Source organism: Balaenoptera ricei, chromosome X (assembly GCF_028023285.1).
Source record: "Balaenoptera ricei isolate mBalRic1 chromosome X, mBalRic1.hap2, whole genome shotgun sequence".
Taxonomy (NCBI): domain Eukaryota; kingdom Metazoa; phylum Chordata; class Mammalia; order Artiodactyla; family Balaenopteridae; genus Balaenoptera; species Balaenoptera ricei.
The window spans coordinates 17074681-17363038 of NC_082660.1; the positions used below are offsets into that span (position 1 = coordinate 17074681).

At 39.5% G+C, this 288358-nt stretch overlaps 2 protein-coding genes and 1 non-coding gene across 7 annotated transcripts; all 3 read right to left on the reverse strand.

Annotated features, from left to right (window-relative positions):
* Positions 1 to 8821: 8821 nt before the first annotated feature.
* Positions 8822 to 27440, reverse strand: EIF1AX (eukaryotic translation initiation factor 1A X-linked). Its single transcript, XM_059911074.1, has 7 exons — positions 27215 to 27440; positions 19684 to 19767; positions 17466 to 17569; positions 16322 to 16372; positions 14124 to 14205; positions 12875 to 12966; positions 8822 to 9924 (listed from the first exon to the last, which is right to left on the reverse strand). The coding sequence occupies exons 1-7, from the start codon at positions 27228 to 27230 to the stop codon at positions 9919 to 9921; spliced, it is 435 nt and encodes a 144-aa protein (XP_059767057.1). The 5' UTR covers positions 27231 to 27440; the 3' UTR covers positions 8822 to 9918.
* A 3488-nt stretch (positions 27441 to 30928) lies between these two features.
* RPS6KA3 (ribosomal protein S6 kinase A3) lies at positions 30929 to 139250 on the reverse strand. 5 transcript variants are annotated; one of them, XM_059909858.1, is made up of 24 exons: positions 138908 to 138991; positions 117246 to 117340; positions 116221 to 116257; positions 110356 to 110412; positions 84485 to 84601; positions 79092 to 79173; positions 71836 to 71916; positions 71001 to 71080; positions 70308 to 70414; positions 66037 to 66074; positions 65659 to 65801; positions 65400 to 65470; positions 56543 to 56631; positions 56282 to 56346; positions 56103 to 56205; positions 54019 to 54143; positions 52280 to 52405; positions 48929 to 49018; positions 46832 to 46990; positions 44611 to 44772; positions 40536 to 40612; positions 39872 to 39989; positions 37020 to 37160; positions 30929 to 36373 (listed from the first exon to the last, which is right to left on the reverse strand). In XM_059909858.1, exons 4-24 carry the CDS (start codon positions 110395 to 110397, stop codon positions 36251 to 36253), a joined length of 2139 nt encoding a protein of 712 aa, XP_059765841.1. In that variant the 5' UTR covers positions 110398 to 110412; positions 116221 to 116257; positions 117246 to 117340; positions 138908 to 138991; the 3' UTR covers positions 30929 to 36250. The 5 variants fall into 5 exon arrangements, with proteins under 5 accessions (XP_059765841.1, XP_059765840.1, XP_059765842.1 ...); XM_059909857.1 differs by having other exon boundaries at positions 116221 to 116321; XM_059909859.1 differs by lacking the exons at positions 117246 to 117340; positions 138908 to 138991 and adding an exon at positions 135087 to 135104.
* LOC132358081 (U6 spliceosomal RNA) lies at positions 57795 to 57897 on the reverse strand. The gene has a single exon (XR_009500434.1). It is a non-coding gene; the product is annotated as a U6 spliceosomal RNA (small nuclear RNA).
* Positions 139251 to 288358: the final 149108 nt, after the last annotated feature.

A 288358-nucleotide genomic window follows, 5' to 3' on the forward strand; every position in this document is an offset into this window, starting at 1 on the left:
GTGCACGTTCGATGTGCACACCAGTCCTCACAGCGCGCACGCACACACGGCATGCACACGGCTCCTCATACAGTGCTTACACGCAGCATGCACACACAGCGTGCACACACCGGTGTAAACACACGTCCCCACACAGTGCATACACTCAGCATTATATACATGGGATGTAGTTTCTCACACAGGGTGCACACATCCTCACGCAGTGTGAACACAGCGCGCACACACCATGTGTACACACCTGCCCACCCAGCACGCACATGTTCTCACACGGCTCGCAGAAGTTCACACACTAGGCATCCACATACCTACGTATGCTGCAGCTCTGGAAACAGGTCCTATTAGGGCCTCGGGCAGGCGCCGCTTGGGCCAGTGCCACGTGTGCAGATGCCTCCCTCCAAGCACAGAGGTGCATGGGTGACAGGCGCTAGGTCCTCACCGCAGCGAGGGGCTCCAGGAAGCCAGACTGGTGGACCTTCAAGGAAGAGGAGGGGCATGCAGTCGGCCTTCCAACCATGCCCCCACTCCCAGGCTGATTCCCCCCGAGCGCTACTCAATGGCTTCTTCCTTCCTGGTGTGCAAATAATGCACTAGAGAAATCTCTGCAAGGAGAACATCTCTGGGAAGACAAATGAGAATGCACTGAACGTGTAGCCTTGGGAGTAGGCGTCTGGACAGGGTGTGGGGGCCTGCGGAGGTGTGTTTCCCCTGGATGTCCTTTTACCCCTGCCAGAAGCATTTAACTTCTTTTCAAAAATATACATATTGAAAAAGACATCTTCGCAGAGCCAGTTCAAGCCTCCAGGTGTTTACCCAGATACAGCCTGCGGAGTGATAACCCACCCAAGGGGAGCCCCAGGCTGCATGTTTCTCTGCTGGGCAGTGACCAGCCCCCGGGTTTTAACTTCCACCCCGGGGGGGAGAAAGAAATGCAAGGTTAAAAAGCCGAATAGAGCTGAATCAGGGTACAAGGTTTCTTTTGGGAGGGTGATGAAAACATTCTAGAATTACATTATAGTGATGGTTGACTCTATAAGTATACTAAAAGCCACTGTACATTTTAAACGGGTGAACTTTATGGTGTGTAAATTATACAATAAAAAAAAAAAACCAACAAGTTGAAGCCCTCAGTAACCGACAACCAGATTCTTAGTGAAAAGCTTGGGAAGAGTCCCTTTGTTGGCACAAAAATGTGATGAACGTGTTCATGACACTCCCAAAGGTGTGCTAGGAGTAGGGCGCAGCTATGGTGAGAAAGCCAGAAGGCGAGTTTAGACACAAATGAGCAGAAAAGCGGGCAAGTTGGGGCTGGCCCCTTGGCTGTAATGAAAACTGCTTCCAACTCAATAAGATTGAGACAAGTTAATTAGGGCTTGGGAGCTGTTTTCACTTTTTTTCTTCTTTTGGTTTTACAGACCTTGGGTACGAGCTTATAACTCATCCACCTCCTGAGCTCAAAGCTTGCTGACTTGTCAGAGTAACACCCCTGCCTAGTTTGATTCTATTTTTTTCTCTTTTGATTCTATTTTTTGTTTATTTTCTATTCCTACTTGCAGTCCTCTCTTCAATCATATACACCTCCTGTTTAATATATTATTTTAGTTCTACTTTCAAACATAGAGTGAAGATATGCATGGTTTAAATTTATATAAATGATAAGGCACACCAGCTATCATTCTGTTTTTCCTTGCTTGGAATTGTTTTCAACATCTATCCATTGCAACTGTATACAAATCTATCAGAAACAGATTAACTGGGACTTCCCTGGCAGTCGTGCTCTCCGGACTTTGCCTTCCAATGCAGGGGCTGTGGGAGCTAAGATCCCACATGCCTGGAGGCCAAAAGACCAAAAACATAAAACAGAAGCAATATTGTAACAAATTCAGTAAAGACTTTAAAAATGGTCCACATCAAAAGAAAGAAAGAGATTAACCATTTATTCTGGTTTACTCTTCTGTAAATTACCTGTTCAATCCTTGTCTTCCTTTCTATGGGGCTACCTGTCTCTCTTGTTGATTTCCAGGTTTTTTGTATTCTAGATAATCCTTGTGGGCTTAAATATTTCACGCTAGTCAACTAACCTTTTCTAAGATTAGCAAAACGTTAATTTTATGCCAAAATCAATCCATTTAAAAAAGCTTCTTATACGGAAATAACCACAAACTTACAGAAAAGTTGCACAAATAAGAATTTACAAAGGACAGTCATACGCCCTTTACTCAAACTCACCTATCTGACATTTTACCCCATTTATCATTTGTAATCCTAGCTCTTTTTTTTTTAATCCTTGGTTGTTTTGCTTTCAAGTTGCATACATATACACGGCCCTTTCCCCTTAAATACTTCAGTGTGTATTTCCTAAGGATATTGTCTTTTTAAATTTATTTTTGGCTGCGTTGGGTCTTCGTTGCTTTGCGTGGGCTTTCTCCAGTTGCGGCAAGCGGGGGCTACTCTTCGTTGCGGTGCGCGGGCTTCTCATTGGGGTGGCTTCTCTTGTTGTGGAGCACGGGCTCTAGGCGCGGGGGCTTCAGTAGTTGTGGTGCACGGGCCCTAGAGCGCAGGCTCAGTAGTTGTGGCGCACAGGCTTAGTTGCTCTGCAGCATGTGGGATCTTCCCGGACCAGGGCTCGAACCCGTGTCCCCTGCATTGACAGGTGGATTCTTAACCACTGCGCCACCAGGGAAGTCCCCTAAGGATACTGTCTTACACACCCACATTAGTTATCAACTTCAGTAAATATAACATGGATACAATAATTTTACCTAATTGGCTGCCAGTTTCTCCAGTACAGAGGTACTATTTTTCTCTTGCAACTAATCGGCAATCTGTGGGGAGCCACTTTAAGGCCAAGCAAATATTCTACTCCTTGCCAAAACTTCTCCCTAAGGTTTAACATCCATTGATAGTTCTTGATTCAATCTTTCCCATGGTTACAAATAAAACCTATCAATTTTCACCTTACGCTTATGGTTTGTGCTTTAAGAGGTCTTGGTTTTGTTCTGGATACAGATGTAAAAGGTCAAATTGTAGGATGTTTATTGTAGTCCCTCAACTCCGGTGGAGATGAATCTCAAGGGGGAAAGAGATCAACTCAAATTGTAGTTAGAAGGAATTAACGAGGCTCATAGGTCTTAATTATATACTTCCCTACTCACAACATAGTCTACATTTTCCTCATTAGTTTATAGATTTACCTTTAAAGCAATTTATTTTCTGTATATGGTGTGACAGAGATCCATATTTACTTTTCTCTGTAAAAATGTAGGTTTGTCCAGCACCAACTTTTAAGTACTCCATCCTTTCCCCAATGATTTTGAAACCACTTTTATCATATATCAGATTCCCATATGTACATGGGCTTGATTCTGAGCTCTTTATTCTGATCTTTTTGTCTGTTACTGCATCTATTATTTATTACTATGGATTATGGTGTGACAATATCTGATGAAGAGTTCTTTGCTCTGCTTTTAAAATTGCCTTAGAAATTCATAATTTCCATATGAACTTGTTCTAGAATCAATTTTTCTATCCCCCTCAAATCCTGTTGGAATATTAATCAGACCTGGCATTTTTATGACATCATACCATCTACGAACAGTGTCTTTCTATTTAAGCCATCTGTTTAACAAAATGACATTAGTTTGCTGGGCTTTTGCCATTAGGCTAACTTCCTAAAAATCTACTTAGAGTTGAACAACATTTTTTTTTTTTTTTTTTTTTTAGCCTCACTGCGCAGCATGCAGGATCTTTGTTCCCTCGAACCCGTGCCCCCTGCAGTGGAAACACGGAGTACTAACCACTGGATCACCAGAGAATTCCCTGAATATCTTAAAATCTGTTATACCATCTAGTCGTTAAGTCTAGTGCAGCAATTCCCAATTTTTTTGCCTCAGAGCCCCTTTACGGCAGGGGTTGGTAACCTACGGCCTGTGGGCCAAATGTAGCCCACCACCTACTTCTGTTAATGAACTTTTCCTGCAATACAACCACACTCATTTGTTTACGCATTGTCTCAATTGTGCAACACTGGCAGAACTGAATAGCTGTAAAAGAGATCACATGGCCTACAAAGCTTAAAATATTTACTATCTGGTCCTTTAGTAAAAGTTCACCAACTCCTATTTTACACCTAAAATTGAGACTCCCAAAGAACTTCTGTAATCTGCTAATGGTGGTGAATGTTTAGTTTTCCAAAACTCAATTTTTACTTGAAAGAGCATGTGTAATATTGCAACAAACACTCAGTTTTCCTTGAAATGACAAGTTCACTTGTGGGAGTATTGATGTGCTAGAAATTTTTTAAAAGATTTGTTACTTTAACAGTAAGCCTAAATAACATACTTTTAATGAAAAGTAACAACCCCCTCCCAATTTGAGAAGTGGCATTGTTTCACATTTTTGCAAATCTCTTTACTGTCTGGCTTAATTGAAAATTGAGTCTCGGGACTTCCCTGGTGGTCCAGTGGTTAAGAATCCGCCTTCCAATGCATGGGAGTCGGGTTCGATCCCTGGTCAGGGAACTAAGATTCCACATGCTGCGGGGCAACTAAGCCTGCGCGCCGCAACTAGAGAAGCCCGCATCCTGCAACGAAGATCCCGAGTGCTGCAACTAAGACCCGAGGCAGCCAAATAAATAAATAAATATTTTTTAAAAAGTAAAATTGAGTCGCATATCTGCTTTTGTATTCAGTGTGTTCCAATATGTTTTCGTTAAAGCACACGAAGAAAATCTGGCCACTATGTAGTTGGAAAAGGGAGAACTATCTTAATGGCTTTTCAGGTAACCATGTATGCTCTTGACACTACACGCAATCCTGACAAATGGTAACTTCTTAAAGTTAGTTGCATTGTGGAATCTAATACTGAATCAGTGATCTTTTCATACTAGTACGTTAAAATCCACTGATCATTTAGAAAATACTGCTTGACTCTGCTACGATCTTCCAAATGTCAACACATTTCATTCTACAGTATTAAAAAGTCACATTCATTAGTACCACCTCTGATCTCTTCACTGCGAAGCCGTCAAGCTAATGGTGGCAACATCAGTTTTCCCAAACTCTTAATTTTTCACTTGAAAGCTGAAATCTTATCACCTGCAACAAATGCTGTCAGTTGTTTTCCTTGAAGTGACAGGGTTATTTTGAGAAAATAACCTGACCACAAACCCAAGTTTGAATAACCAGTTTGTCTGTTGTTCTTTCAAGTAAAAATGGTATTCCATGAAAAACGATGGCCAGTTCAGTGTGCAACTCAATAATCGCACGAATGTTTTTCCGTGAGGCAACTATGGTACTTCACAGCACGCAGATGTGTTTCATGGAGCACGTTTTAACCTTGTCACACGAACTATTAAAAAGATGTGTACTCAAGGGTTGGATTTAATAAGATTAATCATTTTACTGCTTGTCAGGGACATTCTTAAGTAAAATTCGCTTTTTAAAAGAAATTGTGAGTTTCTATGTTTGCTTTTGGTAGATAAACTATCAAGTTAGGAAAACCCCGATTATTCTTAGATTTCCAAGAGATATTTAAAAGCATAAATATGCATTGAACTTTATCAAATGTGCAAAAATCCAACTAATTCTATACCTGACAGTCCAGTGGATCAAATCAGCATTGAGACTTAAAACTCAGGTTTTGTCCCCACTTTTTGATCTGCCATTACAGGTTGTGAACCGAACAAAGCCTGGATTGGAACAGAAAAGACTGGCTTTTTAAAAGTGAGCAAGTTAAAAAAAAAAAAAAAAAAAAAGTGAGCAAGTTGACCAGAGGATAAATATCTACTTCACCTATGTCTTTGCACAGTATAAAATAAGGTCCAGTGAATGGGATTCTGGAAATTTGAGATCATTCTGGACAACTGATTTACCATTAGAAAATGTCTTCAGCACAGGTTTGTAACAAATTCACTTGCCCAGAAAATGCAACTCTGTATCTGGAGTCTGACCAAACGGATTCATTCAAACAACCAAAAACACAAAAATAAGGAACAGGTTAAGTATACATTTCCCTCATACATCAAAATTTTCAGAAAAGAATGATCATGAATAAAAGTTTAGTTAAAAATGTCATAAACAGTTTGAAAAGAATCAACTGCATACACTGTTGAAAGTTATTTCATATTTTATTTCTAATTGCAATAGTTTGCATCTGATTTCTTTACATAATTCCAAATGATGGGAAAGGAAACCTCCAAATCAGTACCAATCAGCTGTCATGAATCTATGGTAAAAGGACTCATTAAAGACTTAAGAATGAAAGATGACCAGAGCTATCAATATTACTAATTATAAGCTTTCTCTAAAGAAATATAGAGCAAGTTGGTACTTTGCAAAATACCTTTCTTTAAGCAATTTAGAGACTTCCATCTGTTAGTCTTATGCTGAATTAAATGAGGGTGGTAGCAATTATTTTAAATATGGTGTCGACATGAATATACAAATATATACTCTACACGCTTCTTTTATTATAGGAACCAAAGACTGCAAGTAAAAGAAATGGTAAATAGAGAATAAAAAAGACGTGCATATTCTATCTTACACAGTCCTGGATATCAAGTGAATAGCGGCGGACACTGCTCTAAGTGGATCACACATACGAACACACATTATTAATCCTCCCAACAATTCTGTGATTCTGCAGGTACTCTTCTCATCATCTCCATCTTACAGGTGAGGAGCCTGAAGCTCAGACAAGCTGGAGAAGGTGCCCGTGGTCACCTGCAGGTAAAGGGCAGAGTGGGGGTTGCGGCACAGGCTGCCTGACCCCAGAGCCCATGTTCTTCACTCTCTACCACATGCCTCCTAAGCACTAGGAGGCTGTGGAGGAAGAGAAGACACAGTCCAACACACCCTCCAAATTCCTCGGTTCACTCCATACCTGAGACTGAGAGGCTAGTGTCTTATCACACTTATAGTAAGACTTAATTCAGATTTTGTTCTTTTCTAAAATGGGAAGAAAAAAGCAAGGATGGTAGTTGAAGGTAAATAAAAAACACAAAGTGGTATGTAAAAGCTGTATAAAGGAAACTTCCTCTTACTAAGCAGGACAGAGATCTAAACATCTCACACCAATACAAATCTTTTTAATCTTTATGACAGGTAACATAAAGAACCTACTTTCATTTCAATGTCAAGCCACAGTTAATACTGGATGTTGTTAAATCTGTACACAATACAAATAAAGTATAAATCCAGCTAGGTATTTTATTTGAAACATGCTTTTTACCTATTAGATTACTCACTTGCTCTGAAGTCAATACTGACAGCAGTTTGTATCTATTCAAGATGTTATGCAATGTCCTATAATTTAATATTTACACAAGATAGATGAGATTAAGTTAAACTACAAGTCACCAGGAGTTCTGTAAGCAACTATACTTACAGCCATGATTCCACAGATGTGGTGAGTAAACCAATGGCCACTCCTTAATAAAATACAAGAATTTTCATCATGCATAGTTTACAGGCTCCTTAAGCGGTGGTCTCTTTGAGAGGCTGGATTTTCAAGAAAGATTCAACAGTCAAACAATTAAATCTTGGCAAGTCTTTTTTTACACAAACACTTGGTTTGGTTATTTAGCCACCTTAGTAATACAACTTATTTATATACTCGAATTGGAAGTGGAATAAACACTGCATGAAAAATGCATGCCTAGCAAACTCATTAGTAATAACTATTACACTCTCTTAGCAGTAAGAATCATTATTCTTGGATTTCAAAGACTTTATTTTCTTTCAGGGCATACTTTATAGCATTGTATTATAGGAATCAAACAGTATAACAACAAAAAAGGTTTTTTTTCTTAAGGACCACTTCCATTCCTCATTTGAAATATAATCAAATCAATGAAACTAATTTCCACATTAAAGACAAGTTAGTAAAATAATTCCTCCAAGTAGTGTTGCATATGAACTACAAGTTTACCCCAACTATTTTAATCATTACAATTTGAGATTTTCTAGGGTACAACAGCACTAGATTGGGCTGTTACTACCTAGGCAAGAAAAAAAAATGTCACCTGCAAACACGTGAATTGGGGTCAGTAAGAATCTTTAGACAAACCATATTGTTAGAGGAGGTTAAGTAGAAAAACTAATGTTTGAGTTGCACCACCCCTACCATGAACTGTAGCACAGATGCAGTCAAAACATTCTTGGTAAAACAATGTGGAGGAAAGATCTACATATACCACAAATTTACCAAAACACTTTTATGTTCAGAAGCCTAAATATCTTAGGAGATTTAGATTACCGAAGAAGATGATCACTAAGTCAATTCTTCAAGGCTGGTTCCTTACGAGTATTAAAAACCAGTCCATGGTCTCAGATGCATTCCACCTAGGTTAAGTGTTCAGGAACTCCACAGAGTAAGAAACATCAACTGCAATTGTCCACTCTTAGTTTCTGTTTTTTGATTTAATGTTTTGTAGTACCTCAGATTTTTATTCCAGAGTTTGCACACTTAGGAAAGGAAATTATACTAAGCATGGGATCAAAGATGTGCTTACTAAAATAAAAAAAAAAAAAAAAAGATGTGCTTATTTTCTGAAGCCATGTGAAGGTTTAATCCTCTGTGTATTACTTTTCAATACTGAAGAGTTCTCTGGAGACCAGTAGAATAAAAGTTTCACAAGCTACATGAAGGATTTCTTTTACAGTTGCATACCACTTCAATGTGGCTAGTTAGGTCTAACTAGCCCTGCCCTTAATTTCATCTTACTAGAGTTGATAATGAAAAACTAACAAAGGATAAATCTAAATTAATAAAATACAAGCAAAAAACACCTGTACACACAATAAAATACATCCTAAACACAAAGTAAGGGTATAATATACTCTGCAGCATGATACTGTCTTTATTATATTTCTCCACTGTATGTAGTTCTTCCATTCAGAAATTGGAGACCATCTTTTCATTAAGTTGTTATTCCCTCCTCTTTCCCCAGCTTAGGGATACTCTCCCAAAGGCTTAATTTGTACAAACTGTTATGAAATTAAATTTTCATTTACACATAATTTAAGTGTTTATAAAGCACTCAAAATTGTAGCTCACACGTATATGACTTCTGAAAATAAAATGACACTTTGAACATAATCTTTTTGTTCTGCAAAAATATTCTACATACATGCATATGATCAAAACAATCTTTTGTTGTTTGGGAAATTTCCTATGCACAGTAAGTTAAAAGAAAAAAAAGTTGACAACTATATCAGTATCTCCAATGTTAAGATAACTGGGTGCCACCTAGTGTTTGATTTCTGCAACTATCAACTTTACAAGTTCAAAATTGCTATTAAAACTCAGGTTCTAAAAACCGCCTTTTTTGTTGATGTTTATAGTGGCAAAATAAGATCATGAAAAGAATGTATACAATATCAAAACTAGTATAAAAATAGCCACATGCTACTTAAATATGAAAAACAGACCAGTCATTTTTGACTTCAAATGCAGATTTCTGCCTCCATTAAATTGTACCAAAAAAAATCTCAAGGGAACATCCATCTAAGTAACTGGAATATACAAAAATTCACTGTACAGTAAACAGGCTAGTCAAAACTAGGGCTTAATTATAATTCATAATGCGTGTACGGCAAATGGTTTATTCAAAACATCCATTTACTTACTGGAAGTGGTCAAAGTGGGAAAGGCAGTAACGCATTTTTTTTTCTCTTTTAGAAGAGCAGATGTGGTCTTTTACCCACAAGCTCCGTCACATCAAAAGAACAAAGTGGGTTTAACATTTAAGAGAATTCAGCATTACCAGTTTTTAAAGAAATACCTTAGAAATAAATCAGTCTGCTTTAACAAATTGCACTCATGCTAATGAAATTTTAATCTTCTTTAACGGGTCACAGCCAAAATCCAAATTGTTGAATAATCCTCAAAGAAAGTGGAATGTGAAAGGTTGAGTTCGACTTAGATCTGGAAGGAAAAAGAACATCAGATCAACCAAAAGAAGAATTTTTATATTCCAACAGTCTACCACATGTAAGGGACACATGCACCCCCTTAGGCTATCTGGGAAACAAATCCAGTTTGAAGGAGGAAATCCTGAACACTAGGGTTTTCTCAATTCTGGTCTGCTGTCATTGAATCTTTACAACATCCTTCAGAATGTTATACGTTATGCAGAATATTCTCAATAAAGTTTACTATCTCCTTCCTTTTGTGCTACTGATTAGAAATTTATTTTGGGGGTGGGAAAAGACACAGGGAGTGTTACTTCCTTGAGAAACGGACAAGTGAGATACCAAATTCTCCTCCCAGTCAACCTGGTTATAGGAGTGAAGGCTAGAACACATATAAACCATTTGGAGAAACACCTTAGGGAAGAAGTAGGGTTCTCAGGTGATAAACAAAGCGACCCTTACGAAATGTCCAAGATAACTCAAATTCCTTTAATAACTACTATCTTTACTATCCCTTACTGCCAGCCTCAGTTCTGAAGAAGCACTGGCACAAACTGAGAAATACTTTTCTTAGAAAAGCTTAACCCTATCTAGATCCTCACCCTATCACCTCTGTGTATGTGGCTTCATATTGAGGTATGTACTCTGACTAGGTTCTTAATTTCCTGAAAAAGGTCTTCTACCCCAGCTAAGCTGTCAAAATGTTGGGATCACCCCTTAACCTATAACACAGTAGCTCCATGTCAGGTTCTTGTCACAGAATATCATCGATAAATCTACTGTCCAAGTGTCATTAACAGCTTAGTCACAAGAATCCTCTGGGCTCAGGGGTTTCCAAAGGGAGATAACATAAAAAATAGAATGATATGGTTCTGAAGAACCTAGGGGCAGGACAGGAATAAAGACGCAGATGTAGAGAATGGACTTGAGGACAGGGGGAGGGGGAAGGGTAAGCTGGGATGAAGTGAGAGAGTGGCATGCACATATATACACTACCAAATGTAAAATAGCTAGTGGGAAGCAGCCGCATAGCACAGGGAGATCAGCTCGGTGCTTTGTGACCACCTAGAGGGGTGGGATAGGGAGGGTGGGAGGGAGACGCAAGAGGGAGGAGATATGGGGATATATGTATAGCTGATTCACTTTGTTATACAGCAGAAACTAACACACCATTGTAAAGCAATTATACTCCAATAAAGATGTTAAAAAAGAATAGAATGATGGATTTATTTCTTATCCCTTTTCATTTTTCTATTTTAGGGTATGCTCTGAAATACAGTACTGTATGTTTAAAAACTCATAAATGCAAATACACACTGGAGATATGTACTCAAATTTTCTTTAATTCACCATGTATTCTAAAATGGTTTGGAGATGCATCAAAATGTAAGATGGACTGAAGGATGAATAAAAGGTATAGACAGATATGTGATAAACCAAGTACAGAAACGTTAATTATAGAATCTCGGTGGTAGGTATCACTTAATTCACACTTCCCCAAGACTAGCCTTTGTTTTTTTAAGGTTGTGTTTTTTGTTTTTTTTGGGTTTTTTTTTGGCTGCACCGTGTGGCTTGTGGGATCTTAGTTCCCTGACCAGGGATCGAACCCAGGCCCTTGGCAGTAAAAGCACAGAGTCCTAACCACTGGACCGCCAGGGAATTCCCAGTCTTTGTATTTTTGAAAAGCTCTGGTAACTCTGTTGCACAAACAATCCCGGTCAGGAACAACTACTCTAGGTATACTAAAATTTCATCTTTGAATAAAATCAAACATTAGTACTATTATTTTTAGATTTATATACACAGGTGTTTCTGAACTACATTTTTATTTAAAAGGGTTTAAAAAGAAGAGCCCAACCCAGATTTAAGAGTAACTTATAATACCACCCCAGTTATTAAATAGATTTATATTGTCAGAAACTAAGTTTAAATTTCATTTAAATATTTTAACAGCAGAAGGGCAATGAGGCACTTATTCTTGTGAGCATTACTGCTTTATTGTGAGAAAAAACAACGCATTTTCCTCAAAATTAACACACCAACTCCAAACCAAGAGTTTGCCAATAGTGCACATCCAACAGATAAAATAATATAATTGGCAAAAGGCCTCAATTTTAAGAGGGCGCTTTTTTTTTTTTTTGGTGGCTGCGCAGGCATAGCTTGTGGGATCTTATTTCCCCGACCAGGAATTGAACGCGGGCCACCACAGTAAAAGCGCCAAGTTCTAACCACTGGACCGTCAGGGAATTCCCTTTAACAGGGCTTTTAATGTTATGTTGTAATTCCAACGCTTCATATGAAACTGGTTCAAACAAGATTATTCTTCTAACATACTAGTGTTTCAATTAAGAGAAGGCACGTTTGTATAACACAGGGAATATAGATAGCCAATTATAATAACTATAAATAGAGTATAACCTTTAAAAATTGTGAATCACTGTGAACTTCCCTGGTGGTCCAGTGGTAAAATTCCGTGCTCTGAATGCAGGGGGCCCGGGTTCGATCCCTGGTCGGGGAACTAGATCCCACATGCATGCCACAACTAAAAAAAAAAATCCCACATGCCTCAAGTAAAGATCCCGTGGGCCACAACTAAGACCTGGCACAGCCAAAATAAATAAATAAAATAAATAAATATTAAAAAAAAAATTGTGAATCACCTTACAGTACACTTGTAACTTACATAGTATTGTACATCAACTATATCTCAATAAAAAAGGCCAGTTTCTTTGATAAAATCTTGTATTTCTCGTAACTGTCTGCTAAATTTCTTAATAGCTATCTCTCTAGACACTCTTAACTTAAACAAGCTGAGATTCCAATGCCTAGCATTCATATTGCCAAAGCAAATATTGACCTTTTTAAGAAGAAATACTGAAAAAGATGATAAAATTCTCAAAGCATAAACAGTTTGACTAGCACAAACAAAAGTTGAAAAACTCAAGGTGAAAAACACTACTTACATCATCAATGTCTTCATCATCATCTCCAATGTCATCAAACTGGATTTCATCATCATCTCCAGGACCAAATGTATCAGTTTCATTGATTTTAGCTAAAGAAACAATAACAAATGTACTCATATAATATAACCAAGATGTTAGTGAAATGAATAAATTGCCCACTAAAAGAAGTGGTTGGATATCAAATGTTGAAGTATAAAAGGAGACTCTTACAAGTCAAACTTTTAATTTAAGTTTCATTACCAAAAAGATCCTCTTAACTTCTACCTAACAACCCTAGTATATAGAACAGTATTTTACACAACAAAATCTCTAAGTCAAAATGGAAACAATTTTCTTTTGCTCACAAAGGTATTTTTAGTGAGGCAGGCTCTAATTACACAAATTCTAAAGCTATTACAATTTCCAGCTACACTTCAAAAAACGTCTGAGCACATGCTAACAAGCCACAAATCATCAGATAAACTCATCAATCAGAAAAATTTGGTCAAATCATGCTTATCCCTAAATAACAAAAATGAACCAGGAAGCGCTAGTCCTATTCCCAGATATATTAGCATTTCCTAGATTGGAAATGCCAAGTAAATAATTTCAGCAGGATTTTCATGCTCAAGTAAAATTATACTTTTCTTGATAATATGCAACAGAACCAAAAAATAAAAATAACTTCCAAGCGAAAAATGTAGGCTTACAAAATAGTATGTAAAGTCACTTCCCCTTTGATGAGGTCATGAGAAACTTATTTTTATTTAAGTTTTATGCGTTAAGAACGCATAACTTTTGTACTGCAGGGGAGAAACAAAAAACGTTGATTTAACAAAATCCTATGGATACTATGACACTAGGGTAAGATGAACTGAAAACTGACTTTTTAATAAAAATCGACAACAGTACCTAATTGTTATCCTTGCTTCACATTTAAAGTAGATGAATAATGACAGTCTCTTTAGAAAGGAACTTTGAAATAAATACTATAACAAATTTATTCCGTTGACTGGCATTAGGCAGAAGTTTAGGGCTTATAAAGGATAATTCCTCACCAAAAGTATATTTATTAGGAACAGAATCCCAGCTACTTTTTTCTTAAGGTGTCTAGTATTATGAAGCACAGGCAGGCATACTTGGAATGAATCACGTAAACTCAAAACTAAACATGCAAAATCCACAAAATTCTACCAAAATTCCTTCATCTAAATACCACCAGGTAATAACACCATATAACAGGTTAATGTAATATCTCAGACATTACCATGTTCTGGAAGTTCGCCATATGCCTTCAGACTTCTAGCCTCATCTGCATTGTATTTTAAAATTACATCAGCTTTATTATCCTTAAAAAAGAGACAAATAAGATTTACAAATGATTATGCCAAAATATTATCCGTTATTTCATAAATTAGTTTCAAACTGGATAAAAAATTAAATTTCAGTGTTATAAACTCCTCTCCTTTTTCTAAAAATTTAAAGTTTTCTCCTACCCTCTGAAAAACATCCTTGGGTTTAACCCAGTATAAAGAAGCTTGCATGCATAAATGAATAATGATCAACAAGCTTAGGGAAGACAGTTATAGATTTCACTTCAATAAGAGCAGAACTGTACAGACCCAATCTTTTGGATTATTTATAGTTACCCTTTGATTAGAAGTCTTTTGAAATACAAAAATTCCCTGGGACCATAATTTACAGGTGATTAAATACTCTAATTCAAAAATTGAGACTGGTGTAATGACCCAAGGAAATTATTATACCTTTCCAGGTATCAGTGGTTCTTAGGGTACAAATCCATCAGAATCGCCTATGGAGCTTTTACACCTCCTGAAGGCAGATAAATTAGGATATGTGGAGTGAAGCCCATGAGTGTGTATTTGTAAAAGATATGGGTATTTCTGATGCAAGTGTCCCACTGAAAACTAATGCTTCAGAATGTTCACACTTCCCCATCCGAAAGGAATCTGACTCAGTTAAGGAAGAAAAAAAGGGTTGAAGCTGATTGTTTCAACTTCAAAAATTCTTAAAGGCAACGTTAAGTGATCACAGTGATCCAAGAACGGTGTGATTCAGACCAGCACTTCTTAAAACGGTAATGTGTACAGAAGCCCAAGGGGATTCTGGTTAAAATGCACATTCTGATTTAGGAGGCCTGGGGTGAGGTCCAAGAATCTGCGTTTCTAACAAGTTGCCAAAGCTAGTGATGCTACTGGTCCCTGTACCACCCTTTAAGTGGCAGGGGCATAAAAGAAGGATCATGGGAGATTAAGAATTGGAAAACTTAATGTGGCTGTCATTTTATAGTATGAATGTTACACCATTCAGAACCTTGATTTCCTTATCTGTCAAACAGGGAACTAACTAATTCTTCCTACTTCTGGGGTTATCTTTAGGATCAAAAGAAGAAAATGGACATTAAAATGGTATGAGTTTAAAGCAGGCTATCTCAACCTCAGCACAGTTGCTATTTTGGGCCACATAATTCTTTGTTGTAGGGACTGTCCTGTGCATTGTAGAATGTTTAGCATCACCCCGGTCTCTATCAACTAGATGACCAGCACTGACCCCTACCCCCAGGTGTGAAAACCTGAAATGTCTCCAGACACTGCCAAATGTCCCCTGGAGGAAAATAATCACCCACGGTTGAGAACCACTGATTTAAGGTAAAGATTTTAATTCTTTATTCTAGAACATATATTTTAAAAAATCAAAGTACGATCAAAGTTACAAAAATAGAAACACGATCACTCAAAATGTAAATACATGGTGATGAGTTCCAATAGGTGGAAACCAAATGGATTTCATAGCCCTACCATGAGTAGAGTCTCCAGGTTGAGACCATGAAGGGCAACTACCATTTTCTTCCTAAGTGCTCATCTAAATTTAGAGCACATACTTTTATCATGGTTTGTACTGCAATTACTTGTGTGCCTATCTTACCCTCTCCACTACCAGGCCATAAGCATTTTGTGAGATGACAGCTTGACTCATTCAGTTGTATCCCCTAGAGTAATGGTTTCCAGATTTTGATTTCAAGACGTATAAGTTAAAAAAAAAAAAAAGGGGGCAGGCAGTCCAACATAAAGTTATTTTTATCTTGCCAACTAAGAACACCAACAAAACCACCACAATACAGTATCCCTCATTCCAAAAAAGGGAACTTTTTAAATATCAAAAAGGGAAAAAGGACTATTTAGCTTCATGAAAAATTCACACTGTCTGTGATTCTTCTATAGTGAAAATGCAGACTCCACAGACTGGCATTTGGGAACCATGATCCCTGGGGTACCTAGCACAATGCCTAAGACAGAACTGGCCCTTAAGAAATGTTTGTTGACACAACGGTGAATAGCATACTGGCCTGGAACTGGTCAAATATGGTTATGACTTATGTTCTAAACATTAATTGCTCATAAAATTCAAGCAAGTAAACAATGAAAATTTTAATTTTGTTTTTACCTGGTAGTCCCGTAGACCAACCAATATAATGTCTGAGGTATTTATCCAGACCTATAAAAAGTCACAGAAGGTTACATTTAAAATAATAATAATCAACCAAGAGCAATGTTGAGTCAGTCTTCCCATAAAATACACATACTATTCACCCAACTGTGAGTAAAGTACCCATATTTAGAATTAGGGGAAAAAACTACAGTAAGCAAGCTGAGCCACTTACAAATTTTCTATAATTTGGGATATTAGAAAAATAACAATCTTATTTAACTACTTGACAGTTTAATAATTCCAGAGGACCAATGATTAGTTTAGAAATTAAGGGATTCTTAATACTGAACCCCTCTAAGTGGTTAGTTATCCATTACAACATATGAGAACAGTAAATTAGGAATGTGGTTTTATCTCCCTCCCTCCCTCCCTCCCTTCCACCCACCCAAATACACACAGGAAACGGAACTCCTTTAGTTTGGTAACATGAGCATTAACAAGCCAAATTTTTAAAAAATCATAAAGCCAGGGTTGGAGCGACTTTTAACCAACCTGATCAATAAATCTGCCTGAACACCTACCCTGATGAGAAATTAATCACTACTTTCCAAGGCAGCCCATTCCTGATCTCAATTCAGGAAATTTAACATTAATACAACACTTATTTACTGTAATTCATATTCAAATTTTCTTAACACTCCTTACAGCTACTTCCCCCACCCTCAAAACAGAACCCAAACAAGGGCCACCTACTGCATTTAACCATTGCGTCTCTTTAATCTCCTTTACATTGAAATAGCCCGCCCTGCTGTTATTTTTCCTTTCATGACATTAACATTATATATATTAGGAGTCAGGCCATTTGTTTTGCAGTGTGTCCCTCAATTTGGACTTGTTAATTGTTTCCTCATGATTAGATTCAGGTTAATCATTTTTGGGCAGGAATACAACATAGGTGATATAAATGAGTCTTTAGACAGATACCTGTATAAAATTACCATCAAAGATCTTGCTGTTTTGACTTAGAGGTAAATCACTGTTCTACTGAAATCTTTTGGGAACTTACAAAAATGAGGTCCTCGGCCCATAAAAACCTTAGAGCCACTTTTTCCCCTTAACCATAATTTTATATTAAAGTAAAACAAGTCTCCACACTTACCTTTTTTCTCAGTTTCCCTCTGATGTGACATAACCTCTTTACACCATCAAAACACATCGCTTCTAATCGTCCATTTCCCAACATTTTGATTACTTGAGCATACTCTGGAGGAGGGAAAAGTAAAGGGTATAGGATATTGCTGAATTTTTGATAAAAGCAACTTAAAAGTCCACGTACAATTGATTAGTACAGGTGTGTTGCTTAGGAATAAGTATATGCAGTAAAATAAGTACAAGGGAGTGATAAAACACCAAGCTAGTTAACGGGAGAGCCAGAACCAAGACTGTGTAATGCCATTTCTATGACAAGCTGTCCCTGCTATCAGAAATATTTTAGTTATCTACTCATTTTGAGTTAAGTGGACTGTCCACTGTCTTCATGACTGTATGCTCTACTTCTGGAGATCAAGGTGGCCTGTCCCAAAATGTACACTAAAATGTATCTCATCAATCTCTCACTTTGGATCCTCGCCCAATTTTGGTCTCCTTTCCCTCAGAGGAGGGTTAGCCTTTAGAGGCTAACTGCAACACAATTTTTGGTACACTGGCAAATAAAAAGCAGCTTATATGTTATTAACGTCTTTGTTAAATTAGAATATCTTAGTGATTATTCTGAAGTTTTTGTAAAGCTGGAAAGATGTTCCCAGACAAAATGGCAAACTTTTAATCAAAAATCTTTCCAAAAGGGTACCCAGGAAGTCACGCTACTTCACTGCCACCTGAAAAACTGAGATTATGAGCAGTGGCTTGCACACGGGCCGTCTCTTCTGTCATTAAATGACAGAAGACCGGAGGTGGGGGGGTGGGGTCACTTCAGAACCTTTAGTTTACTCAAGTTGTATGCAAGACTGATCCCCAAAGAGGACATTCACCAATTTGTAAATACACTGAAACAAAACTTTCAAAGGCTCAACTGTGGTGTTGACAAGTGGAAGTGAGTTACTCAGACTACAGTGAACCTAGCACCCACCTAGGGCCTCAACATGGTTGGTCGATTTAAAGGCAGCCTCTCTTCCAAAGTGGGGGGAAAACATGAAAAAGAAGAAGTAATGGCAGTCAAAATAAAGTCAACTGCTAAAGGAGGCAAGAATCAAGGGTAAGAAATAAAAGGGTCTTTTGGCCAAATAACATGTTTCATCTTTAGTGGCTTATATATTCACGGCATGAACAAATCTACCAAGTTCTATAAAAAGATAATTAGAAAAAGTTTTTTGTTAAAAACTGCTGGAAATTACTGGAATAACTAGAAAAATTTAAATATGGACTATATACTAGATAAATAATATATTCACATTAAAATACCTGAGTGTGATAATCCTACTGTAGTTATGTGAGAGAATATACTTGTTCTTAAGAGACACATAATGAAGTAGTAAGGGAAAAGTATCATGATGTCTTCAACTAACTTCCAAATGGTTCAGGAAAAACACACACACACGCACACAAAGATTAAGGGGTTAAAGGAATTCATGGTACTTATACTGCAACTTTTCTGAAAGTTTGAAATTACTCAAAATAAAAACATGGGAAATGGGGATATATGTAGATGTATAGCTGATTCACTTTGTTATACAGCAGAAACTAACACACCATTGTAAAGCAATTATACTCCAATAAAGATGTTAACCGCCCCCCCCAAAAAAACCCAAAAAAACTCTCAAAAAACAAAAACAAAACAAAACAAAACATGGGAAGCTAGTGTTTTGTATCTGGCACTTAACAAAAATCTTAATCGGTTTGAAAAGGTCAATTGTTCAGTTTCATTTTATTATATTTTATGAATTTACATGTAATTTACATGCCTCAGATGCATTCCTCAAATACCCATGGTCTACTGAACACACTATGTAGCACCATTCGCTATCAAAAAAAGTCTACTAAGTCATGGAATTGTCAACCATAGCTTTTGAGGCTTAATTCCCTCTGAACTGTTCAATTCATTCTTAGTTATAACATGAGTGTTCACATAAAACAGTGAAACATACACATTTACAGAAATGCCATCAATCCTCAGCACACGCTGAGTATACCAAGAAATAACTACCAGAAGAAAGGCTCTGGAGAAGTGTGGGGGATGAGAAATGGAGAAGAGCAAAAGGGGACATGCGATCTTTTGCTCTGGATTATGAACAGTATCTCTTTTATGTTGAGAAATTGAAAATCCTTACTTAAGAAAGAAAACTATTACTGAAAGAAACCTAACTTATGAAAATGCTTACCTTGCCCATCTTCTTTGAACACCAGCTCTCTCTTTTCAGATTCATTCTCATTCTTACCTCTGCGTCTATTTTTACCTCCTTTACCTAATGGTTTTAAAGAAAAAGACATTAATTATCTGCAAAACAGAAAAAGAAACTAAACTAGGGCTTACAGAATGTTCTTTAAAAGCCACTTAAATTATAAGAGGTACAATCTACTATGTGTAAAATAAATAAGCTACACGAATATATTGTACAGCACAGGGAATATCGTATTTTATAATAACTTTAAACGGAGTCTAATCTACAAAAATACTGAATCACTATGACGTACACCTGAAACTAATATAATGTTGTAAACCATACTTCAAACAAACAACAAAAACCTGAAAAAAAAAAGAAAAATTAAAAAATTCACCTAATTTGGTCATGTATCTCCAATCATATTAAACATATACATATTGTCACTTCCCTACCCTTCCTGGAAATCCCTTTTGGGATATCGCTGACATAAACTACAAACAAACCAAAAGGAGGTATCATAAATATAACGACTACTTGGCTGAGTACACTGCTCAGTAAACTCCTCCTACAGTGGCCCACAAGGACCAAGGAGGGATATATAATGGATCATGATAAATTTTATAAAATAGGGTCTCTCCTGTACCTGCTCCCCCAAATGAAAGGTCTGTGTGCAAACAGAAGATAACTGGGCCGGGGCGGGGAGGGGTAAAGTTTTAGCAACTGGAAAGGGACACTGATTTTGTGGCAGTAGAGGGAGAGCAACAAGTCTGGCAACCCCGAGAGTTTACATTTTGTCCTACAGCTGTAGGATACATCAAGCAAGTTAAAAAGCAAGGTACTAATTGCCTGAACTTGGAAGTAACCAAGATGTCCTTCAGTAGGTGAAAGCATAAACTGTGGTACTTCCATACAATGGAATACTATTCAGCAATAAAAAGAAATGAGCTATCAAGCCCCCAAAAGACATGGAGAAACCTTAAATGTATATTACTAAGGGAAGGAAGCCAATCTGTAAAGGCTGAATAGTATGATTCCAACCATATAACATTTTTGAAAAGGCAAAACTATAGAGAGAGTAAAAAGATCAGTAGTTGCCAGCTGGGGAGCGGGGAAGGAAGGACAGGTGAATAGGTGAACAACACGGGATTTTTAACGCACTATGGTACTGTAACGGTGGATACATGTCACTATATATTTGTCAAAAATCCATAAAATGTACAACACAAAGAATGAACCTTAATGTAAACTATGGACTATCTATAGCGGCTCATGTAAGATATTAATAATAGAGGAAACTGGGAGGGTGGGAGTTGGAACTCTGCAATTTCTGCTCATTTTTCTATCAACATAAAACTGCTCTAAAAGACAGTCTATTAAAAAACAGTAAAAATCAAGGTACACTAGGAATGCAATCAGCAAAATCTAGCCAGGGGGTGGGGGACGACGACGACAACATGGGGACGAATCCACAAGACAATCTGTTTTCTTCAACAGATACATTATGAAGAAAAAAACCCCCACAGATGGATGAAGAACCTACAGGTTACAAAAGACTTAAAAGATATCAACCAATGACAATGTATAGCCCATATGTGGACCCTGATTTGGTGTGGATGGTGCAAGTTTAGCTGTGAATTAATGATGTCTGAGGCCAGGAGTTGAGCACATGGAGGTTCATTATACTAGTCTGCTTTTGTATATGTTCAAAATTCTTCATAATGTAAGTTTAACAACAGATAGAGCAAGCTGAAGAAGAGTATAAAGCTACCATTGTGTAAAAAAGGGAAATTCATATTCATACTTGCTTATATATAAAATATATCTGGAAGGGCACATACAAAAAAGTTAATGACTGCCTGTGAGAAGAACTCATTGGCAAGAGGACACACTTAGGAAAGACATTTCATTCTACACTTTTTGAAACTTGAATCGTGAATTTTACTATTCAAAAATCTTAAACAGTTCAACAAAAAATAGAGGTGTGACATGATCCTTTGGGTGGGAAAACTGGTAAGAAGGTCACTGTCCTTATTACACATAGAATGAAGCACACCTAGCCTGACCATGAAGAGGAAGGGACAAATAAGAGGACTACTTCTGACATGGAAACAAGATGGGAATTGTGACCATATGTGGAGGGAGGAATAAAGGATACATGGAGCTTTCACAGAACTTCTCAGGATCTCAATTCCAGCCTCTATAAAATGAGGGAGTTAGAACAGAAGATTCAAGTGCCTCTATATTCTTTCTACCATGTAGGATTCTAGAATTCTTCTATCTACGGGTGGCCTTAAAAATCTGTACCCTCCCTCCCATTTTCCATACTTTAAATAATGACACTGCTGATCATTTCTCAACTCTTTTTCTGACTTTTAAAGGGCCACTTGCACTATTCTTGACCTTTCATCACCCCTACCCCTTCACTATGCCTATCCCTTTGGAGCTTCATTAAGTCCAAATTCTCAGCTTCTGCTTACCTACTTTCTAAGGAAAAATTTCTCTCACCTACCACTTCTATGCTAAGAATTTTACATCTCACCCTACTATTTCAACTAAGCTTTGGCCTCTTATTTCTAATGTGAGGCTCAGCACACTTCCAGTGAATGGGCTACTGTCATTCAAATTTTACTCAAAACTCAAATTACTTTCTTTTACAAAGTTGGTCCTTAATAAACATCCTTATTTCTGTTAGTGGTAACATAACTACCTTAAAGAATATAAATCTTTCAACCTATAAACATGACAGCAATCTACCTCTCAATACTCCTCTTCAATTTCCCGATACTTCAATCCAAGCAGACTTCTCGCTGTCCCAGTAACTCGCCCTTAAACAAGCTTATGCCTATGAGATAGGCACTATTTTGTCGTTATCTCACAAGAGAGAATGAAGTGAGAGCTGGTATTTGCATCAGATAATATCACCCCAGTGACTATGCTCTTAACCAGTATGCGGTAATGCCATCCATTTACTTGTCACAATCACCCTATGAGGTAATAAGTCATTTATGCCCAGTTTACCAGTGAGTTTACTGAAGCTCAGAGAAGCAACACACTTACTATTAGTGACTGGGGGTGACCAGATCCAACCTAATCCTTTTTTGTTCCTGGCCCCCACATTAGGGTATCTCTCCACAGCATTTTGTTCCCATTCTAGAACCTAAACCACATTGGCAGCCATTCCAAAAGACAGAAGAAAGGTGTTAAGTGGTAGCGATACTAAGGGACTCACGGGAAGAGCCTGGAAGCAGCAAAAACAGGTTCACAGCCCAAACAGAATAAAGAACGTGTACCTGGCCACTGCAAAGACAGACTCTTAACTTCTTGAGTCATGTGCACTTACTCTGTCCCAGGGGCAGTCTCACAATGCTCTGTGCTATGTTCGGCAGGCCTCTACAATGTCCTGACCCACCCAGAGTCCTCAGAGCTCATTTCCTAGAAAGAGAAAAGTATCCTCTGCTTCAAGCCACCAACCATGCCAAATCTTCAAAGCAGAGTGGGCATTAGGGCAAGTATCACACCTACTTTGTTTACTGAGTTACATACTTAGTTGGAAAATTCTTTGAATCCATCACTCAAGAGTAGTCCATACATTCCTAAAGGACTGGTGATTTTAAAACTAAAAGTAGTAACTTCTTTAAAGTGTGGGAGCACCTTACCCCAACTGCTCTTCATAAGCGGGCCCAAGGCTATCTCTTTTCCCTGAGGTAATAAACTGATAGAGTCTAGAGAATTCTATAGGAAATAAGCTGGTAAGAATCAGTCCAAAGCAAGTCATTCAACACACCGTTAGTGGCAACTTATACCCTTACATGTGTAAGCATCACTACGATTATATTCACAGGCTCTGGCTTTTCCAATGAATAAAAACAGAAAAATAATCATGAATTTATTTCACATTAGTAAACCCCATCTAATAAAACTCAGGAGTCTTGAAAAGTACTGTTCCTCTAAGTAAGATAACAACTAAAGATAACAGATGGGTTTTACAACTATAGGAATGCTAAACACCAAATTCAGAATGGTGGCTACCTCCTGGAAGCGATGAAGAGAGGGAAGGGAAGGGGACTGGGGAGGGGAACACAGAGGGCTTTAACTGAATCTGTGTTGTAATTCTCAAGTTCAGAGTAATGGGTTGATTCCCAGGCGTTCTCTGCGTTATTTATATTTTTTTGTATGCCTCAAGTGTTATTTATAAAAGGATGATTCATTGCTTGTCAATTTACCAGAATTAACCATACCCTGATCATCCCCTTCCCTATTTTATTGCCATGTAATGAAATGAACTTTAAAGGAGGTTAGTGAACTAGATGTGTTTTAATGTAGTTCAGTCCCTGTTGGAACCAAAGGAGAGCCTATTATTCACCCAAGGGTGGAGTCAACAGAAGGGAGGTGACTTAATCCAACAATTATTTACTGAGCATCTACTAAGTGTCAAGTGCTGGCAACCCAATGTGGCTTCTCATTGCAGTGGCTTCTCTTGTTGCGGAGCATGGGCTCTAGGCGCGCAGGTTTCAGTAGTTGTGGCTTGTGGACCCAGTAGTTGTGGCTCACGGGCTAAGCTGCTCCGCGGCATGTGGGATCTTCCCGGACCAGGGCTCGAACCCGTGTCCCCTGCATTGGCAGGTGGATTCTTAACCACTACGCCACCAAGGAAGTCCGAATCGCTTGCTCACTTTAAAGTGGCTAACTTTATGTGATGTGACTTTCACCTCAATAAATTAAAAAATATAGTATACGATATTAGGTATATTATATACGTACACTCTATACACCCTTGAGACAATAGGGTAAATTTGAAAATGGACTGGATGTTGGACGATGTTAAGAAATTATTGTTAGAAATTTAGCATTGATAATGCAACTGTAAATATGTCCCTCTGCCATTTGGGCCACTGACACCGCAAAAGCCCGCCCTGAGCTGTGGGCCTCCGGGAACCCCATCCAGCCCGAAGTTGAGCACCTGTGCTGGTCCTGCAGCTTTCCTCTCGGAGCTTCCCCACCCCACCCTTCCCCTTGGCCCGCTGCTGCCTGTTAGGCCCTGCCGCTGGGAGGCTGCAGAGGGCAGGCTGGAGCAGAAAGGGGATTTGCTTCTCGGTTTTACTGGCACAAACTCAGCAGCAGTCTTCTCCTGGCTCTAACTGCTTTCAGTGGTTGCAGATGATTTCCTTTTGCTTTGCCCCAGAACCAACCTCACAGGGTCCTCAAAGACCCTGCTATCGACAGCGCTCCCTCTTTAGAGGTCTGGGCCCCTCCTCCAAGTTTTGTCAGGTTTGTTTATTTGTTCGTTTTTCTTTAATTGGAGTATAGGTGATTTACAATATTGTGTTAGTTTCAGGTGTACACCAAAGTGATTCGGTTATACATATATATGTATATATCTAAATTCTTTTTTTCCGATTCTTTTCCATTATGGTTTATTACCATGAATTCAAAACATTGAATACAGTTCCCTGTGCTCTACAGTAAATCCCTGTTGTTTTTGTCAGTCTTAACAATAACAACCTCTCTCCTTTTTTCCCTCCAGTTCTAGGAGCCATAGCTGTTTCTAGCAATTGCTACCTTAGGGTGGTTCCCTTTTTGCCTTTTCGGCTCTCCAATACATGGGTTAACCAACCTTTATATTATAATGATTTTTTTTTGATGTGGACCATTTTTAAAGTCTTTATTGAATTTATTACAATATTCCTTGTTTTATGTTTTGGTGTTTTGGCCGTGAGGCATGTGAGATCTCAGCTCCCCAACCAGGGATCGAACCCGCACGCCCTGCACTGGAAGGCGAAGTCTTAACCACTGGTCCACCAGGGAAGCCCCCTATTCTTTATATTAAATTTTGTCTGTGAAAATAACTTTTACTGCTATCTTCTGACAGGACCTGACTGATGCATCAACTGCAGACAGTTATTCATTATATTTGCTTTATAGCAAATATATGTATGTCTGAAATCTTTCATTCTAATATTTTCATTTTACCATTTTAATTAGCAACCAAAAAATATAAGGTAGCTAGGAATAAACCTGACAAAAGATGCACATGAAATGTGAGGAGATATTAAATAACACCTAAATAAAGGAAAGATATACTACATTCATGCATGGGAAGACAAATATCCCTAAAGATGCCAATCTTCTCCAAACTAGATACTACTTCTCCAATAGTAGTATCTAGTTTGTGTCTTCTCCAATAGATACAATCTTCTCCAATAGATACTACTATTGCCCTTCAGAACTTACAGTCTAGTGAGGAAATCGGAAATCTCATAGCCAGAAATAGAGGTGAAAATAAGATACCTATTGAATGGATCCAGTTACCATCTCAGAGGGGATAAAAGATTATGTAGGTTACAAGAATACCATGACTTTGAAAACACTATTTTGTCACCCCGTCTTTACCAGAATAATTAGCAGTAAAATACTCGCTACAAAAAGGAACTGCAAGTAAGAGGGCAGTGAGGTGGAGTGCCCTGAGAGAGCTGCACCAAATCTCGCACAGAACTGCAACCAAATACACCAAGGAATAAAAAGAGCAGTGACAGCTACAAAGAGGAAATGAGGTAGAATCCCTGGAACCAGCTGTGAAGTAAAAAAGAGAACAGAGTAGGCCTGGGTCAGGGCAGGGGTCTCAAAGATGACTAATCAAAGGAAACTTGTGGGTTGTGAAATACATGCCTCTCCTGTAGGAAAATACCTTTTCCCTGTTTCGACTTCCACAATTTCCTTTGAGAAATTGTAAGAATACTGAAGACTGAAACACCGTTAAGTCTTAAAAAAGGGAGAATTTCTTTAGGACTGTTCTGCTTTTACCTAGATTAGGCCTTCCATTTTGCAAATTCCAAATAAAACTATCCTCAAATCTGATAGTTTGTGAATGTTTGTCCTAAGAATGGAAGGAACTTAAAGGTCTCTACTCCCATCACAATATATACCGATCTGGAGCAAAAGTTGAAAACTTGGCTAAATACGGAACAGGTGTTCTGGGAAAAAGAAAACCCCGTAAAACGATGGGTAAGAGTAAGTCTCTAGAGAGGAACCTTAATGCATCAAGGTTTCGTCCACTATTTACAAAAGAGAGAGGGAGTAGTCTCAACAATACCCAACAACTGCCCGTAAAGAATTCCATGCAGGAGTACCTGATGGCCACTTAAAACAGGCATCACCCTTTGAAAGTTAAGAACTGCCGGGAAGGCCAAAGACGCCCATTTGCGAAGCCCAGGCGGCCCCGGGGGAAGTCTCCCCACAGGTCCCTATAGTGCCGGGGTCAGTCTGGCGCGAATCTGGAGCAGAGGCACACGTTCTCCCGCAGGAGGCCCTACAAAAATGGCGTCGGCTCCACCCCAATGTGACCAAACTGGAAGACAGGAGTAACTTCCCAGCTCCTCTCCCGAGCCCAGAATCGCGTCCGGATCGCCCAGCTGCGTGCAGGCAGGGCGGAGAGGAAGGTTACTGCCGCCTAGGAGATCCGGAGGCCGCGTGCAGAGCCGGGGAGACCGGGCCGAGCGGAGTCGTGGTCCCGGGGTCTAGGCGGCATTACCTTTATTCTTAGGCATGGCGGTGACGACGGCCTCGCTGCGTCTCCGACTCCTATCTGGGTGGCGGCGGCGACTCCTCCGAGGGGCGACGCGTGGGACAGCGTGACACGAAGCAGGCGGGGGAGAGCGGGTCGCGTGCGCGAGAGAATCTTACGACCGAGTTCTTCCGAGATCAGCCTGCACCCACGCTGGGCCGCGACAAATGGCGTCGCGGCTGCTTGCGTCGCTTTTCCCCGCCCCCCAACGCCGGCAGGGCCCGCCCCCCCTCCCGGCCCTACGGCGCAGGCGTGGCCGACTGACGCCTATTGTCAGAGTGGAGGGAGACGCGGTCTCGGAGCGTTTACCGCGGTTTGCCAAACCCCGCGGGGGACTGGGCCGTGAGCAGGGAGAAGGCGGAATCCGGGAGGGAGTGGGCGGGGCCCAAGCATCACAGTAAAGGCGGGTTCTGGTGGCGCCCGCTGCTGGCTGCTTTGTGGCAAACGGGCGTCTCCAGGTTTGAGCTGCGGGCTCATTAACTCTAATCTCAACAGCTCAGTCCTAACTTGGCCCAAAGCGTAATATTTGCATGACACTTGTTATTACTTTATAAATATCTGTGTTTCCTACCTCACTGTAAACCTTATTTGGCAGAGATCACATCTCTTGCTTACTATTAACAGCATTTAGCAGAATGTCTGGCACTTAGTAAGTGCTCAACACACAGGAAGGGAGGGGAGAAGACAAACTCAGTGTTAGGGGCTGAATTGTATCCTCCCAAAATTCGTATGTTGAATTCATAACCCCCAATACCTCAGGATGTGACTTTGGAGATAGGGTCTTTAAAGAGGTAATTAAATTGAAATGAGATCATTAAGGTGGGCCCTGATCCAATATGACTGGTGTCTTTATAAGTAAGCAGAGATTAGCACACAGCACAGAGGGGAGCACCGCATGAGTAAGAAGGCGGCCATCCTAGAAGCCCAGGAGAGAGACCTCAAAAGAAACTGACACTGCGGACACCTTGATCTTAGATTGGTAGCCTTCAGAACTGTGAGAAAATAAATTTTTGTTGTTTAAGCCACCCAGTCTGTGGTACTTTGTTTATGGTAACTTCAGCAAACTAATACAGCTGACTATGCAGGATGAATAGCTTTATTTTTAAGTAAGCTTATTTTAAATAAATCACCTTTCTGAAAACATTAGCATTTCAACATTTTCTCTCTAAGGAGGTGGACATACCTAAGTGACAGAGAAGTAAAGTACAATTGTCAAACAAAGTGGTTCTCTACCAGGGACATTCGACAGTGTCTGGAGACACTTCTGGTTGTCACATCTGGGGAAGGAAGGCCGTGTTGCTGGCATCTCGTGGGCAGAGGCCAGGGATTCTGCTAAACATCCTACAGTGCACAGCACAGGCCCCTCACCCCTAAACAAAGCATTATCCAGCCCAAAACATTATTAAGAGTTGAGGATGACAAACCAATGACAGATGCACTTCTTAGAGGAAATGGAAAGATCTGGGTTTCTCTTTCCATTTGCAGTATTTTGCAGTTTACACAATTGAGGATGAAAAGATATCTATAAAATTTATTTAAATTTTACTTCCAGGCCAAATAATTGTGAACTTGGGCTTTGGAGTTAGAGAGACCCGGTTCAAATTCAGCTCTGCAGCAACTTATTACTATATGATCTTGGACAAGTTATTTAACCTATTTATAAGGCTCAGTTTTTTTCATCTTTAAATAGGGTGTGGGAATAGAACTTACCATTTGGGGTTGTCGTGGGAATTAAATTGATATAATGCATTCAAGTGTTCAGTAATTGTGCCTAGCACATGGCAAGTAATCAGATTCCAAATATTTGAAGTTTAAATATTTAAAAATCAAAAGTGTCTGTCAATTACTCAATATAAAACACCAAAGGAGAAAAAAAACCAGGCTTCATTTCTCTGTTACAGGATGGCTCCCAAACATGACTGATCATCAGAATCATTTGGAAGGAGGTGAGTCATGGGGACATCTGGGGGAAATGTGTTCTAGGCAGAGGGAACAGCAAGGACAAAGACCCTGAGTGGGAGCATGCTTGGCATATTCAAGAAACAGCAAGAAGGCCCATGTGGCTAGAAGGCAGTGAGCTAGGGGAGCTTGGGGAGATGAGATCAGAGAGGTAGGGAGACCAGATCACTTGTTATAATCCTTAGTAGGTTTTGAACCGATCATTTTTGCTTCTGTGTTAACAAGAGACTGTAGAGGGGCAAGGGGGGAAACAGACACCATGCAGGAGGCTACCCGAAATAGTCCAAGCAAAAGACAGTGGTGGCTCCGACTAGGGTACAAAGTTTCTTTATGGGATGATGAGAATGTTCTAAAATTAGATCATGATAATAGTCACACAACTCTGTAAATATACTAAAAAACTTTAAATGGGGAAACTTTATGGTATGTAAATTATATCTCAATAAAGCTGTTTAAAAAAAAGAAATGGGAAAATGGGTCTGTCCAAGGAAAAAACAAAGTAATTGACAAACAATACTGAGAGCTTAGCTGAGATTGGATAACATAAATCTGCAGTGGTATCCTTTTGCATAATTGTATGGTTTCTTCCAAAATAGTTACTGCTCAGTGGATGCAGTATAAAGGCAAGGATGTAAGGGAATTCAGGGTGTTTCTGAGATAGAAGTTCAGGTGATCAACCAAGAAGAGAGGCCTCAGAAGAACACAAGCCGGCCAGCACCTTGATCTTGGACTTTCAGACTCCAGAACAGTGAGAAAATAAGTTTCTGTTTTTTAAGCCACCCAGGCTGTGGTATTTTGCTGTGGCGGTCCTAACAGACTAATGCACCATCTTAATATAAAACTACTAAAAATGTCAACTGTGAAGAAAAGGGCTAACCGCAGGCCTACAACCCATTCCCTCTCTACCAGGAATCAAGACCTCAATCAAATTTTCATTTTATTTCATTTTATTTATTTTGGCTGTGCCACGCAGCTTGCGGGGATCTTAGTTCCCTGACCAGGGATCAAAAACGGGCCCCCTGCAGTGGAAGCTTGGAGTCCTAACCACTGGACCGCCAGGGAAGCCCCCTAATTTCCATTTTAAAAGTGCTAATAATATTTACTAGCGGAAAGAAAACGAAAAATTCTTCTCTCTCAAAAGCTTGTAGCAAGACGCACTTGGTCTATAGAGATGGCTTATTGTAAAGCCTGGAATTTATGGATTTATGAGGCATGGTTGGCTGGAGAATGGGGCTCATCATTTAAACTGTGTAATTAATGAGGTATAAAAAGAGGACGTTGCAAAACCAAATGACTCCCTTTGTTTATACAATGTCTCCGAAAACACTGCCCAGAAGGAAACTGTCCTTTAATTTTGAATTCAAAATGCACCGTAATGAGGGAGAAAAAGGGCATTGTGGAGCTAAGTCTGGTAATGTTGGACTTCTCCAAGAAAAGACTGTTTCACCTGTGCCTAGTGATCACCCTGTATCCTTTAAATCATTAATCAAATTTGGTATTGGCTAAGATCTATGACTGATATGAGTCTGATTTGACAAACTCTTTAGGTTAAGCAAGACTTTGCAATAGAAAAATTATTTTACACTTCTTATTAACTCAGAAACATTCCTGTTTTAAGTTCTATCAATCCAATTTGATAAATGTATACTTTAGATAGAATAATTTGATAATATGAAGGATTAACAGTCATATAATTGAAATAATCTCATAAAGGGACATACATGAATTTATTTGAAACTTTATTATATAAATTTTCATTTCTTTTAAAGATTACAAAACCTGTTCTGTGACAGGAATACAAGCAATATTGTTCCAGGATTATTCATGGATACATCTGAAAGAGCTTTGATTATACATTAATAGTATGATTTGAAAACTTCCCAGATTAGACTCTTAAGTAAAACAATTTAAAGTATTCAGTGATATTTAATCCTTTACAAGCATTTCATAATTATGGCAGCAGGGCCAAGCATCTGATGCGATTTAACCACCAATAAAAGGTACAATACATATGAACTCATGGTATGGTGCCTTGGGCTTCTGGCATGCCTTACTAGAGAGAAACTAGTATAAAGTAAAATCATATATAATAGTAGAAAAATATTTGTGATTTTTTTCTTTTTTAAAAACTGTTTAAGTAGATACCCATCCCTTTCCCACCCATGGCCAAAAATGCAAAATAATTACATCCCTTAGGTGTATACCTTCCCTTTTGCTTAGGGTAAGAGTTAAGATAAACATAATACAGGTATATAATTTTAAGAGTTAAAAACTCATCACCCATAATCATTAAGGATGCTAAGGAATGGCAATACCTTGAAGCTTTCTTTAAAAATTAAAAAACAAAGCCTTAGATGGTAAACTACACTTAGAGAAACGCAAACCAAAACCTTTATCCTTATGCCCTTGCTTTGTATTTAAAAGTTCTATTTTAAGTACTTGTTTGAAAAACTCAGTATACAGTTCACTCAGTACTATAGTGATAATAGGAGTAAAGATTTTCACTTCCATTAGATATTGAACTAATCTACTTAGAGAGGACTATTATAGCGACTCTCTTCTCACATACGTTTACATACATTGTACTCAAATGGTATGTGCTCTAAAGAGGTTTTCTTGAGGTTTGCACCTCTGAACTTAGTCTCTAAATTTTCCTTTCCACTAATCTCTATTCAATGTCATATACTTTGCTAGTTGCTCTGGGAGAAGTCATGGACATTTAAACAGCTTATCATGCACTTCAAGGTTATATGGCAAAATAATGAGGAAAGTGCCTTAAGAGGTAGGAAGTAGGCTCTCATCCCAACCCTTGGTATGCCCTGGTATGAACAGTTAAAAGACTGGAATCAAAGTGGTAAATGTGAGACTGATAGTAATACAAGGCTTAAGAAAATTAAGTCGACTTAGTTACTAGAATTCTTTGAAAACATTCAGTCACATTGGAACCAGTTACAAGTCACTCGATCACACAGAATACAGCAGTGTCAAAAATACATAAAGCGCACTGTAGATACAAATTCTTCTTGGCCATCCATATTTAGTTATTATCATTCTGTAGATTCTTCACTAGAAAAAGTGGTTAAGCGTGGCTCTGCAGAATACCACACTCCCAAGAAAGCGAGTTTCATTCCTTCATTAACTGGTCTCCACCAATGGTCACTTGGGGAGACCAGCAAAATGTAAGCAATCTGGAGGTGAAAAGAGGACTGTTTTCATTAATTGAAATAAAAATGCTGAGTTAAGTCAACTTATCTGTGAATTAAATAAGGCTCAAAGTATACATCCAGTTTGTTAGTCATGTGGAGTTGGATCTTTCGGAGGGACAGAACTCTAGGACTGGATTGAAACCTCCTGGTTTAAGCACCAAGGTCAGCCATGGAACCCATCATATTTGTTAGTCACAGAAAGCAGACCTTTTCTGACCATTTACATTCCTGAGATATCTGTCCTAATGCCTTCATAAATCTCAAATGCTGGATACCACCATAAGAGAGAATTCTCTCAATAGTAAAGCAGCCTGAAAAATTTTAGCTCATTTGTAAAGGCCAGGAAGTAGAGAAAATCAAAGCCATGTTGAAATGTGTATTGCTGACTTTCATGGTGATGCACATCTATACCAAGCCCCCAAATCTTGAACGCTTTTCTGCTCTCACCTGAGGCTGGACGTACCCCAGCCTCTTTCTTACCCAACCCATGCTGCCCATTCATGAAACCTTTCCTGGGCTGAGGGTACAGGGCACAGCTAACAGGCTAGCCCCACCTCCCATGATGTCCCCTGGTCCCAACAGCAACCACTTCTTAAAAATAGATGGGAAATGGTTGGCCTGAACCTGCTCTTTGCAGCCCAGTGTGTGTGAAATGTAGAATCTCTACTGCATACACACCACACCCTCTCCAGATACTCACTAAGTGACTTTTCCCACACGTCAGTCTCCAGCCTCACAGCATCTTGATTCTGTGCCCTGTCAAAATTATTATATTTTTGGACTTTTGGGGTTGCTTGTGAATAAATGAATCCATATCAAATCTGTTAAAGTGAAGGGTCTATTGTACTTAGAAAGAAGACATATCTGTAAATTAGGAGCTGAAATGACTTACTTATTACGACAGGTTAAAAGGACAAAAAACTTACCTTAATTTAGCATCATCACTTGAAAGGGAAGATAGAAAACACATGGTAGTGTAATCCATATTTTCCAGTATATGCTTGGTAATGTTAAGTCTACCATTCTGGATATTATTTTGGATTATAAGCTAAGAGGAGGTTTGTAAAAGTGGCCTGATAGTTTAGTTCCTTCTTTCATATTGAAATATCTTTCAGATTGAAATAAAACCTCCTGGGAGAAGCCCTGGTAACCAGCAGCACTAACTGGGAAATCGCCTCACTACCACAACTATAGGGGCCAGGAGGAACTGGACTTGGAGAAATTAATGAAAAGGTTATCCCAGCACAAGCGTTACATTTAGAGCACATTGTTGGCCCAGTTTGTCTGCTCTGTCAAAGGCAATAGGAACACCAGAATCACAGATGAAATAAATTATACTCATGAACTGCTTTTTAGGCAGAAAGCCTTCAGTTTTGTGAACATATAACTTGCTTTTCTCCAATAAAACTGGCAGCTGTACTAGGCAAAGAAGGCATTCATATACCAGTAGAGGACTGCCCCAAGAAATATATAGTTTTTGAACAGCTCAGTTTGTGGCCGAGTGATAATACGAGGGGAAGGCAGCACGGTGTTATGAGGGAAAAAAACTGAAAGGGAAGTTAAGGATTCTAGTCTTTGCTTTGGGTCTCAGGTTCTTTACCTGCAATATGAGAAAGTTGGACTAGATAATTTAAAAGCATTTACACATTTACTTCTGGTTCTAAAGGACGATGATGGGCAATACACCTAAGCACTTATGGAATAGTGTTAGTGTCAAAAATCTGAAAAATGTTATCTTTTTTCTGCCTAGAGTTACATTAACATTTTAAAAGTGACAAGAATTTGGGATGACCATGGATGGTTGGGAACACTTAATAGAGGAGAAAGAAAAACAAAGCTTTCTTTCCAGGCACTGGAAGCAGCTGTTAATAACTAGCATCCATATACTCAAGAATATTTAAAAACTTTCTCCATCTAGATCTTCTGAAATCCCTCCTCCTATACATTTTTTATTCAGAAGATAAACTTATATTTGCTTTCTATGCAATAATCATTTTGTGTCACTTGGGCAAAAGGCATGATAGATTTTCTCTTTTCCTTTAATTGCACAGAGGAGAAATTAAGGAATAACAAGTGGCTTCCAAGATATTTAGATAAACCATGCTTTCTTGGCTTTGTACTCTCAGGGGAAGATTTAAAGCTTCTGGCAGGAAAAAAGATTTCTGATGTAAATGGCTTAGTACATGACTAGGAAAGATCTGTTCAGGCACAATCTTGATGAGATAAGTTAAATCACCTTTTCCTTGCTCATATGTTTTTCATATTACATACTGATGTATGCTAGGTAGCTTGGCAAAGATACAGGTAGTAATGGATACAGAAGTTTCTTTAATGATATTGTGGAAACTAACAAATTAGATGTAGATAATGAATACTCTAATCTAAGCAGATCCAGTGACCATTATGAAAACTGATCATTTCTGAAGTTAAAGAAAGCATTATATGAAACTAAGACAACACTGTAAATCAACTATACTCCAATAAAAATTTAAAAAAAAAGAAAAGAAAGCATTATATGGCTATAAATCATCAGGAGGAATTCAGAAAACACTCAATGCCGAACATTCACTTAGCCTACCTCAGCTATGATTGTTTGATCAAGAATGTTTTATTCCCTAGAATAAGAAAGTTTAAATCCAATTTCATAGAGAGGCCTGTGGCCTTTATTACATTCAAATTAGTGTTTAATATAGAGCATCTTAATGGGATAGAATTCATTATGATTTATTTTCCCCCAAAAAGCATACTTTTCCTGCAGGTATACAAGAACAGGTATCCTGTTATTCATATGCTAAATTCTGCAATTTGATCTATTTAAACATGAAATATTCAATGGGACTTCAATGACCTGTTGCTAAATTTTCCTTCGCCAATCTCTTCACCATGCCTCTTAAAGGCCTTTGATGTATATTGGGAAAAATCCCAAATTTATGTCAACTACTAAGAATGGATACTATTTAAGATTAAAAGTGCAAGGACTACTTCCTTAATTAAGGAAAAAAGACCCTAAGGAGTTGCAAAGTATATGGACTAACTTCACAGGTGTACTCTTGATGTCATACCACACACATATGATAACTTTCTTTACCATAACAGCTCTCTAGGTTAGCCTGACAGAGCACCTGACTTTAAGAAACAAACGAACGAACCAGTGAAACAGACATGGGGAGAGATATGTACATTTTGGAAGTATTACATTCAACGGCTGTTCTACAATCTGGCCATTTTTAGGGCTGTCCAACAATACTGTTAATCCAGGTGAACTATTTAACCAGATTTAATAGTCAATTGATTAATAATAGATTCCAAGTTAAACAAGGCATGTATACATTAAAGAAAGCAGTACAGAAATGTACTGTATATGAACTGTTTACAAAAACATACAAAATGTTGGATGGCACAAGGGATACAGTGCTAATATAAACGGATTGTTTAAGCTAAGTGCTTAACATAAACTGTCCATCCCTATAACTAACAAAGAATATTTAAGGGACATGAAATATTTTCTATAAAAATAATGCTATGTGGTGTAGAGTACTTTATTCAGTGTATTTTTAGGTGGTATTCATATGTTCATTATTCTTCTTGTTGATTCAGTGAATATATCCTCATCATGTTTCCATTTGCAATTCATCCGAAGCTCCAGGAAAATCTAACTTGCTAACAATCATCTAAAGCGAGAAGAGACGGAAGCGGGAGCAGCAGCAGGAGCAGCAGCATTGTGGGTACCAGCTGGGACAGTGTGTGCTTGCAGGTGTCTCTCAGGTGTGTGCTACCTGTCGCCAGAACTTGTGCTATCAGCTTACACCATGGTACCAAATATCTCACTGAGGTCACTTCACAGGGCTGTAGAGGTGATTTTTTTAATACCTCTCCGCTGAGCAAGAGTAGAGCGGCCTACTGGTTCCAAAACTGGTGACTGATTACGGTTTAAAGCAGAGTATGTAGCTGCCATGGCACCCTGAAAACAGGAAAGAAAGGTCACAAATAATGACAATGGGTAGTCACCTGTACACAGAATATGAAATGATTTTTTCCCAGATATTTTCTTCATATGCAAATTTATATAGATTTTGTTAGGCTCATAATGAAAATAACCACACAGGTCAAATCCTCTGCTTTAACTAAAACTGAAGAGGCCAATGTGGGAGGTTGAAATTATCGATGAGAGAGGACAGGGGTGGGCTCATAACAAGCAGTCCTTACTTTTCTCAGGACTATTAAATTTGTTTTTCCTTTGCAATCCTTTACCATGAGAGTCAGCAAGGCATGCTGTTTTAGAATTTGTATTTTGCCACTGCTGACAACCTCAAGGAGTCTGCTTTGGGTTGTGCGTAAGAAAGACAAGTACAAAGAAAAGTTAGGAAATCCATAAAGTTTATCTGATTGATAAATTCAGAAGTCGTTCCTGAACTGGTTTTATTATGCTATTTTGGCATGCCTTGACCTTTTCTTTTCTAAATCACCCACTATAAAAGAATCCCACGCAAGAACTGGATGCAGGTTGAGAGGCAAAGTGAAAGGGCAAGGTGCTGTGGTACGGAAAGGGCGTCTCATAGTCTCTCCTGGAGGACACGTGGCACACAGTGCCCAAATGGTCCGCTCACCTTGACTAGATGCGGTGCGTCCTGTCTGTTTAGTTGGTATTGCGGCAGTTGGTCCCAGTGGACGATCCAAGGATGTCTGAGCACAAGGGCAGCAGTCAGTCTCTGATGAGGGTCCACATGAAGCATCTTTGACACCAGGTCCTATAATGGGAAAAAGAATAATAAAATAAACTTAAACCTTTGTTTTTCTATAGCACCTGATACTGTTGAGTATTCTGCCTTGGCTTCTATGACACTATTTTTTCCCACTAGCAGACCTTTGGGTGCAAAGCAATTTGGTCAATATGACAATTTGTTTAAAAAAAAAAAAGCAGGGGCTTCCCTGGTGGCGCAGTGGTTGAGAATCTGCCTGCCAATGCAGGGGACACGGGTTCGAGCCCTGGTCTGGGAAGATCCCACATGCCACGGAGCAACTGGGCCCGTGAGCCACAATTACTGAGCCTGCGCGTCTGGAGCCTGTGCTCCGCAACAAGAGAGGCCGCGATGGTGAGAGGCCCGCGCACTGCGATGAAGAGTGGTCCCCACTTGCCGCAACTAGAGAAAGCCCTCGCACAGAAATGAAGACCCAACACAGCCAAAAATAAATAAATAAATAAATAAATAAATAAATAAATAAATAAATAAAAGAACGTGAATTTCTTAAAAAAAAAAAAAAAAAAAAAAGCGAAAACTTAGGTCTTTGTTTTCTCCTCCCTGAGTAACAGTAATTTTGGTGTATTACAAAGGGTAAATTTATCACATTTTATGTATCTTTAAGGACTTTGGCTCTTTTTTCCCTCAGATATTCTGAGTTTTCTACATTTTTGTGGGTTTATTTCTAAGTAATTTGCAGCTACTTAAGACTTTTTTGTGCTATTGGTAATGCTGAAAAGCAGTACATAACTGTCCAATAACAGGAATTAACTGGAGGGCTCTAAATGCTCCCCTCAAAGATTACAGAGTTATTTTTATTTTTTTTCTACTTCCCAATTTTGTGGGTATTCACCGTATTACATTATACTTGTAATCACAGGTCTTAACTGGACAAATTAGCAAAAGTTATTAGTAATCACATGGCATTCATAAGATAGGCTACGAGTTGGATGCAATTTTTTGTGCTCTATTTGTATCTCATCCTCACCTGCCTTGCACTCAAAAAAGCATAATAAAATGCAAGTGAATGAGAACCAAATTACAAAAATTATAGAGATAACCTCGACTTGCTTTAACTTACTAAAAAAAGCAGGCAGTGTGTAAACTCTGATACTTTCTACGGTAACATTACTTGATATGCCTGACAACCGATCGTGACAAAGTTTGTGGTGGACTCCAATGGATAAGAACTACTACTTCACAGAGTGACCTTGAAAAAGGAAAATCTGATCACTACAATGCTTAGTATTTTTCAACAGTTCCCCAATACTTAGAGTAAACCCCAAATCTTGAGCATGATCGACAAAGCCTTCCATAATTGGGGTTCATCGGCTACCCTCTCACGTGTACCCTGTACTAGTCATACCAAACTCCTTGAACTGCCCTGGAGGCATTCTGCCATTCCCATGCCATCAGGACCACGCATGGGCTGATCCCTCAGCCTGGGATGGACTACATCCTTCTGCTTCCCAAAGCTGCCTGGCGAATCCCTTCATTGCTTTTGGAAAGCTTTCCCTGAAATCTTTCTGATCAAGCATCATCTGTGAACTTCTTTAGCACAGAAAACAGAGCCTTGTAACAGCACATGTGACACTGTACTGTATATTTTTGGCTATCTCCCAACTAGACTGTGAGCTCTCTGAGATCAGGAATTCCATCTGAGTCACATTTTTATCCCTGGAGCCTTCACTTACTAAGCGCATTGTAGGTGCTCAATACATGAATTAAAAAGTAAACAAGTACCCAGAAAAATGAATTATCTGGTTTAAAAAATTTTATTGTTAAACAAGGGGAAAGGCTAACATATCATTTTAAATACAGTTACAAAACTAAATATTATCTACACAGACATTAAGCTGGTCAACTGAGGCTTCATCTCTATGCCAAAAGTATCTATAAAAATTTCTGACATACCCTATTTACTAATGCAATCACCTCAACTCAAGCATCCACCTCTAAGAAAAATGAGCAAGCACTTTTTACCAATATGTATCTTCCTCATCTCCTCTATGTTTTACTTATTTTGAAATGAAAAACTATGCTCTTCTTTTTAAAAAATTTTCTCTAAATAAAGTGAAACTAGAGCAGAGTTAGAAAGCAAATCAGCGTTATTCAGGGGATGGCAGGTCTTCCAGCGAGAAAGGCTTTCCAAATAGATTTCAAGCAGACATATAAAACTAAATTACTGTCTACTGTGAGAAAGATTGACCCCTTTCTTCATAATATGGACCAAAAATAGAACATGGTGTAGTTATTCTAGGGAACAAGGGCTTTGGAATCAGCTATTTATTTTGGAGCATCCACATGTGCCTGGTGTATAACTGAGGATAAGTTCACACTAAAATTCTGGGCCTTGGTTTCCTACTGTGAAATGGTGATACTACCACCTATGTTACAGGGTTGTTAACAGGACTAAATGGGATAATTTAGGTAAAGTGCAGTGTGAGGCACAGAGGAGACACACAAATCATGAAGACCACCACCATTATTATTCATCATGTTCATCAGTAAAAAGTAGCTTGAGATATATAGATAATAAAGCCAAACCAATATATTCTGGGAAAGAAACAAAATTAGTGGTCAATTTTTGAGTTCGAGTTATTTGGTAACATCATTTCAATACAACTTTATAAACAGGTTTCTAACTGATATTATTTTTTCTCACTAGAGATTATGAAAAATTATTTTCTCAAAAGCTTTTAATAGGAAGCCATACTTACCTTTGCTGTGTCTGAAACAGAATTCCAGTAGCCACCACTGAGTGAGAATTTTCCACTTCCTATCCGTGCCAGTATTTCCTCTGGTGTATCATCAGGGCCATTTGCAAATGGAGTGTAACTAATTTATAATAGAATTAAAATGCTAATGAATAAAACTTCTTTTTTGGTTGGTAATTTTTATATTTATTTGCAGTATCCAAAAGTACTCTAAGTAGTTCATTTAATGTAATACTTTATTAAAACCTACTAAAGTAAAAAAATATCAACAACATGAAGCTTCATAAAGCACCAGGTCAAGATATAAGTTATGAAATATTAATTTAGATTTAAGATACAATAATATAAATGAGATATGACACATTATAGAATAAAATATTTAAAACAGTATATGTTTATGACATAACTAGACCACAAAAAAGATATGGAAAAAAATCAACTTATGACCTCAAGACATTAATAATAGTACACTATAGAAAACAGTAATGATACAGCTATAAATGTGAGAGAGAGAGAGAGAGAGAGAGAGAGAGGGATAGGATTGTATTATTAAACAAGATGAGAAAATATGGAAAGATATTACAACACAGAGATTAGAAAAATAAACCTAGATAATTTAAACAAAATATTGATAAATAAATGCTTACAACATATGGTACATACTCACCCAGTGAGCATTGTATAGAGGAGGACACCAAGACTCCATATATCACAAGCAGCATCATAGCCTTGTCGTTTTAAAACCTAGAAAAAGTAAAAATTAGTATTAACACATTGCTGTTTATTATATAGATTTGGATAGGCTGTGAACTGAATTATATCTCCTAAATCAATGCATACAAGAAAAACAGAACATGATTAACAAACAAGGCAATACAGTAATCCTATTCTAGAACCTTCTACTACTAATAATTCATATATATAAATTTAAATTTTTTTTGGCATTTTAAATCTTTTTTTAAAATTAATTTATTTTATTTATTTTATTTTTGGCTGCATTGGGTCTTCGTTGCTGCAAGCAGGCTTTTCTCTGGTTGCAGCTAGTGGGGGCTACTCTTTGTTGAGGTGTGCAGACTTCTCATTGTGGTGGTTTCTCTTGTTGGGAGCACGGGCTCTAGGCGCACGGGCTTCAGTAGCTGTGGCACACGGGCTCAGTAGTTGTGGCTCGTGGGCTCTAGAGCTCAGGCTCAGTAGTTGTGGCGCACAGGCTTAGTTGCTCCGCGGCATGCGGGATCTTCCCGGACCAGGGCTCGAACCCGTGTCCCCTGCATTGGCAGGCGAATTCCTAGCCACTGTGCCACCAGGGAAGCCCCCGGCATTTTAAAGCTTATAACTTTATTTCTTTCTTGGTGAACTAACAACTGCTTGGGACTCTGGCCATGGACCTATGTCAGACACGTTCATAGATGAGAATTGTATAAATTTAAATTTTGATATTCAAATTAATTTACTGAATGCTGCTGTGGCACACAGTGGACCATAAAAATAAATTGAAGGTAAATTTCTTATTTAAATGTATTTATATTTTGTATGGGGCTGCAGAAACGATTAACATAAAACAATTAAGAAAACATATAACTAAGTATAAATGGTATAGTGCAAAACTGTTCTTTTATATATATATAATTTGATTTACTCAAGCATTTAATAATCACCGACTATTATCAGGCATAAACTGTGACAAATACATTGTGACCACCTAGAGGGGTGGGACAGGGAGGGTGGGAGGGAGACGCAAGAGGGAGGAGATATGGGGATATATGTATATGTATAGCTGATTCACTTTGTTATACAGCAGAAACTAACACACCATTGTAAAGCAATTATACTCCAATAAAGAAAAAAAAAACTGTGACAAATACAAAACAACTGTTTTCCTTAAGAAAATCAGAATCTGGCAAAGGAAATAAACATATACGTAGTTAACAATTCAACATGATAAGTATTCTAACAAAACTATATGTCTAAAGGATACAAAGATGAGGAAGCAATTCATTCTTGATATGGGGAGAGAGGGAAAGCTAGGAGGCAGCCTGCTTGTATTGGGCCTATAAGTAAGAATTCAGGAGGCAAAGTGAAGAGGTGGAGGAGGGCAGAGGACACTCAAAGGGCAGAGGCAAGAGAGCAGAGCCTGCTTAGCGCCAGGCAAGTTCAGTGTGGCCAGATTTCCAGACAGGGGATACTAGAGAGACTGAAGGGCTTTTTTTTTTTTTTTTGCTGCCCCGTGCAGCATGTGGGATCCTAGTTCCCCGACCAGGGATCGAACCCACGCCCCCTGCATTGGAAGCGCGGACTGCTAACCACTGGACCGCCAGGGAAGTCCCTGAGGGGCTTTTTTAAAGGCTTTTAAAATTATTTATTTATTTGGCCGCGCCACACGGCTTGCGGGATCTTAGTTCCCTGACTAGGGATCGAACCTGGGCCCCAGCAGTGAAAGCGCTGAGTCCTAACCACTGGACCGCTAGGGAATTCCCTGAAGAGCTTTTTACAAAAAACTTGTTAAGTAATCTAGATTTTTTCCCCTGCGGGCAATCAGATGTTATTGAAGCATTAAAGAGGAAAATAAAATAAGTGGATGTGTATACCAGAAAGATAACTCAAGGCATAGAGGAAATGCTGGCAAGAAGAGAGAATGGAGACAGGCCACCTCATAGGAGGCAATTTGTAGCAAACTAAGTGAAAGGCTGTGAGGATCTGTACTAAGGCAGGACATAAAGGGGAAAAGACATAAAGATAAAATGGGAAGGACTTAGTAAAGATTGGATGTATAGGGCTTCCCTGGTGGCGCAGTGGTTAAGAATCCGCCTGCCAACGCAGGGGACACAGGTTCGAGCCCTGGTCCGGGAAGATCCCACATGCCGCAGAGCAACTAAGCCCATGTGCCACAACTACTGAGCCTGCGCTCTAGAGCCCGCGAGCCACAACTACTGAGCCCGTGTGCCACAACTACTAAGCCTGCGCTCTAGAGCCCATGCTCCGCAACAAGAAGAGCCACCGAAATGAGAAGCTCGCGCACCGCAACGAAGCATAGCCCCCGCTCTCCGCAACTAGAGAAAGCCCACGCACAGCAACAAAGGCCCAATGCAGCCAAAAATAAGTAAATAAAATAAATTTTTTAAAAAAGAAAAGCATTAAAAAAATATATCTTACTGTATGTTATATGGCAAAATAAAATTAAAAAAAAGATTGGATGTATGGGGTAAGGGAAAAGGGGTCTAAAATATTTAGGAATCAGAGTGGAAAGGATTTGGCAACAGACTGAATGTGGAGAAATAACAGAGAAGGAAGATTTCAGGAGGACTTTAAAGTTTTAACCCAGATGACTAAACGGTAAAGAGGAGACAAAGAGTTAAGAGGTCAGTCTAAGGACAGTTTGATCACTGAAGATTTCCTGAAGGAGAATTTAGAGGCAGGGTCTAAAGCAAAAAACATTCCAAAAAAAAAAACATTCCAATGTGCCAAGGCATAAAAGCTACATGGTGATTTCAAGAAGCAGACTGCTTATATGAAGCAGGAAACAATCATGAGGAAAAATTAGATGGCTGGATTAGGGGGCCACGCTTGGACACCAATGTGTGTCAGAGGCTGTGGATATGTGGACAAAGAAGAAAAAAATCTGTCCCTCATCAGTTCTAGTATCTCTGGGAGAACAGACTCAAATAATCTTTAAAAAATATTTTTCTATCTAAAAAGTAACAAAATTACAAAAAGTTTGGAAAACAGAGGGGGGAATCCAACTATCTTAACATTATCAACTATTACAATTTTTGTGAAATATCTAGCACATAGTAAAAGCACAGACTTTGCAGCCAGGTTGCTTGGGCTCAGATCTAGATCTGACCGCAGGCAAATGACATCACCCCCTCACTGTGCACCTGGTTTCCTATAAAATGCAAATAAAAGTACTCACCTCACATAAGTTATAATGAGAATGAATTATTATATATAAATCATATCTCTGAGGATGAAATCCATTAATATATGTGCCTGGCACATAAGCCCTATATTAGGATTAACTATTGTAGTTACAATTTTTTACACAGTGATAATCAAAAGGCAAGAAATTCTGAGGGCAAAGCAGTGGATTTTACAGTTGCTACAGTGGGGAACTGCAATTTCTTAGGAAAAGAAGCAACCTGATCAAAGCAGTGCTTGAAGAAGACTTCAGCAGCTTTGTAGCTTCTTTGTGGACTGATCACAGAATGACAAAAGGAAGCAACGTGCACCTAGGCTGTGGCAGTCATCTGGGGGTGTGGTGAGGGAAGCAGGGGCTAGGATGGCAGTTCTGTGAACAGAAGAGCCCCGAACCGGTTGCAGGGGATAACAGAGATGGTAACTGGTTATACAGCTAAAGACAAGAAGAGCCCATGATGTTTTAGCCTTAGAAATACAAGGAAGATGGTGACCAAACCAGGAAATTCGAAGGGTGTCAGGAAAGGGGAAGAATAAGCTAGTTTCCATTTAACTCCATGCACTGACAAGCATGAAAGTGTCAGCGATAGTAGTTAGCTACAGATGTGTGATTATGCAGAAAGACAGAAGTCAGAGCAGGAAAAGCATTATAGGTAGTACTGGATTGATGACAGGGTGAACTACCAACAGAAGAAAAAGGGCTGACATTTTATTCTAATTATTTGCTCAGTAACTCTTCAATTAAACAACTATTAACTATTCTATATTAAACACAGTAAATGAGTTTTTAAATATACTGAAATATTGCAAGCAAACTCTTTCACAATTACCTCTGGTGCAACAAAATTTGCAGTATAACAAGGAGTCATGAGAAGACCATTTTCTGCTCTTAGCTGTTTGGCAAAGCCAAAATCACAAATTCGAATAGATTCTGGATTGCCAGATTCATCCACATAAAGAATGTTGCTAGGTTTCAAGTCTCTGTGAACCACCTAATTGAAATACAAATTAAAGAGGTGCATTAACAATACATTTCCATTATGGAAAATTATTTATTCACAAACTGTCAAGCAATGCACTTAACAAGATGATGGGTACCAACCTTTACACTATCCCAACGTTATAAAATGCTGACAGTGTAATATAACTGCAACACAGAACTGGGGCAAGGAGAGGAGGAAGAAAGAACAGTACTTACCTTCCCCCTCTTTGTCCAATTAAGTAAGCGGATTAAGGAAAAATGCAAATAGCAGTAATATCTGTCTCCAGGTTATTCATCGTTCAACAAATATTTATGGAATGTGTATCATGTACCAGGGTATTATACAAGGAGCTGCAGATACTTTGGTGAACAAGACCTGTAAGATCCTTGCCTTTATATGCTAGGAACTTAGTAGTAAGGGAGGCAGAGAATAAATAGGTGAGAGATGGGGCATAACTCGGGCAGGTCAGGAAGGGTCTCTAGAGGAGGTAACAACTGATCCAAGATCTGAAGAACAGAATGAACAAGCCAGAAGAGTGGGGGTAGTCATTCTAAGTAGAGGGAATGGCATGTACAATGGATGAACACAACAAACATGTACAGACAGGCTCAATGAAACAGGCATGGGTTTTAGGAGTAAAAAGGAAAAAAAACTCCCAGATTTACGTAAGTACTGCCTACTTGATATCCAAGTAACAATGTCACAAACACAAAAAGATACCATTCCTTTAGAGTTTGTATTACTTTCCCCCTTTAATCACCTACTTGAATACTTCTTCTATCATAAGCCTCTCTGACACTCCTTATTAGACTTATGTGTTTCCTCCATCACCAAATTCTGAGTCTATGTTCTAATCAATAACCTCAGTTTTAGGTCCTAACATCCGGAACACTACTTCTCCAGACCATTTTAATAACTAATTACTGCTGAGGCACTGAGAAAAGAACATAGAAGAGTTAGATGACTGCAAACTCACAAATTCTTCAGTGAAAACTGAGTTCTACCAATTTCCAGTCCCAGTACTAGGCAAATCTTGAGCAGCTACAAGTCAAGAAGCTCTAGAATTAAATTAACACATTTCATTTGTTAGCTTCTAGGGGCAAAGAAAACGAGAATAACGTATTGAAAATAAACTCCTTAAGAAGAGAGCTCTTATTCTTTTCTTGCTTCCCATTCCTCTTCATTCCTCTGCTGTTCTCCTTTCCTCCCTCCCCTCATCTCTCCTTTGTTCCCCTTCTCTCCCAGGCTTCTCTTCTTTTAAAAATATGATTTTTTTTTTTTTTGCCATTTACTAAAAATCTATATGCAGGAAGAAAGGAGGAGAGCATCCACCATCCAGAAACCAGGTGGCTATTTGGCCTCATCTGTTTGAAGGATTTCCTTTTATAAGTGAATACAACCCATGACTCTCTGGTTCACTTCTAAACTCGAAATGGGCCCAGTTCTCAAAAGTACACAGTGGCCTAGCAAAAACGGTGCTACATCTTCCAGGTCACAAAATCTCACTCACTTCTTGGGAAGCATAAAAATTTAATGTTTATAAACAAGCTAAAATTTCAAAGTAGAACTTCAAGCTCATGACATGTACACACTGCTATATTTAAAATGGATAACCAACAAGGACCTACTATATAACACAGGGAACTCTGCTCAATATTATGTAACAACCTAAATGGGAAAAAAATTTGAAAAAGAACAGATACATTTATATGTATAACTGAATCACTTTGCTGTACACCTGAAACTCTCACAACATTGTTAATCAACTATACTCCAATATAAAATAAAAAGTTAAAAAATTAAATTAAATTAAATTAAAAAAAGAAAGAAACAAAAAAGAATTTCGAGCTCAATGGGAGAAGTCTACATAGAGGAAGAACAGTAGGATAATTAAGCTAATATATTTTTCATTACATGCATAAATTAGCTTCTACCTTTGTAATTTCAGCTCAAACATTAAGAAAGAAAAGGTAAGAAAAAGGGTATTTGGTATTTTATACCAAATTTTATAAGATATTATATATATATGTGTGTGTGTGTATATATGTAAAACGTTAAAAAGACTTACCCCTTGTGCGTGAAGATATTCAACAGTTTTGGTTATAGTAAACAGGACAGCACTGGCCTCTCGTTCAGAGAAAAATTTCTGTCTAAGAATTTTATCCAGCAATTCACCCCCTTTCATAAGTTCTGTCACTACATACACATATTTTCCATCATCATATACCTGTAACATTTAACAGCAAAATGTAAAAAATTATGTGAATCTTTACATGTGCTCAGCACACAGTTTGGCATAGTAAAGAGAAATTAAAATTCACTTTATATTCAAGGAAAATTTTACTTATCACAACCAATGAAGGATATAAAATTTGCAAACAATTTTATACACATAAAGATATTAAAATAGGAATTGATGAGACTGAATGTCAGAAAAATAACCTTTAATTTCCTTCCGTGAACCTTAACTCATGGCAATCAAAATAAGTATGGGTATGGTATCCGAAGGGGCACTGAACTTCTGCTCTTAGGGTGTGTTCCTCTTGATCTTTCTACCTACTAATGATGAGAGGGACTGGTAGAAAGACATGCTGCTGTGATTTTCCTGGAACTTCTGTATTTATACATACAGTACAAAGAATTATTCTGGTTTTGATTAAATCGAAAGACAAGCTGTGGCAAGAATTAAGTAGGAAGATTAAGTAGCAAAGAGAAATTCCATTCAACCACGCAGAAGCATACCAATTTACTCCTAATGTAGAAAAAGAAAGCTCACTGTAATTTTGGATTTGTACTCTAGGCAATCCCGAACTGAAATAACCCTCTCCTTAAACTTCAGGCCCTTTTATTCCCCTCTTCTCATAGAGTTACTGCACACCTTTGCTTAGCTCCCTAAGAGGTACCATGTATTAGGGCCCCAAATATGGAGAAAACAAGGTATCTGCCCTCAAAGTTTTTATTCTAGTAGGGAGAAACAGACATAGAAATACGAGTTTAAAAAAATGTTGGAGATGCTGTAACAAAAGTGGGGATAATTTTAGAGACTTTGGAATTTGAAATGAAGGAAGGAGCAAAGATGTAAAAAATAGCAACAGCTTAGGGAGTTCCCTAGGCAAGGCTGAGAGAAAGTGTTTTCTACATTCCCTTTTTAATTTACTTGGTTGGATTCTTGGAGGTTATATTAATTAAAGAGTCACTTAAGTGAAACATTTAATGGGACTAAGTTAACATTCTCCTCTAACAATGAACAGTGATAAATTATTCTGAGGAAATTAGAGTTTCGGTTAGGAAGGAGAAGGGAGGATAAACGTTGGAATTCACAGAACCTCAGAGGTGAAAGGTACCTTAGGAGGCCTCTGGCTTAGCTGGCCACATGCCACTTCTGGTCTACAATACCCAGACACGGCCTTTGAGCCTATGTGAGCACCACGAGCAAGAGAGGACTTAATGCTGCCTGAGGAGTTCGCACCCTTTGCCAACACCTCTGTTACGATGAAAGCTGTAAGTAGCAGGGAAAGGAAACCTCACTTGTCTGGGGGGTGGTGATGGGCAGGGCAGGATTCCGGAAGGAAGTAATGCCTTAGCTAAGTCTTAGATGTGTGGTAGTTAGCCAGGCAAGAAAGGGCAATGGCATTCTCAACTGAGTGAATCATAAATTCAAAGACAGAGCAGCAGAAGAAAACGAGGCATGTTAAAAAAATTTGTACATACTTGAGCATGGCTGGGGCATAGGGTGTGTGAGGAAGTGTGAAAACTACTACAGACAGAGGAATGCAGGGACCAGAGGTGATGGGGAAGATGAACTGTAGGCAGGGAAGTAACGCGGTTAGACATAAGGGACAGCTCTCTCTGGCAGCGCTGTGGAAGACAGTTTGGGGAGCCTATGGAGCCTGAGGCTAGTCAATCCTGAACATAATTAATACCCAAGTGTTCCAGTAAATACTGATATTAAAAGCAATAATGTAATACTTTTCTTCTTAAAGGCAGAAAAATTAACTATATAAACATTTTTCTCTATAACTGGAATTATGCTATATATGTTGGCCTCTAATTTATTTTTTTACTCACTATATCGAATTCTTTGTCTACCACATGATATTTGAAAACATTCCAAGTATGAGTTAGACAACTGAGTCAAATGATCTACGTTAAAGAATCTACTTACATCCTTTAGAGTAATAATGTTTGGATGTTGTCCATAACGAAGAAGAATTTCAATTTCTTCTGTAGGGTCTCTCTTGCTTTTATCAATAATCTAAAAGGCAAATATTTATCATAAAATCTCATGAACTATACAGTATAAACGTTAAGTATTTACAGCTACAGACTTAGGTGTTATTTTGTGTAAACACTGTATTTATAAGCCATTTATCAACCATTTTTATTCAAGTATCTGGCCAGACTGTCTAATCAAAATTTGAAAGCCAGTCTTGATATAGATGGCAAGGCTGTAAAGTAAACTCTATGCCATGAGTCACATTCAAACCAGGTCTGTCTAGTTTAAGTTTTTAGCAAGTTTAGGATTTAATAAAAACTCAAAAGCCTCAAGAAAAGGTACCAAGAACACAGTTAACATATCTTTCTTCCAGCCTTCAATGTCTTACACCTTTGGGAACTCAGTTAACTTAAAAAAAAAAAAAAAAGATTTATTTATTTGTTTATTTTTGGCTGTGTTGGGTCTTCGTTTTTGTGCAAGGGCTTTCTCTAGCTGCGGCAAGCGGGGGCCACTCTTCATCGCGGTGCGCGGGCCTCTCACTATCGCGGCCTCTCTTGTTGGGAGCACAGGCTCCAGACGCGCAGGCTCAGTAGTTGTGGCTCACGGGCCTAGTTGCTCCGCGGCATGTGCGATCTTCCCAGACCAGGGCTCGAACCCGTGTCCCCTGCATTGGCAGGCAGATTCTCAACCACTGCGCCACTAGGGAAGCCCCCTCAGTTAACTTCTAACCCGTATCAATACAGATAATTAAGAGCAAGATGTATTTATAATACCACCATTAGCATTTGTTTATTGAATTTACTTTCTTTAATAAAATGCTTCAATGGAATATCCCATCAGTTGTAAGCTACTTATAAAAATTAATAGTTAAGTAGAACAAATTTTATTTTTGAAGCTAGGCAGAAAGCTAAGCAGAATACCATACCTAGAATTCTACTTGGCTAGAATGAAGTTTAATTATTACAATAAAGCCCTTTAAAATACTAATTTAGCTTTCCAACTCTTTTATGTCAGCTGCTTCTTAAAAATACTTCTCTTAACGTTTTAATCTGTTAAAGTAACATTATACTTTTAAAAAGGCAACAAGGACTTCCCTGGTGGCACAGTGGTTAAGAATCCGCCTGCCAGTGCAGGGGACACGGGTTCGATCCCTGGTCCGGGAAGATCCCACATGCTGCGGAGCAACTAAGCCCGTGAGCCACAACTACTGAGACTGCACGCCACAACTACTGAAGCCCGCATGCTCTAGGGCCAGTGTGCCGCAACTGCTGAAGCCCGCACGCCTAGAGCCCATGCTCCGCAACAAGAGAGGCCACCGCATTGAGAAGCCCACACACTGCAACGAAGAGTAGCCCCCGCTCGCTGCAACTAGAGAAAGCCTGTGCAGCAATGAAGACCCAATGCAGCCAAAAAAAAAAACTGGAAAAAAAAAAAAAAAAAAGAAAGAAAAGGCAACAAGTTTTGCTTTCATTTCATCCAAAAGGTAGTCTGAAATAAATTTTGTGACCTTCATACTTTCAGTTTTAAAACAGCTTAGTAAATATGTATGCAATAAATACCCAAATGCTTTAGCATCCTAGGAAAGAGCTTGCAACTCTCAATATGAGCCAAATCTGCTATCTGAAATGGATTTAGTTGTGAAAACAGTTCTTTATTTGGAGAACAGGGAAGTCAAACATACAGGCGTCCACTGTGATCAACTGCAAATGGTAGTGTAGAATCAGGCAAATGGATGATTAAGAGGAAAGGTACATGGAATAGACATGCTGACTCAAGGGAGATGATTTGGGGCTAGTCTTTTGAAAACCAGAACACATTGGGAGGTTTTATTTTATTTTTTAAATTTATTATTAACTTATTTTTTGGCCGCACCACGTGGCTTGTGGGATCTTAGTTCCTGGACCAGGGATTGAACCCGTGCTCCCTGCAGTGGAAGCGCAGAGTCCTAACCACTGGACCACCAGGGAATTGGGGAGGTTTTATTTTTGGCAACATTCTCTCTGATCTGCTAATCTTGAGCCCAGCTTACATTATATCCATAACTCTGCTTGTGAATCTTAGATATGTAGTAATTTCAGTAGAATCAAGTGCTGGGATTGGTTTTAGGGATCTAATTTAAGTCACAAGAATCCACATATAGCTGGAAGATGTTCTCAAGGTTGTGGTATACTGCTCCTGGTTTCTATAATTTGAAGGGGGCCTCAGGACATTTCTGCTTTTTTCTGATGTGTTTATGGAGGCAAGATACATTCTTAAATTGCCTACCAAGTACATTATTCACATTCTCTCCTTTCATGTGTGCAAGTTGAAAATTTCTATGTACCCCAGATTTCACTGAGTAGAAGAGCAAATTAAAATGTATTTCTATGGTTCATCCTTATAACTGACAGAATGCCTTACAGACACTGACGACTTTTTAAAACAATTACATCCAAGTTTAAAATAGCAGCAACAATTTTTGTGTGTGTCCTCCCAGATATTTGCTATGCATAAAGCACATTTATTTTTATTTTTACACAGTAAAATCATACTAGATCTAGATAAATGGACAGATCGGTGGAAGAATAGAAGTAATAATAATTAATGCCACTCTCCCCACTAACTAAACACGAGCTACCCATAGTTATAGACTAGTTCTAAGGCTCAAGTTAAGTTGAAAGCTTTAGACATGACTTGAATTGTTTGTGATGGGAGAGCAGAGGCATCCATCTCAAGAAGTGAAAAGGCAGAAACTTGAATATAGTATTTGTTCACTTATAACTAAAGGTTTGGACTCGAACTTTATCATAGAGGTATGTGCCTTGGTTTTTGGCTTAGAAAATCCTTACTGTCTTAGGATGCTTGACGAACTTAAAACAGCTAATGATAATATATTTTATGACAGTGGTTCTTATTCTTTTATTGGTTCACAGATCCTTTTAAATGTGAAGGACGGTATGAACATTTTTGCCATAAAAATGTAAACATACAAAATTTGGCATACAATTCCAAGGAACTCCCTGACATCTTGACCATAAACGGGGGACTTCTGAGAGTAAATGGGGTGCTATTAAAACCAGGTCAGGTGTAAAGTGGTATTGCCCTCCACAAACTGGATGTATGCTGCCTTACCTTTTGAGCTCATAGGAGGATCTATGGTTCCAGATTAAGATCCCTGAAGATCACTAGCCAGACATTTAAATTACCTTACCTTTTTATAACAAAAGGCACACTTACCAAAGAAGAGTGTAATTTTTAACTGGTACCAGCATGCATGAATAAGAACTGTTAGAGGTGCATTTTAAATCTAAAAACACTTACCTTCACTGCAAACTCCATGTTTGTGGCTTTATGTATACATCTCTTGCAAACGGAGTAGGAGCCAACCCCAATATCTTCTTTTACTTCATATCCATCAGTAAATTGAATACTGTTCCTGTGTAACTGCTACAAACACAATTATAAATTGATGAAGAGCTCTGTAATGACTTTGGTACATTACATAATAGGGAAACATGTTACTCAGCATGCACTGTTGGCCTTAACTATAAATATAAATGAATTTAGTAAAAATAAAAATGAATCTTTCTACATATATTCTTCTACAACTGTGCATTTCTGAAGTGTCTATGATACAATGCACAGCAAGAAATATGCCTTTTTAAAAAGCTTATGTTAAAAAGAAAAAACTGAATATGTACAATAAGAAACACAGAGCTACGTGATAAGGGGCCGACAGCCTTGCCAGTGGTTATGCCCCATTCTACTCCCCAAATGGCTATAGGTCTTTGAAATACCTTTGCAAACGGGGAGACATTTGAAACCTCTGGTATAGAAGAAAAGATTTAGGAGGATTCAGAATTAGAACATCTGGATTCTTCTCTCCGATGCACCACATAGAAATCATAAACATACATTCTATAGAATTCATCACATGCTTGTCATAGTAAAAGGGACAGACTATTTCAACATGAACTTTGTTCAAAAAGCAGTGCTTAAATTGGTTTTCTAGAAAGTGGAAAGCAAGATAACTGACTTGTGAAAAAAACTTTAGCGCAAAAGCAACTTAATCATCAAGCAAATTCAAGCACTAAGTATACCCTAAAAACAATTCAATGCTTCAAAAGATATATCTAGTTCCCTCTATGATTAAGAAGATAAATTAAATTTATCTTTCCATGATACTACGATGGGAAGACATAAATCTAATGGTTTGTACTATTTGTGTTCCTCTAATAACATTTAATTTAGCAGTGCAGTCGCCTGCTACAAACACACACACTCAGAAACCTGCTTCTGTAGCTCCTTTTTCTCCCACTCTGATCAACAGATGGGATAAGGAGGGAGGTACCCTAAGGCAGTACCCATAACCATTTCTTCCTAATGACAATGGGGCTCCAAAAGAACAAGGACACAAAACTTGGAAAACTTAAAATTTAAGTTTATTTTTATTTCTTATATATTTCTATGGCAGAGGTTGGCAAACTATGGCCTGTGGGCCAAATCTGGTTCACTACCAGTTTTTTCTAAATAAAGTTTTATTGGCACACAGCCATGTTCATTCATTTACATACAATCTATGACTGCTTTTGTGCTACAACGGCAGAGTTGAGTAGTCGCAACAGAGATCCATATAGCCTACGAAGCCTCAAATACTTATTATCTGGTCCTTATAGAAGAAGTCTGCTGACCCCTGTTCTAAAGTATCAGTGAACTAGGAGACCTCAGCTCACCATAGCTGATCTAACAGAGACAGAGGATGAAACAAGTTAGGCCCAATAAACATTCTGAGGCACAGGAGACAAGAGAGACAACAAGATGGTGATATTTATCTCAACTCTCTTAGAATTCTACTTTCAAGTCAGATAGGTATCCAGGATTCTGGCGCATGCACCTTTTCAAAGGTATACGAAAGGAGTTTCTAAGAGTAATGTCAATGATATAAAATGTATTTTAAGCTGCTCACTTAAGGTCAGCAGATCAAATCTAACATAATTATCCACACAATGAACTGTACCTTACAACATTTCAAATTTAAGATTACTTAGACATTCACTCACCTGAACAATTGAATGCACACCAACTGTCTGCATAGCTTGGCTTTCATCATCTGAGGTAATAGCAACAAAACTAAACCCCCGAAAAAGCTGATGTGCATTAGCACTAGGTGGAATGCCAGGTGAATCTGAAAAGAATAATAAATTACTAAGAAAGTAATTGCTTTGAAAGGTAATTAAGGGAAGAACTGTCTACATTATGACCGTTCTCACTTATTCTGGAATTCTACTTCTAAGGTATCCAGTGTTTCCAGGATAACTAAGTAAGGCACTGTATCAGATCTGTCCTGATGGCTTATTGCCATCAAAACTCTAACATCCTAGTCCCTCAGAGCCCAGAAAATTGCTAATTCATTCGAAGAATATACTAAATTAATGAATTACTGGGTTAATATTATTCTAAATTAGCACTGTCCCAAAGAATCTCCTGCAGTGATGGAAATTTTCTTTATCTGTGCTGCCCAATACAGTAGCCCCTAGCCACATGTAGCTACTGAGAATTCGAGATGTGGTTAGTGTGACTGAGAAACAAAATTTTTAATTTTAATTAATTTAAATTTAAATAGCCACATATGGCTACTGCCTACCACATTGGACAGTGCAGCCCTAAATAATAACCTAACAATGCTATGGCTCCTGGTTAGGGGGAGATACAAGGTTGATCTGCAGATAATTTAGGAGAAAGGAATTTAGTCCAGTGGTCTCAATACATAATGTCAGAATCTAGAAATCAAAACTGAAGATAAAATTATTATACATATAAAAGATCAAATTTATATATCTATGTAAATTATTATATATATATATATACTAGGACAATCATGGTACGTAGTCCTTAAAATATGTTTTATGACATGACATGTATTGTTATTAAAATTATTTATGTGGCATCTAGTGGCATTAACAAAAACAGAAAAATACTTTCACAATATAGTTAATGCTCACTATAAAAAGAAATAATAAAAGTATAATAAATGTGTTATTCATAAATATAAACACATAATTAGGCATACTAATATTTATAAACATACTATAAAGGCTAAAGGCGAGCAAAAAACAGGTAAATCTACTTAAACATCAACTCCACATAAAGCTCTCTTTTAATATCAGCTTGATATTCTCAGCAATATATATTGTTTAGTGAATTCTACATCAATGTGACAGTATTATACTGAAGACTTCTGCTAAGAGAACCTATCTGGGCAGAATATAATATAGAACTGCTCTATTCTAAGATTTTTCCTCTATCAGGACAAATTGTATTGAGAAAGCAAAGTAAAACATTACCATATATCATCAGTTCTATGCATATCACTGTCTATACCTTTGATAAAATTCTGTTCATGTGTTAATCCAAATTTCTAAGGCTGCCTTATAAAAATAAACACCCGTCAATGCTTAATATAGATCGTCAGACTTTTGGCTGTAAAGCTTTATAGCAAGGTTTGAATGATACCCTCTATGGGAAATACACGCAAGTACATTTTCTATTTATTTGCTTGTCAATGATAAACCTGGGATCTGATACACCTAAATGAGAGAATATTAGAGTGCAAAACACACTGTTATGTATAATACACACACTAATGAATGAAATACAACTTACCATTTCAAAGATCACTTCTCTATAATAGTCACTGTGCAATTTTAGGATAAAGCCTGATACAGGATATGAATCATTTTGAAGTTATCACACCTCACATAAAGTTTGAGTTATGTTTGGGATTTGAACTTTATAAGTACTTCCAGAATACCATATAAAATTAGAATTTTAAAGGGCACTATTTATGCTGTAGTATTTCACGTGAACATAGCTACAGGTAAATAAATGCACAACCAAATAATTTTTTCACACAAATTGTATCAAAGTTTAAGGCACAACATAATTTGCTAAAAGATTTAACAAGGACCTTAACTTCTATAAAATGCCATAAAGGATTTACTAATGATCTAGTTATTGCAGCAGGGGTAGTGTATGAAGGGAAGAAATGAGGACAGTATATAGAGTTATACTAGATAAGATTTTCTGATTGAACAAGAAAAAAATATATATTGTCTTATATTTGGTTTTCAGGTTTTCTCCTTACCTTTCGGAGTTTTTGCAGTAAACTCAGGATCAAAATAGAAAGTATCTTCAGGCCTGCCAGTTGCAGGTTTAAAAGGTGGATGAATTTCTCTTCTATACAGTTTCTGGAGGAAAAAAAAGAGACTTAGACATGTGTTAATTATAAAAAAAATTTCAAGCAAGTTTTCATTCTATACTTACATTCCAGTCTATTGTTGAGAAAAATGAATGTCTTTTAATTTCTTCAACTCCATCTGGTCCTGCGCCTATCAAAAATTGGCTAGTTTTGATTAAATGGTAATTTTATTTCAAGGGTAAATATATATATTGTTTATTCAGTCTTCACTTTTAACATTTGTCCTACTATTTCATAATCCCACAACAAACACAAATATCCATCTCCCCCCTAGAAAACAAACACCGACAAACACACAAAAGAAACAAATTAATTAAAAATTTTACCTAATCTGTTTGCAGGATTTCGTTTGAAAAGCATTCGTAAAAGACTCTGGGCTTCAGGACTCAAAAACTGTGGCATCCCAAGTTTGGCTCTAAATAATAAATCCATATAATATTTTATGTTTTGGAGGTATCTGTATTTTATTTTTAAAATAAACTTTTCATTTTAAGATAATTATAGATTCAAAATCAGAAATAATACAGAGAGAGCCTACGTACCCTTTACCCAGTTTCCCCCAGTGGTAGCATCTTACAAAACTATAGTGTGATATCACAACCAGGATACTGACATTGATACAATCCACTGATCTCATTCAGATATCTCCAATTTTCATTGCACTTATTTGTGTGTGTGTTTAGTTCTATGCCATCTTTTAAATTGAAGTATAGTTGATTTACAGTATTACATTAGTTTCAGGTGTACAGCATAGTGATTCAGTATTTTTGCAGATTATATTCCATTTTAGGTTATTATAAGACAACGGCCATAATTCCCTGTGTTATATTGTATATCCTTGTTGCTTATTGATTTTATACATAGTGGTTTGTATCTGTTAATCCCATGCCCCTAATTTGTCCCTCCCCCCCTTCCATCTCCCCTTCGGTAACCATTAGTTTGTCCTCTATATCTGTGAATGCTTCTGTTTTGCATATACATTGATTTGTATTATTCTTTGATTCCACATGTAAATGATATCATACAGTATTTGTCTTTCTCTGTCTCACTTATCTCACTTAGCAAAATGCCCTCAAGGTCCATCCACATTGCTGTAAATGGCAGAATTTCATTCTGTTTTATGGCTGAGTAATATTCCATTGTGTGTGTGTGTGTGTGTGTGTGTGTGTGTGTGTGTGCCAAATCTCCTTAATCCAATCATCTGTTAATGGGCACTTGGGTTGCTTCCATGTGCTGGCTATTGTAAATTGTGCTGCTATGAACACTGGGGTGCATATATCTTTCTGAATTAGTGTTTTCCCACCAACAGTGTACAAGGGTTCCCCCTTTCTCCACATACTCTCCAACATGTGTGCTTTTTTTTTTTTTTTTGGCCACACCACACAGCTTGCGGGATCTTAGTTCCCTGACCAGGGATTGAACCCGGGCCCTCGCAGTGAAAGCACGGAGCCCTAACCACTGGACCGCCAGGGAATTCCCATCCAACATGTGTTATTTGTAGACTTTTTTTTTTTTAACATCTTTATTGGAGTATAATTGCTTTACAATGTTGTGTTAGTTTCTGCTGTATAACAAAGTAAAAATATGGAATGCTTCACGAATTTGTGTGTCATCCTTGCGCAGGGGCCATGCTAATCTTCTCTGTATCATTCCAATTTTAGTATATGCGCTGCCAAAGCGACCACTATTTGTAGACTTTTTGATGATAGCCATCCTGACAGCTGTGAGGTGAAGTTCTATGCCATTTTATTACATTTCTAAGTTCCTGTATCCACCACCACAGTAAAGGTACTGAACAGTTCAACACCACCAGAATCCCTCAAGTGGCTCCTTTATAACCACACCCACCTCCCTCCCTCCCCAATTCCTAACCTCTGGTGACCACTAATCTATTCTCCATTTCTATAATTTTGTCATTTTAAGAATGCCATGTAAATGGAACCACACAGTATGTAACTTTTTGCATGCAGCATAATTCCCTTGAGATTCATCCAAGTTGTTGTATTAATAGTTCATTCCATTTATTTATCTATCTATCTATCTATCTATCTATAATATCTATATTATTTATTTGGATGCACCAGGTCTTAATTGCAGCACGTGGGCTCCTTAGTTGCTGCTCCAGGGCTCCTTAGTTGCAGCAGGTGGGGTCCTTAGTTGTGGCTCACGGGCTCCTTAGTTGTGGCTCGCCGGCTCCTTAGTTGCAGCACATGAACTCTTAGTTGCGGCATGCATGTGAGATCTAGTTGCCTGACCAGGGACTGAACCCGGGCCCCCTGCATTGGGAGCGTGGAGTCCTATCCACTGCACCACCAGGGAAGTCCCAATAGTTCATTCATGTTTATTGCTAAGTAGTATTCCATGACAAGGATATTCCACAGATTATCTATTTATCTGTTGAGGGACATTTGGATTGTGTCCAGTTTAGGGCTATTACGAATAAAACTGCTATGAACATTTGGGTCTAGGTTTTTGTGTGAACACAGAATGTTAGCCCCAAATCTTCTAATGAACTTTTTCATTTTTCAGAATTTTGTGAAAAGCACTACTGTAAAAGTAAGATCATCTGAGTCTTAGTTCTGGGTCTGTTACTAAGAACTTTGTGACCTTGGGAAAGCCAATCCCCTTGAGCCTGTTACCAGTTCTTCATGAGCAAGGGGATTGGATGTTAGATTAATGGCTGCCAAACTGTAGACTTGGAACCCTTTCTCAACAGGAATTTAAGAAATCCAACATTTAAAACATTTAAAAGAACATGTGCTTCATACACCTATTTTTTTCCTCCCGTTCCCTTTAATAGCCCTGCAGGGAAGAGGAGCTGGTGGGAAAGGGGTCTGTGGAACATCTAAGATGTCTGTGGCACACAGTCTGAAAACCACTGGCCTGGATGAGCTTGAAGGTCTGTTTCAGCTCTAATATATAATTTTACTCTTTTTCTCAACCTACAAATTAAGGAAACCAATGATCCTGTAAGTATGAAAATAATAACAGAGCTGGAGAAAATGGCTAGCAGAGAAATTTCTATTTCAGAAATAGATCCATTTATTATTCAGTGAGTTGTTATTGAAGCTACTATGTGCTAGACACTGCTTAGCGCTGAGGATACAGAGATAAAGACAGCCCCCCCACAATCAGTGGGGAAGACAGATATAGATAACGCTAGTACATTAAGAGACAAATTCAGAAGGACACATGTAAAGAGTGCTAAGGGAACAGTAGGGGATATCTATTTTAACATGGGAGATTGTAAAAGGCCTTAAATGCAATTTAAAGGTTGAGAATCTATTCGTTTGGCCAGTGTCCCCCAATATTTTACTAAATAATATTAATTTCTCTAGACACTTAGCAACAACAAAAAAATGTTTCATGATCCAGTGAGTTTGTGGAATGCTATCTATTATACCCCTTGTTAGAGACATAAAATAAAATACATTGCATATAAAAGGCTGATAAATTTAGAGTAATGAAATCAGTATTTTTCTAAACATTTGTTTTTAGCACCTCTTCTTCAGAGAATACCTATTAACATCTTATAGAATTAGCGTTCTCTTAAACAACAGAAACGAGGTGAAACACTGCCGTATTTGGTAACAGGAATATAGCAGAGGTCTTTAAACAGTGGACTAACGGACCAGATTTATTTTCAAGAAGGGAACCCCAAGGGAAGTATAGAATGATCTGGAGTGGGAAGCGGTGGTAGGCAATGGGCAATCTACTTAGAAGCTTGGCCCTATAGTATGGGTAGGAGATCTGAGAACTGTAAGCAGTGCAATGCAGAGGAAAGGCCGGGACAGTGAAATATTTTTGAGAGTGAATCTGGTGAATACCTTTGTATGCAAGAGAGGAAGAAATCAAGAATGATTTCTAGGTTTCTGGCTTAGGAAATAGGGTACATGGAAATGCTGCTAATTGGGAATACAAGAAGAGGAAACAGAACAGCGAACAAAGATAAATTTAGTTTAAAATGTTAAGTCATGCATGTCATATGTTTTGGGAGAAACATGCAGGTGAGTAAATGGAAATAAAGGTCTGGTGCCTGGTAAATTAAGGTAAGAAAGAGTGATTTGGGAGTAATTAAAATGTTCAATAGTTATTGGAAAGACTGATGTCAGTCAGGAAAATGAGTCCAGGTGGGGAGAAAGGCATATCAGAGATGGAACACTGGGTAACAAGAACATTTAAAAGGTGGTCAGAAAAAGAACAATTTGGGCATTAAAAATAATGAATGCAATTGGCTGAATCACACTGATTATTAAATCCCATTACTTCGTTGTAGTGAAAAAGGAAAAAGAAAAAGTCAAAACTAACATAAAAACCCAACTCATTGGACATCACCCCCACTGGGGCTCATCTTGTTTGAGCCTTATTTCAAGGTAACTAAATAGCCCTAGTTGATGAGGAAAAGTTCATTGTTTTGGAAAATACCAGCTAATAAGTGAAGGAATAACAGTAATAGAAAATACACAATTTAAAATCCTTAATAAAATAACTGTTTCAAGTAATGATTATCAGTGGATGAAACTATTAGATGAAAGCCTGACAGGGAACTTTACAATGGAGGGATCAGCTGTAACCATGGAAATTCATCACTTAAAGTGGGGCAACATGGTGCTGTAAGCCTCCTGATGTGATGCAATAGGGTGCAAAAGCACGAGCTATGAAATAATGTTGCCAAAAAAGTTTAACCAAAAACGGGATAAAGTAACAAGTGAAAAAATATCACAAGGAGAATTAAAAAACTTCACACTCCTGGGAAAAGACTAATTATTACGTAACCATGGTAACAAGAGAGGCGCCAGAACCATTCAATTGATCAAAGACAACTTGCCTAGGTGAACAGAGTTTTTTGTTTTTTTGTTCTTGCAAACCAACGAATCAGTAACTGCTCTTCATCTGTGAAAATTAGCCAAATAAGAATGAACTGACGCCAATAACCACACCTGAGTGCCAAGAGTCCCACCCAAGTAACCACACTTACAGATGATGTCAATTCATTTTAGGCCCTGAAAACCTGCCAATTCTTGAACTCCACCCTTCCCCAAAACCCTATATAAGAACAGTGGTCTACTCTGCTTGGAGAGATTCTACTGGACCAGCACCGCTTTCCCTACTATAGTAAGCAATACAATCACCTTTATGCTTTTTGTTTCAGATATTAAGAAGTGGTCTCATCTTTTAACAAGATAAATTCAGAAAGTGAAATTCTATAAAAGTGACATGGTTTCTACAAGTAAATGGCAGGGGAACAACAGGGATACACTGTTCTAGATGAACAGAAGCTGAAGAAATACAACCAAAGGATATGTGCAGACTTGATTTGGGATACAGTTTTGGAGAAAACCTGAAAAATCTGGTTAAGGATTGGTATTAGATGACTATTACCAGTTTACATAAGAAAATATCCATACTTTTTAGCAAGGCAAACTGCAGTAGGTGAGAAATGACATGTCTGGAATGCTTAAACTATTTCAGTAAAGAAGAAAAAAAGAAAGGAGGAATAGACAAAGCAAATGTGGCAAAATCTTGATGACTGTTGAATGTGGGTGATTGGTATACGTATGTTCACTGTATTATTCTATTTTTGCGAATTTACCCTTGAAATTTTTCATAATTAAAAAGAGAAAAGCAGGCAGAGAAGGAATGGTCAAGCAAAAGAGACCAAAAGAGGAATGGTTAGAGAGGTGGGAGAAGCAGATGAAAGTAGGAAAAACGAAGGGGGGAGGGGGTGGCCAGCAGTGTCAAATACTCCTCAGAGAGACCCTCCTTAACTGTCTCATCTAAAATGGTTCCTGCCCCTGCCCTTCCCTCACACTTCAAGAGTACCCTGGTTTATTATCCCCACTGCTCCTATTACTACGGGAAATTATTATATTTATTTGTTTAAATATTAATTCCTTGTCTCCCCCACTAGAATGCAAGCTCAGTGACACCACAGAAGATCTTGTCAGTCTTGTTCACATTGCATCCTAAGTACATACAGAAAGACCTCAATCATCTGTTGAATGAATTGCGTGAACAAATCATACAAACAGTCACCTTTCTAACAATCTGCCACTAGTTTAAGCAACCAGGAAATTACTGATGACCATAGTGAGAGAAGTTTCAATGGAGGGGTAGAAATGAACGACAAACAGGCTATGGGATAAAAGCAGCCAAAAAAAAGTAACAGAAAGCACAGACCACTCTTTAAAGAGGCTTTGTGTTGAAAGAATGCAGGAAGATGCTGCAGGAACTTGAAAGAAGGGCCAAGTCAAAGAAATGGTTTGTTTTTCTCAACAGTAAAGTGTGTGTATTAGCTGAAAGGAAGGGGCCAGAGTAGATGGAGTGATGAAGGTTCAGTGAACATTCATTTGTATAGCAAATATTTTTCAATGTTTTTTATTGTGAAGAATAACATAAAGTGCAAAAAACAAAACCAAACCTCCCAAACCCAAAACCAAAGTACACAGCTCCATGATTGACCACAAAGTGAACAGTCATCTGGCCAAGAAATATAACATTGCCAGAACCCCTCATCCAATGTAACTACTTTCCTTATTTTGCCGCAGGCTTCTGCCATCTAAATAGGGACCCTAAAAACTATGCTTTAGTTTGTCTGCTTTTAAAACTTTATAAATAGGATCATCTACGTAGTATTCATTCTTTTGTGTCTGAATTGCTTTTGCTCAACAATCTTGTGAGATTTACCCCAGTCATTGTATGTAACTGTGGTTTGTTCATTTTCTTTCCTGTATAGCACACTACACCCACGGGCAAAAGGCTTCAGCCTATTTTTGAATGGCTTTTGAGCTACAAACAGTTTTTACATTTTAAAAGTGTTAGAAGCAAATAATAAACAATACAAATATGTGACAGAGACTGTGTGTGGCCTACAAAATCTAAAATATTTATAGTCAACCCCTGCTGTATTCCACTGTATGAATATACCACAATTTATTAGTCCATTCTTCTGTTAACAATCTAGTTTCTACCTTTTGGCTACTATAAGTAATGCTGCTATAAATATCTGGGCACTTGTTTCTTGATGTGCAAGTACCTTGATGCATAAAAACTGGTTGCATGCCTAGGAATAGGATTACTGGATGAGGTTATACATGTATTTGACTTTAGAAGAAATGCCAAAAACTGCTTTCCAAAGTGGTTATACGAGTATTTACATTCCTTCCAGCTATGTATGAAAGTTGCCACTGCTCCACAGCCCGTCAGCACTTTGTATTGTCAGTCTTTGTACCCTTAGCTACTCTGGTGGGTATGTAGTTGTAGCTCGCTGTGGTTTTAATTTGCATTTTCTGATTAATGAGGGCAAGCATCTTTTCATAAACTTATTGGCCATAGGATATCCTCTTTTGTGAAGTCCCTACGTCTCCTCATGTTTCTACTGGGCTGTCTTTTTCTTATTGATTGACTGGAGTCCTTGACATATTCTGGAAACAAGTCCTTTGCTGGTTATATGTTATAAATTTCTTCTCTTTTTCAATGGAATATTTTGATGAGAAGTTATTAATTTTAATGTAGTAATAATTTATCAATCTTTTCCTTTATGGCTCATGCTTTTTGTGTTGAAAGACTACTTTTTCTACACCAAGTTCATGAAGATTCTTCCTATATTCTCTTCTAGAATCTTTCTTCCCTTTTCCCATATATATGTAAAACAAAAAATATGTATATATATATTTGTAATATACTTGGAAATGATTTGTGTATGGTGTGAGGTAGGAGTTGTTTTATCTTTTTCTGTATGAATACCATTTTTTCCAGCATGATTTATTAAAAAAGGCTGCTATTTCCCTACTGCTCTGCAATTTCCAATGGTTGTAAACCGAGTGTCCATATATGTATAGGTCTGCTACTGGCCTCTCTAGTCCATTGCACAAGTCTATTTTCTATACTTGTTTTAATGCCATATTGTCCTAATTATAGTTATAGCAAGGTTTGATACTTGGTAAAGCAAGTCCTCCTATCTTGATATTCTTCAAGAGTGTTTTAGCTATTCTTGGTCCTTTGTATTATCATATAAGAATCAGTTTATTAAGTTCCACACAAAAAAATTGTTAGGATTTAAATATGATTTGCATTGAAACTAGTTATGCTGTCCAATATGGTAGCCACTAGCCACATACAGCCACTGAGCACTTGAAATGTGGCTAGCCCAAACTGTAAGTGTAAAACCTGCAGTGAGTTTCAAATAAAATGTATCATATCTCGATCATTTTTTAATGCTGATCACATGTTGAAGTGATAATATCTTGGATATACTGGGTTAAATAAAATATATTACAATTAATTTTAGCTGTTTCTTTTTACTTTTTTAATGTTGCTACTAGAAAATTTAAAATTATGTATGGGGTTCACATTGTATTTTTTTATTAGATAACACACATCCTTTATAACACTTGGGTCTGTCATAATGTGAATATGGTACAACCTTCCAACTTACTTCGGTCTTTTAAAATTTCCTAACATTTTCTAAGTTCTCTGCATAGAGTTCTTGCATAACTTCTGCTAGATTTATCCCTAGGTTTGATTTTTTTTATACTATTGTAAACAGTATCTTTAAAAAAATTCCATTTTCTGTTGCTAGTATACAGACATGAAATAGATTTTATTTACTGACCCTTTATCCAGCAACTTTGCCAAGCTCTCATTAATTCCAATGATTTATATGAAGATCTGGATTTTCTACGGACACAATCATGTTAACTAAATAATGACAATTTTTTTTGGCCGTGCCGTGGGGCTTGCGGGATCTTAGTTCCCTCACCAAGGATCGAACCCAGGCCCCTGGCAGTGGGAGCGTGGAGTCCTAACCACTGGACCACCAGAGAATTCCCAATAATGACAATTTTATTTCTTCTTTTTAAACCTTAAACTGCACTTCTTTTGGATGCCTTACTGTACTTGCTAGTACCTTCAGGACAATGTAAACAGAAGTAGAATAATGGGCATCTTTTTCATATTCCAAATCTCAAAGGTAAAGCTTTCAATAGTAACATGAAGATAATTACGAGTATTCTAGATCTATGGGGTTTGCTCGTATTTAAACCACATAATATTGATGTCATAATATCAATGAATTTCTTAGTTATTTCTTATACTATAGCTAACACTCTAAAAATCTCATTTTTTAGTTTGAAGCATTTATTTTTCAATCTCATGAAAACACATCCACTAGGGAGTACTTACTTAAGAATCATAGTCATTGTTTCTTTTCGATCTTTTCCCTGGAAAGGTAGTGTACCAGTGAGCATCTCAAACTATAAAAAGGCGAAATAATCAGAGGTATTAGTCAGTAGGTATAAAATCTCAAGGCTAGAAGATAAAAAGCATCATCTTAATTACAACCACATCTTCTAAAATTGCTATATAATAAAACAAGTGATTTATATTTCTACTATATTCACTAGTGAACTTCAAAAAAAAACCAAAACATCCCAAACCTTACCATTAACACACCGAAAGACCACCAGTCCGCACTCTGAGTATGACCTCGACGATTAACTACTTCTGGAGCCATGTATTCCACAGTTCCACAGAAAGAATACGCTTTCTTTTCATGGTCAATAGACTCTTTACTTAGGCCAAAATCTGCCAAAATAAATATCAAGTTCATAAATATCCTACGATAATTTGCACACGTGAAGTTTAAACTTTGAGTTCCAAAGTTTACATTAATAGTTCCAATATTTACATTAATTATTTAAAAATTCTAATTCAAGTTTTTAACACAATGTATTACTTAATATTTATACCATGATCAACCTTAAAGGAAATTAATTATATAGAGTAGGAGAGACTATTTTAACAAAATGAGGATTTTTACCTGTTAACTTGATGTGACCTTCTTCATCAAGAAGTATGCTGAAAGAAAACAAAGTTAGAAAATCTTTTCAAACCATTAAAGAGAGATTTTTTGAAGCTAAAACTGAAATTACTTTGTTAAGTATCAGATCATCACATTCATTCCAAAATATTGCTTTAGACTCTGAATAAAAAGGCGAAGGTAAAGGAGGAGAAAAATTATTTTTTTGGACACACAAATATAATGAATCCCAAAGGCAAAGCCTTATAACTTGTATTAATGAGCCAGGGACACTTGAACACTATGAGGAAAGGAACCAAAACCTATATTCTAAGTTGCTCTTAGTGCCTTTCTGCAGAGGTGGCCTAACTAAACTCCCTAGTGCTTGCACAATAGACAGAGGTCTGGATAGTTAAGTCAAAAGTGTTAGAGCTGTCATTTTAAAGGCATCTGACTCAATCATTCTTTACTAGCTTTTTTTCTTTTTCTTTTCTTTTTTCTTTTTGGCTGTGCTGCGCAGCTTGCGGGATCTTAGTTCCCCAACCAGGGACTGAACCCAGACCCCGGCAGTGAAAGCGACGAGTCCTAACCACTGGACCGCCAGGGAATTCCCTCCTAGCTTTTTTTCTGACACAACTTACACAATCCTCTTCTCCTCAACACACCTTCCTCATACGCCTTGTTCTTCTTTGACCCATCACTACATTGTATATATTATCCAGTGTTTTCTCTCTTTTTCAGTAAACTGAGAGCTCCTTGAGACTTTGACCTTATACACCTTGTAGCTCACTGTTTGGCAGAGCACAGATAAATAAGAAATGTATATTGCATGAATGGGGCCAGTCTACAAAGGGCCGATAGAGCATTCCAAAGAGTTTGGATTTCTTCTTAAGGGCAATGAAGATCATAAAAGGTTTACATGCATGGAAGGTAAAGATAATCAGATCTGCAATTTTAGAAAACAATTTAGAAGGAAAAATAAAGAATATTTAGTGTGCTCTTAGGTATGAGTTACGATAAAGAACAACAACTGGAGAAGACACTCAAGTTTCTGGCTTTAGCAGATACTTGAGTGGAGAGTAAGGTCGTTAATTAAGGAGCTATAGAAAGGGGTAAGTACTAAGCTGTTAAGCCAGTTACTGCATTTCTGGATGGGTATTTTAGTATACTGACTTGAAAGGTCAAGTAATAAGGTCAACTATTTCACTCATATTCAAAACTATTCCATAGTATAGGCATTTCCTTACTTTTAAAACATTTAATTACTTTTAATTCCTTACTTTTATTTCCTTACTTTTAATTCTTTTAATTAACTAAAAAAATGTGCAAGTCAAATTTTGTTATAATAAAATTTTACTATGTCAAAAATACTACCAACCTTCCTATATCATCAGTTCAACTATGATTACAATAATGTTTACCAGTGAGGGTAATTCAGTAGGGACACAGTGTTCAAGTCTCTTTCAGTACAAGGGACTTGTTATGAAAAAAATACTGATCTTGATTATGCTTGACTAGAAAGCAGACCAACACATTTAGGGACTATAAAGGGAATTGTTAGGTATGGTGGGAATCATCCTCCCTTCTGTCTAATCAATACCTGGAAGACAGTTTTAAAAACAAAACAAAACAAACCTCAAATCATTCTTGGTAATTTTGAAAAAATTAAAAAAGAAAACATGGCTAAAAGGGCATTACTTATACTTCCGATAGCAAGTGCATTCTAAGGTAACCATCCCCGTCCTTTATCTTTGAAAGAAAAAGTCAACTGTATTACTCTCAATAAGCAAAGTTCCCTTTCAATTATTAATAATTATTTTTAGCCATATTTATTATAACAGAGTTCTAGTTTAAAAGAATCTGGAAAACCCCTTATAGTGCATAAAACAATTGGTCTAAAAATTTAAATTTCTCCTAAGCTCTACATGATGATATCACTTGGATCATTTAACAATTAAATGTTGTTTCAGTTTAATAGTGTAGTCTAGACATTTACGTGAAAAATCTCACTATAAGCAATCTTACCCACATTAGATCTTATTTGATCTTTGAGACAGGATCCATGCTTTAGATATAATTTTATAACCAACATTAATACAATGGTCTACAATAAATACATTCAATTAAATGATATAAAACACAAACACATTTTTATTATGAATGTTTAATCTTATGTTCACAGTAATTTTTTTCTTCTAAAGACTATATGCTTGAATATTCATTCTCACCAGGAATTATATTTTATGTTGTGATAGTTAGAAATTGGGAAAATGATGAGAAAAAACTCAGTCATTATCTGGGGAATAAAATCAGAACCATATGAAACTTATCCGAAAACAAAATACCTGAAAAACAAATGTAAAATATGAAAGTATAACAATTTCTAAATGACCACTTAACAGGATTCCAAAGGAGTATTTCCTTTGTTTCCTATTGTAATATATAATTTAAATTTTGCATGTAACAGTTTAATGTAAGTAATATCCAAATTCTTGATAAAGATGATAGTTACACAACTCTGTGAATATACTAAAAACCATCGACTTGTATACTTTATTTTTAATAGCTGGATATTTAATATCTAATATAGGTCCAAAGATCAGGACACAAAAATTTATGTACAGTATTTATTTAATAAAGTTTAAAACAAATGAAACCTATATTGTTTAAGAATGCATACTTAGGTGGTAGAACTATTTTTTTTAATTAAAAAAAATTTTTTTTAGTATAATTAAAGGTTACTTTCCATTTACCATTTTTCCCAAATATTGGCTATATTCCCCGTGTTGTACAATACATCCTTGAGCTTATCTTACATCCAATACTTTGTACCTTACCGCTTCCCTACCTCTATATTCCCGCCCCACCCCCCAGCAGCCACTAATTTTGTTCTTTTTTATGGCTGAGAAATATTCCATTGTATATTTATAACACATCTTTATCCATTCATCTGTTGGTGGACAGCTGGGTTGCTTTCATATCTTGGCAACTGTAAATAATGCTGCTATGAACATTGGGGTATGTGGACTATATCTCAAAAAAGCTATTTTTAAAAATTCTTGATAGAACAAGGCTCTTGTTTATATCCTTAAAAAAGGAGAAAAGAAAACCTTTCTTTCTCAAAGTGGTAGATAGTAAACACCAACAAATTAAAACACAGAAGTGTGTACAATTTAAATAATATTAGCTTCTTGATAACCACTACTATAAAAGTAAAGGGAAATTTGCTTAACTCTCATTAAAAATTTGAAATCATGTGGAGAAGAAAATTGTCAATAAATGGTATTTGGAGGAAACAATTAGCTCCATGCCATCCCTCACACCAAGAAATTTCTAGATGGAGTTAAAAGTAAAAAAAAAAGAAACCATAAAATTAGAAGAAAAAAATCTTATCATGAGAATTGAAAAAGCCCTTCTAAGAATAAAAGTCACAGAAGAAATCACAAAAGAAAAGATTGGCAGATCTGAGAAAAAAATACTGTGTAGGTTAAAATAACACGAAATTAAAAGACAGGGTGGCGCAGTGGTTAAGAATCCGCCTGCCAACACAGGGGACATGGGTTCGATCCCTGGTCCAGGAAGATCCCACAGGCCGCGAAGCAACTAAGTCTGTGTGCCACAACTACTGAGCCTGCACTGTAGAGCCTGTGAGACACAACTACTGAGCCCGAGAGCCACAACTACTGAGCCCGAGTGCCACAACTACTGAAGCCCACACGCCTAGAGCCTGTGCTCCACAACAAAGACAAGCCACTGCAATGAGAAGCCCGCACACCGCAACGAAGAGTAGCCCCCACTTGCCACAACTAGGGAAAGCCTGCGTGCAGCAACAAAGACCCAACACAGTGATACATACATACATAAAAAAATAAATAATAAAATTAAAAGATAAACTAGAAAAGTGTATTTGCAGCATATGTCAAACGGTTAAATTCTTAATTTGTATAGAAAGGTCTCTTACAAATCAATGGGAAAAAAACAACACTCCAAAAGAAAAATGAGCAAAGGCCATGAACAGAAAAATCACACAAAAATACAACTGCCAATAAACCTATGACCATAGATTTCCACTTCATTAAAAATCAAAGAATGCAAATGAAAACAAGGTAACGTTAACAGATATTTTGATTAAAAGATATTTAAAAGTATGAGAACATAAAGGGTTAGCAGAAATGTGAAGCATCGGCATTCTAATCCAATGTTTGTGGTAGTTCTATGAAATAATATTATTTTGCATTACCCCCTAAATAATTATATTATACTGTATTCAACTTAGCAGCATGATTCCTTACTTTTCTGGTTTTAAATCTCTATAGATTATTCCCAGGCTATGTAGATGGTCTAAAGCAAGCGCAAGTTCAGCCAAGTAGAATTTGACATCTTCTTCTGTGAACATGACCTAAAATAAAATAATAATTTTTCTGTCTTTATTTTCTTTTTGCATTTGTTATTTTTATTTAAAGTTCCATCCTACAGTTTAAATATCAAAAAACTATAAATATGCTAATTACACAATTCACTTATGAAAGAAATTTGCAAAAATGACTGAATCAGTCAACTAATGACTTACTAAATGCTAAATATGCACTGTGGGGAAAATAATTTTACATTTTGTTAAGTAACAACTATATTCAGATTGTGCCATTGTTGCTCCATCACAGTAACGTCTTAGAAATGAAAAATGATCTTTACAATGCAGGCTGAATTTCCACTACTGATTGTTTAAGGATATCTTGTTGTTATATTATTGCTTCTGAATAAACTATAACTAAAAGAAGCAGGACAAAAGACAGTTTATCAATTTAAAATCTACTTTCCGAATAAATTCAGAAGTTAGGAAAAAAACTCTTTTTGGCTCTGATTCGTCAATATGAGAATCTTGTGCCGCTTGACAAAATACGACAAGCATAATATTGAAATATAACAAAGCTTTAGTTGAAAAAGGATGCGTATAAATAGATTTAAAACAGAGATTAATTATATACCTCTTTGGATAAGCGTGTAAACAAATCTCCTCCCCTGAGAAAGTCCAATATAAGATACAACTTCCCTTCAGTTTGAAAAGCTGAATGAAGAAACGAAAATTTCCATTTAATTCATAGTTTAATTTGGGGGGCTTACATTAGGTCAACTCATTCACAAATGAATACTATTTTAGCAAATTAATGACTACATCGTAGATCTAAACTGATTTTTATTTAGAAGTTAACCAATGATTCCTCTTAGTTTCCACGTAGAAATGTTAAATGCAGTGTTTCTTATTATGGAACCACTAAAACATTTGTTAGATTTTATTCAGGCAACAGTCTCTCAGGAATACAATAGTTCTAAAACATGGGGTCAATAAGAAAAATTCCCAACAGAAAGACTTACTTAACCATGAAACAAAATACAAAATACCATGTCACTTAACTACAAAAAAAGGTGGATTGGTTAGCTTTAATTACACAGAATAAGAACATCAGGACGTCGATATTAGGGATCTTTCTTGCTTGTAAGTTAGGCTAACACATATAGACTATAAAATACTGGTACATTATTATTAATTATTATAATTTTAAAATGATTATTATTACCTGTTCCTATGGCTATCACTCAGAAACTATAATGTTTAAAAGAAACACGAAGCTAAATGCAATAAAAGCTTCTAAAATTTATCTAAGAAGTAACGGTTTAATTTCCATGACTTTACTATATGTATCTACTAGACACATACAAATATACACAAATAAATATTTATATACATTAGTATATCTGAATGCACTCAGGGAGTGGGAGAATGAGGTAAAGGGATGAGATGGGAGGTTGTTCATAACTTACCATAATGCAACTTGACAATAAAAGGATGGTTAACTTCTACCAAGATATCACGCTCCATTTTCGTCCGAACACGGTCTCGAACTATAAAATATTACACATATGGCTATACTGTAATAGCTTCCAGAGACAATCTTTAAAACAAAATCTCTTTGGTGACTATTTTAAATAAAATTTTGCTTATATGTATAAAAGTGTGAATTCACATATAAATAAAATTATTTATATGTATAAATAAAACTATTCATTACTCTTGAATTTTCAAAATTAATAACTATTTTTTACTAAATTATGTTACCAGAAGAAATTGTATATATTTATAAAATCTGTGCTTTACATTAAAAAAATACAGGGAACATATCAGATGTTGGCTTTAACATCAGATTTCCAAGTATTTTGGTCAAAGTTATGAAAAATAGCCAAAAAAGGAGCAACTTTTTAAAAACAGGGCATTCCAATGAAATGGTAAAACACACACAAAAAATGAAACAGGTTTTAACACTTCTCCCTACCAACCTTATCAACTCAATTCAACAAACATTCATTAAGCATCTAAAATATGGGGCAGACATGGCGAAGGATAGATATACCCCAAAAGGTGTATTTTGAGGGAGGCAGGAGAGGAGAGATACTGAGAGGAAGTACTGTGGTGCAGCTGAAAGAGCAAAGGCTTTCTGGAGTTAGAAACATCTGGATTTGGATCTGTGTCATCTTGAGCAAGTTACTTATTTAAACTCTCTGTGCCTCTATTACACCTCTCATCTATGAAATGGGGATAACACCACTGTATCTTTGGGGGCTATGTGACCATTTGAGATAAGGTTTGTACATCGAGAGCCTGGTATATAAGAGATATTCAATTAAACAGTAGTTATAGCACCATGAATATGATAAAGGGATAAAATGATGTATTGCCACCAATAAGTAGTACAAGAATTCAGAAAAGGGAAAGATCAGTTTTACTTGTATAGGAAGGCTAGAGCAAAGAGGTGGGGTTAGGGACTTTTAGAGTGGAATTTATATGGGCAAGAAGGACTGGACCGAGAGAAGAAAAGTCCAGGTATCGAGTACCAGTGCAAGCAAGGACATGGAGGCATGCATGATGAGCAAGAAGGAACCTAATCAGTGTGGAAACTGGGGGGGTGGGGGTGGGGTGGGGATGGGAGTGGGGGTGGGAGGGGTGGTGAAGTAGGGAGGATCCAGATTCCTGACAATTTGGAATGCCAGGATGAATTTACATTTGACCCAGTAGGCAAAGATCTCTTTTACCAACCAAATATTTCCTGAGCAAACTCTACATGCCAGGCACTGTGAGATACAAATAAAATAATCTTCAAGAAGCTAATAATCTGGTGGGAATGACAGACAAGTAAACTGATGATTAATCATCTGATAAGTACTCTCTTGGTAGCTCAATGGATTTAAGAGGTGAAAATGATCATTCATTCAAGTTTTTTTTTTCTGTTGCATAATAAGGATAAATCACACAGAACTTCTATTTTTCAGGCCAGAGAGACTGAATGGTTCTGCCACAGATTAAACAGAAAGAATGGAAAGAGAGTCTTTTTTGGCAGTGGGGGCGGGGACAGAATGATGAGTCTTCTTGTCAATTTAAGGTGACCACTGATACCTAAAACTCAGAACTAAGCCCTCTGGGAAAAATAAACAAATAAACTTAAAAAAATCCTACGTTTCCCATTCTACCAGTTTTCCACTCCAACTGGGAGATTTTGGTGCCAGTGACTGAAAATAGGCAAAACAGGAAAAGGAATCAATTGCTCTTGATATCAACACAGCTCTGTCTTTTTATTGACTTGTTTTGTGGATGTATCAAATTCAGGATCAATCTCTGATTTCGTTATCTTGTCCTATCACTACCACTCTGGTGCCTTATGTCCAACAGGCCCTTTCTATTATTTGTGTGAATGAGGTTCATCACACAATTGTCAGGCCTGCTGACAATTCTAGTCTAGTCTAGCCCCAAACTGCCCTTTTTTCCATCGCTACCCATACAATCTTGGATTATGTTCCCATTACCTTAAAGCTAGATTCCAAATTTCTACCTCTTTCAATAATTATACAAAGCTTATTTAATAAGCAGCAAAAATATCCATCAGTATATTTACTGTATATCCCTCTTCTATTATTGTACCACTATGAAAAGAACAATTACTTGGGAGTCAAGAGCTATAGTTTAGTGGCCATGCTAATAACTAGATGAGTTAGTTACCTTGGTCAAATCCTTTCATTGCTCAGGGGCTTCCTGCTTCCTTCTCTATAAAATGAGAGGCTAGAACCAGATGCTTTTGTTTCTATTATGATTATCTTGTGAGATAGTTTCCTTACATGCAACACTGATGAGACCTTGTTTAGTTCAAAACGAACAGTAAGATTCACTCACTAAAGAATTCCTTCCTTCTGTCTGAGATAGGACTGTGTAATAGTTCTAATCTGGTTTCTTTTATGTATATAAAGACCTAGTGACAAATATAAATCATCCTACAATCAGGAATTTTGATTAGGATATTAGTGGTTCAGAAGAAGGCATGTTTTACATTGGTTAAACTCTAAACCCCTGAAATAGAATTTGTTAACACTGACTCATGTTGGCAAAGCAACTACATTCCGCTGAAATAATTTTTATTACATACTAGTTATTACATTTTAAATTCTACTTGACTTGAACATGAGAGTGAATAAGAAGAAATGCTGTTTATGTTTCTAGAATTATGTATTAAGAAAATGCTTTAAGCAATAGTTTACAAAACCTTTTAGGCCCACAGACTACTTTATTAGGACAAAAGTCCCCATAAACTCAACTTAACACTTCTGACTTCTTTTTGACCCCATTTATTATATTAATAGAAACTTTAAACTGGAAAGAGACTTCTGGTTAAACATGGATGTTTTACTTTCTACTTTCTTCTAAAACCCTATTGAAATTACAATAATGGAAAAATTATGCATAAACTCGCAAGGACAAAAAAGAGAAGCAGTAGCAGAAGGTGACTAAGTGGTAACTCACACAGCAGATCAGAGAAAGCTAAAATCTAAGCTTAAAGAAAGGAGGCCAATGAGAAATAAGCAAATTCTTGCCATAGAACCCATTCTAATCAGCTTTTTGGTACCACACTTTTTTTTTTCTTTAAAAAAAATTTTATTTTATTGAAGTATAGTTGATTTACAATGTTGTGTTAATTTCTGCTGTACAGCAAAGTGATTCACTTATATATATATACACACACATACATATATATATATATATATATATATATATATATATATATATATATATATATGAATATAGGTACCTCACTCTTAAATGAGGAAAAGATAGCAAAGAATTCCCAGGAATTTAAGGAAAGACTCTAAACATGAAAAATAGCTATCAAAATAAATAGAAAAATATAGACCTTATGTAGATCCTGATTCAAACAAATTGCAAAAAGAAAAATGAATTATAACAATAGGGACAACTGGAAACTTGAGCACTGATCAGATATCTGTATATTAATTTTTCAGGTATAATCATAGAATTGTATTATTTCTTTTAAGAGTCTTTATCTTTTAGAGATACATACTAAAATATTTATGGAAGAAATTATACAATATCTGGGATTTGCTTCAAAATATCAAAAGAGGGGAAGGGAGAGAACACAGATAAAAAAAGATTGATTATGAGTTGATAAATGTTGAAGGAAAAAGAAGGGTATACGGGGCTTCTCTATATTTTCTGTTTCTTTCTGTAGATGTTTGACACTTTCCATAATAAAAAGTTTTAAAAAATGGAATAATTAGAGAACAAGGAAAATCTAGGAAATTAAAAATAATGGTAGAAACAAGAAGTTAATAGAAGGGTTGGAAGACAGATGATAAAATTTCCTAGGAAACAGGAAAAAAAGACAAAAATGGAAAATAGGATGGAAAAAAAATTAAAATTAAGCAACGACCCAGGAGGTTCAAAATATCCAAAGAGTAGCAGTTATAAAATGGAGAAGAAATGACAAAATACTTCCCCAGAACTGAAGAAATGAGTTTCTAGATTGAAAGAGACCACCCCATATCTGGTATGATGAATTTTAAAAATCCACACTAAAGAAATACCATTATACAAATTTCAGAACAACAGGGATAAAGAGTAGCTTGATTCTAAAGACTTCTAAGGAGGAAAAGCAGCTTATACACAAAGGACTGGGAACCATAACAGTAATAAATTTCATAACTGCAACACAGGAAACTGGAAGACAATGGAAACAATGCCTTCAAATATCTGAGGGAAAATTATTTCTGATCTAGAATTTTACGTCCAGTCAAATTATAAATTAAGTGAGGGGCAGAATAAAGGCATTTTCAGACATGTAAAGTTACAAAAAATTTACCATCCATCCAGCCTTTCTAAAGTAGCTACTAGAAGATGTGTTTCACCAAAACTAGAAAGTAAACTGAGAAAAAGGTAGGTACAGAATTTAGGAAAGGAGATCTAATACAGCAAAGATGTGAAGGATATGTGACTTCAGTACAGGAACAATCTGTATAAAGCATTATGAAAACATTACTAGGAGGACATGAAAAGGGAAACTGTGTGTGAGAGAACTAAATCCTAATCTTCCATGGTAGGAAGTCAAAAGATTATGTCTCCAAATGAAAACAATCAAAGAATTACAATATAAAAATACTGAATGTGGAGGTAAAAGGCAGAAGCAGCAGCTAAAGAGATGGAAATCACTGTCTCTGGGGGTCAAGAACTGGGATAGGGAGAAGGGTAGGAAAAGCACTGCTATTTTATAAGACTCTATACACATATTACTTTGATAAAAATAAAAATAAAATTTAAGAACACACCAGCAGTCTATAATTCCAATATGTCAAGTAGCTTCACTTTTCTATGGTCTCTTATATCGCTAACATCTATATAATTTTACATACTTGTGGTAGCCAAATTCGTTATAATGTTCACTTACAAATTTTTATTACATTCATTTTTGTGATTATATTTGAAATATTTCATTTAAATAATACTCTATTAAGTGGTATACCATACTTTTCTAAACATTCAATATTTATAAGATTTCTAAATTCTCGATATTGTAAATAATGTTGCAATGAAAATTTTCAAGTGCACAAAATCCTTCTTCGAGATTATTTCCTTAGGTTCCTTTAGCAGCAATAATGGCTCATTGTACTTATTGCAGAACCGCTTTCTAACTTATGTTGCCATTATATGAAATAACTCATTATTTTATATGCATTTATCAGAAAACTGGAACATTTTCCCAAATGTTATTTATTTTATCCCCTTGCATAAAATGTATTCTAAAACCCTTTAGGTGGAGGTTGTAAAGTTATTTCTTAGGAACTCCTAACTCAATCATTCCTTTTACAGTTATTAGTTGGAATTCCATTGTAAGGAAGAGCTTTCCCTTGTTCTCCATTAATTTATGGATTAACTCATGGATTCTTTATTCAGTGGGTTGTAATCGATCACTGTCATTATTTATTGCAATGTTTAAACTGTCCTAGATTTGGCCAGTAGGAGCCTTTTAATAAATTCCTTATATATTAATATTTTGTAATATTTGAGGCAAATAATTTCCTGATTTCCTATTTATACTATTTTTCATTGTATAAAAGGCCAAAATTTTTTGTACTGTCAATTTGTTTGTAATTTGTGCTTTGCTCAATATCTCTTCACAAGTTTCCTAGGATGTGTTAAGTTGTAAAATTCAGTTAGATTGTTTATTATGGTATATGGTTTAAGAGAAGACTCTAGTTTTTTTGCAGGTTGTTCATGAGTATTTCGAACAAAATTTATAAAATCAGTATTTAATTTCCCATTGTTCTAGACACCTGCTTTGTCATACAGCACAGCACTTACTCAATATTTTTGTAACGAATACATGAAACTTTAATATATAATACTTTTGTACTGTTTTGTTCCACTGGTTTATATGCCTGTATTATTTTCCCCCAAAACACAATGAATTATTACTGCTTTTAATAAGCCTTAAACCTGATAAAACTTGTTCCTTTCTCATTCTTCTTTTTTAGAATACTCTTTGAGGCATATGTTTTCAAGTGAAATTTTCAATATTTCAAGGAAAATGCAACAGGAATCTTGAGGATATGGAGCTAACTGGATGACTAGAGGAATACTAAGAGTCTTAACAACCTTCTCTAAAAGGAACTGGGCATGTATTTCCTTTCCCAATATCTTTTAGGTTTCTCAGAGTTCATAGTTTCCTTTACATATACTATGCACAACACAAATCCTGTTATATACATGAAAAAAACTACTTTTGTTGCTTTTGTAAATGAACTCTCTTAAATAAGTTCCATCTATGCAGCTTTATAACATGGAATTCATGAGTATAAAATTATAAAAGTAGTGATGTAGAGTAGGGCACTGAGGATATAATTTAATTTCCTGGCCCTAGCAAGAATCAAGTAAGTAGTATGCCAGGGGGTGGAGACTGGATAGGAAAGAAAATACATTCAGGAAGGGAGCAAGAGAACAGAAGCAAAGGATGGTGTTTATAGAGGGAGGTGAAATTTCTTGAAACGATGATAATATCCAGTACGAGTTACTAATTGGGAAAAATAACATCAGAAATAATAAGTGATCATCACAGATATTCCTTCCAGAATATTTTAAAACCTTTAGAAAATACAGGTAAGTTGAAGAGGAAAAAAAGAGATGTCAGGAATCAACACACAAAATAATTAGAGGTTATGTGGTAAAATAACTGATACTACTTTAAAAAAGGAAGATCTAAGTATTTAAAAATCTATGTACAATTTTTTCTAAGTGACTGTTTACCTATAAGAGCCAAATCTGACATTAGATTTTTCAAAATCAGAGGCTTAGAATAAAAACTTATTTGGAGACCAGAAGTCAAAATGATAAAGTCCTTAGAATAAAAGCTATTTTGCATCATAAATCAGTAAGTTTTCAAAACATTAAAATAATAATATGAACTGGAAGATGCATCAAACCTAGTTTTAAAATTCTAAACTTCTACTTGCCTAAAGCCCAAGAAGAATTTATAATACTTCTTTTAAGGCATGGCAACTCCCATTCTCACTAGTCATATGATTCCTAGCCTCGTAGGAAAAATCCACTAAAAGAAAGTCTAAATTTAAAGACAGTAACGGGAACAGATTCTGAATTTAAGTGACTGGCCTAGGAGTCACATGAGACCTATTCAGATTTTTCAGTTTGTTCATACTACGCGAACACTACAAATAACAGTAGCACTTACCTTTCAATGTGGCCTTCTTCAATACTTTCATGGCGTAAAGCTGTCTAGCATCAGAGCCTGAGATTTTTTTGACTAAGAAAACCTGTATTTAAATAAGAGAAAATAAGTCTTACAAAGTATCAGAAACTAAACTATTGCTAAAATAAGACCCCCTCCTGTAATATAGCTTATTATTAGAAAGATTCTGATACATTAACTATTTTCCTTAAAATATTACCAATTATAAATACAGTGAGTTGTAAACACTGGTTATAACTTTGGGTGTCAATATAAGTGAATGCATTTTTTGTTGTTGTTTGCCAATTCCCAAAGACCATGTAACATGTAAGACAGAAACAAAAATCTTTAAATCATGAAGCAATTAGAGAAAAGTCTAACATGTTTAAAGTATAACACAGGTGGTGATTGCTCTGCTTCTAACAAAACAAAAATTGTGATTCCATAAAAATTGTTATACAGAAGTTCCCCTTGACCACAATTTTCTGTTGATTCAATTCTGTTGACGAATAGTCTTTTCTATGTATGAAAACTCCACAATTTCTCATTGCTGGGCAGAACAATTTATTTTTAATTTTTAATTGAAGTATAGATGATTTACAATGTTGTGTTAGTTTCTGGTGTACAGCAAAGTGATTCAGTTATATATATAAATATATATATATTCTTTTTCATTATGGTTTATTACAGGATTTTGAATATAGTTCCCTATACAGTAGGACCTTGTTGTTTATCTATTTTATATACAGCAGTTTGTATCTGCTAATCCCAAACTCCTAATCTATCCCTCCTTCATCCTCTTTCCCCTTTCGTAACCACAAGTCTGTTCTCTATATCTGTGAGTCTGTTTTTGTTTTGTAGATATGTTGATTTGTGTCATATTTTAGATTACACATACAAGTGATATCATAAGGTATTTGTCTTTGTCTTTCTGACTTCACTCAGTGTGACAATCTCTAGGTCCATCCATGTTGCTGCAAATGGCGTTATTTTATTCTTTTTTATGGCTGAGTAGTATTCCATTGTATATATGCACCACACCTTCTTTATCCATTCATCTCTTAATGGACATTTAGGTTGCTTCCATGTCTTGGCTATTGTAAATAGTGCTATGAACACTGGGGTGCACGCATCTTTTCGAATTAAGAGTTTTCTCCAGATATATGCCCAGGAGTGAGATTGCTGGATCATATGGCAACTCTATTTTTAGTTTTTTAAGGAACCTCCATACTGTTTTCCATAGTGGCTACACCAATTTACATTCCCACTAATACTGCAGGAGGGTTCCCTTTTCTCCACACCCTCTCCAGCATTTGTTATTTGTAGGCTTTTTAATGATGGCCATTCTGACTGGTGAGAGGTGATACCTCATTGTAGTTTTGATTTGGGCAAAACAATTTAAAACACATATACTGAAGAAGTTTACTCACAACTATTTAATGTAAATTAAGTCAGAACCTTGCCTCCCCATCTTTCAAAAATCAAATATACACATATACCTAAATATTAAGAATACAATTCCCAGGGGAATTCCCTGGCGTTCCAGTGGTAGGACGCTGCTGCACTTCCACTGCAGGAGGGGTGTGGGTTCGATCCCTGGTTGGGGAACTAAGATCCCGCAGGCCGTGTGGTGTGGCAAAAAAAAAAAAAAGGCAAGCAATCCCCAGGTATGTTACTGAGTATCTTGATTTTCCAAATATTTTTGGCTCTTTTCAAAATATAGTGTGGGATTTATGCAAAATGAATAAAGTCTGCTCTAAATAACTCACGGTCATGCTATAACTTGTCTAATACAATACAAAACTATCAATAAATCCCCTCTACTCATTTTGACCATTAGTTTCATGATCTTTTCCAGCAAACCTTTACACAGACTTGCTAAATGGACCTGAATTTCAACTTTTTTTGTCCTACCCATTCTTTCCTAGCAGTGCTATTGAGCTGCCACAGATGGTAAGAAGAGACTCTATTACAATCAAGAATTAACTCTAGGGTCAGCTCTCTATTACCTGCACTAGCACACTAGGCTATTAGCACAAAATAAAAAAATGATTCATTCAACTGATTCTAGGGCAAGGCAGAGTTCCTTACTTCGAGAAATTGTGCCAAAGACAATGGTCAATGACCTCAAGTCCAGTGAAAAGTGCCACAATGTGCACAGAAACCCTGATGCAGGGTGTGTTTCTCTCCCTAAATCACCCCCATTGTCCCCCTTCACCGTGGCCCACGGTGAAACTTCCTTTTAGCCAGTTAGCAGTGAGCCAACCTAGGGAGCGAAAAGTGTATTCTCAATCAGGGTTGTTCCTAAGATGGAATGATGTTTAAAAATTAAAGGCAATCAGAGATTATGAATATTTTTGAACTGAAATAAATTCTAACTAGGTGGGGATAATTAGGATTTATCTGATACTTATTATTCATTCTTAAGATTCCCTAATCAAGCTTCTTCGTACTATTCTACAAGAAAAATTCTCCTCATGGGTTCAAACTTTCTTCACCCTACTTTGAAAGCACCCTCTTGAAACTTTTCAGCACATCTTAGTTTTTGCAAAGGACCTTCACAAGCATTTGTAACGCATCATCATGATAATTTTGGGAGGCAGGCCTACTAAGCAATGCCTATTTTATAGCTAGGGCTTTGAGATGTTAAATAATTAACTTAGTGTCACAGTGGAGGTATTGGGATAAGAATCGGGCCAGCCACCCAGTTCTGTGCTTCTGCTCAGGGCACTCAATCTGTTGCCCCTGGCTGGTCACCAGTCATGTGCAGCAGGAGCAGCAGCAGTCCCAGATGCCATCAGATCTTCCCCCACCAGCATTTCTGACTTTTCGAATCCCCCATGAAGCTATTCTAGGCTGTGACAGGTCATCCCTGTTTCCTTGGCTGAGACTGGCTTCTGAGGATGAGTAAGAAAGGAGACGCCCTATTTTTAACGTTTGCTATTTATAGTAAGGTATTTAAGTTACTTTTAAAGAAATAAAGGGAGAAGCATGCTAACTCCTGGAAACTTCAATATTATGTTCCCTGAAAATATAATGTGTAGAAATAAATCCATCTATTTTGGTTTATCCATAATAAATTGCATGATAATACAATCTCATAGCAGATATTATGTGCTTGGCCTTATATCATTTAATTCTTACTACTACCCTATGAGGGCAGGACTATTATTTACTCATTAATTCTTTCCAGAACTATATGTTAGGTACCGTGCTATTGGTTCCATACTGAGACATGGTTCAAGGCATACATGGCCCCTACACTCATGGAACATACAGTCTAGTGGGGGAGATAGCCAATAAACAAATAATTACACAAACAAAAAACTGCAATTGTGGTTAGTGCTGTGAAGATGAGGTATGTAATTTCTGAGAGGGTAAAAATAGACGAATATGACCTAGGTCAGGATGGCTGGGAAGACTTCTTTGAGATCTTAAGCTTGAGAGGAGCCAACCAGAGGAGGAAGGGATGGGGGTGGGGCAGTGTTTTTCAGGCAGAGGGAACAGCATGTGCAAAAGGCTTTTGCTTATGAATTAAAAAAGAAGGCCAATGTGGCCAGAACACAGGCAGTGAAAAGTATATAAAGTGATGTTGATGAGGTAGCTAGGGGGCAGACTGAGGGGCTCCTCAGCCATCTTAAGGATTTGTCTTTCTCCTAAAAGCAAAGGGAGGCCTCTAAAGGGTTAAGCGGATGGAGTATAAGACTAGCTCTTGTTGGCTGTCATGTATTGATAAATAATGGCTTGAGGCAAGAATAAATTTGGGAAGCCCAAGGTAGGAGCCTCCTTCAATAGGCCAGGGAGAAATGGTGGTGGCACAGACTGGAGAAGTGGCAGGGAGAAGGAGAGAACAGGCATGATTTGAGAAATCTTCACTAAATCAAGAGAACTTGTGAATGGATCAGATTGGTGGGGGTGGGGGGAGAGCGAAGGGCGGGGACTAGAAGGATATGTCAAGAATGCCTCTCAAGTTTCTGGCTTGCTTAACCAGAAGTCATTCATAGTGATAGAGAAAAATGAAATAGAGGTTTGGGGGTTAGGGGAAAATCATGAGTTTGGTCTTAGATACGTTGAGTTTAAACTGACTTTGGGGCATGCAAAGAGAAAAAAATAAGTAGCTGTACATACAGTTCAGAGCTTAGAGTCACAATCTAGATTGGAGATATAAATCTGTTACATCAGCTGTATGTGGGTTTTATTAAGATAGTGGGCATAAAGAAATTAATTAGTAGGGAGTATAGAGTGAGAAGGGAGCCTAGAATGGAACCTTGAGAACTTCAATACCTAATGACTGCCTAGAAGAGGAAAATGGGGCCCCAAGAGGTTAAGTAACTTGCTCAAGTGCTCATAGCAACTAAGTAGGAAGAAAAAACAAAACTAGAATCCACGTCTGGCTGACCTAGAGCTCAAACTTGCAACCATTATCTTCTTTTGGCTACTTAATCTATATCTGGATTAAAAATATCACTTTGGGCTTGAAAGAGGTTAACAGCTGTAACAGATTACCTATGTTAGCCAAGAATTGCTAAATAATCCCATTAAAATATACAAGAGAGCAAAACTGGTGTTGTTTTGAAGCTTGCAAAGCATATCTTCAAATGCTTCCTCACAGAGAGGTGGCAGGGAAGCACTGCACTGTGAAAGCTGAATGCAATCTCAGAACGTTCCTCTTGCTGAGAAATGGACTAGATAGATCAAGTAGTAGTGATTATAATGCTGTACTTCTCAAAATGGAGTACAGGAAGCGCTCCTGAGGTATGCAGCAGGGGGACAAGGAATACTTGAAAAATGATAAAGATGTTGCAATTTTAGTTGGTGGACTTGGGAAATAGTTGAGAAATATTTTTGGATATTAAAAACAGACACAGATATCATTGAACAGAATGCAGCCTTTGAGTTCATTTTAAAGACAAGCTATAAGTCCCCCAAATTTCGTACGTGTAGTGGTAACCCCCCACCCTATTTCCTTGGGAGGACCTATTCGCTTTCTGCTGGTATTAGGGGTACTCTGGAGGAAAGACTGAGATGCACTGTTATAATGTACTGTAAGATCACCTTCCGATTCTACATGAAGACTCAAAAAGAGGCCAGTGTATCATGGGAACATTTTGTGATTTTTTAATCATTCAAGAAGTGCAATCAGGGAGGTCATATAGTCTTGAAGATAAAATGAATATGTAGTGAACACTGCCAAGTTATGAAAGTTCCCATTGTACTTCTGAATGACTTTATTCACTTTGTCACACTTATTGATAGTGAGAATTGTAAAAACACAGGAAATACCGCATTGTAGGAACATCAGTAGTATTTCATAAAATATTTCTGTTCCCCATTTGTATGAAATATACATGAATTCCAAAAAGCAACTTTTTAAAAAGCACATATTCATGACTTACCTTTCCAAATGATCCCTGCCCTAATACTTTTAAAAGTTCAAATTGGGAAGGATCTGCCTTTTCATGTCCTTCCTTTACATGATGTGTGATTGCAATTTCTTTGATACTGCCTTCTTCCTGTTGATGCAAATGTAAGGGGATAAAACAGAGTTAGAGCTACTTCCTCTGGCTATAAATCAAACAATGTAAATTTATTGTATCATATTAGAAATCCTCAAATTAACATACACAAACCACCTTTACTGACCCACCAAGTAAAAAGAGAACACATGCCAAGCAAATATACTTTCAAGTTAAATGTCAGAGAAAGAATAATACCAGCCAACCACATAGGCCAGTTTAACATCTACATAACATTAGTTCTGAATATTTTCAAGTTTTCACTCTTCCTACTGGAGATAATCAGAATGATTAGTTTCATGGGGTGAGGGCAGAGGGTGCAAAGAAGTCTGAAAACAGATCAGAGTAATATGGTGTGCTCTGATATGTGATTGTATTAGGTAGAACCAACACTATACACAACAAAACCTGATTACTGGGGAGAGGGGTTGAAAAATATTCCAGGGTCAACATGGAGATTTCTATCCTCAGCAAGGCCGTTTGAATTAGCCTGCTGAAGTTTACTGTGTTTGAAATATCTAAGTTACTTTCTGTTTCTAGGACTACCTGAGATCTGAGATGGGAGAAAGGAATAACTCTAAAACACAAAATCAAAAAAGATTTAACATTTGGATGGAGGATTAGACAGAAAAAAAATGTTCAGCATGATGGAACAGTAGAAGGTCTTAGAGTTAAGAGAAGGATACTTAAAGAAGGTGGATGCTTTACTATACCTGAGAGAAGGTGTCAGAAGAGAAAGGTTGAAAATACATGTAAGTATACATAGAATTTCAATTACTTAATTACCCTGAGATCAGCAGATTAAGTACACCTTATTTATTCAATAATCAAGACATGTACTTTATCAGCCCAAAACTACAACAATAAAACAAAACCCAACAAAACAAGAAACACAAGCCTGTCAAAGACTATCTTCTTTTTTTGCCTATAATGTTTTTTCTAGTGCATACGTACTATTAGTAGAATCTAAATGTGTTATACAAACATAAATAATTCATTATTTTTATTACCATTGTATTCCATATAAATGCTGAACTCAACATTCTCTGAGACACTCACAGAAGGCTGGCAATATAAGGAATTACAAAGAATTCTCAAAAAGATATACCAAGGATATCCTAATGTGGTAGCTTTTGAAAATGAGTAGTAAAAGGAAAAAAAGCTCCTATAAGAGGACAAAAAAGAAATCCAGGCCCACCAATTTACTCTGTAAGACAGAAGCTGTAGTTGGTAGAATGTTCTACTACTAAGGCAGCTTAATCATTTTGGACTTTCTTGGAACTCTGGCAACAATAATAAAACAATCCCCTAATATGGTTTAGTCTTTTATTTTGTAATTCCATATGTATTATCTCATTTAATTCTCACAACGATCCTGTGCAATAGGCATTAGGGTAGAATCAAACATTAGCTCACTCCTTCCTGGGCACCCCTTCTCTCCAAATGAGACCAATGTGTACAAGGGCTTGAGAGGGATAGCTGTTCCTAGGCGCATTAGGAAAGAAAGGAAGCAAATTATCAAATTCTTTAAAAAAAAATAAAATAAAAAACTTTCAAAGAACAATGTATATGTGGGATTGATTAAGTAAGAAAGATTTAGATTAAAATCCAGCAAATATTTATTAAACACCTAACATGTATCAAGCCCGGGTTAGGTGTTTTTTCACCTTTTCTATTAATGCTTCATGCAAATCTTTTGACTACATATCAGTATTAGAGAGGGCTGATGATAACACAGCGTATACCCCAAAGCAAGCAAAAACATTTCAGAACTCTCTACAGACTCCCCCATTCACCATTAGAAATTTTAAAGGTAAAATAGTCTGAATATTCTACAGTCTGAAGTTTAAAGAGATCAAGTAAAGATCACAAGCTAGTAGCTGGCAGATTTAGGGCCCAATTCCAGGTTTTCTGACTTCTAACAACTTCTAAAACAAGGATCTTAGCTTTACACCACATTGAGACTGTCACAGGCTCTTGGTGGTTCCCCATCCAAGATCAATGACAGGAACATACAGACTTATTCCCCTGGTCTTTGTAACTGGTCTGTATCTCTTAGGTCAGTTAGCTAAACTGATTAGTGAAGTGGTCTCTGAACTTTTGGTAGTACACCATTATTAATTTTAAAAAGATAGCATATACCCAATATTTGTATACTTATTGGCTTATATATACTTTTTGTATTACTAAATTATATATATACTTATAAATTATATACTTATAAATTATATACTTTTTGTATTACTAAATTATATATATTATACATGGAAATGAAACTATAAAGAAGTTCTCCTCTTTCTTTTCTGTACCCTAAAGTGCTGTCTCATCAAACTGTGAAGACTAATGGATAACAGACTTGAACTCATGAGGCTAAGTTCATGGGTTGGATTCCAGCATGTGCCAGTGTGCCTCCTGTGGGAAAAAACGAACTGTTCAAGAGCCTAACTGAAATCTAACAGCTATTTATGCCCTTATATCATGACGCTGTGAAGAACTATACCCTGTAATGTTCTATATATTTTACCACTTTTCTTTCTTGGGTTAAGTGGGATGTAATTTATTAGGCTGCAACATTATTTCATCTTATATTTCATAGCAAATACCTATTACAATTGTCTGTCACAAATAAAGATGCAACACAGGCAAGGAAGGACTACTGAATTATAACCGTTCTGCATTTTGTCACAGGCATACAGCATCAAGCCTTACTCTCACAGTGTGAGCTACAATCAGGCCATGGATCTCAAAATAAACAGCAGTTACTATTCAAGAAAGATTTCATCTTTGATGACTATCCTTCCTTTCATGTCAAAAAATTACTAAAAAATGTAGAGTCTCCCTTTGATCCCTTCATTCAATAAACACACTTAAGCACCTATTATGTATCAAGCATGGTGCTGGGAATACCTTTCATTCTATTTCCAGTAACATCGTCCTGCTGTAATCCTTCATTACCTTTCCTGTAGGAAACTGAAACTAGCTTGGTCACTCCTAATGCCCCTTTCTGCCACCGCCACTCCAATCCATCCTCCTGACAAATTCATTTTCTGAAAGTAGACAGCTCCAGTTACATGACCAGACTGCTCAAAAACTCCTCCAAGTTTTTCCAAATTAAATGCACTGCTTTACCTTGGCATTGGAGGCCTTCTACAATATGGCCTCAACCTGCTTTTCTGGTATTATTTCCCAACATTCCCTTACACGTAGCCTTCTGTCAACTTGGGTTATTTCCTGTTCCCTAAATTTTTTGTTTTTAAAATCAAAGTAATACATGCACATGGGTAACAAATCAAATAGTGGTAGAATAGCTTATGGTGAAAAGCAAGTCTCTCCTCACCCCCATACCTAAGCTTTAAAAAAAATTTAATTCTTTCTGCACTTACTTTGATCATTTCTTAGTTTATTAACTTTAAGACAATACCTATTGATTTAAAAATAAGATGAGGGACTTACTTATATTATGCCCCTTCCATCCATCACCTTCCTCCCCACTGTTTGATAATTATATTAATTTCACAGAAACCTCTTGTTTTTTCTATAAGTTTTAGACAGAATCCTAACTCTTCACTTTGTAAAAGGAGGGTAATAGTGCCCATACATTCTTTCCCTCAAACTTCCCCCCACCTGCTAATAGCTTATTTTTATTAATATTTAAGGTTATTAATATTAAGAAAATTAACATTCTCTCCTGTAACCACAACCAAATCCTTCATGCTCTTCCTACAGCTTGATTCTAAAAGCTGAAAGCCTATATAAGCAGCAGCATTTTCATGACAATATATTGCTCAAACGCAGGCTAGGAAGTATATTAAATTTCCTTTCATATGGGCCCCTAACAGTGACTTCTGGGACAATCCAAGGGGACTTTAAATCTTAGATTTTTACCATACTTTCCATTCTTCTGAGAGCTCTCTCTTACCCTCCCATTAGGATGGGTTGTTCTCTAGGCCTTGCTGCGTAGATATTATCTCGGGATATATCTTCAGTGCTTTCCTGGTTGAATCCACTATTTTCAGTTTCCCATGTCTCTCTCTTTCTTAGACTACTCCCTTGTAACTTCCTAAGAAAGGTGATGTGGAAGAAAACTTTCTGGATCTTGCACATCTGAAAATGTCTCTATTTTGTCTTCACATTTGTATAATTTGGCTTGCTACCAAATTCTAGAATAAAAATAATCTTGCTCAAGAATGTTGGCGCCATTCGTCCACTGTCTTCTAGCAGTCAGCACTGCTGATGAGCTGGATGATGCTAGCCTGATATACACTTTTTGGTACGTGACCTGGTTTTTCTTTCTGGAAGCTTTAAGAATTTTCTGTCCTTGTATTTCTTAAATTCCACACTAAGTGAGATAAATATGGTCTCCTTTCCTTCAGAATGCTAGATGCTTGGTGAACCTTTATAATCTAAAGACGTGAATTCTTTACCTCTGGGGGAATTCTGACATTTCTTTGATAATTTCCTTCCAGCCACTCTTCAGGGTTTCTCTTTTTGCAACAACTCTATTAGCTGGATATTGTATGTCTGGAATTTAATTTTCATCTTTTTTTCTCCTATTTTCTGTCTCTTTTCTGAGAGACGTCCTTGACTTTATTTTCCCACCCCCATACTGAATTTTTTATCCTGGCAAATCTTATTTTAAAATAAATCTTCAAGTGCTTCTTTTCTCAATATTTCTTTCTTTTTTTAAATAGCACCTTCCTCCACTCCCTACCTCTTCCTCCCCAAAATGGATGCAATCATTCCAAACCTCCTTGAGGACAGTAACTAGACTTTTAAAAATCTTTTTTCTAAATTGGGATGCAGAGGATACAAAAAATGTTCTCGGAGGTGGAGAGAAAAGATCAATGCCTATGGCCCAAGTTGCAAAAACTTGCAAAAACTATCCCCAACACATTTTTCTGCTCCTTCCCAGTTGAAATTTTTACTAATCATATCAGCAAACCATTTTCTATCTACTTTTATGTATATGTGAAGTCACAGTAGCATAATAGGCACAATATCCTTGATTGGTATCTTGATCCCCAAATTGTGCTTTATGTCACCAGTCTTTCCAAGTTATGGGACCATGAATATTTTAGAAATGAATTTGAGGTTCAATTAGGACATAATACTAATGCTTGGGCAATCTTGGACAACAGATAGGAAAGCAACAATGTGCTCTTCTAGCTCATACCTGGAATCCAATGAGATGGATGCAGAGAGGGATATCGAATTTCTGAAGACATTGATAACCAAGGACAGATTAATATTTGCATGTGACAAACCTACCTTAGGTCACTAAATCACCTGTTACTGAAATAAATCTGTCACATTACAACACAGAACTACAGTTTGATAGTTTGTAAAGTTGTGTTTTTGCCTGTAAGTACACAGTGAAGCAACTGTAATTTTATGGAAAAAGAATTTTATCAATGAAGTAGAGCAGAGATGTAAGTTATATCCATTATAATTACTCTGTGAGGCTCACATTTTTACATTTTCTGGCACAACTGTACTTTAACTGATACATGGATACCTGCCCAGTTATTACCACAAAAACTTACTTTGTGTATTTTAAAAAGTTATAAAAAATTCCATATTTTTATTTTTACAAAGTCTACGTTTATTTGCTAGATAAAGGTCTACCTGTAGGCAAAACTGTGAGGCTGCCAGCTGGTCTACATCACAACCCTGTATCCGTCATCTACACTCCCAGCACTTTCAGACATTTGGTACTCACAGTTGCCAAACTCAGAGGTGTTCAATACTCTCAAGCTATGAATGGGAATTCATTCGTTCATCCATTTAAACATATATTTATTGAACACCTAATACATGCCAGGCACTCTTCTAGCTGTCTGAGATATACAATAAATGAAACAGACCAAAATCTTTGCTGTTTTGGGGAGAGACCTAATAATAATAATAATAATAATATGGCTCTTGTACTTTTGCTTCTTCCTGACTGCCTGGTCCTGATGGAAGTGTTTCTGATCTATGACATATTCTCTTAGGCTCTTTCCTTTTTGTTAGAAGGCAATTCAGATTATGGGCCAGGTACTGCACTAGGTATTAGCAAAACTGCGATACAGAAGAGTATCTGCTCTCTAGGAATTTACCTAGGGTTTCAAAGATGTACTATTGGGTAAATACTTGTTGAGATATGACCCTGATAGATAAAACAAGGTCAGTTCAGTTAAAAAAAAATCTATGGGACTTCCCTGGTGGTGCAGTGGTTAAGAATCCGCCTGCCAATGCAGGGGACACGGGTTCGATCCCTGTTCCGGGAAGATACCACATGCCACGGAGCAACTAAGCCCATGCACCACAACTACTGAGCCTGCGCTCTAGACCCCGCAAGCCACAACTACTGATCCCGCGTGCCACAACTACTGAAGCCCGCGCACCTAGAGCCCATGCTCCGCAACAAAAGAAGCCACCGCAATGAGAAGCCCGTACACCGCAACGAAGAGTAGCCCCCACTCGCCGCAACTACAGAAAGCCCGCGGGCAGCAACGAAGACCCAACACAGCCAAAAATTAAAAAACAAAAAAAACAAAAAAACAACTATAATTTTAGGAATTTGTAAAGAGTATCATTTTAGACATCACAGAAAAATGGCAGAAGAAAATTCATGGACAGGTGGATCTGTCGTTGTTCCTCCAGTCACAGAGAAAGCCACCTCATTTGTTTCCCAGGACCAACAAAAGGTCGATAGGTTCCATCTTAAATGGTCTTTGAGGTTCACCCCTTACTGGGAAAAAATTAACTCAATGTTTCCTTTTCAAGTTGAAAGGGAAAAAATAAAATTTTGTTCTTAAAATGTTTTTAAAAAGGATTAAAGAAAAGGAACTGAAACAGACACTGCTTACCAGAGTTATATAAAACCTAATACTGTAACATGCAAATATCAAGAAAACAAACTGGGTGACATTAATTGATTTTAAAGAATGATTCAACATTTGGCATTATGCCCTGCCTTGTATACATAATTTCCTTTTTCCTCCCCTCCCTTGAGTCAGGAAGTGTGTTCTTAAGGCATTTGTATTTTTTAAATTGTTTTTAATGTCAGAAAATATTGTTGAAGCTCAAAATAAAATATTTAAATATTCCTTAGTAAAAGCCAATAAAGTATTTTCTACTCATGGATATGTAACCATTTTTTGGCCTATCATAAAAAAAAAAGACCTGACAAATGAAATTATAAGATTTTATTTACCTCTTAAATATAATCCAAAAGTAAAGTAAATAAAGCATCGCTTTCTATATAGATAATTATAGTTCAATAATATACTTTTTAATTTTAAAAAGATATGTTAATTTTTTTTGATGATCAAGATACATAAAAATATTTTGGCTGTGACACATAATTAGTCTTGTTATTCAAGCTGTGGTGAGAAACCACATTTTAATTTATTCTAGATTACAATTTGACCAAATCCAATTTACTTGATTTGCTAATGAATAATACGTTCAGAATTTTTCATTTAGCCAAATTCTTTAAGAGAGTATTCTAGGCCAGCTTCTTTTTTTTTTTTTTTCTAGGCCAGCTTCTTGAATCTATGTTTGAGAAAACAGCTTTGCTGGTTCTCCAATATTTTCAATAACTGCTGGAAAGAGCACTGAGTTTTCTCCCAATTGGGAATCCCGATCAACAAATTTAATTCCCTTTAAAGAGCAACAGGATAGCACAATTCTCATGGCAAAATATCAAGTAGATTTTGGCAGGATTTTAGATTAAATACAATGCAAATTATCATTCACTAAGCACATTTTAACAAAGTTACGCTTTGAAAACTGTGCCTACTGTAAGATAAAATTACTTGCTTAAAGCTAAATATAATTGATTAAAAACTTCAAATGTTTAAAAGAACCAATTTCAACAAAAATCAGTTTTTAAGTTCTTGACTGTTTAAAATAACACATTCTCCTACTCATCAAAATGTTGCTTACATTATTATTACATAGTAATCTCCTAAATATTAGTAAGTTCACAATTTTGTTCACGCCTAGTTCAATACTGAGAGTTACAGTCATCTGTTTTATTATACAAAATTACAAACACTAACAAGATTAAAAATTACTTTAGCACTAAAAAGGCAATGTAAAATAAGTTTACAAAATACACAGAGTTGAAATAGATAATATAAATAGCTGGCTTACTTTTAGTAGATAGAAATATTATTCTTTAAATGTTCTATAAGAACTGGTTTTGAATTTTGAAAAGCTTCTTAAAAGAACATATAAAGTGAAATAATTGTTTAATTAGTATAATTATACTTAGCTCTAATCGAAACATTTTAGTCTTTAAAGAAGTTGAACAAAGCTTACCTGTATAGAGCGAACACGAAAAGACAGAAATTTAAACATGGCTATGAAACCATGATGGTGATAAAGAATTTCTAACGGTAAAACTTAAGTTAGAAAGGGAAGGCCAAGCCCCTGCAAAGTTTTCCCCTACCAGCTGTTCCGGCAATTAGAAAATTTCCTGTCAGGCGGGTCCTGAAATGCTAGAGAAAGAGGCATGACAATTTTCCTGTGGTAAAAGAAAGGAGAAACGTAATGGCGAGGGCACTAATGTAGCTGATAGGTAGAGAGGCCAGAACAGGAAACCAAAACAGATTTGCTGATAGCAAAATCCTGTTGAAATGTTCGTACTCCTGGTTCCCAGAAATCCAGACAATTTTCACAACCCGTGAAACGAACATTATTTTATTTCAGAATCCTGAGATATGCTGGTATTTCTTAACTATACGACACTTTAAAAGCAACTGAAACTAGTCAGCACAATTAAAATAACAAGTCATCAATTCACATGTGAAATTTTACCCTTCGTAATGTTTATACACACACTCCAAAGGGCAGTTTCAAGACTATTTTAAGGTTATATATAGACATGTCATGGGTGTTCCCTGTCAATGAGGAAGAGTTTCCGAACTACGGGAAGAAAATGACCACATGCAAGAAGCTTTTTGATTGTGATGTAAGGACAAATTCTTCCTGTCTTCAATGAAAGTGAATTACATTTAAATTCACATTGGTTATAAACATCAATTATCAACCAGGTTAAAGACGTCAAAGCCCACAGTTAAAACTCACATTCCTAGCTGATAAAATCTAAATTAAAAAAAGTCCACTCCCTGGGCTATTAGTGAGCAAAAGGAACATTTACTGAAGAAGTCAACCTGGAAAAGAAGGAGGGGTCAAGCTACCAGACAATCCCTTACTCCATTTCATCCTCTAATAGCTTCCAGAAGTTATTCTAAGGTATTTTTGCTTTGGGAAATATTTTTGAAAGTATGCCAATATTCAGAACATGATCACTGAGATAGCGGCATTTAAACAAAACCAAAGGACAGAAGCATCGAGAGCTGTGGGAAAATACTTTATTTAACGTACACAATCTATGTGGAACCAATAAAAACCTCAAATGTTAATCTACATACCCTATACGAATTTAATAAAATCACTGAATTTTCAAAACCTGAAGAGCCTCTAAAAATCACCAAGCTTGCTCCAAGCTTGAAGAACTATGATCAAGGCAGGCACGTATTTGATGACGGAGCTATCTATCATGGGAGCTCAGTGCTGCTGTCCTGTATTGAGCAAACATTAGAGGGTCCATTAGGTGCTACAGGTACCATGTGAAAGGCCAGGGCTCTTCCTGCTAGATCAAATTTTTATGGCAATGTTCTATAAATGACCTAATGAAAGTTGAAGAATAAAAAAAAAACCTGCTTGGGACTTCCCTGGTGGCGCAGTGGTTAAGAATCCACCTGCCAATGCAGGGGACACGGGTTCGAGCCCTGGTCCGGGAAGATCCCACATGCCGTGGAGCAACTAAGCCCGTGCGCCACAACTACTGAGCCTGCGCTCTAGAGCCTGTGAGCCACAAATGCTGAGCCGACGTGCCACAACTATGGAAGCCCGTGCGCCTACAGCCCGTGCTCCGCAACAAGAGAAGCCACCGCAATGAGAAGCCCGCACACCGCAAGGAAGAGTAGCTCCCGCTCGCCGCAACTAGAGAAAGCCTGCACACAGCTACGAAAACCCAACGCAGCCAATAAATAAATAAATAAACAAACAAACAAACAAATAAACTTATTCAAAAAAAAGACTGTCAAGAAGAGGCAAACATCATGGTTACTATAGAACCAATTAAGGGGTACAAAATAAAACAGGAGTGTCTCTGTACAGAGTAGTCATCAATTTTACTCAAGTAATACTTAAGAACAGAAGCAACCAAATAACCTTTTTTGAATTTGAAGGATTAGTCTAAATTGGCTTTAATGACTAGTGATGCTCAGGTTAACAATTCACATTTTACTGTGAGTTATGCTTTTTAATATTACCCCTAAAAAATGAAGCAATATTTCAGATACCAAAATCTGAACTAAGTCTCCCTCAGATGAAATGATACCTTAATTAAAACAGCATGGTACTGCTGTATAAAAGATAAGCAGAGTGACAGAAAAGAATGTGACACTTTACATCTGAGGGAGATGTTAGGATATTTGGCTACCTGTTTAGCAAATGCAAGCCATAAAGGAAAACACTGATATAGGTTTGATTATAAAATTCAAAAACTCCTCTACGTCAAAAAGCACCATAAACAAAGTTAAAAGACTAGCTCACATGATTAGAATCCCTTATATACAAGATATCACTGAGCAACTGCTTTACTTGGGTGTCAGCTATCTCCGAACCAGAACGAACCCGTATCTCATTATAAGCAGTTGAAACACTGAAAAATACCTCAGTGTTCCTTTTGTGTGTGCTCAAATATCCATACCATGTCTAAGTATCAGAGGTATCCCAGGAGTCTTGTCAGGCTTAGAAATATTTTGGCAGTAAACCCCAGTGTCTATGAGAAATGTTTGGACATTTTGTCAATTTTGTATGAGTACAGAAGGGACATTGCTTATGGCATTTATTAGTATTTAAGCACAACCCACTGTCCCTATCAGATTAAGCTTCAGAACAGGCAAACAGCACACAGGAGGAACTCAAATAATGGCTGCCCAATTAAGTATCATATACTGAAATCTGAAATGGACACTACTTGTGTGGTTGTGCACATGAAACCAGATATTATTGTTGGTATTTTCCTGCCTCTAACCTTTTTCCTGCCTCTAACTTTTAACTATCTTTAAATTTCTCTTATTAAATTTTCAGCTAGTTTTTCATTTTTGTCTTATTGGTTTTATCATTTGCCTTACTATTTGAAAAGTAATTTTATTATAAAAACTATGCATGTCCAGTATAGAAAACTTAAATAATAAAGATAAACAAAAAGGAGAAAAACAAAAGAGGGAAAAAATCCACTATGTTGGTGCTTTCTAGTCTTTTTCTGTATATACACACACATAAACATGGACCATAGCACACATATTATCACTTTTTTCTCTGTAGAGGGCCAGAAAGTAAATGTTTGTGACTTTGCAGGCCATATTGGTCTCTGTCAACACTGCCACTGCAGCGTGAAGAGGAATGGGTGAGGTTGTGTTCCAATAAAACTTCATTTACAAAAATATGGGGCAGGTCTCAGGTACAGTTTGCTGATCCCTACTTTCTATTATTAAATCATCCTCAATGCATTATTAATGACTGCAGAGCATTCTACTATACTAATCCCCTATTGTTGGGTATTTGATCTTCTATATCACTGGGATGTCCCCATCTTTTGTGCACATTCACAATTTATTAGAAATAATTTCTGGAAGTGGCACTGTATTTCTAGAGGTAGAGTATGCAGCATTTTAATGTTTCTTGATCCTAACGTATTTGCCAAGTTGTCCTCCGGGAAGAACCTAAAAAATAATGAGAGAAGCACACCAAGACCTCAGGCAGGGGTAAACTACAGCCAGGCAGGGCCAGTCAAGGGCTAAATCTGGTCATGCCCATGTCTATTTACATAAGAGCTCCTGCTGGTTTTTTCCCTACATAATGGCTACAGCTGACTTGAGTAGCTGCCACAGAGCCTAAAATATTTACTACCCAGCCCTTTATAAACAAAGTTTGCTGACTCATGGTCTTGAGTCCTCCAACAGAATGAGCAGCAAATGCAAAAGCCCTGAGATTAGGAATCGGCTTAATGAATTCAAAGCACAAAGGAAAGACCTTGGTGGCTAGAATGTGGTGAACACCAAGGAAAGAGAAGGAAATGGGGAAGTAGGTTCGGGCCACATTAAGCAGGGCCTTACAGACTATCAAGAAGTTTGGATTTGGATTTGATTTCAAGTGTAATGGGAAGCTAACCTTCCTCATTTTAGGCAGCGGCATCAATACCAATCCCCCAAACCTGTAAGTCCTTTCGGGCTTTTTCCTTTCTAATCTAACTTCCTTCCCTTCATATTTAATCCATCAGTAAATTCTACTGATTTTATCTCTGAAATAAATCTCAAATCTGTCTATTTCTATTTTCTCTGACACTGTCAGTACAAACCATTATCATCTAGTGCCATCTAACTGGTTTTCCTCCTTCCAAATTTTTCCTGTGCAATCCTTTCTCTTCACGGCAGCCAGAATAATTTTAAAACAGAAATCAGGCTTGGTCGTACCCCTACCTCACATTCTTCAATGGCTTCCCATCCCAGAATAAAACTCAAATTTCTCATAGTCTATGGAACATAAAGCAAACACTAATAAATGCTACCTTGATCCTGACTTGGGAATATATTCAGTAAATCATTCAAATATGATATCAATATTTGGTTTTAGACATAATCATTAATATCAGACTACTTCCTCTTCACTAAAAGAAGAATGAATATTCAATATTATAAAATGTCTTTTTATTATCTATTAATATAAACTTAGTTTCTCTCCTTTGACCTACTGATTTGATAGATCAATAGATGTCCTAATATGCTTGTATTCCTAGGAAAATTCCATAGTTTTAATATGTCTGTATTTGATTTGTAAATTTTTAAAAGGATTTTTGTATCTGTATTCATAAAGTGGCACAGTTTCCTTTTCTGTGTTAACTTTCATTTTCAGGGCTATGCTAACTTTATAAAACGGACTAGAAGGCGATACAATTTTTTCCTATGCTTTAGGATAATCTATTTCTTGAAAGTTTCCAAGATTTCTCCTACTGGGGCCTGGGGCCTGGCACTGTAGTGGTGGGGGACGAGGGGATGTTTGTGGCGGTACGTGTTCTTTAATAACTTAAATTTCTCCCTTGCTATTGGTAAAGTCATAGTTTTTCTATTCCTTCCTAAATGATATCGTTTAGATTTTCTTAGAAAACCACATATTTCAGCAAGACTTGCATATCAGTATAGAGATATATTTAGTATACTATTATGTTTTTTAAATCAAATTTAAGGAAAATTTCTAGCGTATCTAAAAGTAGACTGAATAGTATAACAAACCCTCATGAACCCACCACTCAACTATAACAATTATCAACTCATGGCCAATCTTGCTTCATATACTCACTTCCCCCCACTCTCATAATTACTTTGAAGCAAATCCTAGACATTATATCATTTCATCTGTAAATATTTCAGTTATTATGATATTTTAATCTCCTTCCTATCTGTGGTTATATACTGTTTTGCTTTCCTAATGTTGTGCATTTGCTTTTTTTATTTTTCCTGTTTTCTAATTCACTGATTTTGGAATTTAAATTTAAATCCTTTCTCTTGCTATTTATGGGTTTACTTTGTAGTTCTTTTTCTAGCTTCTTTCACTGAATCCTTAGTTCCTTTATTTGAATTCTCATTTATTAATAAATTTTTCTTTCAAGTATAATTCTGACAATATCATATAAGATACTACTATATGCTAAGAACCATGCTTTACATGAAATTACTTCAGTTAATTCTCACCACAATGAGATAAGTAAATACTATTATCCACACTACAGATGAAGAAACTAAGGCTTAGAAAGAAGTTAAGGAACCTGCTGCCCAAGTTCCCACAGTTTGGAAGTGGGAATGGCTGTGACGTTGGTGGGAGTATAGACAGGCAATTCTATCTGGGGAAGGAGCATGTATATGTATGGCCAGTGGCTGACTTAGGTCAGAAGCCAGGAGGTGTTAAACCTTTTGATAAGACCCTGAAGGAAGACAGCTCAATAGAGGGTCCATAGCAGAGTTTCTGAACACTTTTTCTACACCATACGTTATATTTGTCTGGCGAAACCCAAACCTTGGTCAAACCCAATTATCAACCATCTTCATGACTCCATGATGGCTGAACCCTGCTGGAGAAAAATAAACTGCTATAATAAAAACTTAAAATTAACATGCTCTTAACCAATTCCTTCAGATACAGTTTTTTTGTATGAATCAATTTTTCAGACAGTAAAGGGTTTAATATCTAAGGATTTCCATTTAAGTACAGGAGAATTATTCTGTAGCACACATCCATCAGTAGATAATGTTATAAAGTGCTATGGTTCTAAGGTTTTAAATCAGAGATGGGAAATAAGTTTTATGATCATCAACCTGAACCAAATGGTAGTGGCTTCCTAGAGCGCTGAGAGGGGTTGCTTCTAAGGCCCTGTGTCAATGGAAAGCACGCTATATTCCACTCACAATATCTCCCCTGAGCATGACGAGAGGGCGAGGGGGCAGCACCACCGATGTCCCAGCTGGAATCTTGCAGTAAGCAGCAATACACCCTAGGTGGTGTTGCTGGTCACCCTATTCACACATTTTTTTTCCTGCTTAGCCTGGAGTTCTTTTTTTTTTTTTTTTAATAATTTTTTTTCCTCTCTATTTATTTATTTATTTTTGGCTGCGTTGGGTCTTCGTTGCTGCATGCAGGCTTTTTCTAGTTGCAGCGAGCGGGGGCTACTCTTTGTTGCAGTGTGCGGGCTTCTCATTGTGGTGGCTTCTCTTGTTGAGGAGCACGGGCTCTAGGCACGCAGGCTTCAGTAGTTGTGGCACGCGGGCTTCAGTAGTTGTGGCTCACGGGCTCTAGAGTGCAGGCTCAGTAGTTGTGGCACACGGGCTTAGTTGCTCCGTGGCATGTGGGATCTTCCCGGCCCAGGGCTCGAACCCGTGTCCCCTGCACTGGCAGGTGGATTCTTAACCACTGCGCCACCAGGGAAGCCCTGGAGTTCTTTTTACTTAGTCATTTTTGTCTAAAATGGTTAAATTAAGAGACTCATTTAAGTACAGGAGTTACAACTTTCAATACACCAGTATTTCAGGTTGACTCAATAAACTATTCATACTTCAAGAGAACTTAGATGAATTTTCTTTCTTTCCAATTATGGTTTAGATCAGTCAAATTGAAAAAATGGGTACTATGATAAGTAGACTAGAGCAGAGGAGAAGCACATTTGGATCACAGGGATCATATGAGTTAGGCAAGCCACGATTTTTTTTAAAAGCTCTTAGGGGTGGAGAAAAGGGACACTAGAAATAAGAAATAGCCCTGAAAGAGGGCCAAAAATGTAGTAAAGGAAAACTTACATGCTTGGAAATTTTGCCTATTATACACATACTCTATTTAATGCCACCATGCAGTGCTAATTATAATGCTATTTAATCTCGGAAATATTTTCCTAAGTGGTATATACTTAAATCTACTAGAGCATATCTTCCCCATGCTCTAAGTGCTAAAATATACTTTCAGCTAATGAGAGTTAGAAAAACAGACAATACTCTACACAATTAGTCAGTAAGTGTCATTAGTGTATCACTCCACAAATGTTCCCTGCCAATGAGCAAGCACTCTACTGTACTTTCCTGTTTTGAGTGGGTTCTTCGCTGTCTATTGTCTACTCCTCTAGGATTTCTCGTTTTCTTTTTTAAATTTATTTATTAATTTTACTTATTCTTGGCTGCCTTGGGTCTTTGCTGCTGCACACGGGCTTTCTCTAGTTGTGGCGAGCGGGGGATACTCTTCGTTGCAGTGAGCGGGCTTCTCGTTGCAGTAGCTTCTCTTGTTGTGGAGCACAGCCTCTAGGTGCGCGGGCTTCAGTAGTTGGAGCTCACAGGCTCAGTAGTTGCGGCACACAGGCCCTAGAGCATGCGGGCTTCAGGAGTTGCAGTGCGTGGGCTCAGCAGTTGCAGCACGCGGGCTCTAGAGCGCAGGCTCAGTAGTTGTGGCGCACGGGCTTAGTTGCTCTGCGGCATGTGGGATCTTCCCAGACCAGGGATTGAACCCATGTCCCCTGCATTGGCAGGCGGATACTTAACCAGTGCGCTACCAGGGAAGTCCAGGGCTTCTCTTTCTGTAGTTTATTTTGTGTTTAACCCGTGATGACTGCAAGAGTTATGCAAGTGTGTGCTGGACTCACAGCTGTGAGTATCGTTTTGGATGTTCAAATGCAAGTTTTAAGGGAGCTTGAGGGAACCTTCAAAGAAATGGAGGAAACCAGCAGACAACAGGGAACTGGTGAAATTCCCTGGATATTGTGAAGGCTGTCATACAAATCACTGCTGCCTTAGGGTTACTATATGAACAGTAGCTACGGCGTGCGTAGCAGTTGGAAGAAACTACTGCTAAAGGCCCATCAGGAGATTTGAAAAGAATGGGGCACTGCTGGTGTACTCCTGCCTTTGACCTTTATAGGGGTGCTGCTCTTTAACTTGGCATCCAAGGTCATCTACGAGCTATCTCCATTTTATCTTTTTAAACCGCTACTACTTTTAACAAGCTTTCTCCAATTCCTTGTTTTTTAATTAATTAATTAATTATTTTTTTTTTTGGGCCGCATTGGGTCTTTGTTGCTGCGTGCGGCCCTCTCTAGTTTGCGGCGAGCAGGGTCTACTCTTCATCACGTTGCGCGGGCTTCTCATTGCGGTGGCTTCTCTTGTTGCGGAGCTCAGGCTCTAGGCGAGTGGGCTTGAGTAGTTGTGGCTCGCGGGCTCTAGAGCACAGGCTCAGTAGTTGTGGCGCACGGGCTTAGTTGCTCCGCGGCATGTGGGATCTTCCCGGACCAGGGCTTGAACCCGTGTCCCCTGCATTGGCAGGCGGATTCTTAACCACTGTGCCACCAGGGAAGCCCAAGTTTTCTCTAATTCTCGACAACTGGATGTGACTCTGATACAAGAGCTACAAAGACTGCATTGATAAATATAGTGTTTAGGACTGTAGTAATATAATATTCACAGAGTTAATGTTATGAGTGATTAATGTATGCACGGTCATTAGAAATAAACAGTAAGGGGAACAGAAGGGTCAAAGGACCAAATTAAGAGAAAGTCAATTCACAGTTTTGTCTGAGGCCAGGCCTACTGTCAGCCAGAAAATTTACTGGATACCACCCTAGTTCCTAAGAGGAACTAGGTGAATAGTCTGAGAGAGTAAGATCAGCATCTGGGAGGAAGAGGACAGGAAAATTAACACTTACTGGGCTCTTCCTTTGTGCTAGGTACTTATTTATGTCCTTTAATTCTCAAGCCTCAGAAGAACCTTTGCCTGCTACTGTAAGAACCATTAAGAGAATTATTTCCCCACTAAGCAAGAAACTGCTTTAATGATTCTTGGATGATTATGGAGACCTAAACAGCCCAGACTCCCTATTTCCTCTGCATGGATCATCAGAGCATGGAGTCCTCTGGCCAGCTGAGAAAGGATAGAAAATTCTGGAGTCCAGGAAGGTATCTTGGCTTGAGGCGCTATACAGCACCCTACCTTCTGCTATGAAGGCAGTCTCTCTCCCAGCCCTACCGGAATAACGGATAAAAATAATCAAGTCTCTCCAGCAGGGAAGGGAGAAAACAAAATACACTGGCTGGAGCAAGTTAACTGGTGAGAAATTCAACTAATTATACATAAATATGAATTAACACGCAAACATTCCTGGGGAGGGAGATGGTGGAAGGTGATGACTAACTGTTATATTCTGGTATGGATCAATTTAATTAGATAAATTTCGTATACTTCATGAGTGGAAGAAATAAAAATTTTACTTCAGGTGCATAAAGACAAGAAAGGATTGAGCTTTCAGAAAGCCAGAAGAAAGGAAAACAGCATTAAATTCTAGAAGATGAAAGAAAAGCAGATCTAGGATATAGGAAGGAGGCAGATGGGAGGGCAAAGAACAAAGGGAAGAGAGGAAGAGATGAGGTGTGAAGAAGGGAGAAAAATCCAGACAGAATGAAATGGCTCTACCACAACTAGAAACCAGGAGACATGTTCAAGAGAAATCACAGGGTCAGCTCCATATGTCAAGAAGGTCTGAGTGAAGATTAAAGGGTCAAGTAACAATGCAAGGCTTATATAACAAAAAAGTTGCAGTACCCAGTGTTCTCGATACCCTTTCAGCTCTATTCATTGTTCCCTCTGGTATTTATATGATAGCTAATAACCTTATACTATTTTCTCCTGACTCAACAATTTCAGATATTACCTTTAGACATCCTATTATAGTTGACTTAACACTCATATCACACATTTTAGTTAAATCAATATTGAGTCTTTACAAATATTATGACTATGTAAACACTGTTCACTGCTTGAAGTAATATACTCTAGTTACATTTCTTGTGTACAATGTTTCTATTTTTGTTAAATTTATAGTTGCTTTGTTTTAAAACTTGCTTTCTTTTCCTTGCACCTATCTCAAATTCTTCTCACTCTGCCTCTCAAGTGGATTTTCAATACTCAAACCTACTGGACAATTCATAACTTCTTTTTTTTTCCCTGAAGACAGCCCTCCTGGAATCATCTGTCTGCTTCAATCTGGACTGAGTACTCTCTAAGCCTACTGAATGAACTAGTCTTCTGAAGCATCCTTTATTCATCATAATGGGAAGGAACTTTCTTCACTGTGCTTGTAAATGTTGGGTCTTTTGTTTCCTGAATCTCATGTCTTTCCTTTAGTTAATAACCTTCTACTGTTGGCAGAAGAAGGTATTCTTCTTCCAAAGAATAGGTACATGTCTGAAAATACCTTCGTTGAAAATCATTTTCACTAAGCATTTCAAAGGCACTGCTCCTTGACTTTTAACTTTCAATGTTGAAATGTCGTATATTATTCTTATACCCAGGCCTTTATTTTATAAATTTCTTTATTTTTTATTTTTGGCTGCGTTGGGTTTTCGTTGCTGTGCTTGGGCTCTCTAGTTGCGGCGAGCGGGGGCTACTCTTTGTTGCGGTGCGCAGGCTTCTCATTGTGGTGGCTTCTCTTGTGGCGGAGCATGGGCTCTAGGCACGCGGGCTTCAGTAGTTGTGGCACAAGGGCTCAGTAGTTGCGGCGTGCGGGCTCTAGAGCGCAGGCTCAGTAGTTGGGGCGCACGGGCTTAGTTGCTCCGTGGCATGTGGTATCTTCCCGGACCAGGGATCGAACCTGTGTGCCCTGCATTGGCAGGCGTTTTCTTAACCACTGCGCCACCAGGGAAGTCCCCCAGGCCTTTATATATGGTATAAAAAAAATTTCTAAATGTTTGCCTTAGTGTGTTTGGGCTGCTATAACAGAATACCATAGACTGAGTTGCTTATAACAAACAGAAATTTATTTCTCACAATTCTATAGCCTGGGAAGTACAAGTCCAAGTTGCCAGCAGATTCGGTGTCTGGCGAGGATCTGTTTCCTTGTTCATAGATAGCCGTCTTCTTGCTGTGTCTTCACAGGGCAGAAAGGGTGAGGGAGCTCTCTGGGGTCCATTTTATAAGGGCACTAATCCCATTTATGAGGGCTCTGCCCTTCTGACCTAACCACCTCCCAAAGGCCCCACTTTTAAACTTCATCACATTGGGGGTTGGGCTTCAACATACAAATTTTGAGGGAACACATCCAGCCCACAGCAAAACTTTTAGGATCTTCTCTTTATCCCTGGTGTTTTGATATTTCATAATAACAATCCTTCTTGAGTAGGGTGGTTCCTCTTCTTTTTATTTTATTTTATTTTTTTGGTTATTATTAACAGGCTTTCAGTAGGCTGTTTTAATCCGGAGACTTGTGGTCCTCATGTTGGGGGAAAAAAATTTTTTTTTGGTCTTTTAGTATTCTACCTAATCTAAGAGCACGATTAGCACTGTACCATTAAGAAAGAGAAAGTGCTCCCAATTAAAATGTGTCACACCTTCGATTATAACAAACCTTCTGATTTCAGAGATACTAAGATGTGGGGGGGAAAACATGTATCTTATGGTATTTCTTTCCTAATTTCTTCCCCTCCATTTCCCCATTGTCTTTTTCTGGAATTCCTATTACGTAAATGTTAAATTGCTTCTCTTTCTTTTTCTCTCTTACTTTCTATTTGTCTTGTTCTATTTTGGGGGAAGTTTCCTCAATTTTAGCTTCTAAATATTCTACTAAAATATAAAATATTACTATCACATTTTTAATTTCTAAGAGTTTCTTCTTTTTCTGTTTTTTAAAAAGTAGCTTTCTGGGCTTCCCTGGTGGCACAGAGGTTAAGAATCTGCCTGCCAATGCAGGGGATACGGGTTCCGGCTCTGGTCCGGGAAGATCCCATATGCTGCAGAGCAACTAAGCCCGTGCACCACAACTACTGAGCCTGCACTCTAAAGCCTGTGAGCCACAACTACTGAGCCCGCGTGCCACAACTACTGAAGCCTGCACGCCTAGGGCCCGTGCTCCGCAACAAGAGAAGCCACCGCAATGAGAAGCCCACGCACCGCAACAAAGAGTAGCCCCTGCTTGCCGCAATTAGAGAAAGCCCACGCGCAGCAACGAAGACCCAATGCAGCCAAAAATAAATAAATAAATAAGAGTAGACTTAAAAAATAGCATTCTACTCTTGTTTTAGGAAATCAATTTCACCTCTTAGCACTCAAAGGATATTAATTTATTTTTTCTTTTTCCTGCATTGCCCGTTTCCCCCAAGATCTTATTCTTTCATGTTGGAATCCTTTCTCAAGTGTCTGGTGATATTTGGCTTTTAACTCATTTTTAAGAGTGAGGCACTACGAAGTGGACCAGATGTTGTGGAGCTTGTCAACTGGTAGGCTTTCCTGTAGGTTAAATGGCCAAGTAGCCAGCCTTTACATTGAAGATCTCCCAAATGTCAGTATCTGAAGGTCTTTTATCAGGGATCATTCAGTTTCTTCAGGAAAGACGACTCCACTCTCCTGTCTGGAGGATATGGTCCTGGTTGGTGAAATGGGGAGGGGAAGGGGATCATTTCACCATTGAGGAGTAGGCTTTCACTTGATCTCCCTGTTTCCAGCCCCGTGTCTCACCCCACTTCCTACTATACCTGGGGTTCCCCATGTATGGAGCCTCTCTGGTTCATTTTTCTCTATAAAATACTTTCTGTCTCTTCCAGGGGTAGGAGAGGGGTTAGAGTAAAGGCTTTTCATATCGACATTCAACCAATCTCTATTTTCAGCCTGTGCCATACCTCCACTTTCCACAATACTTGGTGACCTCATTCTTGAGCTCTTCTGGGGCTTTGGGGCCCTAAATAAGGCTTGCTTCTTGATGATATACTCCTCACCAGCACTTAGGTCCTATAACTTCACCTTGTTATGACTCTTTTACCTGCTTTTCATATTTATATATTGTGGTTCAAATAACAGAAGTCTTCTAATTTCAAAGACCGTGTTTCCGTTTCTTATTGTCCTTGTTGTTTTGGGTGGTAATTTCCCAGAGGAGAAGAGGACAAAAACAGCTTTATTTTGCCATTTTAAAACTGCAAGTTTCCCTTATGTGTTTCTGTGTCTCTAACAAGTTAGCAGAGTTCTTGGCACCAAATAGACATTCATTAACTACTTCGTTAATGAATGATTAGATGTAGTCAGAGTACAGACTAAGCTGCTCTAACAAAAAAATCCCAAAATGCAAAGTCTCGAGCAAGGTTAAGTGCCTATTTTTCTCTCTTGGAGCATTCCATAGGCACGAGGCTAGGTTAGAGTGAAGAGGTGTCGCTAGATCCTTAGGTCACTAAGGATCCAGGTTTATTCTCTCTTGTTATTCTCTATCTGCCCTATAGTCTTGTTGAGGCCAAAACTGGCTAATCATCACACTCTGCATTCTAGCCCATAGAAAAGGGGTCAATCAACCTACAAGAAAGCCTACCAGTCGACGACCTCCATACATACAGTTAGCATCTCACAGTTTCTATGGGTCAGGAATCTGGGCCAACAAACATGTGAGCTTGGAAGCAGATCCTTCTCCAGTCAAGGTTCAGATGAGACTCTAGCCCTGGCAAACTCCTTGACTGTAGTCTGTGAGAGACTCTGAACCAAAGAAAGCCGTGCCCAGATTCCTGGCCCACAGAACCTGTGAGATAATAAATGTATGTTGTTTTAAGCTACTAAGCTTGGGGTAATTTGTTATGCATAAAATAACTACTGCGACATCTCAACTTTCACTATTTAAATGATGAGTAATTGACAAAAACTTTTAACTGTACATTAGAGGCAAATACAATTTAAAAGTATAAGGCTAATACATATTTGACAATCTTTTGGATTTAATGCCATTAAAGAAATATTAAATATTAGGTTTTTATCTTATACTCAATTCCTATAATGTGGAATGATCTCAACAACTTGACCCACATTGCTGGTAGTATCTTAGTCCTGCACCTTTTCAACCTACCTCTAGAATGCAGTTCACTTCCAGATGTAAATGTTGCTAATGCTGTGAGTACTCAGAGGGAAAGTATGAACCATGTATGTAGAATACCACAATGGAAAATTATTTGATTTTCAACTTCAGAGAATAAAAAATTTAGAGGTTTTCCTTCCAAAGGAATTGTTGCATAAAGAAAAAAGGTGGCTGATGGCAAAAAAAATCAATATTAATACTTACTGATTGTTTTTACATTTGCTTAAATGCTAATAAATATATACCATAGACCAATGAAGTAAAATGACCCAAATGGTTTGGGAGATGCAGAAATCTAGACCAAATCTGAAGGCAGCCTCGGGCACTAGGCCCCATGCTAGCCAAGACTTAATTCACATGTTCCTTTAATTAACAAGCACTGATGGAATACCTACTGGGTACTGGGAGCCAGATACATGGATGTAAAACAAGGAGTAAGTCAGACATGGTCACTGCCTCATGTAGCTCACAGTTTAGTAGGAAATACAGACAAGTAAATAAGCAATGGAATCTAGTGTGGTGTTGTCACGTAGGGTACACATAGGCTGCTAGGGCAGCACAAAGGAAAAATACTCAATTCAAGGTGGAAATGAAAGTGGTAGCTGTGTCAGGAAGACACCTCAGTTGAAGTGACAGCAAAACTTGGACCTAAAGGATGATCAGGACTTCATTGGAGGGGAGTGGTAATGGAAAAGAATTCTGGGAGAGGGACTATCACCTATGAAGGCTCAGGAGTAAAAGAGAACCTGAAACATACGAGTGATTGGACTTTCAGTAGAGGGTGGAAGTGTGCAAAGGTTTCATTACGCAGGGTTTGTTAGGTCACATTGCAGAGTTTGGGCTTTATTTAAAGGAAGCATAAAACGTATGAAGGGTTTTGAGAAGAAGAGTACAATGATCTCACTCTCTTCCATAACTGATGTTAAAAAGCACATAGAAACATCTAATTTTTTTTACATACTAGCAATAACTGGATGGAAGACACAGCAGATAAGAATTCCCACTTACAATAGAACAAAAACTATTAAATGTCTATGAATTATCTTAATAAGAAATGTACAAAACCATATTAAGAAACCATAAAATTTTGATAAAGGATATAAAAGAATATCAGAATAAATGAATGTTCTTGGAAGTGAAGACCCAATATTTATTAAAATAATTTTCCTCATGTTAATTTATAAATTTAATGCTATTTGGATAAAAGTCTCAATAAAATTTTCGGGAGTGTTTGATAAACTGATTCTAAAGTTCATCTAGTAGATGTATAAGACTACAACTTTGAAAGGTAAAAAAGATAGGAAGGCTTGTCTTGCCACATATAAAAAACATATAATAAAAGTACAGTAATTGAAAAGGTATGTAAAGTCAAAACATTCAGGGATGTTGTGGGTTGAACTGTGTCCTCCAAAAAGGTATGTTCAAGTTCTAATCCCCGGTACCCGTGAATGTGATCTTATTTGAAAATAGGGTCTTTGCAGGTGTGATAAGGTTAAGATGAAGTCATACTGGAATAAGGTGGGCCCTAATCCAATGACTGGTGTCCTTATAAGAAGAGGGAAATTTGGACACAGACCCACAGGGAGAATGCCATGTGACAATGGAGGTAGAGATTGGAGTGATGTGTCTACAAGCCAAGGAATGCCAAGGACTGCCAGCAGACAACAGAAGCTGGAACAGGCAAGGAAGGATCCTCCCCCAGAACTTTCAGAGAGAACATGGATCTGTCGACACCTTGATTTCAAACTTCTAGTCTTACAAACTGAGAGAATAAATTTCTGTTATTTAAGCCACCCAGTTGTGGTATTTTGTTAGGGCAGTCCTAGGAAACTAATACTAGGAGTATATGGCTATTTTACATCTGGTAAAAGAGGGATCTCAAATGAGTGGGAATGAATGGGTTTTATTTATTCAATAAGTAGAGATTAGGACAACAGGCTATCCATTTGGAAAGAAAAGTTATATTTCTGCATCATAACAGGTACTAAAATTCCAAGTAGACCACAAATCTAAATGCAAAAAACAAAACCATAAAAGTGGTAGATGAAAATGTGAGAGGATATTTTTATAAACTTGATTCAGGGAAGAATTTTCTAACTAAAACATGAAACCCAGAAGCCAGAGCTGACCATTTAAAAATGAAAACTTCTGTACACATACAATGAAAGACAACATAATCAATGTTAAAAAAAGTAGGGGGAAAATATTTGCAAGATATATTATAGACATGGAGTTAACATCCAGAATATACACAGAGATCATACAGACCATAATGAGACAGTTAAGTAACCCAAAAGAAAATTGGGCAAATACAAAGGCCAATAATGCATGGACACTTCACTAATAATCACATGAGATGCAAACTGAAAAGAGAAAGTATGATTTATTTAGTGTGGCTCAAATTAAAAATAATTTCTGATAATATCTAGTGTTGAATAGGGTATGGTCAAACAAACACTCACATATAGTGAAGTTTTTACAACTTTTTGGTTTGGATGGCAATCTGGCAATGCTTATTGAGATTTAAATGTTCATATCCTTTGTTCCAGCACATCCTTTTCTAAGACTATGTCCTACTGAAACACAAGTTCACAAAAATAAATAGGGGAAAATTACATTAAGTACAGGACATGCACAAAACAGAATACTATGCAACCATTTAAAATGAGGCAGATCTACATGTATTGTCATAAAAAGATGTTCAAGACATATTAAGTGAAAAAAGCAAGTGGCAGAGTATATATATTTTGTAAATATCAATAATAATTGTCTTATATACAGAACAAAATGATGATAGTAACTGAGCTGCTAACAATGGTTTTCTTGCAAGAGGAGACAATTTATTAATTCATTTATTTAATATTTAATGAGTGCCTATTACGTGCCAGGCACTGGTCTAGGTGCTGGGGATTCAGGACTGAACCAAAAACACAAGATGAGGAAACGGTGAACAATCATTTTCAACGTTAAATATCTCCAAAAAATAATGACCTTTATATTTATTTCACTAATAAATCTATGGTTAGTTTGCTTTTTTAAAATGAAAAACCTTCAACAATGTAAAGTAGTTTGTCTTGTCTTTCTCTTAAAATCAGTCTCATCAAACAGTTTTTTAAAATGTCACTGGCATATTCAAGAATGTATTTTGGTAAAATTAATGTGAAAGCATCAACAAGTTTCTAACACTGTAAAATCATTACTTTGCTCAGTTTAAAAATAAGAATACTTAAATTTTATGGTATCTGATTTATCTATATCCCTTATGATACAATATTTTACTTACAGTTTGTGGATTAATCTCCTCCTCTCCCATAGGTTCATCCATAATTTGCTGTCCATTCTGTGAAAAGTATAGCAAGTAGAAAGTTACCAAAACAGATCTCACATCAGTTTAAGTCAAATGAAGACAGATAAAACCGTATAGGAATATTTTCACCCCTAAAGGGTTCTAATGAAGTACAGAACCACCATTTAAGTATGCAGTTGCCAATTTGCAACAGGTTGTGCTTCAAAGATTAATGTGTAAATTGATTATTTAAAACTATAAAAATATTTTTTCCATGGAAATGATATAATAAATGATGGTTACCTTTCCAGGTAAGCCCTTGAGTTTAATAGTTAAATGCACTACAGTGGTCTTATTTAAACCTCACCAAACATTGTTTACAATACATTCTGTGTCAAAACACATTCTAAATTCCAACTCCATTGATAATCAGGGCAAATGATTAATTATTTGGGGGAAAATTAAGCTAGGTCTCTACATCAAAGAGATTCCAGATGGATTAAACGTTTAAATGTCAAAAAGTAAAATTATACAAGTATTAGAAGAAAATATAGGTGAGTACTACTTATGAGGTAAGGAGGCAGAAATCATAAAGGAAAAAAAAAATGACATTTGAATCCATAAAAGTTTAAAACGTCTTCTGCCGGACATCAAAAAGATAAAAGACAAATTGATTACAAAAAAATAAAAGCAACATATGACAAAGGGTTGGTATCCTCAATACATAAAGAACTTCATTTTACAAACCTGTAAGAAAAAACAATGAACCTCAACAGAAATGAGCAATAAGGGAAAAAAAGAGTTCAGCCTTAATACTAATCAAAGAAATGCATTTAACCAAAAGATACCTTTGCCTTTCAAATTGCTAACAATTTACAGAAAAAATAACACCCAGTGCTAATACGGATATGGGGAAAAGAGCACTCCTGATATACTGCTGGAGAAAGTGTAAATCAGCACAACCCTTCAAGAAGGCAATCTAAGTCTGTATTTAAAAAACAAAAAGAGACACATAAAACTTTGAAATGTCCCATCATTTCAACTTAAAAAAAAAAGACAAGTGTGCAAAGATGTACATATAAGAATGCTCACCATAACTTTTTCCAAAAAGAACTCCAAATTGGAAACCTAAATTCCTAACAATAGAGAACTAGTTAAATATATCATGGTACATCCATATAATGGAATACTATGCAGTCACTAAAAATGATGATAAAGATGTAAATTTATTGACATGGAAAGACAGTCACATGTAATAAGTGAAAAAAGCAGTTTACAAAACAATATGAATTGTAATGATCCCATTTTAAATAAATATATACATGTTTTAATGTATATATTTGTATGGGAAAAACTCTGGAAGGATATACACCAAAATGTTAACAGTGGCTATCTCTGAGTGGTAGAATTTTAGACAATTTAAATTGTTTGTTTTGCTTATTTGGATTTTCTAATGTGTCTACAATGTCTATGATGAATACGTATTATTTGTGTAATTAAAAACAAAACAAAACAAAACCAAAAGTCAGGTATACGTAATGTCTTCTCTAGTTCCCTCACTGGGAAAAGGAGTAAATGCCCCTGACCACTTGTTAATTCAGCAAATGTACAAGGATCTAAGCTAACCATCTTTGGAGAATTATCAACTGGAAAATAAAAGGTAGCCCACCCATTACCTCACACTGCACAGGAGACAGCTGCTCTGAAGTTGAACTCCTCTCTCTACTCTCCCTATCTCTATTTATTCACCCAACCATTCATCCATCCATTTCATTTCATTCATGCTACGTTCTAGGCACCAAGCTGGAGATGAAAGGTTAATGAAACATGCCCCTATCCTAAAGATCCATCTTACAGGAGCTCACAGGTCTACTGACCCTTAAAAAGGGCAACTTTCATTTTCAAACACTCAGAGTACGTTCCTAGGTTAGGGAATGCCCACACAATATTACAAAGCACAGAAATGGTGCCAAGATGCAGAAAAGGGGGAGGCAGGTATAAAATCTTTATTTTCCAAAGACACTTTCAGAGGCTATGTATTGCCCACTTCTTTGGTAAGGACTCAAATAACTCCAGGATACATCCTCCTCTTAAAAGCCACAACCATTTATTCAACTGAACACTGATCATTTTTATCCAAACATTCCAGACAAACCTTAAACTAGCTCTTAAGATCATTGGTTTTGGAGTCAGACACCTAGATTCAAATTTCTGCTCTTACACTAATTATGAAGCCTTGAACAAGTTATTTAAACTATCTAAGCTCTACTTTCTTCATATGGAAAGTGGAGATTGAAAAGTCTTATCTTCAGAGAGTTGTGAAGACTAAATGAGATAATGACATAAGACCTGTCACATAGTAAACAATCAAAGTTAGCTGTTTTAATTATAGCCAAAATTCAATCACTCCCTCTGTGGCCCACCAATCTGCTACTTCTCCTGCACTTGCTCTTAGTAAATGGTATCATCATTAATCTAGTAGACCAAAGTAGATTTTCTCATTAATTATACACAGTGTTCTCTTCCGATTGACACAGATCTACTCAATGGCTCCCCATTATTTGGCTTTTAGAACCCTTGGTTTAACTTGAGCTACATTTATATTTTCCATGGGAATATAATTTGAGAATCATCTGCTCCTTGTAATTTTCAACGCAAAGTAAGAATCGCAGCTTATAACTTACTTTTTGGTGTGGTAGAAACAGCACTAAAATCAGAATTGGTAGACCAGGGGTAGAGTCCTAGGTCTGCCACTTAAAAGCTTTATGAGTTGGGGCAATTCAGACTTTCTCCTAACCTATTACTTGATCTGTTCAAAATGGGGATATTTGCCCTGTCTACTCAAAGGGTTGTTGTTAAGCTCAAAACTGAGATAACTCCTAAGAAAATACATTATAAACTGTAAGAAGTTGTGCCAACGCAAATTACTATTATTAAGGTAAGGTAGCTTCATGAGGATAAAATAATACTGCATAAAGACCTTTTGATCTTAGAATCAAAAAAAGTTTAGAATTGGTAAGGGATCTTGAAAGTTTTCTGTTCCAAATATACAAATATACTCATATCATATGCTTAAGTTCTTTCTATCCCATTCTCACCTATATTTGAACACTATTGGGACAAGAAAGAAGTATCTCACCAGGCAGCTTACTATACTATCTCAGAAAAAGCACTGGCTGCTCGATAATGCTCTTCTTCATACAGTAACTTTCTTCAAATGCAAATTCCCTTTAAGAGGATTACTAATACATGATGACTAACTTGCCTGTACTCTATCTACAAAGTCACAGAAGTAAATCTACAGCTATGACTACAAACTACCCCAAGTCTGTTCTTTTCTAGATAACTCGAGGTCCTTCAAACACTCCTTTTAGAAGATGAGACCACTTTCTTTTCTGAGCATGCATCCAATTCATCTGAAAGGGTAGTAAAGAGAATTGTGTGCAATTAACATTGCAACCTTGATATGACCAATGGAGAGTAAAGTAAAGGGCACATCACCTCCCTTGTCCTACATAATAAACTTATATTAATGCAGTTCACATATGCATTATTTTTGGAATGTCCACAACACATTGCTCGGTCATACTATTTTGTTTTTCCTGTTTTCTGTCTGTTACATTCTTGTTTTCTTCACTTACACTGCAACTAAGCCCTCTATCCTCTATTCTGTACTTAGTCTCATGAATAAAGCCTTACTTTAAATTTTTGATTCATCTTTTTCCAGTTCTGATTCATTGCTACAACCTCTACAGATTAGACTCCAAATCTGCCAATCAGCTACTTCACTATTTTCAGCTTCATGTAATCCATAAATTGTACAACGTATTTTCTTTTCTGAACTTTTCACCCAGCTAACTAACAGCGATATACTAACAAAACAATCTAAGAAAAAAGTTAAGTGAAACATGATCTAAAGGTATTTTATGCTCTACTTTTTGCAAAAACATCTACTTCCTTTCTGAGTTTACCAAAGGTTTAAAATTTTGAACAATTTAATTTTTAAAGCAGGAAAATATAAAAGCTAATGTTATCCTACATACCAGTGAAGCTTTACCAAAACCGACCCAAAAAAGCACCTTTATTTCAACAAACCTTTTCTATCACTTTGCCAAAACAAGGATTCAAATGCTATCTAATAGAAATGAGTATAAAGTTACCTACGCAGCTAAGAATTTTCACTTTTGAAAAACGACTCTCGACTTCACTAGAGATTAGGTTACATGGACCACCAGTCTGACTCAATATTGTAATACTTATAGTTCCAAAAGTTCAAGGAATAATACCAATTAAACAAGAAAATTTATTTCTCTAATTTTAAGAAACACATAGAAAAAAACATGTGGTCTGAATCTGGCTAGTACCACGTTTAAACCCCAGTTCTGTCACTTACTACTGCAGTTACCTGACCTTGGGTAAGTTACTTAACATTTTGAGCCTCAGTTTCTTCATTTGTAAGATGCATATAATATCTAATTCACAGGGATGCTGTAATTAAAAGGACCCACCAAGGGACAGCAGATGCTCAGTAAATGCTACATCCTGTCCCCTCTTTGGCCTCAATTGTGTAATATTTACATTTCTACAGTTAGCTTCCAAAGTGCAATGCAATAAAGAAGTACAAGAGAGTGTTGAGATACCTGTTTCACCACTTACTACAGCCAATTTCCTGCCAAGCAGGGTGGAAGAGATCATTCATATGTGTGATATATTTTTATACAATGTGGCTAAAGAGTGAGTACAAATGAAAAAGAATAGTTTAAACGTGAGGCAAATGTATTTATCCTCTCTCATCCCACCATAATGCCTTCCAGCCAAAAAATCGCAGATCTTGGCAGACTGTACATATGCAAATATTATGTGAAATACTAGAAAAGGTTAGGAAATGCTAATCAAGCTTTACTCTGGTAGTCTGAAATGTGTAAAAGTCAAAAATTAGAATAACGTACAATATGGGCCTCATCAGAACAAATCAGAAAAAGGAGACTGTTAGCTTGAGTTTCAGCAGGTATTGTTTTCAACATTAACTTCTAATGTTGTGGTATAAAATTATCACTTAAGATAATTTTCCTGCTCTTAAGGGGATAAACAATTCAAGTCAGTAATTCTGAACAAAGGTTTCAGGACTTCTAGAATATCCCAAAGTATTTTAAGGAAAATTTTGCAACGTTAAAAATAAGAGTATTTTTCTAAATAAAAAAAATTTTATTTTAAGCAACCCTATTAAACAGATTGTTTTGCTGTAATGGCATGTTACAACCACGCACATTTCCAGGCTGTTTGGCTGTTTGATACCTCTGAAAAAATGCACTGAGTCCAGCAGGAGATTGTCTTGTATAAGTCCACTAGGACTAAAAAAATGATCTGTGATTCAAAAATGCTACCTTGAACTTAGTAGGACATATCATCTACTGACATCCTACTCCCTGGAAATGAAATGTATATACGAACACTGGGAGAAAAGAATTCCTCACAGAGAACAGCCTAAAGTAACAGGAGGGGAGGAGGAAAAGAATGGGGCCAGAGCCCTAGTGTACTAATTTGGAGACCCAGGTTGTAGATATGAGCAAGAATCATGCCTTTTTTTTTTTTTTTTTTTTTTTTTTTTTTTACTGTCCTCAAGTTTCCACAAGTGTATCTGCCTTCCGAACTCCCTGATATCAGCAGTGGTTTTCCTGTCCAAAGTGTATGCCATAGGACTTCCGTGAAGGTGCTGAGGATGAGGCATGAGAAACCTCTCTAAAACTTCAGTTAAGATACCATCAAATTGTTCAGAATCCAAAGAATCTTCTATGCAATCACATTGAAACAATAAGAAACAAGCATTTTATATTCTTAATAAGGAATGTATATAATCCTTACCAATGTGACAGGATTAAGAATCAGCTCCTCATTTATCCTAAGGAAATATCAGAGATGTGCATAAAGACTTATGTACAGTGATATTCATCATACTCATTATACTGAAAAATAGAAAACAATCTAAATGACCAACAGGGGACTGGTTAAATAAATCATAATACATCTATTCATATGTAGGAATACTATGCAATGGTTAAAATCAGGGCCTCAAAGAAAAATTAATGATGCAAAAATATGATTGCAATATATTAAGTTAAAAAGGATACAAAACTAAATAGTATGATCCCAATTTTGCATACCCCCCTCCCAACATGTGTGCATGTAACTGGCAAAACATATATAAAATCTTATCAGTAGTTACCTGGGTCATAGGATTTTCTTCTTTGTACTGTATTTTCAAAATTATATGCATTTATTATATATTATTTTATAAAGAGAAAAACAATCAATGTAATTAGAAAAATCCATTTATTTCTAGTTAAGGTGCCCTTACATGTGCTTTGCTATTCCTCTAGCAACTAAAGGTCTGCTAGTACTCAAGACTATTCTATTTTCTAGACTAGGGTAGGAATGACCACTGGTTATATTTACATTATTAAGTTTTAGAGGAAACTTTCAGAAGCTTTTTTTTTTCCTCTCTGATGGCTTCCTGTGGTTGTGGCCTCAGAAAATAGATACGTTTTTAGGCCTGAATCCATCTCATTTTTTTGGAGTGTACCCCTAAGGGGAATTCTGCTTATGAAACAAGAGTATGTTGAGATAAGAATTAAGAAACGAAAACACGGTAGCCAAAATTAAATCTGCATTGTGAATAGCAAGTATTGGAACTGACACTGCAGAAAACAGAATCCATGCCAAGGAGGACAAACTTGAGTAAATGAAAAAAAAATGAAAGAAAAGATTAAAAAACGATGGAGGACAGACGTAGAAATAATCTATGAATAACAGATGCTCCTAAAGAAAAAAACCCAGCAGTTTAATCAATCAAAAGTATAAGAAAACTTTCCAGTTCCGGAAAAAAATACCTGAGACTGGAGACTGAGAAGGTTCAACAGAGATCATCAACACCAAGACATGTCCTTGGCAAATGTTTTTAAATTTCAAGGATAAAGATATAATCCTACAAGCATACAAGCAGAAAAAAATAGGTTATTTTCAAAGAAACTAAAATCAGATTGACCTCAGATTTCTCCTCTGCAACAATAAAATGCCAGAAGACAATGAAGTAATGACTTACAGAGAGTTAAAAGGGAAAAGTTATGATCTAAGAATTTTATACCTTGTCCTACTTTTTCATGTACAAAGATCACAGGAAATTCTTCTTAGTTCTCCAAAGTCTTATAAAATTTCACCATCCTGGTAGTACCTTTTTTCATAAACTGTTCAAAGGTATGTCTTAGACCATTGAAAGAGAACCAAAATAAGAACTCAAGAATACTGAGGTAGGAAAGAATTGGTGAAGTATGTTGATACCAACTTAATATCTAGAAATAACTGAATAAAATAATTAACCCCAATAGAGGAGAAAGGGTCAATAACGAAGAATAAATAACTGATATAAGTATATAAACAATATAAACCTTTAGAAAGTTAAAGGTAAGATTTGTAACCTCAGGATAAATTAATGTGGACTCAAAGTAAAAGAGGCAGTGGAAGAAGGGAGAAACTAAGATTCTAAATTCTCTGTCTTTCCTAAAAAGATATTTTAAAACCACTACTTTTAGTAACTACCTAATAAATATAAATTTTGGAATGCTTTGAAAAAGCATACGACAACCGAGAATTATACTTATTTATTGCAGTCCAAATCAGTGGAGAATATAATAACTGGCAAAGACTGTGAATAGTACTTTATGCAGGCATCACATTCAACCCTAAGCACGGAGGTAGGTATAATTACCCCTATTTTACAGATGAGGAAACCAAGGCTCAGCAAAGTTAATTTGTGAATGGCAGAAGCAAGATTCAAAGCCAAGTCTTTCCAGCTCCATAATTCTTTCTTCAATATTTCATAACCTCTTCAAACAAACGAATCCATAAGGCAGAAGAGAAAAAAACAAACCATAAGGAAAAGAATAAAATACTTAAAATAAGATGACAGAACTAATTCCAAAAGTAATAATGTAAGAAATGTAAAGTATCTAATTAAAACAAAGTGTCTTACTGGATATTGGATACTATTACAGAATTATTGTTTTTATAAGTGATGATGGTATGTTCGATGTTTTAAAAAGTCTTTATCTTTTAAGAAATATAAATGTAAATATTTATGTCTGAATTGATGTATCTAGGAGTAGCTTCAAAATAATCCACTGGAGCCAGGGAGGGGAAGAGAGAAAGTAGTGTGTGTGATGGGGAGTACAGATGAAACAAGACTGGCCATGAGTTGATAATCTTTGAGGCTGGGCTATGGAAATATGGTGGTTCATTATACTATTCTCTCTACTCTGGTATGTGTTTGAAATGCTTGATAATAAAAATTTTAATAGTCTTAGGTTATATTTTTAAGAAGCTTAAAAAATCCACACCAGTATTTACTGCTTTAAAGAGAAAGCCAAGCAAAAACAGATAAGAATAGAAAAGCATAAAGAAAAAGAAGAAAGCAAGTGTATGTATTATTAAGGCCAAAAATAAAATGTGAAGCAAAAACCTTACGCTGATTAAATAAAAAGGTGATTTGATTTGGACTAAAAATATAATTAGTACTTAATACATACAGTAATAATAATTGCTATCATTTACTGAGCAATTACTGCACACCAGGCAACTACATCTTTGATGCTTCTAAGAACTCTGTGAGGCATTATCACTAATTTACAAATGAGGACATTAAGCCAAGATGGGTATGTCAATCTTTTAAAGCACTGTATCCTCAGCCCCTAGCAAAATGCCTGGCTGGCATACAGTAAGTGCTCAATAAATATTTGTTGAATAAATGAAAAAGTCTAATATCCTGACTAAAGCAAATAAGTAGAGCTTAAATTCAAACCTAAATCTGATTCTAAAACCCCTACTCTTAATCACATTTAAATCTTTTCATAATATACATAGTAAGAATGAAGATGTTTATTTCCTTCTGTGTATGTTTCTGTTTGTCAGATTTTCTACAATCAGCCTGTGTTACTTTTTTCAAACAAGTCATTAAAAATAATAAATGCAAAATAGTACTGAACACTTAATCACCGACTAACCTAACCACAAAACACAAAAGGAGATGTTCTGGGGACTAAAACATGAAATAAATGGACACAAGTGGAAGGGGAAATTTTAGCACACTAACATCAACTAGCATAATGAATAAAACAGGACAAAGCACTTGATGTAACTTACATTAGACTAGGTAGATATTGAATTTTATAATGTAAAAAGAATATGGGTTCAAGTTATCTATGAAAAGTTATAAAAGACTGACCATGTTCTAGGTCATGAAGTAAATCCAAAATTCTTAAAAACAGGAACTGTACAGATATTTTCTGATTATGATAAAAAACTGAATAAGGAAATAAATCACTCATTCAGAAATCAATATTATTCTAAATAACTACTGGCTCAAGGAAATAAATAATAACAGCTATCATTTATGCAATGCTTATTTTGTTCAAAGTACAGTGTTGGCTATGTTGCATATATTCTCTCATTTAATCCCAACTAATCATTAATAAACCATGAGGGATGTTATTATATAGAGAAGAAAAAACTTAGGTTGAGAATTAGTAACTTGTCCAAGATCACAGAGGTATTAAGTTTGCGGATAAGACAACTGGACCCAAGTCTGAAATCCAAAGCTCACACTACTACACAGAAATGATGTCATATTACTGTTAGAATTCAAGTATAGGCATCTAGCTGTGCTCATTTTTCTCTATTTACAAAATAAAATTTTGTAATAAAAAGTGGAGGAAACTACAACTTTCCTTAACACATGTTCTGAAAATGTCTGTTTGTTAAATACACTACACTAAGAAGGTAATGGTTCGTTTTTCTAACGTATCATTGATCCGACATAATATTTCAAACTGCATAATCTCCTAAAAGAGACTCCTTTGAATATATTCATATTCTCGAGAGGGCAATTAAAAAGGAAGAAACCAGAAAATCAGTTAAAGTAGGGAATATAAGGTAAACATGATTGCCACTAAATTTATTTCTAAAAAGTCACTATTTTCTGGTACTTATCTGCAATCCATAAGAGTTCAATGGAATCTTAGCCAGCACGGATTTGAATCCACCACTAACTGTGGGCAAGCCCTTAAAGCCTCTCTGATTTGTGGTTTCTTCATGCATAAAATATGTGGATATCTAAGGGCTCTTCCAGCTTGAAAATGTTATAATCCTGTGACTTTAAGGATTAAAAGTATTTAAAATTTTGTGGAGTGTTTACACCTGAGGAAATTACTAATTCTGTATTTAAAGCTGTTCTGTACGTTATTTCTAACTCTAATTCCTTCTTTCTTTTCTCCACCTAAAATACAGTTTTATCTATATCCTTCAGTGGTACCTTTGTATTCAAGTGTAAACAAGGACAATACCAAAGAATGGATTGTAACAAATGCTGTCACCTGAAAGAGAAGTACTAACAAAGAGAAAATAAATGAAACATTGTTTTTCTGTGCAGATTAAGGAACCTAAAGCAATTTTATAATTTCCACAATCCAATCTTACTAGTCTTATTTTACTAGTAAAGTGTCAACTTATTTTTTAAGCTCCTCTGTGTACTCCCAGTGCTATTTCTGCCTTCCTAACACCTTCAAACCCCACCTCTTAGTACCACATGGAGTTGGCAGTGTTTCCCAAACCTGTGTGATGATCAGAATCACCTAAGATTCCTGTTAATAATACACTACCTGGCCTTACCTCAAACTGAAACTGAATCAGAAGTTCCAGAAGCCCCATGGCTCGGTATTTCATTTTTTAAACAGGCACCTTAGATGACTCCTGTGATTAGTTAAGTCTGGGAAATCACAGTGTAGAGAAAAGATCATGGGCTTTGGAGCCTGACACACCAAGTTTCAGAACCTGGCTTTGCCCTTTATTATAGGTGTGACTTTGGGCAAGCTACTTAACATGAGTCTCAGTTTTCTAATCTACAAGATTTGAATACCAGTTATGCTCTCAGTTTTCTAATCTACAAGATTTGAATACCAGTTATGCCGGAGGTTGTAATAAAGTTTAGTACACTTAGCCATGCTGGGTGCCCAGTAAGTGTTAGCTTCTCCTTCCTCCTGCTCATCTTGCCAGAGGAATTGACAAATGCAAATACTTGAGAGTATTCTGATGAGTCCCTTACCCTAATGGATCCACTTCCATTTCTAGGGCTAAAAATCTGAGTACTAGATAATTCATTAATGCATTACTTGGTTTGGCTAATTTAAGTCTTAGGAAAAAGTCTAATAATTTCTTCTGGTTTCCAGAGGCTTAGTGAAGTCCTTCTATCTAAAACAGATACACCATGATGCTGAGCTTCAAAGCCCAAGCTTTATTTGCTATGTGACTGTGGCAAAATTACCTGAACCTCTGTTTCCTCATCGGCAAAACAAGTGGTGCTTAAATGTTTGATGAACTGAACCCAACATGTGTTACTGATAACATAACTGTTAACTAAAAGTCACTTTAATTAAACTTACACACAGTCTTACAAACATTCTTATGAACAAAACGACAGCAATAATAGCTTGCCAGTAAGTGAAACGAGACAGAATAGGACTTGCTCAAATACACAATAAAAAAGAGCTTAACAGCCAAGCAATATCAACTGTACCTTAACACAAAGTGTATTAGACAAGTTTGGAACTGAACTTACTTAGGAAAAAACTATCCAAATTACTCACTCATTAAATATATATACATATATATATTTAAAAGTACCATAGGTATAAACACAACCAGGCAGCAAGGTTTATTTTTGGAAAAATGAGAAATATAGTTTATAATTACAGCTCCATAATGAATTCTAGCTGTATATGTATTAAGCATAAACACTATTAATAAGAGCATTCTACTAAAAATTGTTAGTATTAACTGTCCAGATAAGCTACAAAATAAAAGAAACCTAAAGAAATTAGAAAAAAACTAAAAATCTGGGAACATTCATTCAAGACAGAGGAAAAGCTACCCTCAATTTTTAAAAAATAAACAAGAAAATAACAAACCTCAAATCCTACTGAAAGTAATTTAAAGAACCATAGCTTTTCTCACAACTTATTTATTCTTTAATACAACTTTTTTCTTTCATTTAGTTCCTGCCCTTTGCTTATGTTTATTTCCAGACATTTAATATTTTTACTGCTATTTTGAATGAGATCTTTTTTCCCATTATCATTTCTAACAAGGAAAACTATTAATTTTTAAATATATATTCTGTTTAATACCACCTTATTAGACCATCACTAGTTTTCACAAACCTTTTTAGTGGTTTCCTTAGATTACCTAAGTAGATGATTATATCATCTATGAATAGTTATCTTTTATCCTTTTTTTGAATACTTTTGGATTTTCTTGTCTAACTTCACTAGCAAACTCCTCTAGAATGTAAAAGAGAGGTGAAAACAGCAGGCACAGTTTTAATGAGATTGCCCATAAGATGTCTCCATCAAGCATGATGCTGGCTACTGGTCTGAGACTATTTTTTAATAATGTTAAGGACACACCCTTTTATTCCTATTTTACTGTTTTTAATTGAGAATAGACACTGAATTTTATCTAATGCTTTCTCAACTTTTCCCCTAACTTTTAAATTAGAAATGATTATATATTCACAGGAAGTTGCAAAAATAATAGAGAGGTCCCATATACCTTTAACCCAGTGGTTACATCTTACACAACTTCCTGTCAAGACCAGGAAATTTATACTGGTACAATGCCCAGACCTTACTCAGATATCACTGGTTTTACAGGTTCTCGCGTGTGTGTGCGCGTGCGTGCTCATTGTTACACATTTTATCACATGTATAGGCTCCTGTATCTACCACCAGAGTAAAGATACCAGTTCTTCGCCATCAGGATCCTGCGTGTTGCCCCTTTACATCCACCTCTCTCCCACCCTTCTTCCTAACCCTGGCAATCACTAATCTAGTCTCCAATTTTGTCATTTCAAGAATGTTATATAAATGGAATCATATGGTATGTAACTTTTTTCCACTCAGCACGAATTCCCTGAAGATTCGTCCAAGTTGTTGTGTGTACAATAATTCATTCCTTTTAGTTTAGTAGTATTCCAGTATTCCATGGTGTGAACATACCACAGCTTGTTTAACTATTCACCTGTTGAAGGACATTTGGTGTCTAACTTTTGGATATTACAAATAAAGCTGCTATGAACATTTGTGAACAGACTTCTATGTGGACATACATTTTCATTTCTCTGGGATAAATGCCCAGGAGTGCAACTGCTGGGTTATATAATAAGTGTATGCTTAGTTTTTAAAGAGATGACCAAACTATTTTCCAGAAAGGCTGTATCATTTCACTTTCCCATCAGCAATGTATGAAAGATCCAGTTTGTCCACATCCTCACCAACACTAGGTACTGTCACTATTTTTCATTTTGGGTATCCTAAAAGGCATGTAGAGATATCTCATTGTGGTTTTAATTTTCATTTCTCTGATAGCTAACCATGTTGACGTCTTCTCATATGCTTATTTGCTATCCATATATCCCCTTTAATGCAATGTCTGTTTATCTCTTTTGTCCAGGTTCTAACTGGACTATTTGCCTTTGTTACTGTTAAGTTTTGAGAGTTCTTTATATATATTCTAGATACAAGTCCTGTCTCAGATATAGGTGTGCAAATACTTTCACCCAACCTGTGGCTTGTCTTTTCATCCCCTTAACAGGTTCTTTTTCATAGAGCGAACATTTTGAATTTTGATCAAGTCCAATTTATTATTTTCTTTTATGGATTGTGCTTTTGGTGTCTAGTCTATGAACCCTTCACTCAGCCCACAGTCCCGAAGATTTTCTCTTGTACCTAAGTTCTAAATGTTTTAGAGTTTCCACGATCCATTTTGGATTAATTTTTGTATAAGGTGTGAGGTTTAGGTTGAGGTTCACTGTTTTACCTATGGGTGTGTAATTGCTCCAAGCACCACTGTTGAAAAGGCTATCTATCTTTCCTTCATTGAATTGCATTTGCACCTTTGAAAAAAATCAGTTGGCCGTACTTGTTTGGGTCTATTTCTGGGTTCTCCATTCTGTTCCACTGATCTATGTATTTATCCCTTCACCAATACCACAGAATTTTGATTACTGAAACTATTTAGTAAGTCTAAAAGTTGGGTAAAGTGATTCCTCCCACTTTATTTTTATCCTGTTTTGGATATTTTAGTTCCTCTACCTTTGCATATAACTTTTAGAATACGGTTGTGTTAAACCTATAGAAGAATTTGGGGAGGACTGACATCTTTACTATGTTGTGTCTTCTAATGTATGAACATGGTAGACCTCTCCATTTATTTAGACCTTTGATTTCATTTAACAACATTTTTTAGTTTTCAGCACACAAGCCCTACACATGTTTTGTTAGATTTATACCTAAGAATTTTTTTAAAGCAATTACAAATGGCACTATGTTTTTCATTTTGGTTTCCACACATTCATTGCTAGTATACAGAAACACTATTTTTGTATGCTGATCTTGTATCTTACAACTTTGCTGAACTCACTTATCAGTTCTAGATTTACGTAGATTCCTTGGGATTTTCATTGGAGACCTCATGTCACTTGCAAATAGAGACATTTTTATTTCTTCCTTTCCAATCTGTATGTCTTTAATCATGTGTTTTGCACATTATTAATATTTTTCTTCAACTTTAATATGGTGGACTACATCAATTGATTTTTTGAATACTGAACCAGTCTTACACCCCTGGAATACAACCCACTTGGTCATGCTGTATACTTCTTTTTATATGTTGCTGGATTTGTTTTGCTAACATTTTGTTGAGGATTCTGTGTCTATGTTCTTAAGGGATACTGATCTGGAGTTTTCTTTTCTGTACTGTCTTTAGGTTTTGGTATCAGGATGATACTGGCCTCAAAAAATGAGTAGTGATATGCTTCCTCTTCTATTTTCTGGAACAGAATGTGTAGAATTCATGTTATTCTTGATGTTCCAGATCCTTCTTTTATCATTTCCTTTCTGCTTGAAGAACTACCTGTAGTCATTCCTTCACGGTCTGTTACACATTCTCTTAGCTTCCCTTCACCAGAGACTGCTTTGATTGCACCTTCACGCTAGAAGGATATTTTCACTGGGTATAGAATTCTGGGTTGCCAGATCTTTTCTTTCAGCACTTAAAAAACAGTGTGCTATTTCCTTCTGGCTTCCATGGTTTCTAGTGTGGGATCTACTGTCATTTGACTTATTATTCCCCTATAGGTAATAGTTCAGTTCTAACTTCTTTTAAGATTCTTTGTCTTTTAGTTTGATTTAGAAACAAATTTTAACTGTGGTAAAATACACCTAACATGAAATTTACCATCTTAACTGTTTTTTAGTATAAAGTTCAGTATGTTAAGTATATTCACATTGTTGTGCAACCAATCTCCAGAATTTTTCATCTTGCAAAATTAAAATTCTATACCCATTTAACAATTTCACATTTCCAAAGGTTTGATTTTGATGTGTCTAGGTGTGGATTACTTTAGTTTAGCTTATTTGGAGTTCAATCAGCTTCTTGAATCTGTAGGTTTACATCTTTTGCCAAACTGGGGAAATGTCAGGCATTATTTCTTCAAGTCCACCTTTTTTCTCTGCTTCTCAAACTGTGGTGACATGAATATTAAATCTTCTGTTAATGTTCCCAGGCCCCTGAGACACTCTTCATTTATTTTTCAGTTTATTTTTACTCTGCTATTCAGATTGAGTAATTTCTATTGCTCTATCTTCAATGTTATTGATTCTTTCCAGTCACCTCCATTTTTTTTTTTTTTTTTTTTTTTTTTGGCTGCACCGCATGTGGGATCTTAGTTCCCTGACCAGGGATCGAACCCGCACCCCTTGCAGTGGAAGCACAGAGTCTTAACCACTGGACTGCCAGGGAAGTCCCTCCATTCTTCTATTGAGCCCATGTAGTAAGTTTATTTCAGTTATTGCATTTTTCGGTTCTAAAGTGTCCATTTTCTGCTTTATTTCTTTTCTGAGACTAATTTTTCATTTGTTTCAAATGTGTTTGTGGTTGCTCACTGAAGTATTTTTACGATGGCTGTTTTAAAATCCTTGTCAGACAATTCCAGTATCTGAAGCATCTCCGTGCTGGTATCTGGTGCCTTTTTTCTCATTCATGATGCAATTTTCTTGGTTCTTAGTATAAGTGAACTTCAGCTGTATAATGGACATTTTGGAGATTTTAAGACTCTGGATCCTATTTAATCTTTTTTAGCAGGCAGTCTACCAGTTGAGGTGTAGTGTGAGGGCAGGGTGAGTGTGTATGTTCAGCTTCCTGCTGGGCTCCGCCAACACCACCCTGGCAAAAGTGGAGCAATGACTCACACTACTTTTTTGCAGATGGGTGGGATGGAAGTTCAGCTTCACTCTTGTTCCCAGTGAAAGTGGGGCACCAACCCATACCACCTCATCGCCTCTGAGTAGGGGTGCAAGCTCAGCTCCCTGACAGACCCCACTGACAATAGGGAGAGGGGAAGTGGAGGGCTGACTCACACTGCTTCATTGCTGCAGGGTAGAGTGGAGTTCAGCAGAGTTCAGCGGAGTTCAAGGTAGACTTCAGCTCCCTGAAAGGCCCAGCTGACAACAGGAGAGGGGAGAGGGAGAAGCGGGGTGCCAATCAGCCCTGCCATCCACCACTCTGTTCCACCTTGTAGATGCCAGATGGGGGTGGCATCTGGGCCCTACTGCATCAGCGGAGGGGGGAAGCAGCGTCGACCAGGCCACCTCCAACCATCTTGTTCTGCCTTGTTGATGCTGGGTGAGGGTGGACCTCACCGACACAGGGCCGGGGGAGGCTTAGCGGGGACTAGTCCTGCCTCACACCACCTTGTTATGTCTCATTGCTTCCAGGCTGGAGTGGAGGCTCAATTGGCTGCTGGACCTCACTGACACTACCCTAGTGAGAACATCACCTCCTTCTGTAGGAAGTGGGACAGGGGTGGTGGTGAGGGAATATCAGGTCCCTGCACAACCTGCCAAAGCCACCGAGCAGGGGGAATCAAAGTGCTGTTTGTTTTTGCTAGGCGGCGAAGGGGAGAAGGGGAGAAGGGGAGATTAGGTCCCTGATCTGCCCAGCCAACACCAATGGGTGGAGGAATCCAAGCGCTGCCACTTGCTTCTTAGAAGTAGGGTGGGGTTTTTCTGTTGGTGTTTGGCTACAGTAGGGTGGGTACTGCCAAAAAGGTTTACTGTTGTTAGCCCACCCTTTCTTTAGTCATCTGGCTAAAGAGAACAGGCTTTTCTTGGAACCCTTTTTGTCTGCGCCTGTTGGTGGTTCCAGGTTGGAGGCTTTTACAACACCCTGTCCAGGATATATGGGAGGCAATAAGAACACCCAGGGAACTCACTATTTGTGTCATTCCTTTAATCCCAAAGTCTGTAGGCAGTCTGCTTTCTAATTTCCACCTTTCAGAGTGTTCCTGTACTTGTTTGTTGTGATGTCTTAGGTGTTTTAGTTGTAAAGGAAGACCTAGGAGGAAAAGGACTCCACCATCTTGGCAGAACCAGAAGTCTCCGCCAAGTGATTAATTTTTATGTTGAAAGTAACATTTTCTGTGTGTGTGTGTGTGTGTGTGTGTGTGTGTGTGTGTGTGTTAAAAGAAACTTTATTGGGTGTTTGGGGTAATGACATTTATTTTCTAGGTTTCCACATTATGGTTAAAAATGCACTGTGGAAAACTGCTATAACATCATAGATCAGAACTTTCCCCTAAAGTTCCAATTATGTTTCTATCATTCCTGGCTAATTTAGCTTGCTTCATGTTATTCAACTGCCTGTCCACCTCAGTACTTTCACACTATAATATTCCAAAGGAAAGAATTCTATCTCATTCATTATCACCTAGTACTATACCACACAAATTCAGAACAGCCAGGGGGAAAAGATCACTTTAAAACTCATTTTGAGCTCCTCTTTTTAATAATCCAAGGCAAATCTTACTTTTAACTTGCCTGTGACATTTCTCTCTTTAAGTAACCCCCCTTACTGCTATCAACATCCATTGTGATAGTTATTCTTCTTGAATTATACCAAGAGCCAGCAGGAACTTGAAGGAAAGAAGGCCAACAGGGGTTTTGCTTTGCATTTTCACTTCTTTAAATGAAACACCTGTATATCTCACTTTAAGAGATGGATCCTTGAAAATTCATTTATTTGTTGACTTATAATTAATTTCAGAGATTCTAGACTTTTTGTTTTGACTGACCTTCAATTAATTCCTGTACTCTTGCTTTAAATAAGAAACTATACAATAGTATAACAAGACTGAGGAGACTGTTAGGAAAAATATCACTGCCTCAATTTTTGCTTTCTTTGTATAATTTTTTTTATAATTAATCTTTTAACTCTTTGTTGTGTTCCTCTAGAAACTCTGCTCTGGCTGGGAGAAGGTGTGGCCCAGGTGAAGTAGGGCTCTATTCACCCAACTGGAAAGCCATTGTTCTAGAAAAAGCTTTTTATTTATCACATCTAAAAATAAAGGAAATCTTTTAAAAGTACAAACTGAAACTAAGTTTTCTGAGAACTATGTATATAACATGACACAGATAAGGATCTTCTATATCAGCATTAGAGCGAAACTCCATTTAAGTCCCTAAATCAGCAGCAAAATAAGCACGAGAACTATGGATACAAGCAGACAATAAGCACATTAAAACATCCTTCACATTCCCAGTCATTAGAGAAATGTAAATCAAAACCACAATGAGATACCACTTTCAAACACACTAGGGTGGTTATAATGAAAAAAACAATAACAAGTGTTGGTGAGGATGTGGAGAAACTGAAACCCTCATGCATTGCTGGTGTGAATGTAAAATGATACAAACAAGTTGGAAAACAATTTGGCAGTTCTTCAAAATATTAAATATAGACTTACCATATGACACAGCAATTCCACTCCTAGGCAAACACCCAAGAGAACTGAAAACATGTTCACATAAAAACTTGTATACAAATGTTCATAGCAGCATTATTTATAATTGCCAAAAAATGGAAACAATCCAAATGTCCACCAACAGATAAGTGGATAAACAAAACCGCTATAACCACACAACAGATTACTCAGCCATAAAAATGAAGCATTGACACATGCTACAACATCGATGAACCCTGAAAACATTATGTTAAGTGAATGATGTCGACACAAAGGCCACATATCATATGATTCCATTAACATGAAATGTCCAGAATAGGCTAATCTACAGAGACAGAAATTAGATTATTAGTTGCCAGGGGCTGGGGGAAGGAGGGAATAGGGAGTAACTGCTTATGAGTATGGGATTTTGAGGGTCATGAAAATGTTCTGGCATTAGATAGTGGTGATGGTTGCACAACTTTGTGAATATACTAAAGACCACTGAATTGTATACTTTACAAGGGTACAATTTTGTGGTATATAAATCATATCTCAATTTTTAAACAGATTAACTAGGGCTATTTAACCTAAGAATTAAAAAACCCAAAGCGGGAAAAAAAGTCATCAATGATCAACGTTTAAATTTCCTTTTCTTTTACTGTAGCAAGGTAATTGGCAACTTTTTCAGGTTGTGCCAGATCCTGTTTTATGGCACTCTGAGGGAAAGTCAAATAGATTTTTCTGAAAAGAAGATGCAAATATAAAGAGGTAATGATTTAATAAGCTGCAATTAAAAAACAGAGCAGTTACTCAAGCACACACCTAGGGGCTTCTGCATGGAGAGGTGTTAAGTTACATCTGGGCAAACCCCCTTTTTCAAGTACAGTAGTTTTTGTTTCAAATTCTCACTTGTAAGATAGTTGTTTAGAAATCTCAAAAAAATTTCCCATACGATGTCACATACGATGCTGTTTCTCAGGCCAGCTCACAAAAGCTTATTTTACCCATGCTGTATTTGGAGAGTAATATCAATTTTGCTTTTCTAAGTCTCCCTATACGTTCCCATGAAAACATCTGCTCAATACAAACCACCTGGGCCCTTTCGCCCTTAGGAGGAGATGTCAAATAGACGGAGTCACTCACCTCTATGCTGTTTTCAACCAGAGCAGGGCAGTCTAGTGGAAAATCAGTGGGATTGCAATCTGCGAGACTTGGTGTTTGAACCCTGCCTCGTCCACTTAATAGCTGTGCAACCATGAACAAGTTACTTAACCTCTCTAGGCTTCAGTTTCCTCACCTGTAAGTTGAGGTTAATTACATCTACCTCATTCAAGTAGATATACACAAAGCGTCTAGTCAGAGAGAGCATTCAGTATATGTTAATCTCCAAGATGAACCAATCTACTTTCCCAGTATTAATTAGCACAGTATAGTGAACAAAATGCACCATTTCTGATAGCTAAATTTCCCCAATGCTTCGATGTTATCACTTGAATGAGAAATGTCATTGCAAAGTTAGTAAAGTTGTAGAAAGTGCAGAATGGTTATTTGAGGGGCATGTACCACTTAGGAGGGCTTATCAAAATCTTCAGGGTAGAAGAGAGACAAGACGAAGCTGATTAAACATAATTTGAAAAAGCATATTAAATATATTTTTCATTTAGAAAAAGCTTTAGCCTATTAATTTCAAACTACAAGTAATAAAAGGTAGAGTTGAAAAACACTGGTGTAGAAAAAAAGGGTTCAGTATGTGCTAATTCTATAATCTAGAACTGTGCTGTTCAATGTGGTAGCCAACAGCCACAGATGACTAATAAAATTTAAATTAATTAAAGTGAATTTAAAAATTCAGTTTCTCAGCCATACTGGCCACATTTCAAGTGCTCAGTAGCCACACATGTGGCTGGCTAGTGGCTACTGAATGGTACCCATCTAGAAGCTGGGTTTTTTTTAAGTGAATCTTTCCTATTATTTTATATTCTTTTCAGGTAGACTCCTCTGCTCCTAAACGTGAAGAAGTGAAATAACATCCTGGGTAACTGAGGTTTTTAGTAGAGATTCTCCAAGATTTCTGGAGTAAAGATTTCTCCCAAAACACTGCACTTGAGGTGCACTTCAATCTATTAATGTCAAAATGAACTTTTGTTTCAGGCTATCATTTGCCATCTGCTTCTAACACATATCAAATGACTGAACCAAGTTTCCTATAACAAGCTTTGTGGGCCAAAGGATTAGAGGCAAGCTCACAGAAATCTAGATGACCAGGTCAGACATGAAGATGAGACCATCATCGTATGTAAGATTATAAAAATCAATTAACATGGTGGATAAAGCAATTAATTTTTAAGGTATGTAAGAAACCATGGATAGAGTATTAGTTAAGATGAGCAAATCTGATTTAAGTTATGCTACTGCTGTAATTCTATTTATACTAATAGAGGGGAAGACTGATACGAAGTATAAAAGCGCTTTTGGATTTACACATAAGTGTAGGGTTATCTAATATTCAGGAAACTAGCACTATTTCATGAAAAAGCAAAACAAAACACAAAAATACCCTCCAAAAGACAATGTGGAGAGCTGACTCCAGGTGGGGCAGTAGGCTAGCTTCCTGATCTTTAGCTCGTTCACATTCCTTTCTAGCTGACACCTTCAAGAGAAGAAGGTAAATATTCAGAGTAGGTAATGCCAGTAATTGAGCTATTCTGTTATGGTATGCTGAAGCATAAAATCACTGTTTGTTAGTAGGTAATACGCCCCTCAAATACCCCTGACTCCAGAGGTATGTGTATATGATGGGCAGAGATCAGAAAAAGGGTGAGGAAGTCATTTTACATTATTGGTAAGCTGTAAGTGTAAATTTTTTTTTAAAGATGAAGTAACAATGTTCCCAAGTTAAAAACAGCTGCAACAAAATATCATTAACCCTAGCTGTTTTCTAGTAACTTCAAGTTTGAAGCAATTAATTAAAAAAGAATGGGAGAAGTAGACAGATTGACAGCAGCATAAAATAGCAAATGATAAGAGTTTTTAAAAACTATGAATATTAAAAATAAATTACAGAGTAAGTCCATGAGGGGGCCGTTTAGTAGGGGCAATTAGCTTGATATTAAGGTAGAATATGACCATTACCTTTCAAAACACTGAATTTTAAAAGTTTAAATTATTTAAAACTTTTATTTAAACTACTGCATTTAAATTTTTAGTCCACTATTAAGATGGAAAATTGTTACACAAATTAATTTAGAAAGACTCCAATTCAAAATGAAACAAAAACTCTTGTTTGACAGTTACAGAAAAAAAGCTTTGATGCAGTCAATTAAACATAACAGCTTGTTTCCAGGCAATACTGGATCATGTTACTGTAGTTATCAGACTTTCCAAAACTGTGTTCTGCAAAGCACTTGTGTCCTTTGAGACTTCAATAGATGGTTCATGAAAAAGGGGTGCTGACATCAAGTCTCAAATGCTGTGAGCTATTTCCTTTTTGCAGATTCATCATGTACATCATCATCTTAAAAGTCCTAAGGTGTTATGCAGCAAAGACATTGGTCAGATCTCATTTAATTCCACAATCCCCAAATTTATTTGATTATGTCACGCTCCTTTGGTTTTTCTGGAGGGAGAAGACGGTTGTTGGGGCACAGACACATTTTGAAAATTTTCAGAGACTTCTCAGTTGAAAATACCATGTGTACTATTGAAAGTTCCTTAAGTACCAGTATCACATAACAGAACAAAATCCAAAGGATTGTATTTCTAGACAGGAAAAGCCAGTCACTCATGGCATATTCAAATAACCAAAATAAATGTGTTTATAGTAATGGGGAGGGAAGTATGCCATATTAATTTCTGTCCCTAAAAAATGAAATTAACAGAACTGATCCTAAAATATAAAAAGGTGTGCACATTTTGTTTTGGTACTTTTTGGAAAGTAAGTTAAAATTCTACCTATTGGTGCTATATATTGACTTTATTTCTTCAGAGACACACTTCCTTCAAGAGGTTGACATATAGGGTATATCATATTTCAACAATTATAAGACACCATCGTGTGTGAGATATACTATTATCTTATATATCACTAAGGGAAAAAAGCCACTGCTGATTAAACAACGACATGCCGTGGACTGTGAGAGGGCTTCCAATTTGAGCAACGTTGAAATATGAACATGCTTTCTTTTCTTCCTTCTTCCACACATATTCTTCAAAACGTTTTTTATGTGTTTCCCCCCTCTAAAGACAATATTGAAGAGGGGAACAATATAAAAAAGGATAAGATTCAAGAGATTTCTGTTCACCTTACCCTTACAGTTATATTCAGATATTATAAAGGCTCTCTTTAAACAGATCAATCAAACAAACCATTTTTAATTGTTCTGTTTGATTCTGGAAAAATTACCCTAGAGGAAAAACAGAGAACTTCCTAAGACAGTGCTGTTTGAGAGATGATTCATTATAATTATTATTTATTAAACACAAACCATGTACTGACCCAAGTGCTTTACATATATTATCATTCAATTCTCACCACAACCCCATGAGGTAGATATTATTTTCATGCCTATTTTACAGATTAGGACGTTGAAGCGTAGAGACATTAAATAACTTGCATAAGATTACAAAGATATTAAGTGGCAGCGACAGGGCTCAAACCCAGGTCTTCATGGCTCCAAAGTTTATGTTCTTTAACACTTTGCCATACATCCAAATTATCCCACAAAGTAGAATAAGTAAAATTGAAATATTTAATTGCTAGTAACTAATGTATTTGCTTAAAATAGCCAAATGTATTAAATGATAGTTATGTTCTATATAGATACATTTTATCCTGTTTTATACAAAGAATATAGTATATTTGTATTTGTTTTGTTAACTTGACACATTTTACTTAACAATTAAAATTTACAGTTGTTTTATCTTTGCTTCTACGCTATTTGGTATTAAATTGAAAAACCAGAGTATCTGAGATTTGATAACTGTTCCAGATTAACGAAAGACACAGGAAACTGTATCAACTCCTAAAGATGGGGGGGGCGCGATAAATTTAATGCCAAGTATTAAAATGCAACTGCTTGTTTTTTCTTTCTATTACATGAAATGGGGAACAGGATGTGTAAAATATACATTTGCTCGATTGTATTCCAATGCTTTAAAACTTGTCATCCACCAAAACACATAAACAACTGAGCACTATCACACTCATGCATTACCAAGAGACCACCAAGATGTCACTGTTGTACACTGTAATCTGAACCACTGGGTCTAAAGCATCCAGTCTGCACTGGACAAACTGGGCCACTTGACGTCATCCATCATTCACAGCCTGGAAGATCATATGTCCCTGAACATGGAACTCTAGAGCAAATCTTGTCAATGATCACAATGGTATAAATTTTTTAGTGGATGATAAATTTAAAAAAAATCTTTAGAACAACTCTTCTGCAATTCAGACTTCTGATAAATGATCTGCTATATTTTTGATCATTCTATAATTTACTGAATGTCATGTCCTTGGTCAAGAGTGCACATCCCAATTATGCCACTCTTCTTATATAAAAATAAGATATACTCATTGTGATTTCCAGAAACATACTAATGAAAAGGCAAAGTCTGCCTATACTTGTTTCTTTAATTGGGTAAGTTTCTCTCTTTATCTTGAAATTTAAATGTATCAAAGAAGTATCTCATTTTGGATTAACCCCATCAGTATAGGATCAAGCTGCCAAAATAATGCAAACCTTCCTAAATTCTAGTTTAACAAAAACTGATATTATAATCACTGAAAACAACAAAGTGTTCAATAATGTGTCACAGTTACTCGACAGTTGACATGTAACAATACCTGTCCTCTCCTCAGATCTTCACTTGGGGGAAAGAAAAAAACCTGAAAGGTGGTAAAAATGAAACAGGAAAAGGAAAAGAAACTTAATAAAACATTTTTTTTCAAAATCAAAGATCACACTTTAATAGAATGTTTTTCCCTACAGATGAAACATAAGAAACCTAATATTGATACAGTGGAAATATTACAGAATCCAATAAAATCTTTGAGGTTAAAAATGGTTGCACACCCACTGAAGATAGTTTCCAAAACAAGGGTCTCGTTTTTTATAAATAAAATATTTATACAGTTAATATTTTTCAATGCACTATGGAACTTGTCATTTAAAGGAATTCGAGGTAGCTATTTTTATATAACACATTTCTATAAAGCAAAAAGAACCTCCTTAATTTTATTATTTTTGAAAATTGTTCATATTTACGTTTACTATAATTTATCTTTACTAAAAATGAGAAAAAGGTGTCACTTTATTTAGGTCAGGTTTATGATCCAGTAAATGTCCCTAACAGCAGTGGCAAGAGTTTGTAGAAAAGAATAGCCACAATCCCTTGATATCCATCTCCCAAACAGTCAAATATTCAAAAACACACTAGCGTCTTTAACTCATTAAAGAGTTCTGAATTCACCTGGACTATTTAGGAAGCTATTTTGTTTTTAATCTTGTACCAACCTTGACTTTGCTTACATAGTACTTCCTTTATTATTCTAAATTTGCTTCTTTAAACATTTGGCATAGTTCTAGCCTATCATGTTCTGACCCATGTTTGAGTTCAACCACAAGGGTTTTTTTGTTTTGAGCACCATGAGACCCATGTGAGGTCAAGAAGACATGTAAAGGAATGAAGAAACTGCCTGTACTTTTAGTGAGGTACTCAGTTCTTTTAAGATTGCTCATATTTCAATGTAAGATTAAAATGCTAAGAACAGAGATAAAATTGATAATTACCCTATTCCTGACCTTCATAATTAATTCATCAGTCATCTAGGGGGCCTATACTATGTATGCGCCAGGCACTGCGTTAAGAGCTGAGGATACAGAGAAAAAAAAGAAGTCTCAGCTTTGAAGAATTCACAGTCTCCTAGGGAAGAGACCATAAATGTAAATTTCTATAGAGATCAACCCTGAAATCTTTTAGCCTGAAGAGAAACAATCTGGTGTTTTTACTCAAATGACTATTTTTTAAAAATAGTAAAATACAACTATTCACTGATAAGAACTTACTGGGGAGGAGATGGCATAATGCTAAGCATAATATTAAGTCCAATATCAGACTTCCGAATGAAAATTTTCAACCTTTTCCTTACTGGCTTCAGTATTTCCAAATTTGCATCAGAAGTAATTTACTTGAAACAGCTGAACAACCAAAGGCAATAAATATCTAAAGGCAATTTGTTAAAATCTAATTTTAATAAATCTAGGCAACACTGGCTCTGATTGACATACCTTATGCCAGAGTATCAAGAAAATTACTTGAAAATGGCAAATTGTGGGAACTTATCTGCCAGGTTCCGGAAACCATGACAGTAACTGAAATAACTAGGCTTTAACAAATGAGACATCTTATAATACCATAATTGTTTTTGAAAAATACTTGACCTCTAACTACCGGTTTACTTATTTATACTCTGATTTTTTTCCACAAAAGATTTGAAACAGCTACCCTAGCATAAAGCAAAGCACATGAATTATATCCACCTGGCTCTGAATTATGGCTCCACCATTTACTATTTATAATCTTTGTGCCCTTAACTTTTGAGATCAGTTTCTTAATCTGTAACAATGGGGACCATAATCCTACTCTGCTGGGTCATAGGAAGGATAAAATGAAATAGCATGAGCACAGTAAGCACAGTATCTGGCATATAGTAAGTGCTAAATAAACATTAGCTTTGTGCTTTCTTTATCCAATTGTATGCTATACAGAAAAAGGATCAGGTGGAATTTTAAATGACTTTTTTTTTTTACACACTGATGCGTGCCAAGCAGAAATGTGGACTGATTACGAGTTGCAAATGTTAACGTTTGCATCTAAAAATCAGGCTCAAAGCAAATTCAATTTCTTTCCACAAGGTCGGCACTCTGAGGACACATTTTAGCTATATTACTTAATATAACCTTTTAGCTATATTACTTAATGCAAAAATTTTTCTGAAGGAAAAAAATGAATGGAAAGAGCCCGGGGAGCACTACGTTTCATACTATCCAATTCCAAAGATGATTAAACATTCTAAATTTGATTTTCTTACCAAAAATTCACAGTATTAGACTGGCTAACAATTTTAAATGAAATTCTCGTAGATTTCCTTTAAAAATCTTTTTTTCAGGAAACATCTATTAATGTGTTTTCAAAGAGCAGCGTTTCGTTTAGGTTTTAAAAATATGATCCAAGTCGCAAAATACTAAGCACCAACCGTAAGCACTATTACAATTCTGCTTGCGATAAAGAGAGAGCAAGTAAACATTTTATAAAGCAGCGGAGGTGACTAGGGAAAAAGTGCAAAGTGATCTGAACTGATCTCCGTCCGCCTCCCCCTCTATTCTACCCGAGAATGCAAGTGTCCCGCATCTCAGATCAAACTGAGCCTCGGTCTTACTGACGTAACCAGTAACCCTATCCACCTCTCACACTGCGGAGGCCGGCAGGGCAGCGGCTGCCGCCAAGTACACCACTCATCAGAGCCTGCCCCATTCCACCCCCGCGCTTCAGTCATGCTTTCCAGAAATGGGGTCACTCACTCAGTAACTATTACACACACGCAGCCTATCATCCTGTAATCCCCCAAAGTCCGCTGTGGGGAATAGAAGACAGCAAAAAGTCAAGAAGGAAGAATCACAGACGCGCCACCATCAGGAACTGATTTTCCGCTCCGGAGAGGAGCGCTGATGCCCTGGAATGGGTCTTGTCTGGATTATTTTCGCAGACCCCGAGTTGGTTCTGGGACAGGGGCGGCTGCGAAGAGCCGGGGGAATTCTGTTTAACCCTGTTTAGGTATAGTGTTTGGGTTTGGGTCACTCGGGTGGGTATCTCAGGGACGGTCACCAGATCGCGGACAAGGAAAACCAGAAACCCCTTTACTGCGGCCGCTGATCTCCTTGAATAACACCCTCTCACCTCCATGGACAGGAAACTCAAGTTAAACTCGCAGGGACGGGGTCCTCGAGATCAGGGACCTCAGAAACGGGGCGGGGGGGGGGGGATGGAGAACCTTAGGCTTCCACTCTCTCCTTTACAGCAGCAGAAACCGCTGCGGCAGATGCGGGGGGGGGGGCAAAAATCCTTGGCTGTCCCGCACCCCTTACCCGAAACCCTCACAGGTCGCCACCCCTGCCCTGGGCCGTTCCTGCCCCCGCGCGCCCGGCTCCCCGGGGCAACCCTCTCCCCCGGCCGGACTCGAGAGTCCCCTCTCCCCAGCGAACCCAATCCACACCCCTCCCGCATCCCCCAAAGTCACCAGGGTCCAGGGAAGCCCCCGACCAGGCAGGGCCAAACTTCCCAACTCCTCGCCAGCCCCCGCTCCGCCTCCCGCTCCCCCCACGCAAAGTTGATGAAAATCGGCTTCTTGCAGAGCCCCGGCGCCCACTCCAAACCCCACGCGCCACCACACCACAGCCCCCCGAGCGAGGGAAGGGAGGGGAGAGTGCGGGTGGGAGGAACAGAAGGGCAAACAGATCAACCCCAACTATCCAAACCGGAATCCCGAACCGAGGGGAGACGCGAGCGGCAGAGGAAGGGGCCGAGTGGTCGGCTCCCGGGTGGGGAGCGAACTGGCGGGGGCGCGGGGAGGGGGCGCGCCGGCCCCGGCCGCCGGGCTGCACTCACCTCAGCGCTGTCGGACGGGCTCTCCACAGCCATCTTCTGCCACGGGTCCGCCAGCTGCGCCAGCGGCATCTTCCCCCCCGGCCCGCCGCCTTCACCGCCTCCTCCCTCCCCGCCCGCCCCGCGGCCGGCCCCGCTCCGTCGCCGCCCGAGCCACACGGCAGCAGTGGCGGCAGCAGCTGCAGCAGTAGCGGCGGCTGCCCGGGAGAGGGCTCGGCGCCGACACCGACCCTCGAACGCCGCGCGCCCGGCTGGAGACGCCCGCGCGCCGACCGAGAGCCTCGCGCCGCTGCCGGGCACCGGGTCTCGCCCCTTTCTTCCTCTCCTCCTTCCGCCGCCGGGACTACAGCTCCGCCCCCCCGCCGGTTCCCGCGCCCGCTCCCAGCAGAACAGCAGCCCCCGCGCGCTCCCCTACTTCCGCTCACAACATGGCGCCTAAGCGATACCTGTCTCTCAGAGCGAGGCTCGGCCGCCGCCGCCACCGCCGCGCGCACCCGGGGGCGGGGCCTGGGAAGACACGCCCCAGGCCGCGGCGCTCCGCTAGTCCCTCCTTCCTCGCCCCAGCCTCTGCTTCTGGGCCTCGCCTTCTTTCTGGAAGGGCGAGCGGGAGAGATCTGGGGGCGTCGGCAGGAGGTGGGGGAAAGAGGGAAAAGGGAGGAGGTGCGAAAGGCTGGGAGTTTCTAAGTACCGCGAGTCCGAGCAGGTTGAAGGCTCCTCGGGGATGCAGAGGAGTGGTCCCCGCCCAGCTGGGGAGAGAGATGGGCGAGGCGCAGGGGGCGCAGTACAGTGCCGAGGACCCGGGGAGGGGGCGTCGGGTGTCTTTTCGGCGCGATTCTTCCATGGGTGCACGTGGGCGCGCCGAGTCTATGGGCACATCCCGTAGTAGCCCAGGACCCGCCCTCTCCCAGGGTCACACGATGGGCATTCACCTGCCCCTCCACCCCTCACGACGGGGACACGGAAGGGTATGTGTCCCGGAGCCGCCTGGGGGTTCGGCTCTCGGTTTGAGTCAAGGCTCTCCAAATTGACGCTCTTGTGTTATATTTTTAATATTTGGAATTAGTTTGTCTTGCATGAGTCGACCCCCCGCCCCAAGTCCGCAGAGCCCTCGGGCTTCAGGCCCGACCCTCCAAGCGCGCCCCCTCCCCGGCTCTCCGCTGCCTAAATCCCTCACGAAGGAGAAAACAAGGAGGTTCTTTAAGGCTGCCCCTCTCGGCAGAGGTTGGGGAATTATTTATAAATATCTTGTTGGCAGGAGCCCGGGGTTCCTGCTCTTCTGTTGACTTTAAATAAAAGATTAGATTAAAAATCAGGCTGGCGGTGGGTGGAGGAGGGGGGAGAGGGAGGGCTTCTAACTCCTCCCGCCCGAGATAGGGAAGCCCTAGGTTAAGGAAACCCAACCCCCAGAAGGCAACGGAGGGCCGAGGACGGAGAGAACTTGAGGAGAGAAGCCTGGGCGTCTGGAGTGGGTTGGGGGGAGGGGGCGGAGGGTTCGACCCCTTGTTCCCCGCGCCAGGTGCCGCGGCGAGCTCAGTGCGTCCGGGCAGAATTGTGTAAAAGTCCCCAGGCTGAGTGGAAAGCTACCGCAGCCATCGGCTAACCGCCCTACAAGGAGAAGAAAAAAAGTAAAGGGAAATCTCCAGGCCGGCCAGTGCCTCCATCCCCTCAGGCCTCGGCCCAGGCGTCCCGGTCCTCCCACGCCGGGCGACCACAGCGCGACCCCCGCTGCGCTCCTGGTGCACGCCTTTTAACAGCTTCCTTTCATCCTCGCGGGACCCGCACACCTGGAGAGCCCTGGCCTTCCTCCCTAACGCAGGTGTGAGGATGAGATTAGAGCCCCACACCTAGCCGGCCAGGTCTGCGCGGGCGGTGCAAGGTTTCTCTCTGGGCCGAGAGAGGCAGGTGTTAGGCTCTCTCTGCTGCCTTCGCCTGCGCGCCCCTGGGCACAGGCTCGAGGCCCGGGCTGGAGCCTCGCGGCCACCTGAAGAGGCTCCATCTGTTCAGGGAGCCTGAGGAGGCGGCCGGAAATACTCGCTGCGCGCCCTCTCCCGCAGCCTTGGACTCAGGGGGACAGCTCAGGGTTGAGCAACATCTGGGCAGGCTCAGCGTGGTCTGTTGGGTGGGGGTGGGGAGGACTGAGCTCGTGATTTTGTCACCTCCCCCAACATGCTGATTCAAGTGCTGCAAATCCAATCTGGACCCAAAACTCAGCTAATTTGGCAGCCACCGTCTCTGTAACTCCTGACGGTAAAACCAGCTTGCAGAAGTTTGAAGATAAGGAGTTGTGTATTGTTTTTCATTTATGTACAAAGTGTCTAATTTATCTTTCATTTATATTGCAAAGCCACGTTACCATTCCTTACAGCGAAAAGAAGTTGGTCAATTTGGTTAGTTTAAGGTAAATTAGCCCCCCAACGGTGATCAATTATTCCAATTAACATTCTTTCTTTAGTAAAAACATACATAGTTGAAAAGAGTTACTGTGTCTAACACTGTCCAGCGCTAAATACGCCGCTCAAAGGGTGAACTTACCTTTTAAAAATAAATCAAACTGTATACTGAAAAGTTGATTTCGGTATCAATTTTTATTCATTTCCTTTTACCTTGAGAACTAGAGGAATAACTTTTAAAACGGCGAATTGATCTGTAAAAGTAGTGTGAACAGTGGTCACATTGCAGGAGTTAAGCATTAAATGAACTTAATAATGGGCTAAAGTACCACTAGCACAGCTGTCTCGCACATAGGATCAACTTGTTAAGTATGTGAATTGATTTGGGAAAACACTATCCTCCTTCCTTTTGCCCAAAAAGAAAAGAAAGCAAAATTTTTTCCTTTTGGTTAACAATAAACTTTTTTCGTTTTTTCATTTATTAAATCCAAGAGTGGTGCAACCACTCACTCTGGCTGGGAGAATTTGGGAAAATCAAATGAGGCTGGGGGATTTTTCTTGCAGGTGGCAACAAAAAGAGTTATTTGAACATAGAAGGTGATATTGCCCTGAGCAGGATTACTCCCCCCCCCCCGCCCCCCGTTTAAGAAAGGAAAACTCTTAGGTATTCAAAGAATAGCTGCCTCTAGAGAGCACCTGTGCAGGGTAATATGGGAGCCACTAGCCACATCGTGGCTCTTGAGCACTTAAAATAAGGTTGGCTGGTCGCTACCGAGATGTGCTGTAAGTGTAAAGTTCACACCAGATTTCAAAGACTTAGTACCAAAAAAAGAATGTAAAGTATCTCATTAATAATTTTATAATGACTATGAGTTGAAATATTTTCAATATATTGAGTTAAATAAAATATTTTGTTAAAATTAATTTCCTGTTTCTTTTCACTTTTTTTTAATGTGGCTACTATAAAATGTATACTTACATACGTGGCTTACTTGTCAAGATTGGCATTATAGTTCTACAGGACAGTGCTGCGTTAGAACTTTCCTTTAACATTGAGCCTTTTATATATTCCTACAAGTCCTGTAATGTTAAGTGATATCCTCACATTCCACTGTCTTTTTGGGCTCCTCTGTGCAAAATCAGCAGAAAGGGCGGATTCAGTTACCTACTGACTCTATACCCCTCCCCCCAACACACACACACACACATAAATCTCTCAGTCAGAACCAAAATATTGGAAAGTTATTACTTGAAACTACAGCAAAGGGAAACAGCAAACCTCAGTCGAAAATCTGGACTAGATTTCCAAGAAATGATTCCTGCTGTATGACAGGACAACCAGATTTAACCTCCTCTGTCCCCAACAATTTCCTGCTATAATTATAACCTTTGTATACAAGTTTAAATGGGCATTTACTTAACAAAATAACATTTGTTCAAAAAATGGAGTTACATCAGTCTGGAAAAGTTACAAGATGACTAAACTATGGCTCATGGCACAATCTCTACCTTATATACATCCAATACTCACAGCTATAGGTTTGTCCCTATAGAAAACAAAGTGTAATCATCAGTGCCCCTCTGAAACAAGTGTTTTCCCTCTACATTATCTGAAGCATTTTTACTTTTCATACAAAAAAGAAAAAGTAATCACTAGAGACTATTTAACTATTTCTTTCCAGTTAGAAAGAAAGATAAAACTTAGGCTCAAATTTTATCTTGCATAAGACAATAATTAAACAAAATATGTGGTGACATTTTTTCGTGTGTATGAATTTCATCTTTTCTTTGAAATTTCCCAAGTAAAACTTATTAAGAATATCTTCCTGAATGACACACATCTTAAGAGACAACAAATACTTCTACACCTATTCGAACATTTTTTTTTGCGAGAATTCAAATTTTGGAAAATGTAAGATCTTCTCCAGATTCTCCTGCAGATACAAAGTTCAATGATTCTGGAGTTGCATGTGATGAGAGATGCTAATAAAATCTGTAAGGAACTAAGGGGAAGACAATCTATGATACAAATACTTGAAACGTTTAACATTCTTCAGGGTAAGGCGGTATGGGATCACGATAAGAGCAGAGCTAGGCCTATGTCCAAACTCCAGTTTCCTTTACGTCTCTAAGCTTCAACTCAAAGGCCTAAAGCAGGGTCTGGTACATAATAGTTGCTCAGTAGATACTGGCAAAATAAGCTTTGTTTTCCTCATCTGAAAATAGGATAGGGACTTCCTTGGTGGTGCAGTGGTTAAGAATCCGCCTGCCAATGCAGGGGACACGGGTTCGATCCCTGGTCCGGGAAGATCCCACATGCTGTGGAGCAACTAAGCCTGTGTGCCACAACTACTAAGCCTGCGCTCTAGAGCCCGCGAGCCACAACCACTGAGCCCACGTGCCACAACTACTGAAGCCAGCGCACCTAGAGCCCGTGCTCCACAACAAGAGAAGCCACTGCAACGAGAAGCCCGTGCACCCCAACGAAGCGTAGCCCCCACTCGCCGCAACTAGAGAAAGCCCGCGCACAGCAACGAAGACCCAACGCAGCCAAAAATAATAAATAAAATTTAAAAATAAATTTAAAAAAGGAAAATATGATAATAACACCCACCTTGTAGAACTTTGAGGAAGATTAAATGGAAATAATGTCTGGGAAGCATAAAGCACAGTGCTTGCCACATAGAAAGAGCACTCAATAAATGGAGCTATTGTTATGAGCTTCAGAAAGGGAGTATTCCTGCATACATAATGCAGTTCAAATACTTCACTCCTAAAAGTTATTTCTTTCCATTTGTTGTATGAGCATTTCATTATGGTATAATCTATTTCTTTAGGGCACTCTTGTATCACACACACACACAAATGATACTGTGAGTAACTTCCTGTGGAATTCAAATAAAAGAGCATGTAGGGTAACGTACTGTTCTGTTTTTCAAGCCACATATGTTGAAATGCAAATGATTACAGGTCAGTTGCCTCATAGGCTATGATCAAAACTTTGTTTACGTAATGCTCAAAGGAAACTAACTAATGTATGATTCAAAGTTAACATTACCTGACTCATACTTATGTAGGGAGGACTTGAAGAACAGGGAAGTATGGAGGAAAGGTCTGTGTCAGACATGCTTTAATGTTTTCTTTTATTGGTTTCCAAAATGTTTAATCCTTAGAGGTGTCAGTTTGTTTCAGAGTTGTTAGAAGGGAAAGAATTATGGGGCTTTGAGACTTGACAAGGAACTGAGAAGCCATTCTTGGAGCTTTAATAAGCTACTGTTTTCCTTCAGCTTTCATTCTACTAGAACAGAAAAGACCCACTAAATGTTCTTGTTTATAAACACTAATTCATAAGAGGGAGATAATACATTAAAATTTCATTTTCAAACTGATATTAAAAATGACTGCTTTTAACATTAACCAAAAATCGCAGTATAAAGTACTCCTTCAGAGGATAAACATTCCCATTTTATAACTATCAATTTAGTCTGGTTGGTTAGAGCAGTGGTTCTCAAATTTTTTTTCAGTCCACAAACCATTTTGAAACAAAAACCCAAGAACCACCAGTTCCTACTCACCACTATGGAAAAAAAACAAAAAACAAAAAACAAAAACCCGAACTTTATGGAACTGTTGCTTTAGAACGTGGCTGTTATTGTGGTTACGTTTCTTATTTTTAAAGTTTATATTTGTGCTTTTGAATGTAGATTTGTGTCTGCAGCTAGAAAAGATTCTTTAAAAAATATGCTAACTTTTTTAGTGACTTGCATTTAAGATCAGTCTATGACCAGACCTCAACTGGGGAAGTGACTTTGGGGAAAGCTATGGCATCAAATGGAACTTGATTCCTTGACCACCGAATGAACCTCAGATCTCTATGTTTGGGAAATCTGAAGCTTTAATCCCAAAGATGTGTGAAAAATTATGTGAATGGGGCAGTGTCAAATCAGGTCTGGTGCTGGAAAAACTGGTTGTGGATAATAATGCCATATTTGTAAATGAAGTACATTTTCATCAAACAACACGTCACTTATGATTTCAGTAGCTTGTCTTCAAGTCATGTTCCTGGTGACTAGTAAATAAAATAAATACTTTGGGGAGGTATAAATATTAAGGAATTCCTTTATTTTAAAAAATCAAATTTAAATAACTTACAATTGCCTACTAAATAAGGAATGAATTCTATAGATTACACAAAATTTAAAGAAACCCCACCGAATGAAACTATATGCAAATGTTGAGTGTATGTGTAAGCCAATTAATAAACCAATTAGAAGCTGCATTGGCAGTTTTGGACACTTTACCATCTTATCTAATGATGGTGATGTTGACAATAATAGACATTTATTTCGTACATACTATGTGTCAGGCACTATTATAAGTGTTTCATGTATATTAACCTTTTTTTTTTTTTTTTTTGGCCGTGCCATGTGGCACGTGGGATCTTAGTTCCCAGACCAGGGATTGAACCCGTGCTCCCTGCATTGGAAGCGCGGAGTTTTAACCACTGGATCGCCAGGGAAGTCCTATATTAACCTCTTTAATCATCATTGCAATCCTAAAAATACTAAATACATATTAATAGTAGCTAACAGCTATTGAGTACTTAAAAACTGTTAAATGGTTTGCATACATTATCTTGTTTCTTTCTAACAATAGGTATTTGTTAGCAAAAGTGTTTTATTGTGATAAAGAATGAATGTTTTTCACTATAATTAATTCTTTCAAAAAATTCAGGAAAATGCCTGGGGAAAATGTACCATAAGATATAGTCAAATAAGTACTTAAAGCATCCTTATTAAATATATCTGCATGTCATGTTGCTTTCTTATTCTTTATTTCACCTTGGTGGAGACAGCAAGATTCTGTGAATATCATTTTGAAAAAAAGAAAATAAGTTTTAGTTTCTCCAAAGAGCAATGTAAGGCTTTTGAAAGGATGCTAAAGGAGATAATTTTCAAATGAAAACTTTCCCTTCCATAGTTCATCATGAGTCTTTAGACCACTGTTTCAGGCTGAATTCTGCCCACCCTACCTCCCACTCCCACAATGATATGTTGAAGTCCTAACACCCAGTACCTCAGAGAGTGACCTTATTTGGAAACGAGGTCATTGCAGATATAATCAGTTAAGATAAGGTCATACTTGAGTAGAGTGTGCCCCTAATCCAATGTGACTGTTCACCTTATAAGAAGAAGGCCATGTAAAGGCAGAGGATTGGAATAATGCATCAACAAGCCAAAGGTTGCTGGCAAAGCATCAGAATCTAGGAAGGGGCAAGGATTCTCCCGCAGGTTTCAGATGGAACATGGCCCTGCTGCCACTTTCATTTTGGACTCCTAGCCCCTAGAATTGTGAGCAATAACTTTCTGTTGTTTTAAGCTACCCAGTTTGTCGTGCTTCATATGGCAGTCCTAGCAAACTGATACAACACAGAGAAGATTTTCGCTTATACACTTGCATAGCATTTTTACTTCTGAAAACACTACATCTTCTACTAAGGAATTTCTAAAATAGTAGGTGCATCTCTGTAAGTAATAGGGCAAAAAATAATGATAGAGAAGAATTTGAAATATGTTTTAAAATGGACTAGGAATAGAATTTAGAATTTAATTTCTTCAGGTTAAACACTTACTGCTAACAAAAATAATCCCTGATTCTTATTTATAGATCTCTGGAATCCAGACGATTCTATATGAGCAATCTCCCCCCCCCCCCCCCCGACAAGTATAGTATGCACTCACTGTTATTTATTAAACTGAAGTGAAAAAAAAAATGCTGTAGCATCCTAAATCTGTCCTTCTGTCTGGGAGGTCTGTATTTGAGCCATATAGTTTTTCATTTAGAAAGTAACTTGCCTCTACTTCTCTTCCTGTATTTCTCAAGGTAGTTTTTGGCATTATCATCTACTTAGTTCACCAGATTAGAAATCAAGGGTTTATCCTGTCATCCTCCCACACTTCCTCTCACCTCCATCCCCTACGTTATTTGACAGCTAGATTTTGTTGATTCTCCTTTCTAATCTATCTGGATTCTGTCAAACTCTCCTATTCCACCACCCCAGAGTTTGCCATATCCGGCCTGTATTATGACAGCTCCCTTTAGAACCTTGCAGACTTTCACCAGTTCTCCACACTATGGCCGACAGTTGCTTCCTAAAATGAAAATCCCATCTTATTTATCCCCTGCTTAAAACCCACAGCGGCTTTCCTTACCTCAGGATAAAATCCCAGCACCTTTGCATAGATGCAAGACACCTGCCTTTTTCTCCAGTCATTAATGACAATTAAAGAGAAATAATTAAGGATTTATCATGCCTTTTCTTGTATAAACAGTATTTCAGGCCAACCATGTAATATTAGTTGATGAAAGTTCTTTACAGAATTATTATATCAAAGGAATGATAGACTTAGAAAAGTGCCATTTTGAAAACCATAATGAAGGAGCTGATTCAGGCAAAAATTGTAAATGAATGAAGCCATTAGATGAAAGGTGGATGGAGAACTTGAAATTGGAAGGATCAGGCTATCACCACCTGAACACAATGACCAATCTTAGCATCATAAAAGATGGCACAACCAAGCACTGTAAGCCTCCTCTGTCAGGCAATAGGAAGCATGTAAGACCACCTATGAAGTATTCTTTCCAAAAACCTGAAATGGAATTCAATTAAGCCTCTAGAGCTGTGCTGTCCAATATGGTAGCCACTTGTCACATGTGGCCATTTAAATTTAAATTAAATATGATAAAATTTTAAAATTCAGTTTTTTAAGTCCCACTAACCACATTTCAAGTGTCAATTTTCACATGTGGTTAGTGGCTATGGTATCGGTACACATTATAGAACATTTCCACTGTGGCAGAGAGTTCTATTGAACAGTACTGCTCCGGAGCTAACTTCTGTCTTTGGGAAAAAGGGGGTTAGAGAAAGAAATTAAACGACACCGGAAGCAAACAAGTAGACAAATATAAAGAATGTGATATATTCTGCAAGTTTAGTTGATTCGGTTTCTACAATAAATCAATGGAATGAATAAAAAGGGGGAGGGAGTGATGCTTTATACTGAAAGAGACAACCAAATGTAATGTGTGGACCCTGTCTGGATCCCGATTTGAACAAACCAACTGTAAATATATTTTTGAGATAATCATGAAAATGTGATTATGGATGGAATTTGGTGGTTTTAAAATTTTACTGAACTTTGGTATCCCATTCAGCCCTTGAAATGCCCATTTCCCTGACTTTAACATCTTCAGCAGCTTCAAGTGAGAAGAAGGACTCCAGGTCTGGCCACAAGACATCCTGAGTGTAATGAGTGAGGAAGCGGGGCGCAAGGCAGAAGCAGGCAAATGTGAACATCTGGAATGGCAGAAGGGTTGTCTCTTCTCTGACAGCAAAAGGACAGCCCACAGCAAACAAATCCCTGAGTGCAACAGAACTTTAGAACTACTCTAAGTTTGGAGTACTCTCCTAGGGATGTCTGCTGTCTGGGAGCTAGGCAGGGCAGTGGTTCTGAGAAGGATTGGAGGCAGATTGTGTTATTAATGGGGAATAATCAATTTGATGTGAAACCAAGAGACCAGAATTGAGGTCCAGGATCAGGAGATAGGGCTGGTATGAATGAGAAAAGAAGGTGAGTCTGGGGTTGGAACTTCCACCATGCTATTCTAAGCCAGGATAACTGGAAAAATCATGCGAACTCCAGAATCCTGGAGACAAGAGGGTCAGATGAGCAGATTGGTCTCCTCTTTCCTCCACTGAGGAAAGGCTAAATTCTAAAACGCTTTACCTGACAGTGGTCCTTATAAACAGAAGAGTAGAGAACCATTTTCAAACCCCACTTGCTAGATTGGTTTCCGTTAGTTCTGGACTGGGCAAAATTGGTTTTCTTTGGTTCTCTTTTTCCTTCTCTCCCCAAAATATGGGTTGTGTCCGAGGTCCTATCTTCTACAAAGTATTTTAATTGTGATAACAAACAAAATTTACTATCTTATCCATTTTTACAGTGTATAGTTCAGTAGTGTTATGTATATTCACATTATTATGCAACCAACAGATCTCCAGAACTTTTTCATCTTGCAAAACTGAAACTCTGGACCTGTTAAACAACTACTCCCAATCCCCCCTCTCCTCTATGGCCACTGCCATTCTACTTTCTGCTTCTGGGAATTTCACTACTTTAGATCCTCATATAAGTGGAATCATACAGTATGTCTTTTTTTGTGACTGGTTTATTTCACTTAGCATAATGTCCTCAAGGTTCATCCATATGTAGCATGTGTAAATTTCCTTCCTTTTTAAGGCCAAATAATATTCCACTGCATGTATATACAACAATTTATCCATTCTTCTGTCAACGGACACTTAGGGCTGTTTCCACTTCTTGGCTACTGTGAATAATGCTACTATGCACATGGGTGTGCAAATCCAAAGTTCTTTGATGACGTGGTAGATTGAAAAATGGCCATAAATTATTCCCTTTTTTTGTATCCATGCCCCTTTGTGATGTGACTTTGCGGTTTCTCCCATCAAAGTGCAGAGTTTATTTTCCTATTACTTGAATCTGGAACAGCCTGATGACTAGCTTTGGCCAATAGCATGAGATGGAAGCAATGTGGTACTGGTTCCAAGTCTGAGCCTTAAGAGGTTTTACACACATCTGTTTGCTCTCTTGGAACCCATGTGAACAAGCCTAGGTTAGACTATTAGAGGATGAGAGAGCATATGGAGCAGAGATGAGCCATCTCAGATGAGGCCTGAAACATGTACATTCTATATAATGGATATGTAGCAATTATGGAGTCATACAGTTTGAATGGTGAGTTTTATCAAAATCCATTTCGACATAATTCCAACAACTGTCAGCAAAGTTGACTTGGCAGCTGTACTGGCAGATACTGAGTGAGCCCACAAGAGACCAATATAAATGTCCAGCTGAACCCAGACCAAATTGCTAGCCTGCAGAACTATGAGCTAGATAAACAGTTGTTGTCTTAAGCATTTTTGATTGGCTATGCAGTAATAGATAACTAATAAATATTACTTCTCTTTCAACTATATTCATTCTTCCTTGGAGATCTAATCCAATTTTATAGGGACTTCAGTGATCACTTCCATACTGAATGACTCCAACTCACTCTCCCCAGCTTTGACTCTGATCTTTTGCACAGCTCTACCTTGAATTTGGAACTCCATATTGGATACTCCATCTGGATATCAAGTTAACACTCCAAACTGAATATTTCGAAACCTGGGTTTGTCATCCAATATTCAAGCCTTATATCCTCTATTGATGTTTCTATTTCTGTTGGTGGTACTACCATTCTTTCAGTCAACCATACTTGAAACCTCAGTGCCATCTCTGATTCCTCTCACTTCTTCCCTTAGTCAGACGATAGTTTTCAGTTATTTTTTGCCATATTTCCTCACTTTATATCTATAGAACTACGCACTCATCAAAACTTCCTCACTGTTCTCACATCTCTGGCCTCTGCACCCTCCAATTAATCTCATACAGTGATTTTAGATTCATGCTTCTAAGATACAGAGTGATGAGTTCACTTCTCAGGTTTATTCATTACCAGCATATTTTCCTTATGTCTACTGATTTTAACATCTGGGTCATCTCCACTGATTCTCTCCACTGATCGTTTTTTTTTTCTCTTGAGTATGGATCATGTTTTCCTATTTCTTCCTATGTCGAATAATTTGGGATTGTATCCTGGATACTGTAAATGACATGTTTTAGAGATTCTGGATTCTGTTCTGTTCTTCCAAAGGATCTTCTGGTTTGTTTTTGCAGGCAGTTAACTTGGCTGAGCTCAAATTCCAAACTGTCTCCCCCATGGTGGGCAGCAGCTGAAATCAAAGTTCAGTTTTGTTTTGTTTTGTTTTTTAAAACCTTACCTGGGCTTCTTGGAGTCTGCCCTGTACTTGTGTACTTCCAAGATCACCCAGAGATTTAGGCAAAGTTTAAATACAGAACTTAAATTACTCCCTTTCTGTCTTTCTCCATTCACAGATTCCTCCCCCCACCCCTCCCCACTCCAAACTGTCCAAACTGTTCTTCAATCCAATAAGAATGCAGGTTTAGCCGCCCTCCTTGGTGAAGACTGAGACTTGCCTTCAGGCAAAAAGCTGTAAAATGAATATGGGAAACTCACAAAGAGTTGATGTTGTCCTTCAAGTGTTGACCCCTACCCCCCAATACCTTCCTTTTTGTTTGCTTTCCAGTGTCTTCAGGTAAGATTAAAAAAAAAATCTTGTCCAGCATTTAGAGTTGTTATCTAGAGAAGGGTGGTCACAAAGGAGCTACTCTCACATTATCAGGAGCAGAATCATTCCACAGATTTAAAGTCTTCCATGATTCTCCACTGAAATCTGTGGACCAAATCTAGGACTTGGTATCTATTATAGGTTCTCCTTAAAGGGATCACCCGTGCTTCCCCACTCCTGCTAAGCACTTTCCTGTCTCTGAGCTTTTGTTCACTTTGTTCCTTCCTGTTAAATGCCCTTCTCATCTCTGCCTATCAAAATGTTATCCATCTTTAAAGTGCCCCAGGACTTGGTCCTAGGCCTCTGTTCTACTCGATCAACACTTTCTCCCTATTGATCTTATCTAGGTCCTTGGCTTTAAATACCATCTATATGCTAATGATTCACAAATCTATAGCCTCAGCCCTTATGCCTCCACTGAGCTCCAGATTTGTGTGTGTAACTGTCTACTCGATATTTCCACTTGAATGTCCAACGGGCATCTCAGACTTAACATGGTCAAATTAGAATTCTTGTTTATCTTCCTCCTCAGCCCCATTCCCTCTGCAGGACTTCTCAATAAATGTCAACACTATTCATAAGCCAAAAGTCTAGGAATCATCTCTAATTCCTCTAGTCCCCTGCAATCCATCAGGAAATCTTTTGGCTCTATCTTCACAGTAGATCTTGAATCTATCCACTTCTCTCTAGCCCTCTGGCTACCACTGAAATTTAAGACAACATGATCTCTCACCTGGACTCTTCCAGTTGCCTCCTGAGAGGTGTTCCTGCGCCTACTCTTATCTCCTTACAATCCCTTTTCCACCTTACAGCCACAGTGAACTTTTACAAATGCAAACCAGATCATGTTACCCTCTTGCTCAACCATTTAATGCCTTCCCAAAGCACTTAAAGTCCAAAATCCTTCCTATGGCCTACATGGTCTTACGCAATTTGAACCCTATCTACCCCTTTGACTTCATCCCCTATCACTCTCCCCGTTTCTCATTACACTCTGCCTCCATTGGCCCTATTCTTATATCTTGATTTCACCACTCTCAAATCTTTATTTACTCATTGTCTGTCTTCCCTGTTGGATTGTACCTTCTGTGAGGGCTGGGACTTTTCCAATAAAATTTTTTTGGAAGAAGGAATGAATTCAGCATCAATGCACTTTCTCCACAAAGCCTTTCCTGTACCTCTCTGATGGCAATATACTCTCACTCTCCTTGAATTTTATGTCCACATCTCTTTTAGCATTTACCACTTCCTGTCTCATGTTGTGGTCATTTGTGTATGTGTTCTATTGTCCCAAATTAACTGTGATATCAGAACGGGCAGAATCCCTGCCTGATTCATCTGAATATTCCCCACATGGCCTACTATGAGGCTTTGCACAGAGTGATGCTGATAAATGTTGAGCAAAATGAATAAATAACCATGTCAATATTTATTTCTATTGAAGGGGAGTATCATTAACACTAAAAACAGTGCCAACAGCTGTCTTTGGTTAGGCTACTGCTAAATTCCTTTGGAATTAACAAAACATATTTCACTAACATCTATTTTATGAAATGTTTTAAGTGGTTTGTAATGTTTTAGCACTTAATTAGAAATGGTGGAAACTACTGAAGTATTCTGACTGAGATACATTTGAACAAAACTGCCTGAAATGTTCATGCAACCAATATATCTAAATGTTCTAAAAACATACCAATGAGTCATGACTAATTCAGCCAGCAGAATTTCGTGGGTACATTCTATATAATGGATAGGTAGCAATTCTAGAGTCATGCTCATAAAGTTTGAATGGTGAGTTTTATCAAAATCCATTTCAACATAATTCCAGTCCCTGAAATGGAAAAGTTTTCACTTTAATTATACAAATCTCAGACCTGAACCTTAAATAGACTGCTTTTTATGATCTCATCTTTCTCCTTGGCTCCATTTTACCTATTCTTTCTAGTTTCCCAGCCCTTGCTGCTGAACTATGCTTTTCCCTGGTACTATTTCAAGCTTCTACTCAGCATCTAAACTCATTCACAAAGCTCATGCTCATTAATGTCATAACAGCTTCACCTCAGAGAGAAATACTTTTTAATGTATTTTTTCATCTCATAGAATGATTCACAAGTTTTACTGCTATAGTTTGCTCGTCATTTTTAGCTCTTTTTACTTGCTTTATTAACTTTTTGTACAGTAAGACCAATGTTTTCGATTGTGGATTATTTATTTGGCGGGGGGTGACTGTTTCCTTATTTCCATTTTCTCTACTTTTGTATTCTGCATGTATTCTGTTGTATTTTGCTCAGGTTCAACAAAGAAGAGTTTTAATAAATTGACAAGAGAAATTGAAGCAAAGCCAACATGGAAAAATATATGACTGAAAACTATGTGACCAAGGTAAATGAAATGTAAAGTTAAGATGCTGCTAATCTTGAACCGCAAAAGACATTGCTCATAAATGACACTGTGGAACAAAGTATTAAATAATTCAAGACCACTGATGTCATTGTTATCCACACAAAAACATTGTGCAGATGATGAATAATCTTTTCTCTTTTCAAGTTATTTCGTGTAAGAGATTTTCCGTATTCTACTCATCTTTTTATCCCAGTTGTTAAGCTTTTAGAGTAATGCACAAAAGTCTAGGTAACATGGAGTGAAGCCAAAGTATTGCTCTTTTGTATTTATACCAGGGGAGGCTTATCAGTTAGGATGTTTTCTACTGCAAAGAGCTGAAGACCTAACTAAAAGAAGCCTAAGGAATAAGGAAATTTGTTATTTTATATAAGGAGAGAACTAAGGGTAGACTGATTGCAAGGTTAATTAATTCAGTGACTGACAATGCTATTAAAAGCCCAGGCTCTTTCCATATTTTTGCTCTGCCATTCTTAGAGAGTTGGTTTGCTCCTCAGGCTTGTCCCATCGTGGCTGCAAGACGTCCACAACAGTTCCAGCTGTCATACGGAGACAACAGAAATTTATGTTCTCATAGTTCTGTTGGCTAGAAGTCCAAAATCAGTTGTTGGCAGGGCTGGTTCCTTCTGAAGGTTCTGAGGAAGAATCTATTTCGTGCTTTTCTCCTAGCTTTTGCTGGTTGCCAGCAATCCTTGGCGTTCCTTGGCTTACAGATGCATCCCTCCAATATACGCTTCTGTCTTAACATGGAGTTCTCACTTGTGTGTCTGTGTGTCCTCAAATGGCCTTCTTATACGGACACCAGTTATTGGATTTATGGCCTTCCTAATCCAGTATGACCTCATCTTAACTAATTACGTCTGCAAAGACCCTATTTCCAAGTAAAGTCACATTCTGAGGGTCTGGATGGACAGGAATTTTGGGACACCATTCAATCCAGTACAGTGGTTAAATGCTTTCCTAGACCCATATGATCCTTGACAACTTAATGGGAAAGAAAGAATTTTTCTAAGGGAAAGTCAGAGTAGCCTGTCTGAAGGCAAGTGATATGAAGAACATTATAATGAACTTCTTTCATTATTAAAAAATTACACTTCCATACGTAAGTGTTTAACACATTCCTGTACATACAACTCTGTTAAACCTGCTATTTTATTTTTGAAGGGCTCCTTTTCTATTCTCTGAATACTTTATAGGTATTGAGCAACTCTCTGTATAATGTCCATCCATATACATGTGTACATGTGTGAGACTACATGAATACTGTAGGTAGCAGACAGCTTGCTTTGCAGTGAATGATTAATGACAAATATATATTTGATGAGGTTTCAAAGAAATTATATTAAAAGAAAGAAAAACAGAAACAGAAAATCAGCAAACCCTGATTTGATAATATTTAACAATACAATTTCCCCAAGTATGTCCAATCAGTTGTAAAGTTCTTGATGCAATCTTCCCCAAGTCTTCTTCCCTCCATAAATATAAACTCAAGGAAACCCATTCTTAAATATCTCTGGTACTGTTATTGCTCTACCCTTAGATATTAAGATGAACACAGATTTTAACATGCTGGACTCTCAGGGTAAAAACTGGCCAGCAATTTATTACGGTTCCGTGGAAAATTGGTGAACTCAGACCACTTCCCAGCATTGCTAGAAGGGGCAGGAAAGAAGATAGGTGAGTAAGGAACTAGTTAATGTCATAGAAAACTCCTTTTTGGCCTTTGTGACAAATATGGATAATATCATGTTCTTCCCCTGTCCAGAGAGTCTTAGAGGAGTTGGTGGATAAATTGCCACAAATATAAAAGCACCCTGTTCTCTTATGCAACAGTCATCACACTTATAATTACATATTTATGATCTTCCCCGTTCTAATGTAAAGCCCATGAGACCAGGGACTAAGCCTGTCTTATTTTTGTGTCCCCAGAGCCTGGCACAGTGGCTGGCAAAGAGAAACAATGAAATATTTGTTGAAGTGAATTGAAATAGAAAAGGTCTTAACTCCTTATGGGTATGGATAACTTTACTACTAAATATTGAATGAGATTTCCTGGTACCCGCTGACTGTTTAGATGATGTATGGGGCTGACACTGCAAGGTATTCCCAAGTAACCATTCTTCCCATCTTTAGTTGGAAACATGGCCATCCAAAATGAAGACTATACTTGCTGGTTTCCCTTGCAACTCGGTGTGGCCAGAGGGATATTAGAAGAAATGATGTGTGGCAGTTTCCAAGAATCTTCCTTAAAAGATGGCCAGTGTATGATCTTTGCTTCTTATCTTATTTTCCCTTTCTTTATCTTGCTGCCTAAAGCACAGGTATGGAGCTCTAGCCACTATTTTAGACCACACCCTAGAGTTATATGGAGCTTGGGTTCTTGAGGACTTTGTGAAGCAGGGCTGCTGTAGCAGCCCTGGATTGATTACTTCTTCTTTTTTTAAAATGTATTTATTTATTTATATTTTTGGCTGCGTTGGGTCTTTGTTGCTGTGCGCGGGCTTTTCTCTAGTTGTGGCGAGCGGGGGCTACTCTTCGTTGCGGTGCGCGGGCTTCTCATTGGGTGGCTTCTCTTGTTGCGGAGCATGGGCTCTAGGCGTGCGGGCTTCAGTAGTTGTGGCACTTGGGCTCAGTAGTTGTGGCTCGCGGGCTCTAGAGCACAGGCTCAGTCGTTGTGGCGCACGGGCTTAGCTGCTCCGCGGCATGTGGGATCTTCCCGGACCAGGGCTCGAACCCATGTCCCCTGAATTGGCAGGCGGATTCTTAACCACTGCGCCACCAGGGAAGCCCTTGGATTGATTACTTCTTAATTTTTATGTGAGAGAGAAAAAAATTTTAACCTTGTTTAAACTACAGGTATTTTGAGTCTTTTTTGTTATTTGCTAGATAATATAATATAAGGTAATCCTTCACAACTGGTGTACTCATCATATACAATATGATCTACCCTAACTTGAAAATCTTTAGACATAATTTTAGGATGATACAGAAAAAATAACCTACTTATTTTATCAAGTCCGTATGCCACATTTATCAATAAGACATACTTTTTTGTGGACGGTATTATAAAAGCTGAACAAGGAGGTCATGATGCAGTTTCCAGAAATTATTACCTTACAAACAAGCTCAGGTTATATGAGAAATCATTAACTATAAAATATATAAAGAGTAATCAAGAACAGAGGCATGGACTTCTCTAGCTGAGTTCTGGTTATCTGTCTGAAATAGTTCATGCCTCATTTCCTACTAGTATAAATCTTTCAACTGTCATTGTCAGGCATTAATCAAAGATCACACACATACCGATAATTCTTCTTTAACCAAAGACATGATTGGTGCCTCCAATTACAGTAAACTTAATAATAATATATAACTAGAAAAACAGTCAAACATTGCCAAGAGATTGACTATGGAATCTGTCTGTCTGGCATGATAAAGTTGTTTGATTCTTATAGTTTAGAATTTGTGGGAATTTCATTTTATTTACCTTGTGCAATCCTTAAGAAAGTTTAAGTAATAATGTAGTATAGAAATATTGAGGGGAGCACATATATCTTCATCTGCCCTGGTGTGGGAGAATGCTAAAGGACATAAGTTGCACTAGGGTAGTAGTTCGTCAACATTTTGAGGTCAGGATCCCTTGAGAATTTGATGAAATTTATGGATCTATCCCAAGAAAATACCTATATTCAAGGTGGCAGATATACATTGGAATTATCTCCTTAGCACCTTTCTTCTGGAAATTGCCTTTCCATCTACTTGGTTATCATAGGAGCCCCAATGCTGGTACACCATAAGCTCATCCCTGGCTGCATCTTATTGGTCAATGGATGATCACGTGACCCAAATCAAGCCAATCAGAGTCTGAGCCCAGGACTTTTTAGAACAGGAAAGGAGAAAGAGGGCCAGTCTCTCTTCAGATACCTGAAAAAGTAAAATATAAAGCTCTGAAGTAGTTATTAGCCATGTTTTCCAACACATAGAGAAAGTCAGTTTGCAGCAAAGGAGAAGAATAAAGCCAATGAGCAGAGAGAAGTATGACAGAATTCACCAAATGTATATTTTATTTTAGTAATTTCTAAGGCACAGCCAAATCACATTGCTGACTTTGAATTCTGTGAGAAATCTTTATCCTAACTTCCTCTTTCTGCTTGAACAACTTTAGTTTGAGTATTTTTAACCTGCAATAGAGAGAGTACTATCTAGGACACACAGGTACATGTGAAACTGTTCCTTCAATATCAGGGCATTAACCAGGGCTTAAGGACTCTGCGCATTAGTGTAATTACTCGTGATCAAATGGATTTTGCTAATTAGACATGAATCAGCTATTAAATGAAGTAAATTCAACATGTCTCATATTTACAATAGTCTGATTAGTCTGATAGCAGGTTATGTTATCGTATATATGTATGAAACAAAACTTTGTTTCATTAGCAGTATCCTACAATTCACCTTTCCCCTATTTCATACTTCTCCATCCATATTTATCAAGATTTTAAAAACGTTTTAGGTGCTTTTAACATTAGCGTATTGATTTTCCTTTTGAATATAAAATGAGAGAGAAAAGAAACAATAGCATGCCACTTTATTTCCTCCTGCTCTAGGAAGCAATCAGGTCCCAGCAAACTATAAAATAAAATTTAGAGGAGTCCGTTTTGTGAACCAGAATGAAAATTTTATTAATTTAGAGAGAGGTGTAGACTTTTCTAGTGACTTGAACCACAGAGTCTTTTCTCCAAGGTACTCCCTTCCTGGTATAGCTAGAAACTATCTTATTTATCAGCAGGCCATACTGATGAGGATGGAATTACAGAGAAGAAATCAAATGATAAGAGATAGACTATCCAGGCTTTGCTATATCCTAATGAACTACTCTTCTCAAAAACAGAATAGTAGTCTATGGGAAAGTTCTAGACATCCTTCTCATTGCATTGAAAAGATTTTTTCTTGTCATCTATTCTGCTGGATGGATCCCAGCTATCTTCTTGAATTTTATTAATTTTCATCAAAGACATTGCCTTCTCTCTGATTTTTGACTGATTCACTGTTCATGTAGTTCCTGGATTTCACCTTTACCTTCTGGGTCTGGAACTCTTTATTACTCGCCAGGTCCAGCAGGTTTGACCAGGAGAAGGTCCACAGAAAGCTAAATATTGAATGCAACTCCAATTCCCATAATAAGAATTTAATGAAACTAAAAGAAAAATATGGAATGACTTATGCAAATTCTAGGGTCACAGCCTGAGAATAAGCTTGTAACCTAATTCTGAAAGGAGACACTAAGCTCTTGGAGGATGGAATAATTCTCTCCAGCCAAGTCTGTTCCCATTTCATTTACACGAGGTCTCCCCTTTTATAAATAGGTAGATGTGAGAGAGTTTCCACACTAGGAGATACTGCCTTTTATTATGTTTGCAATAGAGTAGGAGCTACACATAGTAGTTCATCAAAGAGATTCTGTCAAAATCTGGAGGCCCCCATATTTTCTGCTTTAAAATATTCATGCTTCCTTTCTTACTATCCTCTTGCTTGCATAAATGCTATTGTGTTTCCAAAAGAGAGCATTTATAGGCTTTAGAAATGTACATGGGTTGTGACATTTGTAGCCAGGGTCTGACATTTAGATGGGTTCATATTCAAAACATGTCTCTCAAAATTAGCATAGGAGCCAAGGAAATATAGTCAGAGAAAAGTGACGATACACACACTTCAGGGTTTTACTTCAGGCATTAAGCAGGAATTGAATTGATTGAAATAAAAGATGTCTGCAACAGGGTTCTTGTGAGTAAACCATCTTAGAAGTAGATCTTTCAGCCCCAGTCAAGCCTTCGGATGACTGCAGCCCTGGCTGATATCTTGAGTGCAATCTCAAGAGAAACCAGGAGCTAGAACCTCCCAGCTAAATGACTGACAAATCCCTGGCCAACAGAGACTGAGATAATAAATGTTTATTGTTGCTTTAAATTGCTAATTTTGAGGTAATTTGTTATGTAGCAACAGAAATTGATTCAGCCTATAAGGTACATAATCTTGCCCAAGGCTACTTCTCTGACTGCATCTTGTACCACTGTTCCCATTGCCCACTGCCTCTAGCCATGGTGATCTTTTTAGTATTTATTGACTCATTAAGCATGTCCCCTCCTTGGAGTCTGTACTCTTACTGTTTCTTCTACCTGGAGTGCTATTTCCCAAGCTTTCTACATAATTCACTGCTTCAATTCACTCATGTACAAATAAGAAGATATATTTTAAAAATCAATAGTTTTTCCTCTTTTCTAGCAATAAGTACCTGGAACAGGAAATTGAAAAAATCTATTCCATTCATAATATTGAAAAAAACCCACATGAGATTCATAACAGAAAGCTAATAAGAAAGGTTCAGAACTACCATGAAAAGGCTAATAAATTCAAATTGAAGGCCATAAAACAAGATCTGACCAAACGGAAAGACACTTTAAATCTTGTAGGAGACAAGATAAAAAACTCGATTTTCTCCAATTAATATATTAATTCAATTAATTCTAGTTAGAATGCCAGTAGGTGAATTTTTGTAAGTTTTTTTTTTTTTAAATTTTATTTATTTATTTATGCTGTGTTGGGTCTTCGTTTCTGTGCGAGGGCTTCCTCTAGTTGCGGCGAGCGGGGGCCTCTCCTCATCGCGGTGCGCGGGCCTCTCACTATCGCGGCCTCTCTTGCTGTGGAGCACAGGCTCCAGACGCGCAGGCTCAGTAGCCGTGGCTCACGGGCCCAGTTGCTCCGTGGCATGTGGGACCTTCCCAGACCAGGGCTCGAACCCGTGTCCCCTGCATTGGCAGGCAGATTCTCAACCGCTGCGCCACCAGGGAAGCCCCTGTAAGTTTTTTTTAACTGAATAAAATATCCTTTTTCTCTTGGGTGGAAGAATAAATGCCTGAATGTCTGAGAAGAGTCAAGGCATTTTTTTTTTTGAAATATCACAATACAAAGGGCAACATTTTGCCAGATGAGCGAACATGTTATAAGGCCCAATCAATACGGTAATTGAATAAGAATAAACAAATATTTCAATGGAAAAAAACAGTCCATAAAAAATTCCAACACACGTAAGAATTTAGTAATGACGAGTAATTGTGGGAGAGAATGGAGAGTTGTGGGAGACAACAGAGAATTGTACGAGAAACATGGAATTATGTGAGAGGGAATTTTGATGACTGAGAATTATGAGAGAGTGAATTGTGGGAGAGACAAGGAATTGTGGGAGAATTGTGGGAGTAAGAAAAACTGTGACAGATGTAAGGAATTTTGGAAGAGACAAAGAATTGTGGGAGAAACCAAAGAATCATGGGAGAAAATGGAAAAATGGAGGAAAGACAGGGATTTGTGGTAGAGAATGGGGAATTATAGGACAGAATGGGGAAATGTGGAAGAGATAGAATTCTGGAAGTAAATGGAAAAATGTGGGAGGAATAGGGAATTGTGGGAGAGAATGGAGAATTGTGGGAGACATAAGGAATTGTGGGCAAAACCAGAGAATCCCAGGGGAAGATAGAGAAACATGGAAGAGACAGGAAATTGTGGGAGAGAGTGAAGAATATTGGGAGATACAAGGAATTGTGGGAGAGACAAGAAATTGTGGGAGAAATCAGAGAATTTAGGCAGAAACTAAAGAATTTGGGGAGAGACAGGAAATGTGGGAGAGAACGGAGAATTTTAAGAAGAGAAGGGTGACATGTGGGAGAAGGATGGACTATTTAATACATGGGGTAGGCATAACTGGCCTGTGCATCTAGAAGAAAATAAAGCGAGACCTTATACATTGTACACACAAATAAATTTAAGATGTATTAAACACTTAAGTGATAAAAATAAAATAATAAACATCTTGTTAGAAAGTCTAGGAAAGTACACATAGCAAGTGGTTTTCTTAACCAAAACTGAGCTCAGGTATATTTGACTTTATAAAATTGTAAAAATGTCCTTAACTTTAATGGACTAACAGTATATTTGGAAAAACAATAGCAACATCAGACAGACATAATAATAAATTTAATAAAAAGAACTTTTAAATTCAGTGTAAGAATGGGTAAAAGATTTAAAGAGGCAATTATTTCAAAACATTCTTGAAAATAATTAACCTAAGTTCTTGAAGGAACACACATTTTTTATTGAACGATTGAAGAACATTTAAAAAGTCTAGGGACTTCCCTGGTGGTGCAGTGGTTAAGAATCCACCTGCCAATGCAGGGGACACGGGTTCGATCCCTGGTCCGGGAAGATCCCACATGCCGTGGAGCAGCTCAGCCCATGTGCCACACAACTACTGAGCCTGCGCTCTAGAGCCCACGAGCCACAACTACTGAGACCGCATGCCATAACTATTGAAACCCACGTGCCTAGAGCCCTTGCTCCGCAGTGAAGAGTAGCCCACGCTCAGCGCAGCTAGAGAAAGCCTGCACGCAGCAACGAAGACCCAACGCAACTAAAAATAAATAAATTAATTAATTTTAAAAAAATAAATAGAAAGTCTAGATCAGCTAACACTTTAGATGCTTCAACAAGGTTTTTTTGTAGAATAGCCAATTTGAAGATAAGTATCCAAAACACTTGCAGTTATAGGTCCTAAGCTTTCTGCATTTCTATTTTATACATATAATTTCTCTGCCTATAGAAAAAGAGGCCAAAGTGCAGATCCAGATGATCAACATCAGATGAAAAGATACTCTTAGCAAAGGGAAATGCAAGTTAAGGTAACAATGAGACATTGCCCAAGGAACAGGTACAAAATTTTAAAGTATCTATAACTCTTATTGCTGGTTGGATTCAGGGGAAAGGGCACTCTCATTCACTGCTGGATGAAATTTGACCTGCTACAGCTTTTTGCAAGATAATCTGGCAGCATCTATCAAGACTAAAAATATCCAAGCCATTTGATCTAGTCATCCCTTTTCAGGGTATCCAGCTCTTAGGAATTAAGAGCAATAATTGTGAATACACACACACACACACACACACACACACTGCTTGTACTGGCAGAAGATTATCAAAGAAAATGCCCATCAATAAGGAATGGTTGAATAAATTATGGTATACCCACCCAATGGAATATTGTGCAATCAGTCATTTTAAAAATGAATGAGAGGTATACCATTTTACTTGGAAATTTTCAAATGGTGTTTTTGAATGAGAAAAGCAAGATGCAGAAAAGCAGTATGATATAAATCCTTCTTTCTAAAACAATGACCAAAAAAACCCCTTAAATGCTGTATGTGCAGGTGTGTGTGTGTGTGTGTGTGTGTGTGTGTGTGTGTGTGTGTGTGTAAAATATGAGCTCGGAGAAAATATGTATGGATAGAGACTAAGTTGCTATCACAGATTACTTGAAAGGGGGATATAGGCCGGGGAGGCAGGCAAGAAATGGGGAGAGGGAAGCCAAGTTGAATGGGAAAAGAAGAAGAAAAGACTGCACCAAAAATCCAAATGTGTATGATATGATCAGATTTATGCATTTTTGTAAAATTATATTTGTGAGTAGAAACATAAAAAAGCAAATTTTTTCAATGTGAATACTGGATTTAAAAAAAAAAGTAAGTGTTCTGAGCTCAGGGCATTATTTGAAAACATCTTTATAAGGTGAATTCTTGCCATGAAATTCTTTTCATTTTTGTCCTTTCCTTTTCCTCTTTCACTACAAGCTGAAGGCCAGAAAAAAGCGGTAATGCAAAAGTTCTAATTGAGTTCTGGTTCTCATAAATTTTCTCTAAGGAAAGAGAATTATATTTGCCAGTGTGTCCTGAAATTTTCCACAGAGATGCCCTTTAGCAGAGGACAATAAATTCATACTTTGCATTTTGCTCTTTAATATTTGCATGCTTGTGATAATATAAAAATATTGAAATTACTTAGTCAAATTATTGAATGTCCTGTTTGATATCAGTTAGGGTCTTGCCTGGAAACAGATGGCACATTCAAACTGGGTAACTGAAGAGGGTGTGACAGAGGGACTATTTACAAAAGCATTGGTGGGGAAACCAAGAAGGGATAGTGCATCACCCTGCAAGTAGTAATATTGAGAAGCTGTTACTACCTCTAGGTCTGGAGAAGCAAGGGGAGAGAGTGGCTGTGGGGACTCAGCTGTACGAAGTGGGCTGTCTGACAGTAGCCAGCCTTCAGCAGAGGGATGGAGCCGACCTGTGGAGATCCTGTGGAGACAGAGCTGAGGGAATCGATACCCTCTAATCTTCTGTTGATGCTCCCCGTTCTTCAAGCTCAATCAGAAACCAAAAGACAAGAGAGCCCATTGATGCAGTCTATATAGGTCAGCCTCTAGGAGCACAGAATTGGGTAGAGAGGGATAGAGTGGATCTGAAGGGGCAAAGATTTCATCACTCTTTTCCACAACCAATTTCTTCAGATAATTTGATGGTTGGTAAAGACGAATCATAATATTTAATCTATGGCTTCAATTATCCCATGAACTTGGCCTTATACTTATGGGTATCCATCAGTATATTTGAACAGCTTAGCATGAAGCCATATGATACTGTCATGTGACTTAGATGCCACTCAACACACAGAAGAGAAGCTCCTGAGTTTAAGACTCAAGACAAGTAAGCTCTGGTAGGAGTTGGGAAGGAGAAAAGGGAAAGAAAAATTTTAGTTTTCTCAAGGAGGAAGGAAAAGCTTGGGGCGTAGGGCAAGAGGTTCAGAGGATGTATCTCACTAATATAACTATTTTGCCTAAAGTTGGTTATGTTCAGATGTATGTATGTAGACCAAAGATTATAAGTCTAGGAGTTAGAATACCTGGGTTCTGGATCCCTGCTACTCCCTATTTCTGGCACTTTGGGTTAATCATTTATTCTCTCTGAGCCTGCTTCATTCTCCATGTAAGTAGAGGGTAGGACTAAAGATTGAAGCTTCCATTCAGTTCTACAATGTGTGATACTATTATTTCACCCAAACAGACACCTTAAGATGACTTGATAAAAACCTTAAAGCTGAGTTGGAAAAAAAGTTCAGAACATTCAGAACAAGAGTCTAATTAAAATTATGATTTCAAGCAACTTCTAATTTTCCCCTTAGGATACCTCACCATAGAATTCAGCAGGCCGCTAAGATACAATAAGCCTCCCTATTCAATGAACACTAAATTCAAAGCATTATATCCTTAGGGAACACTTTCATTAGGTAATGACAATAGAGTACTTTAGGAAGAGGCAGTCAAAAGCAGGGGATAATGTGGTTTTACTGTATTATAGCTGAAAACCATTGAATAATCCCCATCCTACTTCTTGTAGTATCACATAGAAATCTTAAAAGAAAAACACTAGTAAGAATGAAAAAAATACAAAGATGGAACCATGTACACGATGGTCAATTGCACCCCTTCCTATTTAGCAGAGGGAGTGACTATTTCAAGGTCACCCCTAAGTTATATGAATGGGTGTAAAAACTGTAATAATATTGCAGTGGTATGCTGAGGCAGTGGCAATGGAATTCGCAGTTTGACTTTTTCTTTCTTTCTTATTTTCTTATGCATTAAATGTTCTTGGAGCATTTTTATAAATCTGTTCTCTCTCTCTCTCATAACTGGAGGAAAAAACTAGTATCTACAAAGATTTTTTGGTGATGGTACTTGCTACCCAGAGTGTCTCTTAATTTTAGAGCAACATTGATTCAGATCTACTAGATCAATTCATACCAACAATAAAAAAGGAGAGAGTCCCCCCCAAATAGGGGAGAAGTAGAAGCAACTTATACTTTATGAAGATATGAACATGAATAACTTTATTTTAGAGATACAAAGCCCTGAGAGTAGGCAATAATATCTAGAATCCTAGAAAGCCAATATTCTATGACAGTTATTCAGTGCTCCACGGAGGAAGATGTTCTGTGATAGAATATGGCATAGCCTGTTAGTCAATGTTATATGGGGGATTAAGAAAGGTTAGGACCTGTGATTTGGTCCATCTGCTGGGGGCAGGGCAGCAGGCGTTGGGAAAAGAGAAATCGAGTTTAGCAGATAAAGTACAACATCCAAAGGGAGTGGTAAAATCATGTTGTAATTTCAGGCAAGCAACCAGCACTAGGAGTCTGAGGAGAGAAACCTGGGAGTTCTAATGAATAGGCTGAATGCATTTAGAAGGAATCTGGGGAGGAGAGAAATGGATGAATCCAGGTAGTCAGGCAGTTAAGGTAAACAGGTAGCAGGGCCACCTGCTGGAGTTTAGGAACAGGATTGTATTGGTTTGCTAGGGCTACCATAACAAAGCACCACAGACTGGGTGGCTTAAACAACAGAAACTTATTGTCTCACAGCTCTGGAGTCTAGAAGTCCACAGTCAAGGTGTTGGCAGAGTTCCTTCTGAGGGCTACGGGGAAAAGGGTCTGTTCCAGGCGTCTCTCCGGGGCTTGTAGATGGATGTCATCTCCCTGTGTTTCTTTACATTATTTTCCCTGTATGCATGTCTCTGTGTCCAAATTTCTCCTTTTCATAAGGACACCAGTCATATTGGATTAGGGCCTTCCCCAATGACCTCATTTTAATTTGATTATCTCTGTAAAGACCCTATGTCCCAAATCAGGTCACATTCTGAGGTACCAAGGGTCAGGACCTCAACATGATTTTGATGGGGGGGAGGGGACACAATTTAACCCATAACAAAGACTGAAAACCATAAGATGAAGCCCTAGTGCTAGAAGGGATGGGGGATTACCAAGATAGCAATTCAGACACAGTCCAAGACAGAACTTGGATGTTAAAGTGGGGGCACATGGTAGGCAGAGTCTTGGAAATGAGACAATTGTCAGAACTGGAGTCTGGGGCCAAGCCTGATGGATTCTCAGGTACCTGAATTGAGGTACAAGAACTACTGAAGGACGGGATAGGATTGGCTGTCCAAGCCTGCATGCAGTCAAGAGGAGGTCTCAACTTCTGGGAGAGGGAGGCCAGCAAAAATTGAGGTTCCATGGGGCTCCAGGAAGAACTGGGAAATTCCATGGGAAATGGAAAATCAAAGTGGAAGGCATTGACTTTTTATACTCCCTAGTGAAGCCTGTGTAGAGATGTTTTGCCAAGACTACTTGTTCCCCCTCCTTGCCCCAGTGGGTGTAGTCAGAACCTGATTATCTCTGCTCCTGATTTCCTCAAAACTGGAGTGTGTTAACCCTAGGTTCTCAAAGGCATGTTATGGACAGGTACTTGAAGCCACAGGATAAATAGGGTTCATATTCCTAGAGCATCACTTTAACTTGGAGATTATAATGGAATCAGATGCAAAGTTAGTGTGAATTTCTATAATAAATTATGAGATGAGAGAAATTTCATGCTTGCAGAGTACAGGGGACTATTTGGGTCACACCCATGTCTCCTTGACACTCATCGTTCCTGTACAAGCCAATTGGTGTCTTATGTTACTACAAACACTTGCGACTCTGCCTGCGGGCTTTCTCTTGGTCAGAGTAGCAGTTAACAAACCTGGGATCCATCCTAAGCCAATGATGAATGGGAGTTGAAATTTCAATACCTCTGCTTCCTTGACTTTGGGTGGGGGCGGGAAGGGAAACTTTGATTTATGTTCTGTACTGTTTCCCAAAGGTCTCCTGTGGGACTGAGCCCTCGGCCCACAGAGGTAACCTGCTCATTAGTGTACCCTGGATTGGCTTCCTTCCCTTTTTAGCACACTTCCCCCACTCTCCCATTGGTGCTTCTTGGGTTTACTTCCCAAATAACCACTCAAATCCTAGTCTCCAGGTCTGCTTCTGGGGCCACCTGCCCAAGATGCTGAATCTGGTTTGAACCAAGTCCCCAGACTCTAGGGTGGGTAGGGTGATGGTGAAGTTTTAAGAGTTTATATCCATCTGCCTTTAAAGGAACTTTGCTGGTAAATTAAGAAATACTGGCTTAAGAGACAATCGTATTGCACTTGAAACTGTTAAACCAGGGGTCCTCAACCTTTTTTCTTCCCCCAACTCATCTGTGAGGTCCCACATATTATCTTCAACAACTCAGGTGAACTCTGACAAAAACACTTTAGGTTATTCTCCTTTCTTTACCCTCCAAACACAGAAACCTAAAAGTAGCAAGAACCCCAAAGCAACACACCAGCCCACACCGAACCCCAGGGCCCTAGAAACTCACCACGGATCATCGAGGACTTACCACCATGATTCCCCCAGAACTAGCTTCGTTCCCCTGAGTGTGATTTACCTTTTATTTGAAAGATATGTATATAAAAAAGTGCTAGTGGTTTTCTGTGTTGCTAGAAATGGTTCTTTTTTTTTTTGGCTCTTATTTAAAAATGAGAATTACAAAACAATCTCCCAGGACTCTTTATTGCTGCTTAATAAAACACACTTCGTAGCAGAGATGTCTCTTGACTTGAGCTCAAACAGTACAAACTGGTAAGTGGGAATTATTCCATTATCCTTCACCCTGCTCATGCTTTATTACTTAATAACACTGCTTTACACGGCTGTAAGTGAGATTACAGTGTCAGGCTAAAGAGGTGGCACATTCAGTTGCTGCTGCTGCTTCTGTGAATATCGCTCCATGATCTATGCACTTTTTATTTCAATCTTCCTTCACTATTTCTGTAAACAAATTTTGGTAGCATATAAAGGAATACAATAAATAAGTGAAACAATAAACAACCTGCTCTTGGAGTAAATTGAATGCTAGTAGAGGCATGTTTCTATCGATAACTTAAAATGTTTATAGTTCACATCATTCTTTATTAAAAAGCGCAGTGATATTAAACTGTACCAATTTAGTCTTCCTGCCTCTCAAAGGGGTCCTTAAGATAAACAAGCAGGTATGTTTGAAAAAAAATTTTAAATAACAGTAGTAGAATTGCTAAGAAAGACATATCCAAAGTGAACCTACTGGGATGCTGGAATGGTTCCTATTTAATTTTCTATGTTTTTACTCATATTTCTACACAAGAATGGTGAATAATAATTAAGGTACTCCTAAGGAAACGAACATAATTATTGATTTGCAATGTTACTTATGGAGAAGCCACTAGCAAAATTCATTTATATCTAGGGTTTACTTTTGTCATGTTTATAAAGTAACCTCATGAAATTAATGCTATCATAAGTGGATTATTCACCTCACTTGTTTACTGAAACACTGATTTTTTTTGGATGAACCTGAACTTGAAGGGAATGGTAGGGCCCTTTCCTCATTTTTCGTTAGGTTTAGAGAGTAACCCAGCTTTAAAGATATTTCTCCCCCTCCTCCTGCAAGAATTGAGTCTCCGGGCTCTAAGCTTTCACTTTTGGCCTTGGAAAAGGAATATGTATATATTATGAGGTAATTTTAGTAATACATTAATTATTTATAATCTTTAAAATACAGTTGTCTTTTCATGAGGCTTTATAGTGATTTTCTCTTGGAACTTGATCCAGACTCTGGGATCATGCAAAAAAGCTCTCTGTATTCTGGGATTTAAAAAAAAGGCTGGTAAGACATTTGTAATAAGTAGGATGTATGTGACCTTAAAACTACAGGATTCTAATTGTCCTACTGTGACCACTTTGATTTGTTTAGGACATTTATTAAAGGTCAGAGAGATGCCTACTTCTAGGTGTCAATGGAACCAGTGCTGATTTGAAATTCAAAAGAAATTTGAATATTGTAATGACATCATACCCTCTCTTCAGTAAAATTGGCTTTCTCTCCTTCCTCCCTACCCTATCCTGACTTTTGATGGTAAAAACAGTATTATAACACCTAAGAGCATTAAGAAACAAAATTCCTAATACTACTATTATCATCTCTATTTGTTGCCTTCTACTCTTTGCCCATACACATTTATATTTTTAAACATAGTAGCAATCACAGTATATATACAGAATATCGTATTCTGCTTTTTTATTGCCAATTCTTTTTTGAAAAGAGAGCTGGAATTTCTATAAAGAGATTATAAAATAGGACTAAGGAAGCTACATCACTCTAGCAGAAAAAAAAAAGGGAACATGTGTTGACTGCGTGAATTTCAAGCTTTTCAAAAGTGATGTAACATTTACCTTAGATTCTTTAACCATAGATTTGAACCCAACCATCTTGGGTTGGAAAAGGGTATGGAATGTAATTAAACTAAAATTTGTGAATGAAAGTAGAGCAGCATTTGCTTTCTGACAGATTGCTAATTAAATGCCACGGAAGACTTGCATATTTAATTTTAGCCATGTAAAGAATGTGCAATAGTTCGTAGGCAAGAGTTTGGGCCAGGAAAGAAACAACTATATTTTTAGATCATTTTGCTATCCTTGTTAATTTATTATCCTCTGATGTAGCTGAAGTGTAGAAATGGAAAAGTTCCTTGACTTGATCCAGAGTTAGGGTTTTGCCAGGCAAAAGGGCAAGATACTTGAGGATAATGGCAAAAGAATGGTTGAAGTGATGTGCCATGAGTTCTAGACAGAAGAAGGAAGGAGATGGAGACAGGGGAAGGCTGATAGATGAAAACAAAGTAGAAGATGTCAAGGGGCTGGAGGTCTCTGTAGTAAGAACAGACATAATGGTAAAAATAGAGCAAGAGAACTGGAAGAATGGAGGGTTGTGTTCAGCAGGTTTATTAAAACTGAAATAAATCTGAAATGCAAGTGAGTTGGCCTGTTTAAAAGTTGTTTTGGTTTTGTTTTGGTTTTTGTGTTGTAAAATATCAGGGCTCGAATAGAGAATAAGGCATGGGAATTGAAATCCATTCATTAACTCACTCCTGCATTAATTCAACAAATACCTTGCTAAGACCCACCCTAGGTGCCAGGTGCTATTCTAGGGACTGTAAATATAGTAGTGAAGAAGGCAGAAAAAAATATTTTGATGGTTTGGAATTTATACTCTAATGGAGGAGCTAGGCACTTAGCAAATAAATAAGATATCAATTTGTAACAAGAAAAAGAAATTATAGCAAGGGTATAGAGTCATGAGGGCGGGGGAGCTATTTTAAACATGATGGTCAGAAAAGTGAAGCGGGGGGAATGCGAGGAAGAACACAAAGGAAATGAGGGAAGAAGCCAAGCAGATATCTGGGGAAGGGACGTTCCAGGCATGAGAACAGCAAGCACGCAGGCCTGGAGAGGGGAAAAAGCTTGGCAGGCCTGTCCCTAACATTTGTGAAGCCCAGGGCAAGAGTGCAAATCGAGGCTCATGAAATTTATGTCTAGACATTAAAAGTTATAAAACATATCCTATCATCCAAACTTGACCAATATACCTCCATATTGGCCAGGAAGGACAGGTCTAGATTTAGAATTCTTGGACCCCTCAGGGTTCTACACAAGCACCTGGTGGTACCCGGTGAGCCAGCCTCTGGCATCTGGGCCCAGCCAGAGGTCAATCCCCCTTTCTCTTCCCATCCCAGGATCCTCCCATCACCATGAGGGGTCTTGCACCATGTGAGTGGACATCCCTGCCTACAGGTCCAAGTTCTGTTCACATACCCCCAAACAGCTGCCCTCTGATGGCTCCTTGGAACTAGGGATGTGCACACTCGTGACACAGTCTGCTCTTTGGGAAGATGAACCAGGGCAGGGGCCCATGCTGTTCCTGGAAGCCAGCTCTTGGCCATTTGGGCAGCCTATCCTGGGGTCCTGGGCACCCAGAATGTGGTCTAGATGGGGCACAGCCCCTTGACCCCACTGACTCTGCCCTGTAGGGAAGGGTGTGGCTGGAGGAGGGTCAGAGCAACACCCTTGAAATCACAGAGGCCAGGGCAGTGGCCCCTTTCCCAGGACCTAAGGGTGGCGCTTTTGCTTGTCATGCTTGACGAGGAACAAAGAGACGAGTCCCTATATCCTCAGGATTTGAACTGTGATGATGGAGGAGATATGAAACTTCCGTTCTGTGGAGGGTCTATAAAAAGTAAAGGAAAGAAGAAAAGAAAATCAGAATGTATGGAGCATCTGTGCCGAGCTTGGCTGTGTGAAATACACTTTGGCTCGTGTGATCTAATGTAATCTTCCAAATAACCCTGGGAAGTAGGCTTCGTACTCTCCTGCATACAGTTAAGAAAAGAAAACAAGGGAGGTCACTTCCTTGCCCAGAGTCACACAGCCAGTGAGTCATGGAGCAGAGGCTCAAACCCAGGGCTCTGACGCTTTCTAAAGCCCGTATTCTTTCCACACCACCACAACACCACATCATCTTTGAAAGACATCCTCAGAGAGAGACTTCATTTGGAAGGAGAGCGAACAGCAGTAAAGAAAGAAAATCCTATACTGTTCAGAGAGGAAAATGGCTGCAGGAGTCCCTCATCCAGGGCTGGTTCCTCTCCCGAGGTCTCTAGAGCTCCTGGGAGTCCATGAGGATAGTATGTTAGTTTACGGTCTTGAGGTATTTTTTTTTAAACTAAGGTAAAATTTATATACAGTAAAACACACAGGTCTTATATGTATAATTTGAAGAGTTTTGTTTCGCAAATGCAAACACCCATGTAACCACCACCCCAATCAAGACACTTCCTCAAAATATGTCCCTCATCCCAGAAATTTCCCTGTGCCTCTTTCCAGGCACTCTCCTCCCATGATAGGCAACCACTGTTCTGATTTCTATCACTGGGGATTCGTTTTGCCTGGTTTAGAACTTTATGTAAATAGAATCATGCAGTCTGTATTCTTTTTATCTGGCTTCTTTTGCTCAGCATGTTTTTTTTGTTTGTTTGTTTTGTTTTTGTTTTAGATTTATCCACATTATGGGATAAAAGGAGTTCTCTCCTTTTTACTGTTAAGCATTCCATTGTATGACTATACCACCATTTGTTTATCCATTCATTTACTGATGGGCATTTGGGCTGCTTCCTATTTTTGGTCATGATGAATAAAGCTGTTGTAAATATTCCTGCACATGTCTTTTTGTGAATGTATGTATTCATTTATGTTGGGTCTAGACACAGGAGGGGAATTGCCGGGTCATATGGTAAGTATAGATTTCACTTTTTAAGAAACTGCCAAGCTTTTCCAAGGTGGTTACATCAGTTTACACTCCCACCGGTAATGTATGAGTTTCCATTGATAAACTTATTTTTAATTTAATGTATTCAATTTTGAAATATTCCAAACATAAAAAAGAATGAATAATACTAGCTGACAGCCTTGTATCTATCATTCAGATTTAATACATTAAAATTTCCTGTATTTGCTTCCCATCTTAGTAAAGGAAATATTACAGATGCACTTGAAGACTCTCTTCCCATCTCCTTCCCCTTCCTCCTCCCTGGAAATTAGCATCACCCTGAAGTTGGTGTGTATCTTCCCACATCTGTCTATTTTTAAGTATATGACAGAATATATGAACTATTTTCAATATCTCACCAAGTCTAACAAAGATGGCATATTTTCCCGTGATAAGTCTGGCCACAGTATTTGAAACAGCAGCCATCTCAATAAGCTCAATTTAATTCTTATTTCCTATTTATTGTTGTTTATCGATTCTAATACCTATATAACAGGCTGTTTATGCCTGCAATTAATAGAAAATGGGAAATATTAATTTTATTTTAACAGGCAATTTACAAGGCAGATGAAAATCCTTCAAAGCTTGGAATCCTTGAAGGAAAAAATAATGAGAAAGTTTTTGGTGATTGCGCTGGTGGGAACTGTAGAGCTGATGTAACCCTCCCATATTACAGATAAGGAAACTGAGTCTCATACCGATTGTGACTTGCTAGGTTTTTACGGCTAAAGAATGCCAGTACCAGAACCAGGCCTTCAGATGTCCATTCTAGAATTCTCTTGACCATAGCATGCAGCTTCCATGTCGCTGAAGGCAATCAAAGATGGAGAAGGAAGAAAGAAGAAAATGTGATGTGGAGCGGGGAGGAAGGAAAAACTTCATAAAAACAAGACGGCAGAAATGTGGTATTTTAAGGAAGAGGTTTGCCCTTCATATGAACGATTCTTGGATTTTGGTGTATATTTTTGGTAGCAGTATGTGGTGAGTCACTAACAAAGAGCTTAAGACAGATGAGTTAACATAAATGGACCAAAATAAGCTGTGGTCTCTAGGCTGAGCAGCTGTTGGCCAAACCTGCCAACAGTTTATTTCCCAGAGACACTTGCAGCAGGTTAAAGTGAGCAGGCGGTGAGTGCCACATTAGAAAATTCCGTACTGTTCAGAGTTTCCTGTGCCTGAGATGTGGCTATCCAGGGGGAAGAGGAAAACTCGCAGCTATTTATTGAAGCCCCACTTTGTGGAAGAGGGTCGGCAGGGCTGCAGGCCCCAGGGGGGTGTGTTAGTGGAGGATAAGGCGGGGCACGGGAGGCAGAACGTCCTGGGTTTTCAGCCCTGATGCGCCACTAGCTGTGTGACCGAGGAAGATTCCTTTAGCTTCTCTGTGGCTCTGTTTTTCATCTTCTGAATGAGGGGCTTGGATTGGATGACCTCCTAAGTCCCTTCCAGTTAAAACATGTATCGTTCACATTTATTGAGCGCTTACTTTGTGCCAGGCACTTCATGAAGTACTTTACCTGTGGACCTTTCCCCTCCATTAAACCTTCGAGGCTGTTTCAACAGTAGTCCCATTTTGCAGAGAAAGAAACTGAGGCTTCAAGAGGCTAAGAGACTTGCCTGAAGTCATGTAGCGATGTCATGAGCAATGGCAGAGCCTGGACTCAAATCTGAGACAGTCTCGGAAACCTGGCTTCTTAATCACCATTCTGCATCGTCCCTTCTCTCTGGGCAGGAAATTAGGAATGAGTTATCGTCACATCCTTCTCCCTCTCCACAGCTTTTATCTGCTTCTAATTGTTATGCTTCCATTATACTGCAGTGGATTTCCCGATCCTAGCTGGAGTCCTATACTGCATCCACACACTACACTGTCGGTGAATGGCTTTAAAGATAGTAAATCACATTCAAGACACACACCTCACACAGGACAGAAATAGTGTTGAGCAGGGCACAGCAGGGCTGTTTGATTCACAGCATCATTGTCGTCTTGAATATTTTGTACATACTCTCTACTGGACACTCTGTACTTGGTGTTCCTGCTGATGTCACTGGCAGAGATGTCTCCTGAGGAGACACCCTGTTTGAAAAGCCAATTCAGTATCTTCCTCTATCCTGATTTAATATGATAAGGCCATGGCAATGGCTGTGATAGTGGCAGCTCCTTTGTTCCCTTTCATAAATGACACGTAATTTAAGCAGCTTCCGGCACTGCCTCTCTTCCAACGAGAATATCAGACATAGGAAAAGCACCTCTCTTTCTAACAGAAAATAAAACGAACTCTAAGATTGTGGGTGATTTTATCTAACCTCTGTTCAAGATCAGCCTTTAGTTGGTGACTAGAAATCCTGTTAAAATCTGTCAGGATAGTTATAACTGAAATCACACTTTCCATAGTTCTTTCTTTGATGTCTACATATATAAAAATGGACAACTGAAGCAATATCTAATAATTCAAACCAAAACAGAACTGCTGGTTATATTTATTGGGATGTTTTAAGACACAGAAAGTTTGAGCTGAAAAGGGAAGGGAATATACACTCAACCTTCTAAGTCAAAAGGCAAGCAGTAAAATACAGCAGATTGCATTAATGACCTTGATTCTTCACCTCTTCCTTTAGTCACATCCATTACCACATGACCTTGGAATTTCTTTCACTAAAGAGTCAATTTTCCCGCCCTTGAATATAGGTTGGCCTTGTAGCTTTTGGCCAATAGAATGTGGTGGAAGTGACGCTATGTCAGTTCCAAGTCTAGGTCTCAAGAGACCTGAGTGTTTTCATTTGCTTGCTCTTCTTCTGTTTGCCATGAGAATATGCCCCGATTATCCTGCTGGAAAATGTGACATGAGGAACAGAGCTGAGTTGCCCGTCATTGCAGCTGAGGTTATCCCAGATCGGCTGAGCTGCAGCTGACTGCAAGACCTCTGAGCTCAGTTGAGATCAGAAGCACTGCCAAGTCTAAATTGCCAACCTACATATTTATGAACTAAATAAAGGCTTGTTGTTTAAAGACCTTGAGTCTTGGAGTGTTTTGTTACACAGCATTATGCAGTAACTGATAATTGACACAGACTGTGAGACTTTAGTTGTCAGAGAAATATCCAGGAAGTACTTAAGGGTTGGGAGGATTGCAGGGAGTAGCAAGAATCAAACTGAGACTTGACACAAATTTGAAGTCTTTCCAAATAAGCACAGTTACGTATACCACTCCAACAGTCATTCTGCATGCATATACCGAGTCTATGATTGGTAAGACACTATGCTAGAAGGAATACCTAAGGAATGGGAGCCCAAGAAAAGCAAAAGTTCATGACAGACATGATTCATAGAGGTTGGCCATGGGAATGAAGTTGGTTAAATGGCTGAGGATGTTTAGGGTGATGGAGAAGGGTGAAATCAAGGAGCTGGCTCTGGGGCCAAGGGTCAGGCAGAACAGTGACAACAGGATAAAGTTAAAAGCCTCGATAAAGAGGAAGGCATTGAATCTCAGTTATGGAAGGAAATACCGATATTAGATGTGTGTCTGTGTGACTAAGTATTAAAATAGAAAATAGGTAAGATTAACATAAGAAAACATAGCAAAGCTGTCAGTACACCCCTGCCTTGAAACTGTCCAGTTGAATGGGCTCTGGACAGTTTCTAGCTGCCAGTATCTGCATCCCTGTACCCGAGGGCTTTTTTTCCAGAATTGTGGAAGGTCACTTTACAGGTCAGAAGTGCTGGGAAATTAACATCTACCTCAACATCCCAGCAGCAATCCTCAACCAATGACTATGGCAGCTGGTACATAAACACCCCAGCTGTCTCAGCTCTTGGGTGGGATAATTTTGAAGCATGTATTTTATACCTTTCCCATAGCTTGCCCACAGAATGAAGCTCTAGTCACCTATTGTGGCAGCTGGCTTAACAACATACCCTTCATCTGTTGCCTTCCCTTCCCTTCCCTGTCTCACTTCCCTACTCACTCCAAGGCCACTAGCCTCCTTTCTGCTCCTCTTCCTGCCCAAGAGCCTTTGCAGTTGCTGCTCTCTCTCTACCTGAACTGCTCTTCCCCTGACATATGAACGACAGACTTTTTGTCACTTACGTCTCAGGCTAAATTTCACCTTGTCAGAGAAGCCTTGCCTGGCTACCAAATCTAATGCAGTTTCATCATCTGATCTTAATTCTCAATGTCAGTCACTGTTTTCACTCAGATGTGTTTCTTGCTTGTTGGTTTTCAAATGCTTTTGGCGAGAGTGCCAGTTGGCATGACCCTTTTGGGAAGGCTGTTGGGTGGTAATGTCCATCAATAGGAGAATGCATAAATAAATTGTGAAATATTCTACAATGGAATACTACACAGAAATATAAAGAATGAACTGCTGCTACACACAGCACGTGGATGAATTTCATAGAACTTAGGATGAAAAAAACGGAGCCAGGCACAAAAGAGAACATATTATATGATTCCATTTCTATGACATTCATGAACAGGCACAACTAATCTATGCTGGGAGGAGTGGGAATAGTGGTTACCTCTGGGTGGGAGGATATTGCCTGGGAGGGAGACTGAGGTCCTGAAAATATTCTATATCTTGATGTGAGTGGTGATGACATGGATATGTACTTATGTAAAAGGTCATTTAGGTGTATACTTAAGATCCACGCACACTCTATATATGTCATACATTAAAAAAAAAAAAGTAAGTTCCATGGGAGCAAGGATATTTTGTGACTTGGGCACTACTGTCTGACACAGAGTATGCCATCAGTAAGTACTTCTTACTTACTAAGTGAATAGATATGGATTTGTATTAAAAAATTTTAACCCCAAAATTAAGTAGAGTTTTATTGAATATCTATTCCACGTGCTGTATATAGGAGAGGAATCAAAGGTAAATCAGCTTCATGAAAAATACACGATTATATAAAATGGCAGCCTGTGATAAATGCTATAAAAACAGATGCCAAACAAAGCGGTAGCAGAGCTAGAAAGAGAGAGCCATTTCAATTTTAGCTTTGGGGGAAGTGAGATTTGATCTGGCCCTGGAAATATTTTTGCAGGTAGGGCTGGGTGGGAAAAGAGACAAAGAAGGGGGTGGGTGGTGAGTGGCAGGGAACAAAGACTCTGGAACAGGAAGCCCAGGGCACGTTCGGGAAATGGAGAAACTTAAAGCAGTTGAAGTCAGGGGTGGAGAGTCCTGGGGGAGGGAAAGATGAGCGTCTGTCCAAGCAGGTTGGGGCCTGCTCTGAAAGGGCCTGGACTACTTTGCAAGGAGATTGGCCTTCACTCCACCTGTAGGGATGAAGTTTCAAATGTCTTAAAGCAGTAGAGTAACTTTGAAGACAGAATTGTTATCCTCCCTAAATTAATATTAAAAAATATGTTCACTTACAGAAAAATCTGAAAAGCCAGTCCAACACAAAGGACACACACCTGATATAATCACTACGATCGCCTTCATATGTCAACTCTGAAATACTTTTTAAAAAATGAGATATAATTCACATACCGTAAAATTGGCCTTTTTAAAGTGTACAATTCAGTGCATTTTAGGATATTCACGAGGTTGTGCAACCATCACCACAGTCTAATTCCAGAACACTTTCATCACCCCCCCCTCCCCAAAAGAGAAACTCCCATAGTCATGAGCAATCACTCTCCATTCCTTCTTCCCAACCCCTGACAACCACTAATCTACCTTCTGTCTCTATGGATCTTCCCAGAGATACTTTTCTATGTATACATGTGCAAAACATATATATACACACACACACACACACACACATATATACTTCTGTCCCACCCACAAAAATGGATTTGTAAATACTGCGAAGTGAGCTGTGTTGACTCTTGAATATATATATCTTGATTCTTGAACATATCAGATTGGCTTGTGAAAAATTAGCCTGGGTGGCAGGGCAACAGTGGATTGGAAAAAGAGGTTGGGGGCAGTGACACCGCTTGGCAACATCTGCAGTAGTGGGGCAAGAAGGTCACGCGGGTACGAATGAGGACGCCGGCAGCCTAGTGAATGGTGTGGTGCGCCTCCAAGATCCCCACTTCAGGACTCGGGCATGCGGTAGCTCAGCTGCAGGAAGTGCTGGTGGCTGGTGGATCTCAGCTGAGTCTCCTTTGGGGCCTTGTACTCACCAGAGGAGAGCTCCCAGCCCCAAATCACATTCGTTCTCTGTGACAGCTTACGTCCAATGATTCATCAATGGTGTGGCGGGAGGGCAGTGCGGGCCATCCCAGCTCTAGAGCTCCCTAAACGCTGAGGCTTTTCTTGTGACTGTATTTCAGCCCAACTCCACTCCTCCTTCTCCCCAGTCCTGCTAACCTCACTCCTCCCCAGGTGCTGTTCCTAATAAACTTCCTGCACTGATCTCTCTTCCTCAAAGTCTGTTTCCAGGGGACCACACTCGTGGCAAATATTTAGGCTAGAAATGGAGCTGGCATAGGTAGATGTCTTCATGGAACAATTGAGTGGACAGAGCTTGGTGACTGATTAGAGATATGGGGTGGGAAGGGTGGAAGAATTAAAGAGAAGGAGCAAAACACATACACATATATAATTTCTACATTAAATATATATACACACACACACACATACTTTATATATATGTAAATACATAATACATTCTCAGGCACTTACTCAGGGTTTACTTTGTACAAGAAACACTTTTGGAAGCTGAAGGTGCAAATTTTTTTTTTTTTCCGCACCTCACAGCTTGTGGGATCTTAGTTCCCTGACCAGGGATTGAACCTGGGCCCTCACAGTGAAAGCGCCGAGTCCTAACCACTGGACCACCAGGGAATTCCCATAGATGTGGTTTTTTTATTTGTTTGTTTATTTATTTATTTATGGCTGTGTTGGGTCTTCGTTGCTGCACGCGGGCTTTCTCTAGTTGTGGCAAGTGGGGGCCACTCTTCATCGCGGTGCACGGGCCTCTCACTGTCGCGGCCTCTCTTGTTGCGGAGCACAGGCTCCAGACGCGCAGGCTCAGTAGTTGTGGCTCACGGGCCTAGTTGCTCCACGGCATGTGGGATCTTCCCAGACCAGGGCTCGAACCCGTGTCCCCTGCATTGGCAGGCGGATTCTTAACCACTGCGCCACCAGGGAAGTCCTAGATCTGGTTCTTTTGTTCAATTAATCCACAGTATGTTGGGGCAGACCGAGAGTAAACAACTAATTCTAATACAATTTGTTGTACACCCTGGTAAATGATAGGGAAAAGTGATGAGGAAATATTAAAAGACGCCGCCAATGTTTTAAGCCGAGGTGTCTTGAAAGATGGTAAAGCCATCATGTGACATGGAGAAGGCAGATGAAAGACGTTGTAATTAGAAAATAAATATCAAGGTTAATATGTCCTCCAAAGAGTTGGAAATATGGGTTTGGAACTCCTGAGAGAGGTCATGGATAGAAATACGTATTTAGGTGGTATCTATACAGAAATGACAGTTAACGCCTTGGGCGTAGTTGAGATTGTCAAGGGAGATCATGTAAAATGGAAACCTGAGAAAGATCTACAGCAGAGCTGAACTCAGGCTGCCAGTCCCTATGCTAACATCCATGGCAGACATAGTTAATTGAACATAGGGCCTCAGAATCCTTCTCAACATATGGCTTCAGGGAGTCACTTCCAACAAATCCATTTACCCTTTCTGGTTTCTTCTCAAAGTCTAGGTGTGGTAATCAGGAACAATTGTGGGCATCCAAGGAAGGTGAGCAGCTCTGGTTATCAGGGGCAGAGAAAGCACCCAGGAAAGCAGGGGAAGTACTAGGAGAGGGGGGAGGGGGGTCCCAGAAGGAAGAAGAGTGTTTAAAGAAGGAAATAATAACATTTATCAAATGACTAAGTTGAGGACTTGCGGAGACAATGAGATTTGAAGGGGGAGGCCAATGGTGACCAAGGAAAGTGGTTTCACTAGTGGTTTGCAAGAGAAGAGAGAGGAAGGAAGTTTGAGTAGAGAATGGGAGGAGTTCCAAATGCTCATCTATAAATGGACTGCCTTGAACCTCCCTGCGGAGCTTATTAAATATGCATTTCTAGGACTCATCCCAGAGCCATAGCCTCAGGGTGTACTCTGGCCTCCCAGGAGCTCTTCTATCAGGATTATCTGTGTGGCAGCGAGAGGCTAGAAGCTACAGGTGGGTGCTCACTGTAGCAGATGCTGTTGATATCCCTTTCACATGCATTCAGCACTCACCGTTCAGTACACACTGCTGGTGTGATACACAGGCACATGTACTCTCTGCCTGAGTTGAGGACTTTCTCTGGCAACTGGAGCATGCTGGCCTGCTCGCCAGAAATGCCAGAGAGTTAATTTCCTAGGGAGCAGCCTTCAACCAAGAAGGACAGAAGTTGGTGGATAAATAGCTCAACTTGCTCACCTCTCAGGTGGAGTAACTCAGGGCTAATTTTATATCATCTCCCAGTAGTCCCCAGTAGGTTTGAGCCAGAGATGTCCAGAGGATGCTCATTAACATACTCTGTATTGGCTTCTTTCCCTCTGTCTCACTTCCCTACTCTCCTGTTGGTGTTCTGAGATCACCTCTTGCCTAAACTATTAGTACCCATATCCCGGTCGGTCTCGGAGCTGGCTCTTGGGGGAACCCCAAACTCACCATCTCATTTCCTCTTCCTGGGCACATAGAACAACTACATATTCCAGTGGCTCTTGCAGTCTGCTTGAGCCCAGGTGACTAGGCTCTGACACACGGGCAAAAGTGCTATACGTCACCTCTGGGCCTGGCCACAAAACTCCTGGTGTGATCATCCCTCTCAATCCTTCCTCTCCATGGTGACTCCAGAGGCCATGTGTTTAAGATGGCAGCATCACAAGATAGAAGTTGCCTGGATTCCTGAGTCAGTGATTGGAGGGGACCTACTAAGGAGAGCTGTCCCACTTGTACCAGATTGTGACATGAATGAATAAGAAACAGAACTTTACTACATTAATCACTGAGGTTTTTTTTTTTTTGTTACAGCAGCTAGCATTAACCACCCTGATTAATATACCTGCCCTCTCAGTCTTCCCTCACTCAATTCTCAAAAATTACTGCTCTCCATCCTTCTTTAAAAATTTCCATTGCCTCAGCATGGCTAATAACATAGCTGAAAACGGCCATGTGTTAAATGCAAGACACAATTATCTGATGAAGTACACTCAGTTGTGAACAAGAAGTACCAAATTAGCTCCCCAAAGATAGTTTTCTTTTCAAATGGATTCCTTATTGGTAAGATCTATGAAGGAGATGTTCCTTAAGTATGCTGAGCCTTCTCATTGTCTTTGCATAATCACTGGCCCAGCCTGTTCCCAGCTTTATCTGTATTATCCACAAGAAAGAGGGGTCAGCCGCTTCTAAGAGATTGCTGAACTCTGGCCTCTGTAATAAAGCCCAAACTCCTTAACCTGGCATTTCCAGCCATCCCTGGTTGGCCCCAACCTGTTATTTCTATCCTGATCTTTGCGCCCCGCTCCCCCTCCTCCATGAAACCTCTCGAGAATCGTACTTTTGACAGGGTGTGCTTTCCCAACTCCACAACTCGGCTCCACTCTACTCTCCACTTGGAGTGTCCTTTCCTCACTTCTGCTCCTTTCTAGATCCAGCCCCCACTCACAGGCCTGATTCCAACTCTATCTCCTCTCTAAGGCCCTGAAATCCCATTTTGCCTTCCCTTTTGTTGCTATGATGCAATTGAATTTCAGCATTTGCTGCTTATTATTATTTACATCTTTTTATGTGTTTATGTCCTCTCTTCTGAACTAGAAGTGAACTATTTAAAGAAAATATTATGCCTTTTTCTCTTTCTAATCCCTTTAGCTTTTAATATATAGTCAGGGACGTGATTACTGAAGATAGATTGAGATACAGCAAATTGAACTTCTTAAAGATCACAAATGCAAAGTCTTGTTCACACAACATGATTTTTTAAAAATTATTATTTGGAAATAATTGTAAATTAACAGAAAAGCTGCAGGAATAAAAATAGTATAAATAACATCTGTAAATACCTTACCTAGATTCACTTATTCACTTACTGTAAATATTTTACTGAATTTCCTTTATATTTCCATATCTCTATCTATCATCTATCTATCTTTCTGTCATATTATCTTCATACATACACACACACACACACACTCACACACACTCACGCAGAGTGTTTTCTGAAGGATTTGAGGGTAAGTTACATGCATCATGAGGCTTTACCCTTAAATACTTCAGTGTGTATTTCCTAAGAATAGGGCTAATCTCTTACCTAATCACAAGAGAGCGATCAACTTCCATCAATTTAATACTGATATAACACATTTGTATCAATAATTTGTTCTCATTCCAATTTTGTCAAGTAACCCAATAATGTCCTTCATGGCATCTTGTCCCTCCAATACTGGACCCACTATAGGGTCAGATATAGCACTTAGTTGTGTCTCTTTAGCCTCCTTTAATCTGGAACATTTCCACAGCCTTTTTTTGTCCTTTATGACATGATTAGTTTTCAAGTTAACACACCTCCCCCTTTTAAAGAATGTCAGAATTTAAAAAAAACCTCCTAGGTTGGCAGGCTATTTTATATACATACATCTGGATGGATGTGGAGTTTTTGAGTAGTGTCATAACCAATCCCAGTGCAAGACTCCAAACTTGAACCTCCTTTTATTCTCATTCTGAACTTATAATCAATGGCAATAGTTTTAACGCTGCCATACAGGAACCTTTGCCTTATTTTATTTACAATGCCTTTCCACTTATTCAAGTGGAGTTGGAGTGGAAGAGGAAATCACAAATCTCTTTCTCCTCCAGCTTCTGCTGGGCTGCAGGCTGCATGGGAGGAAAAGTCAATATAGGAAGTGAGAGAGTAAACTGAGAAGTTGAAATCAAAGTGGTAGGCCGCTAAGTCTTGGCTGTGGTGTATCTCAAAGCATTTTTACAGACAGCATTCAGCCATCGTTAAATAAAATCCCTATGCTGTGGAAAGGGAAGGCATTAGTAATTTCCGTTGTCTATGAGTGGAAACAGAGACACTGACAGGCGTAATGGCTTTTCTACTTTGAGTCTGAGAGGCAATGAGGAATCATGGAAAGAGAGCCGATAAAGGAGTGAATCTGTTCAGGAGATTTGAATCTATTTATTACCATCACTGCCAAGGAGTTATATAGCTCAGCAAGTCATATCCTCTCTGAACCTTGATATCATTATCTGTAAAATGAGGGTTTGGAGTGACTAGACTCGCCCCAAGTTTCCTTCAGTGATTCTAAAATTCCACGATCATGAATTCCAGCACACATTCAATGCACACCTATGGAGTGTCTACTGTGTGTTGGGCACTGCAGGGCAGTAGTGGTGGAGGGAAGGCATGTCAACAAAGAATTGGGAGAAGGGCCACAAAAGGGGCAAGTTCAAGATACAGGAGTGTTACAAAGGAGACAGTAAGCAACTTTCCCCGGGGAGTTGCATGCTTCATAGAGGAAGTGTCTGACAGTGGTTGTTGAACTGAGTCTTGAAGATGGAAACAGAGCGTTCCAGGCAGAAGATGCGTGGCTCTTTGCGGACTGCACTTTGGATTTGAACACAGTGTGCTCGAGGTTAAGTGAGGGTGGTGAGGCTGGAAAGGTAGCCCGGCAGGGCCAGATCTAGGAGGGCCACTTTTCCAGGTAGAGAAGAGTTTGAGGGGTGGGGTGAGACTTGAGGCCAGGAGGTCTATTGCAGAAGATAAAGGATAACGGATTGAGAGACGCAGGGGAGATGAAGCAGCAGAGTGGTCGGAGACATGTTTAGGAGAAAGAATTGAGAAGGCTCACCAACTGAGGGCGGGGGGAGGGAGAGAAAGGGCTGCCACAGGACTTCCACGTTTCGGATTTGCGCAGTGGACTGGACTGTGGTGCTATTAACTGCAGTCACAAGTCCCCAAGGAGAAGCAGGTTTGGGAGATGTACGAGTTCACTGTAGGATGTGTTGGCTTGGCCTAGAGATGTGTATGGGACACCCACGTGGAGATGGCTAGCAGGCCGTTGTGTAAACAGACCTGGAGCTCAGAAGTCTGGGCTGGAGACACATCTGATGGTTAACAGGTTACAGGTGTGAAGGATGTCACTCAGGGAGGGTGTAACTTTAGGAAAGGACTGTGCCTGAGAGGGAGGGACAGGAGTTCTGTTGTCTTATTAGGTCTGGATTCATACTGCTGAGACCTTCTTAGCAGGTGACTTTGGGCAGGTAACTTTGAACCTGTCTCTTCATTTTTTAACAATGAGCCCAATTTGTAGACTTATGAGAGTTTGAGATTAAAAAAATCCAATCGATGGAACTTATAAGAAGAGCAGGAAGGGCACCCCAGGAAACACCATTAAGCTGATATTTAACAGACATAAGATGGCTCCTGACTGTAGGTTTCAGGAGGAGCCATTTGCTAAGTTGCCACATTAGTTTGTTACCAGTTGCTTAATTTCTCTGAGCCCTGGCTCCCTTTTCTTCAAAATGGAGATAATAACTACTCTTCTGGTTATCTCAGAGAATTCTTTTGAAAATCAAGCAAGATAAGGTTTGTGTGAACACTGCAAACTGAGATATAATGTTAGTTATTATCAAAATGAATGGAACAAAGAGACGTGACCAATTCCTCAGCATATTTTGTGCCGTTACCACCACGGAGTGTCTGTCAGCATCAATACTGAGCAATGTTCTAACTAGTCAGTGGCAGAACGGCAATAAAACCCAGGGTCTCTGACTCTGGGCCATAGTTACGCTAATCCCTGTATGAGGCCATCTTACTGACCTGGGATTTACCCAGGACTGTGGGGCAGAAAGAAGTAGAACCGTGGACTGAAAACCTTGTAAGACCACCAGGGGCTTGGGGTCTCCCGTGATGACGACTTTGTCTATTCTGCTTTTCCTCCAATCAGGAAGTGTAAAAATGTGATCACAACTCCTCCTAAAACTTCAAGTTCCCTTTTCCAGGTGGGGAGAGAGAACCCCCTCTGCATAAATAGTAGCATTATTGCAACAACACAGAAAGCCTGCCAGCACCCAGAAAGCCCTCAATAGATGTTAGTTCACTGGGCAGGCCAGATACAGTATTCAGAATGGAAGAAGTCAGCAGTATCCACTGGGTGAGGCAACATCAGGTCCAAACTAGTCCACGATTACACAGGGACTAGGCCAGATTCTGGTCTGGGGGCAAGGATGGGCGAGATTGACAACTGGAGCGCACCTCAAGGTTGCTTTTACTTCCATTTTCTCCCAAAGCGGCTAACAAACCATGCGAATGATATACATGAGATAAGAATGCAACGATGGAGATGCAGCTCCCCTTCACTTCTCTTGCTTTTCTTAGTGATCTTGGCAGCATGAAAACAGTAAGATGTTTCCTAGGTCAGAGGAACCCAGAGTTGTGGGCCCACAGCCTTTTAAACTCCATCCATGTCAGCATCCAGAAACAACTTGTACAATCATGTAAGGCAGTAGACTGGCACTTAGCAAGCCCCTCACTCAGGCCTGTATTCTTGCTGGAGCATCACAGGGGCAACTGCCTCTTATCTGTGCCTACACTGTGGGCCCTAGGAGCTTTCCATTTATGGTTACTTACAGGTTTTCTGTAGCAGGCCTGGCGATGGCCTATAGCACAGAGCTAAACCCTCCATCTCCTTCTTTCTCTTCCACTCCTTCCCTTCCTCCCTTCTTTCCTTCTTACCTTCTTTCTCTCTTTTTAAAAACAGACTTTATTTTTTAGAACAGTTTTAAATTGGGTTTTGTCTGATGCTTTTCTCATGGTTGAACTGGGGTTATAGGTTTGGGGGAGGAAGATCACAGTGGTAAAGTGCCATTTTCATCACATCATATCAGGGGTACATACTATCTACCTGACTGCTGACTTTTGACATTAATACTGGTCATCCGGCTGACACAGTGTCTCCCAGGTCTCTCCACTGCAAGGTTACTCCGTTTTTCCTTCTTTCCATGCAGTCCTCTTTGGAGAGGAGTCACTCTGAACAGCCTACATTTAAGGAGTAGGAAGTTAGGGTCCACTTCCTACAGGGTGGGGTATCTACAAAATTTATTTTCAATTCTTCTGCATGGAAGATTTGTTTCTTCTCCCCATTTATTAATTTATTCAATCATTTATTTACATCAGTATGGACTCATGGATATTTATTTTATACTTTGAGTTATAATCCAATACTACTTTCTTTCTTTTGTTATTCAAACTGTTTCAGCTTTGACCACTGCGAGGTCTTTTAGTTGGCTCCTTCCTTCCTTCCTTCTTTCCTTCCTTCCTTCCTTCCTTCCTTCCTCTCTCCCTCCCTCCCTTCCTTTCTCTGTCCTTCTTTCTTTCAGCACTTCCTTATTTTCTGGCATTACAAGTCTCTTTTTAAAAATAATTATTATTCATTTATTCACTCAACCAAAAAGCAGTGTGAGCTTACTGGATACTAGGCAGAGAGGATTCAAGAATAAACAGGGCTTGGATTAGCGCAAGATGGTGGAGTAGAAGGACGTGAGCTTACCCCCTGCTTAGGAAAACACCAAAATCGCAACTAACTGCTGAACAACCGTTGACAAAAAAATGCTGGAACCTACCAAGAATGAAGAGGGCTTAGCTCTGCCTTCAAGGAACTGTCAGTAGGGGTGGCAGGAGGGAGGAGAGACAGGCAAGAAAAGATACAAAGACATGACACCATGGTGAGTGCTTTGGCAGAGGATGGAAGTTCAGAATGTCGGTCTCGGTTACATGGATTCACTTCCCTGCCTTCCTCCTGACCATTTCTGACTGATTGTCTTAGGAGAACCTTTGGCTCCACACCCTGGGTTAGTTTCTCTTTCTTCCCTTGGTATCCAGTCAATCGCTGCACTTTCCTAGGCAGGGCGGTATTATAGAAAGAGCATGGCACCCACCACAGATCATCTAGATTGACACTTAACATATATATAAGGTGGCTCCTGACTATAGCAAAGAAGGACTAGGATAGCCCTTTATTAGCCCTTGGCAGTTCCTGTGGGCATGGAGCAGCTTATGATTATGGAGAACAGGAAGGGAAAGTGAGTGAAACCTGCAATAGCAGGAATTTGATTTTAGTCCCTCCCAACCTGCAGCCTTATGGGGGTCCCAGGAACCTGCTCTCTCAGCCTCCAGCTTCACATTTCCGAAGTCCGGCTCCTGGCCAACCCTTGGTTAATCGATACCTGAGCAGTAATTATTTTTAGATTGCCCACTATACGTCTGCCACTCAGTGTTATGCGATCATGTAATGAAATCCATGCCCTAGTGCATTAACTAACCTTTTGAAAAAACCTTTCAATAGCATCTCCCCCTGCCTCCCCCTTCACAAAGAGCTGGCAAAAAGCTCCTGGACTTGAGTGCTAAATGTCGAACCATTAAAAACGCTGGTGAAAGCTATGAAGTCATCAAGTATTGACCTGAGAGAACATTTAGCACCATCCGATTTCTCCATCCTGACATCAACATGAAACGGACCTTACATGCCAATGAATCACTTTCCCTATTTAAGTTCACAGGGTTTGTCTAAAATAGCTCCCTTGGTACAAAAGGAAAATTCAGCCTAGGGATTATAATGGTGAGTGGTAGACTCAAGTTCTATTGCTTTCATTATAAGAAAAGGAGGGCTTACTAAAACTGGATTTTTTTGGGGGTGGGGGGTGGGAGAGGGATGATAGAGTAGAAGTGTCTTCTTCTTCACAGAAGCCATTAGGAAATTAGAAATCCAATCTCACTTGTACTACATTTTCTTAATACTCTATGTTCTCCAACTATAGTGTGAGGAACTTGTTCAAAATGCAGGTTCCAGCCCCTCACACAGGTATGCTGATTTAGCTGGTATAGCAGATGATGTGGGGTCCCTGCCTATATTTCCTCAACCCTTACAATTCCAATGCACCCAACCTGACCACCAGTTCCTAGCACCTTCATCTTTTTGCCAGAGGGCCATGATTTTGCAGGCCAGAAGTACCAGGGAATTAACACCAGCCAAGTGCAGCTTCAATCTATGACTGAGGAGAGTTGGTGTCCAAACACCTCGACTCCCTCTCCTCTTCAGTGGCAAGATTCTGAGATGAGTGTACTATGTTGTTTCCAAAGTTCCCAGTGGGATGAAACTCCAGTTGCCCACGGTAGTAACTGGCATGAGAGGACACCTTTTATTGGCTGCCTTCCCTTACTAGTGTTTCCTGGGACCACCTCCCCAAATCAGCTTTCTGCAATTGAATCCTTGTCTCAGGGTCTGTTTCTGGGGGAGCTCAGACTAAGACAGTTGGTCTGGAGTTGAGCCCAGTAATCTGCATTTTTAACAAGCACCCTAGGATGACTTGATGCACATGGTACAACATAAGACATTTTGAGAAGCTCTGCTTTGTGACTTTTATGATAATTAAATGTAAGGACACTAGCATTCTTTACTGGTCTACCATTTTCTAGAGCCTTTGCAATTCCCTTGAGTCTTATGACTATTGCTTGGGGGGAGAGAGATGGAGAGGGAGAGGGAAGGATTACCTGCTTGATCTCTTTCCTCCAGGGTTCAGGCTGGGGTTGGGAGTGAGAAGCCGGATGGTGTCCGGTTAAGTTTCGTCAGGAAGTCAGCGGGTATGAAGGGGACTTGGAGAGGAACTGAAGGGGACCATTCCTGAAAGAGCTGTTTCAAGGAAGCACCACGAGTGGACAAAGAAAAGTTGAGGAATGAAATAGGACTGCTGAGTGTTGGAGCACTAGGATGGTTGGGTCACGACCTGGAAGTGCTGAGTAAAGATAAAGTCAGAGGTGAAGGGACAGGCCAAGGGCATAAAGAGAGGCCTGCTCAGGGCTGATCACATGAATGCTAGTGGTTCACTCTGGAATTTCCCATCATATGTCCTTGATGTTCCCTGTTGGGCTGGGGACAGACCAGTATAGATGACCCCTGAGACAGACTAAACATGAGATCATAGTACACACACACATGCCACAGTGCGTGCCCCACCCCCACCCCCACAAACACCCATTTGAAGGAATTGGATACTGAGACAACTTTGAAGAAGACATCATGCAAAGAAGCAGAACTTTGTTGGATTTCCTTATACTTATTTTCTGGTTTAGGGTTGTTTTCATTTGACATTACATGTCTTTTCACAGTGTGATGCCTTTAATGATCTTAAACTGGATCTGGAACACACCCTTCAAAGAGCTCAGCAGGAAGCAGCCACATACCCGCTGAACTGCTCTTTGTTCTGAATCCAATCCGGAGGGTCCATTCCAGCCTGTGAACTGGCTTCTGTTCCTGCTACTAAAGCTCCCAGGTGAACACCAGCTCATCTGACAAAGACCCTTCCCCTGCCAAGTCTTCACCAGGTCCCCTTTTTGAAGGAGATGTACCCTGTCCCTTGTGCCTCCAGATACTGGCTGGGATTGGGTTCCTCCTAGATCCCACTGAAATCAAGATGCTGTCACTCTTATTGATCTTGCCCAGAGCCTTTTGCTCTTGGGCTTCTGCCTACCAGATTAGCAGATAACCTTGACTGTTGGAGCCAGCAGGCCCTGGAACATTGTGATATAGATTGCTGGCCATGTTCCTTGGGACCGGCCTTATGGACCACTCAGAATATTTTGCCAAGCTCTTCTGAACCCTGCTATGTTGCTCCAAAATTCCAGCAAGTTTTGCAGCTGAGCCTGCATGGTTAATTGGAAAAAAATACTTTAAAAAGTAACAACTACAAATGTAAGCTCTACCAACAATATCCATCTGTTTTTTCATTGGTGTTTCCCAAGCCCTTTGAACAGTGCTTGGCACAGTAGGCATTCAATCGAACTTTGTTGAATAGATGAATGATATGATGTTGACAAGGAAGAAAAGGAATATGGCATGTCACATAGGGAGCTTTTCAATTAGCTCAAATATGTATGTGTTATAAATGGAAGGGGGACTAGACATAACTTTTTAATGAAGAGTTTCAACTCAGTGGGGATAGAGACATGAAAGTGTTTTATTTAGCTTTAATCTCTGTTTCCAACTGTGCTCTGTCTTATTGCCCTTCCCGTTTTCTTAATAACATCTTGGGCAGATTCCATAACTTTCTGGTCACTTTTGATTATTAGAAGTCCAGTCCAGCTTAAAATTTCAACTTCAACTTTGATCTCAATCGCTCATTTCCTCTCCTTGCCCAAACCTAAGGTTGAGCTGTGTTGGAGTGGCCTGATCTAGCTCTAAAATATATCCTTCACTTAATACAAAAATATACCTTTTACTTAATGGGATGCTATAGTTACTCTCTCTTGGTTGTTATGGCTTTTTGCGTGCACACCGCCAGGCCTCTGTACCCTCTGGTGGCAGCTTTCCAAATGCTGGCTTTCTTATGGGGCACATGGTGAATTCCTTAGGGCAGTGGTTCTTAGAGATCCTTTCTTTGGTCTGTGAGATCAGAACTATTTGCTTATTAACACTGAGATGTTATTTGTCTTTTTCACTGTGTTGGCATTTGCAATGATAATGCAAAAGCAATGGGGGATAAAACTGCCTGTCCCTTAGCATGAATCAAAGCAGTGACACTAAGCTCTACTAGTAGTCATGGTATTCTTCATTGCTGTCACTCTTGGTAACAAAACAAAACAAAACAGAATCCAATTTCAATTAAGAATCCAATTTCAATTAAGAATGTCCTTGACGAAGCAGTAAAAATTACTGTGTTAAATATTGACCTTTGAGTACACGCCTTCTTAATACTCTGCATGATAAAATGGGAAGTGTGCAGAAAGCACTTTTGCTATATACCGAAGCATGATGGTTATCTTGAGAAAAATTATGTGTATGGTTGGTTGAGTTGCGAGCTGAACTAGCAACTTATTTTCCTGGAAAATCATTTTGACGGGAAAGAATTCCTGACAGACAAACTCTGGTTATTTAGACTCAGGTATTTGTCAGCCATTTTCTTGTAAGTGATTGAAGTAAACCTGCCACTTCAAGGAAAACAACTGACACCATTTGTTGTCAGTGATAAAATTTTAGGTCTCAAGCAAGAATTAAAATTTTGTAAAACTTGTATTCATCATTTTTGAGCATGAAAGCTTCCCAGTTCTTAAAAAAAGTTCTGGTGAGCTGACTGGTGAGATCACTGGTGATATTAACAAATGTGACTTTTTGAAATTATATAATGAAATATGTAAACATTTGGAACATCTATATAACTCAGGGAACCAATATTTTCAAATTATCAATGCATGATTTTACAAAATCATGTATGGGTAAAAGGTTCATTCAAAGTACAAGATAGATGGATTTTAATGTAAGAGTATGAAAAGTTCATCGTTGTGGTTTCAGATTTCACATTGTAACTAACGTTTAAGAAAATATCTCTTATAGACTTTTAGTGTGGTATCAAAGAAGAGTACTTATAATTACCTGAAAAGGCCATTAAAATATTCCTTTCTTGGGGACTTCCCTGGTGGTCCAGTGGGTAAGACTCCGTGCTGCCAATGCAGGGGGCCCGGGTTCGATCCCTGGTCGGGGAACTAGAGCCCACATGCATGGCTAAGAAGAAGAAGTCCGCATGCCGCAACTAAAGATCCCGCATGCCGCAACTAAGACCCAGCGCAGCCAAAGTAATAAATAAACAAATAAATAAAGACAAATAAATATTTTTTCAAAATTCCTTTCTTTTCCAACTACAAAGCTGTATGAGGCAACAGATTGAATGCAGATGCAGATGTGTGAGAATACAGCTATCTTCTAAGTCAGAGGTTTGCAAAAATGTAAAACAATGCCACTCACTAATTTTTTTTTTCCCTTGGAAACTATAGTTATCTTTCCATATAGATAGGTTCTTTATGGTAACCTGTAGTGGGCTTTAACGTTATTTTTAAATGAATCAATTAATAAATATTAAACATTCTCAGTTTTAAGTTTGAATTCAGTAAATATCAATAGCTATAATGCACATAAACAAAAGCTCCTTGGGACCTCAGTAATTTTTAAGACTGCAAACGGATCCCGAAACCAAAGAGTTTGAGAACTAGTGATTTAGGGCTTTGACACTTCAAGTCAGTTCACGGACCAGCAGAATCTGCATCACCTGGGATCTTGTTAGAAATGCAGAGCCCCATCCCAGACTCAATCAGAACCTGCATTTTAATAACATGCCCAGATGATCCACGGGGGCCACATGTACTATTTTAGAAGATGCTGGAAGGCCTCCCCACTGTATAGGTCCCCGATGGAGGAGGTCTGGCTCAGCCTCTTTTTCCTCCCTCTCCGTCAGCTACCACCATTGGGTGTCTGCCCCAAGCCTCTTGCCACTGAGGGTCCCTTGATCTAGTGGGCAGCCCTCTTGAGTGGGATGAGGTATGATTGCTTAAGCTCAGATATCTTCTTCCTCAGTGTCTCCTTGGCCTGCAGGAAATGTACTCATTCTTGCCTTGCCAGACTGTGCCATGCAAGCACATCCACTGCCAGCCTTCTTCACCATCCTTCCAGGGTAGGCTGTTCCAGCATCCACCTTGCTCTACCCTGTTCTACGCCTCCAGGCTAGAAGCAGGCTCCAGTATCCACGCTCACATAAACCTCCAAACTCCCAACACTCTCTCATCTTTAGCATGTGGAGCTACTCACTACTTCTCTGTCCTCAACTTTAGGTCCAAAGTCCCATCCAACATGCTCTAATTTATAAAAGAACAAACACAAGCCTGTAAAACTATTATCAGAACAATTTTAACCCCAAATGAATCAAAGCTAACTCTTTTGGGGCTAGGTTTTTCAATTTATCCTGGCTCACAGAGAATAAAATGGGATTAGCCTGACTGCTTAGGTCTGATGGGGTCGTGTCGGTGGGCAGTAGAGAGAATGCAGAAAGGTCAGAACACATCTGGTTAAGAGGAATTGAAGGCAGAGATAAGTGAGGGGATCAGCAGAGAGCCACAAGCTGCTATAAATGGATTTATGTCTTCTGACACAGAAAAATGACAATCCAAGAGAATTTAGACAAATGCAGATGAAATTGCTGAGCCACAGCTGGTAATTCTGAGGAATTGTGGGGAAGAGGAGAGCTCAAAGACTGGAAAAGGGAAGATGTCCGAATTTCCCCAGACCTCTCACCTCAAAATGGAAATCGAGTTTGCTCAAAACTCTAGAATGAATTATTAAATTGAGTGGTTTATGGGTACTCAGACAGGGAAAAGGGGGTGGCCAGCAAACAGCCCGGCATCACGAACTCATGCCCGGTGAGTCCCCAGATCATTAGTGCTCTGGCAGATTAGGGGCGTGTTCCGGTGTCGAGACTCCACAACCGGATTTTAGTCCTGTTTGTCACAGTGATTTATAAAAATCCATTTCCTGATAAGATGGAGAATTATGGACTGGATGAAAAACAGTTGGGGGTGGTGTGCCTATGGAACTGGTTGAACAACTCTACCCAGAGAGTGCTCATTAATGTTCAATCTGAAGTGGATCTCCAGCGATAACAGTAATAATAGCAATTATAATAATGATGACAGTAACAGTAGCTGTCACTTACTGAGTTCTTACTATGTGTCAGGCAGTGCTAAAAATGCTTTATTTGTATTAACCTACTGAACCTTCACAATTAGTCCAGGAGATGGGAGCTATTATTATGGCTGGGTGTACAGATGTGGAAAGTGAGGCTCAGAGCAATTAAAGCATTTGTCTAAGGCCACACAGTAAGTGATGGGGCTGGTACCCAAACCCAGAGACTGGCTTCTCAGCAAGCATGCTCCATCCTGTTGAGGATGCATGTAGATGTTGGAGGATAGATTCAGGATTCGTCAATAGAAATCCTGGCTCCGGGAAGTAGTATTTTATTTTTTCTGTACTAGGTCGCTGTTTTGGGGCATATGATTCAAAACGGATTTGGGGGACCTCCCTGGTGGTGCAGTGCTTAAGGATCCGCCTGCCAATGCAGGGGACACGGGTTCGAGCCCTGGGCCGGGAAGATCCCACATGCCGTGGACCAACTAAGCCCGTGCGCCACAACTACTGAGCCTGCGCTCTAGAGCCCACAAGCCACAACTACTGAGCCCGCGTGCCACAACTACTGAAGCCTGGGCGCCTAGAGCCCGTGCTCTGCAGCAAGAGAAGCCACTGCAGTGAGAAGCCCGCGCACCGCAACAAAGAGTAGCCCCGGCTCGCCGCATCTAGAGAAAGCCTGCGCACAGCAACGAAGACCCAACGCAGCCAAAAATAAATAAATACATAAATTTATAAAGAAAAAAACAAAAAAACAAAACAAAAACAAAAGGAATTGGGATGTGAGTGGGGTGTGAGTGCAGTCACCTCAGGCCCAACCCCTGGGACCTAATGCTCAGGCACTGCAGTTGGTCCCTATTTGCCCAGCACAGGTTTTTCTCACTTTCCGTGAGCAGACAAGCCAAGGTGGTGGGAAAAACCGGAGCTGTGGTGTCAGGACAAGCAGGTATGTGTGAGGATGTAGTCAGTATCCTCCCAGGAGCTGTCTTTTCTTAAAACTTATCTCTGATTGTGGTGTGAAATGCTATGACCTCTACTTAAGATATCTATCTGCAAACGGGTGGATTGGGGTGCCCCTTTCTGAGTATCTCCCTCCTCCCTGAATTTCCTCCAGAAAGGTCCCATCACATTGGTGCCTGTGTGGGAACTATTTTTTCCTCAGTCTTGTATATCAGAGCTTCTCATTAATGTGCATGGGACTCTCCTGGGGATCTTGTCAAAATGCAAATTCTGATTCCTTAAGTCTGAGGAGAGGCCCCAAACTCTGCATTTTTAACAAGCTCCCAGAGGATGCTGGTACCTCTGGTCAGTGGACCCACTTGGAGTAGCGAGATTCCACGTCACCCTTCAGAGCTCGGAGCCTATTAGTAGCTCAAAAATGCTTAGTAACCTGTAAATTGACCTGGAAATGTCTCCTATTTAAGAACATTAGTTGTTAGTTACCAGGCTAGAGAAAACACTGGAAAATATAAGAGGGGGTGGTTTATAGAAAAGGATACTTTATTTGTAATTCAGAGCAAGATTTGACTGACCTTCTGACTTCAGTCATTTGAGGGTTCAAAGATGACTGGGCTCATATAGAGAATCAAACATCGCTGTCACATAGACGGCCAACACAAGGCTTAATTCCCACGACAAAGATGGAAAGACAAGCATGATAGAGATTCACTACACACGTGATGAGTCAGTGGTGAAGGAAACCTGCTTGGATGATGACATCAAGTCATCTCAATCTAGTATATTTATTTAAAAAATTAATGTATAGGTGGACCCGTGCAGTACAAACCCATGTTGTCCAAGGGTCAACTGTATATTTATTACACAATCTATATAGTTCCTTTCTTCCCAGTACTATCTTTAAAAAGGAGAAGTTTTAATCAAGACAGTCCTTTCCTCTTTGTCACTCTGGAGGTTATGGAAAATATTATGGTTTTTAGCTAAAAAAATTTAAAATACGAGATCTAAATTTGGTTTTTCAGATTTTTTTTCTTCAGAAAAGTTATAAATATTCTCATTTTCTACATCTTGCACAACAGTCTTCTTATCCCTTCTAAAATTAGCCAGGCTCCCTCTCTGCTGCCCCAGAGCAAGAAAAATGGAATGGGCCATGTAAACATTCTAAAGCCTGGTCAAACACACCGGAAATGAAGGCTTGTGAAGACTGACAAAGAAGAAAGATGCAGAGACACACCCAGAGCAAGTCCATTGTCCATTTCTAGATTATTCTGAAAGCAAACCCATTTTAGGGTGAGGGTAGGAGGGGGAATTAAGAATGAGAAGCCAAAGATTAAGTTAGAAGCTCTCTCTTGTTGACAACCTTTTTTCGGACACAACTTTTTAGTGTGCCAAGATGATTATTGATATATGTCTAGGTTTTCGTAGCCCTCGCTGACTTGTGTTTCCTCTCTGCGGCCTTAATGAGTTCACCCATGAATGTTAATTATAACTTTAGGAAGGTAGCAACATCCACAAGCAGCAAAACGCTAGACAAGGGTACGATAATACATCCCTGCCAAGCTCTGTTATTTAATATCCCTTTGCCTTATGAGATCAATTTCTGCCCTGGTGTAGAGATTTCTGTAAAAGGTCAGTTCTGATATTGGGAGGGAACATTTAATCAAAAATAGTATGTGAAAAGATAATGCAGAGATTATATCAAATAAGAACCTTCATTCCCTCTGACATAAACCAACCATTACCAAAAATATTGAAACGCAAAGCTATTGTGTGCTGAGTCATATTTAGAGAGTTAATATTAGCTGTAAAGTAGCTACTATACAGAATATTATAATGTAAAACCATTGTGTTATATTTAGGGAATTAACATCATCCATGGAAAAAAAGAACTTATTTTTTATATCATCAAAGTTAGCAAATACTCTTGTTTCATTCAAGGCAATGCACCATTTAGTTTTTTTAAAACATTTTTATTTTTATTTATCTATCTTTAAAATTTACTTGTTTATTTTTGGCTGCGTTGGGTCTTCGCTGCTGCGCGTGGGCTTTCTCTAGTTGCGGGGAGCAGGGGCTATTCTTCGTTGCGGTGTGTGGGCTTCTCATTGTGGTGGCTTCTCTTGTTGTGGAGCACGGGCTCTAGGCGTGTGGGCTTCAGGAGCGGTGGCACGAGGGCTCAGTAGTTGTGGCTTGTGGGCTCTAGAGCGCAGGCTGAGTAGTTGTGGTGCACGGGCTTAGTTGCTCTGCGGCATGTGGGATCTTCCCGGACCAGGGCTCGAACCCGTGTCCCCTGCACTGGCAGGCGGATTCTTAACCACTGTGCCACCAGTGAAGTCCCCATCATTTAGGTTTTTTTTTTCTTTTTTTTTTAACATCTTTATTGGAGTATAATTGCTTTACAATGGTGTGTTAGTTTCTGCTTTATAACAAAGTGAATCAGCTATACATATACATATGTCCCCGTATCTCTTCCCTCTTGCAACTCCCTCCCTCCCACCCTCCTTATCCCACCTCTCTAGGTGGTCACAAAGCACCGAGCTGATCTCCCGGTGCTATGCGGCTGCTTCCCACTAGCTATCTATTTTACGTTTGGTAGTGTATATATGTCCATGCCACTCTCTCACTTTGTCCCAGTTTACCATTCCCCCTCCCCGTATCCTCAAGTCCATTCTCTAGTAGGTCTGCGTCTTTATTCCCGTCTTGCCCCTAGGTTCTTCATGACCATTTTTTTTCTGTTTAGATTCCACATATATGTGTTAGCATATGGTATTTGTTTTTCTCTTTCTGACTTACTTCACTCTGAATGACAGACTCTAGGTCCATCCACCTCACTACAAATAACTCAGTTTCATTCCTTTTTATGGCTGAGTAATATTCCATTGTATATATGTGCCACATCTTCTTTATCCATTCATCTGTTGATGGACACTTAGGTTACTTCCATGTCCTGGTTATTGTAAATAGAGCTTCAGTGAACATTTTGGTATATGACTCTTTTTGAATTATGGTTTTCTCAGGGTATATGCCCAGTAGTGAGATTGCTGGGTCGTATGGTAGTTCTATTTTTAGTTTTTTAAGGAACCTCCATACTGTTCTCCATAGTGGCTGTATCAATGTACATTCCCACCAACAGTGCAAGAGGGTTCCCTTTTCTCCACACCCTCTCCAGCATTTATTGTTTCTAGATTTTTTGATGATGGCCATTCTGACTGGTGTGAGATGATACCTCGTTGTAGTTTTGATTTGCATTTCTCTAATGATTAATGATGTTGAGCATTCTTTCATGTGTTTGTTGGCAATGTGTATATCTTCTTTGGAGAAATGTCTATTTAGGTCTTCTGCCCATTTTTGGATTGGGTTGTTTGTTTTTTTGATATTGAGCTGCATGAGCTGCTTGTAAATTTTGGAGATTAATCCTTTGTGATTTGCTTCATTTGCAAATATTTTCTTCCATTCTGAGGGTTGTCTTTTCATCTTGTTTATGGTTTCCTTTGCTGTGCAAAAGCTTTTAAGTTTCATTAGGTCCTATTTGTTTATTTTTGCTTTTATTTCCATTTCTCTAGGAGGTGGGTCAAAAAGGATCTTGCTGTGATTTATGTCATAGAGTGTTCTGCCTATGTTTTCCTCTAAGAGTTTGATGGTGTCTGGCCTTACATTTAGGTCTTTAATCCATTTTGAGTTTATTTTTGTGTATGGTGTTAGGGAGTGTTCTATTTTCATTCTTTTACATGTAGCTGTCCAGTTTTCCCAGCACCACTTATTGAAGAGGCTGTCTTTTCTCCACTGTATATTCTTGCCTCCTTTATCAAAGATAAGGTGACCATATGTGCGTGGGTTTATCTCTGGGCTTTCTATCCTGTTCCATTGATCTATATTTCTGTTTTTGTGCCAGTACCATACTGTCTTGATTACTGGAGCTTTGTAGTATAGTCTGAAGTCAGGGAGCCTCATTCCTCCAGCTCTGTTTTTCTTTCTCAAGATTGCTTTGGCTATTCGGGGTCTTTTGTGTTTCCATACAAATTGTGAAATTTTTTGTTCTAGTTCTGTGAAAAATGCCAGTGGTAGTTCGATAGGGATTGCATTGAATCTGTAGATTGCTTTGGGTAGTAGAGTCATTTTCACAATGTTGATTCTTCCAATCCAAGGACATCCACCATTTAATTTTTATTCTTACTGTTGGTAAAATGCCATTGAATTTTTAAATATATCTCATTTAGGTTCAGCTGCATTATGTTTTCTTTTAGCAGAAAAAGAGAGACACAAGTGCAGCAAACATTTCATTTTTAAATGTAAAATCCTCAAGTGTTGCTAATGTAAAACCATGCCAAAATTATTTGTATATGTCCACTTTTCAACAATGTATTAGGAAACATGTATATTCTCCCTATCTGGTACTAGTCCCGTCTTCTGCCCCTCTTAGTCTCACACCAGTTTCCATCACTGGGTGCAGCATAATCAGAGCCTTGAAATGGCTACTACAAAATCCTGCAATTAGGCCTGCAGAGGGACAGGTGGGTGTCTCCAGGGGCTGAGAGTTCTGGAAGCTACACAGTGAATTCTACCAAGGAAAGGGCTGCGCATGATGCATCCCCAACACAAGCCCAATGCCTGGAATATAGTGGGTACTGAATAATGTTGATGGAATAAATCCACGGTTGCCTCCTGCCACCAGGGGTCCCAGACTGGACTGGAGGAGAGAATAGAGGCGAGCACTACATTGTGTAAGTAAGGACTCCTAGGGTAATTTACCTCAGGACTCCAAATATTTCACCTGGAGTCATCTTCCCAGTTTACATTGTGCTTTCACATCTCTTATCTGATTTCAGATAATAGTGTACTCCAAACTACCCTCCACAGAGCCTTCAGAGTAATTTTTTTTTTTTTGCCACAGCGCACAGCCTGTGGGATCTTAGTTTCCCGACCAGGGATCGAACCTGTGCCCTTGGCAGTGAAAGTGTGGAGTCGTAACCACTGGACCCCCAGGGAATTCCTGTAATTTCTCTTAATATGAACCTAAACTTGGCGCTCTCCTGCTTGAAATCTTTGAGAGCTGGCTGGCTGACCTCAGGATAAAATGTAAACTTCTTCACAGGCATGCTCAGTCCTTCTATATGTAATCTCTGCTCCCCCGATGGTGGTTGCCCACCCTCTCTTCTCCTTAGACATACAGAACTCTCCAGACACAGAGAACCCCCTGCTAGTCCCACATTCACACATGCATTCTGCCTTCTCTTCCTGCTGTTCCCTCTAGAATACACCCTCATCTATCTGGACTGTAACATCCATCCATCCAGTTGAACTCTAAGAATTGATGGGGCTATGGTATTGGTGATGGAGGTATGTGGCACCATTGGCTGAGGGTACAGGGACAGGAGATATGTTTAGAAACTCTGCACACAGGATATGAGGAAGGCGTTGGAATGGTTGGACTTAGGACCAATCTGGAAGTTGGTAGTCAAAGCGGAAGTATTATAGTGGCTTAAGGCCAAGGGAATATTTTTGAGTAGAACTGCTTCTTCATACTGAAGTCTGGGAATCCCAACCAGGAAGTCAGGTTGGGATGAGGGGGCATATATGTTGTCTTAGTTGGGGTTCCCTCAGAAGCAGACCTTAAGACAGAATTTAAGTGCAAGTAGTTTGTGTGCAGGTGATCCCAGGAAGCACTGGTAAGGAAGTACTGAGAGAGTGAAGGAAAAGAAGCCAGTAGAAGGAGTATTACTGAGCAGCATACCGATCGATGCACCTGAGAAACAATGGGAGATAATGTAGAATATGCTCCCTATTCTACCAGTGAGGTAAGGGAGCTGGGGAATTTATCCACCAACTTCCATTAGCCACTGGTTGAGGGCTGTTTCTGAGTGTGTTGCAGGGGGAAGGGTATTAGCTACCTACACACAGGCTGAGAGGGTTCCAGCAGCCTGAGAAAGTCCCTAAGTAGAGTCACAGGTGCTTGTATTTGGGAACCATTGGGTCAGCATGTATAGCAATGGTAAATTCCAAGGGGATATAAGCAAGGCTCTTGATACCATCTGCTACGCACTTGTACATGGTGGTCAGATGAGACAGGGAGAAAGAAGGGGACACCAATCTCAAAGACAGCAGTCCCAAGAAAGTTCAGGCAAACGATAGGGATCCATAAGGGTGGCTCCTTATGGAAGATCACGGCCAGGCAAGGAGGGGAATGATTATCAGAGCCCTGGGTTAGGTAACAGGAGTTCTGGGTCTGAGTCCCTTCTCTATCACCTTCCATCTGGGAGCCCCTGGCCAAATTACTGGATGCCTGTATATCTCCATTCCCTCACAAGTAAAATGTGCCATACCTGCTTACAGATTATAGAGAAGAACAAGTGAAATAACTTACAGGAAGCTCTCAGAAACCTGTGCAGGACCATAAAATTGTCAAGAGGAATGAGATGGTGAGGAACAAATTAGGAAGCAGTTTAACTCTAAAATGACTTTTTTTTTGTTTGTTTGCAACTAACGAGCTTCAAAGATGTCTTCTATGAAGGCAAATGCCAATGTCAGGTGAGCAACCAAGCTTGAACACTGAGTTGTAAACATCTGGCTTGGGTAGGGAGTATGTGGACATGATGCAGAAGTTGCTTCTGGCAGCAAGGAACTGACTAAGTACTGCCCCTGAGACCAGCAAAGGCCACGGAGTACAACACGGACAGGTGACACCTGGAGGAAAGGTGCTGGCGTGAAGAGGGAGATGAGGATTTCAGATTTTTTAAAAGGGGGACCTGAACCTTAAAAGGAGTGAACTGTAATTCAAACGCTAATACTTCTCACTTAACTTCTCCAAATCAGTCATCCCAATTAGACTTGTTAAACAAGGCATCAACTAGATATGAACTTTCTCCTGAAGTAAAGGTCAGAATTTTTGTTGTCAGAGGGTAGTCACAAGTCTACATAAAATGCAAGTGTGCTGAGATAATCCTTGTACTGGCTCTTGCTGAGTATAATTGCTCCTGGTGCAAGTGTGAACTGTCACAAAGGGAAAATAAGAGGGTTGTCGCAGCATCTTGGGGATGGCTGCGATTTTCACCAGGATGTCTAATGTCTTTTTCCTCAAGGGATCTTGATAATGGTATAATTTTCGGTGAACACTATTTAATGGAAAGAATTTTGTGAAGGTTTCACAAGATATAAAGGCTCGACTTGCTGGTGCAGCCCATACACTGGGATTTTCCAAGTGTGGTGTAATAGTGCTCTGAAGAAAACCAGTGAATGAACTAATGAGGGAGGATGGTGCCTGTGATAACAGAGAGAATGCTCGACCACAGTTTTATTAGAGTCAAGTAATATAAAAATACCGTAGTGGGTCTATCTGGGAAGCCCCTAATTCCGAGAATAGGAAGGACGTCACTAGTATTTTACAAATAATCTCTTTAAATAGAATTTCCCCCACTTTATCAGATTCCTCTCCCTCCTTATGCAAAAAGACTTTTATACATCACTTTCTATTTGCCCGTTATTTCCCCATCATTTACTAGTTTCCCCCATTTCATTTCTGACTGGTAAACTGCCAGTAACATTTGGCTTATTTTCAAACAGGCAAAAGAAGATACTGGAGTTTGCCAAATGATGATGCATTGTAACTCACTGCAATCAAAAGTCGGAACTCCAGGCAACTATTGCTGGGCTATGAGAGGTAAGAGCTTCCAAACAACATGACTTTATTTCACTGAATAGTAGCCTTTTCAGTTCTTTAGCACTGCCTCCACACCTCCTGGAGCACAGAGAAATAAGTCGGTGTTGATTTACACAGATTTCCTAAGTTCCCGTCGGCCAATTCTAGGTTAAGTCCTTTTCTCCTCTACTCTCCCAGTTGGGTACCTATAGGGATGCCTGGGTTTAGCAAACCCACCTAGAGCCTCTCCTCCTGGCCCCTCCATAAATATGTGGAAGGACCCCTACGACATCCTTTTGTATCTGTTAGCTTAGTCATTGCCTCACAAGAGACAGAAGTTCCCTTCAAGTTTTCATTTGCTTCACATGAAATAATGTATCTTTACTCCAAAGATATTAGTCACCTACTCATTATTTCTTTCTGGAGCTTCTCTCTGAAGTTACATCTATTTCTCCAAGACTCTCTTATTCATCTATTTGGCCCAGAAGTATAATGAGTAGTTTAGGAGAAAACGATCACTACGGATACAACGAGTGTATTATGTACCTCTCCTACCTCACTCTCTGGAGGTTGACCTTGTTGGAGCTTGCAGTTACTAAAGCAAACACTGTGAGGTTTTGTCCCTTGACCTAACCTCTGCCTTCCTCTCCAGTCTGATCCATTGCTACACTTTCCTTTGCTCTCTATCCTCCAGTTTACTGAACTACCTTCAGTGTCCTGAATTTGTCATAGCCTCTGTTTCAGTTCTGTCCCATCTGCATCTTTAGGGTAATGCTAGTTGTTCAAAAGATGCTAGGAAGAACATATGTCTGCTACTGTCTTAGTTTGGGTTCCCTTGAAAGCAGACCCTGAAAACAGACTTGGGTGCAGGTAGCTTATTTGGGAGATGGTCACAGGAAGCACGAAGAACATGTGCCTCACTGACCTGGTTACCCTGTGGGCAATGGAGCTCAGCGCCTCTGGGGGCCCTTTGAGGAACCGTGCAGCATATGCACCTCAGAAATGTCTTCCCAGTGTTGGATGCTGGAGCGTTTATCCACCCTCGTTCCCCATCGCTTGAGGGTTTTCTCTGGGACAGTAACTGCATCCTCCCACCCTAACTGTGCTTCTGGACCGCCCTGGAAGAAACAGCCTTGGGAAAAGTCCTGAGGCAAAAAAGCAGAGAGATGTGGAAGGCTATGAGGTGGGGCACTTGCAGCATGCATGGTACTGTCCACACAGCTGAAGTGGGATCAATGGTGGGCTGAGGGACATGGTGCAGAGCACACAAAGTGCTTTACCTTTTTGTGGCTTCTTGATGGTTGCATACTGTTGCCTGCTACGGACTGGACTCTGTGACTGGCATAGGATACAGAATGAGGAACAAAACTGCATGGTCCTACCTCTCATGAAACTTAGAGCTGGTCGGGGAGAGACACGTTAAACAACTAGGTAACACATTTAGTTATGAGGTATGATATCACCACAAGGAAACTGATGTGATGGGGAGTGTGGGCAAGGTGATGAGGATGGGGCAAACCGTGTAGGGCTTTGTAGAGAATATTAAAAATTTGGTTTTATCCCCTAAGCAGTATCGGTAACTACTAAAGAGTTTTAATCAAGGGAGGGACATAAAATCAATCGTCATTATTCATAGGCTCTGTACTTGTGAATACTGATAGGGTCCAAAATTTATTTGTAACCTCCAAATCAAGACTCTCAGTGCTTTACTGGTCATTTGTGGACATGGGCAGAGAGGTGAAAAGTTTGAGTTGCACGACATGCATGTCCCCAGCTGAGGTTACATAAGGCAACACGTTGCCTTCTTGTTCCAGCTCTCACACTGTAAACAAGCGTCCTTTTTGCAATATATTTATTTAGTGCCACATTTTTCATATTTTTGAGATTTTTTTTTGTTGTTTAAAATAGTTCCCAAGCTAATGCTGAAGTGCTGCCCTGTGTCTCTAAGCACAAAAAAGTTGCGATGTGCTTTGTGGGGAAAATACATGTGTCAAAGAAGCTTCATTCAGCGTGGGTTACAGTGCTACTGGCTGGGAGTTTAATGCTAATGATTCAACAATATATATTAAATAAGGTGTCTTTCAACATAAACACAGATTAAATAAAGTTGTGTGCTGATTGGTTGATGAAAATGTGACCAGAGGCCCACAGGAACCTAAGTCTGTATTTCCCCTAGGAGCAGTGTTTCAGTTTTTGGGAATTCAGTGTTAATAGCAACTTCTAGAACATAACTACTGCGAATAACAAGTAAGGGCTCTAAAACAGAAACATAGATCAATGGAAAAGGATAGAAAGCGCAGCAATAAACCCACACACGTATGGTCATCTTAACTTTGATAAAGGAGGCAAGAATGTACAATGGAGAAAAGACAGCCTCTTCAATAAGTGGTGCTGGGAAAACTGGACAGCTACATGTAAAGAATGAAATTAGAACAGTTCCTAACACCATACACAAAAATAAACTCAAAATGGATTAAAGACCTAAATGCAAGGCCAGACACTATCAAACGCTTAGAGGAAAACATAGGCAGAACACTCTATGACATAAATCACAGCAAGATCCTTTTTGACCCACCTCCTAGAGAAATGGAAATAAAAACAAAAATAAGCAAATGGGACCTCATGAAACTGAAAAGCTTTTGCACAGCAAAGGAAACCATAAACAAGACCAAAAGACAACCCTCAGAATGGGAGAAAATATTTGCTTGCAAACGAAGCAACTGACAAAGGATTAATCTCCAAAATTTACAAGCAGCTCATGCAGCTCAATATCAAAAAAACAAACAACCCAATCCAAAAATGGGCAGAAGACCTAAATAGACATTTCTCCAAAGAAGATATACAGATTGCCAACAAACACATGAAAGAATGCTCAACATCATTAATCATTAGAGAAATGCTAGTCAAAACTACAATGAGGTATCACCTCACACCAGTCAGAATGGCCATCATCAAAAAATCTACAAACAATAAATGCTGGAGAGGGTGTGGAGAAAAGGGAACCCTCTTGCACTGTTGGTGGGAATGTACATTGATACAGCCACTATGGAGAACAGTATGGAGGTTCCTTAAAAAACTAAAAATAGAACTACCATACGAGCCAGCAATCTCACTACTGGGCATATACCCTGAGAAAACCATAATTCAAAAAGAGTCATATACCAAAATGTTTACTGCAGCTCTATTTACAATAGCCAGGACATGGAAGCAACCTAAGTGTCCATCATCGGATGAATGGATAAAGAAGATGTGGCGTATGCAATGGAATATTACTCAGCCATAAAAAGGAATGAAATTGAGTTATTTGTAGTGAGGTGGATGGACCTAGAGTCTGTCATACAGAGTGAAGTAAGTCAGAAAGAGAAAAACAAACACCGTATGCTAACGCATACATATGGAATCTAAAAAAAAAAAAAAAAAGTTCTGAAGAACCTAGGGGCAGGACAGGAATAAAGACTCAGATGTAGAGAATGGACTTGAGGACACAGGGAGGGGGAAGGGTAAGCTGGGACGAAGTGAGGGAGTGGCATGGACATATATACACTACCAAATGTAAAATAGATAGCTAGTGGGAAGCAGCCGCATAGCACAGGGAGATCAGCTCAGTGCTTTGTGACCACCTAGAGGGGTGGGATAGGGAGGGTGGGAGGGAGGGAGACACAAGAGGGAGGAGATATGGGGATATATGTATATGTATAGCTGATTCACTTTGTTATAAAGCAGAAACTAACACACCATTGTAAAGCAATTATACTCCAATAAAGATGTAAAAAAAAAAAAAACCTCCAACAAATAACGGATACCCAGAATAAATAAAGAATTCCTACAAGTCAATAAGAAAAAGAAAGACAACCCAACAGAAAAATGAGCAAAAGACTGTAACACAGACTTCACATTAAAAGGTATCCAAATGGCCAATAAACTTATGGAAAGGAGCTCAACTTCATTAGCCGCTAGGGAAAGGTAAATTAAAACTACAAGAAGATAACCTTCCTTTTCAATCCGTATGGCTGAAATTTAAAAAAAGGAGGCTAATACCAAATGGAGCAACTGGCATTCTCGTATGCTGCTGACAGGAGGGTCAACTGGTACAAATACTTTGTAAAACTGTTTGGCAGCATCTGCTAAGCAAAGGTTCTCAAAGTGTGGTCCCTGGACCAGGAGCACCAGCATCGCCTGGAACTTTTCAGAAGTACAAACTCTCGGGCCTCACCCCAGACCTACTGAATGAGAAACTCCAGGTGAGTCCCAGAGATCCGTGGTTGAACAAGCCCTCCTGGTAATCTGATTCATGTGACTTCTTGAGAACCACTGTGCTAAAGCTAAACGTATGCGTACCCTGTAACCCAGAAATTGTACTCTTAGATAGAGGTAACACAAATGTGCACAAATATTCCTCAAAAAATATGTACAAGAATGTTCACAGTAGCACCACTTATAATAACCCTAAACTGGAAACAAGCTAAATGCCTTTCATCGGTACAATGGATAAATAAACTGTGATATGGTTACTTCATAGAAATCCATATAGCAGTGAGGATGAGAAGTCTACAGTTTCATGCAACAATTCAGATGAATAAAAGAAACCAACACAAAGCAATACATCCTGCATGATTCCATTTATATAAAGTACAAAATTAAGTCAGGATAATGGTTATACTTGGGAGAGACCAGTGGGTAGAAACTAGACAGGGGCTGGAGAAGGGTTTCTGGATGCAATTAAGGTTCTGTTTCCTGATCAAGGATTGGTTACACTGGTGTTCAGTTTATGAAAATTCATTCAGCTTGTAATATTCATTGTAGACTTGTAATATGGGTACATTACTGTGTCTATATACAAAGGTTTTTTTAACTTGATTAAAATAATTACTTTCAAGTTGAAAAAACAAAACAAAACAAAACACAAGTGAGGGCTCCGTTAAGCGTTGGCTGCCTCCACCTTTAAGGCACTGTTAGAACACGGTATGCCGCAAGGTAAACGGATCAAGAGCATTTATTCAATTAAATTCAACTCGTGTTATGACAAAACTTACCAAATTAGACATCTGAAGTATGTGCATTTTATACCTTTAAGGCACTGTTAGAACACGGTATGCCGCAAGGTAAACGGATCAAGAGCATTTATTGAATTAAATTCAACTCGTATTATGACAAAACTTACCAAATTAGACATCTGAAGTATGTGCATTTTATCATATCCCAATCCATACTCATTAACACTGTGAATTTTAAAAGTTCCAAATGAAAAAGCACGAGTGTAAAAGGAGAGGTGAGTTAGGAGTTTGTTGCAAACATCCAGGTGACAGATGACAGTCAGGTGGGTGAAAATGGTGGCAGTGGAAATAGAGAAGAGTGAATTCTTTCCAGGTACATCTTGAATGTAGACCAGGCATGACTTGGTGATGGATTGGATTGGGAGGAGGACTGGAGGCGGTTGGTGGCAAGGAGAGAGATGTGTCAGTCATGGATGGCTCAGCGGGTTTTCTGCTTGAGCCAAGGAGCCATCTGCCAAAATGGGAACATTTGGAATTCGATCAGATTTGGGAGGGAAGATTTGCGTGTCCTTTCTGGCCATGTCATGAGCTTCTAGGTGCTTAGAATGCAAAGAGAAACAGTAAGGTTTTTGAAAGAGACTGTCAAGTAAATTGATACTTTCAAGATAATGTGTTGAGAGCTGATGTAGAGGAAAACACCCAAATGTCTGACAGTAGAGAGAACAGGCTGGCCTGGCTGGGTGTTCAGACATGGCTTCCTTGGTGATTTGGCATCTGAGCTGAGACTTGGAGGATAAAGTCTAGTTGTTCAGCTGAGTGTGGGAAGAATATTTCAGTGGTCGCATGTTTAGATCTCCAGCACTTTACATGTATTGTTGTGATGGCCTCCCAACTGGCCTTTTTGGATTCCTCTTCTCAATTAATTCTATACATCATTTGCTGATAAAAGTACAGCTATAGTCATACTATCCCTCTGCTCAGAAACTTTAAAATCCATGCCTGACATTCACAACCCTCTAAGGCTTGGTCCCAAAGACCTTTCTAGCCTTCTCTCCTACTGTCAGTATATGAAGATGCATCATGGCGCTCCTAGGACTGGGTGATATTTGTAAAGCAAACAAGAAAGACAGGGCTGTGCTGAAATCTTATCAGAAGGCTGGTATCAAGAAGGGATGCCTGCCATATATACATCAAGCTAGCACACCTCGATGAGACCACCTAAAAAACCATCTCCCAGACTCCCTTTCTCTGGAAGAATAAACTGAACTCTAGATGACTTAAATGGGAAAAGGTTTAATGAAAAGATTTTGGGTAGCTCACAAAGTATCTTCAGGACAGCTGGACCTTAGCTCAGACCTTGGCTGATGCAGCCCAAACTACCAAAAGTCACACCTCAGTGTGACATTCTTCTCGCTTCCAGTCAACACTGGATGTCACAGCTTGTGTCACTGCACCAGTGGCATTGGATGCTGCCACCTCTGCCCTGGAATCCAGATGTGACTACCACTGCTGCCAATGCTGTTGCCACCACCATCAAAATGGATTCTCCACTGTCGCTGCTGCTCTGTTTTTTTAGCTCCCGACTCCAAGTCTGGGAAGAGTGTGTGCAATTGTTGGAGCGGTCTCACATGGGCAAGTAATGTGAAACAATAAGTGTAATAAGACATTATCCACCTTGAGGCATCTTTTTCCCATTGCCATACTTATTGCTTCCAAAAAATAAACTGCACAACTTGGTCTACATAATACCAGATGATCTCTAAGGTCCTTTTTGCCTCTGAGAGTCTATGATTTGCTCATTTTCTACTGCAAACTACTTATTCAGTGGGGGATTTATTCTCCAGGGCAAGGCTATTACAAAAAATATGGACATCTTTCCTGGTTCATTTACTTCTCAATTTTATGCTACCAATTTTTGTTTCAAACTAGAATGGAAGAGCAGCTTCCACATTTCTTCAGAGCAACAGATTGCATTAACTTAATGTCTCAGTATTACGAGACAGCCAAAGGGCTGTGTCAAAGATATTTAGTTGTTTTCACTCTCATAATTACACTGGTTTTAGCAAGATGGGTGTGATTTCTCAGGCACTCTATTACAGTTGGGAATATGAAACTGCTTTTCAAAATTGCTAAAAGCACCTCAGTGTATCTACACTGAGTATCTACGATAATACTAATCCTAGCTTGACATAAATGCTAGTTTTATGGCTGCACACTCTGTAAAAAGTATATTTTAGCCTGAAGAAAATGCCAGTGTTCAGATAGTTTTGACTTTATTTTGTCTCTCTTGGTCTGTAATAATCATGTTTAATTTTGACACATTTAGTTAGATAAACCCCAAATGCTCTGTTACAGTAAAAGAACTTGGAGCTGAACTAAAAGTTCAGTAATTTGTTGAAGAATTGCATAATCTACTGGGGAAATTTTAGTCCTGTCGACACTGTCACTTAATTATATCAAAATGTAAAAATCGCTGGTCACATTTCTATCGGGTCTTCAGTGGAGGATAAAGTAACAGAATTATAAAATCTCTGATTTGGTAAGGATTGTTAATGTTCATCTTTTACAGTGTTTCATTGAATTATTATTAGGTTTTCTGTGAAAAAAACTTGTCCTGAGGTCAAAGAAGTATGGGTAATTCTGCATTCTCTCTCTCTCTTGTGGAGATTCATAGTGCATGTTACTACTTTAAAGGCACCGAGAAATCCTGCAATAGAGAAATCTGTTCAGCTTTGTAGCATGCTTCTTAAATTTGGTCATGGAATTTGGTTTTTTTTGTTTGTTTTTTTCTTTTTACAAAAACATGTTGACATAATGAGATAATCAAAGGTTCCATACAGTTTGGGAAACACATCTATCATAGCCTCCTACCCCATTCATAACATTCTTGTCAGACATATGGCCATCCAGGCTTTGTTTGATGGTTACCTTGGCAAATTCAAAGAGAGCATTAAACAAATAGACCTGGGTATTCTGGTGAGCAACACAGTGACTCTCATTACTACATTGGGACCTTCAAAGAGAGAACTCATGTAAACAATTAAGTTGCAAAAGAATAATTTGATGAGCTAAAACATAAAGCCAGCCATTTATCAGTGTAACTTTTATCAAACTATCTCACATTTTCTTAGGAAGACTGTCTTGAGAAATTGAGTACTGCCCTCAACGTGTCACCTCATAGTATTTGGTTTTAACTTGACTTTCTTTTGACATAACTACTGTACTACACTTAGCTATAGTTGATGGACATCAGTAATGTGCTACAACATTGTGGTGCTAGTGCCAAAATAGAAAATTTCTATATGAGTCAAGAGGCATTTTCACAGACTTGTAGCCATAGAGTGATCGTTGCCACCACATGCCACATTTGGAAATGGAAGGTGTGGCGCTACCGTATGTTTTTTGCCTCGGGGCCAAGCCCTCTCCCCAGTTCTGCGATATGGCTTAGGCCTGGCCAGTAGATGCAGTCCTTCCCCCTGACCGAAGTGATTGGTTCAGCAATGAGCATGTGACCCAAGGCAAACCAATGAAACTCAATTCTGGAATTCTCTTTTGGGAGACAATTCTCCACGGGTCTCTCACATTTTTGCACATGTTGTGAGTGAGGCACTGAATGGCCTTTGTTCCAGACTATCTTTTCCAGGAGGTTTATGTAGCCAACAATCTTGGAAGATTAAGATACTGTCTTCCTCCAGAGCAAAGGACAGGCAGGCTGCCTGTCCTGCATAGTACAGATAATAGTTCTCTCCAGACAGTTATTCGGGTTCATCAAGCTCAAAGCTCCTCTCCTATAATACAATCCCCTGTGTACAGGTGTCACTGGGCCTTCTTTGTATTGCACTGTGGGAATTGGGTCTGGGGAACCAACACAAAAATGCTGATACTCTAGTTACTGCTATTGCTGTGAGTAATAAACTATCCCTCATCTCTGACCTAGGACTCTTGTGTCTTCTCCCAGCATCCATGAAACTGTGGCAGGATAAATTGTTAGTTTGCAAAGAGTGTAAAATCTCAGACCCTTCACAGTCCCTGGCACTTTGGTCGCATCCCTTGTTTTCCTGCTGAAGTTGCTGGGGGGAGGGGGTATATATAATACTTGAACTTGCTGGCAGCCATCTTGCCACCACAAGACGTGAGCTTGTCTGCCTTGGAATGGAATCAACACAGAGGAGAAAGTAACGCATAGAAATGGGGACAGAGGGTAGAGGAACCATTATTATAGCTGCCACTAATTCATCACCTACTGCGTACCAGGAGGCATTAGGCACTGTTTGTACTTTCGTTATCAAATCCTTCCAGCAATCTTAAGAAGTTGGTATTTTATCCCCATTTTACAGAAGCAGCAGCTGAGTATCAGCAATTAGGCTCTTCTTAAATGTGGACAGTAAAGAGAAATACAAATATCATTCTCTTTCCTTTTTATGTAGGTCTTTTCTATTAAAACATTAAATAGGGACTTCCCTGGTGGTACAGCGGTTAAGAATCTGCCTGCCAATGCAGGGGACACGGGTCCGAGCCCTGGTCCGGGAAGATCCCACATGCCGTGGAGCAACTAAGCCCGTGCGCCACAACTACTGAGCCTGCGCTCTAGAGCCTGCGAGTCACAACTACTGAGGCCCGCGTACCTAGAGCCCGTGCTGCGCAACAAGAGAAGCCACCGCAATGAGAAGCCCGCGCACCGCAACGAAGAGTAGCCCCCGCTCGCCGCAACTAGAGAAAGCCCGCATGCAGCAATGAAGACCTGATGCAGCCATAAATAAATAAATTTATTTTTTAAAAAAAGCATTAAATAGTATAAACATTAAATGATTTTCCAATAATTATTTTAAAAAATATGTTAAAGAGTAATATTCAAAGGAGGACAAAGTCTTGGGTTTAAATGGCACATTTCTCTAATCGTAAACTGAAACCATTATCCGCTCCACCAAAACCGATGCTTTTTTTTCCCTCTTAGAACTCTTAGGCTCAGAAGTGCAAAACCCTTGGACAATTACTGTACCTTTTTGTGCCTCAGGTGTCTCATCTATAAAGTGAGGCTTGGCAAGAGTACCCACCTCATAGGCTTGTGGGACTAAACGAGTTGCTATGTGGAAAGTGTTCAGAACAGTATCTGCTACATTCAAGGTCGCAATACATGTGAGCTACTTTTGTTATTGTTGTTATCATTTGAGGGGGTGACGGTGGGTGAGGGGACGAAGGAGGAGGAGGAAGAGGCATAGCGAAGGACTTCAGAGAGCCTTGTTTACTGGGAGAATATCCCTCCCACCTCCCCGCTTCCTTTGTTCCTTTTCTTACTCCCACTTGAAAGAGAAAAACAAGCAGAAAAGAATATAACTTTATCCAACATTTTGATAACTTCCCTCAGATCAGCATCCTAAGGTCCAGGCTCTAGGTTTCTCTTTTCTATGTCATTAATATTCATAACTTTGCTATGCTCTTCAGTTTTACTATTTGTTCAGATACTTTTTGCTTTTAACATCTTTATTGGAGCATAATTGCTTCACAATGGTGTGTTAGTTTCTGCTGTATAACAAAGTGAATCAGCTATACCTATACATATATCCTCATATCTCCTCCCTCTTGCGTCTCCCTCCCACCCCTCTAGGTGGTCACAAAGCACCGAGCTGATCTCCCTGTGCTATGTGGCTGCTTCCCACTAGCTATCTATTTTACATTTGGCAGTGTATATATGTCCATGCCACTATGTCACTTCGTCCCAGCTTCCCCTTCCCCCTCCCCGTGTCCTCAAGTCCATTCTCTACATCTGCGTCTTTATTCCTGTCCTGCCCCTAGGTTCTTCAGAACCATTTTTTTTCTTTTTAGATTCCACATATATGTGTTAGTACACGGTATTTGTTTTTCTCTTTCTGACTTGCTTCACTCTGTATGACAGACTCTAGGTCCATCCACCTCACTACAAATAACTCAATTTCGTTTCTATTTATGGCTGAGTAATATTCCATTGTATATATGTGAATATTCTTAATACTACTGAACTATACACTTAAACCTAATTAAAATTTTGTCATATTTTAGATTCCACATATCAGTGATATCATAAGGTATTTGTCTTTGTCTTTCTGACTTACTTCACTCAGTATGATAATCTCTAGATCCAGCCATGTTGCTGCAAATGGCATTTTTTCATTCTTTTTTATGTCTGAGTAATATGTCATTGTACATATATACCACATCTTCTTTATCCATTCCTCTGTCAATGGACACTTAGGTTGCTTCCATGTCCTGGCTATTGTAAATAGAGCTGCAATGAACACTGTGGTACATGACTCTTTTGGAATTATGGTTTTCTCTGGGTATATGCCCAGGAGTGGGATTGCTGGGTCATGTGGTAGTTCTAATTTTAGTTTTTTGAGGAACCTCCATACTGTTCTCCATAGTGGCTGTACCATTTTACATTATCATTAAAATTTATAATCATTTCATACAGGTAGGAAGCATTGGTGAGTCTGTAGTTAAGAGACTTGATTATTTCCCCAAAGAAAGTGAGGGTTGAATATCCCTCGTCTGTTTAAGGAGCCCTTCCTCTCCTCCGTTCCTGACTCCCTTCGCTCACAGGGACAGAGCAGTTTAGATGTATTTACACATGGTTTCCTCCTGTATGATTCTGACACTTTAGCAAAAAAAAAAAAAATTCTCACGAAGCTTAAACAATGTGAAATAGACACTTCTTTAGAATTTCTTTAAAAAATAATCTACTCCGAAAATACACAAGTGTATATTTCCCCACTCCTTAGTTTATTTCTTAATAGTTTAATACCAACCTTATTAGCAGCCACTGATTCGAATGCCAACCTTGTTCACCCCAGTGTTCCCTAGGCATTGCATTCTTTGAGTTTGGCTTTTTCTTTTCTCAAGCTCTGGACTTTTCTCCAGCTCCTCTCTTAGGTCAAGAGGGCAGGGGCGGGTTGGGAGGGAAAAGGGGGGGGCGGGAAGGACATTTCTGCAGCTCAGTCTCATTGCCTGCTGCTCCGCTTCCTGGAAAGATGTTCGTTTTGCTAAACTACAAGTGAGACAACAGAGCCCTTGTTCTCCTATTCACATCGGTTTCATTCTACAAGGGATTGGAGATGATTGCCTCCTTAATGCTGCGGCAAACAAGCTGGGAATAATGGGAGAGTCTGGGATGGGACCAGTCTTTCTTATCTAGTGATGGGTATATGTCAAAAACCAGAACGAAAACAAAGATGAGCAATGATATCACTAATAACATAGTTTGGCAGTGCTCAAACTTTTTTGTCTCTAGTCTAGTGTACAAGCACTCTTAAAAATGATTGAAGCCCCCAGAATGTAAATTGATACAGCCACTATGGAGAACAGTATGGAGGTTCCTTAAAAAACTAAAAATGGAACTACCATATGACCCAGCAATCCCACTACTGGGCATATACCCTGAGAAAACCATAATTCAAAAAGAGTCATGCATATATACACTACCAAATGTAAAATAGATAGCTAGTGGGAAGCAGCCGCATAGCACAGGGAGATCAGCTCCGTGCTTTGCGACCACCTAGAGGGGTGGGATAGGGAGGGTGGGAGGGAGGGAGATGCAAGAGGGAAGAGATATGGGGATATATGTATATGTATAACTGATTCACTTTGTTATAAAGCAGAAACTAACACACCATTGTAAAGCAATTATACTACAATAAAGATGTTAAAAAAATAATAATAATTGAAGCCCCCAAAGAGCTACTGTTTACATGGGTTATAAATATCAATATTTACCATATAAGATACTAAAACAGATGATATTTAAAATTATCAATTCATTTAAGATAACATTAATAAGCCATTACATGTTAACATAAATAACATTTAAAGAAAAATAACTCTTTTCCAAAACAAAAGACATTTAGTGAGAAAGTAGCGTTGTTTTTTTTTTCTGATATAATGTAATCTTTTTCTTAGCTTGAAGTATAGTTGATTTACAGTGTTGTGTTAGTTTCAGGTGTACAGCAAAGTGATTCAGTTATACATACATATATATATATATATATATATTCTTTTTCAGATTCTTTTCCATTATAGGTTATGACAAGATATTGAATTTAGTTCCCTGTGCTATACAGCAGGTCCTTGCTGTTTAACTATTTTATATATAGTAGTGTGTATATGTTAATCCCAAATTCCTAATTTATCGCCCTCCCCAGTAGCACTGTTTTCACATTTTTGCAAATCTTTTAATGCCTGGCTTAACAGAAGATTCATGGATTATCTTATCTGCTTCTGTGATATCACACACCGTGTAGCTTTTGGAAAACTTCACTCTACATTTGGAAGGAATGAAAATGAAAAAGATAATGTCTTAGTATTACTATGAAAATAGTTTTGACCTTGCAGACCCCCTGAAAGGGTCTTGGGGACCTTCAGGGATCTCTGGGCTCTACTTTGAGAACGGCCGGCACAGATGAACTTTTCTTTAAAGTGAATTCAGGCAGTTAAAAGTCACAGAGGAACTAAAGGATGACACTAAAGGCAAAATCAGATTCTGTATAATTAAGGAGGAAATGATTTTTTTCTTTCTAGGTGACTTCGAGAAATAAGATTTTGAATAAATCAAGGATAGGGAAAGCCACTATACCAGCACTGTTCAACAGAACTTTCTGCAGTGATAGAAATGTTTATATCTGTGCTGTCAAATACTGCAGCCACTAGGCACAAGCGGCTATTGAGCACTTGAAATGTGGCTGGTGGAATTGAAAATGGAATTTTTAATTTTACTGTTCAATTGATTTAAATTTAATCCGAAATAGCCACATGTGGCTAATGGCTACCATACTGGATGGCACAGTCCTAGACAGAGGAACTGCCTGGAGGAAGCCACTCCATCGAAGGCATGAGAAATCTTCCCATTGTAAAGAGACATCATTTCCTTTTGGAAGCGACATCACATGTCGAAAGAAGCCTCCACTCCCAAATGACCTTTAAGGACACGGTCGATGACATGAAAATGAGGCTACAGTTGGCTTTTCTGGTGGCTGCCACCACTCTCCTTTTCACAAAGGAGTTCATGATTCTTAGAACCTAAGGGTAACTTCTCACTGACTAATATTGCACAACACCATCACTTCCCAGGGTGCACTCTTCTGCCATAATCCCAAATACAGTGTCACTTGAGATGATTTGACTCTGTCAGGGATGCCAGGATCAGGGCATCCCCAGAGGGTGGCTGTTCCCACCCTGAAGGTGGTGGTCCTGGTCAGGGTTGGGATTAGGTACTCCTCTTGCCTCACCCTAGTCCTGTCGTTGGTCTTGGTGAGATGTGTAAGGGAGATAAAGAGGTGGTATACATGATAACCCCGGTACATTGTCTCAAACACACTTGGGCCTCAGTAAGTGTTAACTTCATTGTTTCTTGGGGATGGGGAGCCTGGAAAGCAGGAGGTGGAGCCGGAGTTGGTGAACTAACTGCCGCTGAAGTTCTTGGGCTGTGAAAGGCCCAAACCTGGGGTCCTCATCCTGGATCCCAGGCTGGGATGCTCCCAGGACAAGGGGTTGTGCGTCACTCTAAGGCACATGCCTGCGAGCCGGGGCCTCAGGTTCCGTATCTCTAAAATGTAAGGTTCGGAGATCAGTGACCTACCCCCACCCAGTTCTGAGAGCTGTTCCTTTGCACCACAGTGCCACCACCCCACGAAAACTATTGAACTTGATGATCTGTATACGTTTTTCTAGAAAAGAATAGTTAGCACACGGATTGCTGGCAAGGAACTGCAGCAGTGCTTCCGCTGTTTGAACCCATGTCAAGCCCTCCTTGTGGCACTTGCAGACAATTTAAGTGAGATAATTACCTTGTGGTTTTAATCAGGGTAGCCAGTAGAGGTAATTCGCAATAGGTCCCGCCCTTTTTTGTCTATGTAATAATTACCCTTAATCTAGGTCTTGATAAAAGAAGAAGCTGCCCTGGAATGTCAGCCATGAGAATGGAGAGGAAGTACCTTGGAGAAGATTCAAAGGGAGATAAGAGGGTCCTGAGATTGGCTATACAGGAAAAGGAGAGGCAACAGGCAAAGATACTGTAGGGCAGTGGTTCTCAGAATGTGGTTTCTGGACCAGCAGCAAAGCATCACCTGGGAACTTGCTAGAAATTTCCTGCCCTTACTGAATCAGAAACTCTGGGGCTGGGACCCAGTCATTTGTTTTGAGAAGCTCTCCATGGGACTCTGATGAACACTGAAGGTGGAGAATCCCCAGCGCAGGGGATGCTGCTGGTGCCCCACCTCCACCCCTTTCCCAGGCTGTGCACCCACCTGCCAGCTGCCAGGAATATTGGTTGCTGGCTGCTCCCTGCTGGCCCCATCTCCATCTCTGGAGACTTGCCTTTGGCCGAACAGGAGCCCCATGGCCTGAGAGGTTACAGCCCCCTGCCCCTGACCCCAAGGCCCAGAGTGTGATATTGGGGTACAAAAGCTGGCCCTTTAGTCTCGAGGAGTGACAATGTGTGGTGCAATTTATGCTCTGGAATTTACCTGAGACCTCATCCTTGCCTGGCTCTTTCCCCACCTTCTTCTGCCTCCCCTTCTCCATAACAGGCTTTTCAGAGAGCAGTCCTTCACTCCATCACGAGCATCTGAATCCCTGTCTCAGGCTCTGCTTCCAGGCAAAGTAGGTGGGAGGCTGGAAAAAGGCTCCCAAGATGGAAATGAATATGTAGAGAACACACGACTTAGAATTACTCAATCTGACCTTGAGTTTAAAAAAATATTTTTTCAATGAGTAATACATTTACACGCTTCAAAAATCGAAAAGTATAAAATATGTGGTGAAAGGCCTCTCTCCTAACCCATTTCCTGTCTGCCCATTCACCTCCTTTCAAAGGTCACCACAACCGTTCATTGCTTCTGAATTATTCCAGGGATTTAAAAAGTGCATATACGAGTAAATACAGATTTCTATTGTCTTCCTCATCCCTTTTACACAAAGGATAAACTTCTATACTCAGTGCCTGTATCTTGCTATCTTAAAGGTTGAGGGCTGTATTGTGGGAGAATCTCCCCTTTACAAAAACCTGATGTCTGGAATGACACATTAAAAAAGCACATAAATTAGGAGGGGATGGTCTTCTTCTAAAAATGCTTCATTTAATAAGAGGTTTGTCAGAGTTCTCCTTTAGATAGAGAACTGTTAGGTCTCAAAAATATGGTTTAATCTAACAAAACTTAAGTTACCTTTATCTTTGCAGGAACACATCTAGTGTTTTATATAAAGCAAGTCACTCCTATATTGTTTTGTATTTATCACACACTGTATTGGAATTCGTAAGAACCATTTAAACATTAATACTACTGCGCTGAAATTTTGTTATAGTGAATGGGTGTTGGTTAGGGTTTGGCGATCCTATCGTTGAATAAACATTTTTTGCCAAAATGGTACTTATTTTTTATGAAATTCAATCTGGAATGATCCTTGGGGATCTTGAAAGATGTAGTTCACTTTTTAGAACCTGGCTTTGGAAAATATTTTGGCTTGGCATTCTAGATATTCGGTTTTTAATCTGAACAATCTTTTCAACTCTTTTTACCAGTTTTTCTCTTTCATTTGTTATAATCCTATAACTAAAAGAATAATTAAGGTTTTCTCCCAGAAGGAAGGAGGTGTTTTAAATATTTTAAAAATCGATTTCTTAGAAACAAAAAAATTTGTTTTTCCTATTTCTGAAGAAAGCCTAATAATTTAGAGCTATTCTTGTGTGTGATATTCTGAGTAGTTTTCTGAGCGTTTTCTCCCTTTTTGACATATCAGATTTATATGGCATAAATTACAATTTCAGGTTCAAAATTTGTCGTCTAAGTTCACTTAAAGTAACACTTTACTGTTAATTTCCACCAGTGTTACACCTAAACAGATTGCAGATATAGAGCAGTGTTACCAATACTGTTTCCACAGAGCAGGGAAGTTGTGAGATGTTAACTGAATGGAAGAATTTGGTCTTTATAACAGATTAGTGGGTCTTCACTATCTCAGTTATCTTGGAAATTGGGAGTTAAAAATCCTCAGTCCTATATATCACCTCTTGAAAGTGCAAAATAAAAATAGGAGTTGTTGCCGCTTTAGCATATGCAGGTGAACGTGAGTTCAGGTAAGAAAGGAATGTGTTACCTAAGGCGAGAGAGAAGACTCTCATTACACTGGGGAGGAGTTTTAACTGAAAGGGCACTTTCTAAATTTCCGGATGAGCCCGCAGAAGTGACAGACAGGGAAGAGTCACAGACTTTTCTCAACAGAATTTTGTGGCAAAACATGGAAAACAGGGAAAGCATTTCATGTTTTACCCATGTGCTCAGTTGTGCCAATATTGGCCGAATGTTGCACAACAACACAGTAGCTGTACTTACCGCAGCTGTCGTTTAAGGAATGTGGCAGATTTGCTTGACTTAAAAATTCTTCCAGCAAAAATTCCATTTTTACTTTAGGAATTTTCCTTAGGAATTGGGGCAAAGGCTCAGAGAAACGCAGAGTTGAATGCCCACTGCTATTTACCTGTCCCATCCGTCTCCCTTGCTACTTGGGGAGGGCACAGCTGGGGCGGGATCCCAGGGGGTTGGACGGGGTGGGAGGTGGGGAAACTACGTGCTTCACCCAGGGTTGCAGTCTGTGAAGCTGGTAGGCAAACAGAATCAACTCTGTTGAAGTTGGGGAGGGAGGCGCTCACCCCCAAACAAGACGAATTGCAGAAACAAGGCCATCTGCGTAATCAGGACCTAGGAAGCCAGTGGCGGGAAAGTGAGCCTGCAGGAATGGTGGAGCCCAAGTGCACTTTTTGTGCAGTTTCCTGGCAGGCTCTCCTGGGCAGCGCATGCCTCTAACTCTCCCTTCTCTCCCTTTCTTCAGAGCTCCCTTTTACCAGTTGACCTGGTGTGGAACTCTGAAAATCTAAGAGCTCACCCATCTGGAATGTTAAGTGGCAGCATCTAGATAAGAGGGTTTGGGTTACAGGAGAGAAACGAGGCTGCTTTTTCCTTTTTTTTTTTAACCTTCGATCGACTTGGTTTATTAAAGAATGTTGTAAATTATACATCACATACATTTACCATTTTAACCATTTTTCAGTGCACAGTTCTGTGGCATGAACTACATTCACATTACTGTGCAACCATCCCCATCATCCATCTCCGGAAATTTTTCATCTTCTCAAACTGAAACTCTGTCCTCCCTTAAACCCTAACCCCCAACCCCCTGCCGCCAGCCCCTGGCAACCACCATTCTCCTTTCTGTCTCTAGGTGCCTCACCTAAGTAGCCTCATCATTTTGGGGAGCACAAAAATCCTTCACTTGGCTCTGTACTTGCTGGCTGAGGGGCTTGCATTTGAATGTAGACACTACTGATGGGGAGAGACATCAGGAGAGACGCGAGTCTGTCCAGTTGGGCAAACGCTGAGCGAGGACACACAGCACATCAACAGCGTGCCTGCGTGCCCATGCGGACCCGGGCACGGGCCAAGAGGATGGTGCCATTTTAGACTGGAGCTTGGGATGGAGAGTCTCTATATTTCAGTTACTCACTGGTAGACAGAGGAAGTTGAATTTTAAAAGCTGTTTAATGAGGGAATGGTGAGGGCTGGGCAAACACGATTAGTCACCGAGCTCCCAGCCTAGGTTATTTATTCTCTGGAGAAGCCCAGCGTTTGTGAGTGGGATGGATTGCCGACTGGGAAGCTGAGTAAATTTGACCAAGAGGCCTAAACCGAGGGGGAAACTGGTCTCTTTATGAGCTCTATTGACACTGAATAGAAACGTGGGCTTAATTCCAGTTTGTTTCCTAGCAAAATAAATACACAAATATCAAGGGAACTTCCTTGTTTTCAGAAAGAGGAAAGAGTTGAAGTTATTATGAGTATAAAAGGCAAATGCAAAGGAGATGAGTGGTTTTGAGGATACGATAAAAATATCTTGGGAGGCAGTTCCACGTAAGTGTAAAAGGATACTATGAAATCTTTCCTGGCTGCAAGGGCGAGGAGGAGTGAATTACATTCCCCAGAAAGGTTGTGTGTGGGATTATATTTGCGGATATGCTGGGCTTGGACACCGGACCAAGTCACAACATAAACCTTAGAAAAAACTCGTTTGTTTTTGCTAAAATCACAACAAACTCATCTCTCTTAACATGCCAACATTAAGATCTAGAACCAAATATGCATGAAAATATTTATCGAGTGGATGAGTGAACAATACGTATACTTCAGAACTATAGAGTTCCCGGTTTAAAGAAATCTTATGCATTTTAAGATACGTTGACAAAGCCCCTATTCTTGACACTATGTAGCTCTTAGATCTCACTGCTGCGTTTACTTTCATTAAGGATCTTAAGACTATGAAGTGGACCCCTTCTCATTAGGAGCTAAATTGTTAAAACCAGCGTTTTGCCCTTCCAAGCAGAGACTAGTCTGCCCACGGGCAGTGTCTGTTATTACATATAATAAAACAAACATTTAAAAGTGAACTGAGAATTCAAGGTGGGTCCTTTCACACTTCCAGTTTCTTATAGCAGTTTTGAGAATTTGTTATTTACTTAACATTTTCATGTCCTGCTTCTAAAAAATAGCACATGCACATTGTAGAAAATTTAGGAAATAGAAATAGCTGTAACAAAAAATAAAAATCACTGGTAATCCACTATTAAGAGAGAAATTCTGTTCTATTCTGATGTATTTTCCCTAGTCTAATATATACTAAAAACAGAGATTACAGCCTTATATCTCCCTTTTTCATTTAACATTTCATCATGAGCATTTTTCTCGGCCATTAAAGATTTTTCAAACATGGTTATGATAATGGCTGCATCATTTAATCATGAGGCTGTAACATCCTTTATTTAACTATTCTGCTGGTGTCAGAGATTTAGGTTCTTTCAGGTTCTTGTTATCAGAAATGGCTCTTTGATGAGCATTTTTTCCCAATAGTCTTTGACTTTTCCCTCAGGTCAGAATCCCTAGGATTGGGAATGTACAGTTTTTAAAATTCTTGAAATCCTGTGCTACGTTCTTTTTCCTCAATCACACTCTCACCAGCAGAGTATAAGAGTGCCTGTTAGTATTACCCTCGAAACAGAGTAAGCATACGAATTTGAAAACAAACTTTTCCACTTTGGGAGGTGTAAAATGATTATCTCAGGGTTGTTTGAATTTGCCTTTCTTTGATTGCTACTTAGGCTGAAAAGCTTCAATGTGTTAATTGGTTATTTGTGTTTCTCCTGAAAATTGCCTGATCATGTCCTTTGCCCACTTTTTTTTTTGTATTTGTTTGTCTGACTTTTTTATGCTTGATAAGAGTTTTTATTGACACTAAAAATAAAGTTCTTTGTCACCAGGAGTAACCAATAGAAAACTCAATAGGAAAACAGAAGTTCATAACAGGAGTACAAATTATAAAGTTCTTGGGAGGATTCTATGGAGAAAAATTTTAAACTTTATTGAAGGGGGACTTCCCTGGTGGTGCAGTGCTTAAGAATCCGCTTGCCAATGCAGGGGCCATGGGTTCGAGCCCTGGTCCGGGAAGATCCCACGTGCCGTGGAGCAACTAAGCCCGTGTGCCACAACTACTGAGTCTGCGCTCTAGAGCCCGCGAGCCACAACTACTGAGTCCACATGCCACAACTACTGAAGCCCGTGCGCCTAAAGCCCATGCTCCGCAACAAGAGAAGCCACCGCAATGAGAAGCCCGCGCACCGCAATGAAGAGTAGCCTCCGCTCACCGCAACTAGAAAAAGCTTGTGTGCAGCAACGAAGACCCAATGCAGCCAAAAATAAATTTAAAAAAATAAATAAATTTATAAAAAAACCTTTATTGAAGGATCTGAATATATGGAAAGCTTGCTACATTTACACTTCGGAAGGCTTAATACTCTACAGATGTAAATTCTCCCTAGGTTAAGCTATATATTTAGTGTAATTAAAAGCAAAAACCTTTACAGGATTTTTTGGGGTGGGGGACTCAACAACAACTGATTCTAAATTTAATATGAAACAATGAAAGTGCACAAAATCTTAAATAATTTTGAAAAAGAACAAAAGGTGGTAGTGGGGAGAAGGAAGAAACCCATCCTTGTAGATATCGAGACATAATTCAAAATTACGACAATTTGAATAGAATGGTATTGGCACAGGGATAGACAAACTAATCCATGAAACAGAATAGAGACCTTGCCCCCAAAGAGCCACTGATATGTAAAATGGCTTGTTTCACAAATCAATTGGGAAAAAGACCAACTATATTCAATAAACAGTGTTGGGACAATTGGCTCTCCATATGGAGAAAAGTTAAAATTAGATCCCTAACACGGGGAGGGGGAAGGGTAAGCTGGGACGAAGTGAGAGAGTGGCATGGACATATATACACTACCAAATGTAAAACAGATAGCTAGTGGGAAGCAGCCGCATAGCACAGGGAGATCAGCTCGGGGCTTTGTGACCACCTAGAGGGGTGGGATAGGGAAGGTGGGAGGGAGGGAGATGCAAGAGGGAGGAGATATGGGGATATATGTATATGTATAGCTGATTCACTTTGTTATAAAGCAGAAACTAACACACCATTGTGAAGCAATTATACTCCAATAAAGATGTTAAAAACAAAAATTAGATCCCTACATCATGTCCCCAAGTAAATTCTGCTACATTGAAGTCCTAAAGATTAAAACAACAGCAAAACAATGCTTCAAAAGAGAAGAAAATGTAAGAAGAAGATCTTGATGACCTAGTTCATGCAGTTATTATCTCTTGCCTGGATACTGTGGTCCCTTCCAACTAATCTCTCTGGCTTCTCGCATGCCTCCCCCCACAACCTGTTCTCAGCACTGGAGAACACAGTGACTCTTTTAAATTGTGAGTAAGATAAGGTCTCTTTCTTTCCTCACCACAGTGGCCCCCAGGAGGCCCCCGCCCTGCCTACCTCTCTCGCTTCATTTCCTACCACCTGCCCCTGCTCGCTGGACTCCAGCCCCACTGGCTTCCTTGCCAATTGCTCCTGCAACACCGCAAATGTCTGTGCCCTCTCAGGGCCTCTTCTCCGGCTTTTCCCTCTGTCTGGAAAGCTCCTGCCCCTGATACGTGCATTGCTTACTCCCTCACTCCTTCCAGGTCTCTGCTCAGAGTGGCATCCCCCCACCACCCTAGGTGAAGTAGCTCCCTTGTCCCTGTCTATCCACTTAACACTTGTTTACTTTCCTTCACAGCACCTTCATTCCCCACAGTCAATTCTATATTTACGTAAACTCCACAAGGGCAGGCCTTGTCTGTCTTATTTATTGCTGTAAGTAACAGCAGAAGAAAGAACAACACAGACACTCAATAAACATTCATTCAGTGAATGAATGAGTGGATGATCTTGGGTTAGATTGCTTCATTCCTTTCTTCTTTCTCTCCCTCCCTCCATCTTCCCTCCGTCCCTCCCTTCGTCTCTCTTTCTTTCAACAAGACATAAAAAGCACAAAGCATAAGGGAAAAGATCAATAAATTTGTGCATCAAAATACAAAATGTCTGTTTGGCACATGATATCACAAAAATGTTAAAAGCCATATGATGAACAACAGAAGACACTCAAAAATGATGAGTACCCAGAATATACAAAGCAGCCTTACAAATCAATAAGGAAAAGACAAATAACACAATAGTAATGAATATAAAATACGGCTAGGCAATTCACCGAAGAGGAGACACTAAGGACCACCACCCCCAGGAATGAAAGAGCAGAGGGAGAAGGTGAGAATGTTTAAACCTTAGAGGCTTGGAGGAGGGGCCCCACGGGGCTTGGACTTCGACCTGTGAGGAGGTGGGGCTGACTGGCTGGTCCTGGTGTCCTTGAGCTCAAAGGGAGCATGAGGGGCTTGTTCTGGGAGCCTTGGAAAAACTGCAGTCTGGAATCTACTACTACTACTACTGGCGTGAATCACCACTGCTGGGGTGAAGAAGCATTACTAGATTAATGCTGACAGGCACAGGAAGTAAACAGGAAGAAGCCTTCACTTTTCTTTCTTCCCCAGACTTCTAGTTTTCTTCTAGAATCCTCTATTGGCAGTCAATATAGGGAGCAGCTGGCAAAGGAGAAGTGCGGTTTACAGAATCTCAGCCTCAGCATCACAAAGTGGTATACAGGAGAAAGGGTTTAAGCTGAGGGGAAAAAATAGCTTAATAACTGACACTCCCCATTATTTGTGAGTCAGCTGGGGAGACAGGGTCTTGTCTCTGCAAGGGGGGTTAGATATACCCTCTCCCCAACCTTGACAGCTAGAGCATGACCCAGGACATTTGAATGGACTTTGAATCTTGAGAGAGTGATGCCAAGATTGAGGAAGAGTTGAAAAATTACTCAGGGTTGAAAGAGCCATATTGCGAGTCCAGAGGTGGGGATGTCTAGTGTGCAGGTGTGGTAGGACCAGCAGTGGCTCCAAATAAGACTGTTCTTGTGCCATAACTTGGCTGTGCTACCTACTGTCTAGTTGCCCTTGTACTTGCCTGTCTTATGAGGCCATCTCCAGACTTTCGTTCTCTACTTTAATGACCCAATAACCAGTGTATCCTTTTTCTGCTTATTTGAATTCAAGTACTCAAACTAATAAAAAATACCATGCATGTGAATTTTAAACAAATGACCAGAAGCAAACATTAGAAAATATCAACAGCTATTAATTTGGGGTGATGGGGCTATAGGAGTTTGTTACATTTTTCTTTGTATTTTTATAACTTTTAAGTTCTCAAAAATAGAGGAAATTAAACAGTCATGTGAAAATTACTTTAAAATGCATAAAAGACAGAAATCAGCTAAATATTCAATCATATATTTTCTTATATTTTTAAAAGATGCATTTAACTCTCAAACAGATTTGAAAATGAATTGGTAGATATAGGAAGTGCAGCCTATATCTGGAAATGTTTTCCCAAAGAGTCAATTATCCCAGTGGCTAATTTCCTGGTCCCATTTGCCAAGTAATACTAACTTGAGTTAGCTTTTGAAAGTCATTATGCATTTTAGGGGTATTTTTCTGGTGCTTTATAAATCTTTTGGTAATAGGTTTGCACAAGCTGTTATTAGTACCAGCCAGAGCTACACACCGTTTTAAACCCTGAATTCCATACTCTCCTATTGCAGGTTGGGTTGCCCGGGAGGCAGGCTCTGAGACAGAGTTTAGGGGGCAGGATGTTTATTATGGGTGCCCTGCGAGTCAACACCTGTGGAAGGGAGCGGGAGGAAGCAGGAGTGAACAGAGGGAGAAGCTGACTTGCAAAGCAGGCCCCGCAACAGATTAGGCCAACCCCACAGGGAGCGGTGTGACTAAATGGCCCATTGAAGTTGTCCTATGTTGGGCCCAAATGGTCAGGCCTTTATACCCGTGCCAGCACTCCCAGCAGCGGGGGCGACCAGCCCTTCACAGAAGGGGGCTCTGTGTCCACCACATGCTCTAACATTCGAGGAGCACATTTTCTGTGTCAGGCCTGTGCTGGGGCACATTCACATTTGTTATATCACACCATTCTCAGAGCGCTCTGAGGTACAGGTTGTGTTTTGCATTTTACACATGAGGAAACTTGACGTGTGTTTGTTTTTCCTGATGAAAACCCAGCATGGGGCAATATTTCACAGGTGGCCAACTGCTTGGAGCAGCCTGCTGGCTTCCAGAAAAGAAGAGAGCCAGCTCTTTATAGGGGAGGGACAGAAATTTGGACTTGCTGTTCTGCTTTGAACTTCCTCTTGTCCCCTAGGGTAAGGGTAATCACTCTCTCTCCTTGCTCTCGTTCCCTTTCATTTCAGTTTCTCATTTTTACAAGATGTGTAAGTTAAAACAAGACTCGTGAGAGCTAGAAGGAATGTTCATTTCTCTTTTCCCGTTAAGGTTTTTTTGCAAGGGGTTGGTTCGTCTTGACCTAACAAGCAGGACTGTACCAAAGAATCGATCTCTGCTCCTCTGACTTGTTGCCCCAGAATCGTTTTCCTGCCCTTCATTGAATTTCTCATTAGTCAGCAAGTGGATGGCCTAGCCGCTGGGAACACAGGGGTGACTCAATTCGTTATCTGATGATCTGGAAAGTTAACACCAGCAGGGTGGTGCTTTAGTATCATCAAGGGAAGCAAATCGGTACCTATTATAACTTCAGAAGCCGTTTCTGCTAGGGAAGCGCAGACACAGCTTTCTCTGTGAGCAATTTGACAGGGAGACTGAAGATAACCAGGTACCAGGAGCAAACCAGTGGGAATGAGGCAACCCCGTGGCAGAGTGGGAGAGAGGGGGCTGGGGTGACTCTCTGGACTGGCTCTCACATCAACGTGTGAGGCCGAAAACAGCTCTCTGGGCCTTCACTTCTTTCTCTGTAAAGGTTCCTCAAAGCTCTGTGTTTCTACAGAGAGTCACTTGGAAACAGAGGCACAGCATTGGTAAAGACACAAAACTTTAAAAAAAATCATGTAAAAGCGTAAAAGATGAACCAAAGGGATTGTATTAGATATTCCTATTCCTTTGCTTTTTAAAAATCCTATGAAACTGTTAAAACGGTCCAGTTCTCTTCTTATTAAGATTTGATGATCACGTGAACTGATGTGGGAAGAGAGGACTGCTCAGCATTTCAGAAAATGAAGATTCAGTCAATTTTCTTCTGGTGAGGGTTATAAAGCTGAGTCTTGAGGTGGCCATCTTTATACTTGGAAAGGTTTTTAAATGGACGTTTTCACAATGAAAGGAGGATTCTGAAGAGCTTGGCACATAATAGAGAGAATGAAAAATTCCTGGTTATAGCAGATTGTGGCTCACGTTGATGAAAAATACTTTGTTGGCCCAAATAAAATGATGAAAGAATAATAATTCAGATGATCGGAGGCACCAGAGGTAGAATTAAATTTTTTTCTTTATCCATTTATGTATTTATTTATTTTTGGCTGCATTGGGTCTCCATTGCTGCGCGCGGGCTTTCTCTAGTTGCGGCGAGCGGGGGCTACTCTTCGTTGCGGTGCGCGGGCTTCTCATTGCGGTGGCTTCTGTTGTTGCGGAGCACGGGCTCTAGGCATGCGGGCTTCAGCAGTTGTGGCTCACGGACTCTAGAGCACAGGCTCAGTAGTTGTGGCTCACGGGCTCTAGAGCGCAGGCTCAGTCGTTGTGGCGCACAGGCTTAGTTGCTCCGCGACATGTGGGATCTTCCCGGACCAAGGCTCTAACCCGTGTCCCCTGCATTGGCAAGCGGATTCTTAACCACTGCACCACCAGGGAAGTCCCAGAATTAATTTTTAAAATACACAAAGATAAAGACTCAGTAGAGACTCTCTGCTACAACAACTCAAAGGAAATGAGGCCTCTACCTTTTATTTAGTAAAAGTGACGTCAATGAGTTCAAGGACGTTGGCACAGCACCCTGCTTCAGACTCCAGCTCCCAGCTTACTAGCTTTGTGTGTCTGGGAAATCTACTGAAAGCTCTTTGAGCCTTAGTTTGTCCAGCTATAAAATGGAGAAAATATCAGTACCTATGCTTTGAGGATTAAAAACACCTGCACAGTGCCTGAAACAAAAGAGAAGCTCAAAAATATTAGGAGAATATAAATCTGAAATGAACGCCTTCATTTTTACAAGGCTATTCTGAAAATGGTAGCAATTACAGAACAGATAGAGAAGCAAACTGAGGACGTCTGACTCATGAAACTAAAGTCATCTACAAATTCAATTGTGGAGATTTTAGCACAGGGAAGAGAAGCCAAGAATTGAAATTCTATATTCTAGTCATTATGCCTTTTTACAGCAGAACTCCAAAGCTTCATTACTATTTCCTGTCGCTTTAAATATTGCACTAATTACTATGTCCTCTGAGAGTGAATTAACAAAATTCCATCTAGACTCCTGAGTGTAGAAATCACCTTATTTTTATAAAGATTTTAAACCGTTCCATCGTGAGTAGATACACGTGCAGCAGGCTATGCATGTCATTGATTCTCTTATCTTAGAAAAAAGGTTAATCAAATGCCCTGTTTGAGAAAGAGATAGAAAACAGCCCCTACTGTTTGTGCTTCTTTAAAACGCTTTCCTGCCGTTATCAGTTGGTTGACTCAAAATGTGACCTTAGCCTCCTGTGGGCAGTGAACCACACCTTTTCTGTCTAACTCAAGAAACATATATATATATGTATGTGTGTGTATGTGTATATGTATATATATGTATGCATGTATATATGTATATATTATATCTATAATATATATTATAGTTTATATATAATATATGCGTATATGTATATAATATATGTGTAATTGTCCCCCTTTTGACTCTATTCTATGCTGTACCTGTTCTGAATTACCCAGAATGGAATGTTTCTTTTGGCTCCTTCCTTTCTCCTTGTTGTTTCAGTAGTTTGTTGCGTGTAAATATGTATGTATGAGTGTGTGTATGAGTAAAATACTGTGATAACACTTCACCTCAAATGAATGCAGGGACGTAGCAACCTGACCTTTCAGGAACTTGGGTGAGAACTAATAAATAAGTAAAATGGGCCTCTGAGTGGCTAAACTAGATTGATCACTCAATCCGTGCACAAAAGCTGGTGCATTTTATTGTAGGAAACCCTCCTAGACCCTTATTCAGGACTTACTTATTTGTACTGAACACACAATTCTTATCCACACGATTATCTGCCCTCACTCCTACCCCCCACAGTTCACAACAGATTAGAAGCAGCAAACTCGAATTGCTGTTTTGGGAAGAAAGTACACTCTGGGGTAGGGGTGGGAGTGGAGTGGGGCTGGGGTGTGTGTCACCGCTGATGACTTATAGGAAGGGGGGGAGAAAGAAAAATTATGAAGCAGTCACAAGGACTGAAAAAGCACAGCAATCTGGGACCATTTAGTCTTGGGAAAAATTTGACTCTGAGGGCATCAATTTTACACAGGGGAGAACAATCGTTAGAATTCCTAATTCTTTTCAAATCCCAAATCAACAAAGAAAGGTCAGGTTATGTTTAGAGGTAGAAAATGTAAGACAGTAGGGAATAAGATCTCAAAATATTTCAGTCTGAATTGATGAAAACATTTTAAACAGGTTTGCTGAGGCATAATTTACATACTGTTAAATTCATCCTGTTTAGGTGTGTATAATGCTATGAATTCTAAGAAATGTATACAGTTGTGTAACTACTGTATGTAGCCCTTCAAGTCTGGCTTCTTTCACTCGGCATAATGCTTGAGATTCATCTATGTGAACTGATTAAAATTTTTAAAAATGTTTTGCACCTAAAACTAGAAGAACTTGCTTATCACGTAAGATTTTCTGACAACTGAGATTTGCTCTACAGATAATATAAAAATAGCGAGTTCTCTTAAAATAAATCCACGCTGTGGGAAAACAGGCAGCGGCATTTACCAGTGGTGGGGAGAGTACATTTTCAAACTTTCTTACTCTTTCCTAAGTTCTTCCTTCTCTCCTCTACTCCTTGTCAAACGAACACACCAGAAAACCTGTGGGAAGTGCCCATAATATTGTATGGCACACAACAGGTGTTCAGTAAACAGTCATTCCTTTCCCTTTCCCCTTTCTATTCTCCGTTTATATCCCACTTTCTCTTTTTTCCTCACACCCTTTAATACTCTCCCTTCAAGCTGCTTTATAGGTCAGTTAAGGTGAGTAATTACGATAAGAGTTGCTTATTATTGCCCCAATTTCCTTGACTTCTAAGAGGTGCTGTACAAATGTTAATCTTTTTCCAAGCCTCTGGGACTTAGTCATCTGTTGAAAAGTTATCCAAAGAGAAACAGGGCTCACAGCTTTGGCCTTTCATACTGTATTTATTTACACATGTGTGTCAGGCCCATTTTAGGATGCCCGTGGAACTCACCCCTCTTTGAAATTGTCCTTGAGGAAGGGGAGGGCTTAGGCCGCCATGTTTGTACTGTGTAACCTTTGGCCTCAGCTGATTAGGCTGGGAGTGGACACCTGATTTGGGGCAACCAATCACAAGCTGGGCTGGTGTAATCAGGTCATCAACTGAGACAAAAGAATCCAGAGAGAGACTCTGTAGTGGATGGAGTCTTGAATTGAAAAGTTATAAGACTTTTCTCTGGGGGCATGAGAGGCCCCAGAATTAGTCTCTGTCCCCAGCATGCCACTTGCTGCCTCCTAGTGGCCTGACAAGACTGTATGTCCTCCTTGGATGTCTGTCTGGGGGCTTGCCTGTTGTATTCTTACAGTTACCACTTTCCCTTATTCATGCAAAAGGGAATGGCTCCAGTTCACTGCAACCAAACAATGTCTATTAGGACAACTGCCTTGCAGTTAGGATATTTATGTTTTTGGTCTTCTGGTGGAAATGTGCTTATATATAATAGAATCTTCACGGAATATTTCAAAATTGCGATGTAATCTGTATTCATTTCTTATTGCTGTTGTAACAAGTTACCACGAATTTAGTGGCTTAAAGCAACATAAATTCATTTTCTTACAGTTCTAGAGATTAGACGTCAGAAGTCCAGAGTCAGTTTCACTGGGCTAAATCAAGGTGTTGGCAGGATTGTATTCAGGCTTCAGGAGAGAATCTGTTTCCTTGCCTTTTTCACAACTTCTAGAGGTCACCTGCATTCCTTGGATGTAGGCCCCTTCCTCACGTCACTCCAACCTCTAGCCTCTCTCTAACTTCTTGCTTCTCTCATCATATCTCCTACTGTCCCCCTTAACCTTCTTGCCTTTCTCTTATAAGGACCCTTGTAATTTTACTTAGGGTCCACTCAGATAATCCAGGATAATCTCACCATCTCAAAATCCTCAGCTTAATCACATCTGCAAAGTTCCTTTTGCCATATTAGATAACACTCACAGGTTCCAGGGATTAGGATGTGGCTATCTTTGTGGGCCATTATTCAGCCTACCACACTGAGGATTTTTTTTTAGGCTCATAAGGTCAGAGTATATCAGAAGGAAGATTGTATTACTGGAATGTGTGAAGCTGAGTGAAACTGGAGGAGGAATTAACGGAGAAGAGACACAGAATCTTGTAGATTCTGAGTCCCAAAGGCCAGGAGTGGGGAAGTGGAAATATGTCGTTGCAAGGTTCTTATACTATACATGAAGTGGTATATTACTTGAAGGTAGACGGTGATAAGTTAAAGACATGTACTGTAAATCCTAAAACAAACACTAAAATAACAAAGCAAAGAGTTTTAGCTACTGAGCACACAAAAAAGATAGAATGTAATCATAAGAAAACTCAATCCAAAAGAAGGCAGAAAAAGAGGAAAAAAGGAACAAAGAACAGATGGGACAAATAGAAAACACACAGCAAGATGGTAGATTTAAACCCAACTGTATGAACAGTAAGATTAAACGTAAATGATCTAAATACCCCAATTGAAAGGGAGAGATGATCAGATTAGATAAAAAAGCAAGACCAAACTATATCATGAAGAAGACATGTTAGTTATATTAATTTGATTTTTGATTATTTACTTGGTTATTTTCTTTTAAAAATAGTTAAGCATACTAAATATAACTTGAAGTGAACACCTTAGGTATGTTCTGTATTGAAGTTTTACTCATCAGGTGAAGTTTAGATGTATATTTATTATTGTAAGACTGTAAGATCTGTTAATTTTAAGTACAAAAATGATTAAGAACCATCAGACAGCTAAATAAAGAAATAAATATACAGAAAGTAGGAATATTAAGAAAGTGTGTTAGCTTAGTAACTTTAGGGACTTCATTATATCCTTTTCGAGTCAACAGATGTTTATAAAAATGTAATAATAATGTAAGAAGAAATTCTAAAATCACACATAACAACATTCATGAGATATCATCCTCAGTCCCTACATAATGAAGAATATAAAGAGCATGAAGATAAGAGGAAATTATGTTTAAAAAATGAGCTACATGAAAATATCTCATTTCTCCACCCACCTCAGGTGAAAGTGAGCATTTATTGAATACCCTAAATTATTGTTTCGATACCGTAACGGCAACTATAAATTTTTAACTACTAAAAATTTTATAATGAAATTGCAATTTTAATTAAATTTTGGATAAAAGTTCTAATTTATTCTTGTATCTCAGAAGTTCATTCTGTGATGGTGAGATTTGGTTTCAGCCAAATATCAATTTTAACAGTCAGTCATACGATATTCAGCCAAAACATGCCTTCAGTGTGACTCTGTGTGTAGACATTCATATCCTGTTTTCTAAACATTATAATATAAACATGAAATGCCCTAAGTATCTAATATTCTTTTATGATTTTAAATAACTGTATAAAATAGAATCATTAGACTATCATAATTTAATTATTCCCTTATTGTTGGCCATTCAGTTCTTTGCAAATTTCTGAGTGAATATAAATGTTCTGAATGTCTAGTATAATATATCTTTAACTTCATCTCTGAAATTTTTTCCTTCCCAGAAACCTAATTTCCACTCCTAACGTATAAGAGTGCCATTTTCCTAAAGCCTTGCCTACGCTATTATACGTTTTATAATTTCTGACAATTTGATAGGCAAAATTGGCATCTCATTATTAATTTAGTTTGCAGTCTCTTTGCTTACTTGGCCCAATTTCTTCTTTTGTGACATTCCCATTTATGTCCTTTCTCTGTGGTCCAATTGATGTTGGTATTTTTCATATTTATTTACGAGTTCCCGCTTTATACAGTAAGGATATTAACATTTATTCACTAAAAATGAAAAATGTTGACTTAGAAACGCCTTCCATATTCTCATGTGTTAGTTACTTTGATAGGCTCAGATGGAGTGGGCGGAGAGGGAATGCGAGGGTGTTTACTGGGAACATTACTGGTGGGGAGCATGTGAGAGCGGAAATTCGATTCATCCTCCAGACACCTCCAGACTGAGTCTCCTAAAATAATACTGTCAACATGCCTTCTTCTGCTCAAAATCTCCCCATTTATTTTATCAGCCATCTAGCAAAGCATAATTTCATCAGCCAGGCATTAACATTTCTCCATATTTTGGCTCTAAATATTTATATTCAAGTTGTGTTCAACCCAACCCAACTCCATGTATACTAGTGCAATGTTTCAGTGCTGAGGATACAGAAGTGACATGTCTCTATCGTCAAGGTGCTCACAGAGGAGGTAGAAGTGATAAACAGAAGATTGCATTTGTGATACAGACCTTGTGTGGGAAACATTCAAAATGCACCATGGGGGATGAGGGGATGGACAGCCTGACTAGAAGAGAGAGGCCAGGGAATCTTACCAGAAAAGAGGATGGCTAAAATATCTTGATGGATGGATAACTGTCAGTCAGCCGAAGAAAGGTCACAGGCGAGGAGGGATATCATTAGAAGAGGAAAAATCAGGTGAGATTCAGTTCGGGTCCGGTAGAGGAATGTAGGGGGAAGGGGTCAAAGCTGAGCTGGGCAGAGTCCAGATAGCCTGTTTCGTCAAGGGGGTTGCATTTTAACCTTAGGGTACTGGAAAGTAATCGAAGAGTTTGTAAACAGAGGATTGACCTGATCAGGGTCATGCTTTAGAAAGGCCACCTTGGCTGCATCCTGGAGAATCAATCAGGGGGGAATATTCAGAGTGAATGTAAGTGCCAGTTGGCTTGAGACAGTTTCGATTTACACCTGTTGTCCTGGGATTCTGCCCAGTTTAGCATTTGTCCTAGGTTTTTCATTTATAAATTTAGTATTATAATTACAGGGCTTCTCTGGTGGCGCAGTGGTTAAGAATCTGCCTGCCAATGCAGGGGACACGGGTTCGAGCCCTGGTCTGGGAAGATCCCACATGCCGCGGAGCAACTAAGCCCGTGAGCCACAACTACTGAGCCTGCGCGTCTGGAGCCTGTGCTCCGCAACGGGAGAGGCCGCGACAGTGAGAGGCCCGCGCACCGCGATGAAGAGTGGCCCCCGCTTGCCGCAACTAGAGAAAGCCCTCACACAGAAACGAAGACCCAACACAGCCAAAAATAAATAAATAAATTAAAAAAAAAGTATCATAATTACAAAGCATTAAATTAAGCCTAGGTGAGTTTGGTAGACTTCCATTTTGTGCTTCCAGCTTCTGTCATGGTCTTGTCTAGTAGTGAGAGGCATATTCACTGCGCAGAGGTCTCACTTCATCATGTGGTTAAATCTGCAACAAGACCAGTGATAGCTTACCTCTCTTTTCCTGACCCTTTCCAGATGCAAGGTAGCTAATACCTGCCTTTTAACAAAAGGGAACTTGCAGGTGGCTCCCTGATAAAACCAAGTGGGTTCAGACTTTAGCCGCTAGGGGAATCGAAGCCCTTCCCGTCTCGGGTGGTGGTGGGAGAGATATTTGAAGCTACTGTCCCTGCCAGCCTCTTTGTGTGCCAGGCAGTTGCTGTGATTCATGCTGAGAGGCCACTTCTTGGCAGTGTCAATGGGAAATGTAGAGTAGTCTACACTGCTACACTGTCTACACTGCTGCAGAATGTAGACAGAGTAGTCTCAATGCTTTTTTTAAAAATAAATTTATTTATTTAATTGCCTTTATTTTTGGTTGCATTGGGTCTTCATTGCTGCTCACGGGCTCTCTCTAGTTGCGGCGAGCGGGGGCTACTCTTCATTGCGGTGAGAGGGCTTCTCATTGCGGTGGCTTCTCTTGTTGTGGAGCACGGGCACTAGGCACGCAGGCTTCAGTAGTTGTGGCGCACGGGCTCAGCAGTTGTGGCTCGTGGGCTCTAGAGCACAGGCTCAGTAGCTGTGGCGCATGGGCTTAGTTGCTCCACAGCATGTGGGATCTTCCCGGACCAGGGATCGAACGCGTGTCCCCTAAATTGGCAGGCAGATTCTTAACCACTGCGCCACCAGGGAAGCCCAGTCTCAATGCTTTTGCTACAGCGGTGTTGTTGTTTATTGTATAGTGCTAACCTATGTCTATTTCCTCATTTACTGTATTATTTGCTAATGCTTCTTTTTTGTTGTTTTTGCAATAAAACCTTTTGACATCAAACTGAAGGGAATGTTAAATGAAAAATTAAGTACTGAGTTTTCACCTCTCAAGTAGGTTGATGTTGAGTATATGACCTGCACAAAGTTGTTGGTGCACATTTATCACCTGCCATGGAGGCCACAGAGACACCACTAACCACGTGGGAAACAGAAAAGCCAAAGCTGCTGAAGAAGCATTATCATCTGCTTCAAGAGGTAATTGCCACTGTGGGGAGACTGCCTGGAGATGGTGATTTACCACATGCAGCTGCAGACGTGTGTCCTGGCTGTTCCTGACATTTGTGGGCCCCAGGCAAGAGGACAAATGAAGGCCCACATTCCATTAGGTTTAAATATTTACGAGTGATAAATCAAACTAGCAAACTGTTAAATAAAATATGTTCTATGCTCCCACCTTGACAAAATACCTTCATTATGACCCCCCCCCCCCCGCCAAATGTGTGAAGCTACGGTATTTATATGGAGTTGGCAAAAACTCACAGATGACTGAACTTAAATACTGAGCACATCTGAATGTTGTCTTGATGGGCTGTCAAAGTTTAGGTGAGTAATACAAGTAAAGTAATATGTAATGCATGATTTATTATATATTTGTTCTATAAAATTGTTTTTTCCCTTCATTTCAGCAAAACCACTAATTACATATTTATATTTGCGATCTTCACATAACTTGTTTTCTATTGACAGTTAAGATCTGTAAGATTAAAAACTAAAATCTAATTATATGAAATGTATAAAACTTGAATATACGTTCATCTAAATATGTAAATTAAAGTGAATTTAAAATATAAAAAATTAAGTTACTTTTCATGTTTTCAAAAATGGTGTTTTTCTTCTAAAATATTCAAAATTATCAATTAAAATTAAAAGGGAAATACAAAGTATAATTCATGAATATCATCAAATTTTATGATCCAAATTAAGAAACGTGAATATCTCAATTTAAGTCTGAAATTGAAATTTAAAATCCAACTGTATTAAGGAATTTTATAAAGATATAAAATTCACAATTCTAGGGTTCACTGTCTATCCAGTTACAAATTTAAAGAATCTGCAGCACGCTTCACCCATGTCATAACTAGATTTATATATACTTACACATAATTATATAAAACTAACTAAATATATTTATGTGTATGGATATAGGTAGACACATACCAATTTAAGAATATTATGAATTGTTGAACATTGAAAACATTACTAATACATAGTAACTCATTAGTACCTTTGGAACCAAGAAGTGGAACAAAAAGAAAAGCAAGGCAATGGATGCTCAGGACTAATTGGAAATAATATGGTTATGCATAAATCTCCGGCGTTCTTGCTATCTGCAAGGAAACATTTGAAAAATTAATTTGCCTTTTCTCTCACATAAGTCCCTGTACCACTCAGCTCCTCCTTGCAGTCTAAAACTGCTTCTGTCTTTGATTTCAGCAACAGCATTTGCATGCAGTTGCTTTTTGTTTCTAGAACAGTGGGGAAGAGTTGTGGAAAAGAGATTCCTGAGCTTTGAAAGGTGTTAGCCTTGAGTGTGGACGTTGAGGGTTGTGGTTCATAGTCTACCAGTACTGAGTTTTGGATCATGAGAGACAGGGCTGTCCGCGAGTTTTTATTTATTTTTAATTATTTATTTTTAATTAATGAATTAATTAATGGCTGCATTGGGTCTTTGTTGCTGCGCACAGGCTTTCTCTAGTTGCGGCGAGCGGAGGCTACTCTTTGTTGCGGTGCGCGGGCTTCTCATTGCGGTGGCTTCTCTTGTTGTGCAGCACGGGCTCTAGGCACGTGGGCTTCAGTAGTTGTGGCTCGTGGGCTCTAGAGCGCAGGCTCAGTAGTTGTGGCACACAGGCTTAGTTGCTCCGCGGCATGTGGGATCTTCCCGGGCCAGGGCTCGAACCTGCGCCCCCTGCTTTGCCAGGCGGATTCTTAACCACTGCGCCACCAGAGAAGTCCCCCACGAGTTTTTAAATGTAGTTATTTTTCGTGTGTTTGTGATGGGCCGGGCCCCCTAAAGTTCATGGCCCAGGGCAGGGATCCTTCTTGTCTACATCTAAGGGTATTTACATATCACTTTGTGGAGCATATATTTTCATATAGGTCAAACGGCTGAACTGCATTCCAAGTTTTCTTGTGCACATAGAAAAAGTGAAACGAGAGCTGTCAATGTGTTGGTTCCATCAGAAGATGAAGAAGTTCACGAAGAGTTAAATGATACATTTTATATTAGTGTTGTCAGACGCTTTGAATAAAAAATTAGTTCATTCCAATTATAATTTGATATTTTCATCCAATTCATGGAATCAAATGAAGCTTTTGGAGATTCATTCTGTCAAAGGTGAAACGTCTGCCATTATTTTTAGTAAATTCATTTTAGAAGTTTAACATTTGAAGATAAAATTGTTTTGAGGGTAATGGTTAAAATACAAATATTGGTGCAGCACAGCATGACGGTAAAAACAACGTTCTTACTAAAATTGAGAAATCTTTAGTATACTTGGAATTTAACAAGGTGCATACATGATTTATAATTAACTGTGTACAAACACGCTGCAATATCCTACCAATCAAAATAGAAGATGCAGTTTTCAGAATTTACAAATGTTTCTATGTATACAACGTTAGAGCAACTGAAATACAACATTTTTATGACAAAGCTGATGCTGGATTAAAAATACTTAACGTGACAGTTTGTGCTTTCTCTTTTTCCTGGCAGTCATCAAGTAGATTTTAGAAATCTCTGAGGCTTCGAAGAATTACTTTGTAAATCAAACTAAGTGTTCCACATTGCCTTTGAACATTGTTGTGATTCCTCTAAATTTTATTTCATTGTTTTCTCAAAACCATTTGGAAATCTTTAATCAAATCATTCAAAGAATGTTCACATTTGAAGATTTTAGAAAAAGAAAATCGTTGCAAACAGAAAAACAGAGATTTATTTCTTTGAAACAAGAGGGGAACTAAACAAACACATGGCACTTAAGATGCTTGCTTAAAACTCTTCAGTGATTTCCCAGTGGCTTTCCATCAGCCTTAGAATTAAACTGAAATCCTTCAAATCCCAAACAACTGACTTATGAACAGACTTGGAAGAAACTCATTCTCAAGTTAGGGAAAGGAGGTGGGAATAAGGCAGTATGTGCTTAGTTTTTAGGAGATGGTGATACAAGACTGAGACGTGGTCACCAAGGAGGCATAAGATAGAAATGTGGGTGCTGGGATTGGCTAGGAATGCAGGACTGGCAGCAATGTTGCTTCAAGGTTGGCAAGCAAGTGACCTGGTGTTAAATTGGGGTAGTTTGGAGAGCAAGCCTGGGAGTGAGGTGAGACAGGGAATCAGGCAGAACAGGGACTCCTGCTTACTTGCACTTTTTCTGAATGCTGAAAACCAGGACTAGGGTCAGGCAAGAAAGCTGCCAAAGGCACAAAATGTAAGGTGGCATTCACTCACAGATGTGTGCAAGTGTACACCTGAAACCTTGAGAGTGAGTTCCTCCTTAGATGTTGCACCCTAGTTGCTTCTCTTTCTTGGCTCTAATCCAGGCTTTGTAGAAAGCACTTTCTCTCTACACCCAAACAAGAGTTATCAAATCTAGCTGAACATCATAGTTACCTACGGAGTTATTCTTGGTTTATTTTTTTTAAATGCAGATCCCTACATCTACACTTCAAATATACTGAAGTAGAGTCTCTGAGGAATCTGTGTTTAATAACAAAACTACTTCAGTGGTTCTGATGTATGGTGTCTATAGGATCGACTGGCTTTCCACACTTAGGTGCTATTCCCTTATGCCTGACCTCACAGCTTGACCCTGGTGGGTAAATGGGTGCAGGATATTAATAAAACACACTCTTTGTCATATGCATTCTGAATCAACGGAAAGATAGATGCACGATCCATGTATGAATTAAAGAATAGCATCCTTGTGTTAAAGAAGAAACCACAAAGGAAATTAGAAAATACTTGGAACTGAATGTATCAAGAACTGTGGGATGCAGAGAACACAGTGCTTAGATGAAAATTTATAGCATTAAATGGTTGTATTGGAAATAAAGACGATTTTCAAATCAATGGGCCATGCTTCTACTGTAAGAAGCTAGTAAGAGAAGAGCAAATTAAATCCAAAGCAAGCGGAAGGAAGGAAATAATAAAAATAAGAGCAGAAATCAACAAAACAGAAAACAGAAAAAAACAGCGAAAATCAAACCATAAGATGGTTCTTTGAAAAGATCAATAAAATTCATAAGCCTCTGCCCAGACTCATCAGGAAGAAAAGAAAAGATGCAAATTGCCAATACCAGGAATGAAAGAGGAGACATCATTAAAGATCATACAGACATTAAAAGGACAATAAGGAAATACTGTGGACAGCTTTATGCCAATAAATTTGATAAAGTAGATGAAAAGTTTTGAAAGGCATAAATTACCAAAAGCTCACTCAAGGCACAAATTTCCAAAAGCTCAAAAGTTATACTCAGGATAACTTTATAGCTATTTAAAAAATTTCTTTCATAGTGAACCTTGTTCCCCCACAAAAAAACTTTACTGGAGAATTCTACCAAGCACTTAGGGAAATAATACCACTGCTATACAAACTCTTCAATCAAATAGAAGAGCAGCAAAATTTTCCCAACTCATTTTATGAGGCTTGTGTTATCCTGATACCAAAGCCACATAAAGACATGATAAGAAAACTATAAGGGGACTTCCCTGGTGGCACAGTGGTTAAGAATTGCCTGCCAATGCCGGGGACACAAGTTCGAGCCCTGGTCCAGGAAGATCCCACATGCTGAGGAGCAACTAAGCCCGTGCACCGCAACTACTGAGCCTGCACTCTAGAGCCCGCAAGCCACAACTACTGAAGCCCGTGTGCCTAAAGCCCATGCTCCGCAACAAGAGAAGCCACCTCAATGAGAAGCACACGCACCACAACGAAGAGTAGCCCCTGCTCGCCGCAACTAGAGAAAGCCCGCGTGCAGCAACAAAGACCCAATGCAGCCATAAATTAATTAATTAATTAATTAAAAAAAAGAAAACTATAGGGTCTTCCCTGGTGGTCCAGTGGTTAAGACTCGGTGCTTCCACTGCAGGGGGCACAGGTTCGATCCCTGGTTGGGGATCTATCCCGCATGCCGCAAACAAGATATTAGCACACTAAATCCAGCAACGTATGAAACTGATATTACACAATGAAGAAGTGGGGTTTATCCCAGGAATGCAAGGCTGTACCCTTCAATGCAATCAATGTAATTTACCATATTAACATATTTAAAAAAGAAAAGTGATCATTTCAATAAATGCAAAGATTTTCTGATAAAGTTCAATGCTCATTTTTTAAAATAAAAACTCTCAGAAAACTAGCAATAGAAGGGAAGTTCCTTTATAGCTAAACTTAACGGTGAAAGACTGAATGCTTTCTTCCTCAGAACAAGAATAACGCAAGTATATTTTCTCTGATCATTTCTATTCAACATTGTACTGGAGGTCCTGGCTAGTGCAAGAGGGCAAGAAAAAAAAAAGGCATAAAGATTGAATAGGAAGAAATAAAACTGTATTTATGAACAGATGAAATGTTCATCTACATAGAAAATCCAAAAGAATCTACCAAAAAGCTACTAAAACTAAAAGTGAGTTTAGCAAGTTTGCATGATACAAAATGCAGTATACTAGCAATGAAAAACTGGAAATTGAAGAAAAATATCATTTAAAATATAAAAATTGGAAATACTTAGGTATAAATCTAACAGACTGTTATAAGATTTTACTGCTGAAAATTATAAACCATTGCTGAGAGAAATTAAAGAAGACCTAATAAGTGGAGAGATATGTCATGTTTATGGATTGGAAAACTCAATGCTTAGATGCCAGTTCTCCCTGACTTGATCTATAGATTCAACGCAATACTAATCAAAATCCTTGCAGGATTTTTGGATAGAAGTTTTGCAAGTTGACTGTAACATTTGTATTCATGTGCAAAAATATAACATCAACTTTATCGGTAGATAAAATGCTGGAAAACATTTACTGAATGCTTACTGTGCTCCAGGTATTGCTTCACGTACTTTGAGTGTATTAAGAAATCGAATTTTCACAACAACCTTCTAAGGGATATGAAATAGTGTTATCCCCATTTGATGGATATGAAGACACAAAGAGGGCAAGTAACTGGTCTGAGTTCATCAGCTTTTGGATTGTGAGTTTACCACTTACTCAACTGGAACCAGACTCTAGCTGTTCAATTACTTGGAACCACCAGTTTCTGTATCAATTAGCTATTGCTGCAAAAAAATCCACAAATCTCAGTGGCAAATAATAATCAGCATTTAGTTTCCACACGTCTGCAGGTTGGCTGGCATGGCTTTGCCGACTTCGGCTGGGCTCAGCTGGGCAGCTCCAACTGTAGGTTGAGTTCATGTCTGCTCTACATGTATCTCACCGTCCTTGAATTATTGGCTTAGTCATGGCCTGTTCTTCACACGGTGATAGCAGAAGCAAGAAAGGGGACCTCCCATTAGAACTAAGGCCCACATCAATCTTTCTATTTCCACCTTTAATTGCCTAAGCAAGGAGGGAGCAAGCAGAAAACTGCAGGTCTCTCCTTCAGGGCAAGGAAGACCCACCCTGGTATGCTTATAACGGGGAAGAGACAGCAAGCCCTAGGAATTCCCCCCGTGGGCAGGATATCTCCAGAAAGTCACATGCAAGAGGAGGGGCCATTTCTATCAGTGACACTTCTACCACCTGATGGAAGATCAACAGATGTTAGATTTTTGTCTCTATGCGTGTCTCACCAGGAGAGGAGTGAAGGGTGAAAGCTTCTGTCCACCACTTCCCTGAGGACACAAAAGTGTAAAGGAGAACGTTCTATTTAAGGGCCAAGGAGAAACAAAGAGAAGAGCTTTTTCTCTCCCAGAAGGTGAGAACTGGGTTCTATACTTCATGTCATCCCTCTTTCAGTGTCTATGAGAACTATCAACATAGAAGGGTCTCAAGAAATATTTGCAGTTGAACAATAAGAGAAAGTGTTGTGTTTTTCACCCTTGAAGAAGAACCTCCCAAATCTCCCTTTCGCACTCACTTCCTGGGGGTTCTTCTTGGCTGGGCAACAGAAACACTAGTCTGTATTCTGCGGATTATTTTGGCCATTTGTTTTAGTTGTCCCAAGTTCCTCAAATGTGGCGCAGAGACGCTTGTCCTGCTGGGGTTTAGAATTGATTGCAAAACTAACCCTGGCTAGTGAAACTGGCAAATTTCGCTGAGAGAGAGAGAGAGAGAGAGAGAGAGAGAGAGAGAGAGAGAGAGAGAGAGTGTGTGTGTGTGTTTTGTTGCATTTGTGTTTGTGATTTGTGTGTGTGTGTGTGTGTGTGTGTGTGTGCTTTGAACAGAGTTTCCATAGGAAAAAGAAAGGCAAGATGTTGCCCAGCTGTATTGTTCTGGCAGGACTTTTTCACATAATTCTCTATAGAAGTTTCTGCAGTGCTCCTCTCCCTTCCTGGCTTCCTGCTTATATAGAATGGCAAAGGTTTACTGAGTCTTTCCAGCTGTAGCCAAAGTCATCACTGAGGTAGTTTCAGACGTCCATTTTGAGGTGGGAGGGTGGAGGAGGGGAAGTAAGGAGGCCTGTGCCCTTATTATATAAACCACTCATTAGCGGAAGGAATTTGGGGTAGGCAAGTAATAGTGTCTGCTCCAGAGGTTTTGTTACTAGCAATAGCTTCCAGCGTGAGTTTTCTAAGCAATCATGACAGAAATGCTAAGGTCTTAAGGATGGAAATGCGGTTCCCACTCCCATATGGGTTTTCGTCAATGGACTCTACAAGTTCATTGTGCATTAGACCCACCTCTGTCTCCTCTTCACACTCTCTCAACCTCACTTGTCTCCTGGACTCTCTGCCACTTGTGTTGCTATGGCAATCATCTCTGTGTGGGCCCAAGTGGTCCCCTTTCTGGAGGCTGAGGCCTAGACTCTTTGGTTTTTCTCACTGTTCCCCAACTCAAATACAACCAACGGGTGTGGGATCTGGTTTTCCCAGCAAGGTAATGCAACAGGGAAGTACAGGTGAGTTAACTCCACATGGAGTGAACTCTGACCTATGGGAAATGGGAGACAGAGGTGAGCCAGCAGGTAAATTCTGTCTCCATGCCTCCCTTCCATGGACCGTTCTGAGACATGACTGAACTGTGTATAGCCTGTCCGGAGGCATCTAGCATGGCTCAGTGATTGGCTGTGTCTCTTTGAGAAGCAGTGTCAGCTCAGGAAAGCATCACTTTACTTGACTGTTAACCTTTCCCTGCCTTACTTCCTTTGTCTCCCTCTCTCGCTGTCCTAGGATTGCACCTTCTAATAAAGTACTAACCCTTAAGTTTTGACTCAGGTTCTCTTTTATAGAGGATATAGCCTAAGACAGTATGGTCCACAGTTTCTGCAATCTCCTAAAAGCAAGGTTTCTGCTAAACTGTGTGGCTAATGTGGCCTGGACTGGAGGCTTCTTGCCTTCTACCCCAAATGTATATACTTTGGGGCCCACATTCAGGTATGCTCATGGGGATATGACTGAGCTTGCAGAACAGATTCAGTAACCAGCCAGTGACGAAGACCAGAGGCCTGCCCCCCACCTGGTCACAGGTTGGACAGAGGGTAACAGGCAACAGAGGTATCCCACCATGGGGATACCCTGCTCGGTGTTCCTTCTGCACAGAGACAGGGAGTAACGAGGTGGGCAAGAGTTGGAGGTTCCCATGCACCTGAGTACCAGCAAGTGAGAGGGAAAGAAAAATGGGAATGCCCTGTTGGGTGGGCTTACATCATGGGAGCTAGAAGCAGAGGCGAATCCAGGACCCCATACCCAATGCATGAGGCAGGCCCTAAGAGAGGAAGCGTGGAGCTATGTTCTTACATCAGAGGCATGGCCATCCTGCCCAATGGTAAATATGGTCAGATTAACATTTCCTTTTTTTTTTTGAAAGGAACAAGAGACTAAAATTGACAGGGGAGTAGAAAGCCCATTCTCTGGGGAAATCTGAGGAGAAAAGGATAAGTCGTGCCCCTCTAGGAAGAAAGAATCTCAGTTCCTCCTTTCCAAGGAGGTAACTAGAATTTTCAAAGTAAAATCAGGGATATATGCTAGAAACAGTATGTCTGGATTTCAACAAGACATGTAACAAAGTCTCTCAGGCTACCCTTGGGCTAGGGTTTGTCATCCTCGGCACTACTGACATTTTGGGCAGGATAATTCTTTGTAGTGGGGACGGTCTTGTACGTTGCAGAATGTTTAGCAGCACCCATGGCCTCAACTCAACTCACTAATTGCTAGAAGTACCCCTCCCCAAGCTGTGACAACCAAAAATGTCTCCAGACAGTGTCAATTGCCCAGGTGGGTAAAACTGGCCCTGGTTGAGAATCAATGCTTTAGATGTCGATGTGCCCCACAGTTTTACCTCTGATCATCCTATTTTCTCTCTCTGTACACTCTTGGTGATTTGTTCACCTCCTTTATCCCTTTTCAGTGCATCGTATTACCATGTTATCAAGTTGCCCAAGTGAGCAAAAGAGTCATTTTTGACCATTCCTCTCTGTTATCACCACCACGCTGAACTAGTCACCACACTTTCAATCCTGCTTCCTTAATAGCTCTTTAAGCATCCACTGTCCTCCAGCCCCAAGACTCCAGATAAGGCCTTATAATTTTTTTGTCTGGATCTCCCTGCCTCCAGTCTTACCTTCTTCCGATCAATTCTCTACATAATGGCAAGAATTATGTTTCAAAAACCCGAATCCTTTATTTAGTTTCTTTCAAAGCTTCCCCGTAGCCATCAGGATGTAATCTAAGCTTCATACTTTGAAAGCAAGGCCCTTGGTGCACAGCTGGAAGTAGGATGAGGCAAGCGAGGCACCTAGGGTGCAAAATTTAAGGAGGTACTCACTCTCAAGGATCATAAGGTTAGCACTTGAGAGTGAATATCACCTTAAATTTTACTCCTTAGGTAGCTTGCTTGCCCCAGTCTTGTTGCTTTGTCTTTGCGCAGGCCCCTGTTACTCTCTCTGGTCTCATCTCTTATCACATCGCCACTCAGGTCCTCATTTCTAACACAGTGGGCTGCTTGTACACCTCTGAACTCACCTTATTCTTACCATTGCTTCAATAACACCTGTCTGAGCAGTGGATTATTCCTGAGGCTTCAGGGTAATGATAGAGGGACAGGAACCCAGAAAATATTTGTCTCATGATGAACCCAAACATCAAGAGAGCAGGAAATGTGATTTAAGAAAAATTTATAGTGATAAAATACACCTAATATAAAATTTACCATTAAGTGTACAGTTCAGTGATATTAAATACATTCATACTGTCGTGCAATCATCACCACCATCCAGCTCCAGAACTCCTTTCATCTTGCAAAACTAAGACTATAAACCTACCTAAGGAGGCAAAAGACCTGTACTCCGAAAACTGTAAGACACTGATGAAAGAAATCAAAGATGACACAAACAGATGAAAAGAGATACCGTGCTCTTGGATTGGAAGACTCAATATTGTCAAAACGATCATACTACCCAAGGGAATCTACAGATTCAATGCAATTCCTATCAAATTACCAATGGCATTTTTCACAGAACTAGAACAAAAAAAAATTTTAATTTGTATGGAAACACAAAAGATCCCAAATAGCGAAGGTAATCTTGAGAAAGAAAAATGGAACTGGAGGAATCAGGCTCCCTGACTTCAGACTATACAACAAAGCTACAGTAATCAAGACAGTACGGTACTGGCACAAAAACAGAAATATAGATCAATGGAACAGGATAGAAAGCCCAGAAATAAATCCACGCACCTATGGCCAATTAATCTACAACAAAGGAGGTAAGAATATACAATGGAGAAAAGACAGTCTCTTCAGTAAGTAGTGCTGAGAAAACCGGACAGCTACGTGTAAAGGAATGAAATTAGAACATTCTCTAACCCCATACCCAAAAATAAACTCAAAATGGATTAAAGACCTAAATGTAAAACCGGATACTATAAAACTCCTAGAGGAAAACATAGGCAGGACACTCTTTGGCATAAATCGCAGCAATATCTTTTTTGATCCGTCTCCTGGAGTAATGGAAATAAAAGCAAAAATAAACAAATGGGACCTAATGAAACTTAAAAGCGTTTGCACAGCAGAGGAAATCATAAACGAAACAAAAAGACAGCCTACAGAATGGGAGAAAATATTTGCAAAAGATGCAACTGACAAGGGATTAATCTCCAAAATATACAAACAGCTCATACAGCTCAATATCAGAAAAACCAACAACCCGATCAAAAAATGGGCAGAAGACCTACATATACATTTCTCCAAAGAAGACATTCAGATGGCCAACAGGCACATGAGAAAATGCTGAAGATTGCTAATAATTAGAGAAATGTAAATCAAAACTACAATGAGGTATCACCTCACACCAGTCAGAAAGGCCATCATCAAAAACTCTAAAATAATAAATGCTGGAGAGGGTGTGGAGAAAAGGGAACCCTCTTGCACTGTTGGTGGGAATGTACATTGATACAGCCACTATGGAGAACAGTATGGAGGTTCCTTAAAAAACTAAAAATAGAACCACCTTATGATCCTGCAATCCCATTGCTGGGCATATATCCAGAAAAAATCATAATTCGAAAATATACATGCACCCCAATGTTCATAGCTGCACTGCTTACAATAGCCAAGACGTGGAAGCAACCTAAGTGTCCCCTGACAGACGAATGGATAAAGAAGATGTGGTATATATATATACAAGGGAATATTACTCAGCCATAAAAAAGAATGAAATAATGCCATTTGCAGCAACATGGATGGGCCCAGAGATTATCATACTAAGTGAAGTAAGCCAGACAAAGACAAATATCATATGATATCAGTTATGTGTGGAATCTAAAAAAAAAGTGATACAAATGAACTTATTTACAAAACAGAAACAGACCCACAGACATAGAAAACAAACTTATGGTTACCAAAGGGGAAAGTGGGGGAGGGATAAATTAGGAGTTTGGGATTAACATATACACACTACTATATATAAAATATATAACCAACAAGGACCTATTGTATAGCACAGAGAACTATACTCAATATTTTGTAATAACCTATATGGGAAAAGAATCTGAAAAAGAATATATATATATATATATCTGAATATATAACTGATATTCAGTGATATAACTGAATCACTTTGCTGTACACCTGAAACTAACACAACATTGTAAATCACCTATACTTCAATTAAATAAAACCCAAAAAGCAAAAAACACCAATGCCGCTTTCCCCAATCCCCTAGCCCCTGGCAACCACCATTCTACTTTCTGTCTTTATGATTTTACTACTTTAGGTACCTCATATAAGTGGAACCATACAGTATTTGTCTTTTTGTGATTGGCTTATTCCACATAGCATAATGTCCTCAAGATTCATCCACGTTATAGCACATGTCACAATTCCCTTCTATTTTTAAAGTCTGAATAATACTTCATTGTATGTATATACCATATTTTCTTTATCCATTCATCTGTCCATGGACACTTGGGTTGCTTCCACGTTTTAGCTATTGTAAATAATGCTGCTATGAACATGGGTAAACAAGTATCTCTTTGGGACTCTGCTTTCAACTCTTTTGAGTATATACCTTGAAGTAGAACTGCCAGATCATATGGCAATTCTAACAAAGGTGATGTTTTAAGCCTAGCTCAAAGGCTTTCATTTTGACAAAGCTTATACATGTAAAACAAATAAAAATACTGAAATCCATCTTTTATTGTAATCATTGCCATAACAACATCATATCTCATAGCATATGGTTGCTGTGGTGTAATTTACTTTAAAATACTTCAGCAAAGATAGTATGATAGATATTTATGCCTCTTAATTTTAATCTGTACCCTAGGGGCAGTTGTTAACATTTGAGTTCCTCTAATTGAGGATATTCATTCCAGGGATTATCATCTCTTGAAAGACTCTAATCAGAAATCAACATTCCCTAAGCAACTACTATAAGCCTTCAAGCATCTTTATCTCAGATCAGTATCACAGGCTTTGTTAATTAGCCTAATGGATGTTAGAAATAATTTCACATTGATGAAATGAATTGTATTTAAGCAGTGCGGAGTAGCTAGAAATATTGTTTAGGAAGTCCTACCTTGCATGATAGGGGTATAAGAATCTGGTGAGGCCGACAGCCCACAGCCCTTTAGAATGGCACTCAAGGCTTAGGATCCAGATTGGTCCCTTGTTTCATTATTTTGGGGGGACTTGGTTACCTGATTCTGGCTAGAGGTTTTGGTAAATTCAACAGTCCCAGTATTGCACATGTAACTCATGTGAACCTTATATGCAAGGTGCAGTAGGAGCAGCCAAAGGGTCACCAAGACGGGACTTCTTTGAACTTCCAGGACAGACTGTATGGCTGTCTAGGTGTCTCCTTGCTATGAATGTTCACGTAAGTGTCAGAATTTGGTCTGACACTTGCTTTTATTATAACACACTACCTGATAGTGAGATTGTTGGAGAGAAGAACTATTGCCCTCACCTACTTCTAATTATTGAAGGCTACTCCTATCCAGCCAAAAAACCCAAAAACTTGTGACTCAACAATTTGCTCAGGTCAGTTTGCAGTGGGTACCTTAGCAGAAACAAAATGGGAGGGTAAATCTGCCTACGCAATCTTCGTCCCAATTTGGATATGCTTGCCTGCTGGTCAAGGAGATCTCACCCAGTAACCCTATCATCCTTTGGCCCTTAGCATCTTGTAGCATGTAGTCCCTGCCCAGTAGAACTGAGAAAAAAAAATCATCACTGTGGAGCTGGTACTCCAACACCTTGATAACTTGTTCCCAAATATTGCCTCCTCAACATCCATCAATAAAGCTCAGACAGATTAAAAGATTACATATACAACATTGTAGAGCAACTATACTCCGATAAAATTTTTTTAAAAAAATTACATATAGATGAAAAGTGAAGGTAGAATATTCTACTTCGTTTTCCTTTTATGGTCCTGGTCTAGGAAATACAAGATGCTAGATGCACTAAGCATGACTGAATAGAAACACTGCATATTAAATGTCTGAAAGAAAGAACAGACATTCCATGGTGCCATAGCGAAGCATCATTGACTTCTTTAAACGGAAAATCATAGAATTTTTATAAACAATTAAATGGAGAAAAAGCAATATATGATTTGAGTAATAGTTAACATTTTCTTTAATTGTTTCAGCTGTGACCGTATTTTACGAGCAGCAAATTACAAAGATGGCAAGTTCATGATATAAAGTAAGAAGATTAATTTTCATATATTGCTCTTAGAGTAAGTCTCATGGATTATTGTTGTAATCAAATATAACTTGAAACCATATCAAGAGAACAGATTTTAATGACATGCACATAACTGCTATTGTGCTGAGTGGTGATTTAGCTTAAACAGTGAATAGATCGCTTAAAGGATATAATGAGTATTACATTTATAGAGTTGAATCAATTTTTGTGTTTTTCTCTTCTCACTCTGATACAGATTATACATCTTGGAGAATTAAGGCTGACAGTTTCCTCCCATCTTTAAACTGTCTCACGTGTACACACAAAATGGCTGGGCCCACTTAACGCTGAGGCTGGGCTCAGACATACCAACCTTCGGGGTTTCATTGTCCCTCATTCATCAACCCTCTAGGGCCCAAGGGGGAGGCTCCTATGCTGCCACTCCCCACTTTGGGTCCCTGTATCAGCGTGAGTTCTAGCATCAACCCAGTGAGTGTGGCGCTGTCATAAGGAGGAGAATAATCTCCTGGGGTACAGGGGAGATTATTAAAAAAAGGGAGAACCTGAAATGTGAGTTACAGTGGGCCCAAGAATGACTCAATTAGGCCCTCTCTTCTCCTTCTCACTCTTGGTTCAGTCTCTTCTCCAAACCACCTTGGAGCCCAGTGCTGGGAAAACACGAAATGAAATTGGATATTCAGTGCACTTGCTTGGCACCAGACTGCTATGAAAAGCTGTCAACGTCAAATTTTCATGTCAATATGGTTTAACAGTTATTTGTCGATAGATTAAGTCTCAGCATACATTTTTTGGAATATCAATTAATACTAATACTAATAAAGCCCTTCCCTGGTGGCTGTCTTGGCACTCCTACTTATGGGTCCCTGACTATACCCTGAGATACCCTCTCCTCCTTCTGAGACTGCCAGTCTAGGCTTATCAACCTTAGCTCAATGGCCCAGAGTCTACAGCCTTAAGGACTCCTTGATGATACCACCTTGGCTGAAAGCTTTTACAAGGACCCCAAGGTGGAGGGTGGCAGGCATAGCAGTACCTTTGAGCAGTATGGAGAGCCTTCACCTTGGGCTTTGGAGGGTTCGAGAATCAGGGACAAGCGAAGCTCAAGTGTAGGTGTGTTTGAGCTCAGCCTTAGCTGTTCAGTGGGTGCTGTTTTGTGTGTGGCAGCGAGTGATTAATTTTGTGCCTGGAGAAAAGCAGATAGAAGAATGAGCTCTGGAATCCGAGTTGCTGGAAGTCCTGGAGTAGGGGATGATAATGTTGGGGTTGAGGCTAAACGGGAGAGAATGGAAGATGAAAGGGTGTCTTTGTTTTGCAATCTACCAGGAAACACCCGATGGAAACACCCAATGAATACATTTCCAGGAAGTGAACTTAATTGCATATTCCAAAGCTAGTATGACATCCTATGGTTAGTGGATTGAGCACTGTCTTTGAAGTAAAATCTAACTGGGTAACTTTGGGATAGTTTCTTAACCTCTATAAGCCTCACTTTCATTATCTACAAAATGAGGATGCATCTGGATTTATTCGGCAAAAGACCAGACTAAAGCACCTAGGACTGTAGTACAGGGAGGTTGTGGTGGTCTACTACATCCAGAGCCCCCATGAACCATATCTCCCCAAATTCCTGCCCTTGTGTAGTTCCTGCCCCTTGAATCTGGGCTGGCGCTGTGACTCACTTTAATTAACACAGTGTGTTCAGCGCCTAAGCCTTAGGAAGACCTGGTAGTTTCTGCATTTGTACTCTTGGGAGCTCTGAGACACCATACAGGAAGTCCGCCTGCCATGAGGGAAGTTCTCTGAATTGAAGGGAACACGTGGAGACAGAGAGAGGCCTTGAGATTCCATGGAGAGAGGGAGATCCAAGCATCCTAGTGTCCCAGCTGAGCGCAGCCCTCAACCAACCTGCCAGCTGAATCCAGCCACATGAGTGATCGCTGGTAAGACCAGCAGAGGAACCACCTAGCTGAGTCCAGCCCAGATTGTGGAACTATGAGCAAATAAAATGTTTGTTGCTTTGAGACACTGGGGTAGTTTTTAACATAAGAATAGATAACTGAAAGGGTTCATGAATACTATGCAGATATTATTTTATATAGTAAATCCACATCATTCATATGGTATGTGTCCCAGGCCCTTCTTAAAGACGTTCTGGCATTTAAACTCACTCATAATATGCAGTCAGGTAAGATGAAAATATCTGAGTAGCCCCTTCAGGCTTATGATGATTTTTGAATATAGTGTTTTTCTAGTTTTTATAAAAGACCCTGTCACTTCTTCACCTCAGTGCCAACATCGATAGTTGCTGTCACCTGAGGGAAGCTTTCCTTAAGGAACAAGGTTTGCCTCTTATTAAAGCTGTGTAGATGCAGGAGAGAAGAACAAAACCACTCTGAGATGGTTGACAGGTGGTCGGCTAGGCTCATTCACTAGCTAAGCACTTTTCCCCTGCTCTCTGGTTTTGTAGCATGGGCAATGCAATTTTTATGAATGTCATGGATATTCGAGGTGACTCAGGAATAGCTGGAACCATGAATGTTAAATCCACAAATGGAAAGTGTAGTAAGCTGGGGCAGGTGTAGTTATTGTCAACCTAATAAACTGTCTTTCCGTCCCCAACCTTCTTCTTGTAGAGAGAATTTATTTTGCTTATGGAAAATCCATTCTGGATGAACTTTGTGGAAATGACCCCTGCTTCTTGCCACAGGGTTGGGCATGTGATCCAGCCTTGACGTTCAGCAAATGTTGGGCTCCCTTGGTAAGTGTTGGGAGCCTCTGGTGGTTAGCAGTTGGTGAAAGTCATGTGTCCTTTCCTGTTAACCTGACTATCCTACAATGAAAGCAAGTCTTAGATAAATACTACAAAAGGTACATTTATTAGCAAGCAGCCCCAAATATACTATTCAGTCAGCTCTGTAGAAGTTCCATTCTTTTTTTTTTTTTTTAATATTTATTTGGCTGCGCCGGGTCTTAGTTGCGGCATGCGGGATCTTTAGTTGTGGCATGCGGATCTTTAGTTGCGGCGTGTGGGATCTAGTTCCCTGACCAGGGATTGAACCTGGGCCCCCTGCACTGGGAGTGCAGAGTCGTAGACACTGGACCACCAAGGCAGTCCCGTTCCATTCTTTTTAGACACTCAAAACAGCACCTTGCATGAGAGTCCTTTGTAGATGCCACAATATTCTGACAATAGGACAGGTCAGCCCTGTAGGCGGGCCTGGTGACAGGGTTCTTCTTGAAGGGAGCGATGCAGGGCGGTGGGGTTCCATCCCCAAGTGCTGCCTATGGCATTAGGCTGCTGGGTCTTGCCAGTTTCTCATGCAATGGTGGTACAACTTGTATAGCTTTCCTAACAATTTACTACTTGGATTATTATTCATCAATAACATTTTTCTAACATTCTTTATGTTAATTAGGAAACATCCCATGTTTAGATTTTGAGTGCTACATCATCACATCTTTTGCTGAATATTTTCTGCTGGTCTGTCCAGCTCATACCCTCCACCCTTTCTCTCTCTGCTCTCTGGCCTGGGAGGCTGACCTGTATGGACTGTGTCAATGGGCTCCCATACATACCCTCTGGCTTCCAACTGATTTTGGCCAATGGTGAGGCCAGCAGGTGATTGGGAAGAGAGAAGAGAGTGGAGTTAGTGTATTTATTCCCCCAATTCTATCCCTGCAGGGCCTCCTTAAGCTGGCTGTGACCCATCTTGAAGGTCACAGTTCCTGTCAAGGTGGTACCTTCTACATGACTGTCTCCTTCCAGGTTCTGGTAACTGCTCCTTTCTCTCATCCCTCTGGGCCTAGGGTGGTAACAGTCTTGTTGTTACTAGCTCCTAAGTACTGTACTATCCTTTGAGATTTCTCGACACCTTATCCAAACCTTTGTAAACCATACTTTTATTAAACCCTTCTTGAATTATCCTAATTTGAGTGGGCTATCTTTTTCCTGCTGGGACTTTGGGAAGGTGCTGATTCCTGATTAGCATACTTCTAGCTAATCACTCCTGGGGTGTTGATTCCTGATTATAGGCTTTCAAATGCTAACCACACCTGGGGTGGAGATTCGACTTGATTTATATACATATTTCACATTGTTCATACTGAAACATTTAACAAATAAATTGTCACATTGACAATTTAACACACAGCTTCCTGGCAACAGTGGTTGGTTCAAAGAAGGATCTGTAACTCTAGATGGACCAGTTGGAGCTTCCCCAGGAATTTTTGCTAAGACAAATTGTAAAGAGGCAACTGCTTTTTGCTGTGATGGCTAGAAAGAAGGGTAAGTAAGTCTTGAACTTCTAATGGATAAATATGCCACCCAGAGAGGAAAGCTTACCAGAGACTGAAAGTCAACAACAGGAAGACAGACTGAGAGACGGATAGAAAGGGATGAATTCCTGGTTACATTATTGGATTCCTGGATCCAGGTATGCCTGAAGCTGAAGCTTTCCTTCTGAACTTCTCAGTTATGAGAGGAAATAAATTTCTTTTTGGTTTGTGTATCTAAGCTAATTTTTTTATTGAAGTATAGTTGATTTACAATGTTGTGTTAGTTTTAGGTGTACAGCAAAGTTCAGATTCTGTTCCATTATAGGTTATTACAAGATATTGAATGTACTTCCCTGTGCTATATGGTAGGTCCTTATTGTTTATCTATTTTATATATAGTAGTGTGTATCTATTAATCCCAAACTCCTAATTTATCCCTTCCCCCCTTGCCCCTTTGATAACCATAAGTTTGTTTTCTATGTCTGTGAGTCTGTTTTGTAAATAAGTTCATTTGTATCATTAATTTTTTTAGATTCCACACATAACTGATATCATATGATATTTGTCTTTCTCTGTCTGACTTATTGCACTTAGTATGATAATTTCTAGGTCCATCCATGTTGCTGCAAATGGCATTATTTTATTCTTTTTAATGGCTGAGTAGTATTCCATTGTATATATGTATCACATGTTCTTTATCCATTCCTCTGTTGATGGACATTTAGGCTGCTTCTATGTCTTGGCTATGGTAAATAGGGCTGCAATGAACATTGGGGTGCATTTATCTTTTTGAATTATGGTTTTCTCAGGGTATATACCCAGTAGTGGGATTGCTGGGTCATATGGTAGTTCTATTTTTAGTTTTTTAAGGAACCTCCATACTGTTCTCCATAGTGGCTGTGTCAATTTACATTCCCACCAACAGTGCAAGAGGGCTCCCTTTTCTCCACACCCTCTCCAGCACTAGTTATCTGTAGACTTTTTAATGATGGCCATTCTGACCAGTGTGAGGTGATACCTCATTGTGGTTTTCATTTGCATTTCTCTAATAATTAGCAATGTTGAACATCTTTTCATGTGCCTGTTGGCCATCTGTATGTCTTTTTTGGAGAAATGTCTATGTAGGTCTCCTGTCCATTTTTTGATTGGTTTGTTTGTTTGTTGGTTGTTTTTCTATATTGAGCTGTATGAGTTATTTGTATATTCTGGAAATCAAGCTCTCATCGTTTGCATTGTTTGCAAATATTTTCTCCCATTCTGTAGGTTGTCTTTTCATTTTGTCTATCGTTTCCTTTGTTGTGCAAAAGCTTATAAATTTGATTAGGTCCCATTTTTAAAAATTTTTGCTTGTATTTCTTTTGCCTTGGGAGACTGATTTAAGAAAGTACTGTTATGATTTATGTTAGAGAATGTTTTGCCTATGCTCTCTTCTAGGAGTTTTATGGTGTCATGTCTCATATTTAAGTCTTTAAGTCATTTTGAGTTTATTTTTGCTATCTAAGCTCATTTGAGTTGGGGTTATTTCACTTGCAACTGAGGCTTGACAAGTACATCAAGGGTCTATTTTCATGATATTCTTATATCTTTTAGAGAAAGGCTGCACCTTTTCAGAGGTACCTGAAATGAGTTCACCCAATGCAGGCCACTGCTACATTCTGACAGAGGAGATGGAGATGCCATCAAAGAAAGATAGTTGGCTACCCAGGCTGGGATTCAGTAGGCTGGCAAGATCATCAGAAACTTGCACATTGAGACTTCAACATTGCAGGTCCAGAAAACTGACTGTGTTAGTATGACTGAAGCTAACCAGCTTTGGGGGTGTTGGCTTCTGCTAGTCAGTCTCACAGAGACTAATGCATAAATCTAAAGTGAATTCACAGGGACTTCCCTGGTGGCACAGTGGTTAAGAATACACCTGCCAATGCAGGGGACACGGGTTCGAGCCCTGGTCCAGGAAGGTCCCACATGCTGCAGAGCAACTAAGCCCGTGCACCACAACTACTGAGCCTGCACTCTAGAGCCTGTGAGCCACAACTACTGAGCTTGGGAGCCACAACTACTGAAGCCCGCATGCCTAGAGCCCGTGCTCTGCAACAAGAGAAGCCGTCCAATGAGAAGCCCGCGCACTGCAACGAAGCGTAGCCCCCGCTCGCCGCAACTAGAGAAAGCCCGCGGGCAGCAACGAAGACCCAACGCAGCCAAAAATAAATAAATTAATTAAAAAAATAAAAATTTAAAAAAGTAAAAATTTAAAAAAATAAAAATTTAAAAAAATAAAAATTTAAAAAACTAAAGTGGGGCTTCCCTGGTGGCACAGTGGTTGAGAATCTGCCTGCTAATGCAGGGGACACGGGTTTGAGCCCTGGTCTGGGAAGATCCCACATGCCGCGGAGCAACTAGGCCCGTGAGCCACAACTACTGAGCCTGCGCGTCTGGAGCCTGTGCTCCGCAACAAGAGAGGCCACGACAGTGAGGGGCCCGCGCACCGCGATGAAGAGTGGCCCCCGCTCGCCACAACTAGAGAAAGCCCTCGCACAGAAACGAAGACCCAACACAGCCAAAAATAAATAAATAAATAAATAAATTTTTAAAAAATAGTGAAAAAAACCAATGTGTTTAAAAAATAATAATAATAAAAAATAAAGTGGATTCACAATAGAAAACCTCACTGCTGAGCTGACCAAAAAGTTTATGTCTCTGGCTGGTGTTGTCTCTCTCTTTTGTTGAATCTATAAAAAAAAAAAAAAGCCAAATTATTATCCAGAAGGTTAATTGGAGAGCAAGGAGTCAGAGCCAGGTCAGCAGGGAGTGAAGACCCAGGGGGGCAGGGAAGTGAGGGTGAATTGCACGGATATAACGGGAGTGTCCCTAAGCTCTAACTGCCTGAGGCACTCATTCTGAGCTAGGAGTTGTATTCCTTCCCTGTGGCCTCGATAACAAATCACCACAAAATCGGTGGCTGAAAACGAGAGATTTATTCTCTCACGGTTCTGGAGGCCAGAAAATCATTATCCGTGGGCCAAAATCAAGGTGCTGGAAAGGCCACACTCCCTCTGGAGGCTCTAGGGGAGAACACGTTCCTTGTCTCTTCCGGCTCCTGGTGGCTGCCTGGCGTTTCTTGGCTTGTGGCTGCATCGCTCTAATCTCTGCCTCCACCTTCACATCGCCTCTTCCTCTGTGTCAAACCTCCCTCTGCTTCCCTCTTATAAAGATACAAGTAATGGCATTTAGGGTCCACCTGGACAATCCAGGATAATCTCCCCATCTCGAGATCCTTAACATCTGCAAAGTGATTACTTTAATCACTTAATATAAAGTAACCTTCACGAGTTCCAGGGATTAGGATGTGGATATCTTTGGGGGAGGGGCGTTTTTCAGCCAACCACAGGGGTAGATCTGTTGAGTAGAGTGGATGCCCATTTTGGCTGTTCAGAGCCCCTTACTCTAGGATGGCTGTAGAGACACTGACTAATTCTTGCTTTCTGATTCTTCTTTTTCTAGCCTCCAATCTGAGCATCCTTTTTTTGGCTATTAAAATATTTTTTAAGAACAGAAGATAATTGAATCAGCTTTTTAAAGTTCCAGTCATATTCTTTGAGATCCTTCTCAAAATCTTTTTGATGGGATCGGGGTATCCTCAAATATTTTCAGCCACAAGTTTATAGGGTCTGTATAGGTTATTTTTGTGAACGCTAGTCACATCTGTTACTTAACTTCATCCCTTTCTAGATGTGACTAAATGTCACCCCTCCACATATTGACTGCAACAGAGACTCTGGAATATCTAAACACCAAAATCTCTTCCTACACACACACACACGCGCACACACACTAAGTTTCTTACATTTCTGGAAACTTCTGGACAATTCTCCCACTTCTGTAATCCTTTTGGCTTGTTTAGATTTGGGCAGAATTGCATTTTCACCTCTTATTAAATGTCAATACAAATAAGATTTAGCTTGTTTAATGCTCTCAGCCAGCTTTGAATTAGTTAGGACTACAAGTGTATGAAGCAGGCACACTTGATGCGTTTTGAGTTTCTCCTACTTAGTATAGAACACTTAAGGTACCTATGGTACTGGATAGCTTTCAAAACAATACAAGCCATTCCTTCAACTCTGGCAGGCCTGACAGCCATGAGGAAACTGCCAGCATCTGCTTGACAATTTAAAGGGTAGAAAATGGAACCCATAAATTTGACAAGCTCTTTATGTTCCATGCATGAGGGTTGATGATAAACAAATCTTGATTAAATGCTTATTTGTACTGTTACTGGCTTTCAGAAGAGGAAAATATTTAATTCCACTTTGATTGTAGACTACTCTTCTTGGGACTCCTGCCTTCCTCTATCAACACAGGGCAGATGTGATTCAATATTTAATGTGTAAACACATGGCTCAGCCTCATGGGTGACCACTTCTGGTCACCAGGCCCCCACTGAGTGCAACATCTCCATTCAACAGAGGTCTTTGTATTAGTTTACAAAGGTTGAGGGACTTGTGCAAAAATAAATTTTTTTTCTCTTTGGCTACATACTGTTTTCTCTATTAAGTAAACGACTTAAATCATATTCCAGTTACCTTGGAATACATGGTGTAATAGTGTTTTGCCTGCTGGCAAAAAGCAATGTCCCGAGAAAGCTTATCTGACGCTACCTTCTTGCTTATTAATGGGTGGCACCTCATGACTTACAGGATAAAGACTGAACTCATTTACTTATATTCATGTCTCTCCACCATCTGCCCCCAGGAAACCTCTCCAGTCTTATCATCACTAACCATTTGCTATTACGAAATGATCCCTGAATATTAATTTCTACCTCCTTCTCTCCCTCTCTTTCTCCCTCCCTCCCTCTTTCCAGTCCTTCAATCCCTCTTTCCTTTCTCCCTCCCCTTCTCCATCCTTCTCCCCCTTGCCTCTTCCCAGCACATACTCTTTAGGCAACTACAGTGTGATGGACTCTGTGCTTGGTGTAGGGGGCAGGATGAAGTCAGCCGTGCAGCTCCCAGCACTGTGGGGGAGATGGACATAGCAGCGGTACTTAAGTGTTTATAATGGTGGATGAATCACCCAACTTTACTTGAGGACGTCAGAGAAGTCTTCAGGGAAGCGAGGACTTGCACCCTGAGTTTTGAAGCACAGTCCAGGCTCACCAGGTAGACAAAGGCAGAGGCACAGCACGAATGGAAGAGCAGGGGTAAGAAAGCCCACAGCTTCCCTCCCTCCCTCCCTCCATCTCTATCTACTGAAAGCCCATGACCTGGCAAGCACTGCTCGAGTCCCCGGAGATATGGCACTAAAAAAGAAAGATAATATCCCTGCCCTAGCACAATTTTTCTGCTAGTGATGGAACGGCACGTCATTTGCTGAGACCAGCATGTCCCAAAATGTGTCCAGGGGCAGCCTTGTCCCATGAGACATTTCACACAATGTTCAAGAAATGTTGCATTCTGAACACTCCCTCCTGCTGGAGATTCACAATGTACAATTTCACAATCAAGGCCCTGGGAAGTCCTATATCAAGAAACCTGTTATCTTCAGTTACTCAGCATTTCCCAAACGTGTTTAACCAGGGGAGCCTTGTTCTAAGTTGTAGTTCTTATTATTATCACTCCAAGCTAGTTTTCTGAAGGAGTCTTTGCAGGCCTGGCTCGAGTGTTCCACTCTTCCAACCTCTGCCTAGTATATCAATTACCTATTTTCATAATAATGCTGCATAAAAACAGTCACAGAACCTCAGTGCCAGGAAACAATAAACGCTTAGTGCTCGCACAACTGCGGTGGTTGGCTCAGTTGGCTCCTATGTCTGGGGCCTGCCTGCTTCTTGGCTGGGACAACTGGGGTGAACTGGCTTTGCCCTGCTGGTCTCTCAGTCTCCAGCAGACTAGCCCGGGCATCTCTTCCTGGTGGTGCCTGCAGTGTAAAAGGCAAGCGGAACTATGAGAGCCAATTTTCAGGCCCCTGCTGTGTCGAGTCTTCTAACGCCCCAATGTCCAAAGCAAGCCACGTGGCTGAGTCCAGAATCAAAATGGTCAGGGAAGGGGCAGGGGCGACAAAGTTACATGACAAAGGGTGAGGATACAGGCAGGGGGGAAGAATTGGGGTCACTTTAGTAATAGGTCACATCTCCCTAAGGCCCCAGCTCAGGCATCACCTCTTCAGGAAGCCTTTTCTCACCTCCTTAGACCCACACCCATTTTTTTTTTTCCTTCTGAGATTCGCCACTGCACACCCAGTCTTCACTGCAAAGTTTAGCATTCTCTGGAACTCTCTTGAATTTTCAGCTTGCTTCCCATTGGCTCCCCCAATTAGATGACAAATCCCTTGAGGGTAGAGACCATACTGTATACTTCATTTCCTCTGCCACATCACCTAGCACAGCGCTAGGCACACAGGGGACATTTACCAAAGACTAATTCACTGAGGTCCGAAGTCTCATAGATGCATGGGTCCCAGGGCCCCAGGTCAGGCTGTTGCCTGGGGGCTACCCCCTGAACACCCCACACCGGCCTGGTGCTACCACCCAGGTCTGTGCCCAACTACAGGCCCGGACCAGCTCCAGGGGGCTGGTTCTTGTGTCAGACAAACACCAGGAAAGCCGTGCTGCAGAGCCGGAAGTGGCTCTGCTCTTGCTGTGTTCTCAGCCCTCGCTGGGACTTTAACCACTTCCCCTGAACTTCAGGCCCTCCCCGAACCTCACCCCTCCTGTGGTGGTGGTCCTCCTAAATTCGGGTCACTCGGCTCATTCCTTCCTGTCTCACCGTGCTCTTCCTGTCTCTTGTGACTATGGGGACCCGGAGGCCTGGTCTTGGTTTCCCTCCGCAGCCGAGCTGTCTCTCTGCGCCCGCGTCGTGTGGTTGGAGAGGAGCGTGACGCTGTGAGAAACACACTCTGGATCCGTGCCCCCGGGACCAGCCCCGTGGGCCTCACCTGAGAGCTGGGTCGCAATGCACAAGCTCTGGAACCAGACTCTGCGTCGTACCCAGCTCCCCGGAGGTACAGCCAAGTCTGAGAAGCACCAGCATCGGGTCACAGCTCCCCAGCGCTCAGCTCTGTGACCTGAGCAAGTCATTTCACTTCTCTGTTTTCTCACTTGCAAAGTGAGGGGGTTGGACAAATTGATCTTCTCCCTGATATCAAATTAGAGGTGTTTAATTATGCTTGTGGTAATCTGGATTACTTTCTTTGTCAGATAAATACAGAAGTGTGGGGAGTGGCAGAAAATTATATTCTGCACAGAATCAAGAACTTTGAGAACCGGAAGGAACTTCATTGAACATCTCCTCTAGCTCCCTCCTGTTTTACAGAAAAGGAAACAGGTAGCACAGCCACTTTGGGTCAAGCCCCGCTAAGGAGAAAGTCCATCTCCTGCTGTCTGGACGCTCACTGCACGAAGCATGGTCCCCAGACCAGCAGCATCACTGTCATCTGGGCATGTGTGAGAAATGCAGACTCTTGGGCCCCAGGCCAGGACTTCTGAGTCAGAATCTGCACTAACCAAGCCTCCCAGGTGACCTGAACGCACAGCCAAGTTTGGGGAGTGCAGGATTCAATGAGGCAGTCACTGGGAATCCTTGAAGACAAACTAGGCCCAGAACAGAAGTGTCATTTCACAAGCAGTAACCTGGATTTGAATCTCAACTTGCCAGTTTCACCCTTGTGGTTTTCAGCAAGTTACTTAACCCTCCCTGAGCTTCAGTTTCCTCTCCTGTGAAATGTGTAAAGCACTTAGTATGATGGCCAGCACTTGGGAAGTACTTAGGAAATGTTAGCACAACACAACAGGGCTTAGCGATTAAAAGCACAGATTCTGCAGCCAGACCGCCTGGGTTTATAATCCTCGCTAGCTGTGTGACCTTCAGCAAATCATTTCACCTCTCTGTGCCCCAGATTTCCCCATCTGCAAAATGGGACTATCAATAGGGTTGTGATGTCAATTTGATGGGTTAATATTTGTAAAGTGTTTAGACAGTGTCTGGCATATAGTAAGAGCTAAATGTCTGTTAAAATTGTAATATTGTTACTTTATAGACTTGGTGAAAGGAGGAAAGGCAGGCATACATAGATATTTTTAAGCTTCAATAAGAGAGCAGCCTGTTTCTCCCTCATATAAAAGAAGTCGGGAAGTATGCAGCCCATTGTTGGCCTTCTGGTATCATCAGGACCCAGACACCTGTCTTTTTGCTTTCCCATCCTCATCATATAGACTCTATCCTCGTGGGCAAGGAGGGCTTCTGTGGCTCTAGCTCTTGTATCCAGGTATCAGGGCAGAAGAAGGAAGAAGGGGTTCTGTATTAGTTACGTATCGCCGCTTAACAAGTCATCCTAAAACTTAGGGGTTGGAAATAACATTTATTATCTCAGTTTCCATATTATCTCATAGATATTATTATCTCATAGTTCTATTATCGCATAGTTTCTCACCATTGGGAGCAGCTTAGCTGTGTGTCTGTGGCTCAGTGTCTCACAGGCTGCAAGGAAGGCAGCGGCTAGGCTGCAGTCACCTCAAGGCTCAGCTCAGGAAGATCTGCTTCCGAGCCCACTCACGCGGTGCTGACAGGGTTCAGAGTCCCCCTCCACGCTCAGTTACTCGGGCCTCTCCGCAGGGCTGCCTCATGACTCGGCAGCTGGTTTCTCCCATTAGAAGTCCAGCCTGTGCTCAAGCGAAGGGACTCGTACAAGGGCCTGAATACCAGGAGGTGGGCGTCACTGGGGCCATTTTAGAGGCTGCCTCTGCGCAGGCTCTTTCCAGTGACCCAGCTTCCTGCAAGCAGCCTTCCTGGAGTTCCCACCCAACACTTCTCCTTATAGCTCACAGGCTAGAACTTAGTCACCTGGCCACATCAAATTGCAAGTGAGGCTAAGAAATATAATCTTCCAGCTAGATGCATTTCCACCCTGATTTAAAACCAGTTTCATGGAACGTATTTACAAAACAGAAACAGACTCACAGACTTAGAGAAGGAACTTATGGTTACAGGGGGGAAGTGTCAGGGGGAGGAATAGATTGGGAGTTTGGGATTGACATGTATACAATGCTATATTTAAAATAGATAACCAACAAGGACCTACTGTATAGCACAGGGAACTCTGTTCAACACTCTGTAATAACCTAAATGGGAAAAGAATTTGAAATGGACACATGTCTATGTAAAACTGAGTTACTTTGCTGTACACCTGAAACTAACACAACAGTGTTAATCAACTATACTCCGATATAAAATAAAACTTAAAGAAAAATAAAGGCTCTCAAAATGAAAAAACAATAAAATAAAATCATTTCATTACTAAAGAAGAAAGAGGGAATGGCCACTTCATTTTCTATAGCCTTTCTTTAGAGTGATGGGTCTCAGGTCTGGACTCTAGACCGTCAGCTTCGGCATCATCTGGGAACTGGTGACAAATGCAAATGCTTGAGTCCCAGCCCAGACCTGCTGACTCAAGAACTCTGTGGTAGAGCCCAGTGATCTGTCTGAACAGGCTCCCCAGGGGATTCTGGGGAGTGTGAGAACTACTGCGATAGAGGACAAATTAGCTGCCATTCATATGGATGTTTTAATAAAACATGTAGTTTGTTTACAAGAACCCACAAGTTGGGGTTATCTTTAGTCAGCGTTGGTCATGAACTAGGAGGCTTTTAAAGATGAGCTGGGGATTATCTAATGATTGAAGTACAATCCACTTCATTGGTTCCATCTTGAGATAACAGAGAACTTTATCAGATGGTAAGCTCCACTGTACAGATAAAGCAAAGCAATCCTGAATGACGTTTCCTGTATGGTGAGCAAAGAACTGTAGGTTCTCAGTGGCTGGAAATTCCTTACCTAAGTATTGATACTAGAACCATAACAGGGTGATGTAATGGACTACTTAAAGAATCAAATCCCGCAAAGCTGAATGTTTTACTCAAAACTCAGGAAATCATAAATGAGGGCAGACTACAAAAAATGGGTGTTATGGTCTGAATTTTTGTGTCCGTCCCAAATTTATACGTTGAAATCTAACCCCCAAGGTGATGGTATTAGGAGGTGGAGCCTTTGGAAGGTGATTAGGTCATGAAGGCAGAGCCCTCTTGAATGGGATTAGAGCCCCCATAAAAGAGACCAGAGAAAACTCCCTTGCCCTTTCCGCCAAGTGACGTTACAGCTAGAAGGCACCATCTATGGTTTATTGAACCAGGAAGTGGGCTCTCACCAGACAGCAAATCTGCTGGTGCCTTGATCTTGGACTTCCCAGCATCCAGAACTGTGAGAAATACATTTCTGTTATTCATAAGCCACCTGGTCTGTGGTATTTTGTTATAGCAGTCCAAATGGTCAGAGACAATGGGAGATATCAATAATCCACAAGTAGATTGTTGGGAGGCAGCTGCATGGGATGGAAAACAGGACATGGAGTCTGCGGCCTAATTCCATTTGAACATGTGCCCAAATTTCAGTAAGATTCAGGACTTCTGAGCTCCAGTTTTCTCCTCAAATGGGGATAGTAATAGCTACAGGTTTATTTGGCAGAGGAGAGAAAATTCTCTGATGTCTTCCATGTGGAGCACGGAACTCAATCCCTGGCACACAGTGGGGCAACGATATGATGTGGTTTCTCTTCTTTCCCTTTATCTGAATCATGTGCGGAGAGATGATATGTAGTCACAATACTTTTAAGCAGTTTCAAAACTTAACAAGGAAATAGAGTATTCTAAATTAGGTTCTGATTTCCTTGAAAATCTGTATTGTCTTTTGTTTTATTCCATTTCTCCTCTTTAGGCCAGTTTACATCAAGTTACACAATTCTTCCTCCATTTGATGTTTATCGTCAATCTTTATTTTTTCTGTATTGCTGTTGCACCCTTTTTTGCAAATGGATTTTGCCACTTAAACATGCTGGCTCTCTTTTGTTTTTGTTTGGTTTGGGGTTTTTTTAGGCTTTCCTTTTAATTAAATATTCCTGACAACTTCTTGCTTTGGAAGAGCCGACGGGATCAATCAGAATCCATCATTTCAGGTGTGCCTCTACCATAGGAAGGAATATGACCTCATGCTGAGGTGACACGCTGCTGAAAACAATGCTATCTTTCTACTTCTTGTGCGTGTGTGGAGGGGAGCAGAATTCTAGGTGCTTAAATTCTAGCCACCACTCTCCTCCCCACCCACCTCTGCTGTAGCAAGATGGACAGCCTACTCCTCAGCTCCTCGGTTGAAATGCCCACTGCTATGGGGAGACTCCCTGCACCCCAACTGCAACCCAAGGAGGAAGCTACTCTTTTTGCTGAACACAAGGCCCCTTCTCTCAGACTGGGACTAGACGGTGGTGTGGGCGTGCTGGGGAAAGAAGTTCAGCAGTGAACACTAGCAGGCCTTCTGCGTGCACGGGGCCCCTCGTGAGCCAACAACCCAGAAGCTTCTTTCTTTGGCCCTCTTCTCTGCCCTGGCTTCTTGTTTGGGTCTGGCTTTGGCACTTAAGCAGAGCCGGCGTATCCTCTGGGGGAGAAATGGCCTTTCCTTGGGGGCCGTGAGGTGTGTTGCTCTTTTTAGGATTTCTTTGTGGCTAGGACTGTGGAAGAGAATAGTCGTGGGGTGGCCCCGTGGAGCAGTCAGTCCTGGGACCAGTTCTGGCGTATCAGATTGGGGTCTAGGGTCAGGCAGGGTCTAGTCAGGGGACAGAAGCCACACCAGTATTTGAACAGTAAGGTTCTCCAATGAAGACATCGTTAACTAAGTATAAAATTGTTAACTAGGGAACCAAAAGGGTGAAAGGAGAATTCTAAGATGTCACTGAGGTAGCAACTGCAGGAAGCAGCTCCGACCCGCGAGGCCGAGGGAACAAAGGAAGAAACTGGAAAGAGATAAAGCTAGAGACTTGGGGGAGGAGCCCACGTTGTTGAAACTCAGACCTCTGAGACGGGCACTGCCCACTGGTGCTGACATCTCCGAGAGGAGGGGCTCGGGGGGCCAGGCACAGATCCCTCCCGAGGAGGGGATGTCTTGCTGGCAGAGCCAAACCGTGAGCAACCGGCGAAAGAGAAATGTAGTTTGCAGAGTCCCAGCACCAGTGTCACAGAGCAGGGCATGGAAGGGCGGGCTTGGGGCTGAGAGAACACGTGAATAACTGCACAACAACTTAACAACTGGCACAAGTCCTTTTTGACAACTGAGCACATCCCAGGACAGTGTCTCAACTTTAAGGTGCATACGAGTCCCCCGGGCCTAAGCTTCTGCATCTCTGACAAGCTCCCAGGGATGCTCTCATTTGAGCGGTGAGATCCTAGGAGGCCTTGAAGAAACTGGCGCTTGCGCCTTCCTGTTAGGTGTGGAGAGCAGCCCTTTGCAGCACTCCTCTCTGGTCAGCTGTGTCCTTGCGCCACCCTTGGGGCAGGCATGTGGCGTGCCCTCCTTTCCCACCTTCCTTACTCTGGGGCTTTCTCATTTCTTTCCTCTGCATCAAATTTGCCAGGACTTCGCTGGCCGATGGGGATTCAGAGAGTTCCCAGGTGAAAGCCTGGCCTCTTCTAAATGATATTAACATTTTAACTTGAGCCATTTCATGCCTTCAGTCAAATAGGAATACAGGAAGGGGCTCATCTGGGCTAATCTCAGGTGGTTCGTCCCGTGTAACTGCAGATGATGCTCTACTGATGACCATCACTTTGTGATAACCCTACAGGGTGTCTACTCTCCAATTTTCTGTTTAAGAGGTGAGGAGGAATCCCAAACTCACACATGATCGCCATACAGGCTCTCCGTACCAGAGCCATCTTTTCCTAAGGGGATCATCTTACCCAATGAGTTTGAGGAGAAAGTAGATTGTCCCCAAACAGTTCGAATTAAAAGACCACGCTTCATAAATTGAAGGCATAACAAACAGGGTGGTGGCCACAGCCCAGAAGTGGAAATCTGGGAACATCTTGAGGAAACAGCAGCCAAAGAATGAACTCGAAGCAGCCATGGCCAACATCAGCTCTTGGAAGCCTGCTATGGGATCTCAGTAGCTCCATAGCTGGACCTAGCTCCCAAATTCTCTCTGCAGTGGGTATTTGAAGCTGGCCTTACACTTCCTTATCACAAGAGAGCTCTCACAAGACAGTGATTGCAAAGGTGAGCAGGCAGTGAAAAATAAATTCTGCGATTCAGATACGCCAAGGTGCATGCTTCTCATGATGCTGTCCATAGAAAAACTTTCCTCCTGGCATCTGAAATTACAGTGTTCCGATACCTTTCCCCATTCATGTATTAGGAACATTATTTTATGTTTGATCACCATGGCCTTCTGAAACAGGAGCAAGAATGGCTTTTTGTGGACTGATTTTACAAATGACAGAACTGGGCAAAGACATGTTAAATGACTTTCCAGAGTCCCATGGTGGCAAAATAGTGATCTAGTCCCCTGGCTAGAGAGATAAGTGCTCCAAAGACCTTGGAAATATGGCTGCTCAATTCTGGAGCCCAGTGTTTTATACCAGGGGTCAGCAAACTTGTTCTATAAAGTGTTCAATAGTAAATATTTTTGGCTCCGTGGGCCGTATGGTCTCAGAAGCAACTACTCATCTCTGCCGTTGTGGCATGAAAGCAGCCATAGACGGTATGTAAACAAATACATTTGGCTATCTTCCAACAAAACATGATTTATGAAAACAGGCAGAGGGCTGGATTTGGCCAGGAGGCTGTAGCTTGCTGACTCCTGCTTTATACCAATGGCAAAAGTAGAAAATGTGGTCATGCACTTGATTTAATTCTTATAGGGACAGAAAAGAATCTGAGGTAGAAAGGAAGATGGGAGGTGCAGGGGAGACACCGGGGGCAATAGGAGAGTTGGGTGAGAAGGGGGAATAGAAGATAGACACAGGGTGTCGATGGAAGGAGACAAGAGATGAAAAGAAAACGAGAAAAAGAAGGAATACCTGTTAAGACAACTTCAAATTTTTCTGAGACCAGTAAGATAAAAGATAAGTGAGTTTTGAGGCTTATCCAGGGCTGTGTGAAAGCCAATGAAATTTTATCATAGTTTTTCCATGTGAGATGAATTCACTTTCCTCATTTTCTCTTCAAATTACACACTTAATCAGGGCAGGCACAATGAAGTTTGTTGATATCAAATCACTGTCAAGTTATGCCTCTGTAAAAAGAATTGTCCAGTCGACTCTGTCAGCTGGCTAACAACAATTTAGAAATACCTAATTTATGACCAGGAATGACGAAATCTAGAAAATATTTCCTAGGAAAGAAACATGTTTTAGCTGCCCGATAGCAAAACAAGTCCTTTGTTATTAATGCACTGATGCTATGACGTCTTTACTCTTTCAAAGATTAAAGAGTTTTTTTTGGTAGATATCAAGTACCTGGTATTGCTAAAGCTTTCAGAAGGTTTTGGAGACAGTTCTTATGGGTTTGCAAACATATCCTGCTTCTATGTACTTTGAAAGATGATTTCAGATCTCTTTAAAGAAGCTTTCTTCTTCGTAGTTTCCTTATTGGCTTTATTGCTTTCCAATGCCAGCAAGAATACTATCTGAGCCAGCAGCACAAAGGCTTCAAAACATTTGAAGAAGCAATTCGAGTTGCTACTTTAAAGAATATGTTTTCTAAAAAACACAGGAACCAAGGAGCTGGGAAATTGCATGACTATGGAGAGCGAGCTGAATCAAATAGGACATTAATCATGGCTGCACTGTTTTGTACTCCTCCACTTTCGAGTTCTGGAATATGCTGTGTGTCCAGAAGCCCTGTGGGTGGTGATGCCTCCTTCTGCTGGGGGCGGTGATGTGCAATGGTTATGGGCACAGACACCCTTGGCTTGACTCCCAGCTCTGCCAATTGCTGGGTGGGCAATATTAGAACAGTTAGTCTGCCTGTGGCTCACCTTTTCCATCTGTAAAATGGACATGGTGACATCAGTATCTACATTAAAGAATCTTTTCAAAGATTGAATGAATTAAAATACATATGAGCACTTAGGAGAATGCCTATAGAAAGCACTCAATATGTTATTATTATTATTAATGAGGAATAGAGAAAAACCATAATGAATCAGATTTTCTTTTGAAAGGTTGTCACCTATGGAATAGTGTGTGTGTGTGTGTGTGTGTGTGTGTGTGTGTGTGTGTGTGTGTGTCTGCCAGGCTGTTAAATGTTAGCAATGTAAAGCTTTATAATGTATACATGTATGCAAAATTGCCATGACAATTTTTGGGCAGAGGTGATAGCGTAGCTAATGAGGTTCTAATCAAAGCACAGTTATTGCTGATTGAAAGCTGCCATGACTATCAATGTATTGATAGGTGAGATTGATTGTATTTAAGTGTTAAACTTTAGCCCACATATTTCCTCCGAGCTCTAGACCCCTTTCGGATATTAAAGGTACCTCAAACTCAATGTATCCCAAACTCATCTCAAACTTAGTTCAATTCCAGCATAACTTAACTTAGTGAATGCACCATTGTCTGTCCAGTTTTGCAAACCAGAAATGTGGAGTCATATTTGACCCTTCTCTATTTCTCACTGCATCTAACCCACCATCTTGCCAATTTTACCTCCTGCATATCTCTCAAATGTGGGCCTATCTTTCCATTACCATTATGGAGAACCATTGTAATCCAAGCTACAAATATCTCACACAGACTATGTTAGCCTCCTAATTGGCTTGCAACCATCCATTCTTTTCCCCATGAAATCCATTCTTCTTAAAACCCAGATTCAGTTTTATTCTTGTAACTGACATCCACTTAAGCAACCTGCTGGATTTACCAGTGTTCTCCAGTGATACCCCCTGTAAAGCACACTGTCCATGCCCACAGCACACTGCTCACTCATTGCTAGCAGACTACTCTCCAGGACGCGCAGGTATTTCTGCTCCTGCCAATTGAGCTGTATGTTTACTAAGAGTCTCTAACCTGTTTTTGTCAGTTTTTGAAACAATTACCAAATTTAATGAAGTATTACGTAAGCTGATGAAACATGAACACATTCATATTTCAGAAGGTTTTTTTCCTCTGAAAACTAGGTTGGATGCTTTGGGAAGACTCAATAAAGATAGATTGCTATAAAGAAAATTGTTCAATTAAGTATAAGTGAGAAACATGCAAAAAATTTCAAAAAACTCTAGAGTAATTCTGCCCTCAAAATTCTTTGCAAGTGTATTTCAGTTCTTTATTTAAGGAAACTGAATTGGAAAACTGCAGTCAACACATTATGGATAAGAAAGAGGCCAAGGAAAGACATTCATCTAACCCATACTTAAAGACAAAGTCTTGGATCTTCATGGAGAGATTGATGAATGAATGTATATTTCAAATAAAATGTGAAAATTATGTATTTGTCATTTTAAATGATTCTTATTTTATGGAGCTTTTTCAACCGACTGCTTAATTTTTCTGTATGGATTACATAGTATGCCTTGAACTTCATATATTTGAATTCTTCTCCTCTTAGATTATACACCAAAAATCCTTAAAATGGCCAATAAGGTCTGGTCTAGATGAATTGGAACCTCAATGTCACCTTGAGCCTTGCCTCCCCCTCCCCTGACCTGGTACTAGCCAGTGCCGCCTTCTTTCACGGGGACTTTCCATGTGCCTTTCCCTCTGCCCAGAGCACTCACTCCTTCCCTCTTCATCCCTCAGATCATTCCCTGAGGTGGTCAGATCCCTGTGGTGTTTGCTTTCGTTACATCACTTAACTCTTCATCATCACTTTTAGCACAGCTGCAATTTTACATTTATTTTGTGGTTACTTGACTAGTATCTGCTGTATTCGTTTCCTAGGACTGCCGGGACAAATTGCCACAATCTTGGTGGTTTAAAAAAACAGAAATTTGTTCTCTCGCAGTTCTGGAAGCCAGAAGACTCAAAGCAAGGTGTTAACGGGGCCACGATAACTCTGAAGGCTCTAGGGGAGAATGCTTCCTTGCCTCTTCCAGTTCTGGTGGCTCCTGGCTTATGGCTTATGGCTGCACCATTCCAATCTCCGCCTTCCTCTTCACATGACCCACCCTGGGTCTCAGAGTGTTCCTGTTCTGCCTCTTAGGACACTGATTGGATTTCGGGCCCACCCTAACCCAGGGCGATCTTATCTCGAGAACCTCACCTTAATTACATCTGCAAAGACTTTTTTTCCAAATAGGGTCATACTCACAAGTTCAGGCAGACGTATCTTTTGGGGGCCACTATTCAACCCACTAGATCTACCTACCCCACTAGACTCTAAGTTTCACAATGGCAGAAATTATTTGTCTTTGCCTATTGCAATGTCCGACACATAGTATGTACTTAGTAAATATTTGTTCTTTGAATGAATAAATGGAACTGTGTAGTCTCTAAACTGATTAAAATTATTAATCAGTCAAATGGAAGTGTTGGATTACTGACACGCTAATATAGATATGCTGACGACATTTTAAAGTACTGTAAACTCATTCATTTCTAGAAAAAATTCGATTGCTCCACAAAGTCAGTACCTGCTATTTTGTAAGTGTACCAAACCCTCCTTTCAAATCAATTAACCACCTATTTCACAATCTTGTAAAATAAAGCTTTAAAATCTAAGATCTAATTCCTTCTGGTTTCTTATTATTCATTTAAAATTTTTAATAGGGTCTATTTACACTAGCCCAGCTAGCACTGAGTGACAAAGAGATCTATGGGGATAATAGGAGAAAAGGAGTGACACGAGGCAACACTAACAGCTAGAAACCACATTATAAATACCCCAAAGAAAATGTCCTTTCAATAGAGTATCGTAGAGTTATACATTTCTGGATGGTGTTATTATTTATTATGATTGTTAGAGCTTCTAGTAATACATGGAAGTTTTACTTAGGGACAAAGGGAAAAAACCCTCAACAACCCCAAAATACACCCCCATCCCAAAAGTTTGAAGCCCAGGCTGCCCATTTTATTTAAGTTTTTGCCTTGAGTTAAATGCGGCACAGCCAGGGTGGTTTCAGCATTGAACTTATACATCCTACAATTAAAGAAAAGTGTATTTATACTCTAAGCTGTGCCTAGATCTCCAGACATTACTTGACACTCTGGAATTTAAGAGAACAACAAGAGAGGCAGCATAAGTAGTAGAGGTGTCATTATTATTATTATTATTATTATTATTATTATTATTATTATTATTATTATTACTATTTGCCTCACCACATGGCATGCAGGATCTTAGCTCCCCGACCAGGGATCGAACCCATGCCCACTGCAGTGGAAGCATGGAGTCTTAACCACTGGACCAACAGGGAAGCCCCTAGAGGTATCATTATCGATCCCTTTCATAAAGCAGGTCCCTGTCAGGCAAGGTTACAGCTGACTAAAAGTCAAAGTCACTGGATCATGGAGTCCTATCTTCTTCCTGATGAGAACCAACTCTCAATTTCTATGACGTCTTTTGGCTGATGGATATGGGAGTGGGCTGTTAGCCTCGTTTTCATTCCCAAGAGCTACAGAGAGGAGGAGCTTGGAAACCAACCAGGAAAGGCTATAGTGTCCATTAGCAGATAATGACAATAGCAATTTACCATTTATTAAGCATCTAGGAGTTCCCAAGCACCTATATGATAGCAAATTTTCCTAACAACCTGATATGGTAGAGATTCCTAGGCTCAATTTATAAACAGGGAAACCAAGGCTCAGAGAGGTTAAGAAACTGGCCCTAAGTCACACAACTAGCAAACATCTCTTAGGATTGGGACACAGCCTGTCTTGCCTCCAAAGTCACATGTTTTCTTTGTTTTTAATTAATTAATTTATTGGCTGCGTTGGGTCTTCGCTGAGGTGCGCGGGCTTTCTCTAGTTGCGGCGAGCGGGGGCTACCCTTTGCTGCAGTGCGCGGGCTGCTCATTGCTGTGGCTTCTCTTGTTGCGGAGCACGAGCTCTAGAGCGCACAGGCTTCAGTAGTTGCGGCACATGGGCTCAGTAGTTGTGGCTCGCAGGCTCTAGAGCGCAGGCTAAGTAGTTGTGGCACACAGGCTTAGTTGCTCCACGGCATGTGGGATCTTCCCGGACCAGGGTTCGAACCCGTGTCCCCTGCATTGGCAGACGGATTCTTAACCACTGCGCCACCAGGGAAGTGCCCAAAGCCACACGTGTTCTACTTTGCCAAGCTGCCTTCCAGAGTTTGCTCTCTAAGGAAAAGGGCTAGTTCGTTGGTGGCTCATTGGTAAAATAGCCTCAGATAGCACCTGGGTTTCTTGCTTTTCAAACTGAGATATTTGCACCACAAGACCTATGAGGTGACATGCCAGGGTAAGCAGAACCACATAATAAACTTGATGCGTCTTTAATGTCAAGTCATTCATGATGCATATTTGTATAAAAATAAAAATTTTAATATGAAACAAGATTAAAAATATATTTCCTGCTTTTGGAAACTGCTTTGGGCTAAACCATCAGATGTCAGGTACGGGGAACAAAGCAATCACGTTCATCTTTCTCTACCTTTAGAAGGACTTCTATAGGAAAGTTTGAGAACTACTGCAATAGTATGGGAAAACTTAGTTGTGTGGGTGTATCAGTCAGTGATCGGTCAGGAAGACAGTGTCCATTCTAGGTCTTTCAGAGGTAATTTAGTACAGGAAATGGTTTACAAAATTGTTGGCAAGGCACAAAGAGCATAAGGAAAGGTGAAGAAACCCTGAGAGTAGTAACTGCAGGAAGCTACCCCAAAGACTGGAGGAACCATTGCTAGGACTGGAGGAGCAAAAGGGAAGAGGTGGTGTTACCAGAGCTGAAGGGCACATTAGTCAATGAAATCGTTCAAACACTGCTGATGCTTTTGGAATCCTGGTCACTCCTGAAAACACCAAAGGCCACTGGAGCCTGTAGCTGCCCCTGATGTCAGATCTGCTACTTTCACTGTAGCCCTCAGTTGCTGGCAGCCACCAGCAATTGTCCATGACCACAGCTGCTGGAAAGACAGAAGGCCACCTGCTGTGCCAAAGATACCATCAGAAGCGGGAGAAAAATAACTTCTCCCTTTCTTCCACCTTGCAATCTCCTGTCATTCTCTCCCATTGGCAGAACGCAACCAGAGGCCAACAGGCAAGGGAGTCTGGGAAATGTAGTTTGCAGGTTTCCAGTCTCCTCCAATAAAGAGATGAGTGAAGAAGAGTGGAAATGATCCCATCAGGCAACTGAACAGCCATGGCCTATTATGCCGTTATTAATCTAATGTATTTCCATGAAGGCTTACCTTCTATTTCTTCTCCAAGGATGGTAATGAATATGTATCTCACCTGAGAGGGGTAAATATAAGTATTCCTTGCTTTCCCAAATCCATTTGGCATCTGCTTTCAGACAGTGAGAGTTTAGATAAGTTCAGATAGTGAGGGACACCTCTTTCTTTTTTTAAAAGCGACCAGTCTTTATTAAAAGTTCCAGTGTCGAGCCTCACACACAGAGTCAGGGAAGGGCCAAAGCCATCCAGTGGGTTCACTTCTAGATCCAGCAAGTAGTAACATGATGCTCCCATTGAGAATAATTTCCTTAGGCAAGGGTTTCACACTCTCTACCGTACAGTTAATATGTATTCTGCAAAAAACAAACTTTCCATGGGCCAATATTTTCTTTTTGGTAAATGATGTACACTACAGCCTCCTCTCCGTATTTTTGTTTTTTTGGTTTTTTTTGCATTTGCATCAATTCTTTTCCCCTCAGCTTTACTGAGATATAACTGACATATAACACTGTGTAAGTATAAGGTGTACAACGTGATGATTTGATATACATATCTTCAGTTGACCCTTGAACAACCAGGGTTAATCCATGTATAACTCAGTTGGTCAGTTGGCCCTCTGTATTCGTGGTTCCACTTCTGCGGATTCAACCAACCATGGACGTGTAGTATTGTAGCATTTAGCATTTACTTTTTTTTTTTTTTTTGGACTTCGGTGCGATCATTCTTTTTTTTTTTTTTTTTAACGTTTCTACTGGAGTACATCTGCATATAAGTAGACCTGAGCAGTTCAAACCTGCACTGTTCAAGGGTCAACTCTACTGTGAGATGATTACCACATAATGTTAATTAACACATCCATATCTATCACCTCACATAGTCACCTTTTTTTTGTGGTGAGAAATTTTAAGATTGATTCTCTTAGCAACTTTCAAGTATACAACACAGTATTATTAACTGTATCACCATGCTCTACAGCCCTCTTTGTATAGCTTTGCAATACACACATACATTTGAGGCTTTGAGAAGTTCTGCAGGAGACAACCCAGTTTAACCTGATCTTATTTGATCCTGGAAACCTCTTTTCACTACCAGCTGGCAGGGCCCTATGACCTGCTGCCATGGGGAATCACCACCAGGGAGGGCTGTCTCAGCCAAATAATTGTGATGTGTCCAAATTTTCTTTCAGGGAAGCATAATGTTAGCTCTGAACTTCATTCCTTGGCTCCAGATCTCCTTGCTTTGTAACTTTGGCAAATTATTTTTCACCCTCTGAGCCTTCATCTCTTCATCTACAGAAGGGGGTAAATAATATCTACTTCACAGGCTTATTCTGAAGACTAAGTGAGATTACATGAAAACTCTATGGTAGGGGCTTCCCTGGTGGCGCGGTGGTTAAGAATCCACCTGCCAATGCAGGGGACACAGGTTTGAGGCCTGGTCCGGGAAGATCCCTCATGCCGCGGAGCAACTAAGCCCGTGCGCCACAACTACTGAGTCTGCACTCTAGAGCCCGCAAGTCACAACTACTGAGCCCATGTACCACAACTACTGAAGCCCGCACGCCTAGAGCCCGTGCTCTGCAAGAAGAGAAGCCACCACAATGAGAAGCCCGCGCACCACAACGAAGAGTAGCCCCCGCTCTCCACAACTAGAGAAAGCCCATGCACAGAAACAAAGACCCAACGCAGCCAAAAATAAATAAATAAAGACAAAGTTCCATTAAAGAAAAAAACTCTATGGTAAAGTATAAAGTATCACACAAACATAAGGACTCCAGGCTTCTCTAAGGTCTCTCTGAGGTCCCCAACTCATAAGGCTATTCAGGATGCCTCTCCGCAGCAGCCCCTCTTGGGCAGAGTCTCCATCCTGCAGCCCTTTCTTCACCTTCCTGTGATTCAGCGCTTACCTGGGGCTTATCACACTCTTCGAGCTGCAGCTCTCAGGTGAATCCTGACAGCCGTAACTGATTCACCTGTCCCTCTTCTCTGTCTCTCTCCGAACCATCCTAGGCACTGTTGCTACAGACATCATTCTAAAATCAGATTTCTGATCTTTTCATTCCCATTCTTAAAATAAAACTTTCATTGACTTCCCTCTGACATCAAATCCATTGACATCAAGTCCAACTGTTCTTAGGTAGACAATTAAGACACTTTTCTAACCTCAAATGCCCCTCACCTCCAGCACCAAAGTTCTAGTCATACAGTCCATCCTTTGTTCTCTATTAAAACTCTAAGAGACCTGGGTTCAAATTCTGACAGAGCCATTTATTAGCTATGTGAACTTGGACATGTTACTCAACCTCTCTGTGCCTCAGATTTTCTCCTGTGGAAAAGGGGATAATCATAATACTTATTTTATGGGATTGCTTTTTAGGATTACATGAGGTAATGTATATTAAGTTCTTAGGACTATGCCTGGCATTGTTAAGTGGTCAAGAAATGTCAGCTATTTACTATTACTATTTTTGTTACTATTAGAAACTTATAATTTTCTTTCTCTCCTCCTGCTGCTTCTTCATCTGGGTATGCCCTTCATCTTAGCTCCACCATTTAAAATCTGATTCATTTGTTTTAAATGTAACTTTAGCAAATTATTTCAGCTCTCTCAGCCTTCATTTGCTCATCTATAAAATAGAGAAAGTCATATATACTTTATGTCACATATACTCATTTATAGTATTCATCTCCATTTTGATACGCCCTGAATGCTATAACCTCATAAGACCTTGTACTTCATTTTTGGTATTTGTCATATCATGGTATCATTATAATTTGCCTTGTTATTTCTATACATGTGTAGATTGGAACCTTCTTAAATGTAAACTGGGGCTTCCCTGGTGGCGCAGTAGTTAAGAGTACACCTGCCAATGCAGGGGACACGGGTTTGGGCCCTGGTCCGGGAAGATCTCACATGCTGCGGAGCAACTGAGCCCGTGCGCCACAACTACTGAGCCTGCGCTCTAGAGCCCACGAGCCACAACTACTGAGCCCGTGTGCCTAGAGCCCGTGCTCCGCAACAAGAGAAGCCACCGCAATGAGAAGCCCGTGCACCACACGAAGAGTAGCCCCCGCTCGCTGCAACTAGAGAAAGCCAGAGCGTAGCAATGAAGACCCAACACAGCCAAAAATAAAATAAATAAAATAAATAAATTAAAACAAACAAACAAAAACAAAATAGAGGTAAAAATCACACTTTAAAAAAAATGTAGGGCTTTCCTGGTGGCGCAGTGGTTGAGAAGCTGCCTGCTAACGCAGGGGACACGGGTTCAAGTCCTGGTCTGGGAAGATCCCACATGCCGCGGAGCAACTGGGCCCGTGAGCCACAACTACTGAGCCTGCACGTCTGGAGCCTGTACTCCGCAACAAGAGAGGCCGCGATAGTGAGAGGCCCGCGCACCGCGATGAAGAGTGGCCCCCGCTTGCCACAACTAGAGAAAGCCCTCGCACAGAAACGAAGACCCAACACAGCCAAAAATAAATAAATTAATTAATTAATTTTAAAAAAATGTAAACTGATGTGTTCAGCTGGCACAGTGCAAGGTAGCAGAGTGAGTTTGCTGAATTGAGCTGAAACCCAGATTCATAACACAGGTTTAGTTGATAACATGGGTTAGTGTATTCTATTTGCACATTTCTTTACCCCAGGAAAGGAATCTCCAAAGGTGGAATTTCAGCCTTCACTGAACAGGCTACTGGTGTAGACCAGTGCTACTCAAAGGGTGGTCCCCACACCAGCAGCATCAGCTTTAACTGAGGGCTTTGTTAGAGCTGCTGCATCTTGAGCTCCAGCCCAGACCTGCTGAATCCGATTCTCTGAGGGTGGGTAGGAATCTGCATTTTGACAAGTTGCTAAAGTCTCATGTGTGCTAAAGTCTGAGAAGCACTGTTATAGACAGTTTGAAGGAAGAAATCTTAATTTTCTACATTTGACATTTTACAGAGGAGTGCCTATTTGTAACACCTATTTAATCAAGGGCAACTTAAGCAAATTTCTTGGAATCTGAGAGCATTTTCTCTAGTTCCCCAAGGTGTGAGGAGCAGTAATTTTTATTAGTTTATTTTATCTGTGGCAAATTTTAATTTAAACAAGAAAAAGAGGGACTTCCCTGGCGGTCCAGTGGTAAAGAATCCGCCTTACAATGCAGGGGATGCGGGTTCGATCCCTGGTTGGGTAACTAAGATCCCACATGCCGCGGGGCAACTAAGCCCGCGCGCCACAACTACTGAGCTCACGTGCCTCAATGAGAGAGCCCACGTGCCGCAAACTACTGAGCCCAAGCTCCCTGGAGCCCATGCACCACAGCTAGAGAAGAGAAAACCTGCACGCCACAACTCGAGAGAAGCCTGTGGGCCACAACAAAGAGCCCGTGCGCCGCAACTAAGACTCAATGCAGCCAAAAGTAAATAAATAAATAAAAATATTTTTAAAAAAAGAAAGAAAAAGAAGAAAGTGTAAGAGAAAAAAAAAACCAAAAACCCCAGCACCCCTGGTACTTTGTTAATCAAGTCTATAAAACCGTGACTTGTTTTTGCAAGAATGTGAGGCTGTTGACCGTATCCTCCGTAAAAGGGTTCTCCCAAACTGTTAAATGAGAGAAAATATCTTCGGCTGTCTCTTTTTGTACTTTAAAGGCTTTATCCTTCCATATTGAAAATGGGGATTATATATTGCAAACAGTAATGGTCTGCGGCTGGAACCTGTTATAAACGTTGTCTTTTTGGCTGCAGGGAGACATACTGTGACTTCTCGGGCTGTCAGAAAGCCCTTCTTCTTGCAAATGGCAGCACTTCACAGAGACTTTTACATGGTACAGTTTATAATTTCCATGGGTGATCTGTTATTTTAAAATACCAACAGGAAGATTGAGAATGTGTTGACACAAAAACGGCACCAACCAATGCCCTTTGGCCCTCCTAAACTTGAACCAGAAAGCTCCCTCGCCTTTTAAGGAAGATTATAATCTGCCAAAATAGAAAAAAGGGTTACAAAAGGATTATGTTCTATAATAAGTTTAGGACAATCCAGAATTTTCCTCAAGCAATTACAGACTGCCACGTGATTTGTTTACATGTGTTTGCCCTGACTGGGTAATTTGGGCATAGGTTGTTTCTAATAAAAGAGTAGGACAAAGGATGGCTAGCTCTGGAAACACTTGTGCCCCAAAGTTTGATCTGTTCCTGAATTTTGGACCATTTTGGGGTCTCATCCTTTGGTGGATTTCCAGTGGAATAAATTATACAAGGCTTTGTGAAACATGTGTGACCTAAGGATGCTGGACTTCGCTAAGCAGATAGAACTAAGTGGGATTAATTGAATTAATATTTATAAAGCACATTGCATAATGCCTGGCACACAGCAAGTGCTATATAAATGTTTGACAAATAAATGAGAAGCTCTACTTTGAACTAAGGAAAGTTTTATTTGGGCTTCGAGGAAGATTTTGGATTCGAAAATGGATGGATCTCAAAAGAACAGATATAATGGGGTCTGGACTGTAGACTCCACAGTTCAGTTGGCACCAATAATATTTTCTGCTCATGGCTGCCATATACACCAAATGTTGACCTGAAATTCTTTGTGGCAATGCAGAGGGGCAGAAAGCACATTGCACTTGTGGTCTCTTTCTAGACAGCATTGCCACTTATTAGTTTGGGACTTTGGGTAAGTTGCTTCACCTCTCCCTGTTCCTCATATTTCTTAGATGTAGAGGCTCACATGAGATAACAGGGCTGAAGAGCTTTGTAAACTTGAAAGCACTATCCATGTGGATGGTTTTATCTTAAGATATTCATTTCCAGCACAACCCCGAGGGGCAGCCCACATAGATGGTGAGTCACTGGGGTTGAACAGCTAAGAGCTAACACATTTCCCACAGAGGTAGGGAAAGGCCATGGCAGGAATCTCAGGAAACTCCCTTTGGGTGAAATGGCGCGGAGGGAGGGAAGGGAATTCATCAATGACTACCACTAAAACCTTATCAGAAGGGTTATCTAAGATACTTCAGAAGTGTCTTCTTCACCCACAATAAAAGAAGTTCATGGAAATCATCTATTGTAATTGTCCCTGCTTCTTGTCTTTCCAGCATCCATTCTGCCCTCTTTTCTAACAGAACCTTACACTTTTTCAGCCATGTGTCCCAGGGGAAGCTAATCCCATACACATCTTCAGGGATAGCCTGGTTGGTTTAAGATTATTCCCATTCCCCTTAAACGGACATGCAACCTAATCTGGCCAGTGAGACAAAGGAAAGCCTACTGGGAGTCTTCTGGAAAAAGTTTCCTCACTCCCAAGAGAGAGCCACAAAAGAGGTAGTCTCTCTTCTTCTTTGGAGTTGCTGTGCCTGGAAGGGATGTCTGGAACTGCCACAGTCATCTCGCTGCTTGCCTGAGGCTGAAGCCAACACCTAGGACATTGGAAGAGAAAGATGCCAAGGGGTGGAAGTGGATGGGGCGTGTCTGTGGGGGTGAAGTTGAAGACACTGTGAGCCGAAATCACCCCAATTGACACAGAACTTCCCATATGTTCTCTCATCAATCATCACAGCCATCTTTGAGGTAGGTGGCCTTAGCCTTGCTACATGGGACGAGGAAAACAAGAGGTTAAATCGCTCAGGGTCACCCAACACGTAGGTGAAGATTTATAACTCAAACTGAGATCTGTTCAACTTCAAAGGCTGTGCTCAAGTTGTTGTTGTGGTCTCCTAAACCTTGCCTCAGATGAAAAATGGTCAAGAGGCCGTCTATTTACTGTGGCCATGAAACTAGCAGAGCCTGGGAGTTGGACAGCCTGAGTTGTTTTTTTTTTTTCAGTGTTGGCTTTGCTGCCCAACATCTGACCTTTCTGGACCTCTATTTCATCATGTGTAAGACAGTTGGACCAGATGTTTACTGAGGTTCTTTTTGGCTCTAAGATCTTTTGAAATGCTTGGTAAACCACAGGGAGGGATAAGAGAAAATAAATAACATACATTCGGTATCTTGAGAAAGGGTGCTGGGCAGGATTTCCCCTCTCAGCCTGAGGTTCAGGGTTACAATGCATCAGTGATGTTGCCAAAGAGCAACAGAAGGTTCCATGTGGCACTAAACAGGACAAGCCGAAACCAGATAAGAGTCCTTGCTATGGCAAGAGGGACAGAGCTGAGACCAGAAGAGGGCTGTTTTCTGTATGGTCCTCCTGAGCAATCTAGCCAGTTTGCTTGCTAAGTCCCTGACGAGGAAGTCAGATTCTGAAGGGCATTCGTGCTTTCATTTTCTTCTTATTCCTACAGTGCTTAAAACAGGGCAGGGCATGGTGTACCAGGCACTTTTAAATACTTCTGTTCCCTTCTTATTGCTAGAAAAGTTGTTTCTGTGATACCATCACCAGAGATAGAACCCATCAAGGCAAAGTCCTACCCCTACCTAATTGAGTTCCTGCTATTTGAGGCAGTGTGTTTGCCTATTTGGCCTGCTTTTCTTCTTCAAAGCCGCTTTTCATTCTGTCTGTGAGAAATTTTGGGGGGTGGAGGAGGAGGAGCTGCATGCTCCTGGAGCAGTAGGCAAAGGATGTGGTTCCCCCGGACCAGCACTTCCCAAACGTTAGCAAGCGCACAGGCCCCCTGAGGAGCTTGTTCAAAAGCAGATTCTGATGCGGCAGATCTGGAGTGCGGCCGGAGATTCTGCAAGTCTAAGCGCCCAGGTGACTCCGATGTTGCTGGTCCCCAGAGTAGCAAGGCTCCAGATCTAGACTAGATGGTGGTCACATCTATTCATGCCAAACAACTAAAAATTACCATTCTTGAGAGGTTTCAAAACTTCAACTGTAACACAGCAATGTTCCTAGAAGCATTATTTACAATTGCCAAGGTATGGAAGCAACCTACGTGTCCATCAACAGATAAATGGATAAAGAAGCTGTGAGATATATATATATATACATATATATATAATGGAATACAACTCAGCCATAAAAATGAAATTTTGCCATTTGCAGTAACATGGATGGACTCGGAGGCCATTATGCTAAGTGAAATAAGTCAGACAGAGAAAGACAAATTCGGTATGATATCACTTATATGGGGAATCGACAAAATACAACAAACTAGTGAATAAGACAAAAAAGAAGCAGACTCACAGATACAGAGAACAAACTAGTGGTTACCAACGGGGGCGGGGGATGGAGGTGGGAAATAGAGGGGTAGGTGGGAAAAAAGGGTTATTATGGGATTACATGAAATCATGTGTGTGAAACTTTTGAAAATTGTTAAGCACTATAGAATTTTAAAAATCATTCAATTAAAAAAATAAAAATTAAAAATTTAAAAACCCTCAGAAAAAAAAAAAACTTCAATTGTATATTAGCCAGAAAAAGTCCCAGTAACCTAAGTCAGAGTATTCCAGAATGAGAAAGAGCAATTCAGTGACTTTTTTTTCACATGAGAGTGAAGTCAGAAACATCTGTGCACATTCATCTGGATGGATGCAGTGTTCTCTAGTTCCTGGACTGTGGCGAATACTGATGTGCATATCAGAAGCCATGATTCTGAGGGACAGACTGACTTCAAGGTTTAGGGAAACCAAGCAGCTTCCCAAGCTCAAGAAAAACTGCATTTGGAGAAGCTTCAGGCCAAGTTTGACAGGGACTGCCCACTTCCTGCTTCCAGAACTCAAATGGCCAGATTTTCTTGGGTCTCAATCCTGTTGGAGGCTCAGTCTCAGGGCCCATCCGGATGATCTCCAAAGGCCACATCTGTGGCTTTGCTCCCACCCACATCTGTGACCTTCCTCACTTGCCGCTTCCCTTAGACGCTCAATGACTCCCAGGTGCTCCGCGTGCATGCTGGTCAGGGCCCAGCCCGGCATGTAGAAGGACCAGGTGGACGAGCCTGTGTATATCCCTTGGAGGGTCCAGCCCCTGGATGAACTTGTGCAGAGCAGGTTCCAGAGAAGAGCAATCCTTTTGTGATGTCAGGGGCTGGCAATTTGGTTTTCCAAGTTCAATAATGACCTGATTATTTCCAGCTCGAAAACACCCATGCATTATTGGCTTCCTGACAATACTTTTTAGTTGGAAGTTTCTAGGAAGATAGCTTTCTGAGTGTTTGGCATGGTGCATCTTTTTGGTCAGAATGTTACTTTACATGGTCAGCATCGTGACTACAGGATTTGTAATAAATGCCAACTGTGTCAGACTATAAACTCCTGTAATGTCTTCTTATAGTTGAGAGAAGGGGAGAAAAAGAACAGCACAGAGATTTTTGGTTACCGATTGCTGAGTAACGAACTACCCTACAACTTACTGGTTTAAAGCAATAGCTATTTTACTTGCTTATGATTTTGTGGGTCAGGAATCTGGAAAGGCACCGTGGGAATGGCTTGTCTCTGCTCTACAATGTCTGGGTCCTCAGCTAGGTGGCTTGAAAGACTGGGAACTGGATGAGATGGCTCAGTTGGGGTCATAATCCTGGGCTCTCAGTTCTTTGCCATGTGACTGCTCCACATGGCTAGCTAGGCCATCCCACAGTGGTCTCAGAATAGTCACACTTCTTAACTGAGAGCTGGTTTCCCCCTAGATAGTGGAAGCTGCCAGGCCTCTCAAAGGCTTGGCCCAGAACAAGCATATTGTCATTTCCACCATGTTCTACTGGTTCAAAGCAAGTCACAGCGCATGCCTAGATTCAAGGGGAACGGAAATAGAGTTCATCTCTTGATGGGGGCGGGCAAAGAATTTGTTGCCCTCTTTAATCTATCACAGAGAGAAAAGTGGAAAGAAAAATTTTTATTCACGTTCTATCTAGGTTCTTATCAGATTAAGTCAAGCCCAAGCAGTCAACAGAATTAATTCTGTGTGATTCCTCGCCTCTTTCCTCCCAGTGGCCAATTTTTAACTTTGGGGTAGAGTCAGCAAGTGGTCGTTGAACCTTCAGCTACACAGAGTCACTCAGTCTTATTTTTCAAAACTTCCATTTTGCTTTTCTGCCTTTTAATAGCAAGACTTTTCTAGATGAAGGCTTTAAAAAATCATTATATATTTTCTGTTGTTTTATAAAAATAATTTAAGCAATACATAAATACATTTTCACTTGCAAAATTATGACACTATTGTAGTATACATAGTAAAATGTAAAAATGCCTCTTCACTTTGACTCTCCATCTACTCACTTTCCCAAAAGTAACAACTACAAATAGTTTATTGTGGCTCCCTTTCTACTTTTTCTATACACATGTATTCAAGGATATGTACATATACTCATAGTTTTTTTTTCCCTTCAATGAGATCCTACAGTATGTATCGTTCTGCAAGTTGCTTTTTCCATCTACCAATATATCATGATGATAGTTCCATATTCATATGTTTACCCACTGCTTTCTTTTAAACTGCTGTGTATTATTCCAGTGAATTGACACGGCATAATTTATGTAATGACTCCCTTGGTAATGGACCTTTAGTTGTGATTGTTTTTCAATGACAACAAATGGCAACTGAAATAAGTATTCTTGCATGTATACCTTTTTGTAAATGTGCAGATATTTTTAAGATAGCTGGGTCAGAGAGTATGGACATTTGCAATTTCAATACTATAGACAGTTGACTCTCAAAATGTGGAGAACCAAATGATATTCCTTCAACATATTTCTCCATGCCCTTGACAACACTGGCTGTTACTAATGTTTGTAATTCTTCCAGGCTGACTGATGGATGATAATGACACCTCACCATTGTACTTCTTGCCTGTAATAATTGGTTATTTATATTTCTTTCTCTGAAACATCTTCTATTAAAATCGTTTGCCAAGCGAAAAGTATGTTCTTTATAATTTTGCTAAGTATTACTGGGAGCTCCTCATATATTAATCCTTTATTTCCTAAGGTTAAATTCCCAGATGTGGAATTGCTAGGGCAAAGGATTTATCTGTTACAAAGACTTTTAACATTTCCTAGTTGAGATGCAGTCAGCTTTCTCAAGTCTTCCTTCAGACTGCACTCTTGGAAGGGAATCATCTCCTCCCACTGACGAGCTGAGTCTCATTTCTTGCCAGTACACAAGCTCTCTACATAAAGGAAATAAAGCTGTGAACTGTACACTAACACATTCTAAGGTTGTTGGTACCCAGCTGTGCTGACTTACTTCACAAATAATTAGCAAACTTCTCCCTGAATGTAGCTGAGCTGATAGGTGGCTCATTGGTCAGGACAAGAGCTGAGAAAGATCTTTCATTCAACGATTATACACTTTTTCTTGTTCCTGATGATTTAGGAGGCAAATATAGACTCTGGTTAGTGACTGAGCCAGTTGCTGAGTACCTACTACGAACCAGGCACTATTTCAGGCACTGCGGCTTATGATTATGATCTGGACTCTCTAAGGATGTGTTAAATTTCTGAATATGGCAGTCCAGTTGAGGAGGCGCTTTCTGATTTTGTGTGTGCATGACTTGAATTTTATGCTTTATGAGGCTGGGTTACAGAACTGTATCATTTAACTGCTAAGTTTAGCCGACTATTTAGCCTCTGAACCTCAACATGGCTCTTGCGTTCTCTACTCACATCAGGTACAGAGACAGTTAAAAGTGTTTCTTTGTTAGACATAGTTGTAAGTGAAAGAGAAAACATTAGTAAAAGTTGAAAAAGCAGATAACTTGTGGTACATGGACATGCACAGGAAAAAAGCCACTCTGTCGCCTGAGAATTTAGAAATTATCTTCTGCATATAATACATTTTAGACACATTTTAGTAAAAACTGTTTCTACAGAAACAACTGTGGTTAAATGATTTGTTTCATTTATCTGCAGCCTTTAAAAAATCTAGAACGCTAAGTTTTGTACCATGAGTGACTGAAGAGTTCTTGCTATCGGAGATGGTTTTTATTGTTATTTATTGAGTAGAATAGTGACTTGTTCAGTTGAAACCTCTGAAGCAAATGTGGGTACCCTGCACAGACCTAGCCTGAGTGTGTTTGCTGTCGATGCTCATTAATTGAAGGGACATAGCTAATCCCAGTATGATGCAGGCACATGGGATTTAAAGTATGAAAATGTTGAGTCCTGACTCTCTTCCTAACTGACTGTCACCTTTAGGAAGTCACCTAAATCTCTGAGCCTCATTTTCTTACCTATAAAGTTGTAGAAGCTGGCCACAGAATTTTGTAAAAACCAAACAACTTTTGGATGGGAAGGTACTTTTTAAACAGGAAAGTGCTCTTCCTATGTGAGTTTATTACTTTTCCATGATAGTAAAAAGAGGGAAATTGCCTTCATTCATGCATCCATTAACAGTTTCTGATTACCTGCCATGAGCTAGGCATCGGGCTAAGCATGGAATAATGAAATAAACAAGACCTGCTTTCTGCATTGTAGAAGTCGACAGGCCAGTGGAGATGGTGGTCAAGATAACGTCTAGTCCAGTCAATGCTGTGCTGGAGCTGGCTCACTCAGGCTCACAAGAGCTGTTAAATTTTCAGGAATTCTGCAAGTGGGTTGTTAAATACAGCCATTATTAAAAATTAAGGTATAGTCGACACCCATTATTCACGGATTCCATATTTGTGAATTCACTTACTTCCTAAAATGTATTTGTAAGCCCCAAATCAATACTTGGGTCACCTTTGTGGTCATTTGCAGAGCTGTGAAAAATTTGAGTTGCCCGATGTGCACGTTCCCAGCTGAGGTCAAACAATGCTTTCTTGTTTCAGCTTTCATTCTGTAAACAAGTGTCCTTTTCGTGGTATATTGAGTGCCAGGTTTTCCCACATTTTTATTCTTTTTGTGAGTGATTTCACTGTTTAAAATGGTTTAGGGT

What these genes read in the sequence shown, in the direction of transcription:
- EIF1AX (XM_059911074.1), bottom strand. An exon ending in GTTCAAAGAAGATGGGCAAG is followed by an intron (nt 17,570 to 19,683) that starts GTAAGCATTTTC and finishes TCCCTCCTCCAG; the next exon opens with AGTATGCTCAAGTAATCAAA. An exon ending in GAGGGAAACTGAGAAAAAAG is followed by an intron (nt 16,373 to 17,465) that starts GTAAGTGTGGAG and finishes GACTTTTTATAG; the next exon opens with GTCTGGATAAATACCTCAGA.
- RPS6KA3 (XM_059909861.1), bottom strand. Translation starts at nt 138,976, where the DNA reads ATGCCGCTGGCGCAGCTGGCGGACCCGTGGCAGAAGATGGCTGTGGAG. An exon ending in GCCCGTCCGACAGCGCTGAG is followed by an intron (nt 110,413 to 138,907) that starts GTGAGTGCAGCC and finishes TACTTTTCACAG; the next exon opens with AATGGACAGCAAATTATGGA. An exon ending in TATTGTCAAGTTGCATTATG is followed by an intron (nt 71,081 to 71,835) that starts GTAAGTTATGAA and finishes TTCTTCATTCAG; the next exon opens with CTTTTCAAACTGAAGGGAAG.